Here is a 287,276-nt window from a genome sequence, read left to right on the forward strand (position 1 = left end):
TTAGTTGTTGTGCTTTTAGCTTGATTGTTGTGCTTTTCCAAAAGATCCCTGTGAAACAATCTGAAGTGTGTGCTTCAAGCACAATTCCAAACAAATGCAATTTTCAGTCTCCTCATAATGCTATGCCATTTAAAAAAAACCCTATAATTTCTTAACAGACCATCTGGTCAGTGCATCTTGTAAGGATTACAAGAGATGAGGGAAATATTTGTATGGCCACACCTATTTTTGAGACATTTCAGGACCCTGGTCCTGTGCTCTGTTTCTCTGGTCCCTTCCTCAATAAGGACTTGTCAACAAATAAGAAAAATCAATCACTGCATTGACATTTTGTGATTTAGCACTCTGTGCATCCTCACTAATCTTGCCCTGTTTATTTTTCCTAAGTTTTGAATTTAACAGTACTCATTCAATATTGGAAAGTTACTTCTAGCCATGGAGTCTTTGCTTTTACTTTATAATACAGAAAGGCAGAAGAACACTTGGCTGGCCGTTAAGTCTCTAAGGTTTGATTTAAAAAATATATATAAAATATTTTTCTTCCTTTCCTCCCACTCAAAATGTCATCAGGCTTGGAGAAAATGCAAAAAGCAAGGGGTGAAATATCAGAGGCCAGCGGGTATGGGGAATATGGGAGTGACCGGCAGAACTTTGTGCCTTAAAAGTGGAATAAAACGTTGGGCATTGGGATGAAACAGGTTGACTTTAGAAAGCAAAGTCAACCCATAAGAAGTGCCTGCACTAAATTCCCCGTGTCTGGGGCTCCCATGCTGTGAAAATTTAATTCTGCTGCTTTGATCTGATACATATCCTAGGTACGGGGGAAGTCCTGAGAGAATACATAATTTAGTTCCTTTTTGTTTCCAAGTGGACAAAAGTCCCATAAATCCAAGCATTTCAGCTTAATAAGGTTGTGGGTCAGGCTGCAAATTTATTTCCATTTGCTTTTCCATGATGAATGTATGAACACACCACTCATGCTTATTACACACTCAATTTATGAGGACCCTAAGATAGTGCAGCCTTTTTATATAGGAGAAATTCCTGGGTCTGCTGTGTTTACATGGGAAAAGCAAGCATTGATTTTCAGTTTCTACGCTGTGCTTGAGTGTCAGTATAGGCTTTTAGTAGACTTCCTTTATGTGAAATCTGATTCCCCTCCCCCTTCTCCTTTAATTCATCAAACCTGGTGGGACTTTAGCCAGTTCCAACTTAAAACACGTAGGGGTATGTTCCTTAAATAGATCAACTTTTCTCTTAAAATAACATGGAGGAAAGCCTGAATTTATTTAGTTTTTTTAATTATTTCCACAGTTTTGCCACAACTGTGCAATTTCAGCTGAGTTAAGGGAGGAAAATAAGAAGATACAGACGTAATTATCAGATACATTTCTAAACGGCCAATAGTTTTTCTGTGAGATTTCTCAGTCAGAATAAAGGAAAAATACAGAGAAAAACGTTTGTTTATGGGTTAGCTGTCCAGCCTGGCTTTGCCAATGGTCATAAAACAAAAAGTAAAAAAAAAAAAACCCTAGTGGGAACGTGCAATAGTTTTGTCTAATGGGATTATTATGATTCTGTTAGTTACACTGTACAGATTATACCCATGACTTTGAAATGCCAAAAGGTATCAAAACATCCTGCAGCAAAAATATGAGCTGGGTTCAGAGACATCATGCAGTAGGTAATCCTTGCTAACATTCAACTGGAATGAGCTTTTCTGTAATTTAAACCCTTTATCCCATGTCGTGCATGCTGGAACAGGAGGCAGAGGTCTCGACCTCCTTTTGGGAAATGCCCTTTCAGGGCTGTTACATTTCTGAGCTTCTCAAAACAAAGCTTTCTTGGCTCCTTCGGTCTTCATAGGACTTTCATTGCTCATCTCCTGATCATCCTCAGTTCCCCTGTTTCAACCTGTTGCAATTTCTTCTGCGTCCTTCCTAAAGGGGGCTGCCCAATTCTGGGCCAAGTATTTGAGGTGGGGTCCAGCCAAAGCAACAAGTACCTCCCACTTCTTGCAGAACGGAAACTATACTTCTGTTGATGCAAGCAAAAACTGCATTAGCCTTTTGTGCAGCTAGGTCACACTGCTGGCTCATATTCAGGTGGCAGTCCATCAACTCCTCTCCCAAGATACTTATTTTCCACCAGTACCATTATTAAGCCAGGGCCCTCTGCAGCAAGACGAGACTTCAATCAGGATGACATGTGCTGTGATGTCATAACGCAAGCCCCACCCCTTATGCGCTTGAACGCAGTTTTGTAGCGCAAGTACAAACACATGTCCTTTGCATTTGATTTTTATTTCCTAAGCTGGGGAGTCTGCAGGACATGGTCCAGAAAGTCAAGATGGCAGCACAAGAGTGCAATGGAAGCTCCACCTATTTTTTATGTGCATTGTTGGTGCTTGGCACCCTTGTGGCTGCCATCTTGACATCATTGGCCGTACCCTGTTTGTAAGTGGTAAACTTTGCACTTTTCCCTGTTGTATTTCACTAGGAGTTGTATTACAACCCCTTTCTCTAACCCAGGGTTCCTCAACCTGGCAACTTTCAGATGGGTGGACTTCAACTCCCAAAATTCCCCAGCCAGCATGGCTGGCTGGGGAATTCTGGGAGTTGAAGTCCGCCCATCTTAACGTTGCCACGGTTGAAGAACACTGCTGTAACCTATCGAGATTAATTTTGACTGACTTCTGTCTTTTAGGATGCTAGTTTACCCAATGTTGTATCTTCCAAGCCGCCAATAAAAGGATTCAAAAGGAGTAAACCCGGGAAAAACTGAATAGTGTGCAGGAAAGATGCAGCTGCTTCAACGGGCTGCGTTCTCCCCGTCCAAATACCCAAAAAAGCCCTTTAATTAATGGCGCATCGCTCTGGTTCCCGGGGAAGCGGCGGGGGTGGGGGGGAGCTCGCGGCAGAGCAACTTCTATCGGCTGGAGGGCCACGCCAGATTCCTGAGCATGCACCGAGGGGGCCCCCCGGACCTGATCGCAGGACTCGGGGCGGGGAAAGAGGGCCTTGAGCCTCGGCAAGACTGCCGGGGTCCGCTTGCCCCGCACCCCAGGGGCGCGGCACCCTCTCGGGGCTGCCCGAGATGCGGGGCGCTGATCCAGGCTGAGGGGCCAACGCGGTAAGCCTTTCCGCTGAGAAGAGGTGAGCGACCAGCCCTTTCTCAGGCAGGAGCCCTCCCAACGATGGGAACGGTGCGCTGTTGCCTGCGGATGATGGGTCCGGGAGTCCACCGGCACATCAGCAGCGCTCCAGGCTGGGGGCGGGAGATTTTCTTTCTTTCTTTCTTTCTTTCTTTCTTTCTTTTTCTTTCTTTCTCTCCCTCCCTCCCTCCCTCCCTCCCTCCCTCTTTCTTTCCCTCCCTCTCTTCCTTCCTTTCTTTCTTTTTTTCTTTCCTCCCCTCCCCTCCCCTCCCCTCCCCTCCCCTCCCCTCCCCTCCCCTCCCCTCCCCCTTCTTTCTTTCTTTCTTTCTTTCTCTCTCTCTTTCTTTCTCTCCCTCCCTCTTTCTTTTTCTTTTCCTCCCTCCCTCCCTCCCTCCCTCTCTCTTTCTTCCTTCCTTTTTTTCTTTCCCTCCCTCCCTCCCTTTCTTTCTTTCTTTCTTTCTTTCTTTCTTTCTTTCTTCCATGCCGCTGGGGGCGGGGGCTGTCTCGGGAGGGGCTTCCTGCCCCGCGGGCGCTTTTCCAGAGTCCGGAGGGAGGGAGAGAGGCGGCGGCGGCGGCGAGCCCCCCCGCGGGGAAGAGGCAGGCTCGGCGCGGGCGCGCGCTCCCTCCCTCCTTCCCGGGCGCGGCGAGGGAGGCGGGGCGCGGCGGGACTCCGGCCGGCCGGGCAGGCGGGCAGGCGCGCGCGCGCTCTCGCTCTCCGGCTCTCCGTCGGTGGCTGCCGGCCGGGCGTGCGGAGCGATGGCCGCGGGCGGCCCCTGCAGCGCGGAGGAGAGGACCTACCGCCGCTTCCTGGAGGCTTTCCTGGGCGAGTTCCGCGGACCCTTCGAGGCGGCCGAGAGCGAGGCGCCCGCGTCGCCCTCCTCCGCCTCCTCCGCCTCCTCCTCCGCGGGCGGCGGGGCGGCGGGCGAAGGCGCGGCGGCGGCGGCGGCGGGGCGCGGAGCAGCCGAAGGAGACGGGGACGGAGGGGCCGCCGGGGAAGAGCCGCCGCCTGGCGGGGACGGAGAAGCCGCCGCCGCCGCCGAGGAGGTAGCGGAGGAGGAGGATGCCGAGGATGCCGCCGCCGCCGCCGCCGCCGCCCGGGGGGACGAGGAGGAGGAGGAGGAGGGCGCCGGCCAGGACGGAGGCAGCCCGCCCGGGGAAGCCGAGCCCGAAGAGGCTCCTCCGGCGGAGCCCGCGCCGCCGCCGCCCGCTCCGCCGCCTGCCCGCCCGGCCAGCCCGTGCCCGCCCGCCCCGCCGCCGCTGCCCTCGCTGCCCCGGCCGCTCTCGGAGCACATCACGGAGGAGGAGGTGGAGGGCGAGTGCCTGGATCTCTGCCTCCAGCAGCTCTACAAGTAGTGAGTGCGGGGGGGGGGAGGTGGCGGGCGGCGACTCCAACTCCCATGCGCCTTGCAGGCTGGGGAAGGGCCCCCAGGCGCCGCGGCTGCTGCCAGGCTGGGGAGGAAGCGCGCCTGGTCGGGGGTTGGACCCCGGTTCCCATGCTCCCGCAGTAGCCCAATGCCTCGGGAGAGGTGGCCTGGGAGGGTGCTGGACTACAACATCCATGCTCCCCCACTTGGGAGCTCTACCCCACCGTACCTGGAGACGGTGCCTGGCAGGGTATACAGACTACAATATCCATAGCCCCCTGGCTCACCCAGGAGGTCCAGCCCTATCTGGAGAGGGTGCCTGCAGGTGTTGGACTCCGACTCCCATACTCCCCTAGCCAGGCTCTGGAGGGGTTCAGCACCGGCCCCGCACTGCAACAGCCGGATCGCCTTTGTGCAAAGGGAGAAAAGAAGCAACGTGGAGCAGCAATTGTTGCTGCCAGTCACCTTGAAAATAAAGCTGGAATTCTCGCACAGATGCTCAGCACGATGATTTTTCGGTCTCTGCCCCCTTCCCCGAGATCAGCCCGGGAGTGGGAGTGAAATGAACAAAGCGTGACATTTCCAGCCCAGACGATATTTTGAGGATGATGTGGGGAGAGTTCAGGACCAACTTCTTGGGAACGCACCCCACCCTAGTTTCGAATGCAGGGTGGGACATGCAGCGCGTGTGAAAACAATATAAGAGCTCCCAAGCGTGGGCTGAGAAGTTGGGCTTGTCTTTGTGTGCAGTGTGTTGGGGGGAGGAGAAATACCCTTTTTGCCTTGGCTCTGCGGTATGCAGAGAAGGGAAAAGAATGCTCCGACCACGTTCAAAGCGTACCATTAATTCTTCTGTCCTCCAGAACAGGGCTCCTCAACTCTGCACATGTCCAGAGCCCCGCTCTCTTTGAAACCTAGCTGCATTTTCTCGAAAAGGACAGAAAGAAGGCGGCTTACAAAAGCAAGATTCCAGAGCAGGAAAACACGCAGGGCCCAAGGTTTTATTTTCTACATCTGCATCTCCCTGGACTGAAAGCCTTAGGATCCGAAAAATAATCTTCTAGAGCAGGAGGGAGAAAATGCAGCTAGGTTTCAAAGAGAGGGGGGCTCTGAACATGTGCAGAGTGACGCTTCCCTCTCAGCTTTCTCCTCTCAGCTCCCCCCCCCCAACTTACCGTCATCCGTCTGTCTCTGGAACTAGCAAACAAAACTTCTTTGTCAAAGGGGGGGACAAGGGAGAAATCGCACAAAGCTCTTTATCATTTTCTCTGCAACAGATTAACAGCCGAGGCCCATCCTGCACTTGGAGGGCTCCTTTGGAAATCAGTTATTTTCTTGCCAAGGTTGATTTAGGCTAGCATCCAACCCTAGACCGTTTTTAGGGCAGCTGCCGGTCTGTCTGTCTGGTGAAAAATAAGATGCTTCTCTGCGTGGCTTGGTTCCACCTCCAAAATGTGGGGGGTGGGGAATCCCCCTTTTTATGCCCCCACCTCCCCCTCGCGTTGATCCCACTGAAATCTAGTGCTTGGGGGACAATGCTCTTCGTTGCTCAGCTCCAGAATACACGAATTGCTCATAAAGCTGAAACCGGACCTGCGAATATGCCATGTGCTAGACGTGCAGGGTTATCTTGCTATAGAAGACTAAACGGGCAGCTTTAGCCCAGAAATCGGAGAATACCCCAAGGAATTTGCAGGCTGTAATATAGCCCTCAAAGCCTCTGCTAAAAATCTCTCCCACTCTTCAGGCGGAAATCTTTTGAATATATGGAGGAAGTCCTGTCTTTCTTCTTTCGGCCCATCTTTAAATGTTCAGCTCATGCTTGTCACAGCTGTGCGATCGATGTGCCCATCTTCACGTGCATATATGAATCGGGCACCTTGGGGTTGATTTGCAAAGCGCTTTTATTGCTGTTTATTTCTGATCATCTTCGATCTATTTTTACTGTGACAAGACAGGGCATCACATCCCCCCCAAGAGAAGCAAATTAATTGATATTGCCTGTGGAAGGGCATCCCGGCTAGTTTAAAGAGGGTGCCTTTCCTGCCCTTTCATTTTTTTGGATTGAGCACTGATGTTAATTGGAAAGGATTGCTGGAAGTCACGGATTCTAATCTAGTTATCAGAACGCAATGCATCTTACCTTAAAAAAAGAATAGATTCCTGCCTCCCTGGGGTTTCCAAGTAGTGCTGAAAAAAAGATTCCTATTTACAGTCTTGTCTCTGTAGATAATCCTGAGATGAATGAGTCAGGGTTGGTATTTGATGCCTCTACTTTATAAGGTTTTTTTCCTACTTCCCTGGCTCGTGAGTTGTGGGGAAGGGTGACTGGAAGGTGGAAGGATGGTTGCAAAAAAATAAAAGACCATGTTTATGGGAGAGGGGAGATTATACTTCAGGAAAATCCTTGGGGGGGGGAGGATTTCTAATGAGCATGAAATGTTCAGGGCTGGTGGAAATGGGGACTTGGAGGGGAAATTTGTCCTGGGTCTTAAATAGGCAGTTGGGCCAATGGCTGCCAAAGAGGCATAAAAAACATTTAAGAAGGCATAAAAAACAAATGGAAACGGAAAGCTGAACTCGTGTGGCATTCACACGCTGCACAGACCCATACGGTGATTTGCACGAAGATTGTCATTTGTAAACTGTGGTGTACCTCTTTACGGCTTAGTGTGCAAAAGAGCTCGGCGGGCAGTTAGTCATCCCATAAAACGTGGCTAATAAAACCGTCACCTGGCGCAAGGTGTGCACTTTGGCCCAGCGTCTGTGATCACATCTCTACTTCCCAAACTGGCCAGCGATGTCCAGACGGGAGCATCTCCCAATCTGAATGCAGCCTCCCTCACACCTTGCTGAAAACCAGGAGACTGATGGAGATGGGGAGGATATGCTGAGATTTCCCGGCCGGGTGGAAAATCCTGCTGGAATGAATTAGGCTGGGGTGGGGGTGGGGGGCTCACAGAGTGGATTTGACAGTGATTGATTTGAGAGGGGTGCTTGGGGACCTACCAGGAGCCCTTGTTTCTTCCTGGCTGATGTATATTGATGGGTGGACGATGGGGTGGACAATGCTCCCATCGATGGGTGGGCGATGCTCTGTTAGCCTTTAGCTGGAACTGGAGTGAGAATCCCAATGATATGGATGGGCTACAAAACGGCCAGGCAGCAAAATAATCCATATAACCCTCGGGGGCCATTTGTGCTCCCCACTGCAGGAGCTGAGAGTACTGGGTGGAACTGGGTGCATAAAATTGGCTTCCCACTCCACGTTTTATGGATGATCTAGAGCGCCTGGCACTTGACAGATGGGGTGTATTCCCTGTTCGGAAAGCTTGCAGACCAAACCCCAAATCAGTCCCAGACGCTTTGTTCCCTGTTTCCACTCCGGCTGTGTGGCTTGGATGTGGTGGTGAGGCTTTCCTGCACAGAAACCTTTTAACGCTGATCAGAGGTTGGAAGGGATGAAGGACTGTTTGAAAATAGGCCCATTGTGCTGGGGAAGTCCCCGTGGCTAAGCTGGTAATTGCAGTAAAAGACGCCAGAGGCTATCCCAGGGGCAAAAGAGGGTTTTCAGCTCAGGCCTGTTGGATTTTCACTCTGACCCCTCCTTTGAGGAAGGCAGAGGAGCTGGGATTTAGAAATGACATTTTTGCATTCTCACATACGCACTAGATAGCATTTTTCTAGATAGCTTTTCTGTTGCTTCCTTCTGCCCAGTGCGGTGGCCGTTTAGTTATGTGAAACACCATAATCAGAAGGAGTTTTTAGTTTACCGTTATCAATTTTTATTACAGTGAGTGCCTTCCTTGTTTTAAGGGGAATTAGCTAAGGATATATTAAAATATATGGCAACCTTTTGGGAAGGTAGCTATATATTTGGGGGGGGGGAAAGAGAGAGATTTGGGAAAATGAGAGAGAATGTAAAGCAGTTTCTCAACCTTGGCAGCTTGAAGATGTGTGGACTTCAACTCCCAGAATTCCCCAGCCAGCATGGCCAGTTAGGGAATTCTGGGAGTTGAGAAACACTGATGTAAAGCATTGCACAGAGAGCCACACATCTGTCAACTGAATTTGTCTCTTTACCTGGAGATTAATGAGTATGAAAATAAGCAGATGGGTAGTTTTATACCTAAATTATATTACTGAGACACTGTAATTTGGGGACCTTCCAGTTCTTGCCAGCCCTGTTTCTGTGTTTTGAACTGGGTTAGCAAGGCAAAAGGAAATTTGGAGTATGTATGGATCTCTGTGTTAAACCTGGTTAAGCACCTAAACCACCACTTACCCACAACTTCGTGGTTTAAGTAAACTTCCTTTCTATCAAATGAGGGCAATGCCAGCCCATCATTCCTTGCATTCAGCATGAAAGGAAATGAGGTGCAGGGATTAAACATCCCGACTGGGTTTGTGTATCGCACTAAATCATGATTAGTTTAATCATGGCTTATTGAAATTATTGGCTGCGTTTACATAAGCCCAAGTCAAACATACTAGAGTGATACATCAACCCAGTTGTTATGGCACGTGTGCATGTGTATTTTGTTAATTACAGTTAGTCCTCACTTAACAACCATCCATTTAGTGACAGTTCAGACTTACAACGGTGCTGAAAAAAACAACTTATGACCGGTCCTCACACTTACAACTGTTGCAGTGTCCCCACAGTTACATGATCATAATTTGGGCGCTTGCCAACCAGTTCACATTTATGATCATCACAGTGTCCCGTGGTCATATGATTGCCATTTTCTACTGTCCCAGCCAGCTTCTGGCAAGCAAAATCAATGGGGAACCACGTGATTTTCTTCGGTTTGCTTAACGATTGCCACAAAAAGGTACCGTCCAAATGTGTCGACTTTTTCTCCAGCTAACATGGTCACCTGCTGGGAAGGACCCCTGTGTGGTGCCAGCTGCAGAATCACAGTGTAGCATCACAGAGTTGGGAGCAACCTCATCTGCTTAACAGAGGACCTGCTAAATCATTTCGGACGAGCCCGGCTCTCCAGCACCGGTTTGAAGCCTTCCAGTGAAAGGAGGGAGACCATGTCCCGTGGTTGTCCACTCTTATTGTCAGGATCTAATCTGAATCTCCTTCCTTGCCTTTTTAACTCATTTGTGCCCAAAGAGCAGGACGACACCTCCAAAGTTGTCTATCCGAGATCCATCTTAAGGCACAAATCTTACGCAGAAGCAAGTTCCTTTGGTTTCATTGAGATCCTGATGGGAACTTTCATATTGACCTCACCCTACGTCAGGTGAAAGGGTTGGGAATCCAAAGGCCATCCTGCTTGGGAGCCATTGCTTGGGAACAATTTTGCTCCCAAATTTCAGCATTTCTGAACCACGCAGCTTCTATTTCTTAAGGCTGTCGTGTTTCTATGGGGCCTCTGGGTAGTAATTGTGAAAGTGCAACCCACTGGATGGGTCTTATGATGTGCTCCATATTGACCTTTCTGTTGGCTTTATATTGAATCCTTATAGAGTCGCTGGGTGTCGGGCCGCATATAAATTTAATAATAATACCTTTTTGCTTTTGTGGATTTGTAAACCGCCTTGAGTCTTGCTAGTGGTGGGGACACAAATGTTAATTGAACTAAATAACGCAGGTCAGGGAAGGAATGCTAGGAAATTATAGAAAGACCACCACCACCAGTGCGAATGGTCTCTGTAGGTAACCTGAGCTTTCTTTGCAAAACAAGACATGAATGAATGACTGCTCCCCATTTCTGGAACGTTCCCCTGCAGCCACGTTGCAGGCCTTCCCAGCAAAACCAAGAGTGAACTAAGGACACATGAGAAATGGGTGTGCCATGGGGCTTCCTCCCGCAAACCAGCAAAGCACCCGAGACAACTAGCAAGCTTTTGCTGTGTTCAGTCAGATACTGAGGGCAGGACAGAGTAACCTAAAGCAGAGAGAAGGAGAAGAAGTGATAAACTTTGACAGGGTTGAGGACCACGTGTGACATTGATAACCAACTCTTCTTGCAAAGCCACTGAACTATTGGAAAAATATCTCACAGACCTCCACTTCTTTTTCTGACTCATCTGGGGTCTACAAGATGGATGTTCCTTGCACTCCTGCTGGTGAATGTGCACAGTTTCCAATTTTTTTTCTTTCCTCCCTGGGTTTGATTTTAAATGAACATATGCAAGAGAGGTTTCTAGAAATAAAATTCATAACACTTCATTTCGATTGCACATTCCTTGCCTCAACATTAGTTCCAGCTTTGTTCTCCGACGTTTTTAACAGAAAATCTGCTGCTCTTCTAAAAGAAGTCGTCCTTCCTACTTAATCATATAAATAAGAAATGCTTTTACTCACTGTGCAGAACAGACTTGGTCTATTCTAACCAAGAATGGTCTCTCTCTCTGTTATAAAAGAAGACTTGCGCTTATTAAAACAATTTTTAATAGGTCCATTTTGTAGACGAGCAAATTCAGGGACTAGATGTTGAATATAAAGAAAGGGAACTTAGATTTCTACTATATGAAGAATATAATGCCAGGCAACTAAAGACAGAATGTATTAATGTTTTCACAGTCCAATGTTCATCCATTCTTAGTGCTGTTTCTACTTTGGAGATGTTTATATCTTGACCATCTCTTCAAGATTTGATCTCTGGTGGCATTGTATGCGTGCTGGCTGGTGGAATTATATGTCTGTCGGCTTAGAATTAAATCTTATTGAAGGCTAGTTTATTTATTTGGCGCTGTGTGATGTCTGAAACCAGCTATTGTGGTTTGTTCAACCAGTCTTTAGACTTAGCACTATGTATAAGCCAGGACACTATAGGATAGTCTGGTATTATAATACTCGTCCTTATTGTAATTGACTCAACTGAATGCCATATAAAACATGCTGAGGTGGACTTTCTACTTTCTGTTAATTGCCCCCACTTCGACTTTTCCCTGTAAGCTTCCCCTTGAAAATTAGAGTCTTGCTGAGGAAATTTGCAGTGGAATGTCTGATTTGCGGTGATGAAATAAATCTTTATAGACAACTGCCTACTGGCACAAAGGATAATTGAAGACTAATGTGAAAAATTGCCTTTAAAGATGTAGAGTTGGACTATTGATGCATAGAATCTCCCCTCAGCAGCATTAAATGTAGTTATCCACCAGGCACTTATTATGTGTCTTAACACATTGGAAGTCCACAGCGATAAATGCAAGCTTCCCTTTTTCTATTAAAGAAATGAGAAATCTCTCTCCGCTCAGTGAAAAGTTCCTTTTGTGGGTCAGTAATTGATTAAATAGAGAGCTGGTTTGATCTAGTGGGAATGGTGCTGGATTAGAAACAGGGAGACCGCGGGTTTTAGTCCTACCTGAGGCACAAAGCCAACTGGTTGACCTTGGGCCAATCCCTCTCTCTCAGCCCTAGGAAGAAGCAGACAAGGGCAAACTACTTCCGAAAATATTGCCAAGAAAAACTGTCTATATAGTCCCCAGGAGCTGGGTGGACTTGATAGACCATAACACTAACAATCAATTAAATAGCAACTTGAGTCTGGTCCAAATAAAAGCAGGTTCCAAGATGGAAGGAGGTCATGATTGATAAAATAAATAAGTTGATTAAAAATTTGCCGTATTTTTTTTTAAAGCTTGCCTTTCCATTGCTAATACCACCGCTTGCTTTTATCACCAAAGTGAGGCAGAGAATGAACGTCCTCTTTCTTTCAGGCTATGGAGCTATCAATAATTTAAGATTCTGTTTTTTAGACTTTCTGCTATCTTGATTGTGGAGATCAGCATTCGGTTGCAAACTCATAAAAAGATAGACCTCTTCCTTTTAAAATTAATTTGAGGCAAACCTCCCCCAGGGTTAAGACGTAGGGTGCTTTGATTGGACTTCTTTCACCCTCAATGGAGGGAGATTCATTTGCACCTTTGCTGAACAAGAGAGATGGTGGATCTAGGAAAATGAATGCATCTTATGTTGGTTTTCCAGCCAGCTCTTACTTTGCCTGTTTATAATCGGTGTCTATTGAAGAAAGTTTTGTATGACTCCAGCACTCCCTTGGTAACCAACTGAAACCGGTTGAATGATTTCTGGGGGAGTCTCTTCAACAGATGGATAAATGAGAGGGGGAAAGAATCCAACCAGTTGCTGGAGCATATGATTTAGGACTGTTTATTCAAGATGAATAGAAGACATCCAGGCCTCTGTAAAAGAATACAGTCCTAAGACTTGGAGAAAAGCAACAGCTCTGGCAGATCATCTTCTGGCATGGAGAGCGAGCCGTGTCCCAAATGTTTTGCCAGCGTTAGAAGCAAACACAAAACCTTTCAGTGATGTAAACAGGAACCGAGCTAGTTCAGAAACAAGCCATTGTCTACGAGGTGATCAGTTGGGCTTTATTTTTCCTTCCTGAAAAAGGCTGCTGTTTTGAAAGAAGGAAGCAGGAAGGGAGGAAAGAGGGAGGAAATCAGGGATGGACTTGATGGGAAGAGAGAAGACGGGCTGTCACCAAAAGGAAGGTGGCCCTCAGGTCCTGCTCAAAAGCCAAGCAGAAATGCCCTCTCAACGGGGGGGCCCTCAAGAAGTGCTAGAAGGTCCCATCCATCCACTGGCACAGCCATATCCACGTGGGCTGGGGAGGATAGGAACCCTGATCCAGTTGAAGAAAAGCATTTGAGGAAGGCTGATTCAGAGGAAATTTGGAAAAGAGGTCAAGAAGCCTTGTATCAGGGAGTGAAGAGAGGTAATGGGACCAGGTTTTCTTGAAAGGGTGTAATAAAATGGGAGGTGGCTCCGTCAGGTACAAAAGGCAATATGGTACAGCCCTTGGAGAGAGAGAGCTGAAAAAGATCTGCAGTGTAGAAAAGGAAAGAGAGAGAGAGCAGTGTTTCCCAACCGTGGCAACTTTAAGATGGGTGGACTTCAACTCCCAGAATTCCATGCTTTAAGGTGAGTGGACTTCAACTCCCAGAATTCCATGCTATAAGGTGGGTGGACTTCAACTCCCAGAATTCCATGCTTTAAGGTGGGTGGACTTCAACTCCCAGAATCCCATGCTATAAGGTGGGTGAACTTCAACTCCCAGAATTCCATGCTATAAGGTGGGTGGACTTCAACTCCCAGAATTCCATGCTATAAGGTGGGTGGACTTCAACTCCCAGAATTCCATGCTTTAAGGTGGGTGGACTTCAACTCCCAGAATCCCATGCTATAAGGTGGGTGAACTTCAACTCCCAGAATTCCATGCTATAAGGTGGGTGGACTTCAACTCCCAGAATTCCATGCTATAAGGTGGATGGACTTCAACTCCCAGAATTCCATGCTATAAGGTGGGTGGACTTCAACTCCCAGAATTCCATGCTATAAGGTGGGTGGACTTCAACTCCCAGAATTCCATGCTATAAGGTGGGTGGACTTCAACTCCCAGAATTCCATGCTATAAGGTGGATGGACTTCAACTCCCAGAATTCCATGCTATAAGGTGGGTGGACTTCAACTCCCAGAATTCCATGCATTAAGGTGGGTGGACTTCAACTCCCAGAATCCATGCTGGCTGGGGACTTCTGGGAATTGAAGTCCACACATCTTAAAATGGCCAAGGTTGGGAATCAACGATAATAGAGTATATATAGGTAGAAAAGGACCACTAAGTAAACAGTCCATGCACAAGGTGGAACTGAAACAGTGTTTCATTGTCAAAAGCAAAGAAATCAGTATTCAGGAAAGAACAGAAAAAAAGCAGATTTTTAAAAAGCCAGATAAAGTGAGACATTTATTCAGAAAATAGATATGGACATCTGCTTCATGTAAAAAGTGTATCTTTGAGAGAATCAGAAGAAAGTTAAAAGAAGCCGAGGAAGAAATTAGAAACTTGTTTTAGGATTGGATTGCCTAGCCCGCTCTCTAGATGGATTAGCCTCTAACTTCCATCATCCCCGGCTGATGCGGTTGGCCATGGTGACACACGGGTGTTATCACCTAACACATCTGGAGGCACCTGGTTGACGTTGCTCTTACGGCTGCAGTGTGTGTGCGTGTGCTTTGCAAACAAAAATAATATAAAAGAAACGCAAACAGGAAGGAAGATCTGAACCTGTTTCAGTTAAGTTTAATGAGAATGAGAGTTAATGAGAATCTTTTTACCTTTGATTCAGAGCGCAGTAGCTGGAATGTCTCCATGGGTCCTGGAGCGAACAGGGCTGGCTTGGAAACCGGCTGATTTCCTTCTTCCACCTGAATGACATTTGCTGAACTGTGAAAGAGAGGAAAACCACCAAGGCGACTTTTACGCAGTTGTCATTGTTCATAAGGGCAAGGCAAGGAAGTAACAGCTCTGAGGAACGGAATATGTTCCTCAGGAGGTTGGAAAGTGGACAGCATTTTGAGGAATGTCCCAGAACGGTGGGCGATTCTCTTGAAATTCTCCCCGCAGCACATAGCGGTTCCTCTGCTTTGCAAGCTGGGAAAGCAAAATCTCTTGCAAGCTCTAATAGTAACAGCATTTTATCTGTAGCAAATTAGATTATCCTGATTAGGGCTGTTTCCTTTAACTTGATATGCACAATGCCAAAAGCACCAATTAGCACTTTGAAGAGGCCCTGTGAGTGCGAAAGTAAAGCTGACAAGGATCTTTATGGACAGAAATAGATGAGCCAGGGGAAAAAAAACGTGTTTTGCTGTGGCCAGGCTGTTGTTACAGTTGGAATGTTATTAACAAATCTGATTAGGTGATGTAGAAAGTCAGTACAAGTAAGCGTTATTATTTCTGCACACTGTTCATTTTTAGGAGTTGCACGCTCGGTTGGTTTCTGCAAGAGAGCTTGGAGGTGGCAGCGTCTCCTTGTGGGTTTCCAGGTTTTGTGAGACCACCTCTCTCTTTTCACCCCATGCAAACCTTGAACAGGGTCCAGTTGGTGAGGCTTCCAAAGGGTTGTGTGCAAGGTCTTCGCCGTTTCAGTTCAATACTTCCCAAAATTAAAAATCAACATTAGCACTTTTGAACACAGGGCTGTTGTGCTGATATCTTTCTTGGTTGGCCCATTCTACTCCAGGGTTTCTCAGCCCGGGTTCCGTGAAATCTTAGGGTTCTGCAAGAGGTCACTAAGGGTTCCCTGGGAGATCACAATTTATTTTAAAAATGATTTCAAATTCGGTTAACTTCACATTAAAGAGGCAAGCTTCATTCTTTTAAGAACAATGCATCTAACAGGCCTGGAAAATATTTCAAGGGTTCCTCCAGGGTCAAAAGGCTGAGAAAGGCTGCCGTGTACATAACTGACTGGTCCTGGTGACTTCTGCACGGTGGCCCTACATCTCATCTCATTTAGGTTGCACTTTATGAAATATGTGAGGCAGGGGTATCCTTCAAGTCAGTCTTGACCCTTGGTGGCTACATGGAGAAGTCCCTGCAGTTTCCCTGCACATTTTTTAGAAGTGGTTTGCCCTTGTCTTCTTCTTGGGACCGAGAAGAAGTGACTGGCCCAACGTCACCCGACTGGTTTTGTGCCCCAAGCGGGACTAGAACTCATGGTCTCCTGGCTTCTAATCCAGCACCTTCACCACTAGACCAATCCGGATCTCGTTGCCTTCAAGTCAGTCTTGACCCTTGGTGACTACATGGAGAAGTCCCTGCAGTTTTCTTGGACATACCTTTTAGAAGTGGTTTGCCCTTGTCTTCTTCTTGGGACCGAGAAGAAGTGACAGGCCGAACATCACCCAACTGGCTTTGTGCCCCAAGCGGGACTAGAACTTGTGGTCTCCTGGTTTCTAACCACTGCACCACACTGGGTCTCATGCATCTTCTAACTTTAATTTATAATGATTCTGTCAGGCAAAGGTCTTGCCCTGTTTTTCTCTTGAGACAGTCTTGACTGATAGAAGTCTGAGATTGCATCTGATTCTGTGGGTTCAGAAATCAGGGTCTCCCTCTGAAGGTGTGTCCTCTTCTTTCACTTGTTCTGTTGTTTTGAGATCAGATAAGTACGTACGGTGTGTAAGTTTGTTCTACCTTGCGGTAGCTTATGTCTTTGGGTTTCACAGTCTGAGAAGTATCTTGAGTGGCCATCGTATAAGGCTCTTTGGAGCTACAACGTCGGTTTCTGAATTTACTTATCTTTTGGTCTTTTGGTTTTTCAGTGGTAAACTTGGGGATAGGAACTGTTCCATTTTTAATATTTATGCTGAGCAGTTCTGGTGTTTTATAAATAATGCAACCTTTCCTACAGTAATGGCTCGGTTATAATGCTTAGAAACCGGCTTCAGGTTTATTTTTATTTTTTGGTAAAGTCTGAAGTGGTCCCCAGAAGAGTTAAAAATGAGCAGCTCTGAGGAAGGTGAAAGCATTTAAGCCATCTATATCATTCTCAAGCAATGTTGCATTTCCATTGTGAAGCTGAACCAAATTTGCAAGTGAAGCAGTGACTTTCTGAGATAATACCACCTTTTGGCCCTAGAAAAGAAATCCATTTGTGTGGATTTTTGGCATTCTTGTGTTCTTAGTTGAGTTTGAGGAAATCATTCTTTCCTCGCAAAAGGGTGTTTGCTTCAGTACTGATGCTGCTCAGGCAACAAAACCCACAATGACGAAGAAGCTGAAATAAAGATGTCCCTTCGTAGGCATCTTAACCCAGAATTTGCAAACCTTGTTGGTCTTGGCATTCACACATGGCTTCTGGCGATTAACAAGATTGGAGATTCACCTCACAGAAACCAAATAAACACTTCCCTTTTGAATTCACTCCTTGATGAAGGTGGCTTCCCCGGACCACAAGAATACAGAGTCCTACCCTGAGCCACCTTGACTAGGAACAAGAAGTAATGCTAGAATAGGCTTTATCATTCTTGTAAATAAATATTTGGTTTAAGATTGGGAAAGGAGTACAGCAGGGTTGTATACTCTCACCCTACCTATTCAACTTGTACGCAGAACACATCATGCGACATGCTGGGCTTGAGGAATCCAAGGCTGGAGTTAAAATCGCTGGAAGAAACATTAACAATCTCAGATATGCAGATGATACCACTTTGATGGGTGAAAGCAAAGAGGAACTGAGGAGCCTTATGATGAAGGTGAAAGAAGAAAGTGCAAGAGCTGGCTTGCAGCTAAACCTCAAAAAAACCAAGATTATAGCAACCAGCTTGATGGATAACTGGCAAATAGAGGGAGAAAATGTAGAAGCAGTGAAAGACTTTGTATTCCTAGGTGCAAAGATTACTGCAGATGCTGACTGCAGTCAGGAAATCAGAAGACGCTTAATCCTTGGGAGAAGAGCAATGACAAACCTCGATAAAATAGTTAAGGCCAGAGACGTCACGCTGACAACAAAGGTCCGCATAGTTAAAGCAATGGTGTTCCCCGTAGTAACATATGGCTGCGAGAGCTGGACCATAAGGAAGGCTGAGCGAAGGAAGATGGATGCTTTTGAACTGAGGCGCTGGAGGAAAATCCTGAGAGTGCCTTGGACTGCAAGAAGATCCAACCAGTCCATCCTCCAGGAAATAAAGCCAGACTGCTCACTTGAGGGAATGATATTAAAGGCAAAACTGAAGTACTTTGGCCACATCATGAGAAGACAGGACACCCTGGAGAAGACGCTGATGCTGGGGAGAGTGGAGGGCAAAAGGAAGAGGGGCCGACCAAGGGCAAGATGGATGGATGATATTCTAGAGGTGACGGACTCGTCCCTGGGGGAGCTGGGGGTGTTGACGACCGACAGGAAGCTCTGGCGTAGGCTGGTCCATGAAGTCACGAAGAGTCGGAAGCAACTGAACGAATAAACAACAACAACAAAATAAATATTTGAGGTCCCCACCACCGCAAGCATATTTGTTAGGAAGCTGGAGAGAATAAGGAAGAAGACCTTGACAGAAATAGGCAGGAACTGTTACCCAGGCAAAAGGGGCTGAAACGTTTTTTCAGTCCAGAACAGTGAGATAACATTCAGAAGTGAATCAGGCAGACACCTCCCTAATTCACATGGGCACACGAAGGAGGAGGACGTGTAGCACAATCAGATTCGCAAGGTTCTGTTGTTATAGCCAATCTCAGTAAAAGGATTCCTGCTGAGTTGATCTCCTGGTCTGGTCTACCTCGTAGGCTGACAGTAGCAGGCCGATCCATAATACGTTAGACCAACTTTCCTAGTTTGGTGACCTCCTGAATACAACTGAACTGTATTTCAGTTACCCCAACCCATGACTGGCAGGACCGTTGGCCATTTCAGTTAATGGATTATGAGAATTGCGGTTTGATGCATTCAAAATTAGAAGGTTGCAATATGCAACAGCAGTATAGTTGAACCTGCTGGGTGCACATGGCAAATCCCATGTAGAGAGTATTGGTATGGCAGCTTTACAAGAGGGTTATGCAAACTCGGAAGCATTTGGTGTTATTTTTTTAATCAAAGCAGGAACAGCACCCTGGAGATTAGCATGATCCTTGTGTAAGGGCATTCTAACTGTCATCTTGAAATTCAGTCTAAACAGCTTTGACCCAAAGTCTATTTCTAATCATGCTTGATTGCGATGAATTCTTCAGAAATGCTCGGCGCATGTTTCTAAGAGGAATACAGAGGTTTTTCCTTAACCAGCAAATGTTATTGTAGAGTAGATAAATCTCCTAGGGAGATCTGCTCTCTTGTGTAGCCGGGCTATTAAATTGGGGATCCTTCTTACATGCAGAATGGAACGACAAAAGAATTTCTCTGTTGTAGCAGCTCACAGATGCTATTCAGAGATATTTAGCTCCTAAATCAGATAATTGTAATGACTAAAAGCTTTGACAGCCCAATCCACCCAAAACGTTCTCTAATCTCTTTGAAAGACAGCCCCACTAGTAGGCATTACTACATATCAGGGCAGAGAGTATTCTCAATTATGCATCTTTTGTGAAGAAAAAAAATTTTTTTTTTCAACCAGTGTTTCATTGAATACTCCCAAGTATTACCTGAGAAGAAAGCTCCATTTTGTTGTAACTTTTTGTCACGCTTGATCTTTTTCTTTTCTCAAAATGCGTGATCCTTTCCCCATAAAGAAGTAATTTGGCCTCCTTTGGTTTAATTATTCTATGCCTTTTCCTCCGATCCAGGTTTCATAATTTGTGTCATTTGTGTGATCACAACATGGCACATGTGACATCGTTGTGGTTTCTACCAGATGTTGTCTCTGAGGCCTGGATGCAACTTGTAGATCGTCCATGCCTGGTATGAAGTGATCTCCGAATCTTGGCCCATGAGATGAGTTTAATGGCCTTTCTCATTGTAGGAATTTACAGAGCATAACAGTGACTTCAGAGGCGTTAATTGTCTATGACAGGGTTCCTCCACCTTGGCAACTCTAAGCTGTGCAGACTTCAGCTCCCAGAATTCTGGAAGTTGAAGTCCACACAGCTTAGAGTTGCCAAGGTGGAGGAACCCTGGTCTATGTGTAATGCCCTGTTCTTCATGCCACATGCAAAATGGTGTCTTGTGTGTATCATCCCTAGGTTATATTGAAACAAGTTGACTGTCTGTCTGTCTGTCTACCTATCATCTATTGAGTATCTACGTATTAAGAGACTAATGTATTTTTATTTGTTTATCAGATCCATCCATCCATCCATTCATTCTAGGGCTGCCCAGCTGCAAAACAACTCTGGACAGCTGACATATTAAAAAGGGAGGAACATCACACTGTAAAAAAAGGTACTGTAACCATTTCCCCAAGAGAAGAATAAAAAACGCACTTTCCATAAACACCCAACCTGTAATAGCATGTGGGAAAGGCCTTGGGAGATGAAGGGAAGGGATGCTGCCCAGGGATCTTGGTCAGATAAGAGGCGGCATAGCCCACAGCCACATAATGGACGGAGAAAGAGGCTCAGAAGGGACCCTCCCTAAATTCTCAAACTGTAAAAGAGACAGCAGGCAATTTGTACTTTCAGACTTGCCAGATTCTGTCGCTGTAGCCTTACAATAAAGTAGAATTAGCTCATCTGGTCGTGTTTCCTGTCTGGTCTACCTGGGAAGGCTGAAACAACCTAAAGGGACCCCACAACCACCTTAACCCAATATCTGTCTTAGATTTTATTTATTTATTTATTTATTTTTCAAATTTCTATTACTGCCCATCTCCCCCCAAAAAGGGGGACTCTGGGCGGTTTACAATAACATTATCCTTTAAAAAACCTCAACACATAAACTTGCAAAATCAACATCCACAATACTAAAATAATAAATATAAATATAAAATCCAAGTGGGAAAATTTCCATTCGGTAGGGAGAACGCTATGTCACCAGCCACCCCCAGGAAGGGCTATTAACCCAATATCATCTTAGGCACGAAGCCGGCTGGGTGCCCTTGGGCCAGTCCCCCTCTCTCAGCCCAACCCACCTCACAGGGTTATTGTTGCGGGGAAGATGGGAGGAGGAAGGAGTGTGAGGTATGTTCGTCGCCTTGAGTTATATGTAAAAATAATAAAGGGATAGAAAATAAAATAAATAAATGAATAAATCTGGGGAAGAGCCAGAAATTCAGGGCTCATTTATAGGCAAGCAAGCTAGGGGCAATTTGAATCTTGGGGGGGGCTCTTCCCTAGGGGGGGTGCTGCAATAGGGAAGTCACGCAAGAGTGCCAAGTTAGGCATCTCCTATCCCTTTCCCTGCCAACTGTTATTGACAGCTGCAAGCTATGGAAAAGTAGCTTATTCTTGGATTACGTTGCAGCTTGTAAGGAAGGGGCAGTTCTTATTGAGACATAATTAAAAGCCCTCCTTGTTCTCTGTTGTTAACAAGTTGATTTGATTCATAGCTCTAGTTAATCAGGGAAGGTTTTTAGTCGTAATTTATAGCTTTTGCTGTCACAGACAAAATGCAAAGTTTTGTTAGAGTATAGCTGGAGGAACGTTATTCCTAATTAAAGCTTTTAAATTGCATGCTGCTCTAGCACCGGCTTTTCTTTCACTGTATGCTGCAAGTTAGACATCCGTATACCTTCCCTTGCCACGTTAAAGCCTGAATTAAAAGGGGGAAATTAAATCAGAGCATGGCATAATAGTGATAGAAGACATACCCAGGTGATTTTGTCTCGCCTTCATTGGTCGAGATGCAAACGAACCTTTTGTTGGCGTGTTCAGCTCCTTCACGCCTCCCTTCAAGTGGATGGGAAAAAAATCAGGATATCTTGAATGACACATTCCAGGTCCAGTCAAATTTGGAAGCTGGAGTGAGCAGCTTCAGGACCCACCAAAGGCCGACATTCATAGATTGAAATTGGCCTCGATCACTTGACTTATCTCAGGGACGGTTGAGTTTTAGGAATGACAGTCAAGGCCCTGCAACATGGGGCACCTTCAACATGGGGAACGAGGAGATATTTGGGGATGAGGGTGGGTGGGTGGGTGGATGGATGGATGGATGGAGCCTGGCAGGAGCTTGGCAGGAAGCTCAAAGTCTGACCCCCTTCATCTGCCTCAGTGCTCGGTTTATGAATGTACCTTTCATGCCTTGGAAGGCCAGGGTGACAACGAAGAGATTTGTTGTCGTATCAACAACCCCATTTTAAGCAACTGAATAGAAGTTAACTTGGTCAAACATTAGCAAGTGACTGGTGTTCTGTACCTTCTCCATGCTCCACCAGATCACGTTACCGTCTCTTTTTCTCTCTCCCTCTGAATATAAACAGGGGAGAACAAGGATTTCCAAACCAGGAAGGAGTTTGGTAGGGTGAGCAAAGCCAATAGATATATCCCTGGGTTAGCGGGATTATGTTTTAATTTTGAAGGAAGAAAGGAGGAAGAGGAGGAGGAGAAGAAGAAGAAGGAGAAGAGAGAAGCAGAAGTCAGAGACAGTCCCAAAACAAGAAGAAATAGTGAATTCCGGTTCACTGGCATCTCCTGCTACATTATTCAGGGCAGACCAAGAAGCTACGCATGTGCGCAAGGACTTCTTTGTGTCTCCACTTGCTGAGATGCGATTGTCTGAAGTAGGACAGCTGGATCCAGGACCTGAGTTCAAATATTTCCTCAGCTGTGTTTTCTGTAAGGTTTTGTCCAACCTGAACTACCTCATGAGGTTAGTTGGAGGGTGAAATGACTGAGAGGGAGAGAGCCATGTACTGTATATTATTTTGAACTGTTTGATAAAAAATGCATTAAACCTGTGTGCAGAATTCCTTTGGTGCAAAGTATTATTTAGATTTTTCTTTGGTTGCCAAACAATATCTGGCTCTTACCTTTTTGTAATTGTCCATTCCCTATCTTTCATGTTTAACTTTTTTTGTTTAGACATGCAGGTAGTCCTCAACTTACAACCGTTCGTTTAACAATGGTCCAAGGTTACGACGGCCTCAGAATGGGTGCTTCCAAATGTTGTGAAATGTCACGCCACCCCTTGTGGTCACATGGTTGCATTTCGGGCACTTGACAACTGGCTCGCATTTATGATTGCAGCATCATGTGGTCACGTGATCACATATTGCAACTTTTTGGCCATTTTCCAGCAAAAGATGCCCATTGAGGAAGCTGGATTCACTTAACAACTGTGGTGATTCGTGTAACAACCCGTGATTCACTTAATGGCTCTAAAAATGGTTGTAAAATTGGTTCCGGTCACATGGTGACTCGACTTACAATTGCAACCATTTATGATGGAAATTCTGGTCCCAATTGTGGTCGTAAGTTGAGGACTACCTGTATTGGAACTTCTTCCAACTCAAGAATTGGTTGATGTAGACAATAAGGAAGACGACCATGATGGAAATATACAGGAAGCTAAACAAAAGGGGCTGGAACATTGATGTCAGCCCCACCAGGTAGACCAGACCAGGAAATCAACTCCAACGGGAGGCCGAAACCTTTATTGAGTTGGGCTCTAATAACAGGATCCTGCAAGTCTGGTTGTGCTGGGCCTCCTTCCCCTCCTTATACTCCTGTGAATGAGGGAGGTGTCTGAGCCACTTCCAAATGTTGTCTGGATGTTCTGGACTTAAAAAATGTTTCAGCCCCCTTTGCCTGGATAATGACTCTTGCATGTTTCTTACTCTCTACACCTGATGATTTCTCACTGACCTTTCCTGTACAACTCAAACACGATGGTTGTAACAAGAACAGTTGTGAGTGTGTTGTATAAGGTGGGTAGGAATGAATAATCATGGCATTCTCCCAAACTGTTGGAGATGCTGGGTGAGTTTTGTCCTAGAGAAGACACAATTGCTGCCTCCAAGAACGTGAAGGGCTCTTAGGGAAAAATGGGGCAAAATTCAGTTTTGTTCCAGAAGCATAGTAAAAAAACACAATGGCTTTTAGTTACGAAGAGGCAGATTTCAGGAAAAATTTCATAAGGGTAACAACCATTCAGCAGCGGAACAGAGTTCCTTGAGAGGTGGAGCACTCTGCTTTGCTTGGAGGTATCCAAGAAGATGCTAGGTGACCATCTGGCAGGGATGGTGCAATGGTGGATTCCTGCACTGGGCAGGGGGTTGGACTAGGTGACCTCCAGGATACCATTCAGCCCTTCCACCGTATGATTCTGTGTGGCACTGGCAATTCTCTGTGGCAGGTTCTCATAACTAAGAGCCAAATGCCACTTGGTCGTTTACAAATTGGTGCCTAAAATCATGGCTCTTTGTGTGTGTGCTGAAGTTATGCTAATCAAAGCCCAAGAGCCATTTGTTAATACAGTCTCTCTTCAGATCAAGTAATTACGAATGTCACTAGGCAGCACGGTACTCAAACTTAAAATACTCCAACTTAATTAAGCAAGCAATGCGTACAACTGCCTGTTACTCAAATTCTGGAAATCTTGATAATGCACCAATTCTTTGAGGTTCTGGGTTGTCAAGATGCAGGTTTATAATAGCAGCCTCCCAGGGGACAAAATTATCTTGTATGTTGGCTATATCTGGAAGATCAGGAACTCTGCTTAATAAATGGAGACGTTAAAGAAATCCAGATAACTGCGAACTGCCAGTTCTCTCTCCTGTCTGTCTGAGCAGGCAGCCAAGCTACTGTTAGTACAGATCACTGTTTTATCCAGGGCAGGAAATAATATTGTTTAGTTGTTGATTTGTTTCCAACTCTTTTGGACCTGGTAGATAGCCTTTCGTCTTAGTAGTGGCTCTTCCTACTGTCCTTCAAGGCCATTCCCTCTTCCCACTACAGTGTCTTAGTCTGGTCTACTCTACAGGTAGTCCTCACTTAACAGCCATTCATTTAGCAACGGTTCAGACTTACGATGGTACTGAAAAAACCGACGTATGACCGTTTCTCAGCCTTACAACTGTTGCAGCATCCCACCGTTCACATGATCACGATTTGGGCACTTGGCAACCAGTCTGCATTTACGATCATCGCCACATCCCGTGGTCACATGATCACCATTTTCAACCTTCCCGGCCAACTTCTGGCAAGCCAAATCAATGGGGAACTGGGTGATTCACTTAACGACCATGTGGTTCCTAAAGTCGGGTCAGATTCGCCTAATGACTGCTTTGCTTAGCAACCAAAACTCTGGTCTCAATTGTGGTTGTTAAGCGAGGACGACCCGTACCTTGCAGGGTTGACACAGAGCATGGGGGCCACCACTAAACGACTCTGCTGCTTGGCCCATACCCTGTATACTTCTCAAATTGGGGGAGACTATCAGCAGCCCCCAAGGGCTGGATGGCAGAGTCATATTTGGCAAGGCTCAGACGTAAACTCCACTTTGCAGTCGTGAATCAGCAGAGGAGTTAGGGCCAGGTACATTGCATGGATACATGATCTCAGTGATGTCTGCAGGAAGGGGTGAAAATCAGCCAAATGCAATGGAGCATCACAGTGCAAGCCCCCCCGCCTTTTGAATGTGCAAAGGAACACCATCTTACCGACTTTGATCCCCACCTGCAGACCCTGTGGTGTTCCCTTGAATTTTATTTACCCACAGTTATTCCCACGTACCCCTTATCTACCATAAAACCTGGACCGGGAGGCCTTCAGACAGTCACTCGTGCCTTGGTCATCTCTCAATTGGATTACTGTAATGCGCTGTACATGGGGCGGCCCTTGAAGACCACCCCAAAGCTAAGCTGGTCCAGAATGCAGCAGTGCGGGCGGGGATGGGGGTGTCGCAGTATGTGCATATTTCCCCACTGTTTCGCAAACTGCACCGGTGGCCAGTTGACTTCTGGTTATGACCTATAACGCTCTTTGTGGCCTCGGGTCTGGCTCCTTGGAGGACCACCTGTCCAGTGAGTGGGACACTCTGGATCCTGTCGATTAAGCAGAACTTTGACTTAGCCCCTAATAGCAGGCTAGCCCCCCTCTACCCTTTAGGAAATGGGGAAAACCCACCAACTTCTGCAAGGCATTTGAGGAGTGGGTTAAAGACATTTCAAATATTTAAATTACATACACACAAACACACAATATTTTAATATATACTGATTTTGTGTTGGTTTTTAATATAATTGTTAATTATTTTTAACAATTACAATTTTTACTGGTTACTGTAACCAACCCATCAATCAGTATTGATTCACGCAAAAGGCTTAAATAAATCTCTATTGTTTCTACCATCCACCCATACAGAGGTGTGTTTATAATTTGCCCCTTTTTAAAATCTTCCTCAAGATATAACTGAAGGTTTCATCATCATCATCCCTCAAGACCAGGGAATTTGGCAAGTGAGCTAAGTCACAAACAAGACTAAAAGAAATGTGACAGAATTTTTCACAAGCAAAACTGATTTTCTCAGCACAGCATGTTGGAGGAAATGGCTAACCAGTGAATACCATTTCCATTTAACAAGCTGTTCTCTTCACTTCTTATAAAGAATATTTATTTTTCAAAAAAAAGATTGAGTCAGGCTTTCAGCCGAAACAGGATGTCAGGGTTGTGTAGGTAAAACTAGCCACAGTGGGTAAAGTTAAAACTTCTGAGTCTGAATGGTTTCTTGGCAATAATATCGGAGTGTGATTCCACGCCTTCAGGGGTGTCCACAGGGTGTGGTCAAAAAAGCCAAGATGGCTGCTGCATTGGACATAAAAAAGAAATGGAGTGTTGCTCGTTGAGGCTGCCATCTTGACTTTTTTGACCACACCCTGTGGACGCTCCTATATGCCTTCCAGCTGGAAACTTTGTCTATTTCCCAGTTTAGATTATAGTGGATATTTCCTAGTGGTCTCCCATCCAGCTGCTAACACTTTTTACCATTCCAAAATCTGCCACTTGGCTTGGTGCTGCCAAAACAATATGAAAATTTAAAATTTGATGAAGAAATGTCATTTAAAATGCAAGAAAGATATGTGTTGTTGGAGAGTGACCCTTACTTTTAAAATGCTAATTTGGATTCACCAATGGGGCAGTGTCTGCTATATGCAAAGGGATGATTCATGAACATATGAAGAAGATGTGGTAAAGTGTGAGGACTAATGCATGCCTATGTCCATAGAGTCGCCAAGGGTTGAGCTTAATTCACAGAAGACTTTATCTGACTTTATAGATGATCGTCATAATAGATTGGACTTCTTATCAAGAAAGGTTGGGATAGGAAAAGCTTAAGAGCCTCCTTAAATCTTTTTGAATCCTGGCTTCCAGATAAGGTTAAAAACGATCAACAAGTGTTTTTTTTCCCACGTTGATAAAGGCGGGCTATCAGAAATTTACAAACTTATAGAATACTGACTGGTCAGTTTTTATGTTAACAGTAAAGTTGAAAAAAAATAAAAATAAGGTATACCTTGGCTGATCTTGAAATATCTGAGTAGAATTGGAGCTGGGTGGTCTAGATCAGTGTTTTTCAACCTTAGCAACTTTAAGCTATGTGGACTTCAACTCCCAGAATTCCCTAGCCAGCATGCTGAGTTAAAGTCCACAGTCTTAAAGAATGCTGGCTGGGGAATTCTGGGAGTTGAAGTCCATCCATCCTAAAGCATGCTGGCTGGGGAATTCTGGGAGTTGAAGTCCACCCATCTTAAAGCATGCTGGCTGGGGAATTCTGGGAGTTGAAGTCCACCCATCTTAAAACATGCTGGCTAGGGAATTCTGGGAGTTGAAGTCCATCCATCCTAAAGCATGCTGGCTGGGGAATTCTGGGAGTTGAAGTCCACCCATCTTAAAGCATGCTGGCTGGGGAATTCTGGGAGTTGAAGTCCACCCATCTTAAAGCATGCTGGCTGGGGAATTCTGGGAGTTGAAGTCCACCCATCTTAAAGCATGCTGGCTGGGGAATTCTGGGAGTTGAAGTCCACCCATCTTAAAGCATGCTGGCTGGGGAATTCTGGGAGTTGAAGTCCACCCATCTTAAAGCATGCTGGCTGAGGAATTCTGGGAGTTGAAGTCCACCCATCCTAAAGAATGCTGGCTGAGGAATTCTGGGAGTTGAAGTCCACCCATCCTAAAGCATGCTGGCTGGGGATTCTGGGATCTGAAATCCACATGTCTTAAAGTTGGCAAGGTTGAGAAAGACTGGTACAGATGAGAGCTGCTTTTGAGTAGTGGTGAAAGGCACCAGGCTAGAAACTGGGAGATCATGAGTTCTCGTCCTGACGTTGGATGACTTTGGGCCAGCCCCTCTCTCCCAGCCCCAGGAAGAAGCAGGCAAGGGCACAGCTCTTCTGAAAATCTTGCCAAGAAAATCACAGGGGTTTGCACAGGAGGTCACCAGGAGTCAGCATACACCCTCAAACATGCACACAAAAAGTACTTGGATGGGAGACCACCAGAAAATCCCAGGGTTGGAGGTCAGATTGGGCCGTTGAAAAAACATTTCAGAAGAAAACAAGGGCAAATTCCCTTTTTTCCCCCCACGCCAAATAAATAACAGGCATTGCCTGGGAGTTGAGCCTAAATCTAGGAAGCTTTGCTGCTGTCTCTTTGCTCTTTAAAAGGCTGCTGAGCTTGCTTGCCCAGCTGTAGCTGAAAACATGTATTGTGTCAGTGTTTCCGAGAACCTTTTCTTGTATATATTATTATTATTATTATTATGCTCTCTTGCTGCAGCTAATGAAAGAATAGTAATTTGTGTGGAATCACGATTGTTTATGCAGGCGGATCGGCTGTTGAGCATCAAAAATCACCCCAAAGGATAACATTTATTCAACACAATCAACCCAATCATGATACTGGGGTGAAACACACCTATATCTTATATGCAAAATGAAACACGCCGTGACTCTGAAAGTTAGGCGTTTCCACTGAGAATTCGGGGGGCAAAAATCCTTCTGCCTGTCCCTAAGCTATTCAGAGGAAACGGTTCTATTTTCCCCAAGGTAATGCAAAAAGTTTGCCTTTTTTCTTTCTTTTTCCTTTTTTTTTTTTTTTTGAGAAAACAGTTCCTGGTAGAGAGTAATTGAAAGATGAGTCAAGAGTGATTTCTGTTGTTTCCTGAAGATTTTCTTCCAAGAAATACAAAATATTGATTAAGTGGAGGGAATGCAGGTAGTCTTCACTTACAGACCACAACTGGGGCTGGCAACTCTGTTACTAAGCAGCACAGTTGTTAAGCACAATATCATGTGACTGCACCAACTTACAACATCAGTTCCCGCTGCGGTTGTTAAGCAAATCACAGGTCGTTAAGCGAGGCATCACATGACCGTGACTTGCGACTTTCTGCCGGCTTCCTCATTGACTTTGCTTGTTGGAAGCCGGCTGTGAAGGTTACAAATGGCAATCACATGACTGCAGGATGCTGTGACATCATAATCATGAGCCGGTTGCCAAGCACCCAAATCGCAGTCACTTGACGATGGGGATGCTGCAACAGCTGCAACTCCAAGGACTGGTAGTAATCTCCGTCATAACTTTGAACGGTCGCTAAATGAGTGGTCAGTAACAAGGACTACCTGTAGTCACATTGTTTGAGTTGGGCAGCCTTAAAAGCCTAGTTAAAAGTAAGTAAGTAAGTAAGTAAATAAATAAATGCTCCATCTTCAGCTTGGGGGTTTAGATCTTTCAGAATATAAGGGATTTCCAAAAACGGCAGGGGGGGGCGACATCTGATATTGTGCTTTCCCCCCCCTCCCACTGTTATTCCTGACAAGGGATTTTATTGCAATAAATATTTGATGACTCTGTGTGGCTGCCCGTGATGCTATTTCATTTCAGGGGTAAGCATCATTAGGAGAGGATAGAAGAGGACTCAGAAAGGCCAATGGAAGGGAGAAGAAGTGGCAAAATCAGATTTTCTGTCAAGAGAGGCAGTGGAAGGTACTACACACACAGTTTAAACAAGTCGCCCAGCGACTCCATCAGCAAACCAGATCTATAGTTTAACATTTCTCCAGTTACAGGTGGTCCTCGTTTAACAACCATTCATTTAGTGACAGTTCAAACTTACAACAGTGCTGAAAAAATCAACTATGACTGGTCCTCACACTTAGGATTGTTGCAGTGTCCCCACGGTCACGTGATCATGACTTGGGCGCTTGGCAACTGGTTCGCATTTATGACCGTCTCAGCATCCCATGGTCACGTGATCACCATTTTTGACCTTCCCAGCTGGCTTCTGGCAAACAAAATTGATGGGGAATCATGTAATTCCCTTAATAACCACATGGTTTGCTTAATGCCCGCGGTGATTCGACCACTGCAAGAAAGGTAATAAAATCAGGTCAGATTCACTTAATGACAGCTTCGCTTAGCAACCAACATTCCAGTTCCAGTTGTGGTTGTTAAGCGAGGACTGCCTGTACACCATCCACACCTGCAGTCTTACCATGTTTCATCCTTTGGACAGCATTTGTGATTTCCTTTCCATCATTTAGCGTAATCCCCCACACTTTTGTGGCACTTTCCTAACATAATTCTTTTTGTTCTGTTCCAAGCAGTTTCTACCTCTTTCCTCATCCCACGTTCCATTCATTCTCTTGGGAAATTAATCTGTTTTCTAATCCTTTTCCACATAGGACTCTACGTTCTCTTCCTGAAGCTGTTCTACTTTCACTCTAATTTCTTTCCCTTCTTTCTCTTTTCTAATGTCTATTTTCCCCCAAGTTCCAGTCCGGACACTTAACCAAGAAACTGTCCCACTCTCAGATCCTCCATTCATCCCTGTATGCCTCACTAATTCTCTCAGTCTTTCCTCAGAAACAGTCAGATCCCTCCTGCTCTTAGATTTATTCTCATTCCGTTACCATTGGGGCATATGAATAGCCTTCTGCTGATACCTTGGATTCAAAACACACCAACTTTTTTTCAGAGTAGGTGCTGCCAAAGTGCCGCCTTCCTCATTCACTCTTGCATGTCCAATTTTTTTTCGCTGGCTGAGTAATTTCCCCCTCCTTGGATCACATTCATTCAAATATTACACAATTTTCTGCAAAATTCCTTTCTCGTTCTTCCATTATCATCGTTCACTGGAGTGTAACATTTGACTATTACCAATCTGTAGATTCATATTTCCACACCCACCAACCATCTAGAGGATGCCACTTCATGTTTTCTGGCACATATTTTAGCCCTAACACATCTTCTCATCCCTGTATGGATTCATCAACTCCACAATATCAGCCCACCTTCATTCAGATCCCTTGCGCCCTCCTCTTTCTCTTCGCTTCACAGAGACACATCATATCTGTTTTTCCTTCTGTCAATTCCTTTATTAACTCATGCTGTTTATCATGTATTTCTCTTCCATTCCATCTAGCAGTCTTCCATATGCCAAGATCATCAACAGATGGGCTCAAGATCTTGATCTCCCCCATCCATCATGTCTTTGGTTGATCAAGGCTTTCAAATAACACTTTTTGCAAGATAGAAAAGATGCTTTTTCTGCTAATGGTAAAAAAAAGCACCAGCCAGATATGGCGTAGTTTGGCCAGTCTGCCATGAGTGCAGCCCAAGCCCAGGTTTACTTGAGCCTTCTCACACCATCCTGTGCAAGCTAGAAACTCTGCTTGAGAAGCTGCTTTGCAAAACAAGCTGTGGCTCTCCTCAAACCAACAAGGAGTCTTGGCAGCTCCTCAGGGGACCTCAAAGACTATTCTTGCATTTCATGGCATTCTGCTGCTGCTGCTGAGTTTAACTTCTGCAATTCTGATTTCACTGCTATTTTATTTTCTATAGCTTGCCATAAAGATCACTCTGGGATATTGAGATAACGCCAGAGATAACTCTTGGATATTATATTTTGTACAAATAGAGTATATAAAATAAAACAGAAATTTAGAACGTCAGTAAGGGGAGTTGAAGTTAGAAGGCACTAACACACCTGGATGGCCTTCAGAAGGTGGTTAAAGACCGAGCTTTTCCCATGATGCTGCTGCGTCACCACTTTTGAAATTTCCTATTGGGGTTATTTTTATTGTTCTGCTACATTTTGATCCGTAACATTATGATTTAGTTTATTTTTGTTCTTTTAGTTGTACTGGGTGCACAATTTTATTTTGTTGTTTTGCACATCAGGTAAACCACCAAGAGTTGTGGGGTATAAATTCAGTCCATCAGTCAGTCAGTCAGTATACCCCCAGATGGATAGGCCCAGGGGATTCCTGTATTTCTTCATTCCTTGGTACCTCCATAAATAATCTCCAGTCTTGTTTCTGCCCCCTCCCCCAGGCTTGTCACTGTTGGTTTTTACATGTACTAAAATATTCTATGTGTATTAAAATAAATGCAGACTATCTGTAAAAAAAAAAATCCTAATCAATTCCACACACATCCTGATTGGCATAATTGCTCTCTGGTAGCTCGGAATCAGTACCAAGTGTGCACTGCTTGAGAAAAATAATAATTACCATAGCAACAATATGTCCTACCTCCTCAACACAGCGCATCCTTTCAGAGGCTCTAAGGCCAGCATCCAGCAAATGTGCCCAGGGCTGAGAACAATTAGAGTTTCCTGCTGGAGGTATAAGATAAGCATCTGTCAGTCTTTGCATATTTCCTTTCTAGGTATGATAGGCTCTTGGGCCCCACCACCCCACCTCCCTGACAGAGAACAGCCTGGGTAGGATGATACCATCAGAGAAATGGCTTTCCTTTCACACCCTGATTTAAACTCCCACAAAACAAATCAACACAGTCAAGACAGAGATCCTTGCCGAGTTTTATCCCTATTAAGTTTGTCCCGTCAGCTGATCTCTCGCCTTCATGTTCGGTCCCTCCTTGTCTGTACGCGTGCGCATGTAGTAAAATATCAGGCTATAAGGATGATGATGATTGCAAGGTATCATATTGAATTAGAGTAATGAATGAGCCTTCAGCATGGTTAGGTAAAGGTAAAGGTTTCCCTTGACATTAAGTCCAGTCGTGTCCGACTCTAGGGGGCGGTGCTCATCTCCGTTTCGAAGCCAAAGAGCCGGCGTTTGTCCGAAGACACTTCCTCCGTGGTCATGTGGCTGGCATGACTAACCGGAATGCCGTTACCTGCCCGCCGAAGCGGTACCTATTAATCGACTCACATCGGCATGTTTTCGAACTGCTAGGTTGGCAGGAGCTGGGCCTAGCAACGGGAGCTCACCCCGCCACGCGGATTCGAACCGCCGACCTTCCGATCGGCAAGCTCAGCAGCTCAGCGGTTTCACCCAGATTGCAAATGTCAGGGTGCAAATGCAATACGGTCAAGAAAATTTAAACGAGAAGGTCTTCTGTTTTCTCCAAGACTGAGATTATGACACATCGCTGTTTGTTGCTCTTCTTGACTCTTTCTTGGTTGCATACAATTTTTTTTTTTTTTTGTCATTGGAAGTTGCAAAAATTTGGCAGCCATCAGCTCACAAGAATTCTTTCTATGGGTCTGTGGCATAGCCTCCTTTTTTTCATATATCCATATTGTCATTTTGTTCAAAAGTAAAGTGAAACCCAAGGGGGGCTGCAGGTTGGTTGATTGATTTGGTGCTATCAAGTCATTATGCAAAGACCCCTAAGGCTCTCTGGAGAAGTCCATAATGCTGGGAAAGGTGGAAGGAAAGAGAAGAAGAGGACGACCAGCAGCAAGGGGGATGGACAAAGTTACAGCAGAGATGGGGGCACCATCCAGAGTCCTGAAAGACCAGGTTAGGGACAGATCCTCCTGGAGAAGGTCTATCTAAGTGGGCAATAAGGGTTGACATTGACTTGTCATGTAATTAAGGCACAAATGACCAGGCTCAAGTTATCATACTTGGGAGAAGTTATGGGAAGACCCAGCTCTCTTGGGAAGTCCATAATTCTGGGAATGGTGGTGGAAAAGAGAAGAAGGTGGATGGATTCAGTTATAGCAGCAATGGGGGTACCATTGGAAGACCTGAAGGACCAGGTTGGGGACAGATCATCACGGGGAAGAGTCAACACCGACTTGACGGTACATAATGAGTCAGACCCATCAGTGTGGCAAGTGAAGCAGCTCAGGTTTCCTCCATCCCTCCTTCTCCCCTCACCCTCAAATCCCCCTCTCTCATCCCCCCAAATATAAACTGGGAGGAGGTGCCCTGTGTTGCTGCACGCCCTGTAGAGGTAGAACTGCAGCTGCCAAGCAAAGAAAGGTCTTTGCTGCCTTTTCACCAGAGATGGCACCTGGGATTTTCTACATTCATGGAGCTATTGTCAGTGATGTAGGACTTGAGATCTGTGGGTGAGTTTTCTAGCCTGTTAGGGTTAGGGTTTCCAGGAGAAAAGAGGCCACTATTCTAAAGTTCAACCCCTCTTCTGTGATTGAAATAGAATGGGTGAAGGGGCTTTCTTAAAGGAGCTACAGGTAATCCTCGTTTAATGACCACAATTGGGACCGGAATTTAGGTTGCTCAGCGATGTGGTTGTTAAGTGAATCTGGACCTGATTTTACGACCAGTTTTGTGGCAGTCTTTAAGCGAATCACACAGTTCCCTATTGATTTTACTTATCAGAAGCCAGCTGGGAAGGATGAAAATGGCGATCATGTGACCGTGGGACACTGCAACTGTTGTAAATACGCAACGGTTGCCAAGCACCTGAATTGCAATCATGTGACTGTGGGGATGCTGCAACGGTCATAAGTGCGAGGATCGGTTGTTAGTCGGTTTTTTAGTTAGTCAGCGCTGTTGTAACTCTGAACGGTCACTAAACACATGGTCGTTAAGCGAGGACTACCTGTACTGTTTCAGTGAGCTGCCTAAAATGATGGATGACTAAATCATACAAGCTTAAGATCTAAGAATGGGGAAGGATTTTGGAGATCATCTAGTCCAACCCCTGCCCAGTGCAGTAATCCAGTACCAATTTTCTGCTTGGTTTGCGTGAACATTTGAAGACACCAGAAGGAGTCTGGTAGCACCTTTTCTGAACTGAAAAAATTATTAATTTTATTAAAAGGCCTAATTTCTATTAAAAGTCATATGATTGTGACTTAGAGCTCACTTCATCAGGTGCATGTGATAAAGCGAGCTGCAGCTCACAAAAGCTGATGCCGTTTAATGAAATTTGCTAGCTGGAAAAAGGCTATCAGAGTCCTGATCTTTTGCTGCCATAGGCTAACATGGCCCTGCTTTTGAGAACATGAGATTCTGCTTTATGCAAGCACAAGCTAGAGAACTAACATGTGAGAACTCATTTCTAAGTCACCCTTCATTCTTCCTTTAACCTCCCAAGCTTTGGCACTCATGTATACATCCAGGCTGCTTATTTTTAGCTTTTGTGTCCTGGCCTTGCAATTAAACCCTTCAAGTGGGGAGAGACGAGGTTCTTCTCTGAAGATTTGGGAGAGATGAGGACATCCTTTTTTTCTTGCTGTTTCAACCATGCCTTTGTTCCTTTCCCACTTTTTCTCTGTTTCCATAACAACACTGTAAACTTGTTTTTACTAAATTGCCCCCCTCCCCCGAGTGAAATAGCAACTGAATAGGCTTCAGGCTGGAGCACTTAATGAGAAGCAGTTGCAATCTCAAGTAATTTGAAAAACTCAGGAGCAGCCTAGGAACACCTTTTTCAGCTAAGGCATTTTATTAAAAGGCAGAAACTTCCCGACACCTCCTGATTTGTTGCTATCGTAAGAACATCAGCCAAGGATCAATCCTTTGGTCCATCGCATCCAGGAGTCTGTTCTCCCAGTGGCCAACTAGTCAAGGAAGCCCACTGGGCTAATAGCCCTTGATCCCAGGAATTTCTGTGGACAAACACAGCTGTCTTTTTACAGTGTCCAAGCAACCTGCCGAACCCATTGAAATTGAAGCAAGAGGATACTGTAAAGGACCCTATCTACAGTTAGTCCTTGCTTAATGACCACAATTGGGACCAGAATTTTGGTTGCTAAGTGAAGTGGTCATTATATGAATATGACCCCATTTCACGTCCTTTTTTGCGGCAGTCGTTAAGCAAATCACAGTGGGCGTTAAAGTGAACCATGTGGTTGTTAAGTGAATCACATAGTTCCCCACTGATTTTGCTTGCCAGAAGCCGGCCAGAAAGGTTGAAAATGACGATCATGTGACCACGGGATGCTGCGACGGTCATAAATGGGAACCGGTTGCCGAGTGCCCAAATCATGATCACGTGACCGTGGGGATGCAGCAACAGTCATAAGTGTGAGAACTGGTTGTAAGAAGTTTTTTCAACACTGTTGTAAGTCTGAACTGTCGCTAAACAAATGGTTGTTAAATGAGGACTACCTGTAGTTTAGCAAAGGAATAGCTAGGCTGGTAGAAAAGAGCAGATGTTGGGTAAGTGAGAAGCAGACAAGCAGAAGCAAGTAAGCAATGCAGCTTCCTTTAATTCTAACAGTTCCACCTTGCTTTCATGAGATTTATTCTATTTGTTTGTTTGTTTGTTTGTTTATTTGATTTCTATTGCCGCCCATCTCAGCAAGTGACTCTGGGCGGCTGACAACAATAAAACCATAAAGCAATTAAAGCCGTTACAATTAAAACAGTTAAAATATAAAATAAATACAAAATAGATATACATGGCTGCCAAGCGAGCAATGCATGGATGTTAATACAGCCAAGAGGCGGGGCCATCCACACGCTCGAGGCCCCAGGCCCGGGCACAAAGCCAGGTCTTCACGGCCTTACGAAAGGCCAGCAGGGTCGGGGACATCCTAATTTCTGGAGGGAGGACGTTCCAGAGGGCAGGCGCTACGGGGGAGAAGGCACGCCTTCTGGTTCCCGCCAACCGACACTCCCTGGCTGACAGGACCCAACTTTCCTCAACTGACAAAGAGAACAGGAAGTATTTTTAGAAAGTCCTCCCTGATAGGTTGGTGAAGGGAAACATGGGCCTTCAGGGAAAGGAGAAAGATGATGGCTGCTGATGACGGAGATGGTGGAGAGGCTGAGAAAGGAATGGAAGAAGCAGCAGATGTAAACACTCAAGGGAGGTTGGGGGTCTGTTGGTTGCTTCTCTCAACTGCAGCTCAGCCCAGGTGAGAAGAAACTGGGAAGAAGCATTTTAGATCCTTCAAAGAGATTCCACCTTAATGAACCCACTAGAAACAAGGCTGGGAAATGCAGTAATCAAAGTTCCGTCTTTACTCCAGATTAGCATTAAAGGGTCTTGCCTGAAGTCTCTGTAGTTCCTGCTTCTTTCATCTTGCATCTGTATTGGCATTTGTCAGCAGCTGCTTCAAGCATCTGGGAGGGTAGAGACGCTGGGTTGATAATTGTATAAATACACAGAGTTTTGTGAATGTACCTGGCAATACTGTTGAGCATTGGGGTTGAAACAGTGGGGAAACAATACGGCTGGGGAGAGATGCAGATGATGCTCTTCAAAAGAAAATTGCAGATCTTTGAAAGATGCATGAAATAATAGTGATGGATGACTTCTATTATGCTGACAACTGTCGGGATAGAAATGCTGCCAATTTCCTGGCAGGAAATGATTTGCTGGTAACATTCTCCTTCAGAAGGAGAAGACAACGCAAGGGAATCAGATGTTCTTAGCTTGACTCCTTGACCAGCTGGGAAGTAAAAGGCATCAGAACTCTGGGGAAATCATGCAATGTTTGAGTTCTTGATGTTAAAAGGAAACTTGGCATGTTTCAGGTCCCATCTATTAAGATATGAGGGAGATGGGCAGTGATAAAAATATGATGGATGGATGGATGGATGGATGGATGGATGGATGGATGGATGGATGGATGGATGGATGGATGGATAGATAGATAGATAGATAGATAGATAGATAGATAGATAGATAGATAGAAAGAATTAAGGATTGTCATTGTATGGGACCCAGGAGGTATCTCCCTGTGGAATGTCATTCCCCTTGAGGTCCACAAAGGTTTCCCAACCCTTTTGCCTTCAAGAGAGCCTTGAAGACCTGGCTCTTTTCACAATACTGGGCCAGGACGTTACGCAAGCCCACCATTGAGTTGTTTGTTGTGAATTGTTGTGGTCTCTTCTGTTGGAGGTCTCAGCAAATCAGCATGCCTCATTAGCATGTGGATGAGTTCTCTCTAGGATGCAAATTCTCTATGTGCTTCTGGAGGAAGCAGTTTGTTGTCCCTCCCACATTCCTAACTCTCTTCCTCCTCCTTTCTCCATCTGGGAAGGAAGGAACATGCAGCTGGTCCTTCCATCATGGGCCATGCTTGGGCCTAGAGCCATGAGCTTGCCCCTTTCTGCATGCAGCTCTTAGCAGCAATGAGGGCTAAGAGTTAATTCATTTTAAGGAAAGAAAAGAAGAACAAGGATCTTTTTTTTTGAATGGATGTAACTGGACCAAATAAATCAGTAAGACTCTTTTTCTACTTACTTTTGAACCTACTTTGTCTAAGTGTGTAATTCTTTATGCTTGGGTGGGCTAAGTGTGTAAGATCAATAACCTATATTTCTCTAACGTGCTCATTACTGCTATTTTAAATAATATTCCTTTCTTTGCATGCTTTTTTGCTGTATTAAGCCCTGCTCCATTCAGTGGTCCTAGCTGTCCACTAATGGCTTCATCTCCCCCCCGCCCCCGCATGACTATTTTTATATATGGCATAGCAAGGCTGGCTGGGGAATTCTGGGAGTTGAAGTCCACATATCTTAAAGTTGCCCAGGTTGAGAAACACTAGAATAAACTAAGAGCATCAATATGCAGGATTCTGTAGTAAGAGAAGGCAGTGGGGAAAAGGACCTAAGATGGATCATTGTTCCTAAAAAGGAGATAAAGGTAAAGGTTTCCCTTGACATTAAGTCCAGTCGTGTCCGACTCTAGGGGGCGGTGCTCATCTCTGTTTCAAAGCCGAAGAACCGGCGTTTGTCCATCGACACTTCCATGGTCATGTGGCCGGCATGACTAAACAGAACGCCGTTACCTGCCCGCCGAAGCGGTACCTATTAATCTACTCACATTTGCATGTTTTCGAACTGCTAGGTTGGCAGGAGCTGGGCCTAGCAACAGGAGCTCACCCCACCATGCGGATTCGAACCGCCGACCTTCTGATTGGCAAGCTCAGCAGCTCAGCGGTTTAACCCGCAGCGCCACCATGTCCCAGAAAGGAGATACTTAAAACCATAATTGCAAACAGTTCCATTTTGGGGGGTGGGGGGGAGAAAGGAAGAATAGCAACAAAAGGCTCCATAAAAATCAAACATCTAAAAGCAAAAGACCCAGTAGATAGAAAACAGAACAGGATACCAAGGACAAGTATGTGTAGATAGACCATGATTGTGGAGATGGCTGTCCAGAAAACTGTAGTTCCAAATAAGCTGAGGCTGGTGAGATTCTTTAGAACACAAAAAAAGCTTCTTCAAATACATTCAAAAGAAAAGGAACAGAAAAAAAAATGGTGTATTACCTGCTCAGCCAAGATGGCAAAATGCTTAACAAAGTAAAGGCAGAGTTAGTGAACACATATTTGGGCTAAGTCTTCTCAGATAAACTTTATGTTTTGATTCGGCAGTTGCGAAGAACAGAATGAAGGGGCTGGATTTAAGCTGAACAGAAAGATTATCAGGAAATAACTATTTTCTTTGAATGAGCTTAAAACTATAAGGCCAAATGAATTACATTGTAAGGTGCTGAGAACTAACTGATGGTCTGGATGAACCTCTGTGTGTTATATTTGAGAAATCTGGAGAACAGGTGATGTGCCAGGTAATTGGAGAGCAAATATTGCTCATAAAGGAGAAGCAGGGGGATACAGGGAACTACTGACCAGACAATCTGACTTTGATACCTGGAAAAGCAGATGATAAAAAGACACTTCTTAAAGCACATAGAAAACAATGCAGTAATTACCAGAAATCAGCATAACTTTGTGAGAAACAAGGCTTTCTGGGTTTTTTTTTTTTGATTGGCTAATTTTCTTAATAGACGGTGGGAATGCTTTAGATGTAGTATATCCTGATTTCAGCAAAGCACTTTGGTCTCACCAACTTCAAGTATTATCTCCAATTCTTGGCATCACACACTAAGAAAGATTCAGACAAACTTTAACGTGTTCAAAGAAGGGCAGTAAGGATAGTCAGGTCACTAGAAAGTAATTTCTATGAAGAGAGGTTGAAGGAAACTGAAATGTTTAGCTTTGAGAAGTGGTAACAGAGGGGGAATATAATAATGCTCTTCAAATATCTTGGGGAGTATCATACAGATGAAGGCCAAATCCAGTTCTTTATCACCGTAGAATTCAAGGCATGAAATAATGGATTTAAATCACCAGAGGGCAGATTCTGATTGAAGGTTAGGTACAACTTCCTAATAGAGCAGTTTGACAGTGGTACTAGTTCCCAGTGAGGTATAACCATAGGTGTTCTATCTATGAATCTCTCATAGATGTGAGATACACATCCATCTGATAACTGGGAAGCCTTTACCCTCTAGTGATACTGGTAGATGCTTCTCTTTGGACCAGCGTGCTCACTGGTCACGTATTTAGGGCTTGAGATGATTCTCCTTGTTTCCTTGTTTGAGAGATCTATACTCCAATATATAAATTGTACGGACCACCTTGACTCAGATGGTGTTTTCCTATTTTATTTTTCTGTTTCAGTTTTAATTTGAGGGATTTTATCCCATTTCAATTGCTTTGACAGCTCCCAAGCAACAAAATACAAATGTTAGACCTGTAGTAATAATGCAATGATCACAGAACAGCAACAACCACATACAGTATATCAAAATAATTCAGTCATAACAATCAGAAGATTCTTATGGCTTGTCTTCAGAGTGTGGTTTGCTAGGTCAGGACAGAGAGAGAAAGAACACGCACCAGAACAGATATATAAGGGTTCCATATTAATTCTTTACTGAGAAATCTGGCTTGGCAGCACTGTGAGTGAGTAAGCTCTATGGATCCTAGTTTGGGACATTCTAAGTCTACAGCATTTTTCAGATAAACAATTAAAGGATATTGCTTTTGATCTTAAGATGAGACTAACTCAACAATTTTTTTTTGATGTTGGAAATTTCAGAGAATGCTTTTAAAAAGTTGACTGTCAACCAGATTAGGTCGGAAATGGGTGAAGGGACGTTTACTTATATGATGTGGGCTTATCCTGCTGTTGCTCTGCTTTGGTTTAATGGCCTTAAGTTTGTGTTACGAAGATCTGTGTGGTTTAAGATGTGAATACACTTTTGAATTACATACCAGACTTTTAGAACTTACCACATAAGAAGAATGATAGATTCGCCTAGCGCAGGTTTCAGCAAAAAAGGTTATAGTTGGTGTTGGAAAGACAGCACAATCTGAGATCCATTTCTGTTTATGAACTGGCTCTTTATGGCTCTTTATTTATTTGTTTGTTTGTTTGTTTGTTTATCTACCCAGTTTGTCCCCGCCCATCTCCTCCCATCGGGGGACTCTGGGTGGTTTACAACAATCAGTTACAACAACAATAATACAATGAATAAAATATACAATATAAAATTACAGCAATAAATAATATAAATAAGAGTAAAAATTAAAAAGTCCAAGTGGCAAAAGAATCTAAAGCAGTCCAAGTGTGGGAGGAGTGGTCTATAGCAGCCATCCCCATGCAGATCTATTCCCCTCTCCGCCCCAGGCGAGGTGGCAGAACCAGGTCTTCAGACTCTCAGGAGCGATGGGGCCAATCTCACCTCCGGGGGCAGCGTGTTCCACAGGGCGGGCGCCACTGCAGAGAAGGCCCGTTTCCTGGACCCCGCCAACTGAAGTTGTCTTAGAGACGGGGTCCTTCTCCTTCTCTTGGTCACAACAGAGAAAGGTCCACCCACTTGGATGGGAAGCATCTTAGATATTTGTAGACTGCCATCCTACTTCCACTCAACTTACCCTTTTGCAAGCGAATATTCCCAGCTCCTCCTTTGTTCCTCACAACGGTCTGGTTTCTAAATCCCTTATCATGTAATGGAAAGACTGATCAATAATCAATAATCTGTATGGTCAGAGCTTAATGATGTATTTATAAACTGATCTGAATGACTCTATATGTAATATGGTTCCGTTTTCTTTTTCTTTTGTTTTGTGTGGGTGTTTTATTAGTTCCCCTCTTCCTCCTTCATTCATTCATACACACACAAACACACACACACATTTTTAAAAGGTCTAAGGGTTGTTGTGGGCTAATAGCTGAACATGAACATGAGCAGCGTGATGCAGAAGCCAAAAAGGTTAATGCAATCACATTGTGTCCAGGTCACAAGAGGTAACAGTTTTGTTGTATTCTGGACTGTGTTGACCGATCATAGAACGGTGTGGCCAGTTTGGGCACCACCCTTTTAACAGAAACACAGAGAAGCTGGGGTGGGTTCGAAGGAGAACTGTGGGGATGGTAAGGGATTTAGAAACCAGACCGTTGTGAGGAACAAAGAAGGAGCTGGGAATATTCGCTTGCAAAAGGGTAAGTTGAGTGGAGGTAGGATGGCAGTCTACAGACATCTCAGATGCTTCCCATCCAAGTGGGTGGACCTTTCTCTGTGGTGACCAAGAGCAGGGGAAGAAGCATCGGGTTGAAATTAAAGGAGATTCATTGTGAGCACTTTGAGGAAATTTCTGCTCTTAACAGTGGAACCATCTGCCTAGCCTAATAGTAGATTCCCCTTCACTGGAGGTCTTCAAACAGCCACCATGGCCGCTCGTGGAGGACGATTTAATGGATTTGTGAATTAGCAGACAGTCGAACGAGATGACTTCTACGGTCCCTTCCAACTCACACGGCTTGTTTGGTTAAGACGAACGTAAGCAGATAATACGTTGCAAGGTACGTGCATCTGTAATTACAATAACCCTTTACAAATATAAAACGTATTTACCATATGCAACAAAATAATTAGTGTTATGCTAGTTGCCGATGCAATTAAAAATTACTTGTCACTAAAATGCCAGATTTCCTACCTCTCTAAGGTAAAATGCCAGCCAAAAATCTTGTTGCTTTGCGTGAAGAATCCTGTTCCCAATCTTGGTGCCCAATCTAATAATACATTCTGCGTCTTGCCTGAGTAACTTTCACTTTAGAATACTTACCTCCTTAGTACAAGTTAACTGCTTTACAGCCCAGAACCCCAAATCTCTTGCTCCTTAGCCAAATTCTATGTCTCTTTTACTAAAAGCTCCAGGGCTGACCATGGGTGTGTGTTTGTGTGTCAAAAAATCAGTTGCAACCATGCAGTTGAAATCCCATTCCTTTGTGATGTGCGTCGCAACACCCCTAGAAAAGCAGCGGGGCCATGCTCATGGCTGCCATCTTGACTTTTTTGACCCCCTGTGGACACCCCTGTCTCCAAGAACATTCCAGTGATGTCTTTGGGCCCATTCATCCAGCTGCTGCTGCTTCTCCATCCTGAAGCCAATAGAGTCCTTTATATGGAACGTGAATTTAGACCAGCACATCTGGCGCATGCAAAGAGGCCAAGAAGTGCAAACAAATAATCATCCGGGTGGAAAATATCACAGTTTGGGCTCTGATGTCACACCTTCCTCGCAGGGACTCAGATTGACTCCCCTATTAAAGTTGGTTCAAACAAGACAAGAGACCTGGAATTACGGGGCTGATGATTTCTGCTCAGCCGTTTCCGTTTCCTTGTACACCATTGCTCTTCCTGATCTGTGGGTCCAGAATCTCTCAAGGTGTAATCTGAAAGCAAGGAGTAGATCCTGTTATAATTAGCGGGATTTAAGGGGCTCTCCCAGTAGAGCTGTTCTTGCTGCTAAGGAAGAGGTGGGTTGGGTTGGGTTGGGTTGACCTCTTGCTAGCTGCCTTCTACCCTTCCCCAGAAGGGTTTCGGTAGCTCTATTCAGAGGGGCATTTATGTGTCCCTGTATGCACCTGGACTTCTGTATATGAAGCTGTTGATTTCTTTGTTGTTTATTCGTTCAGTCACTTCCGACTCTTTGTGACTTCATGGACCAGCCCAGGCCAGAGCTTCCTGTCGGTCGTCGACACCCCCAGCTCCCCCAGGGACGAGTCCGTCACCTCCAGAATGTCATCCGTCCACCTTGCCCTTGGTCGGCCCCTCTTCCTTTTGCCCTCCACTCTCCCTAGCATCAGCATCTTCTCCAGGGTGTCCTGACTTCTCATTATGTGGCCAAAGTATTTCAGTTTTGCCTTTAATATCGTTCCCTCAAGTGAGCAGTCTGGCTTAATTTCCTGGAGGATGGACCAGTTTGATCTTCTTGCAGTCCAAGGCACTCTCAGAATTTTCCTCCAGCACCACAGTTCCAAAGCATCGATCTCCCTTCTCTCGGTCTTCCTTATGGTCCAGCTCTCGCAGCCATATGTTACTACTGGGAGTTGATTTCTACAGAGGGGTAAGTTTCAACTTTTCTCTAATTAAAAACGCAATCCAAGTTTGCATTTTAAAATCTAAAACCACCGTGGACGTCCTTGCTTTGCAGAGAGATTTTTGTAAATCTCTTTAAAATAGTTCAGTCTCTTTGAAACAATTCTTCCAATCATCTTGGCAGGATGGCCTGCCTCCAGTTGTTTCTGGCCATCCTATAAGATCAGACGGGTTTGGCGTGATCCAGATCCCATCAACAAATCAATGTCGTCTTACAGGAACCCGAAGAGGTGCCTTCTTTCTTGCTGTGCCCGCCCTCTGGAGCAGAAATCCCACCTGTATGGTCCCAATCCTGCAGTTCTTTAGGATGGCTTAAGCATTTGGCTCATCCAGTAAGCCCTGGGCTGGGACAATATGCGAACCTGCTGGAATATTATAAGATTTTAAGATTTTGTTTTCCCTGATATGGTTATCTTCTTACACCTGTTCTTCTTTTTATTGCTATGACGTTTTTTTAAAAAATCCTGGTTTAGTAGGGCCTTTTTTCACTTCCAAGGAGTTCAAATGTGAGTAGAACCCCAAGCTTTAAGTCCCACCCCTTCTGTAACACCTTGAATCGCTTGGTGATTAGTTCGCCTTGGACAGTGAATAAATAAACCCTAACCCTTAGGCCTGAAAGCCGGCTGGGTGACCTTGGCCAGTCCCTCTCTCTCAGCCCAAGAGCCAATCAGGCGTGGTCTGAGAGTTCTAGTCCCGCCTTAGGCCTGAAAGCCGGCTGGGTGACCTTGGCCAGTCCCTCTCTCAGCCCAAGAGCCAATCAGGCGTGGTCTGAGAGTTCTAGTCCCGCCTTAGGCCTGAAAGCCGGCTGGGTGACCTTGGCCAGTCCCTCTCTCAGCCCAAGAGCCAATCAGGCGTGGTATGAGAGTTCTAGTCCCGCCTTAGGCCTGAAAGCCGGCTGGGTGACGTTGGGCCAGTCCCTCTCTCTCAGCCCAAGAGCCAATCAGGCGTGGTATGAGAGTTCTAGTCCCGCCTTAGGCCTGAAAGCCGGCTGGGTGACCTTGGCCAGTCCCTCTCTCAGCCCAAGAGCCAATCAGGCGTGGTATGAGAGTTCTAGTCCCGCCTTAGGCCTGAAAGCCGGCTGGGTGACCTTGGCCAGTCCCTCTCTCAGCCCAAGAGCCAATCAGGCGTGGTATGAGAGTTCTAGTCCCGCCTTAGGCCTGAAAGCCGGCTGGGTGACCTTGGGCCAGTCCCTCCCTCTCAGCCCAAGAGCCAATCAGGCGTGGTATGAGAGTTCTAGTCCCGCCTTAGGCACGAAAGCCGGCTGGGTGACCTTGGGCCAGTCCCTCCCTCTCAGCCCAAGAGCCAATCAGGTGTGGTAGGAGAGTTCTAGTCCCGCCTTAGGCACGAAAGCCGGCTGGGTGACCTTGGGCCGGTCCCTGTCTCTCAGCCCAACCCACCTCACAGGGTTGTTGTTGTGGGGAAAATAGGAGGAGGAAGGAGTATTAGGTACGTTTGCCACCTTGAGTTATTTATAAAAATAATAAAGGTGGGATAAAAATTAAGATAAATACATAAAATAAATACATAAATTCCTCTTCTTCACTCTCTCTCTCCTGCCTTTAGTCCACCTCCATCGCCACTTGGAAAAAGCCGGGAACTGCCGGCAATACAATTATCGCAGCCTCCAATGAAAATATCAAGCGTTACCTGGCTCCAATGACTAAGCAGTAGTCTTTGTGTTGAAGTTCATATAGGTAGTCCTCGTTTAGTGACTGCCTCACATAGCAACCATTCGCAATTACAACAGTGATGAAAAAGTAACGTTGCGACCCGTCCTTGCATTTACAACCTTTGTAGGTCTGTAAAGCAAAGGAAAGCTGAAGTAAGATCATAAGCACAGTCACGGTTTCATTTAGCGACCACTTTGCTTATGACCGAGTCCCAATTGTGGTCAATGAATGAGGACTGCCTGTCCTTGCTTTTCTGGTGGCTGCCAACTTTTTAACAAGCTACAGTCAGTAATTCAGGAAGCAGGCCTCCTCCATTAACCTTCCCCAATGAGAGTTCAAACTAGCACAGGCTGCCCTGGGTCTGCGAAAACCATTGTACATCACCTTATGATCTTTATAAGTCATCGCTGCTTAAAGAAAAATAAAATCTGACCCTGATGTTAATTTTATCCTGTTGTCAGCCCCCCTTGAAGCTCCTGCATCAAGCAGAAAGGCAACACACGGCATATCTTAAATACTTGCCCTGCACTCTGGGCTCCCTGCATGCCTTTCCAGAGGACTTTATCTTAGCCCGCTTGCGGCGTCTGCCATTTCTGCTGTTAATATTGCAAGAGGGAAAATAAATCACTCTTGTCATCTTAGGAGTGAAATTCAAACACACAGATCCAGCTGTTTTATGTAAAAATAGCCGGTTGTTATAGCAACGGGGAAAAAGCATCAGGACTCCAAGACAGAGATGCCTTCCGTTGAAAGCGGGATGCTCGCTTTATATAGCCCGCTGGGGGTGCAGGTGGCCTGCCAGATCTGGGTAGCTCATATCTCAGTGGCTTTCTTCCCTACCCTCTCCTTCAGATGCTCGTATGGTTGGGAAGTTTCCAACACTTGCAAACTTCTAGCTCGACTCAATGCGCTTGGGTAAGCGTGTGTGTGTTCCTGTCTGGAGAGCTGTCCAGAGATGGACTGTGATGATTTTGGAGGATTTCTCTGCCAGGCTGATGTGTTGCTGGCTGGAAGGAGCTGGAATCAAGAGTCCGTTCATCTTGCCCAGTTGTGTGATCCGAGGCTGGTTTAACCTTGGAAAAACAGCCAAGCAAATCCTTTCATCTGCTTTGCCATCTGATGCTTTTCCTCTCCAAGCCGGGAATCTCTGTATCTGGGTAAAAAAAAACACATCCAAGGAGAAATGCGACATGGGCCTAATAACAGCAGCTTTCTTCTCCATCGGTAGAGTGCCATCTTTGAAGAGTACAAAGAAAATAAACAATATGTTGACGGCATGTAGTAGGGCAGCCCTGACCACCCTCTTCAGGAACTTGTAGAAGATGATTCCGGTCAAATTTGAGTTCCTTCTTAGTATTATCATCCTCTTCGCTCTTCCATTTTTGCTTCTTGACTCCTGGCAACTGCCTGGATAGGTCCCTGCAATTTTCTAGGCACCATTTTCAGAAGTGGGTTATATTTGCCTTCTTCCTAAGGCTGAGAGGGAGCTACTGGCCACCACAAGTCTCCCAGCTGGCTTCATGCCCAAGGCAGGACTAGAACTCACCATCTCCGGGTTTGTAACCTGGTGCCTTTAACCTCTACTCTAAACTGGCTCTCCAAGTCATCCTGGGTCTTCGTAAGCAAAACAGCAAAGAAATTAAAATGTAGGTGCCATCAACTTTTGCTGATCTCCCTGGGAGTGATGCTCCTGAATTGAGTAGCTGAGGTAGAGATTAAAACTATAATTTACACCGAACAGAGATCTTAGGTCTGCTTTAGCTTCCATCTTGCAATCTAATGTTTTGCTATGTGTTATGAATACTACTTCTTCAACCCTAGATCAAATTGCAACCCAGTAGGCAGGACAGCCCACTAGTACTCCTAAGAGAAGATACAATCAGGAGTGTCTCTTGGGGGGGTCCAGCAGAGAACCAACAAATGCTTACAGGAGATTGTCTGCTGCCATCTTGTCATACGTGGGTTGGATGTTCAAGTGTTTCTGCAGTGGCTGAAGAAAGCTCAGATGACAATTGGCCTCTAGAGCAGGGTTCCTCCACCTTGGCAACTCTAAGCTGTGCGGACTTCAACTCCCAGAATTTCCCCAGCCAGACCGCACAACTGACCTTGTGTTATGATTCCGACACTGTCAAAGAAAATAGCAGAGATGCTGTCAATGTGATGCTGCTGGAACTTCTCATGGGCAGACAGGAAGAGAAGATGACATCTCTGAGCTCTGTTGAACGTTATTCCTGTTGAACAGAAGTAACAGGTGAATCACTTTGGGGGCGTGGCAGGGGAGCAATCTCTCTTACAAATGGATCTGTCAATATTTAGCGAAAAGTCTGAACAAATATGGGGGATTGTAGTATTAGACACCAAAATATCCATAATCTGGGGGCAGTAAATTGCAAAAGAAGCTTTTTGACGGCTGCTTGAAGGCAATGGGAATGGCTTAAAACGATTTTACCGAACAGAGAGTGAAATACACTCCCAAATCCATTCAGGGAATGAATTAGAACATGAATAGATTGCAATGACTCAAGTAATTCCAGATTTATACCACTGCTTTACAGCACGGCTGGGGAGAGCAGAGTTTGTACTTTAACAAATGTGTTCCTTAAGAACCGTGTGGTGTAGAGTCACTGATAAAAATGAATAATCGAAATCATCATTATTTCCTTTCTGAGAAAAGCCTCAAATTAGGAACTAAACAGATCTCCTCATTTTGCCCAGGAGAGACTTCTAGGACCAATTTCCATACAGCAGGCAGATCTTCAAAGGGCTGTGTCCGGTGGCCCCCGCACTGAAATGCCTTCTCTGTGGTCTCATCACAGCTAGTAGTAATTAGAAACGAAAGGGAAAGTTAATTATTGTACCTCTGAAGGAAGAGTCTTGCTGTACGTTGCCCGCTTTGCTACCGATGTGGGTGAATTGCAAGGTCTTTCTTTCCTATGCCAGTTTTAATTATAGAGCAAGTTGAGTTGCTGTTATTATAAGGGGTATCGAAACCACGAAGTAGAACAATCAGGCTATTTTAAGGTTTACATTTGATCTGGGAACATGGTAAATCTAGCCGCCAGCAAGCAAGTATGTGGGGATGGAAGACTTTTCCATGCTGTTTCAACATACATTGCTTTTTGTTGGAGATTTAATTCATTGAATGTGGATGTTTTTGTCTTTTTTTTTGGGGGGGGGGGTCTTTGGATATGTTTTCTCTCCTCCTGATGGGCCTCACAGCATGCTTTTGAGTGTATGGAATCCATGGGCCAGCAAGCTTTTCTGTTCTCAGATGCTAAGCTGCATGATGGATGAGGTGCCAGCATTAAAAAATGAAGAAGGCAACAAAAAAGCTTGCTAAAATCTCACCGGTTTGCTGAAACCTCATGTGGTTTCCATCTCCTTGCACATGATTGCCAAAACCTCATAAGAGGGCAGTGGGACTGGGGCATATTTATTTTGGGAGACAAGTACTAGTAGGATCTTCTAGAGGACTTGTAGGCCCAAAGTTGCTGGCCTCTGGCCTGGTTGGTACATCTGGAAAAGACAAAAGTCCTCAAGGCTTGTGGTATACAAGTACACAGTGTTTATATTCTTGAGTCTTATATATATAGATATGTAGATATGTAGATATATAGATATTTAAAACTGCATTTTTGGTAGAAATGGACTTATTTTTTAAATTTGTATAAACAGAAAACTACAAAAGAAAACAACAACTAAACATGAAGAGTAAAAAATAGACACAAAAGAAACCGAAAATGCCTATACATATCACATATCCACCCAATGTTAAACAATATATAAAAGTTTTTAAATCGGTTATTATAAAATGCCATGAAATCCACACCAGTAGAAAAGACATTGCACCATTGTTTTGATTAGTGGATAAAATTGCCTTTTCGAAAAACAGCTAAGTTGCACATTTCCTGAATCCAGTCCTTAATATCAGGAAAAAAATACATGCTTTTCCAATTTCTCAAAACTATCCTCTCAGCAACACCCCAGGCCCAATATAACCATAACTCATCAAAGATAGAAAGATTCCAAGGTTTCAGGACATAATTTAACATAACATTAACATATTTAACATTAAAGATATAAATCTACTTAGGTATGTTAAACAATATATATATATTTTTAAAAATTGCATTCTGCTACTTAGTGGGGAGGGTGGGGAAGCTGACTTGTATGTGCATGTGTGTGTGTATGTTTGTACAGGTAGTCCTCAGTTAACAACCATTCGTTTAGTGACGGTTTGGACTTATGATGGTGCTGAAAAAAACGACTTATGACCAGTGTTCACACTTATGACCATTGCAGCGTTCCCACGCTCATGTTATCACAATTAAGGTGCTTGGCAATCAGTTCGCTAAATTTATGATAGTTGCAGCATCCTGTGGTCACGTGATCACCATTTTTTACCTTCCTGGCTGGCTTCTGGCAAGCAAAGTCAATGTGATTTGCTTAATGACCATTTGGTTCGCTTAATGCCCGCAGTGATTCACTTAACGACTGCCACAGAAAAGGTCATAAAATCAAGTCAGATTCACTTAATGACTGCTTCGCTTAGCAACCAAAATTTCAGTCCCAATTGTTGTTAAGCGAGGACTACCTGTCTGTATATAATGGTGTATGTGTCATAATTCCCAGAATATTTAGGAAATGTCTTTGGGATTGAAACAGGTGACTCTGAATAGTTCGTTTAAAAAGCACAACTTTCCCAAGGCAAGACAGCTGGTTCAGTTTCAACAAGATCATTGATTGATACATATTCTTTGACACATACAGATTTGACTGTAGGAAAAACAGTAGCTGAAAAATGCTATTATGGAAGGAAGCGGGCAAGCAAAGACATTCAACCGTTTACCTGGCCCATTTGGTGAACACAAATGATAAAGATAATCTTTCCATGGACGCATCTTTCAGCGTAATCAGCATTGCTGCAATCTCATTTTGATCGTGATGGACTTCGTGCCTCCAAACCATATCAAACTGTCAGTTATGCATCCTTTGCATTATTCTGATGACTGCGATCCATTAAAAGCTCTTCCTGCCACAGATTAAGCTAATTCCAATTCAGTGAACAGCACTGAAGGTGGTACTACCACCAAACAAATGGTTGTGAGCGATAAAAAGTGACACAATTTTCCACCAAGCTTAAGAAGGCAAAAATGAGGTTTCCTTGCATTAGGGCCCAGTCCTATCTTCAAATGCTCCTATGTCAAGTCCATAGACGTAGTCACTCTAAGCCAGCCTTCCTCAACCCTTTGACCCTGGAGGAGCCCTTGAAATATTTTCCAGGCCTCGGGGAACCCCTGCACATCCAGGCTCAGATATAGGCCGGACGTTACCAAATTATTATGTTCATTTCACGGGTAGGCCTGTCTAGATGCACGAACAGGGTTCTTAAACTAAGAAGAAAGAATGAAACTTACCTCTTTAAGGTAAAGTGACCCGAATTTGAAATAATGTTTTAAATAGATCGTGATCTCCCAGGGAACCCCGAGTGTGCCAGGGAACTCTGGTTGAGAAACCCTGCTCTTAACCAAACTGCCAAGAAGGAGACTTAGGGCACCTAGTCCTTCAAACACAAAGGTTTAATATCCTTGCTATTTTGGGGGTAGGAAACAAATGAAAACCCTAATATAAGCCTTAAAATAGCTCTGGCATGTCCCACTCTCTGAGAAAGCAAGCCCTGATCCTCTGTGTGAGAATAGATTCAGTTCCCTTGTGCCCATCAGCTCCCCCAAAGCATTATACAGGTGGTCCTCACTTAATAACCATTCATTTAGTGGCGGTTCAGACTTAGGACAGTGTGGTGTCCTCACAGTTACGTGATCACAGTTTGGGCATTTGGCAACTGATTCTCATTTATGACTGTCCCAGCATCCCATGGTCATGTGATCACCATTTTTGACCTTCCTAGCTGGCTTCTTGCAAGCAAAATCAGTGAGGAACCGTGTGATTCACTTAACAACCATGTGGTTCGCTTAACACCCATGGTAATTCACTTAATGACTGCTGCAAAAAAGGTTGTAAAATTGGGTCAGATTCACTTAACAACTGCTTCACTTAGCAACCAAAATTCCAGTCCCAATTGTGGTGGTTAAGTGAGGACTACCTGTATATGCTCTTGGAGCAGAAAAAGGATTTCCCATTCTAATTACTCCTGAGCTTCACTGACTTGTGACAGCACAATCTATCTGGAAGTCTTTGAAAGCTAAATGGCATGCATTTGGGATTTGGGGTGTCTCTGATCATAATCCTTCCGATGCCATGTGCAAGTTTTTGCTGAGGCTCTGATTCTGCTGGAAATTGTTCTTGACAATTGCCAGAAGGTCATAAAAGTGGTGCCATCTTTGACTCTGATCGTGTTCCATTTGCCCTCCTTTCTTTTGGTAGCTGTTCTAGCATTTCGTGTCCAGTTAGATGATTTCCCTACTTTTTCATATCTTGTTAGCCGCCAATTCCTGAAAAGGCTGAAGAATCTTTTCCCACAAAAGCTGCTTCTTATAACCACCTGGAGCTTGTCTGTTGTAAGTCCTACGTTACACCTTTCAGACTGTTAAACCCTTGCCACCTATCCTTGTTGGCTGTGAAAGGTTTCCGCTTCGTTAGCAGTGACCTTTGTCCGTACAGTCAGCGAATTAGCGGCTCCAACTGACCTTCCATTTGCTCTTTTAAGTAAAGAAATGTAATTCTTTGTCCAGAGGTTAAGTGCATAGTTAAAGGAGCAGGTCGTCTTCTTCTGAACCAAGCTGCTTTTCTTTCTTTCCCATCAGCTCCAACAGAATTGTCACTGCTACATTTTTGGGATGTCCATAGACCAGTGTCTGTCAGCCTTGGAAGCTTTAGGACGTGTGGACTTCAACTCCCAGAATTCCCCAGGTTGGGAAACACTGCCGTAGCCCCTTAGTTTTTTATCTGTTTAAGAGAACTTCGTGTCTGGATGACTCAATGGTCAGGACTCCACCCTGAGCTTCCCAGGAAGCAACTTTCAGCTTCGCCACAGAAGATCACCTGTTGGATTGTTGACACTATTAGACTGACATATGAATTGTCAAAAGTTCCTCTTTTGAAAAACCTGTGTTTGATTCCACTGGGGCGACAGCTATTCCATGGGTCTCTACAGAGGCATATCTCTTGACCTCACAATGCTACAGTCTCATTGCAGACTTCAGCTCTATCAGTTGATTGTACATTGGGCTTTGTTGCCTTCTGGCCTGCAGTAATGGCCTTTCCCAATGACACTAGGCCACAGTGACCTTTAGCAAGTATAGTTTGTCTCTTGCCCGTACCTCTGATGTTTAGAGACTGTGAAAGGCTGTTCAGCAGGCCCTGGTTCTCCATGCCACTGATTCGAGTTCCTTTTGAAAGGATGAAGCTGGGTGTAGTCAAGCTCTTAGAAAGGTCCACGTCTTCATTCTGGTTGATTATATCATCCCATAGGCAAAAGCTCTCTCTTTAGTGCTTCTTCCCCCAACCACTGGTTGTGGATTTCTTTACAAATCATGGAGTCCCTGGTGCTCTCTGGGCCTTGTTGTTTTCTTGCAGACGTTTCATTGCCAGGCTGAAGACGTTGCCTAGCCTGGCAATGAAACGTCTGCAAGAAAACAACAAGGCTCAGAGAGCACCAGGGACTCCACAGTTCAACCCTGACCTACAAATCTTCGATTGGTATCTTTACAAATCATATTCCTTTAAAAAATGATTGAAGATCAGGACTAATTTTATGAACCCTTTGCTCCCCAAACCTCAGCTTTATTAGAAATTAAACTTGTCTGTATTCCCAGACTAACTGCATTGTTGGTTTCACCAAGCCTTGAAATTTGTTGAAGTTTTGTGATTGTTTTTCTGAGCCCATCCACTTGCAATCCCAGTTGTTCATTTGATCTTTGTACATTAGTACTCCCTTGTTGTTTTTTTTCCTATTTAAGTTGATGACCTGATATCCTCAGGACATTTTGGGTCTAGTAAAGAAAGCTTAGGAAGAGAAATCTGTTTTGGTAAGGCCCAGTCTTCTTCTTGAGGTGAGAGATCATGTTAGATAGATTGTTCCAGAAAATATGAAGGAAACCCAGTGTCCAGAAAGCATGTTAAGATTATATTACATTAACGTCAAGTACATAAAATAAACTTGGGGAATTCCAGTCGGGTCAGGGTGCCATTGTCGCTCCCACCCACTGATTCAGAGCTGTTTGCTTACAGCATGCCCCTAGAGATCCTATGAAAGTTGACTGTTTATATAATGAGATTTTGCTAACAAAAGACGGTCTAACCAGTCTTTCACGTAAACTTGCAAAAGAAGGAATTAAAACGGGATGCCTTTTCTGGACCACTCAAAGGAGAAAACCAGGAATTGTATCAGGAGATCAACTTCCACATGAAAGATAGCGTCTTGTTCCTGACATCTGCTTTTCTCCATTTCACCAAGCCGAGGTAAAGGAATCAACCAGAAAGGATTTTCAGGACTTTCCCCTTTTAAATCACACTGGATTTTCCTTCATAGAGAATCCAGCTGGAAGTAAGAGTCCCGTCACCACATCAGCCACAGACATTCTGCATAAAGATATAATTAATAAAGGTGATAAATAACATGGTTAAGCTAAGAGTAACTGAGGAATCTTAGCGTCCCTAACAGAGTTTGCCAGCCACGTTCCTGCACGGGGATACGTGCATTAGGTTTTGCATGGATTTTATAAATGCACTATATATTAATAAATTGCCCGTTCTCCAGAGTTCCCCTCATGTCATCCGTATGTGTTTTGGATTTCATGGGACAGCTAGTGATTGTCTTGACAGTTGATGGATAAAATGTTGTTTTCAGGATCTTTGGCATCTACCTAAACCCCAAATAATTATTTTCCAAACGTGATTTTCACATCTGAGTCTCTTCAGCAAGATTTGTTGAAAAGAAAAGGACAGGGTTGCAGGGGCTTGGCAACTGCACTGTTTCCCATCTAAGCATCCATCCATCCCTCACTCTGGATGGAGACATCTACCTTCTTCATAAATGAATCAGTGATGTGGCAGATTCTTTCACTGATCCCAGAATCTTGCAGCTGTTGGATATTTATATAACCATCCCTTTTTTTTCAATCTGGGAACCAGCCATTGCAGTTACACCGTATGATGTGTGTCCATTAGTGGCAGCATGATCTCTGGAGGTTTTTAAGAAGAGGCTGAACAGCTACCTCAAGGGTCATTCAGTTGGTTTTCTTGCACATGGCAGAGGGTTGGACCGGATGATCCTTCCCATTCCACAACTCTATGGTTTTTTCAAGGGAGCGAACCCCATGAGCAAGTAAACCATGGTGTGCTAACAGGAGCTTGCCAGGGGAGTTTGGTGGGAAGAGATCTCACAAGTTTCCTGAGGCCACGGCATTAACCAGCAGCACCAAGACAGGAACAAGAAGGAGTAAATGATGATGTCTTAGGAAGATGAATGGACAGAAAGGTGCAGTAGAAACTTTCTCAAGCAGTGCTCTTGATGAAACAGAATGTTGTGACACATACCCAAAGGATGTTGTGGTCAGTGGTCTAAACAGCCCCTTTCGATTCTGAGATTTTGTGGTAATGTTTTTGACTAGGACCTGGGGAAATCCGATTCAAGTCCCCCTGAGCCGTGGAAACTCACTGGCTGACTTAGGACCAGTGGCCATCTCCCAGCCCAACCTACTCCATAAAGAAGCTTTCCACACCATGAACTGCTATGATTCCAGCATTTGCTTGTTTGTCGGTTTATTTATTTTTGTGTTATTTAACTGATTCATATAGCCACCTATCTCATATACGTGACTATTATTGCCTAGACCAACTCATATTTTCTGAATTTGGCCCAACCCTTCTGGTCTTCCACAAAACACTGAACATCTGGATGTGTTCCAGGGCATAGGGTTGGGAGGTGTGGTAGCCCATGGGGTGTTACTGTTCTGTTGAGTGTTCGTTGGCTTTCTTCTTGGGGACCATCTGAATTTTTAATGCTTTATTGATATTGTTCTTTGTGTGGTTTTTAATGCGTGGTTTATCGAATCAATTTATATGGCTGCCCAGAGTCACATCTGTGAAATGGGCAGCCATATAAATTGATTCGATAAATAGATAAATACATAGATGTAATGTAACCCAGTATTTTTTTTTCTAGTGCACATTTCCTAATGTCAGATAAACCTTTCTTCATTGCTCTGATGACATCACAGTCTACAAGCTTAGAAGACTTGTCACACCAAACCATAATTCTGTTCTGAGTGTATTCAGATCTGAGAGCAATTACCATGGACATCTGGGGCAGAGAGGGGGATGAACACACATACACCAAGGTGCAAGTACATAATAGCATTTGTGTGATGATGACTTATTCGCAGGGGCACCCCTCCTATAAAGCTGTCTTTCCCCAGAGTCAAAGATGGCACCACTTTTATGATCTTCCGGAAATTGTTAAGAATTTGGCTATTCCAGACGTCTTCACCGTCAATACCAGAAGCATTTTTGTTGTGTTGCAATACAAGTAGTCCTCATTTAATGACCACACTTGGGACTGGAATTTCAGTCGCTAAGTGATGCGATCGTTAAGTGAATCTGACCTGATTTTACAACCATTTTTGCGGTGGTCATTAAGCAAGTTAGTGCTGTTGTTAAGCAAATCACATGTTCAATAAGTGAAACAGGGTCCTTAAGCGAATCATGTGGTTGCCCATTGATTTTGCTTACTGGAAGCCGGCTGGGAAGGTCAAAAATGGCAATCACATGACCACAGGACACTGTGACAGTTGTGAATGTGAATCAGTTGCGAAGCACCCAAACTGCAATCACGGGTCCATGGGGATATTGCAACGGTCGTAAGTGCGAGGACCTGCCACAAGTTGTTTTTTTCAGTGCCGTCGTAAGTCCAAACCATTGCTAAACGAATGGTCATTAAGTGAGGACTACCCATATGTTATTGCACTGTACTTTCAAATGTATTATTTCATACTATTCTTGTAGGATGTTTATTATCTATATGCCACTGCCTAAAGTCCAGCTGGATTCAGGTGCTGCATGCATTTCATAAATACATAAACAAACTTTGGTGTCATGTGAAGGGGCAGATTCTGCTGGTGGTTACCTCTTGCTGCGCTAACCCTTTTGCAGTCTCTTTAATTCCGTTTACTCGTTTCTGCTTGGTTGTTCTTGTGTGCAGATAACACTAAGTCCGTCTTTGTGAACTCATAGCCAGATACTAATTTTTTAAATGCATCTTCCATTGTTTCACCAACTGATCTGCAAGACAGACATTAGAAGCTGTTCCTGATTGAATGTAGATAAGGGTGGATTGGTATGGTAGAAAAAAATGGCTACCCCTTCTGTTTGAAGTGGCTTGCGTAGAGGACGTTGCATGGCGATTTTCCTGACCATCGTTAATTGTGGGACCACATCAGCACGTTATCGTTAAATACATAGTTGTCGCATGCCAAGATGCAGTAGATCAAATAAGCTCCAGCAGACCATTAAGCCAGTCGCTATTATAAATGCCTTCATTTCATGAAGGGTTATAAACCACATCACTGTTAGACGTCACAGTTATCCTGCGCCGGCTTGAATTTTTCGTAGCCGAGCAAAAGATGATCTACTTGTCATTTGTTGGGGGCAAATTTTAAAGTGTGAAAATGGGGTTGGTGAGAAAACATTGCAAATCTGCCTTTAGAAGCTACACAGTTTCAGTGGGGGGGGGGGGGAAACGGTTCCTGCGTTGATGATAAGCTAATGGGAAGGACTGTAATAGATTATTTTCTATCTCTGTAGGATTCTAATTGCTTATGCCTGAATAAATCTCTTGCTTTTTTTTAACTAAAGGATTATAATAATTTAACAGGAGCTATTTTTTCTTCTTCTGTTCCCACAGATGGAAGAGGATTTTTTTTGTTGTCGTTGGACAATTTCAATAACAGGAAACTCTATTTTTCTAAATGAAATAAAATGCTTGTTAAACTCAGTAGAAGTAATAACATTGAGCTAATGAAGTACTCCAAATATTGCTGGAATCTCAGGCTCACCTTTTTTTCTAATTAATTTTCATTCATATTCTGACCCCCTCCCCACCCCCATTCCCCCCTTTTTGTATTCAGTTCTCTCCTTTCTCATCCACCCAGGGTTTTCTAACCGGCAGATATATGCATATTATTCTTTCCTATGAAAAGGTTGAGGTCCCGCAGTTGCTTCCTCCTATTAAAATACAAGTCTCCGGAGCTATTCTGAAGCTTGCCAAGGGCTAGCCGACAAAATGGAAAAAAATTTTCCTCCAAATGAAGCAGCTTTCATTTTACGTCTGCAAAAAAGGCAGGGTCTCCTAACGGGGTCGATAAGAGAACAAAGAACCTTATTTCTCTAGATGGCCAAATATCAAGAAGTTCCTTTGCAAAACATGTTGGACCTTCATAATTGTATTGCCTGGGAAAAAATGGCTGTTTTTCTTTTAGAGATTATAATATTGCGATAGAAACCTCCTGGGAAATCTCCCCCCTGCACAACTATCCAAGTCTTTGATATATGAAGGAAGTAACAAAGCAGTCGGTTTTATTACATGATGTATTTATTCACGGCAGAAGGTAACGAGAAAAAGAAGTCAAGGTGGGTGAGAATTCCTAAAGAGAGAAACATGCTAAAGGCAGTTGTTGAAACTATTCCAATGAAAAGGACTGCCACAGAGCAGTTGTAGGTTGCCAAATATATATATATATATATAGAGAGAGAGAGAGAGAGGAGATGGAAAGAGGGTGAGAACATCAAGGAAAAATAAACCACAGAAACCAGGGCTGGAAAAAACAGATTGGACGCAAGTTGCAGTTGCCTAGATTTTGTTCACGTGTAAGGAAAATAGCAGGGTCTGCACAACTGTGGACTGGTTTCCTTGTGGAGGTTGTGAGTTTCCCACCTCCGGAGGTTTTCAGAAGAAGCTGGACGGCCACCGCACATGGATGACTCACTTACCTTCCCTGCACGTTGCAGAGGACCGGACGAGAGATCGTTTTGGTCCCTTCCAACTTCACGATTCTGTAATTCTGAGAGTTCCTGGAGGAACTTCTTGGAGTAGACAGACTCAAAATGCTGTAGGTGTGAAATTGCTGTGCGTCAGGAAAGCTAAAACTCGAAAGAGCGGAGAGGGACAGATGAGGGGTCTTCAAATAAGTTCAGAAAAGAAAACCACACGTATTAGCAGCTGCTCAGTCAAGAAAGGAAAGGCACAGCTATTTCACACCTACAATAGCTTGGAAGGGACCAAAACGATCTCTCGTCCGGTCCTCTGCAACATGCAGGGAAGGTAAGTGAACCATCCATGTGCGGTGGCCGTCCAGCTTCTTCTGAAAACCTCCGGAGGTGGGAAACTCACAACCTCCACAAGGAAACCATTCCACAGTTGTGCAGATCCTGCTATTTTCCTTACATGTGAACAAAACCTAGGCAACTGCAACTTGCGTCCAATCAGTTTTTTCCAGCCCTGGTTTCTGTGGTCATGGAAATAGTTCTTGACCGTCTTCCCTGTAGCTTGTTGTGAAAAGCAGGACGAAGGGGCAGGACTGAAGACTGAGATGGATAGAAACATGACTAGAGAATACTTTTTAAAAAAATCCTGCATTAGTTTAAATATCCAGGACCAGAGAGATTTCATCCAAAGGTATTGAAGGGACTCTCTGTAGGTTTATCAGAACACCAGGTGAAATCCTGGACCAATTATTGTGGGAGAACAGATGTCGCCCTTCCCTTGCGAAAAAGAAAACATGGGAATGCACAGAACTTAAAGGTCAGTCTGGCGTGGATACTTGGAAAGATTCTAGAAGAGATCAGAGGGACATAGAGAAGTTAGCACTTAAAAACCAGTTTGGTCATGGTCAGAATGCAGCAGGGATTTGTCAAGGACAACCCTTGCTAAACAATACTCTTTTTTTTTAATCAAGTAATTTTCGTAGCAGATTGTGTGAATGCTGTAGGTGTTACCCCAACATCTGTTGCAAGACAAACTCTGCTAAGCATGGGCCTTCCTAAACTCCCGATTTGTCCTGTTGACAAGGGAATCTGCCGTCCCTCACTTAATTATAACCAGTTGGGAAAAATTAGTAGATACAGTGAAAGTAGCATGAGCTTGGGATAAAATGTTTAAAGCCTTCATTTGATAAGAAACTAAAGCTGAGTATAGCTGAATGTACATCTTGGATTCTTTAAAAGGCATATTTTAATAAACTCATAATAATAACGATTTACTAAACTTTTATTTAATTTCTTTATTTTTGTCACAAAACAATCTTTAATCTTAAAGAAAAATAGAATATTAAAAAAATGAAAAGTGCAAACTAAAAATACTTACATTTGCATAGTTTATATTTTATACTTACCAGTAGTCACTGGTTTACCAATGAATTCACTACTGTCATATAAACAATACAAGATGTTTTTGTAAGATACCACAGAATTTCTGCCATAGTAACACATATTGCTGCATTCTCTGATTAGTAGAAAATATTGCCTTGTCCAAAACAGATAGATCACACATTTCCAAGAGCCATTCCTTGACATCTGGGATAATACCACTTTTCCAATGCCTTAATATAATTCTTTTGGCCACCCCCTCATGCTTGATTCAACCACAATTATTACACTTGTATGCCGTCCAATTCCCAATGAGTCTGGGTCACCACAATCAAAGAAATTACAAAATAATCAATAAAAGATGGCAAGCGTGACAGACAAATGGAGTGAAGCAAGGGGTCTCCCTCTCTCTCACCGAAGGCCTGGGTGAAGAGCCAGGTCTTCATGGTCTTCTGAACAACAGCAGAATGGGGGTCATCCGGATCTTGGGGGAACCTCGTTCCAGAGAGCATAAAGTAGGATTCCATGATAGGGGAAGACAAGGGGAAAAGGAACTTCTCAAGACAGGTGATACCTACTTTAAGTATTGTCCATAATACTTGATGCATTCCAAATTTGGGGTGGACAAGCTGGAACAGGTTCAGAGAAGGTCAGTGAGGATAATCAGGTAGTCCTAGCTTAAGAACCTTTCGTTTAGTGATGGTTCAAACTTACAAGGGTGCTGAAAGAAATGACTTACAATTAGTCTTCAAACTTATGACTGTCACAGCGTCCCTGCAGTCATGTGATCACGGTTTGAGTGCTTGGCAACCAGTTCACATTCATGACTGTCGCAGCATCCCATGGTCACATGATCACAATTTTCAACCTTCCCAACTCGCTTCTGGCAAGCAAAATCAATGGGGAACTGCATGGTTCACTTAATGACCACATGGTTCACTTAATGCCCACAGTGGTTTGCTTAACAACTGCTGCAAAAAAGGTCGTAAAATCAGGTTGGATTCACTTAGTGACAGCTTTGCTTAGCAACTGAAATTCCAGTCCCAATTGTGGTCGTTAAGTGAGGACTACCTATAGAAATTAAGTCCTGAGAAGGGAAGTTAAAGGCACTAGGACGGTGAGCCTTGAAAAGGGAAGATTGGCGGGGTAGGGGTGGCATATGATAGTGCTCTTCAATTCCATGAATGATGGTGTGCAAAAAAATATATGCTCTTTATTGTACAATTTAGGACATAGACTGATGTAAGTTACAAGGAAAATAGATTCCATTTGACTGTTAAGAAAAAAAAATTCTAGTGCTTAAGAACAGTGTGATAGGGGAACTAGTAATCCAGAGGGATGGTGGCCTTCTGCGTTCAAATGGAGACTGCCCGGGGTGCTTAAATGTAGGCCCCTGCATTGAGTGGCATGGGGGATGGACTGGATGGCCTCATGTATCTCTCAAAATCTAGGATTCTGTTCTGGGATTATGTCACATAGGGTGTATGTCTTCTTTATACAGCGATCCCTTTTCTCAAGTGTTTATCTGAAACATTTCTAGACAGTTTGGCCCTCTGCCCAAAGATCCCCCAGTTAGATAGTAATGGTGTGGTTCAAGGCATTTAGCAACTGAACTGGCTTTGGAGGTGCAAACTGAATTAAGTGATCAGAGATGCATTTTAGAAGTCCAGTTGCAAATTTCCTTTTGAGGGAAGGCTCAGCCCCGGCCTTTTCCACAAAATGGTGGCCATCACAGCGTAAGACAATAATAACGCAAAAGGGCATTTCATGCTTACATGGTTGAATGTACTTTGAAGTTCCTTTTCTTAATTCAGGGTATAATTATGATTTTAAAATAAAATTTGAAAAGGACCTCCGATGAGCAGCACTTGTTCTGCTAATTTTGCAGAGCGCATTCAGGTTTTTTGATTTATTCGCTAGGAAGTCTGTAAACAAAAAAAGTGGTTTTTGTAGCAGAGCTCCTGTTTTTACATATTATTCTCCTTTCAGTAGATAAAAGCCTCAGGCAATTAATTCCTTTGCTATCTTGACAGGTATCTTGACGAAGTAGATCTTAATGCCTGCCATGGCTCCTACAAACCATTTCATAACCATTTTGTAAGCCCAGAAACTGTTTTCTTCCTCCTCCTCCTGAGTCAGTATCTGCTCAGACTCCGACGCTGAAGGTTGATGGGATTTCTGCAGATTTCTTTCCTTCTCTTTTTAGAACAGTATAAAAACGAGCGACATAGCCTTTAGAGGCTCAGCCCTCCGGTAAATATATAACACATTCCTCAGGGTCCCCTGAATTAAGCTTACGTCTTTTTGATGCAATTGCCTCTGAGTCACTGCTGGCCTGGCCACAAACGTGGTTGAAAAATAGCAAAGTTTTGTGCAGCCATTTGACAGAGCTGGGCTCAATATCTGAAAAATGATCGGCCAGACATAGTTGGCAAGGAAATCATAGGCATATCACCCCTTGGAAACAAGGGCAGTTATGGCTGAAGAGGGGAGAGAGACTGCCATTAACCAACTGGGCATTATCCTGCTCCGTCTTCATTTTTCGAGCTTCCAAAATCCACCTGTGGTTTCAAAGATCTAAGCTTTCAGCTGAAACCCCCAAACTGTAATAAAAGAGAGGCATAATTTGAAATGTTCCCCTCCCCCTCCCCATATTGCATCCCCCAAATGGGACTGGGCAAATTATGATGATAGAAGGACCATCTTTGGCACTTAACAAAAGACGATTCTGAAATGAGTAATATTTTTGAGAAAAACCTAACATAGCCTGTTATGTAACCCAGTGCTTGGTAAGGAGCGAACAGATTGAGTCTCAGAAAGCACAAAACAGCTTTGTTTGAAAGGGTACCATTTCATCATTGGCTTATTTGCTTTATAACAGAATGAAAGCTACCTATTTTAATTTCCTCTGGCCTCCAAAGCTTTTGCTGCTTTCTTTGTATCCCCTCCAGTTTTTATTAATTTTCTTTTTAAAGCTTGTTTTCAACTAGAGAAGCAGCTATTAAATCTCTGAATTCAGAACAGATAATCCGGCTATCCAAGTGGAACTCCATTTGATTTTTGATTACCTGCCATCCAGTCGGTGTCGACACTGAGCAACTACATAGATGGTTTTTCTCCATGATGATCAGTTCCCAACCTGGCCCTTCAGCTCTCCCAACGGAGCATCCATCACCACTGTCACTGAGTCCCTCTTCCTTGCCGCTGGTCGTCCTCTTCTTCTTCCTTCCACCTTTCCCAGCGTCATAGCCTTCTCCAGAGAGTGGTGTCTTTGCATAATGTGTCAAAATTCGAGCCTGGTCATTGGTGCCTCGAGTGAGAATTCTGGGTTGATTTGTTTGACGATCCCCTGGTTTGTTTTCTTGGCTGCCCATGGTCTTCTCAAGGGTTTCTCCAACCCAAAGCTTCAAAAGTGTCAATACGCTTTCTATGCTGCTTCTATTCCATTTGATACACACGGGTGGCTCATAGAGTACCATGCAAACTAATAAGAATGGGGACAGAATCAGCCCTCGTGCCACATGTTTAATTCTACCTTCTTCCAGCCATCTTTATTCCACATCATGGTCCAGGATGTGGAACCACCATCATGGTTCATTCTGAGAGGAATTCCTTGCAGATTTATGGATATAGTTTTGTGATTCCTGGATTCCTGGATTAGACACTTTTGACTAACTTCTGCATTCTGCTGTCTCATGCAATCTGTTTCTTTATCTAACTGGCTTTCAGCATTCTTGAACGAGCTGACCGCATGGTCGGCACAGCCATCTTTCTATTCCACCTGGCACTCTAAGCTGTCCTTTCTTATAACACCACCAACCGTTTGCGAGTGGTATTAGACAAGAAGAAAACGTAGAATCCTAAGGTATTAGGCAATGCGTATTGGGAATTAGCAATCCTGCATAGTGTCTGTCTGCGCAGTCACTAAGATTTGTACAAATGTGATGCACAGGATGATGAGGCTGAGGAATGAGAGAAGAATGTGTGAAGGGCTTGCCAAACTCAAGTGAAATCTGAACGTTTGTTTTTCAGTGCACTTGTCCAAGAAACTCTTCCACAAGCTGTGAAGAAGAATGAATCTCAGTCTGGTTATGAAGCTCATCGATGGCTCTGTAGCTTCAATGGCCTTCACATGGTGGTGGTTGGGATAAAGGCGGGGAGCCAAGAGGTGTCAGCGCTTTAGAGGAAAAATATGTTACAGATATAGAAAATGAGGGTAGCCATGTTGGCCAAGATAAAACTCTATAGTCCATTTTGGAGCTATATTCTTACCCGGCCAACTGAGGGAGATTGATGCTGCTCAGATCCTTCAGTCTTCTCATGAAGAAGGATACTAGCAATAAATTGCCCTGGAAGCCTTAAAGGTGGAGGTAACGTTGAAGCCGTAACGTCTTCATGGTCTGATTCTTCAGAGGGAATGGGGAAACAGACTGCAGATGTAACAGATGTAACCAGATTCAGGAGTTGTGCTTGCAGTACTCCAAGACAGATGGTCCTTGGACCCCAAATTAAATAAAAAGTTAATAAAAACTATTAAAAATGGTCAAAATCTTGCAGGATCATGGTGTGGTCACACGGGAATCACATTTGGGAGTGGAGATGTTGGCACTTACTTAATTTTTTATTTGGGGGGTACCTACCCAATTACAGTATGCCAGATTAGTAGGCTGACCGAGTCAGGTCAGACAGAAGGTTAAAACTCCCTCCTACCTCATTTTAGGAATGGTTGCTTCCCCACTGCTTCTTCTCTGCCGTGATTAGCAATCTTCCTTAAGGCAGAGTTGCTGCTAAGAGGTTTTCAACTTTCTTCCCCCAGAACGATCCCAGAAGACCCAGTCACTCTTTTCCCTCCTGTTAATTGGGAAGCACGTTTCTTGATCAGCATCACTGAGCCTCAGCTTCCCTCTGAGTACGTACCTGATTAGGTTTGCGGCAAGGAATAGACCCTGTGTACACGCGTGGCCCGTTAGAAGGGCCATGAAACGGATCTACATGGAAGACTCTGGGCCTCTGTCGTGTTCGTGTTTGGCCTTTAGACAGATCTGCAGCACAGACCCTTACCCACTCCCCCGCCCCATACCTGATCCTCCCTCTGCCTTTTCGGATGGATGATCGGCAAGTCACAGAATCATCCTAACTTGGAAATGTTGTGAAATCCAGGCGCCGCATGCCTGGATTCTGCCTCTGAAGCACAGGGCTGTTCTCCATGCGCTGCCTGGATTATTTATGGCCCTGTTGCGTCCTCCCCCTTTGATGTGTCTGTTTGATCAGTCTCTGGCATACTGGCTCTGGCTGCATCATGAAAAGGGACCATTTTGAAGCAATTTCCTACTTACTCACACTTTGGGTATTTTGAAAAGTGGCTTTCTATTTGTTCCTTGTGTTAAATGGAACATCTTTTTTCATATGCTTTGCCTTTCAGTGGCACCTCTGATGTGACACTAGAAAATATTGTCTCTTTTCAATTAATTCTGCCACTTCTCTTCCTCTTGCTAACAGAGCCCAAAATTCATACTGTGTTTTTTTGTTAGCCGCCTGTGGCAGAGGGAGCTTCCTTTCTACCTTCCATTGAGCTTTTCACTGAGTTTGGGTGTCTGGTATTAAAAGCAAATAGGCACAGCTTTTTTTGATTCTTTAGCTTTAGCGTGAATTGGGCAGAAACGGAACTGAAAAGGATGGTACAGGGTTTGGTTATTTTAAAAGAGGCGCTTGGGCCCCGGCTCTCAGCAATACCTTGTAGAAATGTGTCCAGCTCTGAAGAAGACACTGTGAGAAGATGATCATAGCTAACGGCACAGTTTGGTTCACTGGGTGATGTTGTCTGCAAGGGCAGATGCCCATCAGAGTTGATGGCTGCATTTCTACTATTCCTCTGCACCGCTGGCCCCTTTTATTCCGTCTGTCCGGGATAAGTCAAATCAATCCTTGTTACAGCCATGCCGTCATGCCGCCCAGAGTCCCTCTTCTGAGGGAGATGGGCGGTAATACAATTTGAATAATGAATAAAAATAAAAATAAAATACAGTCACAGACTAACAGAGTTCTCTGCTGGATAATAATGACATGCAGCAAGAGATGACATCTCTTGTTCCTGTTGGAGGTAAATCCTGCGTTGCGTTTCTCAACCATTTTAGCGGTAAAGTATTAGGGGTTCTAGGCATCCTCGTTCTTCTTCCTTTAAAATTAGTATTTCACTGTTACCTTTCTTTTGTTTGCTGTGCATATTACCTATAAGATAAGAATATTTTGGAAAGCTTCATGACTTTTCAGTCATGGCATTTCAAGTAGCCTCAAAGCCTAATCTTAACGGAGGATGCAGTTTGGTTTGTGTAACATACTATTCTATGAAGTTGGATAGTTAGTGGTTCTGTTTGTAAACTCCATTTTTATTTTAGCATATTATTTGAAACATGCAGTCATGTTAAGCCACAAGATGCTTGGTTTGGGCATAGCATGTCATGTGAATACAGCAGTTGTGGCTTGTTATGCTTAGTTTAGCAAGTTGTCCAGCCCAAATGTGATGGGGTGAGCCACAAAGAATTCCTGGGGTGTTTCTAATTCATTAGCCTTTTAATCAATAAGGCCTGGTTACTTGAGGGACCGCCTGTCTTCCATACAGGTAGTCCTCATTTAACAACCATTTGTTTAGTGACAGTTCGGACTTACAATGGTGCTGAAAAAAAACGACTTAACAATCGGTCCTCACTTTTACGACTGTTGCAGCATCCCCACAGTCATGTGATCATGATTTGGGCACTTGGCAACCGGTTCGCATTTATGACCATTGCAGCCTCCCATGGTCACGTGATCACCATTTTCGACCTTCCTGGCTGGCTTCTGGCAAGCAAGATCAATGGGAAACTGCGTGATTTGCTTAATGACCACACGGTTCACTTAACGCCACGGTGATTCGCTTAATGGCCACTACAAAAAAGGTCGTAAAATCAGGTCAGATTCACTTAATGACCGCTTCGCTTAGCAACCAAAATTCCGATCCTTGCTGGATCTTGCATGCAGTCCTATTATACTCTACTGTGTCTGAAAAATGTGTATCCGAAATGTGAGTAGGGAGGCTTCTGGTAGTCTGCATCTATAACTTAATGAGCTGAGCACCGTTTGACCTCTTCTGAAGTGCCTAAATACCAAGGACTTGATTCAGTGGGCAGTACACCCTACTTAAAACACACCGCTGAGGTTTTATGATGCCGTTGGGAAGGGTTGCTTGATCCCCCGACAGTTTTACGTGGGAAAGAATTCCACTTTGTGTTGGACTCGTGCCCCGCACGGCTGGTTTGGGACTGTCGGTCATCAGAGTCTGTCCACACATAAGCTCTGCTGTGGCCGAGTGCGATGGCTCCGTAGCCCTGCGAGGCGAAGGCAGGATGCGTCACAAAACAGAGCCTCCTATTTCATCTTCCTCCTGTGCCTCATCCTTTGGAGGCTGATGTCTTTTTCAACAGCCCCGTTGCCTGGATCGCATCAGAATGCAAAGGATGACGAACTCACCCGATCGCAAAGGGTGCGTGATGGTGGGGGAACGTTTTCGCTTGTCTAGCAAGGATCAGGACACCATCACTGGACTCCATCCATCGCCTGCCCAGCCCCTCGAATTTTAGAACCTTTAGAACTCAGGATATTTGGATCTTGCTTCCAAAGGCAGCCCAGGGACGTCGGGAAAACGGAGAATTTCAGTGGAAGTGCAATGTGTGGGCTGGCATAATGACATCAAATCCTGCAGCCTGTTCTTCTCTTCCCAATCAGCACGCCACAAAAAATGTCCTTGAATGACTAAAATCAGTGACAGGCTGTGCTGTTTGACTGACAGAGCTTTGTCTTTAATTTTCAGTGTATTAATCTAAGGTCTGCTTGGCCTCCTGTGGAGCGATGCCCAAGGCAATGCTACCCAACGTGGGGGGAGTTGTAGGCGTGCAGGGAATTTTTAAGTGAAGCAAAGCTGCCTCGGGTGTGTAAAGGGAACAGGACAATCTCCTTGTGCCCAGTGTGAAGCCCACCAGGGCGCATTAGTCAGGCCCTCCTGCATTACAGTCCGTTGAAACAAACACAAATACCTGCAGACACAGGATCCCAAAAGTAAGGAAACTATCAAGGCCACCTTGTCTGAAATGCCCACTTATTCCCCAGTTCTTTCACTTTGAAAATAAGAGCGTCGTCTTAGATTCAGTGGCAATATGATGATGGAGACAGAACGGTGGTTTTTCTGCCCCATTATTTCTGTGCAGGTGGGCATTGTGATATCTGCCAGATTGCCTTCTTTTGAGCAGAAGTCAGCAAGAGGAACTAGTATAGCCAAGCCTGTATATTTTTACATCTGCAAGGAGGCCAATTGTGCCCAACTGGCCTTTCCCAGATGTGTTGGCCACAATCTCTGACTGCAGCCCCCATGGCCATCCTGGATGGACTGCCGTGCTGGGGTGGGGAGTGACACCCATCCAATCTGGAGAGGCACCAATGTAGAAAAACCATCTTACCTAGAAAATCTATCTATCTATTGGGTCGCTACAAGTCGAAAATGACTTGATGGCTGGTAATCAATCAATCAATCAATCAATCAATCAATCAATCCTAGCTAGATATAAAGCATTCACCTATAATCACAAATTATTCTTTTGTTAGGAAAAAAAAAGTTTGTATTAAATGTCCCTGAAGGCCTGCCTTTTCATGTGGCCCTGTTATCAGCCTCTTCCAGTACCCTCTTTTCATACCCTCTTTTTCCAGTGCCACCCTCTTCCAGTTGCATGCAAGGGATGTTTCAGTGGGCATCACAGCACCAGACAGGTGGAGACTGTTTAGCTCTGTGGCATTCCTAGTAGTGCACAGAAAAGGCTTGGAGATCATCTAGTCCAGCCCACTCCAGTGCAGGAACCCACTACTGCAGTGCCCAGCTGCTGACCACCCCACCTCCAGCGGCGTCCACACTCCCTTTGCATCGTCATCTCTCCTGACCCTGTTGGTAGACAGAATCTGTTTCTCTCCTCTTGGTAGGCATTTGTTAATTCGCAGGTTTCTTTTGAGAAAAAGGGCAAAGGTACTTGGGAAGATAGAGATGGAACCGCAGCAATGCAGTGAAGGCTGTTGCCCAGTCTTCTTGGAAAAATTGTTTATGTGCATTCTGGTCCCTTTACGACTCACCTAGACGATGACCCAGATCTTCTTCTGTCATCCTTTGGTCTGGTTCTCTTTACTTCAGAGGGAAATCAATATCCGTGCAAGATTCGAGCCTTAAATTTAAATTATATCCCAGAGGAGAATTCTCTGCACATTTTCATGTGCGCTGCCTCCTCCTTCCTGCTCCTCAGCACTATAAATAATTGAGCCACTTTAACTACAACTGCCAGATCTTCTTTATTACGAATGAAATAACTCTGTGGCTCAGTAGAACGCCATTCTTTGGGGACTCAGATGAGGAAGTGAGTACTTACAGCATTTTGTTCATCCTTAAGGGGGTTTAAAAGGGGGTTAAAAGTTTCTGCTAAACCTCCTGTCGGTACTGGATCTGTTATATGATGCTGGAAGAAAAGGAACAACGTAAATCAGTGTTTCCCGAGCTTGGCCATTTTAAGACATGTGGACTTCAAGTCCCAGAATTCCTGGGGGAATTCTGGGAGTTGAAGTCCACGTGTCTTAAAGTGGCCAAGCTCGAGGAACACTGATCTAAAAGTTGTTATGGCCATCAGTACAATTAAGAAGGGCATTTATTGTTTTAAAATTTTATTCTGCCCTTCCTTACATGAGTTTCCAGGATGGTGTGGAAAGTTTTTCTTTGTTCCTGCCAAAAAGGAGGTTGATAATGTGGGGCAGAAATAAGAAATTGCCTAAGGCGGTGCTATTGATAACTCTCTTCTCTAGAGGTCTCGAAGCACAGATTAGATCACGGCCTGTTGCAGATGGATTACATGGATTACACTAGATTTCCTACACGGTCTGCTCGTACGACTCTCACAAAAACAGCGTTGTCTTATTGGTCAGTGTATGCTTTCCAGTGGCATTATAGGTCAGTCCAACATTAAAGGCATTTAAACCTATTCTGTCATCTTTGTTGAACCTCAAGGAAGCTTGATGGCTTGGAGATCTTTTGGCTAAGCTTTGGTGGGCCCATCAGCTAAAACCATTCCTGGACAAGGATAATGTGGGTCCCAGGGGTGCTGTCAAGCTTTAGGAAGCCCTGAGACCCCCTGCCACAATCTGCCTGCACCTCCACCTCCTTTTTCTCCTCTCTTCCCTTCTCTTCTTCCTCAGCTAGTGCCTGATACATCTTCAGATACATCATCTGCTTTCTCCCACCACCACCAGTGCTGATTCTTCTGCCCATCTTTTTGTCTCCTCTGCCTCTTTCTGCCTGATGCCTTCATTTTATCTTCCTCTTCCTCTTCCCATCTCTCCACCTGTTGCCTTTTTAAAAACCAAATGAGGGGCAGTGTGGCAGCAACCTGGCAGATGAAAGGGCAGCTCCAGGCAGCTTCTTTGAGATGGTGGGCACAGACCCTTATACACTGCGCTGAGCTGGCTGAGTCAGAGGCTGCCTTCTCGCCCCAGAAGCCATGACATCGGTGTGGGGAAGTGAATCTAGCTGCAGCTGTTCATTGTGGGGGTGAGAAAAAAAAGAACACTAACTGGGGCATTACTTCTTTGGTGTGGCCCTGTGGCATTGGGGAGGTGTTTGGGGTCTCCCCAAATCCTTGGGTCCCAGATCTGTACCATGCCGTGTGATTCTAGCAATGCCTCTGCTGAGCATGACGATTCATGCTTCAGCCTAGGTCTCTTCCTGTGTTGTTTGTGGGTTCTGCTTAGTTGCTCATGTTGAATGTAGACCGGGCTGGGGAATCCTGGGAGTTGAAGTCCACCCGTCTCAAAGTTTCCAAGGTTGAGAAACCCTGATCTAGATGTTTTGAGTGCCACCTGTCTTAAATGGAGATGCAGGATAGGTATCAAATGAATAAACTACTTGGAGCATCTCCCTTGAGGGATCTCCTGTTTATTTATCTGGGCACTCAACTTGCCAGCTTGGAGCAGGGTCCTCCTGGCACCTTGCTGTTGGCAGATGTCCATTAGGAAGGGACACTGAGGGCCTTCCCCGTTTGTTCAACGTATTTAAAGGACTGTTGAGTGTTTTCTTGGCTATGCTACCATGAAAAGGGGTTAGAAATATTTTAATCCATCCATCCAACAAATATCCAGCCGCCTGCCCATATTTACGAATTGTTTTCTTGACTTAAACTGAAAAAGCACACGTGGCTTGTGAATAAGCCGTTGTTGTGAAGATAAAATGAGGGTAATCCTCCTGCGCTCCACCTCATGCTCCGAAGGGAATAGCAGGATATCAAGGCAATAAACGAATACATCCTTCCCCCTCACCTAATTTTCAAAAACAGCAGGCCTTCCATTTCTGGCTGATGTGGGACTTTCTCATCTCAGCACATAAGAAGTAAGGTTGTCTGCCAATGTGTTAAGTTTGTCAAGATACTGGTCTTTTTAAAAAAAAAAAAATTCCCCTTACCGCAGGGAATCCTTAACTTAAGCCAATTTTAGAGTTTTTATACTTCTCCCACCTCAAAATAGCAGGAAGGCGTGCCAGCAGTTTTCAGCCCTCGTGGCCACAAAGACCTCTGTGGGTTGAATTCAACACAGCGCACATGCCGCGAGAAGCCCCAGCCGCCGCTACTGGGGTTCTGTGGTCCGAAAATGACCCCGCAGGATCTTGCTGCTCTGGAAGAATGTGAGCAGCTGTCCAAAGTTGATTAAGTAGCAACTGTTTACCAAGGCTGCAGTGGGAAAATTAGATTGCTGGGTTCTAGTGTAACATTTTAAATATCTCACTACCCAGAGATCAGCTCTTCAGCACTCCCTCTGTCTCAGGACAGTGTTTCCATTTGTGGGCTAAGTCATGATTTGTTGTGTAAACAAGGTCATGAGGAGAGGGGGGCGTCAAAACTCAACCAGGTGCACAGCGCTGAATTATAGGTTGTCCTTGCTTAATGACCATTAGTCTAGTGACAGTTTGGACTTATGACGGTGCTGAAAAACTGACTTGTGACTGGTCCTCGTACTTACAACCGTCGCAGCATCCCTGCAGCCATGTGATCACGATTTGGGTGCTTGACAACCAGTTCACATTTACAACAGTTCCAGCATCCTGCAGTCATGTGATCTCCATTTTTGACCTTCCCAGGCAGCTTCCGGCAAGCAAAATCAGTGGGGACCCATGTGATTTGCTTAATGACCATGTTTGCTTAATGACTGTGGTGATTCACTTAACGACCACCACAAAAAAGGTCATAAACTTGGGTCGGATTTGCAATTTAGGGAGGGGGGAAGTCATTTGCTTTCTTTTAATGAGCTCTTCATAAATAATACAATGTGATTTCAGGGATACCAGGCATGTTAAAAATCCAGATCAAGAAGCTAGATTGCAGCATGCTACATCTGTTGGGCAAAACGGGATTCTGAGCACAGAGGTGGGCATCTGGGGGTCTCAAAGCAGTTCTTCTTTTCCTGAGATGCCACAGCTTCCTCACAGTCCCAGGAAAATGCGTGTTTGGTTTAAGCTATGCCCACCCATACGCTCTGAATCCCACTTTCCCTTGCGAAGCTGGATCGCCGCACAGCCCTAAAATTCACCCTGATTTTCAATAATCCTTGAAAATCTGTCCCTTTATCTTTGAAGGTAACAAAAAAGAGCTTCTTTGCCTCATCCTGTTGTAGCTTATTTATGTGACTGCCACAGACATGCACTGGAGTCATGCCAAGGGGAGCTCTGCTGAAGAATTACCTGCACGTAAGAACAATGAAGGAAGAATGGAAGGTGGCGGGGCAATGCCGCAACGAGACTGTCATCAAATACAGGCAGCCCTTGCTTAATGGCTACAATTAGTACCAGCAGCTCCGTCACTAAGTGAGTTGTCATGTGACTGCAATGGTCTTACAACTTACCACTCACTTCTGTGGTTGCTAAGTGAATCACCCACGGTTGCTAAGCGAAACATTGTGTGACCACAATGGGCTTATGATGTCACTTCCCATTCGGTCATTAAGGGAGACATCATGTAACCACAACTTGCGATTTTACTGCTGGCTTCTCCATTGACTCAGCTTGTTGGAAGCTGGCTGTGAAGAGCACAAATGGCAATCACATGACCGGGGGATGCTGCAATGGTCGTGTGTGCGAGGAACGGTCATAAACCTCCTTTTTCAGCCCCATCTTAAACTTCAAATGGTCACTAAACAGGGCAGTTGTTAAGTGAGGATTACCTAAGTAGTCCTCACTTAATGACAATTTGTTTAGTGACACTCCAGACTTACGACGATGATGAAAAACCAACTTACAATCAGTGCTTACACTTATGACCATCACAGCATCCCCACAGTCACGGGATCATGATTTGGGCGCTTGGCAACTGGTTTGCATTTCTGACCTTTGCAGCATCCTGCAGTCACATGATCGCCATTTCTGACCTTCCCAGCTGGCTTCTGGCAAGCAAAATCAATGGGGAACCGTGTGATTCGCTTAACACCCATGTGGTTCACTTAATGACCACGGTGATTCGCTTAAAGACTGCTGCAAAAAAGGTCATAAGATTGGATCAGATTCGCTTAATGTCTGCTTTGTTTAGCAACTGAAATTCCGGTCTCAACTGTGGTTGTTAAGTGAGAACCGCCTGTAGAAATCTATCTGGAGGGGATTAAATTGGGAAAGCAGTATTTCAGGGGTGTTGGCAGGGAGGGAGTCAAAAAAGTAAAGATGGTGGCCACAGTTGTGTGACCAAAGCCCTGCCTTGTTTTATATACATTGTGATGTATAGGCGGGGCTTTAATGGTATGCTTGTGGCTGCCATCTTGACTTTTTGGACCTTCTCCCTGTCAATACCCCTGCAGCATTTCGTAGCAGAAAGGTAGACTAAACATCCACTAGATCTTGAGGAGGTATCAGATGCCCTTTTTCTCCCCTAGCAGAAATCTTGCGTAGCCAGGGAGATCCTGCCAAAAAAAAAAAGGTATTATCCCCAGCAATAAAGGTGGTTCAGAGGCAAATGCTCCAAGTTGAAGGACAGCGGATGCCACAGTCCAGTGGCAGCAGCAGAATCACAATATTCACAAGGGAAGAAAACATCTTTCTGATTTCTTTTCGATACAATTCATCAATGGCAAAATCAATTTCTGAGCCGAGGGTGCAAGTTTGTAGTTCAGGCCATGAACAACCAGGGACAGGAAGTGAGAGAACAGGAGGCATTTCTCTATTTACTTGTTAGAAGGATTAACTGATTGATCAATCGACTGATTATGGGCCATCAAGTCATTTCTACCTCCTAGCAGCCATATAGATTTTCTCCGTGGTGATCTATCCCTAACCTGTTTCACCTTCATTTCATGCAATTCTAGGTGGCATACAGAACGCTCCCTCCTATTTTTGTCACAACAACAACCCTGCGAGGTAGGTTGGGGTGAGAGAGGGTGACTGATCGACGCTAACCCCACCGGCTACCATGCCTAAGGCGGGACTAGAACTCACAGCCTCCTGGTTTCTAGTGCCCTACCTTCACCACCACACCTTGTTCTCCTTATTTGCAATCTCTTCTTAATTCGACAAGCCCTTTCTCAGCATCCTTTGTCTAGGCCAAATGCGTCTGAATAAAGCCATCAAACAATGTAAATAAAACTCAGCCCTGACTTGCGTTCACACTTAATTACTTTCTCTTCCTTTCCCTCTCCCTCTTTTATCTCTCTGCCTGAGAGAAGAAACTGAGATGGCAGGGTGTTTCTTTCGGTTTACCGATGTAGCTATTAGAAAGATATTAAATCACATCAGCTTTTAGTCTGACTGAGAATCAAGGAGGGGCGGGCGGGGAAAGATTAATAAGACTCTTGTTAAATTCGGGGAATGCTTTTAACCATCACACCCCATCACGTAGATTTTAGAAGACGGAGGATTTCAAATGAAATTGTTTTCTTAAATGGGAATATTATCAGAGATAATTGGAGGAAGAATGGGGTTTCCTGCGCTGTTTCATTTGTCCTAATGGCACACCATCCCTTCCTGGGTGGCTGGAAATTTTCGGCAGCATCAGCAGCCTTGTCCGATAGCCCCGTTGGGCGTACTGGCCCATCATGCACAAGAGTGGTCTGATTGTGGAATCGCAGAAACAAACATGGCCCAGTAGGGTACGGGGTGCAGATTCTGATGAAGAGGAAGGGCTTCAAACTGCGTGTGCAAAGACAGCACCTCTTCCCTGTTCATTAAAGCAGCTTCTAACCTGAAAAATATTTCATCTTCCCTAAGCGTCCCTTGTTCCACAACTTGCAAAGTGGACAAGACCTTTCTTTCCAGAAACTGAAGAAAAGACGGGTTGCTATCGCGAATAGCAGAAAGCGGGGTTTGTGCACGGGCAAAAGCATTTTGTTGTTTATTCGTTTAGTCGCTTCCAACTCTTCGTGACTTCACGGACCAGCCCACGCCAGAGCTTCCTGCCGGTCAACACCCCCAGCTCCCCCAGGGACGAGTCCGTCACCTCTAGAATATCATCCATCCACCTTGCCCTTGGTCGGCCCCTCTTCCTTTTGCCCTCCACTCTCCCCAGCATCAGCGTCTTCTCCAGGGTGTCCTCTCTTCTCATTATGTGGCCAAAGTATTTCAATTTGGCCTTTAATATCATTCCCTCAAGTGAGCAGTCTGGCTTTATTTCCTGGAGGATGGACTGGTTTGATCTTCTGGTAGTCCAAGGCACTCTCAGGATTTTCCTCCAGCACCACAGTTCCAAAGCATCGATCTTCCTTCGCTCAGCCTTCCTTATGGTCCAGCTCTCACAGCCATGTGTTACTACAGGGAACACCGTTGCTTTAACTATGCGGACCTTTGTTGTCAGTGTGATGTCTCTGCTCTTAACTATTTTATCGAGATTTGTCATTGCTCTTCTCCCAAGGATTAAGCGTCTTCTGATTTCCTGACTGCAGTCAGCATCTGCAGTAATCTTTGCACCTAGAAATACAAAGTCTTTCACTGCTTCTACATTTTCTCCCTCTATTTGCCAGTTATCCATCAAGCTGGTTGCCATCATCTTGGTTTTTTTGAGGTTTAGCTGCAAGCCAGCTTTTGCACTTTCTTCTTTCACCTTCATCATAAGGCTCCTCAGTTCCTCTTCGCTTTCAGCCATCCAAGTGGTATCATCTGCATTGGCTCCTCCTAATTTAAGTTTGCACAACCATAACATTTATTTATTTATTTTATTAATCAAATTTATCACCACCCATCTCCCAAAAGGCACTCTGGGCAGTTTACAATAAAACAAATAAAAATATAAAACGATAAAAATTTACCATGCAGGGGGAGGAATTTTGCATTAATTTCAGTTTTAGGGTAGGTTGGTCTCCTCTGGGTTTTAGGACCTCTAGTTGCTGATGTTAGGGAGCCATTTTGGTGTACAGGTAGTCCTCGCTTAATGACCACAATTGGGAACGGAATTTAAGTTGTTAAATGATGTAGTCTTTAAGTGAATCTGGACCTGATTTTACGTGAATCACTGCAGCTGTTAACTAAACCACCTGATTGTTAAACAAATCATGCAGATCCTGACTGATTTTGCTTATTGGAAGCTGTCTGGGAAGGTTGAAAATGGTGATCAAGTGACCGCGGGACACTGCAACCATCATAAATGCATGACGGTTGCCAAGTGACTGAATCATGATCATGTGACCCCAGGGACCCTGTGACGGTCATAAGTGTGAGAAGCGGTTGTAAGTTGGTTTTTTCAGTGTTGTTGTAACTCTGGATGGTCACTAAATGAATGGCTGTTAAGCGAGGACTACTTGTAGTGTTTAAGGCACCAGATTAGAAACTGGAAGACCGTGAGTTCTAGTCCTGCCTTAGGCGTGAAAATCAGCTGGGTGACTTGGGGCCAGCCCCCCCCTCAGCCCCAGAAGAAGGCAAGGATACACTGCTTCCGAAAATGGTGCCAAGAAACCTGCAGGGACTTATCCAGGCAGTCGTCAGGAGTCAACACTGACTTGAAGGGACCCAAAAGAGTGGGGTGCAATTCAAGGTGCTGGATATCATGGCTCAGGATTTGGGTATTTGTGGGGCTGTGTTCCCCAGTTCCAATAGGGAAAGCATCCTTCGTGTCCCACCCTTGAGGGACGGTCGTTTTCTGTAGCTGCCCCTTTCTGGAACAGTGCTCCACCAAAGGTCAGGAAGGCCACCAAGACCTGGCTGTTCTTCAGAGTCTTGGGGCTTTAGATGATACGGTGGCTCCCCCTCCCACTGGAGTAGGCAATTGCTGTTGATAGGACTAGTTTCCCCATAGTGTCAGTGGCTGGGAAATTGATTTTCATCGATTGGGGTCTTCCCCCCTTTTAATTGTATTTTACCTTTGTATCCTTTTGGGGATTGAGTGGTGCATAAATTGAGGGAGGGAGGGAGGGAGGGAGGAAGTTCAATACTCAGCTTTGGATCCTAAGGACATTACTTCTGCTCACCATTCTCTGTATTAAATATGATGATTTAAATCTTTTTTTAAAAAAATCCTGTTTCTAACTCCTGAAGATGTAGAAACTCTTCAATCCCTTGGAGACAAGGAAAAGAACAGTCCTTAACCACAGGGTGTGTTTCAGAACAAAGCTGTGTTCCATATCACATGAATCATTCATTCATTCGTTGTAGATTAAGAGGAACCGCACCTGGCATATTCACTCTTTTCTTAGTTTAAATCTGTAAACATCTGCACATCAATAGAGTCCCCCCCCCCATGGGAGGAGATGGGTGGGATAAATTTAATAAGTAAGTAAGTAAGTTAAGTAGGCCTTCCTAGAAAGGTGCAGGGGTTTAACTTTGCACCAGGAAAAGGTTGGGTCTCTGAGGGATTCATAGAATTGGACCAGGGTGCTTCAACTTTCACACGCAGCCGTCCAATATACACCAGGACACAGCTGTTGTGACCTGATGTCATGAGTAATGATGGCGAGCAGGAGGGGGCCTCTATCCAGGGTGGAAAACGCATGCGTAGTACTGAGGAATTAAGTAGCCATTCGAAGAGACACAGATCAGAGCTGCCTTAGCTTTTGGGGTTTATATGTCTGGTTTTTCCCACGCTTATTCAGTTTGTTAGGATTCTGTTATGTAGCAGTAATAAACACTAGAGAACTACTCCTCATCTCAGTTTGTGTCTCTCTGTTAGGACACCTGCAGCTGCATTAAAGTAGATACGTCTGAGTTTATTTGTTTAGTAGCTTCCGACTCTTCGTGACTTCATGGACCAGCCCACGCCAGAGCTTCCTGTTGGTCGTCAACACCCCCAGCTCCCCCAGGGACGAGTCCATCACCTCTAGAATATCATCCATCCACCTTGCCCTTGGTCGGCCCCTCTTCCTTTTGCCCTCCACTCTCCCCAGCATCAGCATCTTCTCCAGGGTGTCCTGTCTTCTCATTATGTGGCCAAAGTATTTCAGTTTTGCCTTTAATACCGTTCCCTCAAGTGAGCAGTCTGGCTTTATTTCCTGGAGGATGGACTGGTTTGATCTTCTTGCAGTCCAAGGCACTCTCAGAATTTTCCTCCAGCACCACAGTTCCAGAGCATCCATCTTCCTTCTCTCGGTCTTCCTTATGGTCCAGCTCTCGCAGCCATATGTTACTATGGGGAACACCATTGCTTTAACTATGCGGACCTTTGTTGTCAGTGTGATGTCTCTGCTCTTAACTATTTTATCGAGATTTGTCATTGCTCTTCTCCCAAGGATTAAGCGTCTTCTGATTTCCTGACTGCAGTAATCTTCGCACCTAGAAATACAAAGTCTTTCACTGCTTCTACATTTTCTCCCTCTATTTGCCAGTTATCCATCAAGCTGGTTGCCATAATCTTGGTTTTTTTGAGGTTTAGCTGCAAGCCAGCTTTTGCACTTTCTTCTTTCACCTTCATCATAAGGCTCCTCAGTTCCTCTTCGCTTTCAGCCATCAAAGTGGTATCATCTGCATATCTGAGATTGTTCATGTTTCTTCCAGCGATTTTAACTCCAGCCTTGGATTCCTCAAGCCCAGCATGTCGCATGATCTGTTCTGCGTACAAGTTGAATAGGTAGGGTGAGAGTATACAGCCCTGCCGTACTCCTTTCCCAATCTTAAACCAGTCCGTTGTTCCGTGGTCTGTTCTTACGGTTGCTACTTGGCCGTTATACAGATTCTTCAGGAGGCATAAAAGATGACTTGGTGTCCCCATACCGCTAAGAACTTGCCACAATTTGTTCTGGTCCACACAGTCAAAGGCTTTAGAATAGTCAATAAAACAGAAATAGATGTTTTTCTGAAACTCCCTGGCTTTTTCCATTATCCAGCGGATATTGGCAATTTGGTCCCTAGTTCCTCTGCCTTTTCTAGACCCAGCTTGCACATCTGGCAATTCTCGTTCCATGAATTGCTGAAGTCTCCCTTGCAGGATCTTGAGCATTACCTTACTGGCATGTGAAATGAGTGCCACTGTTCGATAGTTTGAACATTCTTTAGTGTTTCCCTTTTTTGGTATGGGGATATAAGTTGATTTTTTCCAGTCTGATGGCCATTCCTGTGTTTTCCAAATTTGCTGGCATATAGCATGCATTACCTTGACAGCATCATCTTGCAAGATTTTGAACAGTTCAGCTGGGATGCTGTTGTCTCCTGCTGCCTTATTAGCAATGCTTCTTAAGGCCCATTCAACCTCACTCTTCAGGATGTCTGGCTCTAGCTCACTGACCACACCGTCAAAGCTATCCCCGATATTGTTATCCTTCCTATACAGGTCTTCGGTATATTCTTGCCACCTTTTCTTGATCTCTTCGTCTTCTGTTAGGTCCTTGCCATCTTTGTTTTTGATCATACCCATTTTTGCCTGGAATTTACCTCTGATGTTTCTAATTTTCTGGAAGAGGTCTCCCTATTCTGTTGTCTTTTTCCACTTCCGCACATTGCTTGTTTAAAAATAATTCCTTATCTCTTCTGGCTAACCTCTGGAATTTTGCATTTAATTGGGCATATCTCCCCCTATCGCTGTTGCCTTTTGCTTTCCTTCTTTCTTGGGCTACTTCTAGTGTCTCAGCAGACAGCCATTTTGCCTTCTTGGTTTTCTCTTTCTTTGGGATGTATTTTGTTGCGGCCTCCTGGACAATGTTGTGAACTTCTGTCCATAGTTCTGGGACCTTGTCTACTAATTCCAGTCCCTTAAATCTATTCTTCACCTCCACTGCATATTCCTTAGGAATATTAGTGAGCTCATATCTAGCTGATCTGTGGGTCTTCCCTAATCTCTTTAGTCTGATCCTAAATTGTGCAAGAAGAAGTTCATGATCTGAACTACAGTCAGCTCCAGGTCTTGTTTGTACCGACTGTATAGATGTCCGCCACCTTTGGCTGCAAAGGATGTAGTCAATCTGATTTCGGTGTTGTCCATCTGAGGAAGTCCATGTATATAGCCGTCTCTTAGGTAAAGGTAAAGGTTTCCCTTGACGTAAAGTCCAGTCGTGTCCGACTCTAGGGGGCGGTGCTCATCTCCGTTTCAAAGCCTTGGAGCCGGCGTTGTCCATAGGACACTTCCGGGTCATGTGGCCAGCATGACTCACGGAACGCCGTTACCTTCCCGCCGAAGCGGTACCAATTAATCTACTCACATTTGCATGTTTTCGAACTGCTTGGTGTGCAGAAGCTGGGACGAGCAACGGGAGCTCACCCCGCCGCGCGGTTTCGAACCGCCGACCTTCCGATCGACAGCTCAGCGGTTTAACCCGCAGCGCCACCGCCGTCTCTTAGGTTGCTGGAAAAGAGTGTTTGCTATGCACATTGAGTTGTCTTGGCAAAATTCTATCAGCCTATGTCCTGCTTCGTTTTGTTCTCCCAGGCCATGCTTACCTGTAATTCCAGGTGTCCTTTGACTGCCCACCTTAGCATTCCAGTCTCCCGTGATGAAAATAACATCTCTTTTAGGTGTGCTATCCAGTAGGTGCTGCAGATCCTCATAGAACTGCTCTACTTCAGCTTCTTCAGCATCTGTGGTTGGGGCGTATATTTGGATCACGGTGATGTTCGATGGCTTGCCCTGAATTCGAATTGAGATCATTCTGTCATTTTTTGGATTGTATCCAAGCACTGCTTTAGCCACTTTACTATTAATTATGAAGGCTACTCCATTTCTTCTGTGGTCCTCTTGTCCACAGTAGTAGATCTGTTGGTCATTTGATGTGAAGTGGCCCATTCCAGTCCATTTCAGTTCACTGACGCCCAAAACGTCTATCTTTAATCTTGACATCTCACCAATAACCACCTCCAATTTGCCCTGGCTCATAGATCTTACATTCCAGGTTCCAATGGCGTGTTGATCCTTAGAACATCGGATTTGCCGTTCACCACCAGCACCGTCGGCCACTAGCCGTCCTTTCGGCTTTGAGCTAGCTGCGTCATCACGTCTGGGGCTAGTTGAACTCATCCTCTGTTCCTCCCCAGTAGCATTTTGACCATCTTCCGACCTGGGGGTCTCATCTTCCGATGGTATACTGACATATCTCTGGTTGTACTGATCCATTTAATTTTCATGGCAAGAATACTGGGGTGGGTTGCCATTACCTTCCCCAGGGATCGCATTTTTGTCTGACCTCTCTGTCATGAACTTCCCATCTTGGGTGGCCCTTCACGGTTTAGCTCATGGCATCATTGAGGTGCTCAAGCTCCAGCACCACGACAAGGTAACGATCCTTTGCTGAAGACGTCTTTGAGTACCTGATTAATGAATGCATCCATACAGCTTTCTTAGCAACAGGAATGAAGCCGTTTGCTACTGCCCCTTTTCTGGAATGTTTTTCGCCCTCCCCACCTAACTTGCAAATCTGAGATTCCTGATGGTCTTCCTTCTGAGGACTAACAATGGACAACCTTGCTTAGCATCCAAGCCTAGACAAGCTTAGTTGGATGATGACACCTGCTGAGATGGCATGACAGCGCCAATAATGCCCAGCCCCCGGGGGAGCTGAATTGAAGTTGCTCTTTTTCAGCTGACCCACAGTGTCATAAATAATCAGTCCCCTATTCATATGTTGCAAATTAAGAAAAGGAAGCTACATAAAGAGGCAGAAATGATTCATGTAAGCTGGTGAGGGGTCGAAGTGAGAAAAAAAATGCATTTTTCTTTCTTAGCCTTCTGTAAGTTTCCATCAGAGCTAAGTAGCCCTAAAGAGTGGAGCTTGGAGGCCAACTGCCACCCCTTTCCAGAAATAGTTTCTGAGTCACAGATCAAAGAGGCTCGCCTGAAGCAGTTCAGAGATAATGTTGATCAGTATTTCTCAGCCTCGGCAACTTCAAGATGCGTGGACATGACTGACCAAAGGAAAGGATGCGAATTAGTTGATGCATCCCAGTACTGACCACGCCACCATGCCATCTGCTCCCATCTGAAATTGGAATGAAGACCATGCTAGGACAATATGGCTGCAGAATTGCAAGAAGCTGCATGCTGATGAGCTTACTGAACACTGTAATCATATTGCGCTGTTTTGGAGGTCGCACATATAGCATCAGGATAACATCTGAAGCACCTATGATATGGCTTTGGATTTTGGAGCCTGCTGGTTCCAGGGACTTACCACCTTTGGTTCTCAATGGGGTGGCACTACCCCAGACGGACCCGGTGTGCAATCTGGGTGTTCTCCTGGACTCACAGTTCCTGCTAGAAGAGCAGGTGGCAGCTGTGGCTAGGTGGGCCTTTGCGCAACTTCATGTTGTCCGCCAGTTATGCCCCTTCCTGGAGTGGGAGGCTCTACTCACCGTCACCCATGCCCTGGCCACCTCTCGAATGGACTATTGCAATGCGCTTTACATAGGGTTGCCCTTGAAGAGCATTCGGAAGCCTCAGCTGGCACAGAATACAGCGGTGCAGGCAGTTATGTGCGCTCCTTGATCAGTGCATGTTGCACCTCTGCTTCTGGGTTCAATTTAAGGTGTGGTTTATGATCTATAAAGCTCTACATGGCATGGGACTGGGTTATTTGAGGGAGCATCTCTCCCCAGTTACATCTACCCATCCCAGCAGGAGAGGCATGTTATGGGCCCCGTCTATGAAAGAGTGTCATCTGGCGGGACCCAGGAAGAGAGCCTTTTCTGCCGTGGCGCCCGCCCTGTGGAATATTGCCCCCCCAGACCTTAGATTGGCCCCAACCCCCCCCCCCCCCAGCCTTTAGGAAGGCCCTGAAGACATGGGGGTCTGACAACGGAGGGGAGCTCTTACAATGGCTGTGTTTTGCTGATGCTGAAAGAATTCTGCTGCTGATCGTGACTTTCTTTTTGATTATGGATAGTTGAAGAAGAGAACAAGTGGGCCACAAAGAACAATCTGATATGCAGCCAATTGTGCCCTAGGGTTCTGAGCTCTTTTTAGTACTAAAACTAGATTGAACAGAGAAACAGCACTCTTGTTCCTTTAGTTAAAAGCTGGATTCCCACTTTACATTAGGCCAATAAAATGATTCGGATTTCTCAAGAGGCATCATGTTCCTTAAGTTAAAAGCTAGATTCCCATTTTGCACTAAGCAAATAAGGCAGTTTATTTGGATTTGACATAGTGCAGTGTGGGAATCTATCTGTTATGGTTTATCCATAGCATAGCATTTTGTGTGAAACAGGCCAGTGTGGCTCATTTATCAAACCACCCTTAAAAAGCACCATTGAGAAAAATACATAAATCCACTCTAAAAATATATTACCTCCTTTTACAGTCTCTGTCTGCATCCATTGACGTCCTGAGAGTCTAATTAAAAAGCCCAAATTAGATCCCATAATTCTGAAGTTCACCTCTCTCCACTATTGAAATAGGAGCATTTGCCCTTTTCTTTTCTTTCTTTCTTTTCTTTTCTGACTCCCTGTTGTTTGTTTCAAGTAGGTGCACTCCGATTGCCAGCAATTTTAGAACTCCCATTTATGTCATTTCACAAAGGGGAAAATAAAAATGAAATGAGAATCTGATAGCAGCTTTGAAGGATGCGTCCTGTACCAGCATCAGCATCCTCTGATTCGCTAAAACAAAGTCATTACTCGCCACAGTCTGACGCACACAAGCCGCTGTTTTCCTGCAGTTACCAAAAACATATTACCTAAAAGACGTGTAGAGGTTTCACATCATCGCCTGAGCAGCAGCAGTTTCTCTTACAGCACAAGATATTTGAAAGAGCTTGCCACCTTTTGAGTGTGTGTCAAGAGACGCGTTCTGGGGGACAGAGCTGCGACGAAAATGCACTGGGTTGCATACGGATACTCGCAGTCAGGAGGTGACGGAGCAGGGAACAATCGGCATCTGTCACGTTGCGATCCTTGCAATCCGGTGTCACCGTCTCTGCAATGGGTTCTCGGCTGTCGTCACAAATGATCGAAAGTCACGAAAAAAATGGCACAATAAAGTAGCTGTGAAATTTGAAAGAAACCATTGCAATACAACAATGGGAGGAACTGGGGGAGGGGTGGAATCAATAACATTTACCCCAAGCTATAATTTAAGAGAAAATGGGTACAAAATGTTTTATAGATGGTTCACGACTCCGTCAATAATCACAAAAACAGATAAATCATACGAAAGGCTGGAAGTGTTTGTGATAGAGAAGATCAGGTAAATAACAACTCAGAAAGTACTAGAAAGAAATACACAGTATTATTAAATACACAGTATTATTAAAAAAGAAAAATTAAAGAAGTTTGAATTGAAACCTCAGCTGCTGCTGCTGTTTTTAAGTAGGAGCTGTTCCAGAACACACACATTTTTAAAAATCACAGTCTAGTACAATATATACTGATGACTGCAACAACAAATCTGGCTTAACATTGGAAAGACACACTGCTGAAAATATCAGGCTGAAAAATCAAACTTGGGGAATACGCGGCAATGGCAAAATTAACAGTATATACTCAGGACCAAATTTAAACAAGAATGTCTCCGCTATATATTATATACATCACCCCACAAGGCAAACTTAAACATTTAGTTTTTTAAGGGGAAAACAATTGATGTAAGGGCTATAATCAGAAATCATTTCAGTGCTTATAAACATGTTGATTGTAATTATCAATCAAGGTACAATGGAAGGGTATTTCATATTAAGTGGTTTTCTAATGATGTTTTTATTGATTTTCCTTTTCTCTCTCTTTTTTTTTAACACAATTACATGCATTTATCCTCAGAATAATGATAAATAGTAGTGATATTAAAAAATAAAAAGAAAACCAAAAGAGATGGAAACCAAATTTACTCCTCAAAAAGATGATCCTGAATTTAAGGAGAGTCTCCAAAGAAAAAAAATATTAGCTATCTCCATCTATCTAATTTATTTAGAGCAGCTACATGCTATATACTCCCTTAAATGGCTCAAGGCAACTTGCAAGTGTAAAATCTAAAATCATATGAAAACAATAAAAATGCATTATAAAACTAATGTTAAAACGGGGAAAAATTAAAATCAAAACCATTACAAAAAATCAAAAGGCATGTATAAATGAGTTATTGTAAGCTCCCTCCTGAACTGAAATAAGGCTTGCTTCAACTCCAGTAGCAGTTCCACAAAGTATCATAGAAAAAGCAAAATTAACTCTCCATGCCTAACATATTCTGGCCTCGTTGATGGTCTGAGATAACAACTTGGTCCTAAGCCATACATTATTAATAATCATGTTAATACTAATTGAAGTAGTATTTTTTTAATCTGCTCACTCGTGTCCAATTCAAGTAATAACTAACACACAGCTATTTCCTCCTAGTTGATCACTTAGATAATATTGGGTGTGGGACCCCTTTCAATCCATCAGTCCATAGGCGTCCTCCAGTTCTGAAACTTGAATGGGATGGTGCTGGCGCTATATATATGTATATATGGTTGCTCTCCTCTTGGTGGGTTTTCCAGGCAGGTGAAGTAGACTCCTGGTGGTAGAAACTGAGAACTGGTTTTGGCAAACGCATCATGACTGTCATGAGTACTGATGGTGAGCAGGAGGGGGCCTCTATCCAGGGGGGAAAACACATGCGTAGTAGTGAGGAGTTGAGCAGCCATTCAAAGAGACACAGAACAGACCCGCCTTGACCTTTGGGGTTTATCTGTCCGGGTTTTTCCCACGCTTCTTCAGTTTGTTAGGATTTTCTGTCTAATGCAGCAGTAATAAACACTAGAGACCTACTCCTCGTCTCAGCGTGATTTCTGTTAGGACAATGACTGACTGACTGACTATCTGCCATCAAGTTGGTGTCAACTCTTAGCAACCATATAGACCTTCTCCAGGATGACCTATCCCCAGCCTGCCCTTCAGGTCTTCCAGTGATGCATTGATCACCTGAGTCAGTCCACCCTGCTGCTGGTCCTCATCTTCTCTCTCCTTCCACCTGTCCCAGCATTATGGGCTTCTCAAGGGAGCAGGGTCTTCACGTAATGCGTCCAAAGCAGGATAATTCGAGCTGGGTCATTGGTGCCTCGAGGGAGAATTCTGGGTTGATTTGTTCGACGATCCACTGGTTTGTTTTCTTGGCTGCCCATGGTCTTCTCAGGAGTCTTCTCCAACATCAGACTTCAAAAGCGTCAATACTCTTCCTATCCTGCTTCCTCAAAGTCCAACTTTCGCTTCCATTCCATTTAGGCACAGGGCAATCCATGGAAGAAAAACTGTAGGGAATGCTACTTAAAGATCCATCGATTAGCCATCCTATGCGTTTATTTTTTTATTTCTCAGCAAAACTATGCCCTCACAAGGAGGCTCACTCTATCTAAAACGGAACACCAAACTGATTCATTACGTATCACTACGATTTATGTGCTGCTCCGTTTCTGGAGTCACTGAAAGGCACCTCTCTGGGAACAGCATTTGTTGGCCTGAGGAGAAGGTCTTGTCCTGTGTAGATGATGGTTGCACTTCTGGTAGAGTGAGCATCTTTAAATGCGCCCCTCCTGATGATCCAGGAACCAGGAAGGTTTGTGACAGAAGAGGCATTCCACCAGACAGTCAGACCTGAGGCTGTTTAAGACTTTATCATTAATCTCAATTCCTTCATTATACCCGGTAAGCCTGAATAAATCTTTCAGTGCAGGTATCATAGGTCCATGTATCTTCCGCCATTTTGTAGGGAGGGGGGTGTCCGTTGAGTTGGATGCTTCTCCAGTTCATTCACGTATCTATTTAAAAGGCTTATATAGCCACCTCTATTATGAAGCGTAACCCTGGGTGGCTCACGAAGCAATAATGCCACGGGAGCATTATGACTACAGATCGAATGGTTCATTTCAAGCACTGCATTGACAACAGGTGAAAAAAGGGTTTCATGTTGAGATTTGATCCAAATTTTTTTTTAGATAAATCTCATTTTTGTTAGGACTAGGATACCTTAAATGCTTACTTCTCTAAGTTGTGCTCTCTTATTCTGCAGAGGACAACAGTGGACCTGCCCAGTATAATTAAGGTCAGTCTTACCAATGGCCATGCTGCCTGGGGATAATGGGATTAGTAGTCCAAAGGATCTGGAGAGTACGTGATCGGAGACAACTGAGTTCGGCTTTCTCACCTTATGTGGTGTTCGTTGTTGCTTTGTCGTTGCTAATATATGCATTCCCTGTATGCAAGCCAACTTGAGTGTCCATTTTTAGACTACCAAACAGAATATAAATATTAATTTATAATAAGCTGCATCTGAACAATGACTCAAGGCCTCTTAGGAGTCATGATGTGATCAGGAGCATTATACGAGATTGGTTTCCTGCAGGAAGTGACAGATTAATGTTGCCTAATTGGGCAACGGTTTCTCTAATCCACTGATGTTTTACAGATACTTTAATGATGCCGGTCGGGCTGTAATAATATCCTTCAGTCTCGCTGTTCGGTTGCAGATATTTTTTTGTTAAAAAAAAAGAAAGAAAGTGCATTTCCTTTTTGCTGTTTCAAGATCGGGCAGATCCATCAGGACAGACTAAAAACCCAACATCTTTTGCTTTCTGTTCTTTGTCTGCCATAGATTAGAGCTTGCCATGCAGGAAGCAAAAGTGGGCGCCCCTGTTTTGCCAGCGTTGTGGGGCTTAAAAGCAGCACCAGAGCTTTGACATGCTGTGAAACCAAACAAGCCGGGGGGAAACCGCTGTTTTCAGACTCAGGATTTAAAGAGAGACTCATGCTGCTCAACATAATTTTGATATACCAGTAATCTTTTTGGAGTTCCACAGGATACTTAAGAAGGATGGCCCGCCCTCTCGGAGCCAGTGTTTCTCAACCTCAGCAACTTTAAGCTGCGTGGACTTCAACTGCCAGAATTCCCCAGCCAGCCATGGCTGGCTGGGGAATTCTGGGCGTTGAAGTCCACGCAGCTTAAAGTTGCTGAGGTTGAGAAACACTGCTCTGAGCTATGGGACAATTTCAGAGAAAGCCATCTTTCAAATTGGCAGGAGGAGATCCATGTTAGTCTACAGCAGAATACAACCAGGAGTCTGGTACCACCTTTTCCGACTCATGAATTTTATGAAAAGGCAGAAGCTTCCTAGTTCTAAAGTCCTTGCTGGGGAGATCAAGGCTTTTGGGGAGAATGCAATTTAACCCAAATCATGTGGGCACTGCCCTTTTTGAGAAGGAAGAGACAGAAAAAAGCTAGTGCTTCTTAAAAAGAAGACCCACCTGTAATGTTCTCTTGCATTTTGGAGATGCAGGAGGAGAGAGAGTGTTGTTAAAGTGGGATGCTATCAGGTCTTCCAACTCAGAGTAGGTCACGATTATAAGGTACAGTTGAAATGTTCATAGTAAAATATGAATCAAGTAATCATATAGTTAAAACTACATTGCTACACAAGCTGTTAACATCCTGTTAATAAAGTGCTCTGGAATCACTTGGCTTTTAAGAACAGGCAGTCCTCACTTAACAACCATTTGTTTCGTGACAGTTCAGACTTACAACGGTGTTGAAAAAAAAGACTTACGACCAGTTCTCACACTTATGACTGTTGCAGCGTCCCTGCAGTCACGATTTGGGTGCATGGCAACCTGTTTGCACTTATGACTGTCGCAGCATCCTGTGGTCACATGATAGCCACTTTCAACCTTCCCAGCTGGGTTCTGGCAAGTAAAATCAATGGGGAACCGCATGATTTGCTTAATGACATGGTTTGGTTAATGCTCACAGTGATTCGCTTAACCACCACCACCACAAAAAAGGTGGTAAAATTAGGTCAGATTAGCTTAATGACCCGACCAAAATTCCGGTCCCAATTGTGGTTATTAAGCAAGGACTGCCTGTAACTTGTGGAAATCTGTTACCAGTGGAGCCAATCTTGCTTTGAGGGGGAAGCCATTCCCAAGAACCGGGGCCATCACTGAGAGATGCCTTTAGCCACTTCTCCCTCACTTCCTGGAAATGGGACACGGTCAGCCATTTCTCCTGAGGGAGATGCTCTGGATTGGTCAAATCTGGTTGGAGCAAGTGGTCCTGAAAGAATCGAGGTGCCAACTTGAGTTTCAGAGTGGTCTTCAAAGACAGTTCCATGGACAGCACACTGCAATAATCCAGGTACATGGTGACATGGTGTGACTGTAGCAAGGTCTTCTCACTCCAAACAAGTCTGCCACTGATGCATCAGCTGAAGCTGATCAAAACACCTCCTGGCCATGTCCTACACCTACATTTCCAGGAGTAACCGTACGTTCAAGAGGCCCCCCAAATCATCAACTTGCTTACAAAGGACCATGATGGACAAATGGCTTGGAACCAGGTTATTTGTGGGCCCACCTCTCTCCAATTGCTTCTGCCCATTTCACTAGATCCAACAGGATGGGCATGCTCTGGGTCCCATCTACTAAACCGACCTACAATCTGGAGGAACTCAGAATGTGCGCTTTCTCTGTTGCAGCACCTGCCTTCTGGAACCCTATCCCCTCCTAAGATTTGTGGGGCCCTAATCCTGGTAGCATTTTGTGAGTGGTCCTTGAATCATGGGGCCTGAGGTTAGGTGAGCCTGTCACTGTGATTATGTGCTTTTTATGACTAGAGTTGGGTTTGTCCTCAGCCAGCATTATTTCATTATGGTATTTTGGTTTTCTTTGGTGTTAATCCTATGTGCCATGCCCAGAGTTGCAGTTATGAGATGGACTATATAAATTGAAAAATAAGTAAACAGCAACTCCATCATTTTAAGTCTGTTCTCTCCCATCCATGCTCTAATGTGGGGGTTTCCAGACTTTTTCAAGCCACAGAATGTTATTTTAAAAAAATTCCTGGAACATCTGATCAAAAGGCAAAGCTCTAGTGATTGTGTTTGACTGAACTTCCTCATTTTTTTTTAAGCTTATGGAACCCATCAAGTGGGTTCCATGGAATAGAGTTTGAAAAACCTTGTTCTAAGATATTTATTATTATTAAATTTATATTACAACTGATGTAAGACACAGTTCAACATTTTGGAGAAAAATATTTCATTTTCTTTGTTAGATATTAATTCTATATTAAGTTGAGCTCTAAGCCTCAGGTCATGTATGAGAAAGCATGATTCTTTAACAATGGTTTAACAGAGATTTGTGACAAAACAGCAATGGATTGGCTCTTTATGCTAAGGAATCTCTTGGCGAAGATAAGAACATGCTGGTTTGCCAGCGAAGGAAATGAAATTTTTATCATATGTCATCATCCTTTGTACCTTTTGAAAATTAACCATTGAATTGATATAGACAGTATTAGATGCACAATTTCTATTAGGACTATTCAGTTATGTAAAATACACACATGGGTATTGCTGTCCATGAAGCCAGCCACGAGAAAACTCATCACCTCCATGAAAGATGGACAGGAAATGTACTTAATTTTGTAAAATTCTACATTTTATGGCAAATTATTGGTTAACTGCATTTATAATGGATCAATTTAGGATAACAGAAAAAACATTTTTGTTGTTATTGATTATATACCATCAAGTCATTGCTGATGACTGGCGACCACATAGATAGGTTTTCTCCATGGTGATCTGTTCCCAACCTGGTCCTTCTGGACAGATCCCAATGGTGCCCCCATTGCCACTGTAACTGAGTCCCCCCACCTTGCTGCTGGTCGTCCTCTTCTCTTTCCTTCCACCTTTCCCAGCAGCAGAGCCTTCTCCAGAGAGCTGGGTCTTCGCATAATGCGTCCAAAGTAAGATAATTTGTGCCTTGAGAGAGAACTCTGGGTTGACTTGTTTGATGATCCATTGGTTTGTTTTCTTGGCTGCCCATGGTCTTCTCAGGAATCTTCTCCAACATTAAAGTTCAAAAGTGTCGATGCTTTTCCTATCCTGCTTCTTCAAATTGTTATTATTATTATACATACAACAATATGAAAGCACAGCTGCTAGTTCTTTAGCTGGTGTTGGCCTTCATTTGCATCAAGTTCTTTCCAGGTACCTAGGAGGTCGTAATGTATCCCTGTAATATACTGTATGTGCGGATCCCAGCAGTGTGGCCTTTCGTAATTGACAGATGGAAATTTTGTCAATGCGCAGAATTTCTAAGTTTCATTCAAGGGTTTCTGGTATGGTACCCAATGTGCCGATAACCACTAGGACCACCATGGCTGGTTTATGCCATAATATTTCGACTTTGGATCTCAGATACTTTGTGATCTCCCATTCTTTGTCTTCTGTTCTGCTATCCCCTGGTATTGCCACATCAATTATCCACACTTTCTTCTTTTCAACCACAGTTAAATCTGGTGTGTTATGTGCCAAGACTTGATCAGTTTGTATTCGGAAATCCCACAATATTTTAACCTGCTCATTTTTTACTACTTTTTCAACTGTACGTTCCCACCAACTTTTCATATCTGGCACATAATTTTTACTGATCTTCCAATGAATCATTTTGGCAACTGTGTTATATTCTTGTTTATAGTCCGTTTGTGCGATCTTCTTGCACGAGCTGCGTATATGATCTACTGTTTCTTTGGCTTCATTGCACCATCTGCACTTTGAATCATTGGATGGTTTTTCAGTTCTGGCCTCGACTGCATTACTTCGAATAGCTTCCTCTTGAGCAGCCAAAGTCAAGCCTTCTGCTTTTTTTTTTAATGTTCCAGTTGTAAGCCATTGCCAGGCGTTATCTTTATCCACTTTCCCTTCGATCATCTGTAGAAACTGACCATGTAATGCTTTTCCTTGCCAGCGTTCTGTTCGTGTTTTTAGCACATTATTTCGATATTCACATTTTGTTTCCTGTACTTCCAGTAAGTTCCAATTTTTAGTTGTATCCATGCTTGTTCTTGGCTGTCTTTTCCATAATCAGCCAATGTATTCTTTTCTTCTTTGACAGTTCGAAGTAAACCTCTGCCTCCATTTCAGCAGGGCAGGATGATGATGATGATGGTTTTATTTCTACTACTTTTCTGTAACAATGGTTGTAATCGTGGATTTAAATACCTTGCAGAAAATCAAGAAGGCAGGTAGTTAAATTGATTTCTGGAAACAGTTTTGTGGCAAGAACTTTAAAGGAAATAGATTAAATCTCAATGAATTAAAAAAAATTGGTCACTTCTCTCTCAGAAATTAAAGACAATTGCATTGTCTTCTCACACACGCTCCCCTCAGAAATTACCTTTCCTTCTTATGGTTAGCATTTTGGAATTCTCCATTTTCTCAGCTTTTTATAGCAATGTCAGTGCCATTTTAGGGCTGCACATCAAGACAAGCGCCTTAACAGATGACATTTTGCCTGCAGGATACAGGCGGAAAATACACGTATTGCCTGCGTGGAGATGATGCGTGTAATTCCTTCCAGGTATATAGACTAGTGACATGCAGCCTGCCAGGACGAGAGGTGTTCTTCGACGCTGGCTTAATCTGAAGTGGTGTGAGGAATTCAGCGTTGCATCAGAGGTGTCAGGTTTCCTGACATCCCATCAGTGAATTCCAGAGCCGACTTTCCATTTCATGAGAAGCAAATCTCTTGACAGAGGAAGGGGTGTTCTCCCCTCCCCTCATTTTGGATTGGTTTGGTAAAGGGTTAAAGGATTAGTAGATTTCAAATCAGGTTGAGAACAAAAATAGAATAGCTTGGGCGCAAGGATGGGAATTGCTTGGGGGAGGCCAGGCGAGAACTTTCCCACAGCTCCGTGACTGGTCCTCGGGTGCAGGGAACTGCTGGTGCCCACAAAAGAAATCCAAGGCCCCGCTTCAAACGTTTCCCTCCCAAGTTAATTGATGGAAATTGCCGCCTTCCAGGTTGGTGATGTTATTCACAGGACTGCAGAAATACAGCTGCGGGTGTTGTGCCAAACGCCCACCCGATCAACCCTTTAGAACGATGTACTTTCAAAACCGTCTAATTTAACTAATGACATCCTGAGAAGCTGGTGTGGAGGCCCACATTGTATGCTGGATTAAGTACACAGCTTCAGAACTGTAAGCTTCGGGCGTGTGCAGGGAGGAGACCCAAAGAGAGATCCATTGGCAAAACGGTTAATATTTTGAGTGTGATGCTAATGGGAAGGTTGCATTCTTAAGAGTGTGTGTGTGTGTGTGTGTGTGTCTTTAAGAGTAAGCTTGGGGAAGGGCCATAGTGGAATGATAGAACATATAATAATAGGTGCTGCAAAGTCCCTGGAGATCTTGCTGCTAGTCAGAGGAGACATCGTGATGAGGTATGAGACAGCTGCATGCCTAAAAGCATTCTTCTGTATTCCTGTGCAATACTACATTTTTTAAGGCATGCTTCTGTTCAATAGTAATAATCAACAATTAGTATCAGGGCCTACTCAGGCCCCTTGGGGTGGGTGCCAGACACCACCCCCTTTTGGTAAACCTTCCCCTAAAGCAGTGTTTCTCAACCTTGGCAGCTTGAAGATGTGTGGACTTCAACTCCCAGAATTCCCCAGCCAGAGGGAATTGAAGTCCAGAGATCCTCAAGCTGCCAAGGTTGAGAAACACTGCCCTAAAGTGTGTAGTTGCAGATCAAAGGCAAAAACACAGAAAATGACTTCGTTATCAGTGAGGCAGTTAATAGTCTTTAAAGGGAAAACCTTTCAGATCATTGCCCAGAATAACTGTTTTTTGCACTTTTGTTCCTTTGTTCTTGGAGATATGAATGAGGGCCAGTCAGAGTCTCCCAAGCAAAATGGAAAAGGTGGACATGCGTGGCCATTTCAGTCTTAGGGTATGGGAAACTGCCAGGAGCAGATCATAGGAATGAGCAGTGGGAAAAGATGATCTCTGTGAGATCCTGTGATGGAAGATCTGGACTAATGCAGACGACATTCAGATGATCCCAGCTGGCATCCTCAGTTTTGTGTCAAAGGCATCAGTGCTTCACATTCTGGACTGGAGAGAAATCTCCCCCAGATGTTAGCCTTTATGGTTCTCCTTTGGCAGGCTGATTTATGCACAATAAGATCATATTTCTCAGGGATGCACTGGTGACAAAAGAGCCCAGATTAGGGTATTTTCATCGAGTAACACATTCTCCATCTTTCTTCAATTGGTAAAAAAGGCCCCAAGAATTAGACTTAAACAATTGCTTCTGGTTCTGCATGACTGGCTGGGGAATTCTGGGAGTTGAAGTCTACACATCTTATAGTTGCCAAGTTTGAAAAACGCTGTTCTATATTAACAATCCCCTGGAATTTTCACCTATAGTTCTAAGAGATACAGGTATCAATTCCTTAGTCAATAGCTCAGACCCAACCATTTTCTTTCAGTCTAAAATGTGAATTGGCAGTTTTTCTGGATCTACTAGTGCTACACCTGATATTGCAAATGCTGGCTTATGAAACAGGAGCAGGATTGCAAATAAAACCCAGGGTTCCTTTTATAGATATCTACATAAGACAAAACTTTATGTAAATGGTCATCAGTCTGGGAGGGCTGGGACCCAGGGTCAGTGTTTTACAGTGGTTCTGCTCCGTCTTGCATGGGGTGGTTTTGGTTTTGTGGGGAGGTTGAGGCCTTCGATGTAGAAGTCCCCAGGGCTAGGTCCTTCTCCCTGTTTTTTTTTTAACAGCTGTGTGAAACTGCTTGGGGCGGTCATCCATCAGCTTGGGGAGAGAGTATATATTGATACCCAGCTGTATCTCTCCAGCTGAGCTGAGCAGTATATGGTAGAAGTCTTAACCAGGTGTCTGGACTGTCTGGAAGGGACAGAACAGGTCTGTGGATCCCAGGAGACAGAGCTGCTCTTCGTTGAGAAAGCTTTTGGGCCCAAGACCACTCCATCTTTAACTCTCGGTAAGAAGATAGGAACGTAAGGAGTGTCCTGCTGGATCGGACCCCTGGCCCATCTATGTGAGAATGGCTTTGGGAGGAGACCAGATGAAGAGATGCTGCCTAGGGAACGGTCCAGTAAGAGGGAGCATAGCCCGCAGCTGCATAGTTGTGAGCAGGTCTTCTTATTCTGAGGACCACCACCACCAACATAAGAACAGAAGCCATGCCCTACTGAATCAGACCCCTAGCCCATCTAGTCCACAGTCTGTTCTCATAGTGGGCAACCAACTGCCCAAGGGAGCCCACAGGTCTCCCAGCAGAGGGCCTTCAGAAGCAGTCCCACTGCCAGCCAGGCTAAGAGCCATGGATCTCCAGGACTTCCATGAACTGGTTCATCCCCCCTTTTTTTTGAAGCCAGCCAAGCTGGTAGCCAGCACCACATCTTGTGGTAGCAAATTCCAAAATTTAATTATGTGTTGTATATAAGAAAAAATATGGGTGGTTCTGCCCCAAAAGACTGGGTATGCAATGTGGGGGTCTGCTTGAACTCACAGCTCCTGATTAAGACAGGCAGAGGCTGCTTTGGTGATCCTGACGAGCTTTCGTTTTTAATGCACTACACATGAGATGGAATCGCTGCAATTTTGGGTGTTTTTCGGGGAAAGGATATAGGGCTTCATGACAAGTACACATGCTGCATCTGAGTTAATAAGGAAATGAAGCTATTCCTTGCACGAATTTGCAGGAAAGATTGTTTTCTGAGCAAACTGGCAATGAGATAGGAAGCGCATTTCTGCTGACTGACATCAAGTTCCGGTATCTTGCTGTGCCTTAAATGGTACCCAAGGACTCGCACAGTGTCAGAGTGAGCCAGCCCAGAGTCTCCAGCAAGACTCCCGGCTGCTCTCGCTTTGCTAGACTGCGCATTTTTGAGCTTCCAAGCAACTGTGTGGGTAGACAACACAACTGCTGATGCTGAAAAGGAGTTCTTCTTGATGGCATTTAAGTTAAAGGGTTAGCATTTTATTCTTTGACAGCATATTATTTGGTGGGTATTGTTATTTTAGTTTTAATCCTGTCTTAAAGGAATTTACAGAAACATGACATGCAAAAAATTGAAATAGCCACATTTAGTGTGTGCAGTGTAAGTTACAAGTGTTTTATGTAAGGGTGCTCTGAATTTACAGTTTCAAAACAGCTTGTTGGCATAAGGATGATCTGGGTAAAATGGGGGGAAGTGGCTTTCTAAAGAGACAGAAGATGTCTTGATGCTACAGCACTGTACAGAAACTGAAATTAAGGATGGAAGTTTGGGGAATAGGTAGTTCTCAGCCTGGGAATTGGGTCAGTATCCTGTTCTTAGACAGGGGTGTGGTTTGGGGTGGGGGCTCCCTTGGATTTTGAAGCAAAGCTGACTCTGGTGGGGCAAAAGAAGATTTTCTTGTATTGAGCTAGTCTAGCTAGTCAGGGATCCAAGCCCCAGTAGTAACCCCAAGACCAGAGTACCTTCTTAAATAAACTTTAAACCTTTTTATCAGCAAAACACTTGAGAAAGCCTCTCGTGATAGCCTTATTAATAAAAAGGTAAAATGTGGGCTGGATGATTAAATTTTTAGATGGATTCATTGTTGGCTGAATAGGATCTAGAAAACACCCCTAAATGGTTCCACAACAGCTCAGTATTGAGTGGAGTGTCACAGGGTTCTGTCCTGAATCCTGTGCTATTATATTTTTATTCATCTTTTAGGTGAAGGGGTTAAGCAGATGATTTTGAAATTTGCAGATGACAGACGAGGTGTAACAATTTAGAAGAGAAATATTTAAAAAGATCTAGATGAGCCTGAACAGTGTGATGAAACAAACAGGATGAAATTTACCAAGGAGCAGTGTAAAATTCTGCATCTGGGGAGCAAAAACAAGAATCACCTATAGGATGGGGGAGATCTGGCACGGCAGTCGTAATGCATGTGAAAGGATCTGGATGTTCTAGAAGAGGCTGAATATGAGCCAACCATGAGGTGTAGCTGCTAGAAAGGCAAATGCTATTTTGGGATGTATTAATAAGAGCACAGAGGTTCATACATCCGTGGAAAGTAATTGTCTCACCCTGCCTCAGCGAGACCCCACCTGAAATACTGTGTCTAGTCTTGGGCACCTCAGTCTAAAAATGACATTGCCAAATTGGAGTGAGTTCAGATGAAGGCTACCAAGATGATGATGGGACTGGAAACCAAGTCCTATGATGAACAGTTAAAGGAACTGGATATGTTTAGGCTACAGAAAAGAGGGGTGAGGAGAGAGATGCTAGCACTCCTCAAATATCTGAAGGGCTGTTGAGTGGGAGTAGACTTACTCTCTATTGTCTCAGAGACAGGACCAGGACCAGAACCAGTGGATTAAACCTGAAAGGAAGGGGGTGGAGTCTGTATATAAGGTGGAACTTCCTGATGGTATGAGCTGTCTAACATGATGTGTGTTAGAGGACTTCAGATGAAGGTCAGATAGTCAAAAGAAGCTCAAATGATCTGTCAGAGATACTCTAGAAGATTCTGCACCAAGCTAGATGACTTCTCTGAGTCTGTCCTCAGAAAGCATGTTTTCAAGTCCCTATGTCATCTTTGGTTCCCTTCCCTAACTTATCCTTACCTGTCTGTATCCTTCTGGAAAGGTGGTGCCCAGAATATACACAGATGTGATCTCACCAGATCGAAGTGGAGAAGAATAAGTACTAACCATGTCTTTCATATCCTTCTTCTTCTAATTCAGTCTAGAATTTCAATAGCCTTTCTAGCAGCTGTTTCACACTGTCTGTGCCCACACACATCCTTATGTGATGCTGCACATCCAAGCTTTCAGTCCCCATCTTACACGTGTGCCCTATAGTTTTCCTCCCTAAACATAATGCCTTACACCTCTCTCGGTTGAAGGACACCTTGCTTCCAAATTTGCATATTATATGAAGCTAGAGTTAAATTTATTAAACCAATTAACAAACCATGGTTTCATTGTGGTTTTATTGATCAAAATTCACTGCCTTTTATCCACACATCACACGAAACCAAAACGAAACCAATCACATTCAATTATGAATTCAGATAGTATAAGGCAACAAGTTGTAATGGAAGCAACGGATATGGACAACAGCCTGAAATGTTGCGTGTGCTGTGGGGAAACTGCACTTTTGGACAGAAAACTACTGATCTCAGTTTTCCTGTTGTCATTTCAAGGAAAAAGAAAGAATTACTTTACAGTGCAAGGGTCTGTTATGCACCAGGCTACATTAAGTTGTTTTAAGCGTCCTGTTGTAACTAGGGTAGAAATCTCCTTAGTCACAACCCTACCCTTATGCATACTAAAATATATCATAGTTAGCTGGAGGAGGACGGAAAATAAATTGACCCAACACCAAGGATTGCAGTAAATGTGTGCAAATCCAAGATGGTCCTTGGTTCTTGAAGCAAATCCAAGATGAAATAGGAAGACTGAGGACAGTGTGATTGCCCCTTTCGTTACCTGAAAGAGAGAGACAGGTCAAGATTGGCTTGTTCCCATCCCAGAGCTCAGGATATGGAATTAAAGTCTTAGTCTATATGAAGGCAGATTTCAGTTTGAGTATTTGGAAGAACTTCCTAATGGTAATGGAGATTGGACTGTATGAAAGTGGCCTACAGAGGTGGTAGGTCCTGGAAGGGCTCAACTGGCTAGGTGACCCTATGTCTGAACACTTAGTCTCGATTCCGGGTATCAGAAGGGGGTTGGACTCAGTGGCTTCAGTAGCTGGAAACCATAAACAGAAATAAAGCTGAACAAAATATCCTTTCAAAATAAATAAAAATTAAAAACAGAAGAGTCTTTATGGCTAAACCATTGGTTTTTTTTTTTTTTTTTAAGAAAAAAGAGTAATCCCATCACTAACCTTCAAAGTTCTTGAGTAGCGTCCACCTCCTGTGACCCTGCTGCTGTTCTGCATCTAGCTGTTCGCTTCTTACCAAAAAAGTTTTATATGTTGCCCATTTCTTCCTTCTCTTCTAGTAATTGCCCCTCCCTTCTGGCAGCAGCTTTAGCCCGTGCAACGGCAGATGAAGTTCTGCAGAGTGACCTCTCCAGCCATTACCTGCCCAAGCATGCAGACAGCCCGGACGGGATCATACGTAAGTGAGAAGACGCACCCCGTAGTGCGTCACCCATCGCTCAAACCCAGGACCTCCAATATTCTGCAGCAGTTGCCCTTGTATTTCTTAGTGAGGGATAGGCAAGGACTTCCAAAGGAGGGGCCCAGCTGTTTAAATTTCTCCCTACACCCCATCTCAGGACATCTCTGGATGAAACCAATCATGCACTTTGACCTATTGGCTGCTGTTGAGTGAAGGTCAACCTAGCATTTTGTTGCAGTGAAAGAAGGAAATTCTACACAGGCAATTAAGGAAAAGAATCAAAAGTAAATCATTCAAATATTGTACAGATGTACAGTGCAGCCAGACTTGCAATCATGTATAAAATTCGTTTTATACCTGATTGCAAATGTCCACCACAAACAATATCCACTGTTCCTAAGGTTATGAAAGCTTGAAAAAAGTGGAGAAAGTCAAATTAAGATGTTTGTGGGGAGGGAGCAGCTCTAAAGAAAAGGCTGCTTGCATTTTAGCTTGTTTTCTGGGCTCTGGGACCATTTCTGTTCATTTTTTGAGTCTTCTTTCATCTGGCATGCAGCCAATCAGGAGGTTCTACAAAGGTCTTGCTATTTTGGTTTTTTTGCTGGCTGTGGTGTCATGATATAAAAGGTTAAAAAGCAAAAGAAACTTTCTCTGTCCCTTTTTTATATTTCTGATGGAGCAAAACTTTATACCCGCCAGCTCAAGGCCAGGTATATTGTTCAGTCAGAGTTCTGCTGAGTAAGATCCCCAAACACTTGTTAGGATGAAAGATAACATCTTCTAGGACATGCTGACAGGCTGTTTATTGTTCAGCCTGGAAAATAGATTGTCATCCTTCCCTCCCTTTGCTTTTGTTTAAAATATAAAAATGAAGTGCTGAGCAAACGACATAGGCTTATAATTTTTGCTTCGTTTGTTGGTGTTGCTGTTTCACATCCTGTGCAGGTGAACGAAACAGATCCATCATTGTTCTGCTGAGCAACCCTCATTAATTTCAAATTGAGATCTGTTAAACTTGCATAAATATTTGACAGTCTCCAAGGAAATGTTGACATTTTCCAGACTCATCATTGACATGGCATATTTGAGAATGCTGGAAGTTCTTTGCAGCTGCTCTTCTCCAAGTGCCTTTCTTCTTGCAGTTACAAAACCCAGTAATACACGTGTAATGAACAGCAGGCTGGGGTGGGGGTCAGCATCCGTGACTCCGTGATGTATCTCCAGCATGAGCAGCAGCATGGGGCAGGGGGCTGAGAATCAGTTCCTTTGCTGATTTCAAGTCCCTCTTTTACCCTCCATTTCCTATTTGTATGCTAGGAATCAGTCCTGAATCTCCCTGCATTTAGTTTAGTGGAAGACCCCAAATTCTAGCATTAGAGGTGAGGGGAAAAATGGCCCTGCATCCTCATTTTCCATGCCATGAATTATTTTGCATTCTTCTATTATATCTCCCCCTACTCTCCTTTCCTCTAAATTTAAAAACCCTAGGCAGAGTAGCCTTTCCTTATAGGGGAATTGCTTTGCCTCTGATCATTTTGTTCACCCTTTTCATACATTTCCCAATCCGGCGGCCTATTCCAAGCATGGGCTCAACATCAAATTATATTAAAGGCATTACTTATATTGATTTTCATTTTCAATTCCTTTCTAAATGATTCCAAGTATGGAAGTTGCCTTTTTAAAAAAAACAAAAACCCCACCACACACTAGCTTGGCATTTTCAGAATTTCATGGCTCCAAGACCCCTTTCCAGATCATCAGCTTCCAACTCAGATACCATTAATGTGTATGAGAAATCTGGATTTCTTTATTGCACATGTGGCTCCACTGAACGGCACTTGGCATTTTGGGACCCTGCTGCTCAGTTGGGAGCCTCCTTCGGACCTCTCTTCAGTTCCTCTTTGCAAACTGCTCAGGAGTGTAAAATCAATTTTCTGCAAATTTGGCCAGCTATATAAAAAATGGTGGGATAAAAGTCTAGTAACAACAACGATGACAACTCACTTTGCAATCCAAAGGCTAGTTTGTTTAAAAGTTCAAAAGTACCAATCTTTGGATTCTACATGGATGGTTTCTGGTCAACAAGGACACCTGTCCTCTTTCAGCTGCTCATTTTCAAATGGCCAAGCATATAATCTAATGGACTTTGTCTTCTGAAGGACCCATGCAAATGTACCCATTCCCGGTTAGTTGTCAAGGCATTTAAAACTTAGCAATAGCAAACTTAACAGTTCTTGGTCTTTGCCCATTGGTTACCTTTTCTGCCGTTCGTTACAAGCGCTTCTGAAACTTTTGGATTTTAACATTAACGAAGATGGTGTGCAGTGGGGCTGCGGGCTAGCGGTCATTTTTTATGCAGCAATTCCTGACCAACCAGCCACCGTTGTGAGGTACCGTGGCTGGGCTGGGGCTGCGGCTAGAATTGATACAGTTAGGCCTTCCTGGCAGGAGGGGAAAGATGTATTGGTGGTAGCCCAGACGGGATGACGGCTGACTCAGCCTGAGCACGGCACTCCAGCATTAACGATTGATGAGTAATTTACAGCTGCATGGGGGTGGATAAGCGGTTGAGGGCTCTTTAAAAAAATGTGAACCTGTAATTACTGATGATGCTCACACAGTGTGTGCCATCCCCAGGGGGCTGCACTCCCAAGCATCAGCCGAGCATGTGGACCTTTTCTCTCTGGCTGTAGGGCATGCCTTCCTGTCCAGCAAAAATGCACATTTCTGCTTCTGCTTTCCCTAATTCCAGAATCTCTGCAAACTTCTGAACACATGTAGGGATAGCATTTCAGTTTTGGGAGATGGTCCATCTTACCATGGAAGGGTAGGTAATGCACCGTGTAATTGCACTGGGGTTTCTGATGGAAGAGAACCAGTTACTTCTTTCCAAGTAGAGCCACTGTGCTGTTGCTAGTAGAGAGCAGCACCAGTTCCTTCGTAAAGGCCATATTAAACTATGTCCCCAATGAACATAATTTGTTCAAGATTGACGAGTGGGCAGGGAGGAGGTTCCTGTTCTGAGACTGGGATGTGGCCAAGAAACTTAGTGCTAAAGCTGGGCTGTTCAAATGTCTAGAGAAGTGCCAGTCTGTGTAATTTCACGCTAAAACGTAGTGACTCAGAGCCTAATCATTCACACCAAGCTGTTCACTGGTTTCTGTAGGTGAGAAAGAATTTTACACAGGTGAATGAGTGATTTTTGAAAAGGCGGCACGAGCAGTGGATCCAGCCAGCTGGAGAAGATGTTACTCTACTCGAGGTTTTATCAGAAAGACGTGTATGCATTCTCTCCCTATTTATGCCGGGAGTTTAATTCACAATCCACAGCTTCCTTGTGCCAGTTTCTAGGTGCTTTTTAGAAAATTTAAAACGAATCATTTAAAATATGGGAAGGTCACAATAGGATGGCTAAGACTCACTGCTCATATCTAGTATTCTGGTAAAACTTCAGTGGAAAAGAATTCAGCCCAGGGAGACAGTTTTCCTTTGTATTTCAACAAGGAGCTTTTCATGCTTACTGTGGCGTTCGAACTCTTGCAGAGGTGGAGACAGAGAAATTGGCTCGCACCGTGTTCAGCAAGCTCCACCACATTTGCAGCACCTGGGTGAAGGACTTCCCACTTCAGCAGAAGCCACACCGTTACTATGAAACGTCAATCCATGCCATTAAGAACATGCGCCGCAAGATGGAGGACAAACACGTCTGCATCCCAGACTTTAACACGCTCTTCAACCTTGAGGTAAAGGGTCTTTGGAAGAAAGGAGACCTGACAGCAGGTAGCTAAGACATATTAGTTGAAGCTCTAGATAGCCAAGAACCCTAGGATCCAGGTGGGTGCCAAGGGAAATGTTTTTACAGGTAGTCCTCACTTAATGACCATTCGTTTAGTGATGGTTCAGACTTATGACGCTACTGAAGACACTGACTTACAACCGGTGCTCACACTTAAAACAGTCGCAGTGTCCCCATGGTCACGATTTAGGCACTTGGCAACTGGTTCGCATTTATGACCCTCGCAGCATCCTGTGGTCACCTGATCGCCATTTTCAACCTTCCCGGCCAGCTTCTGGCAAGCAAAATGAATGGGGAAACACGTGATTCACTTAACCATGTGATTCACTTAATGACCACCGCAAAAAGGTTATAAAATCAGGTCAGATTCACTTAATGACTGCTTTGCTTAGCAACTGAAATCCAGGTCTCACTTGTGGTCATTAAGTGAGGACTACCTGAATTGCAGGTAGCTTTAATAAGATGGGTGTTGGTGAGGTCAACAAAAATACGAAGGGACTCCGCACCAATGTCTCCATTGCTATTCCTGTTATACCCACATCCCTTCTACAGAACTAACCCCTGTGCAGGGTTTTTAGTCAGCTCGAGCATGACTTAAATTTCCTGTCTTTAAAAGCTCTACGTATAACCTGATTGCTGGAGCTGCTCCTCCTCAGGTGGTTCTCCTTTCGATTTGCTTCTCTTCTGCCTGCCAGGATCAAGAGGAGCAGGCCTATTTTGCAGTGTTCGATGGCCATGGAGGAGTGGATGCTGCCATCTATGCCTCCATTCACCTGCATGTAAACCTGGTGCACCAAGAGATGTTTCAGCACGATCCTGCTGAAGCGCTCTGCAAAGCCTTCCGGGTGACCGACGAGCGCTTTGTGCAGAAAGCAGCCAGAGAGGCGAGTGGACGTCAGCGGTTGGGGGGTGGACAGGGTTTGGTTTTGAGACGTGTCTCGTCAACGGCCGGACAGAATCTACATCTGTTCCCAAAGGGGAGTAAACTTGGATAAAACTTCCTTCCAGGATAGTTGCTTGGAGGAAATATCTGCAAAAAGTTTTGTTTTCCTGCAAGCCAGACCACCTAACCTGGAATTCTAGCACTGAAACTCAGACAGAACGGAAGAGTATTTTTGCATTTCTGTAATTTAACTTGTCTGAAAATAATTTAAAGACTGGCTGTTTTTTTTTTCAAAGAAATTTATCATTTTCCCAGCTTGGAACCTTCTGAGTAACAAATTCTGGTGGCTTTATCGAAGGAGGAAAATATTAATCTTAATTTTGAAGGGGTGGTTGTTCTGGAATCATACGTTTTATTGAGGGAAATCTGTATTTTCTGCTGTAATATGATTATGCACTGACTTGACCTTAATGGGGCTCTAGAATTCATTGACTCAGTATTTCCTATTCTGAGCCTGGTTTTTGCCTGTGGCAGAAGCTATTTTAGATTACTTTGATCACTGGAAAGCCAGTAGACTTTTCCTGTTTCTGTCTGTTCCTTTAATAGAAAGGTAGAACAAAAAAAAATAACTGTTCATGTTGTGCTACTGATTTAGCACCTACCCGTTGAAGCTCTCAAATTTTTTTCCTGTGTTAGGACAAGTTTAAAAATTATCTTGTCCAGGGCACTGAGGAGTTCCAAATCAGGAGTGCACATCAGCGTTTCAAACAGCTTGGTAAAATTTCTTTATTACTCACGCTGGCTTCAAAAATATACTGGACTGTAACCCAGAGAAGCTGGTTTTTATTCTGTCTCTCGAACTGTTGGCTTGGTTGGGGTCTGTTGGAAGGGCCTGAACTGCTGTTCACCTTCCTCGGATTTACGGTTCTGCTTTCTCTGCAGAGCTTGCGATGCGGGACCACGGGTGTCGTGACGTTCATCCGAGGGAGCGTGTTACATGTGGCATGGCTGGGGGACTCTCAAGTAATGCTTGTGAAGAGGGGCCAAGCGGTAGAACTGATGAAGCCTCATAAACCAGACCGGGAGGTAAGTCCTCTCTAGGACCACAGAACCCCTTGTAGAAAACGGGGCTGGGAGCTCGACTTGGCTGATTGCAGCCCAGCCTCTACAGCGACTTTGCATCTGCTAACCAATTTTTATGGTTTCAGATGAAAACAGGAAATATGTGCACAAGTGCTAAGTAGTTAGGTCAATTCCACTGTGGCAGGAACTTCGACCAATTGGTGAATTGTATTCTGCTTTAGGATGAGAAGAAACGCATCGAGGCCCTTGGAGGCTGTGTGGTCTGGTTTGGGGCATGGCGCGTCAACGGAAGTCTGTCTGTCTCCAGAGCCATTGGTAGGAAAAATGCTACATTTTATACTCCTTTGCGATATACAGATGTTAACGTGGATGTTGATAGCAAGAAATGCTGCAGCCAGAGTGGGCCACTGAATGAAAATGTATACTCAGTGCATTTTGAGCAAAGCCAAGAAGAGCACCAGGAAGCGCTAGAGAAGGGATTAAAAGCAAAATGGCATGCGCTATGTCACTGGAATGATTTGTGATGCTGTCAGTTCTAGCAAAATCTTGGCAGTCCTTTCCTCCTCAAACAGAATTATCGTAGAGCTGCAGGAAGTACAGAAGAGTACTGAAACAGAGAGATCAGATCACAGATCACAGGGAGGGAGGGAGGGAGGGAGGGGGAAGACAAGATACAGGTTAAGGCCACAGGAAAATACTGGCCATATTAGTTCAACTAGACGCTTTCGGTGAGCGTGACATTGCCTGCCACATGTGAGCTTAAACAACAGGGGACTGTGTAATCAAGACCAGTGAAATGTCCATCTTGAAGGTTAAGGAATACTCATAGTCACTGTGTTAGTTAAATTAAAAGATGCGAGGTTTTTCCACCTCGTCCAACTAGTTCCATCACAGATGTACTTTGCTGACATTCCTGCTGAACCGATTTGGGCCCGAGCAGAGGGACTTTTGCTGGTACAAATGCCGAGTGTCTCTCCTCAGTAGCTTCTACAGTCCCAATTTACATGCTGACACCCCAGTCCAAATTATGGAAAGTTATTGCCTAGAAGATCTCAAGCAGGGTCATTCCCACTGAAGCAGTGTACCTTTGTCAGCAGAGGTTGTGATGAAGGTAGCTTGCTACATTCAAGGCAGAATGGACTTTCCCACAGACAAGGTTGAGCAAATTGAAGCCCATGGATGCCAGGTTATCTGGCCCACTTGCTGCCCCCAGAGAAACAGAAAATTGATCAGAATCTTGCAAAATCACTGACATCTCACTAAAACAATTAGGGTGGGATGAATGCCTGGAATCTTAAAAAGTCCCCGACCTTGCTGTGCACAGATGCTTTTTAGATCCAACGATCACCCCTTTCATACAATATCTGATGTGCAACATGCAGTCCATCCAAAACGCAGCTTCTCAGTTTGGACCCTAGAGCAGCGCAGATCCAAAACCAAAACCCTGGGATGAATCTCCAGTGGGTCAGTAGCCTAGAAGCTCTGCAACTTCAAATACACTATTACTAAAACTAGTCTAATGGTTAGAGCCTTTTTAATTTGCCTTCTCCCCTCTGCTGTGTTTTCATGCTTTTATGCTAACGACAGCCGGGGACTTGATGAATTCAGTTAAAATTAGGGAGTCTCATTCTCATACAACAGCTTTCGTGGCAGTCAAGTCTCCCATCACGGTTACTATTTTGTGCTGTGTTTTTTTTACTGCCTTAAACAAAGATGCGGGAAGAATTCATGGTTCAATGGTTATCTGTCAGAGGCCTAAATCTCCCCCGGCTTTGTTTGTCCATCTGCTCCAGGTGACGCGGAGCACAAGCCATACATCTGTGGGGATGCGGATTCTGGCTCCACAGTGCTCGATGGATCAGAAGACTACCTCATTCTAGCCTGTGATGGCTTCTACGACACAGTGAATCCTGACGAGGCTGTCAAGGTGGTGGCCGACCACCTGAAGGAGAACAATGGGGACAGCAGCATGGTGGCACACAAGTTAGTGGCTTCTGCTCGAGACGCTGGCTCTAGTGACAACATCACTGTCATTGTGGTCTTTCTCAGGGACATGAGTACAGCTGTCAGTGTCAGCGAGGAGTCCGAGTGGACAGAGAACTCTTTCCAAGGCGGGCAAGAGGACAGCGGAGACGATCAAGAAAACCACGGAGACTGCAAGCGGCAGTGGCCTCAGCACCAGGTCTCGGCACCTGCTGATCTAGGATACGATGGGAGAGTGGATTCTTTCACAGACAGAACTACCTTGAGCGCAGGTTCCGGCATCAACGTATTAGAAGATCCAGGCCGTTTAGACCCGAGGAAAACGGAAGCTGGCAAACTTCACAGTGCCAAACGCCTTTCCCCAGATCAAGTGTTCAGTGCTGGCGTACCAAAGAGGGCAATTTTGAGTAAAAGCGTATTGGAAGGGAGCAAGACGGGGGCTGACGCTTCTGCAGATTCCGTTGGTTTGGGCTCTACGGGCCCAGGTGAGTGCGGCGCAGTGGTGGAGTCCCCTATCCCCGCTGGGCCTGAAGGCAAGTGGTTCAAGTCATGGGGAAGAAGAGCTTCCATTTTCTCTCACGTCCATTTCTGCGGTGTGGAGCAGTGGCGGCGACTAGCTAGACTGAAGCCGAAGCTTCGTGGGCTTCTCTTTGAGCAGAGGCCACCTTCCTGCACAGAAGGTTTAGCTCTCTGCTCACCTGACCACCTAAATGGCCGCAGGGACAAGTTCCTAAGAAGCCATCCTGGGCAAGCTTCCACTGGCTGCCACCAAGGCCACGGTGAGGGTATTTTCTTGATGCTGAGGCCAAGTCCCGGTATACCAGACCCGTGGCTGCTGTGGAGTTGTAAAAAATAACACGTTCCTTTGTAGTTTCCTTTTTCCTTCAATAGGCTAGACACTCACAGAATTAGAAGTAATTAAGAGTGAGCATTTCAGAATTAGGAGATTGCAGAAGGCTCTGCTCACGTACATAAATCCTAGGAATAAAAGTGTCTGTCTCCAAAATGGAAGGAAAAAAAAAGAAGGACTGGCACACCAGTCTCCCTAGGAACTTCCTGGACACACTTAATCTCTCTCCCTCTCGTGTACAAACACACACGGATCTATATGTACTCTGTGTAGCTTCATTTCTTCGTGGGAACTGGATATTCTTATTGACTCACTGGACAAGACAGGAAAGTGCCATTAAAAGAATTTGCAAAAAAAGAAAGAAAGAAAGAAAGAAACCCATTAAGAGATGAGTCTGTGGAGCAATATTTTCAGAAAGACCTTTTTAGAACTGACTGGTTTTTGTAAGTGGATGAGAGGAGGAGGCAGGAAGACGTAAGAGGTCCATGGGGATGGGGGTTCTTTAATACAAAGAGCAAAAATTATGTATCAGGTTGTCTTGCAGGTCTGCTGTTAAAAGCCATATGGGAGTTTGATCTAGCACCTAGGCCCTCCCAGCCCTTCTTGTATATCCAAGATGCAGTTCAAGGGATGGTATTCGATCTTTATTTGGGGGAAGGAATGCCATGCCAAGTTTTTTGTAGTTTTTAAAGATAATTTCCTGCAGCTAAAACAAACTATATTGAAATCACAGTAAGTTGTTTGGGCTTTTGGGGTGGGTGGGTTACTTAATGATGGTTTAGCCTTTTAAACTGAAAAAGTAATAACCCTTAAACTGCTTAAAATGAATATTGTGGTTGATTCAAGCCACTATGGTCTCCCCCAATCCCTTTTATCTCAGGTGTCAAACTGATGTAAAGTCAGTTCAGATACAATTTACACTGTCCTATGAAAACTCATTAAACCACCAAATTGTCATCAGTTCTGCTTTCCCAGGTAAGAAAATGTACTCTTTTTTTTAGGAATAACGCGTTGGAGACTTTTAGCTCAACCGCTTGGAGCACCTGCACGTTCATCTGAAGAGACTGTAAGAATAGGAAATGAAGCTACTAGGGATGTCCAGAGCACTTGGGAATGCAATCAGATGAAAAAAAATATGAATGTGGCAATTTACTCTAGCCACAATAGCAAAATGATCTAAAAGTCTGGAGGTCTAAATTGCCAGTTACAGGTTAAGGGTGAGTCTGAGGATTGCCTTCCATTTTTGACCTTAGTCCTGATGAGTGAAATACTCTCCAAACAAAACACTAATTTTCACATAAACTAGGTAGCTGGGATGTAGAAGAATCACCTAAAGCATGTTAGAAGAAGTCTGTTAGGTGCTTAAATGAATTTAAATATTAGGCACTCAACCTACACTATCTAAAAACCTCACAGAATTCCACATTATTCTGATCAATACCACTAACCAATGCACTCTGCCATTTGGGCAAATTTAAATATTTACAGAAAACTTAAGAATGCTGATGATTAGAAAATGCTTCTGAACTTTGATTTGCAGGCTGACCCTTTTTTAAAAAAATAATGATTGACATAGTTCTTACCTAGGCTCCCTTTAGTGATTTTGGAACTGCGACTCTCAAAATCTGGACACCCTAACTGGGAATTCTGAAGGATGCCATATCGGGAAAGGATTCACTAGAGGAAACAGTAGTCTAATGCCATGAAAGGAGATTGAAAGCCCTAGGCTTACTCACACTTGTGGGGGAGAGAACCATTTGTTTGCATTTGGCAACTGCAAGCTTAGGTGTATTATGTTACAAAGAGTGTTACAAGGAAATGAGAAGTAGAATAGAGCAATTTGTGCTGTCTTGTCTGAAAACGTTTCAGAGCAGTCGAGAATAGATGGATCCAACTGCTTCTTTCGGATGGCTGTCTTCAACGGAACGTGCAAAAGCCATGCTCTGAAGGCACGTCCTAGTTCTTAGATGCTGCAGAAATTTGACGCTCTTCCCAAAATGCAGGTATAATTGGAAGATCCTGGCCGTGGAGCACGCTCTTAGGTTTACAAAGTTAACTTCATGCCTGTGGATTCATAGATGGATTATCTGCTGCTCACCCTGTTTGACCCTGCAGGAAGGAACCTGTCAGTGCATTCCTACTGTGGTCCAGTACAAAATAACTGTTACAAATAGAAAGTGTACATTTCTTTCATCACATAGTGGTAGAGTGTATAGAATCCATTTGTGAGGCAAATTTTCAAATGTGGTATAATACGTATTTTAAAAGTAGTTGTTCCTGATCCGGTATGTGCTGCTTGATTCTATACACTAGGCAAAGGAGGAAAAAGAAAAAAAGAAAAGAAAAAAAGCAGTGCTTTGTGACATGCCGTGTTTTTTCTTCATGCCACTGGTAAATAGGAAGTAGTTCTCTTCAGTTAAAACTCCTGTGCCCTCATTTGCTGCTTGCTGACGTAAGCAATAAGCTCCTTTTAAATTAATGATAATGTTCTGTATCTTGTATTTTGATCCTTTAGCTGGTGAAAATGTACAAAAATATAGGTATTTAACAGTGTTAATGTTGGTTGTCTGTAAAGTGTTTTGTAAATCTGTGTATTTGAACAGTGGTGGTATTTGCATAATGAAATCTTTCCAATAAAGATCTGAAGTATCCCTCAAGTTCACACAATCTGCATCAGTCGTGTAAGAACACAGAAGCAGGAGCAGTTGGCGAGAAGACAGACTCTGGGCTGTCCTTCTAGGGGCTGCTCTAGAGCTGCTTGTGAATTTATCCACTGTGACTTTCAAAGGGATTCCTTTAATCCCCTCCAATAGGAACCGCAGAATTACGAGGAATGCAGCAGGAAATGGAATAGTAGAGCAAGAAGCCATTAATCCGTTTCAGCTGCACTGCAGCTGCACAGAAGAAAGGTAAAATATTTATGCTCTGAAGTGCCATCAATCATTCTCAGCACTTCAGAATCTACTCCCACTTCCACACAGCTAATCTGTCTCTCCACTTCCCGAAAGAGCACAATCCTGTAGGGCCCCTACTAAGCAAACTAGGGACACCACGCAAGCAAGCAGGGAAGGATATTCTCCCTTTGGCCCCTCACCTGGCTCAAAGAGAACAGCGATGGAAGAGAATGCTCAGACAGCACCTAACCCTCCCCTGCTACCATCTTAATAACTTCCGAATTAGAACCTTCCATCTCGATTCATAAAGTAGCCCTCTCCGTCCTGTGTCTACAGTGCTCCATTGTTGTATATACAGAGGCAACTTTGCTTTCTGTCCTGTTTTGTTTTTGGAGGAACAGTCAAGCCAGAAAAACAACTATGCAGTGTAAGTTCAATGTGACTACTGAGAATTATTGTTCAGGTGGCCCTTTCCCTTGCCTGGACTCTTGTTATTACCTCTGAAGAATCTGAACACCTGTTTTTCCAAGGATCAGCTTGTTCAGCTCCAGAAAGAAAAGAACCACAACATGCCACAGCCGGGGTGGTCATGCCTGCTAACAAGGCTGGATTTCTCTTTATAGTACAACCTCTACAATAGGACTAAATATTAGCCACCAGTATTAACACACTGAAGTATTCTACAAATGTCAAATTTGGTTTGACAGAATAAAGCATTTGTCTAACCATCCCTACTTTTAGAAAGAAAAACGCCAGTTAAGATTAGTTGGAACAAGGCTTGCTTGGGACAGAGCCAGCTGACATTCATCATTATTACTAAAATGTTAGAACTGTGCATTCTTAAGAATGCCAAGTATATTACAGAGCTAATGAAAGGTAATTGTGTTGTCATGAAACTAATTAAGTAGGTCAGTTCAGCAGAAATGATTTAGTAGTATGTTGGGAATCTGTTGAAAACTTTGTTCCAGTAACTTACGAATTTGGTAGGGATCATGTATTAGCCATATTTTATTTATTAAAGCTGTTCACAAAAGACAAGGACTATGTTCAACCTCTACCAGTACCTTAATAAAACAACAAATCTCAAATCTCCTGTCTACTTATTTAATGACAAATAACATAAAATCTTGAGCTTCTCTCATTTCATAGGCAGTTAAACTATCACCTGATTTTCTGCTTCTAACTGCAGAGAAGACCGCATAATTTCATGTTACAGAAAAATCAGCAAAACCACAGAAGAGAGGTACTTAGAAACAGCAAAACTTACAAATGCTGGGGAAAAAATCCCTCAGTAGGAGAACACATTTATTTGATTTATATCTTGTTTTTTCCTCTAGGATGAAGGCAAAGTATGTAGCACTTTCTTCCTGTTTCTGCTTCTCAAGAACTTGACTGCCTGGTGGGCTGAGTGTCTCCCTTAAAACCACTCAATGAGCTTCAGAGCTGAGAAAAAACTTGATTCCCATTCTCCCAATCATAGTCCACTATTTAACCAACATTCCATACAAACCCTCCGCGAAATGAAAATGGCATGGGTTAGGGTGGGAGAGAAAACAGAAATAATGTAAATGGAAAATGGGGGAGAGATCTGAAGTTAAAAAGCCTACAGACACCTATCTTCCTATCTGAATAAATCACTTTCTGGTTGTCTTAAGAGAACCTACTTTAAAATATCACCAGGAATGGAAGTGAGAGCATGTCTATTTCAAAACCGTGATACAACAGCAAAAAATCTTGCTTTTTCTTAAGCAGTCCTTCTTAAGTCTTAATTATTTTTAAAACACTTTTATAATTCAAATTATTTTGAAGGTAAATAACAAGAGAAGGGAATTCCTTAGAATGCTGGATCTTAAGACTAGATCTTAATTTGGTTAATGACAGTCTACAATGCTGCTCCCAAAGGAAATAAAAATGCTTTTAACTGGATTAGCTTCCTCTGCTCTCTGATTCAAACTCACTTTTCAAAAGAAAATGGCCTGGAATATTTGTTTTACTTAAAACACTGAAGAAGGCAGCTTATCCATCCTGCTTAATGTGCAGTATCTCTATTTCTCAGCAAGCCGAGGACTGGGGGTGCTCATCTGACAGTGATTTGGGACTGAAACGTTTCAGAGTTACCACTCTGGACCATGCCATTCCAGGGACAGTTTCTGGAGATACGTTCTCAGTCATCAATCACCAATTTTACTCATCCCAACACCAGGCCCGTTGTCACACCATGATCATTTGCTACTGCAATTATATAATTGTCGCTATGCATAAAATGCAAGTATTACAACTAGAATTTGTGGGCAGGCAAGAGCACTGGACCTAAAAGTTACTAGAAATGCGTCTTACGGAGATGAGAATTACATTTTCCAAGAGAAACTTTGGCCCTGTTATTCTGAATAAAGCAGGTAAGTAACAAGAATGATAGTAACTCTAGTTCTGGAACCACAAGCAAACCACAGGGTATCATCTGAAGAGTGGTGAAATCTACAGAGAACGGAACCAGCTGGTTGCCAAACCAATTTTACACATTCATCACCACTGTTGTTCTTATATAAAAACCCAACAGAAAACACTCTGCTCAAGGTGCTTTGCAAAGATGTTGATGTTGAAACTAGTGACTATTTCTTACACACCCTCATCTCTCAGGAGCTTGAACTGCACAAGCATAGTCAATTCCACATTCATTTTATTAATTAAAGGAGTGCAAACGGTTTTCACCTGAATTTTTACATTTGTCAAACATTACATTTACAAATGGATATTTCTGTTAAGTGTGACATTCAGGAGAAGATAAATACACCAGGATACATTAAGTAATATTGATATAGTGATAACATGCTTTTAAGGGAACAGCCAATTAAGCATAAACTCATCGAATGCCTTCAGTAGCTCAGATGCAATGCAGAACATCAGAAAAAGGCTGTCTATTTTCAACTGGCCAGGACTGGGCTAATTTGGAGAGGGGGAGAGAGAGAGAGAGAGAGAGAAAACTCCTTCTGGAAAATATTTAAGGAGCTTAAGACACCAATGTTACACCATTTAAAATAATGGCAGCAGGGAAGTGTCCCCTCTTTGTCCCCTTAAACCTTGTCATCGCTGAGGAATATGGCTAAGCTTAAAATACCTTTTGGAGGTAAATCAGGTGCAAGTTTCTGTTAAGTGGAACTGGAAAACCAGCGCAGCTAGATTTTCAGAGGAGAGGGTCGGGAAAAGTCTGTGTAAGGCATTTGCAGAAAATGCTGGGCGATGCCATCCTCAAGAAACAAGCTACTGAGTACTAATCAAGCTTCAGACCGCTCCAGTCACTAAAAGCTCTATCTGGGACGAAACAGAACAAACTGGAGTAATTCCTTATCAGAAGCAGTCTATGTCAAATAAACTAACAAAGGATAAAGACAGATTAGAGAAGAAATCAGTAGTCTTTACAGTGGGTTAGCACAATATGGTTTTGTCTAGTGTTCTGAGGGTGCACTCCAAAAGCAGATGGAGTCACAGCCCGTATGGGGAGTGGGGCTTCTCTAAGGGACATGGAAGTTTCAAGCATCTACTAGACTTCAGGAGTCCACTTTTGTTCCTTAAAGCTTCCCAAATGCAAAAACAGGCCTTTATGCATTTGGGGCAGTTCTGAAGAACAAGGATTCAGCATGATCTCACCCTTCTTCAAGGAGGGAGGGTAGCAGTGCCCTAACACAGGAGGTCTCAAAGGTACACTGAACTTTACTTATTTGATCCAGACTTCATCCTCATACACGATCAGCTTTCAGCTATGAGGAAGAGCAGGACAAACACACAAACCTCCAGATGCTATGAAGTCACTCAGGTAGCAAATTGCTGGTATCACACAGGCAGTTCCTTTGCAAACTGTTTAGCCCCAAAAATCCAATCCTTGTAAACTTTCAGCTGATGCAGCAGGAAGAACCCAGTATTACCTTGCACTGTCCTTCCCTGTGGCAAAGGGGAGATCTTCAGGGCCTATCTGGTCACCCTCCGGAAAAACTGAGCATAATTCTGAGGCTGAAAACAGAAAAAGTTTATAGTGAAGACTCCTGATTTGGTGTGATGGAAGAGTTCAACAATGGGCTACCACACACTCAGAAAAGAAGAATCATGTGACCCTGATTTTTGTCTTGCAGGTGGGTACTGCTGAATCAATGCTACCTCATGGCTAGCTTGGCTAAGAATCCCTTTCTCCACTGGGCTGAAGACAAGACGGAGTGGAGGGAGGACAGTCCTGGTACCTGTAGGTTTTCTGACTAATTAGAATCAGATTTTAATGCCTCTTTTAATGCCTCTTTACTTAACTAGAAAAAAACTTTAACTAATGTTTTTGTCCTGATTCTACAATGGGGTATGTTCAAACTATATCTCCAAGTAAGATGACAATAGCTGAGACTACTGGGGTGGGGGGGAAGACTTGCCGCAACATTATTTTTTAATGAATTGGATCCCCAAGAAAAGGTGTGTCCAATCTAGGAAACTTTCAAATGTCAGTCTTGAAAACTGAAAGAAAGTAGCTTTAGAGTCATTTATTAGCAGAAAGTTTTGATAAAAGGTAAGCAAAACGCACCCAAAATAAAGAGTCAAATCTAAGAAGAGAGAAGTAGAGTGTCCAGTTGTAGCAAGCTTAGAAATAAAAATCCACATCACATGATTTTTGCCTTCCTGAACAAAAGGGAGAACTATTTCACTGTTGGATGAAATCAACTGAAAATAAAGTAATAAAAAGAATAGAGTCAGAATCAAGCATAAGCCACTGGGTTGTCTTCTCTTCCTTGCTACCTAAACAGGTAAAGCAGTGTTCCTCAACCTTGGCCACTTTAAGAGGTGTGGACTTCAACTCCCATAATTCCCCAGCCAGCTTTGCTTTGCTGGCTGGGGAATTCTGGGAACTGAAGTCCACACCTCTTAAAGTGGCCAAGGTTGAGAAACAGTGAGGTAGAGCATCATATGGGCATGGTGCAAGAAAGCAATGCTGAGAAGCCAGCTACCGGCAATACACCAGAATGTCCAGGAGCTCAGTTTCCCTACCTGTACAGATATTCAGAGCTGGAAAAAAGGTCAAGCGAGAGACAGCCCACGGAGGTCACATATGTGACACTGTAATTCTTTCAGAGAAAAAATGGGATGCTAACCCATCGGTTTACCTGGCTGCTATTGCATGATGCTAAGGTCAGCTTGAAGTGCCCTGGCCAACAGAAATGTCAATGCCTTATGACTTTTTAGAGGCACAAAGATACCCATTTTCCCTGTTCAGAACAAAGTAAGGCTGCAGCTTAGAAAAGAAAATACACCACAGAAGTTGGGAAGAGCAGCTATAACGTTCACAAAGAGAATGCAACATAGGCGAGAGTGCTTCAAACAGAGGGAGAAAGAACCCTAACAAAGCCAGAAGCAAATAAAGGCTAACAAAAAGGGGGGGAAAAAAGGCCACTTTCAAAGTCCAGGCACTGGTCGTTGCAAGGGAACCTTCTTACCGTCACTTGAAGGCTGAGTCTGGAAAGCCTGGGTGTAGACCTCTGGGGCGCCACAGGCAGTCTCTGCATCTTCCTGTTCATCATTCTCTGTGTCACATTCAATGTCGCTGTCACTGCTCATGCCTGGCAAGAGGTGAAGGACATGCTTCTGGCAAAGTCCAGCTGCACCCGGAAAGGAGGAGAAGAGCTGACTGCTCGGCACTCATGCGTTGCCCTCAAAAGGAGAGTCCAAAAGCTCCCCGTACTTCTATCGGATCTACAGAAAGGCTTCCTAGTGGGTAGACAAGGTAACTACGGCTCTGGAAAATTCAACTGCACTGCCCCCCTTCCTGCTCCCGCCAGAGGTCATCTAAGGGCACGATCGATACCGTCTCAGTCTCACAACCAGGCCTGAACCCTGACTGAAAGGGGTCCAGGTAATTGGCTTCATCCAGAGCCCTTTGAAGCTGTCGCGCGACCACTTTCTCAACAACCTTCCCTAGAAATGGGAGGTTGGAGACTGGACGGAAACTATCCCGATTAGTTGGGTCGAGGGGTGGCCCCTTCAGGAGGGGGGGCACTGCCGCCTCCTAAAGAGCCAGCGGGACCACCCCCTCCCTCATAGAGGAATTAACAACTGCCCAGACCCAATCACGTGTCCTCTCCCGGGCAGCCTTGACCAGCCAGGAGGGGCATGGATCTAGCACAGAAGTGGCCGAGCTAACAGCTACAAGAACCCTGTCCACTTCTTCAGGTTCAACGGGCTCGAACTCCTCCCAGATAACCATGCAAGACTCAGCCTCCGTAGCCCCCACTGGCCCTGCATCAAGGCTGGAGTTCAACGCAGAGCGGATGCGAGCGACTTTACCCGCCAGATGCTCGGCATATTCCTCACAACGGCCCTGAAGGTAGACCCCTGAACTACTCCCTCCAAGGAGAGTCTGGGCCACCCAAAACAGGGCCACTGGGCGGTTATCTGCAGATGCAATAAGAGCGGAGAAATAGCCACGTTTCGCCGCCTCTACCGCCACGAGGTAGGCTCTAATAGTGGCTCTAGCTCGTGTTCGATTGTCTTCGCTCCCCGTCTTTGCTCCAGGCATCTCTTAGTCCTCTTAAGTCTCCTCAGCTCCTCTATAAACCACGGGGAGCCGCGGGCATGGAGAGGCCGCTCAGGCGCCATCCAATCCAAGGCCACGGCCACTCTCTTGTTCCATGTGGCCACCAAGGCTTCATTTGGACCATGCAGCAGACTTCCCGGAACAACCCTACGCTCCCCCTGAAACCCAACTGGGTCCATAAGTCACCTGGGGCAGGCCGATCTAATAGGCCCAGCCCCACTGCAGAGGTCTGATATCTCCTGATCGAGGTTTCACATTATGACAACTGTGTTATCTTCCTTCTACTAGCTACATTTTGAACGTCACACTGGTTTTTAATTTGGATATGTTTCTCTAGATATGGTACATCAAATTATGAACTTTGTTACGTGAAAAATTTCCTGGGAGAATTTTTTAAGTCTTAAAGGAGGAAGGTGACAGGGAGAGACTCAAGCATGCTTCCTGAACCCTAAGGGCTCATGCCATCAGCTGGTTTGTGGAACAATCTTTGAAGAAAGAGGGCTCCAGTTCTTATTTTTGCTTCTAAGAATATTTTATTAATGATTTATGCAGTTATCCATAATCTATCTTAGGAGGACAGAAATAATATTAATAAATATTTAAAAGCCCCCTCTCCACTGACGGATTTAAAAAAATTATCAGTAGATACGGTACTCTACTCCATTTAAGCAAAAGGAACTTGAAAGGGAAATCCAACCTTTTGCTTTAATTCCATCCCCATTTTCAAATAGTTTTTATACTAGCTGCAAAGCTATGAGAATTAGAAGATCTTAGATGAAAGTTATAAGCATAACAAGAGTGCCTCACTGTCCAAGTATGGCTGATGATCTATGGGCATTCCGCCCTATGTTAAACCTTCTTAACATGTTACTTACAACCCAATTCTCTATGCTCTTAAAACGTTGAAATCCACTGGCATCAACAAAACTTAGAAGCTCCCATATTTAGAAAACTGGCTGTCAGCCACATGCTGGGTTCACACTGAAAATCAACTTAATCTGTTTTTTTCCTCTTATTTCTGTTAATCCACCTAACGATACTCCTTGCTTCTGCTATTTAAGGTGCTTTTCACAGCTGGTAGCTGGGCATCCAGCACTTTGTCTCATTATCAGCAGCGTATCAGTGAACTGCTGTTTGATAAAAGCTCCAAATAAATTGCTCCCTATTTAGCAGCTGAGGAAGCACTGCAGCTCTTGGAACCAGATTTTCACTGAACAGCTTCTTCAGACAGGACAAATATGCCAAGTCCTACCAAAGAAACATTCTGCAGTTGTAGTTATTATCATCTGTTATTGCTATACCAAGATGCTAGAGGGTTTTTATGAAATATCCATTAAAATGGGCCTTGTTTTGTACACAAAGCAAACTTTAATAGTGCAGTGAGATTTCCCCAGCTCAGAACACAGGCTCCCAATTCCTTTGTCCTTGTGTAGTAAGAAAACCACCAACATTCTCCGTCTCCATGGCTACAAAATGGCAAATCAAAAAGGGTCTGTTACTTCAGGTTCCCCTATCTGAAAGGGAACAAGCAGCAAAGGGCTTCCTGGGGTTTTCCACAATGCAACTGTAAAAAGAAACTCCCTTTCTTCCTCTTCCAACCACCAAGCTGCAACTACTAACAGTGCTTAAAGCATGGTGACTAAGAAGGAACATTCAGCCTGAGGTCAGACGCGCCTCCTGCAACACTTTCACAAAATGGTCCCCAACAGGTAATAACGGATGCCAGCATCTTAGTTCAGCTTTAAACAGCAATTCATCACCTACTGAAATTCCAGTGAGTAAGGAGGTAGAAGGCGGTTTTACAGATACGAATGGGAGAGGAAGAGCATTCCAAATCAACAACTAATTCTGCGACCCAGAAAGAAGAGCGCCTATGGTCTTCCCGTAGGGTACAGCAAGCCTCACGCTCCAGGAATGTTTTAAAGATGCAGCTAAAAATTCCACCAAGCCCATCATCCCAAAGAAATACTCAGCAATTACAAACCACTACTCAAGTTATTGATATACAGTTAGCTCCAGCAGCCTCTCAGCTTTATAGGGCTTGAATCTGGGTTAACAGGAAGGCAGTAGCTGATCAGGACATCTCTAGTTTTCTCCAAATCCTGAGTGGAGCCTTACCTTCCTCAAGATTTGCAGAGGCCCCTTCAGAGGGGACTACTTGGAGCTCTCCGGATTCAGTGCTGTTCTCCAAATCATCTGACTCTGTTGCTTCCAGGCAACATCGATTTGAATTAGGCCTAAAAAGAAGAGGAAAGGCAGGTTGGTAACAAAACAGCCCCAAAGCCTAACGTATTTCCACGTTTGTCATTTAACAGATTTCAGGGTTAATTTGAAAACACATGATGGAACTTTCATGGGCTCCAGTTTTTTCTGAAAGGCCACAATGATGTCCTCCTTTCAGTTAAAACAATAAACTATATCATACTACACTTTGCAGAACCAACTATGGTACATGCAAATGAAAACAGGAAGAGGGTTTTTCTGAGGGCGAGGGGCAATTGCAAAGCATTTAAGACTGATGTTTGGACCTGCAATATTACCAGGTCTCTACCAGAAATTATAGGCTGCCTTAAATTTGCAACAGCAAAAGTTGCTGTGAAGAATTCCAGAGGTGCTAAATTTCTTACCCAGAATTTGCAAGAGTGGAAAACAACTGAAACAAGATGTACTCCCAATTAAGATATATGCCATGAAAACAACAAGGCAGGATGAAAGAAGAGAAGAGGCTTTATATTTACTCTCCGTAGCACCACAGGAGAAGAACCAACAAGTGGACGCTTTACGTAAGTAAAGGAATAAATAAGGAGCAATTTCCTGATCGTGAGAGCTCTTAAACGGTGGGACAGCCTGCTTCCTGGAATTGTAGGTGCTCCACCACTGGTGGCTTTCAAGCCAAGGCTGGACAGCCATTTTTCTGGGACGGTCTGAAGATTCCTGCCCTTGGCAGGGGGTTGGACTAGAAGACCTCCAAGGTCCCTTCCAACCCTAGGATTCTAAACATGTTCTTCTTCAAGTCACATGCAGTGCAAACTTACCCCACAGCTATTCCTTTCCTGGCCTTTTCCACAGCAATTATGCCATTTAAACCAGAAACGCCCGTGTTGGAATCAGAAACCTCACATATTCTGTCTTCAGTATTAGACAGGGGATCTGAAGCACAAGACAAGGATCTTGGGGAGCCACGACGACTGTTGGGTTTTGAGTTTCCTAGGCAACCTAAAGGAAAGCAAGATGAGTTCTCATGATGTTTTTCCAATCCTGAAAGATACATATAATACTGTATGTAATACATATCTGCCACAAGCAACTAGTCTTTGAGAAAAGAGGATTTTCCCCAGTCCTTGTTGGTTTGCAACACAAATTACATTCTATTCTACCAGCGCGATCAGCAACAATATGGAAAGCCATGCATAGCATACTAGTGGGTATCACGGGGTGGGGGGGTGGGGGGGCAACAGCTGAATACTCTTTTTCTGTGCATGTCCATACTGTAAGCTAATCTTTTCCAATCTCCATACCAGACAGTCTTCTTGTCTGGTATTTGACACAGAGCTGTTAGCTCTTCTCCAACTTCAAACAATTCAACGGGTGTTTCCTCCTTGGATCGCTGGTGGTTTGCAGCTCAAATTGCGTTCTATTGTATCTGCTCTATCAGCAACCACAGGGAAAGCCCATGTCCAGAAGGAGCAAGAATTTCAAACAAACAAACGGCTAAATAGCATGCAAATATACCCATATGCCACAAGTATGTTTGTACCTTCAGAGGAAAGCTGACAGTCTGGCTTCAAAAGTATATTTCCATCGCCACAATCCATTGCTCTTCGCAGAGACAGGCTGCCTGCTGCCCCTGCGCGACCAGCTTTAGTTGAATTGTTTTTCTTATTTGTGGCTGCAGGATCAAAAAAAATCTTTAGCTTTAAATACAATTAATATTTTAAAAAGAGAAGACATGGGTAGATCTGGCTCAGACTTAAAAGGCAGACCACCACTTACCACTACCATTATTTTAGAACCACCTTTAAAACAAGGTATTTTATATCATCCTCAAGGATGGGCATTTTCTTCCTTAACTGAGGCTCCCGTGTGGTTTGTTTCCTCTACGTCAGTGATTTTCAACCCAGGCACCCTCCTAATGCATGGACTTCAACTCCCAAAACTCCCAAGCCATCATGGCCATTGGTGAGAATTCCAGGAGCTGAAGTACACACATCTGGAATTTGCCAAGTTTGGGAACACTACCTGTGTTACTGCTTCACGTTGCTATTTACCATCCATACCATGTATACAAATGCACAGAGCACAGGGAACAAACAAGAAATCTTAATGCAGGAAGGTGAATACAATTTAATGTAACCTGGTGGCCAACACTCATGAGTGGAATGCAAGGACTGAAGGGTATAACTCATTCAAAAGAACAGGCCAGAATTAGGGTTAGGCTTAGGGTTAGCATTATACATAAAGAACTGCATGCTTGTACTGAACTCCAGGAATTTGAGCACATTAGAAAAGCTAAAGTGTGAAAGCAAGATAGACTTGCAAAGAAAACTTAAAGCAACAAAGAAGGAAGAAAACCTAAGGGATGAACAGAAGATGGTAGAACAGCAACAGTAACAGGGAGAATGCTGAGCTCCTGAACTCCTACTTTGGTTCAGTCTTCTCCCCAGAGGGGAACTGTGTTCAAATGAATCTAAACACAAGAACAGTCAAAAGGAAGGAATTGTATCCCAGGGTAATTGAAGTGATGGTTAGGGAGCACCTGGTAACATGACAGGTTTTAAGTCTTCAGGACCTAAGAATCTTGAAGGTGTTTCCAAACACCTTCATGTAGGAGCTTTCAGTGATCTTTGACAAATCGTTTAGGATGGACATAGCGCCAGAGGACTGGGAAAGGGCAATACTGTTTCTATCTTCAGAAAAGGAAAAAAGAGGACCTGGATAGCTAAAGAGAGTCAACTTGATGTTGATCCTGGGCAAATCTCTAGATCAGGCTGTTAAACAGTTGGTTTGTGCACCTTCAAAAAAAGAATGCACTGCTTGATTGGAGCTAGCATAAGTTTATCGAGACGGTAACGGGCCTGGATGGTGACACTTATCAGGAACTGTTGGAAGTATAAGGTATTAGTAGCTGGAAGAAGACTGCAGGGAGACGTGAGAGCTGTCTTCAAGAAGGGCTGGTACTATACAGAAGGCAAGCAGAATTGTTCAGAGTCATTACAGGAGACATCGTAAGGAACAGGGAGTTTAAATTACAAGGAAGTAGATTTCAGTGAGACACAGGGAAAACATCCTAATGGTAAGAGCTGTTCAACAGTAGAACAGATGTGGAGGACTCCCCTTTGCAGAATGCGATCAAACAGAGGCTGGCCATCTGTCAGAGATGCTGCAGTAATGGATTCCTGTACTGGGAAGGAGGTTGGACTAGATCAGTATTTCTCAAACTTGGCAACTTAAGACATGCTGGCTGGGAATTCTGGGAGTTGAAGTCAAGTTGCCAAATTTGAGAAATGCTGGATTAGATGAACTTCCAAACACTGCATTCTTTGATTTTAAAATTCATTAAAAAACCATAATTATTCCTATTCTTGGACGAAGCACAGTTCAGTGAAAGAACAGTAACAGCATTTCTAATAAAACAACATTTTCAGGAAGTGCTGATAGGAGACACTCTGTGCCAGATCTGCTGCCAACAGACAACACTAGGTTAGAGGGACAATTTTTTAAAAATGTAATATGAAAACAATTTCCAATGTACATTAAGAGTCCACTATTCAGATGGAGGAACTGCTTTATTTACAGTTTAATCAACTGGCTTTCCCCCAAGCCATCTATCAAGCTGAACTCAGCCTGGCTCCATAAGTCTTCTAATCCTCCAGTTGGCATGAGATGGTATGAATTAAAAAGGCACCTAAACAAGTACACCAGACCGCTGGCAACCATTAGCTTGTGCATCCCATGAACTGTGCATGTGAATCTCACTGGGAAATGTGCAGCACTAAGACAACTGCCATCAGCAATCAATGCTCTCGCAAAAGCAGATTAATCTTCATTGCTTTCACTCCCAGTCTTTTCTCAAAATATGTAGGACTTAGAGCTTATCTGTGTTCATCTAAAATCAGTGCTTTATCGATGTAGGTGCATTCAGGTCTAGGATTTTAAAAGGCGGCACACAGCAGGTACGTAAAAGGCTCCCTTCTTACAGAAATGACAGCTAAACCCATTTCCACTTACAATTCCGAATACAGCAGCTAGAGAGGGATGATTTTGTCAGCAGCTCCCTCCCAAGTTCTTGAAGCTTGTTGTAGCCTTCTGTCCCACAAGCAGCCAAGGCTCCCTGGTCCCCGGGGAACGAATACGTTGCCTGCCCATCAGAAGAGGTGGTGCTGCTACTCCGAACCTCTGATAGCTGGTTCTTCACATCTGACATTTTACTACGTACTTCAGCCATCTGGCTCTTCAACCTCTTCAGCATCTTCAGATCTGGTGGAACACGCCACATTGCCTGGTGCCTCCGCTGGTCTTTCTCTTTTAAAGAGTATGATGCTTAACAGGGAAAAAATAGAAAAAAGTGTTAAATTCTGCAAAAACATCCCAAGGGCACCCCATGGTAGCATCTATATGGATCTTGGATTAAGACCTTATTTATAAGGTTTAATTTCCACATAAGTCCGCCACTGCCAGTCCTAAACCAGGATGAGACAGGAGGACGGCTGAGCACTGGGCTAGCAACTCGATGCCGTAAAAGATTTTTTACCACCAGCGAAACAATAGATGCAATTCAGTGAGATCTGATCGAAATTGTTGGAGAGCAACTGTTGCCCAATCTGATGTATGGCAGAGGCAGACCTACATCGACGTACATGATTCCCTTTACCAATTCATTGCTAACCAAAGCTGTACATCAGATCTGAATAGCAGCTGAGACTTCTTTCTTCAACTGCACATCCATTTAAGGATACAGCATATGTAAGGTTTAATGGTTTAAATTTAATGAAGTATATTTAGTACCCTTCAGCAAAGGATCATTACCTTGTCGTGGTGCTGGAGCTTGAGCACCTCAATGATGCCATGAGCTAAACCGTGAAGGGCCACCCAAGACGGGAAGGTCATGACAGAGAGGTCAGACTAAACGCGATCCCTGGGGAAGGTAATGGCAACCCACCCCAGTGTTCTTGCCCTGAAAACTAAATGGATCAGTACAACCAGAGATATGCCGGTATACCATCGGAAGATGAGACCCCCAGGTCGGAAGATGGTCAAAATGCTACTGGGGAGGAACCGAGGATGAGCTCAACTAGCCCCAGACGTGATGACGCAGCTAGCTCAAAGCCGAAAGGACGGCTAGCGGCCGACGGTGCTGGTGGTGAACGGCGAATCCGACGTTCTAAGGATCAACACACCATTGGAACCTGGAATGTAAGATCTATGAGCCAGGGCAAATTGGATGTGGTTATTGGAGAGATGTCAAGATTAAAGATAGACATTTTGGGCGTCAGTGAACTGAAATGGACTGGAATGGGCCACTTCACATCAGATGACCACCAGATCTACTACTGTGGACAAGAGGACCACAGAAGAAATGGAGTGGTAATTCATAATTAATAGTCAAGTGGCTAAAGCAGTGCTTGGATACAATCCAAAAAACGATAGAATGATCTCAATTCGAATTCAGGGCAAGCCATCGAACATCACAGTGATCCAAATATACGCCCCAACCACAGATGCTGAAGAAGCTGAAGTAGAGCAGTTCTATGAGGATCTGCAGCACCTACTGGACGAACCGCCTAAAAGAGACGTTATTTTCATCACAGGAGACTGGAATGCTAAGGTGGGCAGTCAAATGACACCTGGAATTACAGGTAAGCATGGCCTGGGAGAACAAAACGAAGCAGGACATAGGCTGATAGAATTTTGCCAAGACAACTCACTCTGCATAACAAACACTCTCTTCCAACAACCTAAGAGACGGCTTTATACATGGACTTCACCAGATGGACAACACCGAAATCAGACTGACTACATCCTTTGCAGCCAAAGGTGGTGGACATCTATACAGTCAGTAAAAACAAGACCTGGAGCCGACTATAGTTCAGATCACGAACTTCTTCTTGCACAATTTAGGATCAGACTAAAGAGATTAGGGAAGACCCACAGATCAGCTAGATATGAGCTCACTAATATTCCTAAGGAATATGCAGTGGAGGTGAAGAATAGATTTAAGGGACTGGAATTAGTAGATAGGGTCCCGGAAGAACTATGGACAGAAGTTCGCAACATTGTTCAAGAGGCGGCAACAAAATACATCCCAAAGAAAGAGAAAACCAAGAAGGCAAAATGGCTGTCTGCTGAGACACTAGAAGTAGCCCAAGAAAGAAGGAAAGCAAAAGGCAACAGCGATAGGGGGAGATATGCCCAATTAAATGCAAAATTCCAGAGGTTAGTCAGAAGAGATAAGGAATTATTTTTAAACAAGCAATGTGCAGAAGTGTAAGAAGACAATAGAATAGGAAGGACAAGAGACCTCTTCCAGAAAATTAGAAACATCGGAGGTAAATTCCAGGCCAAAATGGGTATGATCAAAAACAAAGATGGCAAGGACCTAACAGAAGAAGAAGAGATCAAGAAAAGGTGGCAAGAATATACAGAAGACCTGTATAGGAAGGATAACAGTATCGGGAATAGCTTTGACGGTGTGGTCAGTGAGCTAGAGCCAGACATCCTGAAGAGTGAGGTTGAGTGGGCCTTAAGAAGCATTGCTAATAACAAGGCAGCAGGAGACGACGGCATCCCAGCTGAACTGTTCAAAATCTTGCAAGATGATGCTGTCAAGGTAATGCATGCTATATGCCAGCAAATTTGGAAAACACAAGAATGGCCATCAGACTGGAAAAAATCAACTTATATCCCCATACCAAAAAAGGGAAACACTAAAGAATGTTCAAACTATCGAACAGTGGCACTCATTTCACATGCCAGTAAGGTAATGCTCAAGATCCTGCAAGGTAGACTTCAGCAATTCATAGAGCGAGAATTGCCAGATGTACAAGCTGGGTTTAGAAAAGGCAGAGGAACTAGGGACCAAATTGCCAATATCCTCTGGATAATGGGAAAAGCCAGGGAGTTTCAGAAAAACATCTATTTCTGTTTTATTGACTCTTCTAAAGCCTTTGACTGTGTGGACCATAACAAATTGTGGCAAGTTCTTAGTGGTATGGGGATACCAAGTCATCTTGTCTGCCTCCTGAAGAATCTGTATAACGACCAAGTAGCAACAGTAAGAACAGACCACAGAACAACGGACTGGTTTAAGATTGGGAAAGGAGTACGGCAGGGCTGTCTACTCTCACCCTACCTATTCAACTTGTACGCAGAACACATCATGCGACATGCTGGGCTTGAGGAATCCAAGGCTGGAGTTAAAATCGCTGGAAGAAGCATTAACAATCTCAGATATGCAGATGATACCACTTTGATGGCTGAAAGCGAAGAGGAACTGAGGAGCCTTATGATGAAGGTGAAAGAAGAAAGTGCAAAAGTTGGCTTGCAGCTAAACCTCAAAAAGACCAAGATTATGGCAACCAGCTTGATTGATAACTGGCAAATAGAGGGAGAAAATGTAGAAGCAGTGAAAGACTTTGTATTTCTAGGTGCGAAGATTACTGCAGATGCTGACTGCAGTCAGGAAATCAGAAGACGTTTAATCCTTGGGAGAAGAGCGATGACAAATCTCGATAAAATATTTAAGAGCAGAAACATCACACTGACAACAAAGGTCCGCATAGTTAAAGCAATGGTGTTCCCTGTAGTAACACATGGCTGCGAGAGCTGGACCATAAGGAAGGCTGAGAGAAGGAAGATCGATGCTTTGGAACTGTGGTATTGGAGGAAAATCCTGAGAGTGCCTTGGACTGCAAGAAGATCAAACCAGTCCATCCTCCAGGAAATAAAGCCAGACTGCTCACTTGAGGGAATGATATTAAAGGCAAAACTGAAATACTTTGGCCACATAATGAGAAGTCAGGACACTCTGGAGAAGGTGCTGATGCTGGGGAGAGTGGAAGGCAAAAGGAAGAGGGGCCGACCAAGGGCCAGGTGGATGGATGACATTCTAGAGGTGAAGGATTCATCCCTGGGGGAGGTGGGGGTGTTGACGACCAACAGGGAGCTCTGGCCTGGGCTGGTCCACGAAGTCACAAAGAGTCGGAAGCGACTGAACGAATAAACAAAATATTTAGTACCAAAGAAAGCAACGTCAAAATACTTCGCAAATGATCAGTTAGGCAAAGGATGATGGAGGACTGCAGGAACGTAAGGAGCATGTGGACCGCAGTTCTGCTAACTGCTATGTCTTTGGAAGGCTCCTAAGTGAGAAAAACTAACTTATAGCAACAAATACTCCCCTAAAAGAAAATTGAATTTGAATGGCTCACTAGAGATTATAATGCCAGACTACAATATGCAACTACCTTGCAATATCCAAATGGTGTATAGGCCCATTACCTAAGGTATCATTTTACTGGAATAGCATTTCAGAACTGGACCAAAGATAGATGAATTTTCCACAAAACATAAAGGCCCTCTCTGGAGCATAATCTGCAAACAACTGATTAAAAGTAGGATAACAAGAGTGTTTGCTTTTCATGCTTCCTGATAGGCACAGAACTGTATTAAAGAAATAAAAAGGTTAACAGAGAAGGTCAGGCAGCTGAGTCTTCTGTATGCAAAATGACACGCAGTTTGCTATGGAAAGATATACTGAAGTTTCTGAAAATATAAAAGGGAAGGAAAAAACCTATTCAGTTTGCACTGTATAAATAATAGTTATATTTCTGGGCTCTTTAGAATCTTCCTGAAGAGATTCATTATCCCAGAGAGCAACCCCAAATTTCACAGCTTTAACTAATACTTTACTACACAAGGATAAACCCAAACAATCAACAGGATGATTTAGCTGCTCATCTCACATACGTGACTCTAGGTGGCTTACAATAAAAATAGACAAAGTGTTTGTTTGTTTGTTTAAATTTATTGGCCATCCAGCTCCAGTGGACTCTGTATGTATCAAAAAATAAAACACAGAGCAGCTGAGCATCATAAAACAAACATCAACATAGGGCTCTGTCACAAACACAGGGCTCCAGGCTTGGGCACAAAACCAAGTTTTCAGAGCCTTCTGAAAGGCTACCAGTGTCAAGGCTGGTCTGATTTTAGAGGCAGTGATATCCCAAAGGGCAGGCGCCATGGCAGAAAAGGCTCCCCTTCTGGGCCTTGCCAGCCAACACTTAGACAACAGTACCTGGAGCATGCCCCCACCACCGGACAGATTGGGTAGGAGAGGCAGAAACAATTGAAGAGAGACGAACCCTTAAGTAACCCGGCCCCAAGCCACGAAGGCCTCTAAAGGTAACTATCAGCACTTGGATCTGTACCCAGATGCACACCAGAAGCCAATGCAGCTCGCAAAGCAGTGGTGCCACATGTGCCAAATAACCGGCACTATTAACTGCCCATGCTGCATTTTGCACCAGCAGCCTTGACCAGCCAAGAAGGACATGGATCTAACATAGAGGTGGCCGAGCTCTCAGCCCTGAGGACCCTGTCCACCTCCTCAGACCAACAGGATCAAACCCTCTCCAGATAACCGAGCCAGACCTGGTCCCAGCGACCTCCATTGGACCTGCTGCCGGATGGCTATTTGCAGACACAGTAAGGGCAGTGAAATGTTGGTATTTCTCTGCCCTTACCGCCACAAGATAGGGCCCTGACAGCGGCTCGAGCTATTAAAGTGTCCTGGTTCACTCCTTGTCATCCTCCAGCAGTGCTCTAGATGTCTTCTCCCGCTTTACCTCCCTTAGCTCCTCCATAAACTAGGGGGAGTTCTGAGATCCCTGGGAGAAGAGAGGCTGCTGAAGTACCGTATGATCCAAAGCCCCAGCCACCCTCTCATTCCAGGCAGCCACCAGGGCTCCAGTCAAACTGTGCAGCAGGTCCTCGGAAATAACCCAAGTTCCTTCTGGAACCCAAGTGGGTCCACTAGTTGCTCAGGGTGGACCAATCTAATAGGTTAGGTTAAAAACCATTCATCGCAGAGCAAAAGGTATTGAAGAGGAGTAATTCATCCAATTCTACTGCAAGATCATTAACACTTTTATCATAGCAGCAACTGGCATCTTAGTCCTAAATTACACTGGAAAGAAGTAAATAATATTAATTTCAATGGGAACTTTATTTCCACTGAGTTAAAATGCTGTTAGGAATCATATCTTAAGAATAATCACGAAGAGAAACCGGCTTCTTTGAGGAGAATTACTAAAGTGAGAAATAATGGGTCTAATTTTTAGTATCTCCCCAGAAAAGATGGAAGCCCCAAAGAGCTTTCTGTGCCCTGGATTTCACCTACTCACTTCTATTCTGCAAAAGAGAGGCAGGTGGGCGTGGCTGTAGACCCCACAGGTTTTCCATCCCATTTCTATCTTTCAGGTCCAGCAAATGTATTAATATCAAGGGATCTATATCAAGTAAGCTGCTACTGGCAGAAGAACTTAGTGCACCTCCTCCTCGCCTGGACATGTGGCTGGTTGTTGTGCGATATGCATGGCTCCCACCTGGAGGAGGAGGAGGAGGAGAAAGAAAGAAGGAAAAGAGGAATGATTAGTAGTTTACAAGGATTTTAGGCACCCATAATTCTTAGAGGTCAGCTAGAGTTGGGCAATCTTATTGGCATTGCCTCTAATGGTGAAATCAACTGTGAATGCAAGCAAACCTGTACCCAAAATAGACCCACAGAGAAACAAGAAAGAGACACCTGCAAGGTCACAAAAATCTCATGCTTTGCAGAAGTTTTTTTTTTTTTTAAAAGCAGTTTTCAAGATTTTTTTTAAAAAACCCTTTCTCCACAAAATAGCCTAATATGGTCTCAAAATGTTTGTACTTTGGAAGACAGAAATGCAGGACAGAGAATATCTGCTTCTTTATACATTTAGAAAATTAAGAAAAGGAAGCAGAAACTATATATACAACAATTAAAAAACATAAAATGATTGGTATATTTGATTTCCTAGCAATCCAAAACAGGAGTCCCAGATGGAGCTAAATATGAGATATATACCATCACGAGAATGAAAAAAACATGAACACTTTCCCTGTTGACATATGGCAGATTACATTAGCTGTAAAAACAAAGATTTAAAGAAAGCTACACTGAACAGTGAGTAGCTGAAACCAAAGCATCAGTGTTGAGAAATGAAACTGCTGATATGAAGGAACGAGGAGGACCCAGGAACAAATATCCAATATAAGAGAGATGTTGGCTAGAATGTGTTTAGGTGGGGCATACATTAAAAAAAGACAGCAAACTAGACGCCTTTGTAATTACCCCTTTTGTTTTACCCTCCTCCCTCAGTAACCACTGAATGAAGATACTCTTAGCAAATGCCAGCAAGGGATGCTAATAGAAAGAAATGAATTATCTCTTGATCGACAAGGACAAGGCCGCATTGATCTGGGCTGTGTAACTTAAAAACCGCTCTGACGGAGGGCACTGGTGGAAGTAGGGGGAAGGGTATTACTTGTTGTCATACGTGGTTGCTTGGTTATACTGGACAGCCCCCAAGCTCATCCTGAAGAAGCGGGGGGGGGGGGCGGGGGGGCGGGGAGAACAGTCCTGGGGCATAAGATGTCATCCTTCTTAACAGGGTCACTATTCAGGAAGACATTCTCTACGTCTTGTTTTCTATACTAGGTATGCGGGATTACATTCATTCTTAGCAAGCAATCTACCTTCTGGCAAGAACATCTGAACGCCTACTTGTGTAGCCACGTTTTAGAGCAATTAGTCTGCCAGGCTTCTTGGTAACAGATCCCGAGTTGTGGATCCCTGCCCCAAGTGATGCCTACTTTGATCCCTCAAACAAATGGGCCTTAAATCCTGTATGTTGACCTACAGTTGAATTAGGACTTTGTTCGGGCTGTTGCGCAACTGGCGCTTCCAGTTTTAATCACTGATTTTGATCTTATTATCCTATATTCATTGAGTTTTATCAGCTTCAGTTTTGATGTATATCAAAAGAAGCATATTTCTTTCTTTCTTTGCTTTATATAGCTGCCCATCTCACTGTGACTCTGGGTGGCTTACCAAGTTAAAAATCCAGAAAACAATACAAAATCAACCAAAAAGTAACCACAAAAATCATTAAAAACAATAAAACTATTATTATTTATTTAGACTATTAAACGATTCAAATTGTTAGTTAGGTCTCCTGTCTTCCTGTTTGAGCTCTCTTAAGAAGAAGAAAAACGAAAGTTGGCCAGTATTAACCCTGTTGATAAATAGTTCAGAATTAATTTAATGATGGATTAATTTAACCGGGGAGTCAAATTCTCATTTTAAAGCTCACTAAAAACAAGTGATTAAGAACAAGAAAAGAACAGAATGGGAAATTCCTTTAAATGAGTGGGTTACAGATTCTACTAACTGAGGATTTCACCAACATTGAACATTTAAAAAGGAAAAAAACCCTAAAGAATATATTCAATCACTTAGCTTTGAGACATCATGTCTCCATTTCTGCTGTTGTAAAGGAGGTGGTATTAATCAGCTAAATATGAATTAATTTCCTGGCTCAGAAGAAATTCTGTCAGAGGTACAATTTGCCTGCCATATGCCAGTGATAGTTATCTAATTCACAGTAGGATTTTGACAGTTACAAACAGAACTGTAATTCGGAAGTACAGATGCTGTCCTCTACTGCCCATAGGATAAGTGACAAACATCTCCACATTTTCAGTAGAATTTTACTAGCCCTGCAGTGTTTGTTAATAAACAAACCTTTTGCAACTGTTAAAAAAAACCTAATCAAATATTAAGAATCTATTTCTGAATTACATTCAAACCAACAATGCAAAAGATACATTTATTTAAATTCTTCCCTGCCTATTTCCTAAACAGTCTCCTCCCGCAGTAAGGGGATGTACATCAGAAGAACATCAGAAGTTTTAAAAGAAGATAAAGAAGATATTAAAGTGTCCTAGGTTAAAAAGACATGAATGCCCAGGAATAGTCTCTTCCCTACAGTACGCTAAGCCTCTCAAAACCTAACTTTCTCTGTTAGCTTACCCCAAATGTAATCTCACAGCTAATATTACACTGATATGCTTTTTATTATTCTTTTTCTTTAATCCCAGCTGCAAGCCTCCACTGAATCTGAGCTAATGGGAAGACTGTCCTACATTAAATAATCTCTACATATGGTATGTGATGCACCAGTTCCAAAAATAGAAAATCCTACAGAATCCCCAACTCCATGTTGCTTCTCATGTGGAGAGAGGAGGAAGGGATGCTTTACACAGAAATGCCATTATGAAAATGCAATTTTTTCTACTTATACCTGAGGCACCTGCTGGGGCAGGTGTAGCTTCTTCCACAAGGTCCCCTTCCTCCAACTCCAAGTTGTGAGTGTATTCCACATCATTCTCTCCAGACCTTAAGGGCAAAGTAAAACCACAAAGCTCCTGCTAAGCTTCAGGTTTGAGAAAATGTTCATTCTGTAAACAGCGTTTAGGGAATTCTGAATTGCACAGGCTGACAATTTCATTGTAATGGGACAAGGTTCATCCACACCTCGGGGCAGCCAGTCTACAACTGCCCTACAAGATAGCAACAGTGACCTGTGGCAATGGAATGGACTGCACCATTTCAGAGGGGAGATGGCAAAATACAGAACCCAGAGAGCTATCTATTTAAGGTGCTCCTAAAGTGGTGGTTTTTTATATCAGGTTGGTTAGACTAGATAATCTAAGACCCCCTTTTAGAAAATACACTTTATAAAGAAAATGCACTTTATAAAGTAAACAAAGAAACAAAAAGAAACTCTAAGAAAAAAAATAATTTAGCTATTGAACTTTGACCCTTTGACCCTCTAGAACCTAGACACTCTTGGCCTCCCATCCCATCACAGCAGCCACCACTGGCCACAGAAGTATGATGGGAGCTGACTTCAACATTTGGGGGACGATATTTATCTATATCTTATTTAGAAGGTGCCTTTCATCCTTTAAATTCTATGATTCTATGAATTTGGCTATAAAACATCTCTAGCCATCCAATCTGATTGTCAGGTTTACAATTAAAGTACCTCCTGACACAGCTTAAATATATGGATTAGCTGTCGCCCAATCCTTCAACACAGAAGTATCACCAAGTTGAGTGGATGTGAAAATCTATGCTTTGGGCTTACACAAAAATAAAGCCTTCCCTGTGACATTTTTGGAACACCGCTGAAGGGTTGGGGATTTTTTTTTTCCTACTCAGAGACGTGAAAGGGGATTACATGTTAACAGACACGGGGAGAGGAGATCCCGGCCAAGACTCACATGGTCTCTTCGTCGATATCGTTTTCCTCCGTGTTGCTGGTGGCTGTTGAGCTAACAGAGGAACTGCTACCATCCAAATGATTTGCTTCCTCTGGCCCAACAAGATCAACATCCAGATCCCCATCTGAGAGTTCATGCTGCAATTACAGTGGGTAAAAGATTCTGAAACAGAATACTTATTTGCGCACGGGGTGCAAGGAAAGCGGCAATTCTCACAGTGAACTAGAAACAAAAACACAACTCTGAAAATCAGGAACGCAGGACCTTCTAGACATACACTTAAAATCCTCTGATTACAAAGCCAAAGATGTGAATTCTTTCCCTCACTGACACAACAGGTCAGGGGGAAGGAGGAAAAAGCAATGGCATGGAGCATTACCGACCCTCTCACACAGCAAGTAATTCTTAACAAGCAACTAGAACCATCGCCAATGTAGCCCTGTTCCTGCCAAGGACAGAACTCGCAGCTTTTGAAAAAGGCTTCTCGGTCTCTCAGCTTTTTGCCCTTTTATGTTCAGTGATTGGCTGGAATGCTGCTCGGCTGATTAGCTACTTTCTTAGGTACCTAATTTGAGAAGAAGTTGAAGGATCAAGGTAGATCAAGACACAGAGCCACGTCATGGGCTCTGTGCATGGGAAAAAGGCAGGGCCGGAATCAAGGAGAACCACTCCAACATGAACTGGACAAGATTAACGTTAATATCCTTGCCTTCTGGAATAAATAAGAGTTACGGCATTGCCAGGAAGAATTACAGCAGTAGATACAGAATTTAACTTGCTGAGAACCTCTGCTTTCATTGAAACACAACGTTTCTGACTATCAGCCAATATGACAGTCTGGAAATGACTGAAATCTCAAGTTTCAATGAGGGGACTGAATAAAGCTTCAAATTTAGCGATTCACACAGCTCTTTGGTCCTTTCCTCCTTTACTAACTTAACCAGATTACTTTCCATTCACTGAGGCAGAAACACAAGCACTGTTCATTACTTGCTTTATTCATCAGAAGAGGCCACAAGAATACTCACGCTGAAGTCTTCATATTGTACTTTTTCCTCCTCTTCTTCTTTTGTGTCTCTGGGTGGTTCTGCGTTGGCCACAGCCTCAAGAAGCACTTCTGAGTTTGGTCCTGGTTTTTTGGGTCTTGTTTCCAGACCATCATCGCTTTGTGGGCTGAGGTGAGTATCTGGAGGGGAGACGCCATGGGATTTCTGTGTCCGGGAAAGCTCAATCGCGAGCCTCTTCATTTTTTAAACAAGCAAACAAAACAGACTATATTGAAAAGTTGTGTTGATGCCCTTTCTGAAAGCAGCGAAATTAATGTGGTCTAGTTTGCGAACAACACTGGCCCAACAGTCCTCTGTAAAGACGGTATCTAACAAGGTACTTTTCTATGAATGTTTAATATAATTAACTACAGCAGGTCCCATTTAAGAACGAGTCCCGTTCCTAAGTCTGTCCTTAAGTCAAATTTGTAAGTCGGAACAGTTATTTAGCATCAGTTAGTCAAATGTTTGCCTCAGTATATATATTTTACCTTTCTATGCATATGAAACACTTAAGAAACACTTCCAAATAGACTACAACATCTTAAACATAATAACACACGAAGTAGTATTGTGTATTTAGCTCGAAACATTGTACATAATTCAAATTTTTAACATAATAGTCTTTATGGCAGTTTGTTCTTAAGTAGGAGTCGTCCACAAACCATGATGTTCTTAAACCGGGGATCTGCTGCATTTAAAAATAGTGAAGAGGATTGATTTAATAATGGGAAACCACAAAGAGGTAAAAGCAACTTTGCCAAGAATATTGGGAAATCAAGGGAGAACCAGAAGAAATTCTAAGCATATAAAGATTCAGACATTTAGAATGTGTCTCAATAGTACACACCTGAAAAGTGACAGAGTTATATACAGAATATAGGTGCAAAGTTGATTCAGATAAATTATGACATTTTTGGGAATGTGGGATCATACGTTAATCTACATCTACACTTATTTATATTGTATTTTATATTTGTAAGTTGTTTTATTTTTATAGGATTTTAATTGTTTATTACTATAGTTTTAATTTTATTGTAAACCGCCCAGAGTCCCTCTTTTGGGGGAGATGGGCGGTAGCAAACTTTGAATAATAAATAAATTATGTAAGTAAAATTATCTTAAAATGTGTATGTGAAAATACATATCTGCATTTGAAAGATTAGATAATTTTATCTCACGTCATCTGTTCATAACCAGCTATCCAAACATAAAAAAAAATAATAGGGTAGACTGGTAAACGGAAAAATCCCTCAGGGGCATGAAACTGTGATCTGAGCAATCCCTGGGTGATTACCGAGTGCCCCCAAAAGAGGCCAAAGAGGACCTAATGCCAGCTCATTAAGGAAACGAGGGCGTGAATAATGGACTAACAAGCTCGCCAGACTATCCGAGTCACCAAACTGCAGCATCACGCAGCAAAGTGGGTAGCCTGCAAGGGGAAACACCGGCTGAGGGGGTATGAACTGGTGCCACTGCACCTTCCCGTCCTCCAGCTCTGTCCTCTCAACTGTAGAAGAGACTAGGCAGCAGAAGCAGGTGGCGCAAACCCCTTCCTCAACCAGGTCTCCACAATATGTAACAGACTGGTACTGTCACCCACACTCAGGTTCTGGATGAGTGATGTTTTTCCAACAGCTGACCCCATTTAAAAAGCAGAATCTTTAAAATAGAAGACCTACTGGCTAACACCAGAATTTCCATGATTGTACTGCAACTAGGTATGTGCAGTGCTTCGGATCTGAAGCTGCAAAGGTGCTTCAGAGCAGATGAGGTGCATACACCAACTGCTGGCTCCGCCTCAAAGAAGCTGCAGTTTCCTGGGCTCACCTGGTAGCTTGCAATTCCAAATAAAGGCACATCTGAATTAAGGAGGTACCAAAAGCACGTCACACCCTGTTGCCCAGTGTACGCCAGCCTTTGCCAACCTGGCACCTTCTAAATATAATGAAATACAAGTCCAAACAGTGTCCATATTGGCTGGGGAATTATAATCCGACACATCCAGGAAGCACCAGATTGGGAAGGCTGTGTTGATAATACTAGGCAGGATGAATCCCCTTTTGATGTACTTCAGCTTGAACCTTATTACATATACTTCTAGTCTGAATTGGAAAACAAGAACGCCTATCAGTTATGAAGATCTTTGGAAACCAATACAACATAGTGTCATGCTCCTCGATCAAATGTTCCTAGAACATCTGATCGAACTCGCATCCGTGTCTTTTGCAACAAGTGTCACCTTGTGGGTCAACCAGAAGGGAGGGGGAGCAGGGCTGGAGTGTGAAATCATCTTGTCTGGACTATCTCTGAAAACCAAGGCCCTTCTCGAAGAACCGTTACAGACATCTGCTGGCACGAGAGGGAGGGAGGCATACCTGAGAGGGGCAGCGGAGGGGAATTTGACTTCGCTGAAACTGTTTTAATGTAGAAACGTGTAGGAATTTTCATTTGCAACTTTCTTCTCTGTACTGAATGCTTCGCACCATTAAATAGATTTCTAAGCAGAAGCTTATGAGTCGTAATTAACGGGAAGTCAAGTGTTCCAACCATCACACACAGAAAAGGAAACCAAGCATGGTTATAGCTATCTCTGTGGCCAATGGCAGTGTTATTACATGCAGTAATACTGCTTACCTCTTTCAGATTATTTATTTGTTGGACATAGCTTGTTTGAGCAGCTTCCAGCTGAGAAATGTACCAGTGTTGATCCCGACATTTCTGGAAAAAAGTAGGTGAACGCACCTGGAACCTTTAGAAGGAGGAGGATGTCAAAGCTTCATTAAGTTTCCCCAAGGAAATGCAAGTCATTTTAGCATTTGGATCCTCCCCAAGGCCCTCCAGTATGTGTATGTTACCATAATCCAAACAGGACTGTGTTATTAGGAGAGCAGGACTGCGTTATCCCACACTATCTCATTTACTCCAAGGGATCAGGTCTTTAAATTGCATTCAGTTAATTAAACCAGCGAACGCTAAAATGCCACCCGTTGTTTCTTGAGGCCTGTTTATTTGACTTCTGAAGTGGGACTGGGGAAATTGTGTTTCCTTTTAACAATAAGTGCCAGCTTTTATTCGTTAAGCTGCAGTAGTCCCAATAAGGAATCTGTTAGAGATTTGGGCAATAACTATTTTTGTTCAGAGTCCACCAATTAAAAGACACACAATTAGTCATTTGTATTTATTTTAACATTTATATGTCACTCTTCAAAACCAGGTTTTCCCAGGATGGCTTGTAACAAACTAAAAGTGCCCAAAGTTCTAAAACAATCAAAGTATACATTAAAACACTATAATTAAAAGGTGAAACACTGGAACAGTAAAAGGAACAATAAAAGAAAAATATTAAAATGCCTAGGAGAAAAAAATGTATTTACCTGGCACAGAAAAGATAGTAAAGTCTGCCTCAAACATCCACACTAGGGAAAATATTCCAGAGAAGAGGAACTACCAATGAAAAAATCCTCTCTTGTAATTTTTGAACCCCACACAATGTATTTTCAGAAGAAAAACATTTAAGACCAACAGCACTTCAATATAGCATAAAGAAGTTTCCTGTCCTATTGCCATGAAGCCCACCTATGATGACCTTTCATAATCTTTCTTACCGTAATATAACAGTGTCATTCTGCCTGTTCAAGTAGCCTTCATTTGCAAGCAAATCCAGTCGGAAAAACCTGTTGTAACCCCAGCATTCTCCAACTTCAAAATCAGATGCAAATTCTCTAATGATGTTTTTTGCAGGATCGTTAGTAGATTGGTGAACCATCTCAACACGGTATTCATATCTGGAGGGAAGGAAGGAAGATCCAGTAAGTATCTGTTTCTTCCCACATCATACCTGTGCATCCCCATATCTTCTCCAAGGAATTTCCAGATCAAATTTCAGTATAGACACAGTGATGAAAAGAAGAATGCAGCCTAAAAATTGAATTATGCAGGGGGAAATTTAATCCAAAGGTAGAATGTGCTGCTTCTCAGTGGCAATGCGGGTGCTATGGAACAGCCTCCCCAAAGAGATCAGGTTAGTCCCTAGTCTTTATGGCTGTCAGAAGGTTGTTAAAAACTAAACTTTTCTAGAGAGCATTCCAGTGATATTCACCATCTTTTACTTTTTTACTTTCTATTTTTGTTATTTTTACCATTATGCTAGATATTGTTAATTTTATTATTTAGTTTATTTGATGTTTCAATTAAACTGAAAATGTTTTAAATTTTTGCACATTTTGTAAATCGCCAAGAGTTGCAAGATTGTAGTGGGATAAAAATTCAATCAATCAAGTCCATTTTTATTCATCTGATCTGACAATTTCCCTTTTATTCCCATTAAAAGATTTGCAGAAAGGCCTAAGATGGTGTTTAATAAAGGTGGGGTATTCGTCCCTGCAGTTTTCTTGGCAACATTTTTGGAAGTGGTATGCCATTGCCTTCTTCCTAGGGCTGAGAAAGTATGTCTGGCCTAAAGTCACTCAGTTGGCTTTGCACTAAAGCTGGACTAGAACTCATGGTCTCCTGATTTCTAGCCTGGTGCCTTAACTGACTAGAAACTTATTGGTTCTCTTACTAAAACTAGTTAAGTATAATTTCAAATATTTTAAAAAGATACCAAAGTAGGCCATATTTTTGCACTTTAAGAGACAGAAGGGCTTATAGCCTTTAAATTTCCCATATATATCCTTTATTTTTAATTAATCTTAAAATAAGCTCTCCAGTCTCTTAAAGTGCAAAATAACGAGTTACATGTAGGCAAGACATCTTAACTACAAGGCATGTATATTTTCAATCTGTAGTAACCAATTTTAAATAAAACTTATTTTGCCTACAAGAATCAACATTTCCAGTTTATTCTTGCTTTTACGTTATGGTATTTAGGTGCTAATGTACTTTTACTCAGATTGATGTAATAATGTATCTTGTCGCAGAAATTTAGAATTTTAAGTTTCTTTATGCTACATATAATTTCATTTAGGTTCCTGATGTTTTTATATATACTGTACCCCATTTACATTTACAGCCAGGACCAGAAATATTGGAACAAGGATAACTGTTTTGGCATTTGGCCTCTGTACACCACCACATTGAAGTTGAAAGGAAACACATCCAGATGGGAGCAAAGTCAGGACTTTCAGCTGTCATTCAAGGGGTTTGACAAAAGTGGGGCACTAACCATTCAGGAAGTACAGCCAGTGGCATACACACACACCCATCGTTGGTGGCTCATAAGTAATGGAACAAACCAACATCATTACAAACATAAGGATGGCCTTTAATACCTGGGTGAAAATCCTTTGCATTCAATGACTGCCTGAATTCTGGAACCCATGGACATGACCAAATTCTGAGTTTCCTCCCTCGAGATGCTTTGCCAGGCCTTTACTGCAGCTGCCTTCAGCTGCTGCTTGCTTGTGGGTCTTTCTGCCTTCAGTCTTGTCTTCAGTCAGTGAAAAGCATGCTTTACTGGGTTGAGATCAGGTGACTGACTTGGCCATTGAAGAACATCCCACTTCTTTGCTTTGAGAAACTCTTGGGTAGCTTTTGCTGTATGTTTTGGGTCGTTATCCATCTGCAAAATGAAGCGGCATCCTATCAGTTTGGCAGCATTTGGCTGAATCTGAGCAGAAAGTATAGTCCTATACACTGCAGAATTCGTCCTGCTGCTTTTATCAGCAGTCAGGTCATCCATAAATACCAGTGACGTGGTTCCATTGGCAGCCATACATGCCCATGCCATAACACTGCCTCCACCATGTTTGACAGATGATGTGGTATGCTTTGGATCATGAGCTGTTCCTTTCCTTCTCCATACTTTTCTCTTCCCATCATTCTGGTGCAAGTTAATCCTGGTTTCATCAGTCCAAAGAATCTTATTCCAGAACTGAGCAGGCTTTTTTAGGTGTTTGCTGGCAAAGTCTAATCTGGCCTTTCTGTTCTTGAGCGTTACCAGTGGTTTGCACCTTGTTGTGAAGCCTCTGTATTTACATTCATAAAGCCGTCTCTTGACTGTAGATGTTGACAATGACATGCCTACCTCAAGAGCGTTCTTGACCTGGCTAGATGTTGTGAAAGGGTTCCTCTTCACCATGAACAGAATTCTGCGGTCATCTACTTTAGTTGTCTTCTGTGGTCTTCCAGGCCTTTTGCTGTTGCTGAGCTTGCCAGTTAATTCCTTCTTTTTCAGGATGTTCCAAACTGTTGTATTGGCCACTCCCAATGTTTCTGCTATCTGATGGTTTTATTTTGTTTTCTCAGCCTAATGATGGCCTCCTTCACTCACATGGACACCTCTTTGGACCTCATGTTGAGAATTCCAGTGAACAGCTACCAAATGCAAATGTAACACTCAGAATCACTTCCAGGCCTTTTATCTGCTTGATTGGTCATGGAGTACCCAGGAAACAGGCCACACCTGGCCTTGCAGCTGCTTGTCAGACATTCTTTCTATTACTTATGAGCCACCAACAATGGGGGGGTGTATGCCACTGGCTGTACTTCCTGAATGGTTAGTGCCCCCTTTTGTTAAACCCCTTGAATGACAGCTGAAAGTCCTGACTTTGCTCCCATCTGGGTGTGTTTCCTTTCAACTTCAATGTGGTGGTGTACAGGAGCCAAATGCCAAAACAGTTATCCTTGTTCCAATATTTCTGGTCCTGACTGTATATGCAGCTGTGGTAAACACAGAGCAATCATAACTACAACCAGCCCCAGGGAGCTACAACCAGTTTTCCTAGCTCTGAATACATTCCTACATCTTTAAGTCATTTGTGTGTCACTGAAAACTGCATAGCTAAAATAACAAAAGGCCAACATGTGGGAGCAAAATACAGAAAATAAAATGTGTCCACATACAGAACTAGTTTAAAGCTTGTCATGCAAAACACGTATTTTCCCCAATTGTAGGTACACACTAACAGTTGATGGAAACCCTCTCAATCAAAAGAATATAGTGAATAAAAATCAACAGATTTGTTTTCACTGTGCTCATCCTAGACATGCAGTCTTATATAAGCCAATGTCCTACTTTATTTGGAAGCTTTACAAGACATTAGTATACATTGTGTTTTCAAGAATGCATATCCCAAATTCGTATTTTTGTTGGCCATATGAATACATACAAAAGCTCTCATTGCAAAAATACATTAAAGGTATTACTGTAGTGCAAAGCAGAGAAAGAAAGAAAACGAAATATTCAAGTTCTGGCCATCCCACGCAAGACTGTGCATGAAATGCCAAGGGCACTGCAGATGGTGTGGTGCCTTGTCATTAAAATGCCACCAAATGGTTTAAAATGAAAGGAGACAAACAAGTACATAACCAACCTCAGAAACTTCTTTTGAAGACTTAAAGAATTCACTGACAATTGTAGCCTAACCTGAAAAACTGACGCAATCAAGACTAAACCTCAAAAAACTAGAACTGAGGACCAGGATTTTGGTTTACATTAATGGAAGACACATTCAGGTCCAATACATGCTTTGATTTCAGATGTTATGACATTTAGGAGGAATCCTCCTTCATCCACGGAAGCCAAGCAAATTCCTCAGCTGCACTTCTGTTCCCTGCCAAAGTTAAGGTATCTCTCCACAGCAAGTTCAGCAAAACACTTGATCCAGGATTCTTAGCTTGCTAAAGATGACTGGTAAACTACACTATTTACACAACACACAACACTTTCCCCTTAAACTGAGAGCAATTAACAGTCACACACTTTCAGGCTGTCTGGTGCAATACTCAGCAGGCAATGCTAATGGATAAAGCCAGCAGTTTCAAACTTCTAACAGTTTCACATTTCACAGAACCAATTCTAATCCAGAAGATGACTTTGAAAGAGAAATGGAGAGTAGTAATTTTTGCCAATTTCCCTATTTTGCAACCTTTCACAATTGAAAATCCATTCTTAAGCGTTTATTGATTGTTCATATGTCTCACCGCAATCCAGAGACTTTTGTGGCTTACATAAAGTATGAAACCAATAAAACATCCTCAGCAATATCATGATAGAACAGTAAAACACCATGCTAACAGAAAACTACAGACAATAAAAATGGAATAGAAAGATGGCTTGATAAAATTTGAAGGCTGTCTGGAACAGCTCTATCCTGAGGCTTCTGAAATGTCAACAAGGCGGGGCCTCGCCTAATCTCAACTGGGAGGCTGTTCCTTGGCATCACAGTGCCACAGAAAAGCAGCACCTCCTTGCCTTAGGTCCCAGACCTCCCCAAAATGGGGGATCAATAGCAGATGCTCTTAGTTTGATTGAATTGATGGGCTGATACTGGTTCGAACAGGTGGTCCTGCAAATGAATGTTGTGAATCGTGTGGGAAGTGCAGTGTGAAAAGATCAGTTTTTCACTCTATGGAAGAACCGTTGAAATGAGACCACCGAGGTCACCTTTCCATCTTCCCTCGTAATTCCTAGCCAGATGCTGGAGTTCACCAGGTTAGATTCATACAAGGCACTCTCGGAGAGTAAAGACACGTAACGGCTACCTCCACTCAGCATTACCACAAATTTGAACAACTTTCATTGTGTGCAAGGAATGCAATGGAGAATATCAGACGCATGCATTGGTCCTTACTTGGATGTTTCTGGCAATCCAGCTGAGAGCTCAAGAAATACCGATAAATAGTAGCCGCGTACCACTCCATTTCCATCCTTCACAAAAATTTAAAATAGAAGTTAGGAATGAATCCAGAGCAACCAAAAGACCTTTTAAAGTTCCTACTTATAGCTTCCTACTGTAATAGAAGTCAACTTTTTATCAGATGCATAGCTCAACAGAGTTAAAGTTACGGAGGATAAACTCTTGAATACCACCTTGGATCTTTTTTCCTTTTTTTGCCTCAAAGAAACCGTTTACGTCCCTTGTGCCACCTGAAACACATCACGATGTGCTGACAGCCTGAACACCTAGCCAAAAGCCCCTCACAGTGAATCAAAGCTCACTGTTCCTTAGTCAGCAGAACAGCTTGCTATTCATTCAGTAAGCAGAAAGCAACAGAAAGTTACAGACATTCTGCTGACCGTAAGTGTTCAGATAGGATAAACAGTGAATCTAGGGTATCTTGTAAAAAAGTTATACAAGCTGTCAATGCAATTATATCTATTTTTGCTATATTTTCAAACAATTTGTTTGAATAGGAAAGTGCATAAACATAGCATATTATGTAGCAACTCTGACACGACTCATCTGAAAAATGAAGAGCTTTATTATCTTTAATACGTGATGAAAATTACTTGAGGTTAATCAGATTTTTTTCAGGGGAAATAATATTATATGGCATATTATGAATGGGTTTCTTTTGGCCTATCTATACTAAAATAAGTCTGCTAATATTTATGTTGGGGCTCCATGTTCGGTCTGCTTTCATCAAAGTATTAGATTCAAATAAGTCCTCAATTTCAGCAAGTTGAACAACATAACCAGGATTAGTCATAGGGCTAGAACACTGAAATATATCAGAAGTCACAACAAACATCCATTCAAATATCTCTTAATGCTATCAGCTAAAACTTACTGGATACACTTTTAGTCTCCAGCAAAGCCCAGAAATCTGAAGTGGTGGACTGTAAACTGGATCTGCTCGCTGGCGTAAAGTGCTGTTAAGACAGTTGAAAGAAGTATTTGGCACAAAGCATAGTAGCAGCCTTCTAATACAGACAGCGACTCAATTCCAAAAAGCAACCATTCCTTGATGTGACATGCTTCAGATTCTATTCTGAACAGGTGCTTCAGGGTATGTGGGAAAACAGGTGTAGCACTTGTCTGTCACTCTTTTCAGCATATGCATCTTTTCCTGGAATCCTGTGGCAGGCATTGCAGGCCCACATTTAAATAATTAATGCTCTTACCTAAAATTCTCCAAGACAAAGGTAGTTGAGTCATAAGCAGGAACTAACTCACTGCAGAGAAAAAAATAGCATGTGAGCCATAAAATATATAAACTATATATTTTTTAAAAAAACTCTTTACACAGTCCCCTATTAAACTGCAGGAAGTTGCAGAGTTCCCTCACAGGATTTTAAAAAGGGATGGTAACAGTTAGTTTATTAAAATATATGGCCATAGACAAGACACACAGAAGTTGAAAAAAATCCATTGTACAACCTCCAGTACATACCTATTCATGCCTGCACTAGATACACCTGGGGAAACGATCAGGTCCAAAAGCTTCTAATTGTCATAGCGATGATACAAAATTTGGTGACAAGTCTGGAGACTTTCTAACCTCGATCATTTAGGAGGTAGCACACAAATGCTATGTGACAGTGGTCCAAATAGTAATTAAAGCGGAGTTTAACTCTGCCCTCCACATTTGGTAAATAGGACGTTTCAGAAGCAGGTGCACTATTGCCTCAATTTCAAAGTCTGCGCAAATACACAAATCCTCTTGGAAAGGAATATCCTTGTATCTGCCTAACAGTACCACTGACAGGAGAGCATCCAAATGTGCCAAGTGAAGGCTCTCCTGTGAGATGGGACTAATAGATGGTACAAGTATGGGGGAACTGTAAAAGGGGAGAGTGTGAACTCATTGTAGTAGAAGAGAGAAGCACTGGTTCCATCTCTCTGTAAATCAAGGTCTAAACTTGTCTGCTTGGGCTTTCTTCAAGCTTCATCCAACCCTAGCATGGATACTGACTGGGAGATGAGCCCACAACGAGCCAGGTCAGACTGTTACCTGTCTGTCAGAACTGGCTGGGCTAGGAATTCGTCTCCCCAAATTTATTTAAGTCAATACTTTAAGTGGCAGAGTTGTAATCAAGCGCCGACTGACATACAGCCAAGTTCTACCCAGAGAAGCATGTTAGCAACAGAACAGACAACTTGGAATAAGGATCTCAGAAATTTAGAATGTACAGCTCCAAGGCATGGGTGGTGTTGTGAGTGCAACATTGTGTGCCAGACATTTAGCATTTTGGCTTTAAAAAATTTAATGCTGCTGCCACACAATTGGGGTAACAGGTTATATAGCCACCAGTCTATTCATAATGACAGCCTTATTTCTAGGGCTATGCTATCAAAAATCTGGACCATATTCTGTCTGGCAGTATTACAGAACCCCAAAGCAAGCAAGCAAGCTAGCATAGTTTGTATTACTTAAATTATTCCCTTCCATCAGCACTGGGGTCCTGCATCCTACCCCTGACCTTTCCATGGGTTTGTAAGTTGAGAGGAAGCTCTATATTGTGCTAGGTTTAGCATTCAATTCAGCATCCAAGTTTTACAAACTAGTTAAAATTTTTAGTGTGACAACTATGCTTATACGGAATATAGTGCTTGAGGATACCTCATTCACACAAACTTACCACTGGCCAACCTCAAAAACTTATTCAAATATACCTCTAAGATGAGATTAATTTACAGTGTAAAGAAAAAAATATAACTCAAAAGGTAAATCATTTAAATTCTGTCTGATTGCTCCCTCTTTTGAGGGAGACAGGCGGTGACAAAATTTGACAAATAAAATAAATAAATATGCAAATCTGTTCTCCAAAACACACCGAAACTCATTGAACTACAGTGACTAATGATCACAGAGATGTTTCCATTAAAAAAAACAAAAACATTTCTCACATCCTTCGTGTGAGTGCCGGGCCTTATGCAAGTTGGGAAGGTTACATGATTTGGGCTCAGATGCCTTCTGTTGTAACATCTAGGTTAAACAACAGACCTGATGATTAATAAAGAGCTGAAGCTGTACCTTGTGAAGTCTGGAGGGACAGGAGTGGTGACAAAAGAGGCCATGGGCTTCCGATGGACCTGCTGGAACATCATTAAAATCTCGGAGCTTTTTGCTATCAGTTCACTTTTACTGCACGACCGCAGCTGTAAGGAAGGGAACGGAGCACAACACAGGCCTAAGTCAAAACATTCACCAATCGAACCCCCACCTTAAAACACAAAGCACATAAAATCACAGTTAATTAAATGCTGGACTAGAGGGCCCTTTGCTCTGATCCAGACAAGCTCTTCTCACTTTATACTGCCAGAAAATCATACAGGTACAGCTTGTTATTTTAAACACACAGTAGTAATACATGGGTATCGGATCTTAAAATCATCCTCTAAACACTGAGAATCCACAACGCTGGCTTCCATCACCTGATGTTCTACTTCTTGCAGTAAAGACTCCAGAAGCTCCGTTTCTTGCGTGAGTGATGTCTTCTGACCTATTCAGTAGACAAAGAACCAAAATCTAAACGAAGTGACACTATCCTGGCACTCAGATCAAACAGGCTGTAACACAGGGCCAGATCACACATAGCAATGCTTAGCTATGACTGGTCTAACATCCAGCATCTGCACAGGAAAAACCAAAAGCAAAGGGCCAGGACTGGAGAGGCACGGCTTGGCGGCAACGCATATCAGAAGGGTCTGGAAATACGTACTTAATCAAACCTACAGGCTGCCTCAATTACAACTGCAATTCTAGGCAACTCACAAAATGTAAAAAATCACTGGTAACAGAAAGGGACCACCGGTTGTACATGAGCGTGATGCAGTGCTAAAAAGCCAGTGCGCTATTGGGCTGCGCTAACAGAGGCGCTACATTCGGGGGACAGCAGGTGATAGTTTCATCATAGTCTGCTCTGGTTAGGCCACACTTGAAGGGCGACATCCAGTGCTGGGCATCACACATTAGAAAGGACACAGAGGAACAACAGTGGGTCGTAAGGAGAACTCTCAGGATGGTGGGGGTTCAGGAATGCAACTCCAATAAGGAACATTTAAAGGGGAAGGGAAGGTCTGGCTTGCAAAAGAAAGCCTAAGAGGAGATACGAGAACAACCCAGGAATAGCTGAAAGACTGTCACAGGCAAGGCAGGGCAGACCTATTCTCTGCTGAAAAACAGAGCATGCACTACGCATCAACCTATTCTGCTTTCTGCGTCTAGTTATTTCCAGACTTACTGGGTTATAGCTTAATCCTGTCCCAAGAGAACCACTGCTGAACTCAAAGGTGGCCCATCTTTGACAAGTAAGCAACTCAGCCTTCTTACAAAACAATCTGTCCCTCCTATTGTTAGAAGACGGAGGAGACAAACACCTTATTCACGCATTGCTCCAAGCCTTGGTTTGACTTACTACGACACATTGAATAACTGGCCAGATTCACACAACAATTCAGCCATAAACCATGGCTTAAAACAGTGGCTGTGTTCAAGTATCACACTAAATCAAAACCAAACCATATTGCTGCTTTGTGTGCTGTGGGAACCAGGCCAATGACAGAGGCGTCAGAAAGACCAAAAAAAAAAGAGAGAGAGAGAGACAGAGAGAGAAGATAATGCTGGAGACAGAATGGGAAGTCCCTCTCCTTTTGTCTCAAACACACCAACAGGTAGTCCTCGGTTAATGACAGCAAGAGAGATCAGAATTTCCATTGCTTATTGACACAGTTATAAAGTGTGATGTCACATGACCGCACTGGAAATTTCAGCATGTCCAGTTGCTGTTGTTAAGCAAATCACCACGGGTTGTTAAGCGAGGATGTCACATGGTCGCCATTTGTGACCTCCTGCCGGCTTCCTCATTGACTTTGCTTGAAGGAAGCCAGCAAAGGTCGCAAAGGGAAATCATGTGACTGTGGGGACGTTGCAATGGCCAGAATTTTGAGGACCTGTCATAAGTACCATTCATTCAGTGCTGTCTTAAATTTGAATGGTCACTGAAGAAGTGGTCGCTAAGTGAGGACCACCTATATTCTTTAATCAAACCTCACAAACTACCGACACACAGCCCTCAATAGATGAATAGCCTTCAACAAAGAGAAATCTGTCAAGTGCTAAGTTCGATTCCTGCCCTAAAATGTAATCCAAAAAAGGCAAACCTACCCATTAGTGTTATAAGTTTATTCTTCAGCTGGGTATCTAACCTAGCAATCATCATCTCCACTGCATTTCTGATTTCCCGAACACGTTCATCTTTTGCACTGCGTACTGCTTCAACATTCCTTTCCTGAAAGACACACATGGCATCAATTAACAACGGGCTGGCCAGCCTGTTTGTCTGCATAGGGATTACATTCTAGGGTTGTGCAAATCCTTTAACAGAGGTGCTCTGAACATGTGGGAGAGCATACAAAGTGCCTCTTTTTGAATCATGAGAACAGCCACATCTTTCTCTAAGTTCAACAGCCGCTCTGTATGCTGCTCCTGGCTATCTCCATGTACCTGCAAAGCCGCCTTGCTTGAATGGGAGGAATACGAAGCAGAGTACGGGCAGGAACAATTTTTGAGCAGTTAAATGCTATACTGCCTCAGCAATAACGCCTTTATTTGGAAAGAGAGCTAGGCCCACGCAGGAGGGAAGAGAAGCTAAAACTTACAGCCTGTAATATAAAACACAAACCCTCTGCTGTCACTAGGATCCTTCACTCCCCCTGCATGACATATCAGAATAAATCACACTGGATTTACACACCACTCCAATTCCCCTCCTAAACCCAGAGAAACAGGCGTAACAGTTTTACTATCCACAACCTCTCAACCGCTGTGATGGAGTTAAAGGTAACGGTGTCCGACACGAGGGGGCGGTGCTCATCTCCGTTTCTGTGGCGGAAGAGCCAGCGCTGTCTAGGGACACTCCTGCGTCATGTGGCCAGCATGGCAATCACGGAAACGCTGTTACCTTCCCACCGAAGCGGTACCTGCTTATCTACTCGCATTCGCATGCCTTCGAAGTGCTAGGCTGGCAAGAGCAGGGGCGAGTGCGGGAGCTCACCCCGTCATGCTGGGCTCGGGTCTCGAAACGCTGAACTTGCAACCTCCCGGTCGACAAGCCTGGTGTCTTAACCGCTGAATGGATGACACTTTGCTCACTTTATTTATTTATTTATTTTAATGGGGCGGCATTAAAAATATTCCCATCTTGAAAGCATTAACCAGGAAGTCATTTCTCCAATATATAATGCCTTTTTGCAAGGACTGAAAATGCTGAGCAGGGGACAGAGAGACTCCTATTGTTTCTTAACAAAAGCTGAGAATCTGTTCAACTTGGAAGACAACGGTTTCTTTCGCTTTGTCCTCCTCTCCCAACTGCCCAAGGTTAGAAATTACCTTTCAGCTTCAAGCATTACCATAATCCCAGTAGTGGGGCTTTGAGAATATGAGAATTATACATTAACCAAAACTGAGAGAGTTGTTCTCACCACTTCTTGCACCAAACTTATCAACTCCATGAGTCTTCGGCGAAGCTTTGCCACCTCTTCATTCACTTTTGTGACGTGTTGCTCATAAATTTCTGCCAAGGGCTTGAAAGTATGCCCACCATGCTATTAGAAAGATACAAATGAATATGGTAGCTTCACCGCACCAGCTCAGAACATATTACTCTTATTCAAGGGAATCCCAGAGATTATTACTGGAAGAAAGATCTTTTTAACGTACTGAAGCCAGCTTTTCTTCCAGTCACACTTCCCACAAAAATCTATTCAAGTTCTAAGTGAATACATAAGTGAAGTTACTTATTCTGTGTAGCTCTCTGCCTAATTAAAGAGCTATTATAGATGTCCAAAGTTGGCACTTCAGGAAAAAGGCTAAATTAACTACCCTGAAACACTTCTTATAGAATGCTTAATTTAAGGTTTAGATAGTATAAAGTACATAACAAGCTTTCCTTGTCAAAGCTGGTCTTCATTAATTTATTTTAAATAGCTATATCTTACACTACAAGAACGTTGTATCAACACAGCAGATCGAAGTAAGAGTTATTAAGAAACCACTGCCAAATAGGAAGGAAGAGGTGTTACTTAGGAAGAGAGACTTTTTGATTGTGGTACCCTATCCTGAGAGCCTTGCTTTGCACCTGCAGTCCAATTTTAAAGCAAGGAAGGAAAAGGGTAGTGATCAAAAGCAGCATCCTCCAAAACAAAAAACTGGAACATGTGAACTTATCATCTTGCGCAACAGGAAGAGATACTCCATGCTTCCTTGCACCAAATTGGAGACATGTGATTATCTTGGGCACATTACCTTAAACCTCCTGTGAAGAAGTCATGATATTCTGGAAGTTAATGACCTGTGAGAATGCTGGCAAATACAGCAATGGAGGGTCACAATGCAATCCTTCCCTTCTGCTGAGTAAAATGAAGCTGGTGCCAGAGAAGGAAAGTTCTCTCTTCCATCCTCAAATAAAAATGTAACTTTCTATCCTTTCTTGCAGGCTAGTACATTTTATTAAATGCATATTATATCTGAAGAATTACTAACTTTGTTCTTCAACAATTATGCTAATTTCATAGTAAGCTACAAAAGACCCCACCTCCTGCAATGCTATCCCAGAAATTTTATCTGTAACCACAAGATTTCAACAAAACAATGGCAGTGCTTCTGTGTCTACAAAATAAATATTTACCAGATAACTCTTTATTCTTCATGTGTACATACAAAGCTTTACTCACCATTCCACCCCAAAGTGCACACTGGTGGCAGATACACTTCTTACACGTCCAGCAAAATACACTAAGCTTTTCGTGATGATTTTCGCACCTTTAAAAAAAGTAAAGGAAAAAAAATTGCAATTACAGACACATAAAACAGCAGCTGTTGTAAGTCTGTTTTCCTTAATTTCAAAGACGGGAAGCGCCATTAATGGGAAGCTTATTTTTACTTGACATCAGCCTTAGGGAGCCACGGCTGAAATTCTGACGGAAAACAGTGCAAAATCTCTTGTGTTAGAGAAGTTACAAGCCAGCAATTCAGGGTGGGAGATAATAGGACTTTTTTGCTTCTTTGCTAGTGTCAGTCCTCTGAGGCATGCCAGATGGACAACGCAAAGAATACCAGTATTCTACTTTATTAATAAAGGCTATAAAAACAGAATCTGGAGAGCCTGGCAGGGCTTCCACCTCCTTCCCTCTAATACCAAAAGGAGTCAAGGTAGGGCAACTTTGAATTTCTTTGTCACACTTTCCTGCTTTCCCGAACTGGGTTCACGTCTTGTTAATAGTCTGAGCTCATGTCTTACTACTTCTCTGTGTATCTTCTTCAAGTCATCTCTGTATTCCTCCACTTTCTGGTGAACTTAACCACTCCTGCTCGCGTGAGGAGTCGAACAAGGGTGATCAGACAGTGGACACCAGCGTGCTGCTCCCTGTGCTCCCTGGCCACTTACAGGCTCCGTAAGCGACTTCAGCCCCATTTCTATCTCCTAGGCTAGAAGTGTCACTGTTCCTTTTTTTCTCTTGTAATGAACTTTCAGTCAAATCTGGACAATTCATTATAAGGAATCTCAAATCTTCTATACTCACCTTTTGATATTTTATCTCAAAGGTATTTTTTAATCATAAAAGGAGAGTTACTCTTGTGCCTCTTACATGGTGACCATGCCTAGGAAAATAAGTTATTTGCATCATCCTTATGCAGGAAATTTGGGAGAGCAGCACAATGAATTTTAACCTGCTCATCCAGGATCACTGTATCTTGCTCCTCCTCAACACCGAAACAGCCGTTGCACAAATTACCCTGCTGATGGACCTCCTTCCTTCTGCTGTCAACCACAGGATCAGGAAGTCCATGCTTCATTTTCCAAGCGACAATGGAAGTGAATGATGCCCTGATTTTGGAGTGCCCTCTGGATTTTCTTCACGCTTTTCCACCCTCTCCTCTTTTGCCGAAGTTTTACATAAAATGTGTTGGGAAATGTCTGAAGGTGTGTAAGCAGTTCCATATGGGCCCGGAAGACCCTGCTTTTCAGACTTAACTCTTCGAGAAGTGCCCATGGCCTCTGCCCGCTTTTCACAAGCTTCTAGTTCGGTCTTTCCATTATCAAGATCCATGTTAAAGTTACACACGCAGAAACTGAACAGTTCCAGCCAAAAAGTTTAGGTTACATCGAAAATGCATTGCAAACTATCTTACCAGCTCAGTGGGGACTGAGTGACTATCTAGCAAGACACCTCAAGGGCTTTTTGCCCTTGGTGCAAAAGGAAAGGCCTTTTATTTTCTATCCTTCCATCAAATGCTTCTTTCTTCTATTGTAGGCAAAATTCCAGGCCAGGTTGGCAAGGGACTGGCACAAATTGGATGCTTGGAGAACCATCGAAGTCCAGCTTGCTTGAATGGAGGAGCTTCAGCTTATGTTCCTGTTTCCTTTCTTCACTGTAGGCTGAGTGACCCTCTCTAAACAAATAGGGGTTTGGCATACAAGTTGTACTCAGATGCTACCTGAAGAGCACGAGTTTACATTACCAGGAACACAGAGATTCAGCTACTTTTTAATTTTTAAAAATTTTATTTATTTTCTATCCCGCCTTTATTATTTTTACAAATAACTCAAGGCGGTGAACATTCCTAATACTCCTTCCTCCTCCTATTTCCCCACAACAACAACCCTGTGAGGTGGGTTGGGCTGAGAGAGAGGGACTGGCCAAGGTCACCCAGCCAGCTTTCGTGCCTGAGGCGGGACTAGAACTCTCCTACCACGCCTGATTGGCTCTTGGGCTGAGAGAGAGCGGCTGGCCAAGGTCACCCAGCCAGCTTTCGTGCCTGAGGCGGGACTAGAACTCTCCTACCACGCCTGATTGGCTCTTGGGCTGAGAGGGAGGGACTGGCCCAAGGTCTCCCAGCCGGCTTTCATGCCTGAGGCGGGACTAGAACTCTCCTACCACGCCTGATTGGCTCTTGGGCTGAGAGAAGGGACTGGCCCAAGGTCACCCAGCCGGCTTTCATGCCTAAGGCGGGACTAGAACTCTCCTACCATGCCTGATTGGCTCTTGGGCTGAGAGAGAGCGGCTGGCCAAGGTCACCCAGCCGGCTTTTGTGCCTGAGGCGGGACTAGAACTCTCCTACCATGCCTGATTGGCTCTTGGGCTGAGAGGGAGGGACTGGCCCGAGGTCACCCAGCCGGCTTTTGTGCCTGAGGCGGGACTAGAACTCTCCTACCACGCCTGATTGGCTCTTGGGCTGAGAGGGAGGGACTGGCCAAGGTCACCCAGCCGGCTTTCGTGCCTGAGGCGGGACTAGAACTCTCCTACCACGCCTGATTGGCTCTTGGGCTGAGAGAGAGCGGCTGGCCAAGGTCACCCAGCCAGCTTTCGTGCCTGAGGCGGGACTAGAACTCTCCCACCACGCCTGATTGGCTCTTGGGCTGAGAGAGAGGGACTGGCCCAAGGTCACCCAGCCGGCTTTTGTGCCTGAGGCGGGACTAGAACTCTCCTACCACGCCTGATTGGCTCTTGGGCTGAGAGAGAGCGGCTGGCCAAGGTCACCCAGCCAGCTTTCGTGCCTGAGGCGGGACTAGAACTCTCCTACCACGCCTGATTGGCTCTTGGGCTGAGAGGGAGGGACTGGCCCAAGGTCTCCCAGCCGGCTTTCATGCCTGAGGCGGGACTAGAACTCTCCTACCACGCCTGATTGGCTCTTGGGCTGAGAGAAGGGACTGGCCCAAGGTCACCCAGCCGGCTTTCATGCCTAAGGCGGGACTAGAACTCTCCTACCATGCCTGATTGGCTCTTGGGCTGAGAGAGAGCGGCTGGCCAAGGTCACCCAGCCGGCTTTTGTGCCTGAGGCGGGACTAGAACTCTCCTACCATGCCTGATTGGCTCTTGGGCTGAGAGGGAGGGACTGGCCCGAGGTCACCCAGCCGGCTTTTGTGCCTGAGGCGGGACTAGAACTCTCCTACCACGCCTGATTGGCTCTTGGGCTGAGAGGGAGGGACTGGCCAAGGTCACCCAGCCGGCTTTCGTGCCTGAGGCGGGACTAGAACTCTCCTACCACGCCTGATTGGCTCTTGGGCTGAGAGAGAGCGGCTGGCCAAGGTCACCCAGCCAGCTTTCGTGCCTGAGGCGGGACTAGAACTCTCCCACCACGCCTGATTGGCTCTTGGGCTGAGAGAGAGGGACTGGCCCAAGGTCACCCAGCCGGCTTTTGTGCCTGAGGCGGGACTAGAACTCTCCTACCACGCCTGATTGGCTCTTGGGCTGAGAGAGAGCGGCTGGCCAAGGTCACCCAGCCAGCTTTCGTGCCTGAGGCGGGACTAGAACTCTCCCACCACGCCTGATTGGCTCTTGGGCTGAGAGAGAGGGACTGGCCCAAGGTCAGCCAGCCGGCTTTCATGCCTAAGGCGGGACTAGAACTCTCCTACCATGCCTGATTGGCTCTTGGGCTGAGAGGGAGGGACTGGCCCGAGGTCACCCAGCCGGCTTTCGTGCCTAAGGCAGGACTAGAACTCTCCTACCGCGCCTGATTGGCTCTTGGGCTGAGAGAGAGGGACTGGCCCAAGGTCACCCAGCCGGCTTCCATGCCTACGGCAGGACTAGAACTCTCAGTCTCCTGGTTTCTAGCCCGTTGCCTTATCACTAGACCAGACTGGCTCCAGCAAATGCTCCTTGGATATCAGACAGCTACCAGGTTATTTGAATCGTCCTTCATTAAGGACTATAAATTATATGCTTAACCTCAACTCAAGCCTCCTTTGGCAGAAGGGTGCTCGGTGGGTGGTCACTTCCTCCTAAAGCACATTAATTAAGCGAGCCTTTTCCACGCTAAACTGTGGGCCTGTTTGGTACGCACCAGTGAAGGATGCCTACTACCACTGCAGGAAGATGAAACACTGGTACTTACTGGGAAAGTTCTGTTGCTGTAGTGGATGGAGTATTGTTCACTGAAAGGGGAGGGGGTGTCAGTGTTTTTACTTAGCTTAAGTTTTTGCTGTGCAGTAGCACAGCTTTCTGTGTTGGCAAATTAAGACAAGATGACTTAGCAGAGCAAGTGGAAGGAGCTGACCCAGTGACAGATATCCTCCATCCATTATTGAAAACAAGCTTCACAGTAAATGCCAACGTTCCGTTTTAGCATCTCACGTAATGTGCTGTAAACCCACTCCTCATATAGATATTTATATGCGAAAAATTATCAGTGCTTAACATTTCTGATTATGAATGAATTCAGGTTAATACATTAGAAACCCTTCAGACAAGGGGCCATCTAAATCCACATACTTGTCTTTTTCGTTTTCTTCATGCTTGTTCAGATTACATAACTGGAGTGTGTCAAGCTGCTGGGTCACCTCCTCTGCCCAACGACAGTTAACAAGTTCTCGCAACTGAAGTGGAGCTCTGCAAGTAAACATTTTGAGTAAAAACCCTTATCTTTAGGAAAGAAACCAGTAAATGCCAATATAACACATAGTTAGAACAGTGTTCTTTATTACTAGATATAGAAATGAATACTGGAGTTCATGCAGTGCATAAGACCTTTATTCAATCTCTCCAGCCTTTGAAACATTTAATGAAAATATTGAATACACTTAGAAATTGGGGGAATTCATCAGTAAGCTACAATTCGGAAGCCCTAAATTCAAATGTTCCTTCTGATTTCATTCACATTCAGAGGAAACTAATTAATGAATAGTAAATAATTTCATATTCATTTAAAAAGAGAGCAATCTTGCCTTATAGCAATTTTGAAGCTAAGAATAAAAAATTACTTTGTGCGAATAAGTGCTTGGATATGGCCAGAACATTAAAGACTTAGAGAACAAATAGCATTCAAAAGTTTGAGATTACAGCACACACAGAGCCCAATTCTTTGCACTGGCCATGATGGCTGATGGTTGGGAAGAACAGAACCTGAAGTTCAAAGCTATTACAGGAGGGTTTCCCAAACTATGAGGTATAACTCCCTTGGGGAGGTTCAGACAGAGCCATGGGGAGGTGTGGAGAACCTTTTAGTACATTGTTACAATAAATTCACGTTTGGTTTCATTGTACTGTTTTTATTGTTTGTGTTCATTTTGGTGTTTGGATTTTTAGAGAGTATCTGTACACTAAAGGGAGGTAGGTAAAGGTAAAGGTTTCCCTTGACGTAAAGTCCAGTCGTGTCTGACTCTAGGGGGCGGTGCGACTCTAGGGGGCGGTGCTCATCTCCGTTTCTAAGCCTTGGAGCCGGCGTTGTTCGTAAGACCCGTCCGTGGTCATGTGGCCGGCATGACTGCACAGAACGCCGTTACCTTCCCGCCGAAGCGGTACCAATTAATCTACTCACATTTGCATGTTTTCGAACTGCTTGGTGTGCAGGAGCTGGGACTAGCAACGGGAGCTCACCCCGCTGTGCGGATTCGAACCGCCGACCTTTCGATCGGCAGCTCAGCAGCTCAGCGGTTTAACCCGCAGCGCCACCGCGAGGTATGATGGCAAAAAGTTTAGGAACCTTTGTACTAGGGGAAACCAGGTTCTCTATACTTTTACATAGAGAGAATTGTGATAAGTGACATCAAAGCAGCAGACTCTTTCCCAGAACCTTTGAAAATTGCTTTTTTTTCCTCAGTGAGTGACAATTCTGGGCACTTTTTAAAATTATACCTTGGTTAAGCTTTTATATAATTACTGAAGGCCAAGATAACATTCCTTCATGTGCCAAATTTAAACTATAAGTTATCACCTGTCTGTTCTTTCCAAACATGAATTGTGAGTATCAGCAACAAAAACCACCTAAAATAAAGCATTTGCTCTGATTACCACAACAGTCCAAACAAAGAGCTTCAGTGAAAGCTTACCGACAATGTGGGCACTGAGCTCTTTGTTCTGTCAGCCAACGCTGTCAAACAAAACAGGCATATTATAAAACACCGGAGAATTCCAAAAATACTAGAAAAACATAAATCCTACAAATATGTTTGGACATATTTCTTCAGCATCAGTAAATTATTCTTGAATGGGATTCACACAACACACAAATGCTGCAGTCTCATATTGTAAAATACCCCTATTTATTGTACCTGTATACTGCCGCACTCAGAAAATGGCTCCTAATATAATACCAAACTATACCTTGGTGGTATGGCTTGGTTCATACAACATGCTAAGACAATGGCTGAGTTCCCAGAACATGCTAATCTATAAACTAGCCAAGCCCACTTTAACCTGAAATGCTATGCAAACCCAGTCTATACGCTGCGTCCAAAATCAGTCATGCATGGAACCGACAACTAATCAAGAAAGTTATTCATGACTCTTTTTTCTGTATATCACTGTGTAAATCCTAAATGTTGGTCCAACCCTATTTAATTGTTTTATTCACAAAATGAAATGTGTACATCAGAAAGGTCTAGGACGATCACTTATCCCAAAACCACTGTGACTCTTAGAAATAAATTTCTGGGTTCTTCAGAAGATTAACAGCAACATACAGCCCAAGGATAATCCCTAAAGTAAGCTCCACTGTGGTTTTTTCCCCCTTCATTTAAAATGTTGGTATTATTATATTGGCCTGAAAAGGCGGCTACAATTTCTCAAAATAATTTATCTTCAGGATTTACCTCTTGGATTCACAGAGGAGATGGAAACAAGTCAGACTTAAACTTTCCTTTTGGAAGGATATCAGTTTAAACTCAGAACTGCTTCCCATTTAGGGAAATACTGTAATATACTGTACATTATTCCAATATTTTTTTCTAGTCATGGCTACTAGTAAATGGGAAGCAGGCAGGCACTAGGACAAAAGGTTCAAACTGTTTTCCCTAGAGTTCCTCTCAGATTAGAATCCCTATATACTCACATCTGCTTTGAAGTGTTTTCAAAAACACCGATACATCCAAAATCCAGTCATTGTCTCCAACATAATGAGTAACTTGGCCCCAAAACTGTGAATACTACTTACCCGAATGCAACTGAAACAACATAGTTTAGAGCAGTGTGGACACAGGCGCGCATCACGCAACTTTTCCATACAAATGAAACATCGAAATACTTCAGCAATACTCTGCAAGAAAAAAAAAACACAGCTAAGACAAACATGTGTCAGTTTTATTTGTAAACTGCACAAACATTATCCTAGTCGTAACAGCTCACATTTTACTTAAACTGAGGCTCAACTGTATTGCTCTGAGATACTGTATAACAGAGTATTTAGAGAGGGACCAATTAGCAATAAATTCTACTTATTTTTAAATGGCATTGTTCAAATCAAAGAAGAAATTAAAAAAAAACACTTGCTATATCTACATATGCACTTCAGTATCTTGCTAACACTGCAAGAAACAGAACAACAAATAAGCATGCTTATACTTGTTTAGAAGACACACCCTAGAATCCTGCAGAATCAAGGTACGCCACTAGGGACTTCCGATGGAAGCAGGAGAGGACATGTAAACCAACTGCACGCCCTGGTATGTTTCTAAGAACTGTCCATGGACTGAGATGCATATGATTCAGAAAATACACATTCCAACATTGGGAGAATGTATTTCTTCTCCATACTCCCTTTTTGCTTCAAGTAAGATCCAAAGAGTTGCAGAAACAAATCACATTTGTTTTCTCTCTCTCTGTTCTGTGTAATCCAAAGTGTGTGTAATCCAAAGTTTGCACTTTTATGTATTCAGATATTAAATTAGTATCTTGCCTTTCCTTCAGCAGCTCAAGGTAGTACAGGTAGTCCTCACTTAACAACCATTCATTCAGCAACTGTTCAAAGTTACAATGGTGCTGAATGAATGGTAGTTATGGCCAATCCTCGAAGTTACAGTTGTTGCAGCACCCCCACAGTCATGTGATCAAAATTTGGGCACTTCGCAGTTTACAACCACAGCATGCACTTCAACTCTCCCCACCCATCTCTGCCCGTTTGGCCGCCCTGCACTCCACTGCCTACCCCTGCCGCTCCCAGCTGACCAAGGGCCAGCAGCTGCCTCAGTGGGGTGCGCCTCATCAGCAGTGGGAGGAAGAAGACAGCGAAGGTCAGCTGGGGGCAGCAGGGGTAGGCAGTGGAGTGCAGAGTGGCCAAAAGGGAAGAGATGTGGCGGGGGGGGGAATACGCAGGCGGGGGAGTTGAAGCATAGGCAAGCACAGCAGGGCAGAGGAAGAGTGAGGTCCTAGCCTAACAAGAGCGCAGTCCTGGCCTAACGACTGCAGCTGGAACTACCAGAACTGCCATTGCTAAGCGGTGCGGTCAGGTGATGTTTTACCTAATGACCACATTGTTTAATGATAGAAATTCCACTCCCAATTAGGGTTGTTAAGTGACGACTACCTGAATATTTAACATACCCTCTAATTTTATCCTCACAACAGCCTTGTTAGGCTGAGTTTGCTGATTGGCCAAAGTCACCCAGAGAGCTTATGTTGTTCAGGGTGGGCTTGACCCTTGGTCTTCCACTTCTAGCCCCTTCCCATCCTATAAGTGAAAAGGGAGATATATGGCAATTTTGAGGTTGGACCTAGGAATCTTGATACCAAAACAAAAGCATGCTCTAGATTCTATAACCTCACTAAGCTAAGGAGGGTTTGGGAGCTCTGTGTCAAAAGGTCTCATGGGGAACAGAGCACTCCAAAGAGAGAAATAGAGAAACACTAACATCATAGATTCCTGCCTGTTTAAAGAAGCAGCATATAGGGAAAGGTGAGCAAATTATCAGATCCAGAATCTGTGACCTCACTGCAAAATTTCCAGAGGTGTTAATGCTTCGCTGCAGCAAAAACAATAAAAATTTTGCAGCACCTGAAAAGGTACATTTATCAATTCATAAGCTTTCATGAATCACAGTGAATCCATGCTAAAACACGAATATCACCTTTATTAAAAGACTAATAATGAAGCCTAAATTCCAGGTAACAGTAGTACCCCTTTCTTCTTTTGACCTCACTGCAACAACTCATATATTAGGGAGAGAGGAGTCCAATGGGGACCCAGGTGTCCTGAATTCATACCAACCCACAGACAAAGAACAATAATTCCTTCTACTCATCTTTAGAAAGTAGAAATGGAAAGTATTATTATAACAGAAAAGTGAGCTGAAAGTTATGAGTATCAAAGTGGCAAGAGCACTTATTAACATTGTCAAGATAAGTTTGGACTACTTTTCCAAGAACTTCAAGGTGGCTTATTTAAAATAAAAACAAGTCAGCACTATAAACAAAACAGCATAGAAAAGTACAGTATACAAAACAACCTACTAGTACCAGCAGAGGCCCCTGACTCTAAGAAACTGGGGAAGAGAAACAATGTTGTCCGTACCATTTGTTGTGTAATTTACAGTTTTGCTTTAGCTTAAATATTAACTTTGGTTGAACACAACTGCCCATGCATCTTATCAATAACATTCATGTTGGTTAATTTCAGTCTCCCCATACCCATTCTTTTCCTTATTCCCACCTGTGCCTATGTAATTTTTTTCTCCAACACTGAACTCATGGACTAGTAAGCGGGAGCGCACAGAGAACCCAAAACAGAGAAATAATTCATGGGCTTACACTTTGCCTGATTTGACCACCTTGAACGAAAAGTATCAACCGAAGGTTTTATTTATTTCTCCAATTTTTGCTACCGCCCATCTCCCCCCCAAAAAGGGACTCCGAGTGGTTTACAATAAGTTAATTAATTAAGCATTAAGAACAGTGATCATAAATAAAGCATAAAATATAATACGATATCATATAAAAATAAAAAATAGAAGGGTGAACCACAGTGAGGAGGGGATTACTTTGCATTTAGTTTCCCCCCACCCAAAAAAAAGAGAGACCCTTTTCCACCCGCTCCCTAACACACATAAGCCCTCCCCATGCCAGGGCCAGGGAAGGGGCCGCAGGCTGTTTCTTGCCTTTGGGTCCCCCTTGCCCAGCCTACCTGGGGCTTGTTTTCAAGGGCAGATTTCCAGACCTTCATTTTTCCTGAGTTTTTTTAATCCTGTCCTTATCGGGGGGGGGCACCCCCCCACCCCACCCCCACCCCCACCCCCACCCCCAGGCCTTCCACAACAGGAAAGGCAAATCATTTTCATGTCTGTGAAATAAATAAATAACCAAACAAGAAAGACCCCCCGTATTTCAGAGGAACCCCCCAAAACCTCGTTTGGAGCCCTGTCCGTCTGGGGGGGGGGCAAAGTTGCCCGAGCCCTCCCCGGGGGAGGGGGCAAGGAAGTTTCCCCGGGGGGTGTCCAGTGGGGGGAAAGGGGGGCCAGCCTCCCCCGTCCCACCCAGGATGGGACCCCCCCATAGATGCATCTCCCACCTCTGGGGGAGGGGCGGTCTCGAGCGGAGGAGCCCCTCCCCCACTCCAACAGGTGCGCCCTTCCCCCGTCCTGCCATTATTATTATTATTATTATTGCTGTTATTAACGCTATTTACCTCAACACTTTGCTCGTCCATGACTGCAAACCGCCGCCCTCGAGGTGGGGGCCCCTTCGGCGTCGCCTCCGTCGCCTCAATTCCCGCTCCTGAGGAGAAACGAACAGCGTCTAAAGCAACCGGGGAGAAAACGGAGGGGAGGTCGCGTTTTTATCCCCCTGCCCCGTCTTCAAAGCCTCCCCCCGCAGCCTCCCCCGCCCAAGTCCCGGCCATTCCTCCCCGGAGGGGAAACGGGACGGGCGAATCCGGGAGAACCGACTCGTCAACGGCCCCTCCTGCTCCCGCCTTGCGGCTGCGGTGGGGGGGGAGAGAGGGAGAAGCCCCTCTGCTGCCTTACTGCGCCTGCGCGGCCATGCTCGCCAGCCGGGAACCGAAGCTGCCGCAGTAACCGGCGCGCGTTAGAGCGCCTCAGTGCGCCTGCGCTGGGCTGAGCGCTCGCTCAGATTTGCCGGAACGCATCGCTTCCCTCCGGATTTGTGGAGGGAGGTGGCGGGCAGCAGCGGTGCGCATGCGCTAAGTGCGCGCCCGGGCAGCCTCGGGAACAGGTGAGCGCGAGCAGGTTGCAACAGAGGCGCAGAGGGTTAGCGTGCGGGAAAGGCTGTGGGAGCAGCGCCGTGTAGGTCTATGGCAGTGTTTTTCAAACTTGGCCACTTTAAGAGGTGTGGACTTCAACTCCCAAAATGCCGGCTGGGGAATTCTGGGAGTTGAAGTCCACACCTCTTAAAGTGGCCAAGTTTCAGAAACACGGGTCTAGAAGACGTCTGACGTTTCTTCCAACTTTGTGCAAACTGCGGTGGCTAGATTCATAATATTTTAAGTCAAAAACTAATAACTTACCTTATTTGATTGATATTTCACCTTTCACAGGGGAACTCGAGTGGCATACGTATTGCTCCATTCTGTTTCCCGCAACAACAATCCTGCAAAATGTTTTTTTGTCTTTTAACAGTGTTTCTGAACCTGGGCAACTGTAAGATGGGTGCATTTCAACTCCCAGAATTCCCAGCTAGCATTCGGGGAGTTGAAGTCCACATGTCTTAAAGTTGCCCAGTTTGAAAAACACTGCTCAGTAATACAAAAAATCAGGAGGCTGGTAGCAAGTAATCCCAGGTTTAAATCCCCACTCAGGTATGAAGTTGACTGGATTGGGTATGCATCCTGCCCCAAGGAATGGCCTGTTTTGATTGTGGTTTGTTCAATAAGCCATCGGGGTGGTTCTTTTCAGAAACACTCTAGCTGAAACCAAACCAACTACATCATGGCTTGTATTTTTGCAACGCGCTTCCCAACAGTGGGCAATTCAAATAGTCTAGGGTCTGATGACATGCAGTTGAATAAAACGTGATTCAGTTTGACACTGCACACAGAAGCATAGGTCCCCGGAGCTGAATTTGCACTATGGACCAGAAAAAAATATGGTGGGCTATTTGGCACCCACCGGTGAACACAAGCAATGAATGAATGCTTGCCATTATCTACCATACTGTATTTGGAAGATGTAGAGCTAAAGCAATCCTCAGATTGGCTACTACGTTCCTGGCTGGGGAATTCTGGGAGTTGAAGTCCACACTTCTTAAAGTTGCTGAGGTTGAGAAACACTGTTTAGAGGCAAAACTAGGACCTTTAGCACCTTGACCCTGCTTTTCTGCCCCTATCAGCTTCATTCTGGCATCACCTGGTCTGAGCTCAGAAGTTAAGCATTTTTTGTTGTTTATTCGTTGTCGCTTCCGACTCTTCGTGACTTCGTGGACCAGCCCACGCCAGAGCTTCCTGTCGGTCGTCAACACCCCCAGCTCCCCCAGGGACGAGCCTGTCACCTCTAGAATATCATCTATCCGTCTTGCCCTAAAGCCAGACTGCTCACTTGAGAGAATGATATTAAAGGCAAAACTGGAATACTTTGGCCACATAATGAGAAGACAGGACACCCTGGAGAAGGTGCTGATGCTGGGGAGAGTGGAGGGCAAAAGGAGGGGAAAAAAAGGAAGTTAAGCATAGCTGGACCTATTTCCACCAGTCCTCCTCCAGCAGCCCCTGCCGACCTGCCCACGCTCTGTAGCGCCAGCTCGCAGGACCCCCGCCCCCCCCCATTCCTTGCCTGGAACTCCTGCCTCTTCCCACTTAACGACCCGTGCAGTCCTGAGGTTATGACAGCAACCTGGACTGCCAGGCTTGCCATCGCTAAGCAATGGAGTCATGTGACATCGTGCTTTACCACCTTATTGCTCAGCAACGGCAACCCCGGTGCCAATTGCCGTCATAACCCGAGGACTATAATAATTCTGAAGAAATATTTTTGTGCGTCTGTGATGTACAATATAAAGTGATTGATGATTTGGACACATGATGCCAAGACCTATCTCTTTGGAGAAGTCTTTAATGCGGGGAAAAGTAAAAGGAAAGAAGAGGAGGAATATCAAGCAAGTGGATGGACTCAGTTACAACAACGAGTTCACCATAGGAAGATCTGAAGGATCAGGTTGGGGGCGGATCGTCCTGGAGAAAGTCTACCTACGTACCAATGTGATGGCATATAATCAGTCAATCAATCCATCAATCAATCAATCACATGTGCATATCAATCATCTCAGAAAACCTGTTGCTCCAATGCACAAAGGGAAATTTTTGCTTTTATCTTAAGATACCCCATCTATTAGTACTATTTACTTACCCAGTTTAAGAAATATTTTAAATTTTCAATTATGTATTGAACCACCCTAATAATTATACAATTAAGACTTCATATCTTAAACTCTCAGCAATAAGTAAATCTTATCGGGCAGTGGAATCTCTTTTTTTAGATTTTTTTATCTGCCTTTATTATTTTTATAAATAACTCAAGGCGGCAAACATACCTAATGCTCCTTCCTCCTCCCGTTCTCCCAACAACAACCCTGTGAGGTGGGTTGGGCTGAGAGAGAGGGACTGGCCAAGGTCACCCAGCTGGCTTTCACGGCTAAGGCGGGACTAGAACTCACAGTCTCCTGTTTCTAGCCTGGTGCCTTTAGTAATCATATGTAGAATAAGGCTATATTCATTTTTGCTTTGGCTAAACATTTAGACTTTAACATTTAGACTATGCATTTTTGTTTTAGCTCAACATTTGATTTTAACCCAAATGAGCTCCAGAATTGAAATTTGTAACCTGGCGACACCCATTAATCAAACACCAGTTTCTTCTTAAATGCCTCAAATTCCTCTATGAATACAAAGAGCTTTTTAACATGTTAGAGCAATACCTCCCAAGACGCTTAAATCCAATTGCAAATTTGGTTCAAAGGCACCAAGGTGACTTTAGCTTGAGGCTTCCTTGAGCAGGCAGATTCGATGGGCAATGCTCGTCTTCACTGTGTTTGCAGCTTGGTTGCTGAGAGTTACAAGAAGCTCCCAGCAACAAAACTTTGGGCAGGTGTCTACAGCAAGTGGACGTTGTTCCACCTCTTTAAAGTGAAAGGATTTTGCAAAAGCTCACTTCCTTTCTGGTTTGGACTCAAGTGGATTTGTGAGTGATCTGAGGTTACGTTTAGATCCGTTACTCCATTTTAACCTGTCCCAGTGTTTTTCAAAGTTGTGTGTATATTTCCTGAAGCATAACTACATGTGGCTTGAATGATTAAAGGTAACGGTTTCCCTTGACATTAAGTCCAGCCGTATCCGACTCTAGGGGGCGGTGCTCATCTCCGTTTCAAAGCCGAAGAGCCGGCGTTTGTCCGTAGACACTTCCTCTGTGGTCATGTGGCCGGCATGACTTAACGGAACGCCGTTACCTGCCCGCCGAAGCGGTCCCTATTATCTACTCACATTTGCATGTTTTCGAACTGCCAGGTTGGCAGGAGCTGGAACTAGCAACGGGAGCTCACCCCGTCATGCGGATTCGAACCGCCGACGTAATGAATAATTCTTGTTCTCTTAAGGGGATCTCCCAGACCTCTAACTTTTAGAGGAGTGTTTCTCAACCTTGGCCACTAGGATGTGTGGACTTCAACTCCCAGAATTCCCCAGCCAGCTTGGTTGAAGTCCATACATCTTAAAGTGGCCAAGGTTGAGAAACACTGCTTGAGAGAACTAATTCTATATGGCTCTCCCTTTGACTGCCTTGTTTTGAGAATCTGTAATTTCTCAGCGCAAACAATATTTTCGAATCCAGGAAATTTTTGAGAGCTTGTTGCTTATGTTTTTTCATTATGTTCCTGATGCTTTAAACAACGTATTTAAAATTGCTGTTCTTTTTTTCTGCCTTATTTTCCCACTCTATTCCTCCCTCCCCCATTTGAAGATCACCCACCTCCCTTATACCTCCCCCCAGTATCAAACCCACCTCCATGTCTAACCTCCCAGCCCCTTTTGTCCTGCTTAGATCAATGGCAAAGAAAACACAGAGGATCCTTTAATGAATCCTCTCTGTGCTCTAAAAATTGGGGGTGACCTACTAAGATTCCTTCCCCACCACCCCCTCCCCAGCCAATAAGCTCCCAAAATTATTTACCCTAGACGTTTCATAAAACAGGGAGAAAGAAAAGGAGCTTTTGCAGTTCCAATTACAAGGGGGAAAAAATCTGGAGGTTCTCACTGGGATATCATACATTTATCTTTATTTTTTTCTCATTACATTTAACATGAAGTTAACAAAGTTTACCACTATGGCTTGGGGAAAACTGTACACCAAAAAAAGCACTGCAAATTTATATCTGTTTGAACACATCAAGAAAGGAGATGTATGGTGCACCAACCAAAACTTCCATTAATGATGGTGCTTTTGTGGGAAAATTAGTACAGAGTGCGGTCAGGCATTTTTAAGGTCAGCCAAGGATCTTTGAAGCATTGGTCCCGTACAACAGCATTAACCTCTGTGGAATCCTTGGTGCTCTCTGAGCTTGGTTCTTCGCTTGCAGACGTTTCATGACCCGACTAGGTAACATCATCAGTGCTGGTGAGGGTGGGCTTTGCTCCCTGTTTATCTACAGTAGCTTGCCCTGTGCCAATGGTGGTGGTGGTGGGTGGTTTTCTCCTTGCTAGTACCTTGACTGGGGTATTGTTCTCTGCTTGAGTGTTTGCCTGGTGTTAATCCCTGCTTATCTAGGTGTTGGCTGCTGGAAAGGATGTGTTCTGGTCTGTCTGTCTGTCTGTCTATTCAGTTTATATAGCTGCCCATCTCAAACCAGTGACTGTGCTAACAATCATAAAAAGCAGTCAAACAATTAAAATACAAAAAAAATGAATATAAATACAATAAAGAGATATTAAAATATATCTTTTTGTTTCCTTCTTAGCTCTTTTATTGCTTCTTTTGAACAGTGTGTAAATATGGTTTATTTCTATGTGTCTATTGATGGCTGATTTGTCTGAATGCCAAGCTTCCGGGAATTCCCTCGCATTTTTGGATTTAGCTTGTTTAGGATGCTCACAATTTCCACAGAAAGGATCCTCAAAATGAGATCCAGTAGTCTGTTCTCAGTTCCTTTGAATCAACCTTTCTCAACTTTTTGACCCTGGAAATAATTTCTGAATCCTTGAAATATTTTTCAGGCCCCGGGGAACCCCTGCACCTTCAGGCTCAAATATAGGCCAGAAGTTACAAAATTCTTATATTCATTTCATGCCTATATAGATGCACTAACTGTGTTCATAAACTAAAGAATGAAACTTACCTCTTTAATATAAGGTGGCCTGAATTTGAAATATTTTTTAAAATAAATCGTGATCTCCCAGAGAACCCCTAATGACCTCTTGTGGAACCTGGTTGAGACCCCTGATTTAAATAGGGTCTCCAACCCTGCTGGCCTTTCAGAAGGTTTTGAAGACCTGGCTGTGTGCCCGGGCCTGGGGTCCTGAATGTGTGAAGGGCCCCGTTTCCTGGTTGTGCTGACACTGATGGATTGTAATATCTCTTGGCTGCTATGTATATTTAATATTTTTTTGTATTGCGTTTTATCTGTTTTCACTGTTTTTATGATTGTTCGCCACCCGGAGTAACTGGTTTGAGATAGTCTAAATGAAAGAATAAATAAATAAGTTAAACAAAACTCTTGTTATTCAATGTACGTAAGTTCTGTTTGTGCTGAAGTCCTCTGTAGGACTGGAGAAAGGAAAGGAATGATTTGATGGGAAATGAAAGCAACTAAAGAGTCTGTTGAGATAATTACTGGAGATACAACAAACTAAAGTTTGAAGGTATTTCCAATGGGCTTTTTTTCCAACTTAAACAAGACTATCAAGCATCGTTGCCCAGGAAAAAGCTTGAAGAAGACAGGAATAGGTGGAAAGGATTAAGGATGGCAGTGAATAAAAAGCATCAGGATTTTCTGGCAACTTCTATCCTGAGAAATACTATCATAGAAGAAATGGAAATAATTACTGTACACTGTTGGGAGAAACAACCTCAGATATGCAGATCGTATCATTCTGGTGCCTAGAAATGAGGAAGACTGAAGACAATCTCTTGCTGAAGATGAAAAAAAAGGACAAAATCTGGTCTTTGCTCAAGATTAAAAAAACAAACCAACCAAGATCCTGTCAACCAACAAAGCCAACCCAAAGCAAGTACTGTACGTGGAGAAGAAGTTGAAGCAGTAGCAGATCAAGCTTAAAAATTCATAGGGATGGTGGCTGTAGCCATGAAATAAAGAGACATCTCCTCCTTTGGAGAAGGACTATGGCTGATGTAGATAAAACCTTAAAGTGCAGAGACGTCATGCTGACAACAAAAACAAGGCCATCATTTTCTGCATTGTAACCTATGGTAACCATCAGAAAGGCTGAATGACGAAAAATCTACGGTACTGGAGAAAATGTTTGAGAATACGTTGCTCCACAAGAAGAACAAATCATTCAATCTTAGATGGAGTAAAATGAGATGATTCACTGGAAGCATTAATAGTGAGGCTCAAGCCGAAATACTTTGGACACAAAAGGAAAGGACTGGAAAAAACTTTGATCCTTGAATCTTCTCCAACTGAAATAGAGACTAATAGAAGAAAAGGTGGGTAGATACCGTCATTGATGACCCAAGCAGAAGCTTACAAGAGCACAAAAGAAGCATCTACTGATAGACAATCCTGGTGAAATGATGTCCATCAGGTAACAAAAAGTTGAGTTTAGCAACCGCAATTGGGACCAGTCATTAAGCGAAGTGGTCATTAAGTGAAAACACTGTGACTACAACTGTGCTTATGATTTTACACAGGATGACGCGTACTGACTGACTGTAATGGTGAACACATGACTGAGAGGTGCTGTGAAGGTCGTAAATGTGGGCACTGGTCACAAAATTACTTTTTCATCACCATCATAACTTGAACGGCCACTAAACGAGGCAGTTGTTAAGCAAGGACTACCTGTAATGGTACATGAATGTGTTTGTGGTGTAATTATTCTAGCAAATTCTTAATCCTTTTCCTTGTGAATGTGAGATTACAAAATCTACAGGAATGGACTCACCTACAACTGATTCAAGATCTAATAATTCAACCTAGGTCTAGGGAAGCATAAGAACATATACTGGCTGAGGTTATTAAAGACCAATTAGTGGGCTTTTGCATTAGCAAAATTATTTACAGTTATTAACCAATGTGGATGTATTTCCAAGGTCTGGGGAAAGGTGGTTGTTCCATTTTAAAAGTGAAGTTAAATCTGACCCAGTCAACTATAGATCTATTAGCCTAATTATTTTATTTATTTATTCCATTTGTATACCATTAAATCTGCCATGGACTCCTGCAGTTTACATAAACAATTAAAGCACCCGCTTCAAGTAATAATCAGCAATAAACCAATAAACCAGCAATAAAACAGTTAAAACACCCACAATAATATCTTAACAGTGTAATAATTAATGTCACAATAACAATCATACTTATAACTTTTGTTGACAAAGTAATCATTAGCCAAACTAATAAATTATAAAGGATGATGACAACATGCTAACCATCACTCTCCCTCTGGAACGGCTCTCTGAACTAACATCTAGCATAGCCTCACTTTTAAGGGAAGACTATTCCATAAGGGTGAGGCTGCAACAGAAAAGCAATGCTTTCTAGCCTTGGCCAAGAGCTTTCCTGAGGATGAACGTACTAGGTGGGCTGATTCTGGCTGGAGAAGGCAATCTGCACGTACCTAAGTGCCAAGCCATGTAGGGTTTTCTAGGTCAAAACCAATACTTTGAACTGGATCCAGAAACCTTCAGCTAAAGCAGAACCTGTAGCACAAGTATAATTTTCCCCCTTGTGAGTTACCCCTGTTGGTGAACAGGCTGCTACGCTTTGTGCCAACTGCAGTTTCTGTGTGGTCGTCAAAGGCAGCCCCATGCAAAGCGCACTGCAGTCGTTGAACCATACAGTGAGGAGGACAGGAGTCACTGCTACAAGATCTTGTGCTCCAGGTAGCGACACAACTGGTGCATTAGCCAAATCTGAGTGAAGGCCTGCTGGCCATGGTCATCCAGGAGGAGTCATCGGTCCAGAAGGAGCCCCAAGTCACACCTCTGCTCTGACAAGGGCAGTTCCTCCCCTTCAAGAAACGACAGTGGGACTGACCAAGAATCTTGACGAACAATCAGTGACTGTGACTTGCTTGGACTTAGTTCCAACCGTTTTGTTCCAACTAGACCCTGAAAGACACCAGGACAACTTGCAGTGTGATGTACAGATGGGTACCATTTGCATACTGATGATACCAAACCAAAAGATGACTTCTCTAAGTGGCTTCATTTAGATGTTAAATATGCAGGTGATTCCATCATTCTTGCAGTGTCATTGATTGGTTGAAGAAGGGAAGAGCTCTAGAGGTGTGTTCTACAAGTTAACACTGCACAACTAATTGTACCAAAACCAGAGTATATTTTTTCCTTAAAAGTAAGGAGAGCTTAAGTAGAGCACGGGCAATAATTATATAGAGTGGATATACAGCTTGATGTATCTAGGTATGCTATTAGGAAGTCTAGCCAACTGCTCATTTTTTCCCATATTAAAGGGGATATTTTTATCAACAGTTCAAACCCTTGAAGCAAAAGCTGGAGCTCCATTACTAAATGTCCCAATTTGGGTTTCAGGAGCTTTTGTTACCAAGGAAAGAGCTGAATCCAGATTTCTGTGGGCATTTTTCGCGGTACTTTCAGAAGCAACAGTGATATCACCTTATTCCACCATATGGCTTATAGTCGTTTTTGGTTAATCCTATTTTATTTGAAGCTGGAAGGTTTGACTTCTCTTACAGTTTTTAGTCATTTCAAAACTCATGGTTTATGTTCCTTTGCTTCAACTCCAGAGACTGAGTTTTAACGCTACTGAATTACAAGACTATCAGAATGTTAAGATGGTCAGTAGCATAATTTTGCAACAGCTAAAAGGCCACATTCACATTACCAAAATTTGAATAGGGAATCCCATGTGTACCTTTATGAATCTGGGGAAGTAGAGAAAACAATGCATGTTTTCCTGTTCTGTAAGTCTGTAGGATAAGAGAAGAAGTTTACTGCTATTATTCCTGAAGCATCCTGGTAGTGATTTGAAATTCTTAATAAAGAGTTATTTTTTAATAAGAATATGGAACATTTTCTTTAAGGGATCAAGATATTTTTGACACTAGGCATTATCTGCTGTGCATCTTAGGAGAAAGAGGATCCAGAGTTTATTAATTTTCTGGGAAAAAGTTAGACTCTGAGTCATTGGTTCATACACATCGTTGGTCCCTAGGCAGTCTTTTTATCAACTGTGGAATTATGGATTGCTGTCTCTTTTATTGGTTTTGTACAGCCTCTAGCTAAGCAAAATAAAATAACCACACAGTTTAATTTTTACAGAATGTTCTGTTCGGTCAGAAATTTAATTATTGAAAGCTGCCTTGAGTAATGTGGAAATACTAGAAGGGCAGAATTCCTCACACAAATAGTTCAAACAAAAAACTGCCCTTTGGGCAGAAGTATTCAGATTATGTAACTGGCTGATAATTTTGTAAACCATTCTAAATCTTAATAGAGATACAATATCAACACCAGCACGTAATTCAAAACAGCACCGCTTACACATTGGTCATCTGACAATGTTTTGGGACGTTGTGTACCAAACACAGGAACAATATCCAAAGGTAAAAAAATATACATGAAAAGGTATGGCCTTGTTCATCACCTTCAACGGGAATGTTTCTTTCTGAAATGTTTAGCAAGGCATCAGTGGATTTCATGTTGAATTGGACAGTTCTGTAGAAAAAGAAGTTAACACAGGATGTTTTAAACAAACAAATTCCATATTTTCTCTCAAAAAGAAAGGTGCCTATTTTGAAGAAGCTGCTTTCCATGTCAAAAGTCAAGGACTTCAGGTATTTGCATTGGATCTGTGATGGACCACCTTCACTTTTTTAGAAGTGTCAGCTCTTACTAGCATTTCAAGGATGGATTCAGACCTTCGACATTCCAAGATCACACTCATTACTGAAATTCAGGAGCAAATGGCCAGAAAGGGAGCACACATTCCATTTCTGCTACTAAATGCCGCAAAACAGCAGGAACAGCCAAATATTGCATTGCTAAAATTCAGCCATTTTGCCTTTGAATTTCAGTGTCATGATTTCAGGTCAGCTGGGGAGGCAGGTGGAGGATAGAACTGAACATTGCACCCCCCATCCAGGCAAAATCAAAAACTAACAACAGTTGGCCTGGATCTTGATGTCATGCCCTCTTTCCCTTAAAGGCTGCGCACCATGTTCGGCAAACCTAGCCAATGTTTGCTTATTCAATAAGCCATAGTTTAGTGAACGTGGCTTAGCAATGATATCTGAATTCAGCTAATGTTTCAACACCTCAGATCCAAGAGTAGCAAAGGGTAGGGACAGGGGAGTTTCACTTCCTTGGTTTTCCCTACAAGTAATGGACTATGAAGGGCCATGCTGGACAAGGTGAGATTCCCCTGTTCCAATATTTGGTTCTCTAAAATGAAGAGATGCTTTGGAGAACTGATTCATGAAATACTCAGTAAATAGTCTTTGTCCATGTTTTGACCCCCAGAAATTTCTATTAAGTGGCATGCTTCATCTAGCTGTCATGAGCCATATCTGATTGACACATCCTCCATGTTTTTTTCAAGTTAAACCAATTATGCAATTAAAGATGGAGAATCAGAAACTTTAGGAAAAGCATGCAGATAAATTCCAGCAGACTGAAAACTGATGCTCTTTTTTAAGATACAAGTGCCAAGGGAAGTAGTAATTAAGAAATCAAACGACGTATCGTGCTGGGAAAATCTGCCATCAAAGACCTATCTAAAGTTTTCAGAAGTAAAGTCGTCAGTTTAAAAACAAAGGTGTGCCTGACTCATGCCATGGTCTTCTCAATTGCCACATGTGCCTGTGAAAGTTGGACATTAAAAAAGGAAGACAGAAAAGGAATTGATGCATTTGAATTGTGGGGTTGGCGAAGATTATTGAAAATACCATGGACTGCCAGAAGAACAAACAAATCAGTTTTAGAAGAAATACAACCAGAATGTTCCCTAGAGGCGAAGGGAACTAGGCTTAGACTCTCACACTTTGGGCACATCGTCCAGAAAGACCGATTGCTTGAAAAGGACATCATGTTTGGTAAAGTCGAGGGCCAGCGGAAAAGAGGAGGACCTTCAATGCGATGGATTGATAACAATCACCGCAACAATGGATGCAAACATTGGAACAGTCAGGCATATGGTGCAAGACCGAACAGCATTTCGTTCTGTTATAGGTAGGGTAGCCATGAGTCATAAACAACTCGACGGCAACTAACAACAACAGCTGTATCATGTGTAGCTGTATTCATAAGAGTTAACCAAAAATAACAGATTTGAGTATAAACTCAGGGGTACTCAGAAGCCAGCAATTTAAATATACACCCAAGCTTTTACACAGAGTTTAATTTGTAAGCACTATGGACAAGAAATAAAGTGATTTGTAGGTAAACACAAAAAAACCCCTCCAACTGAAAGAAAGTTAAGACACACACACACAAAACCTAGCATCCACTATCGGGTGCTTTTAAGAAAGAAATTTAAAATAAAGTTGTAAAACCTTGGCTCTGTCTCAGCAGAAATAAGGGGAAACGCTTTACTTACATAGTTTCTTAAACTTACAGACAGACAAGCTTATCGTGGCCAGGATTTTACTTTTAGCTACTCAGAAGCAGGTGTGGAAAGCCAGGTTCTTATGGTTTAGAATTACCTGTTCTGTCAAACCTTCTCTCGCTTCAGGAGTCTGGCACATTAAGTGCTGCATTGCAAGCTGTTCTTCTTCGGACAGAGAAGAGATCTGCAGAAAAGAGAATGGAGTTTCTGAAGCAGACTTCTCCTTCTGCAAGCCCATATACACAAAAATCTTAGTGGCTGGGGATCACCCATAGAGCTAATCCCGCTGGAAGGAGGTTCCCCACCCTGCAAGATCCAGATGGCCCCCACCATGTTGTTGCTTTGTTGCTTACAAGAGCCATGAGGATCTGGCTCTTCTCCCTGGCCTTTGGTGAGGGAGAGGGAGACCCCTTGCTTCATTCCATCCAGACTCTTGCACTTGCCATCTTTTATTGTAATTTCTTTGATTGCTGTGATCCGCCCAGAATCATTGGGTGTCGGGCAGCATGCTAGTTTAACAAACTATTATTTATTATTATTAAACTATAACGGGATTAGTTTCAGTTTGGCTTAGTGGGTTGCAAATAGCTTGGCAAAATGTGAATGGCCCCAAAATTCACAATGTATGTATGTATTTATATTGATTTATATGGCCACCCAACTCACCAATGCAACTCTGTGCGGCTAACAGAAATTAAAATACAATGTGTGCTAAAATAAAAAAATAAAAAAATAAAAAACTCTACAGTATTCCCAAACTAACCAATACAAACTCTAAACTGAGTTGTTTAACTTCCCGACTTTAAGGAAATGTTCTGCTTATTTTTCTGCCTAGTAATACTGGTGTGTCTTTAGATGCACAGAAAATGGATCAAAATCTATTGGCTGATTTCTGTGAAGCTTTGCAATGAATTGATAGAGGCTTCTAATTCCCAATGCGAATCGCTTCCTACTATTTTTATGTTAATGTTCTTAGCTGCTTTGAGTGCCTTTTGGTAGACAAGCAGGATATACATTTAAGAAGTAAATGAGCAAAACATGCAAGGGAAAAAAAATCTGCCAGTGTTGGCCTTGGGTAAATTGCTTCTGACTTTCCTCAACTGATCTTGAACCATAAATTATAGTTCATAAAGCACGTTGGCTGTGTTCATACAATGAGGTAATTAAATAATATGGCAATGAAATGTCTTGCTAAACCATAAATTATTAATAAACTACAACAGCTAAGCCAAACAAACCAATTATGTCTTAGAGTAATGGGTGACCAAGCTGTTTCATTGTCACATTTATTGGGCTTAGCCTGTATGAACACAGCAATTAACTATAATGTATGGTTTAGTATGTTGCATCCACACTAATTGGCTAAACCGATTACTCAAAGACCTGCTCAAAGGCAGTTTTAGAGTTGGTAGAATTGCCCCTGTGTCACTGAGCCATTACTTGAGATGTGGTTCCACCCCACCACACTTCTGGCTGAAGTTATAAACAAAAAAGGCCTTGCAAGCTTGAAGGGTGCTGATCCCTAGAACGTTTTTCTGGTGCTCACCCAATAGATTCAAAATGGATCCTGGAATACACTTGCAAATGTCCTAGACAAGCTAAAATCTTGAGGGAAGCACACATCACCAGCAATCAAGAACAGAGCATTACCTCTGTACCAGTGTGGTGCTGTATTTCCTGGACCAGCTTCACTGTTTTAGCAAGAGTGGCACGGATAGCACGCATGGACTCTCGCCGCTCCGCCGAAATCTTCTCTAGCTGTTCACACAAAGTTTTGTAACGAGATTTCACTACTGATAGCCGCTGTACAAGGACCAGAGGATTTTCCTGTTTTCAAAGCAAGGAGTCCACAGCAGAGAGAAAAGGGGAAGACCGATAGCATCAAGCACTTTAAGAACCTAAGGTCTGCAAAAACAGATTCAGCACACATCATTAAAAAGGAAGTTAGAGTAGAACTGAGTTGAAATTTTCAAGGTGAGAACCATCAGTTCCCAGGCTAGAGAGGACCATTAACAAACCTGTCTCAGCCAAACCAAGGTACAGTGAGGTACCTATTATCTTGAAGAGATGAGAGGCAAAAGATGAGAGTTTATGGCATCAGTCATGTCTGCAATAAAGATTCCAAACCAGCCACAGCGAATCTGGAAATCTTTCAACCAATCTAGGTGAGAGTTCAATTAACTATTCAATTATCAGAATTGGGCAGAGTAGCCCAGATGCAGTGTGATCAGTGCAACAGAGAATGGAACTATGGCTTTACACACTTTCTCTGTTGGTGCAGCCCAAGATTGCATTAACCCTTTTCGCAGCTGCAGCAGCTGCCGGCTCAGGCTTAATCTATGATCTACCAGGATGCCAAGAACATGGATGAGCACAGGCCTAACATTCACCAACAGCATCCTGAGGCCAAGGCACCCCACAATTTGGCTCCTGCACCGAGGGCCAAAACCTCTACACCTGAAGTGGAGACCAGCACCAAATGGGCAGTTCCCCTTCTGCAATGACCACCCTATTATTTGTCCAAGGGAGCTACAATGTCTCCTCCTCTTCAGTTCCCAACTGCTGAATGAGCACATTATGGCTGCTGCAGTCAGCCACTCCACAGTATCATCATGAATATGAAGGAACAGATGCAAAACAGAACAGGTGGCTTCTTCAAAACTATTTAAGCCAATTCCCCAAGTTGACACCAGACAGTGTGCAAGGAGGAACTCCCTTTTGTCTGTCCTACGCTGTCGTCAGTCAATTTCACTGGATGGCTAAGATCTAATATTACAGGCATGGGGTGGGGAGTCGGGAATCTGTATCTGTTCTGAATGTAACTGCAGAGCACAGGAAGCTTATCTGGATCCAAATATTTTTCCAAACCCCAAGTGGATTGGTTGGATCAAGAAAAAAAAGTTGGCTCCTCCCAACTCCAGGATGTTAATAAGTACTTCTGTGTTAATAAGTACTTCTGTAAGTGAGTTAGCCTCTTGAAAATCATTAGGTCTTTGAGAATAGACTGAACAGCCATTCCCAGGGAGAAGACAGGCAAGCTATACAAGCGTTAAGTTTGTATGCGCATAAAGGATATAATCATGAGCTCCCAAAATTGGCTGTTTAAGACACAAGCAAACGTATAATGGCTACAACAGCTAAGACAGTGCATCATTCAAGTCATGGGTTTGCTGTGGCTGTTTGTAAACCAAGGGTTATGGGCTATGCCGCCTCAAACAACTGTGGCTCATTCAGTAAAATACGGTCGCACTAAGCCATAGGAACCTTAAGGCTTTCAAATATTTCTTAGAGGAAGTCAGCAATACTTGCAAGCATAAGCCCAAGAACGGTACCTCTTGAGAGAGTCCATTAGGGAGCCGTTTCATCATCTCAAACTCCAACATTGCCTGGATGTAATCCAGATCAGATTCGGCCTTCTGGAACTAAAACACGAAGAATTATCACCATCCCATTAATATGAGGTATAGAATGAGAGCACCACCATTGAATGCCTTTGCTTAGTGCAAATTGGGGGAGGGAATATGGCATAAGAACAGGAGGACTTGGTACGGTGACCATACTCTCTTCTCTAACGCTTGTGTGATCGTTTTCATCTTGTGTAGGAGAGATGAAAATGCCCGTCTAAAAATCAAAACAGCTTCTGAAAGACATTTAGGGTATGGATTGCAAATTCCACCAGCCTCCAGGCCAGTTACCCACATATAAAGTCTGTCGTATATTGAAGGCAGTCTGTCACCAGATACACTCAAGATGGCCCCACTTTATGTTTCTCAAAATGCATACAATAAATTCAGTCGCCACACAAGAAGTAGCCTTTAATTATTATTTTAACAACATCTCCTGGAGCACAACACAAAGTCGATGGCTTAGGGCCTTTTAAAATTGTAAGTCTCTCTGACGAATTCTGTTTTGCTACAAGGGACGTGGGCTGTCTTTTAAAACTAGAGTTAATATTCACCAGTCCCACAGGTTGGATTGTAAGAGTGCCTATAAGATGTAAGAATATGTAGGTACTATGTAATATGCAATTTAAGTCCTTGGATTCACATGCTGCACTAATGGTAGTTTATTTGGCCCCCTTATATGGGGCTTATGTGCCAATGGATGCTGATGCCTGTCAGACTGCAATCCAAGCCTCAGCATTTACCATCGTCTTTATTTTCACGAATACCCCCTGAGCCCCAAACAAGGCTCATAAGTTTTCTTAGAAAATAAAAATTATAGTTGGCTGCAGCCATCACTATTTGGAAGTGTGCCTACCTATGCAGAAAACTGACAAAAGCAAACACAGGTAGTAGGAAGCACCTGGAAGGGGTGGGCTTAGGGCAGCAGGCATCCTGATGAACTGGGGCTTTGTTTCCCCATGGCAGCCATCTCATAATGGGGCAAGTCCACCTCAAATAGCTATTTTGCTTCCATAACATGATCTTAAAATTCCAAATACACCCCTCACACACACAACTTAAAGGGACTGGAGATCCCGGCTTAGAGTATCCTATAAACCCAACCATTGTGGCTTCAAGCCACGGTTAAAACAAACCCTGGCTTAGCATATAAGCCAAGCCATTGTGCAATAACTGCTGTGACAATAAAAACATAATCTCATCAGTCATATATCCCAAGGCACTCTTTGGTTTACCAAAGACCAGGAGATGAAGTGAGTCACATTGTCTAGAATGATGCTGGCAAAAGAGAAAAAGGGAACATGGCCAATCGCAGGTACTAACCACTGTGGCAATAAAAGCAGCAAAGTGTGCATGCTCCTCACATTTATTACGTGTGCAGATTCTTGTCCAAGGGACATAGCCAGGATAATCTGCTCCCTGTTGGGAAGGAGTAATAAGGTCAATGCTCCAGCAGACCATTGCCTTGGAAATGGAATCACACACATTCATCCAAATTTGGACGCTGCTTGATCAGAATCTAACCAGATACTGTCCTGCAGTGTTATCTGGGATTCATTTGATCTTGTGGAAACCAAGAAAGTGGATAGGATTCTCTGGAGCATGAGCACCATCTCTGAGCTAGAACCATGCTTCTCCTGGCTCCTTCAGGCAACTGGGGGACCACCAACTCAAGAAGTGGTAAATATCTCTTTAAGAGAGTGTGAGATGCCACCAATATGGAGAGAGGCAGTAGTATATCCTATTTTAAAAAAGGCCTTCCAGTCCAGACAAATACTGTCCCATATCCAACCTTAGCTGCCCAAAGTTGGGGGCCTACAATGAGTGATGGAGTTGGGGGCCTACCAATTTCAAGAATAATAATAGTAAACAACCTTCCCGTTTTGGGAACGGCAGCGGAGAGGTTTGTGGTGCCTCACTTTTGAAGGAGCCCAGATTTCAGTGACAATTCAGCATAGGCACCGGACAGAAACAGCACTGGGTTTTTGTTTTGTTTTTTTAATCGTATGGCATAGCAGTTTTGGTGTTCATGCTGCTTTTCTTGCTGGAAAATCCTTGTGAGGTCCAGCAGCCAGATGTGTGGACTATTTAGCCGTGACAAGTGACGTTGCCCAGGGTGCACCACGAGGAGGCTGGTCTACATTGCACCAAGCTGGGCTGAGAGAATGTGACTGGCCCAAAGTCACCCAGCCAGCTTTCATGCCTAAGGCGGGACTAGAACTCTCCTACCACGCCTGATTGGCTCTTGGGCTGAGAGAGAGGGACTGGCCCAAGGTCACCCAGCTGGCTTCCGTGCCTGAGGCGGGACTAGAACTCTCCTACCGCGCCTGATTGGCTCTTGGGCTGAGAGAGAGCGACTGGCCCAAGGTCACCCAGCTGGCTTCCGTGCCTGAGGCGGGACTAGAACTCTCCTACCGCGCCTGATTGGCTCTTGGGCTGAGAGAGAGCGACTGGCCCAAGGTCACCCAGCCGGCTTCCATGCCTACGGCGGGACTAGAACTCACAGCCTCCTGGTTTCTAGCCCGTTGCCTTAACCACTAGACCAAACTGGCTCTCACAGCACTGGTCACTCTAGTGGATAACTTCTGCTGGGACCTGGAGGGTGTGAGTGGTCCTTTAAATCTCTCAGTGGCTTTAGATATCACTGATCACAGCATCCAGTTGTACCACCTTTGGGGAGTGGGAACTGGAGTCACTGTTCTACAATGGTTCTGTTTCTAACTCAGTAGTTCCAAACAGTAGTTGTAGGGGAGAAATGGTTGGCCCTGGGACTAATCCAGTATGGGATGCCCCAAAGCTTAGTCCTGTTCCCATTGAACACCTAAGCCAGAGGGGTTTTCAGGTAGCCATGGTGGTGCCAAATGACAAAATGTGCATTGCAGCCTCAATGTGTGTCTTTGCAATGCACATGGAAAAGGAAGAGAGCTGTTAGTCTATGGTGGCCAGAAATCAAGAGTCTGGAAGCATCTTCTCATACTAACATACTTTATTGAAGAGCACAAGCTTTCATGAGCTTATGAGAAAGTGAGCTGCAGCTCACAAAACCGACACCTTTCAATAAAATCTGTTAGTCTGGAAAGGTGCTCCCGGACTCCTCCTGACAAAAGGGGTGGAGTGTGCATAACACTGCTATGCAAATGCCTCCTCCACCACCACCTCCACATCCTGCTCCTACGAACACCAATGTCATCTTGTCAGTCTGGACTAAGGTATCATCGGTAGGCTAATGACACTCAACTACACCTTGCTGCTCCAGGCTAAGCCAGAGATACTGTGGAAGTCCTTACCTTGCCTAGAGGATGGGAGGGCCTGGATAGGTAGCAACAAGCTCAGACTAAAATCCAGCAAAACAGGAGTTGCTGTTTGTTCAGAGAAATCTCAGCTTGGAAGAGGTTTCAGGGTAAGCTTTGGATAGGATTACACTCCTCCTGAAGAAGCGACTTGAACGTCCTCGTAAGTTCATAGGTCCTGCTGGAAAAGGCTAATGCACCAGCCACAGCCTTATCTGGATTGGAAAATTATGGCAATAGGAAGCTATGCCCTTAATACAGGTTACAGCTATTCTCTGTTCACTGCAGTGGTTACTGGTATGCTTCTGGGACCAATTCAAAATGGTTTTGAATGGCTTGGCTCCAGGGTATCTTAGGGCCGTGTTTCGCAACCTTGGCAGCTTTATGGTGTGTGGACTTCAACTCCCAGGATTCCCCAGCCAGCCACGCTGGCTAGGGAATCCTGGGAGTTGAAGTCCACACACCTTAAAGGTGCCAAGGTTGCGAAACATGGCCTTGGGGACTGCCTCTTTCAGGTTTCATTTGCCTGACTCACCTGCACACAGAGCTAGAGGACACTTGGGACCTTCTCCCTATGAGAAATCAAATGGATGTCATCCCAGGGGCAATCCTTCTCTGCAAGGGCTCCCATGCAACAGAACACCTTGCCCAAGGAGGTATCCTTGGCATCCTGCTTACTGGTTTTTCATAAGGTAGTTAAGATGATCCTTTCTGAATGGGCCTTTGGGGGCTGACTCATGGGGAGGTCTTTGAGCTGGTGGCACAGCAGTACCCCTGATTAATAAATGAGGAAAGGATCCTTGGAATACTAAGTGGTACAAGTAGCTGGATGTATGACTTTATTTGCAAAATATTCTAATTGCCATCCCACCCAGCCTTTAATTTAAGGCTTCTATACCTATTTGCACACTAGGGCTTTTGAATCCCAATAAACCATTTTTCCTGTCCTTCATGTCTTAGTTTCTTTTCCCCTTGTCTCAGTCGACTACAAGCTTGCATGTTTAACTTCTGTGCAGATCCTTCATCGGGATTACTTCTATCAGTAATTATTATAAAAGCAAATGTTTTTACATAATGCTTTTATGGCTACTGCTTTTACTTCAATGCCCATACCTCACTTTAATGACACCTCGAGGACCTGTATTGATCAAAAGATCCAGTTATGACACAAATAAATATTGAAGTTCATGGTGCTCTAATTGCATTCAACGAACACAAACTAAGGATATAGGTTTCCCTGAAGATATACAATCAGACAGGAAGGATTTGAAGAAAATGAATTCTGCTTATCCTGCCTGCCCTCAGAATAAGTGGCACCTGTAGGAAACTAAATCAGACAGGGGAATGGCAGCAGGATTAATCTTAATCACTCCTTTAAATCAATTTGCAATTCCCAGAAGTCCTTAATTAACAACATCCCATCCCAGGAATAGAAAACCCAACATGGGGAGGGGTTTTAAGGGCTAGATAGCAATCTAGAAGCACAGCTAGGCCCCATAAATAAGCGGAGGCCATCTAGGAGTAGTACAGATGGTGCCCCCGCCAAAGATCCTCCAGAGAGACCTGAGATCTTCTTGACACACCATGAGAAAAAGAAGAAAATATGCTGCTCTACCACTCCTATCCCCTCCTTCACTGATCTTCTCATGTACCCTGTTCCATGTAAGCAGTGTCTCTCCCCAGGTAGAAATGCTGAGCCACTTAAGGGACAGGCAAATACTGCAGGCAAGATCTAGGCACGCTTAAGGCTTGGGCGTTTCCCTCCCCTAAATTATATATATAGGCCTCTAAGAATTTTAAGTATCTCCTGCTACTTACCCCAAGTATCTGAAAGTTGAAAGGAATTGCATGGTCATGGTAGGGGCTGCTATTTCAGGCCCTAATTGCTCGTTCCAAACTTCCAATTAATTCTTTGTAAAAGATAAAACAGTATACAAAACCACTGTGACTTCACCGGAGCTCGCAGGCTGGCTTCGGTGCAACAGACAGACATATTTCGCATAACAGTGGATTAAAAACCAGGCCAGGGGACGGAAGGTGGGAAGTGAACATTGTAAAAAGAGACAAATCCTGTCCTTTGCTCATTCTTCGATTGACAAACCGCACAGTCATTACAGGAATCATCAACTGGACCACATCAACTGTGAGCCTACAGAAGAGGGGAACTTTGGACCTCCACAGGAGGCTATTTCAGAAACAAGTTGGAGCAACGTCCTTCTCAAAGCTGCCCTTCAGCAAAATTGACATATTGACCAGAACCTTTAGTTTATTCTTTGACCAGTTAAAGTTTACAGCAGTGTCTCTGAACCTTGGCCACTTGAAGATGTGTGGACTTCAACTCCCAGAATTCCCCAGCCAGCTTTGCTGGCTGAGGAATTCTGGGAGTTGAAGTCCACACAACTTCAAGTGGCCAAGGTTCAGAAACATTGCTTTGCAGTCTACTCAACAGTCACATGAGAGCCCAGATTCCTTACGCCCAAACTGCTCGATCCATCCACATAGAGTTGGAGATACCACAAGGCCATTGTTGCAGGTTCTGCGTGCAAGTGCTTTGACAATACTATTGCACTGCTAGCTGGGAAGTACAGTAGTGCAATGAAGTCAGAGCACTTGTCAGCAGCAAAATGCTTGAAGGAAGGCATTTGTCGCAAGCCTGTGCAACTACCACACGCACGGAAGATGAAGTCCACAATCAGCTGGATCGCTGGATCTTCCCTTGAGAAGAAAACCAGCTCCCCTTACTTCCAAAAGGGAAGACTGAAGAACCTGCTCCATTCAAACCCCGCACCTCGCCACACACCCTTTTCCAACTGAGAATGCTTCCACACCCCTATCGGTTTGGTCTCGCCTCGCCTTATTCTGAGAACGACGATCTCCAGGGGTAACATCAGCCAGACTCAAGTGGTCTGTCTCAAGAGCGTTCTTTGTAAAAGTGGGAGATAAGCACAATCCTCCACGGTGCTAGCGCGAGGGGGCAGGGCTGCAACTGGGCGGGGTGGGGGGCAAGCAGGGCATGTGCCCCGGGCGCTGTGCTGGGGAGGCGCCAGAATGAGCGCTGGGGGGGCGCCAGAATGGGCGCAGAGCCAATGTTTGCCCCGGGTGACACAGACCCCAGTTGCGGGCCTGCGAGGGAGAGACAGTGAATGTGTGCAGACACACGCAAAATGAAAGGCTGCACATGCCGCAAGGGGGAGTCACATTCCTGCAGATCAGGCTTCCCAAGAGCCATTTGCCTCTCAAAAGAAACAACTGCTTGCCGATAATCAGGAATTATATTTTTTTTAGCAAAAGGGATTTTGCAAAACGGAAGCTTTTGGGCTCTTTTCTTATAGGCTCAGGATGCATGGGTTAGCACACATACCCTAGAAACTTTTGTGGACTTGTAACATACTCAAAAGTGCACTAAGGGTCCAGCTCTAAAAAAATTCCAGAGAGGAAGAATTTCCCATTCCCGTTTTAGGCAGCCACACAGCACTAAAACGTTCAAGATACAGTACTCCCCTTCATGTTGCATTTTAGCTGACTGAGCATTGCTGGCCAATGCCCTTTTAACATTGCACTGCTTTTTGTGCATGTTCACTAGTAGCACAACATAAAAAGGGCAGTGGACAGACACCTCTCACCATCCAGAAAGCAGCAGAACAAGCCAGTCTCAAGAGAACGTCCTTGGGCCCAAAGGAAAAAAGGAGCATGAAGGCCCTGGAACACCCAAACTTAGAAGGATGGAAAAGCCTGGAAAGCATTACTACCATGAGAAGATGCTCAATAGTGTGCTGCGTTGTATGGAAATTAAAAGCAAAATCTATCTGAGGCTCCTTTGAAAAGCCCAAGAATTCCACACTTACTTACTTAGTTGCTTTATTCACTTATTATTAGATTTCTATCCCACTTTATTCTGTACAACTCGAGGCGACATGCATAATACTCCTCTTCCTGTTTTCCCCACAACAACAACCCTGAGAGGTGGGATGGGCTGAGAGACAGGGACTGACCCAAAGTCGCCCAGCCGGCTTTCGTGCCTATGGGGGGACTGGAATTCATGGTCTCCCAGTCTCAAGTCCAGCACTTCAACCACTACACCCAACTGGCTTTTTGTAAACTTTACAAATCCAGGGGAGGAGGGAATTTGTCCCGTTAACGCCCACCTCCTTGCACATCCATCGGCCAAAGGCAGTAATAAGAGTACCGTAAGCTATCGGGCCCACCTCTCCAGCAGTGATCTGAACTGAGGATCGTGTAGCTTTGATATCCCCCTGCCCCCAGAACAGTTACCGAGAGGGAGGGAAAAGTTAACGGGCTTCTCTCTGGGGTTAGTCAGCACCGAGCGCCAGCTCAAAATATTTGCAAGATAAAAGTGAAATCAATGTCCAATACTAGCTTTTGGCTCTTTGGAAAACTCTAACAGCAAGAGGCATTATTCAAAGCCTCTGAGCATTAAAGGTGCTCCAAGCTGCCCCAAAGTTCCCAGTTCTCTCGCAGGAGTGGTTTTCTGACAAAGCTCCTTTTATTTATATGTAAAATTCAAAGACCTGATTCTTTATTTACCTTTCTGACCTTTCAGTACACCTACTGAGAAACAGCAGAATTAGCCATCTAGGAAAAGAAGAAACAGAAAGGTGTAGCGGTGGCAGACTTTTCACAGACGTTTAATGGAAATGTGGAACTTGGATATAATTTTACGCCACAACTGCAATTTTGGTCTGTTTCAGTGAATTCGGATTGGAGGGTTTTATTATAAGCATTTCAGAAAGCAAAAAGGGAAAGCTTTGCCAACTGTCATAAAAAGAGCAGGTGAGAAGCCAACGCCTTGTTCCCCAAACCCCCCCTTTTTTCTGAATTAATCATGGAAGCCCCAAGCAGTGTTTGATTATTTTGCACCTTAGCAAGATCCAAAGGAATGGTCTCCATCTTTTGCTTCATTCAGTAGGGTGAAAGAGAATAGACCATAAATCCCTTATACGGGAGTGTGGATTAGCTCACAACTCCTGGGCAAAGAATTAGACCAATTCACATAGATCCTAAAACTTTTTTATATGTAATTCTCTAACATATTAAATATTAACTGCTCTATTGCTGAACAGCGTTCATGACTTAAATGAGCACAAAAAAAATGACCATTCCAACACCACCACACATAAAACCGTCCAGAGTCCCTCTTTTGGGGGAGATGGGCGGTGGCTAAATTTGATTGATTAATAAATAAATAAATAAAAGCAAAATATTTGCACATTGAGGCCCATTTACTGTTCCCTCTCCTTTCTCAGCTGTCTTCCATCAGTCTATTTTTCAAATTTATTTATCTATTTGATTAACTGGGGCTTCTTTCCACTCCAATCCAGCAGGGCTCTGAGCAGCCTTTTTTAGACCTACCCTTTCATTCCCTAAACATTTATTCCTTCATAACTTTTATCACACTTGTCACACTGCCCTTTCCCAAAGCTGCTCAAGCAGCATGCAGCAACCCTTCCTCATTTAGCCTCACAAGGATGGGGAAAAAAAGGGGGCATGGCTGAAAATGGCACTGAGTGGGGGTTTCAGTACAACCTCTTGCAGCTGCTTTTAGTTCGGTCGTGGATAGAATTGCGCTAAATCTGCCTTTCTCAACCTGGTGCTATCCAGATGTGCTACACAACGAGTGGAATCAACCCCAGGTAGCGTTTTGTCCGGGCTGAGGATGAGAATTAGCGCCCACCCAGCCCCTCCAGAGGGCAACAGGGTAAGGGAGTCCCTAAATACGATTTCAGGTGGCAGAAATAAAAACTAGTGGCATATGTACATCAATAGGCAGTGGAATTTTCTTTTCAGTGCTATTTACCATCCAGTTAAATGGTCTTTCTCTTCCCAAGAGATGAAGGAAATGGGCTCAAGGAGCTTCCCTCCTTCCATGCACGCAGCTCTTATCAGGATACAGGCAGCCCAAAGGCCCATCGCTCGGGGGGCAGAAGATGAGGGGCGCACCGACCAGGGAAACAGCCCAGGATACAAGCCACGCCTTCACGCAATATTGGCCACGCCCCCCAGGATCGGGCTTTGGGAGAATGGACCAGCCCAAGAAGCCACGCCCACGGGTGGACCACGCCCCCCCGAGCAAGACTGCAAGAAGAAACGGGCCGAGCCCGCGACCCCCTTTTGGGGGTGAAGAATGGGCGCGCCAAAATATACTCTGCCCCCCCCGGGCGTGAGGAATGGTTAGACCCAGCGGGAGGAGGGGGGACGTTCCCTCACATTCCTTCCCTTCTCCGCTGCTTTTCCACCCTTTTGTTCCTCCCGTTCGTTAGGCCGCTCTTCACGAGGCCACTCCTGTCCTCAAGGGAGCCGCGGCTACGTTCGGCGCAGTGGCGGCCCGCCACGGTCCCGCGACTTACCATGGTCTCGAGCGTAGTAACCGCCGTCTCCATGTTGAATAGTTGACATTCCTCAGGCGGTGGCGTTCTCCCCTCCCCTCGCGGGCCCGCCCCTTTTTTTTTGCTGCGTGGAAGAGACGACGCTTCCTATTGGGCAGCTGTCATTCGATCCTCGTCGTCATTGGCTTCGCTCGAGGAGAGCCTTACATCTATTCGAGGATGCCTGGGATAACCCCACACGATGAAACGGGAGCTCTCATTGAGTGGCATCGAAGCTACGCCCTTTCCGATTGGTTAGTTAATAGTGAGGTGGGCTGGGAGAAAACTGGGCAGAAAGGTCGGATTGGCTGGGGGCAGCAGCATGAGGCCCTTCATTGGCCCTTTTCGTAGCTTTAATTTTCAAAGGCGGGCCTGATCGTCGATACCCGCCCTCCTCCCTTTCGCGCTGCCTTCCCTTTCGTTGGCCCCTTCCTCCCCGACTTTTAGTCTGATTGGCTCGTGTTTGCAACTGGGAAAAGGCGATTCGTCGAAATGGCAGTCAATCAGAGGGACTGTAATGCTATTGGAGTTTGTTGAGATAGAACGTTGGCTCTCACCTGCTGCGCTCTGATTGGCTGCGGCGGATGTTTGAATGTTTGGCGTGGCGAGGAGTCTGCGGATGGCGCGATGCTGCTGGCGGGCTGAGACGTGGCCCTTTGCGGCGCGGGAGGCGCGCTCAGCTCGGGTGGTCTGAACAGGACTGTGCCCGGGAAAGCGTGACCCGGACGGCATCCTGAAGCTGAGCTTCTGCCTTCCTAGTACGTGCTTCTGCTGTAAGAGGCTCTGCTCGCTGGCTGGTTCGCACGACACGTGAGAATAGGCTGAAACGGGTTCACGACGTCGTGGGAACCCAGCCGTGGTTTCCACAGGATGTGTCAGCCGGGCCCTCGCGTGAACCTGTGGTGGGGTTTATTTGTTGGGGAGCCGCCTGTGCTAGGAACGGAGCCGTTGCTGTTTTGTGAACAGGGGTTTAGTGTGTCGTGTGAATGCATCTCTTCCGTGGCTGCTCCGGCCTGATCGCCCTTGCCCCCGCCTGATCCGGAGACAGGGCAAGGCTTATGGTTCTGTTCTTTCTTCTCAATCCCCTTGTTTCCTGCACATCGCGTCAACAAGGAAGAAAGAAACACGTAACTTGCATGCTTGATGCCTCTTATCAAAGCGAGGGCCAGCACCCTCAAGGCTAGCCTTCAGTAAAACAAACTAAACTACAGTCTGTAGCCCAGCAGTTCATATGGAACAGCCTGTCTGTGTGGTTGGTATCTTGGTGTGGTATATGATTGGGACCCAAGACATTGAATTAATCTCAGAAACCACACACATCCCAAGGGATAGGTGTGTTCTGTGCACCTGGCTTAAATGTTGGTGCGGCTCAGCGACTGGATGCACAAGCCTTCGAGGGATTGATTTATTACATTTATATCCTGTCATATGTGTGGGAGCACAAAGCAGCATATATATATATATCACTGTCCTATTTTTCTCCAGAATGCCAACCCTGGGAGATCTGTTAGGCTGAGACAGAGTGACCGGCCCAAAGTGGTTTGGGCTTATTGTGTCATGCAAACTGGACCCCCGAGATTCATAATGAGGTTTATTTTCTAGAGTAGTATTTCATAACCTTGGCAACTCCCAGAATTCCCCAGGCAGCTTGCTGGCTGGGGAATTCTGGGAATTGAAGTCCACACATCTTAAAGTTGCCGAGGTGAGAAACACTGCTCTAGAATATTACACAGACCCAAGCAGACCATGATAAAACAGGGCCTGGCTTAGTTTTTGGGGTGAATTAAGCTACAATTTTGGGGTATGTGTGTATTAGATGCTATCTGGAATTTGGTAGAGCTTGCTATAGAAGAATTCTATAGGCAATGTTTTCATTTTTTATTTAATTTTCTAGTCTTGTTTTGTTAGTAGAGGCCTTAAAATTCTCAGTGTAGTGCACTGGACTAGGAGTCTGAAGAACTAAAATTTAGTGTTTAAATTAGACTATAAAATACATGAGTAAGTATTAAGCTATAACAAATTGTGAGAGTCTGTTCATAAACCTCTATTGGGTTTATATATGAAATCTTTCTTTATGAACATTGTAGGGAGTTTCCTGATACGTGTTGCCCTCCTCAAGCAAGAATTCAGGCTAATGATATGAATGCGGATATGGTTTAGCCTGAAATTGTAAAAAATGGCCAGAGTTAAGCGGCGGTGCCAAAAACTGAGGTCCAGAACAAAACCCTTGTCAAAGAGGAAAGAACCTATTGAGTTTCCACGTTCATCTGTTCTTCCTTCAAAAGCCTTCCCTTCAGAGTAAGTGTTTCTGATTTTGCTTTACCATTTCTGAATAACGTTTTGCAATTTCCCACGTACTTTTTGTTAGCCCTTAAAAAACTTGCGTATTGCTTAATTGTAGCTTGTGGTTAATGTTGGCTTAGAGCCAGTTTGGTGTCGTGGTTAAGGCACCGGGCTAAAAACTGGGAGCTGTGAGTTCTGGTCCTGCCTTGGGCACAAAGCCAGCTGGGGGACCTGGGGCCAGTCAGTTGCTCTCAGCCCTAGGAAGGAGCCAATGGCAAACCACTTCTGAAAAGCCTTGCCAAGAAAACTGCAGGGGCTTGTCCAGGCAGTCTCTGAGAATCGGACACGATTGAACTGATTAAAAAAAAAGGTTGGCTTGCTTTAAGGGTATTCTAAAATGAACCTTACGTTTTAGCTCGATGTGGTATTTATTTCTGCTAATAGTTCTTGACTCTAGGATACATACCCTGTTCAGGTTTTGAAGCCTAAGGAGGTAAGAAACAGAGGAATAATTAGCATCTTCTTCCCTCAGCCGCTTTCAAATAAGAACAGAAGGCATCCTGCTCGGAATCTGATGGTAAAAGCCTGAAAGCTTTTTTTTTCCCCCAAAGAAAACATTAATTTTTAGTTTGCTCTTGTCTTCAGCAGGTCTCCAGTTTCCTGCAGCCAAAGGCAGCCTTTTTGTTCCTGGCTGTTATCTTTTGGGGACATCATAGAAGCTCTCAAGCGTTTGCTGGCGGCAGCGGTTACTTGGTGTTGGTGGTGCCAGAGAAATGTTGCACAAGTAAGTTTATTTTATACTGAGGCTGCCCTACAAGGTGGGGAATGGAGAGCGCAGTCTTGATGTCAGTCAATGAGTGTCAGTCTTTCGGACTCACTCCCGACAGAAGGCATTATGGGGATTTCAGAGCAACCTGGTCTCCTTTGAACAAGCTTGGGTATTGCCCAACAACCTTTCTTTTGCAGGATTTAAAATGCAACCTGTAAATATGGTTCATCAAATGGGTTTACTTTGTGGGGAAGATTCTGAAGGTTGTTTGGAAAGAAAACAGTGCTTAAACTTGAGCCATTTATATATTTGTTTTATTTATCCAATTTGTCCCCGCCCATCTCCTCCCTTCGGGGGACTCTGGGCGGTTTACAGTAATCAATTAAAACAGCAATCATACGATGAATAAAAAATACAATATAAACTTACAGTAATAAATAATATGAATGAGTAAAAAATAAAAAAATAAATGAGTTTCCTTTACTTCATGGTGGAAAACTCATTCCTTTCTCTTTCCAGGTTTTTCACGTCCTTGTAAGTGCAGTGTTTCCTTCACTCACGTACCTGCAGGAGCTGAAGGAGCTCAGGGGTGAAGTCAGAAACCTGGAAAGGGACTTGGCTAAGCTGCGGTCAATTCTCCAGGTTAGTTACACCTTACTACAGTTGTAGCCACTCCAACCCCATCAGATTGCATCCCTCACCTTTATGGTTACATTGACTAGGAAGCACTGCATTTCGTCTTACTTGGAACTCACCTGCTATAGGGAGCCAGATGTTAATTTATGGGATTCATACAATCCCATAAAAATTCATGGACCAATGCACTTTGGAGATGCACTTTAGAGTTCAATTCCTGGTAGAGGGGTTGAACACCATAAAATAACTTCTGGCTACCTACTGTACATCTGATGAGTCCCAAGTAAGACAAAACCATTCATGTAACTTAGGCACAAAAGGCGGCTGGGTGACCTTGGGCCAGTCCCTCCCTCTCAGCCCAACTCACCTCACAGGGTTGTTGTTGTGGGGAAAATAGGAGGAGGAAGGAGTACTAGGTATGTTCCCCGCCTTGAGTTATTTGTAAAAATAATAAAGGCGGGATAGAAAATAAATAAATAGTGCCTTCTGGTGGTCGGTGTAACTGAAACCATCACATAGGAAATAGAAAAAAAGAGGGGATAGAAGTCATGTAAAACCCTATACATGGGGGCATGACATAATGTAACATCTGGATCCCTCTGTTCTGAGGGCCTAAGGGAAGGTCTGTAAATATTTTTGTCCTTTTTCTGTTTTTATCACTGTTTTATAATTTTTATTTGTAAGCCACCCAGAGTCACTTTTATAGTGAGATGGGCGGTGTAAAAATTTAATTTATAAAAAAAATGCCATTCGTATAGAAAAGCAGCATTTGCTTCCCAACTAATGTAGGCTTACGGTTAAAGCTATGCCGCTGATACCAGAGCTGGTTTTCCTTTTTGGGGGGAAAAAGTCTTTACGGTGCAACAAGACAGGGCAAATGAGGGAGACCGTTGCTGTCTTCTTCATCTCTGGAAGGAGTTCGGATTTGTCTGAGAATTCCCCACCGTTGCGTTCTCAGCATCTTTCCTGGCTGGGGAAAGAGGCTGTACTACAGAAAAACAGCAAAGTGCAAAAACTCAGGGGCCTCCTGTGGTGGCTTTATCAACTGTGCCCCCACCCCCACAACTTGTTATTTGCCCTGAATGATCTTTTTCCATAATGCAAAGCACCGTGTTAGCATCAAATGCAGGAAGTAATATCCGAGCCCCTGTTTTCATAGGCCTTATGAAAAACATTTCCCATGGAAGCCAATCGAGAGATACTCCTCAGTGCAGAGTTCAGATGTTGGGGGGGATAGGAGGGCAAGAACACCCATTGCCCTACGTGGTAGTCTGGATGGTTTGCATCTGGCTCAGTCTGGGAGGTGAGCCCGACTGTTGTGACCTGTATAACATGGTGGATGGTTGGGTTGGGTAAGCTTTTTGACAGCAAAGAGCTGAACCTTAAGAGACCCGTAACAGGTGGAACGTAAAGCAGAATGAGTAGACCTGCTATCTGTTTGAGCTGGCCAGAATTTCCCTGAGCTGTTTGTGGAGGATATACAGGTAGTCCTCGACTTATGACCATTCATTTAGGAACTGTTCAAAGTTACAACGGCGTTGGAAAAAGCGACTTGTGACTGGACCTTGCGCTTACGGCCATCGCTGCATCCCTGTGGTCATGTGACCAAAATTCAGGCGCTTGGCAACAGGCATGTATTTACGATGGTTGCATCCCAGGGTCATGAGATTACCACTTGTAACCTTCCCAGACAGCTTCCAACAAGCAGAGTCAATGGGGGAAGCTGGATTTGCTTAATGGCCGTGTGGTTCACTTAACAATCACAGCGGTTCACTTGATGACCATGGCAAAAAGGTCGCAAGCTCGGGTATCACTCGCTTAACAACTGCCTCGCTTAGCAATGGAAATTCCAGTCCCAATTGTGGTTGTAAGTCGAGGACTACCGATAGATAGATAGATAGATAGATAGATAGATAGATAGATAGATAGATAGATAGATAGATAGATAGATAGATAGATAGATAGATAGATATTCTGTGTGTGCGCGTGTGCGTGTTAAGCTTATTTTAAGCCTTCCCTACAGTGTTTGTGTTTTCTATCAAAAACCTATGCAACATTATCCAAGATGATAGAGGTAAGCAGGGCCGCCTTGCGAGAGTATCTGGGATTGTGTTGAGCCTTGTGACACCTGACAAAGCTGACAGCCTCCTTTGTAGGGTGAATTCAGCCCCCTTTCAATCAGACCATTATCCATCCGTCACCGCCAGAGGGGATGTGACGAGATGGCTTCAGGAGGTGTTGAACGCATCGCTGCCCGGCTGCCTGCCTCGAAAAAGGCAATGGTGTGAGATCTTCTCCTCAGAATGCCATCCCTTGGCCTGATCGTCTCAGAAAACTATCAGCCCGTTTCTTCATAAGCTGAAGAAGGTGGGGGAGCTTCAGCTGCAAAGGGTCCTGGATGAGGTGGATGACTTGAGTCTCTTTCAGGTGGGCTTCAGCACAGATATGAGACGGAGTCCACATTGGCCGCTCTTGTGGATGATTGCAAGGATGCTTGAAGTAGGCTGGCGCATTTCTCCTAGGCTGGTTAACATTTGCAGATCATAGTATCTTTTTGGACTGCCTGTGTAGCTTTGGGGTTAGAGACATTGTTCTGTGGTGGTTCCACTCCTTCTCCAGAGGACGCTTATGTAATTTCAGTGCGCTGCTGGCCCCATAGATTGGCAAGGAGTAGGGCGCATAGAAATCTGAGTAAATAAATAAAATCAGCCCTTTGATTTCTGGCAGTTTGGTGGCACCTTTGGGAGTTGCTCAAGAAGAGGTGTGGGATCAGCTTACGATAAAGCGCTGTGTGAAGATGACTATCGTGGCTTTTCCAACAAGCCGTGGTTCAAAGAAACTGGGTTAGTGCAACGTGTGAACCCAGGCAGTGAATGGTTAATGGATGACTTAGTCCTTCTGGATCAGATCTAAACGTTAAGGAGTAGCTCAGCTGCTACCCTGGTTAAATTGAGATGGTGGGCCGCCTTGGGATATGGTTTTTCCTCCGTGCCTTCCGCTAAATCATTTTCTCTCTCTCTCTCTCTCTCTAACAGAATGGAGGCACTGGGGCTTCTGCAGGAAACCCGTCTTGCCAGACCTCTCCAGACTTATTGGCAGCTTCCCCCACACGCACACAGCTCAGCCTCGCAGCACCTGTGCCTTTGCCTTCGCGAAAGCCAGGGACCCCCGTTCCCCCACCCCCACCTCCTCCCCCCCCACCGCCACCGCCACCAGCACCACTTTGTTTCAAAAGAGGAGGGGACGCAAAGGTACGGTGGAAGTGAAAAACCTCCCAGGGAGAAATGTTGGATTACAGCTATCTCCTTTTTGAAACGAAAGGCCTTGCAAGACTAATCTGGAAAAGGGCTTGTGGGCTATCATCCAGTTCATGAGATGCCCAAAGCACAGGTAGGGTAAGTGTGGGGTGGCACTCCTCAGTGGCAATGGTGCTGGGGCTGAAATAGAGGCCTGGCGCCTTCAGCCACTGCCCCTGGCCTCTACTTCAGCCCCAGGGCCGCCACCGAGGAGAAGGAGTGCCACAGCCGGCCCCTGGGTGCCACGGCTCAAAGCCCCCGCCACCCTGTGCTCCGCCGGCCCTGCTGAGTCCGGCTGACCTTCGCCATCTTCTTCCCGCTGCTGGCGAGGTGTGCCTGGCCCAGCCCTATAACAAGGCAGCTGCTGGCTGTACTGGGCCTTCCCAAACCCACTCGCACCGTTCTCCAAATCGCACCGTTCTCTTTTCACGATGCTTTGGAAGGCCTCAGGAGCTTTCCAAAGGCTTTCCGAAGCATCGCGAGAACAGCGCACACAATTTGGGTGCGGCAGCCAGCAGTGGCCGCTGACGTGCCTGCATGTGTGGGACTTGCAACTTCCTGCTGGCTTCCCCACAGGTGGTGGGAAGCCGGCCGGAAGTTGCCTTGCCTAGCGACCACGGGATCAGGGTAACAGCGAATTGGGACTGAAGGGATTGTGTCGCTAAGCAATGTGGTTGCATTTCATGACCACATCACTTAGTGGTAGAAATTCCAGTCTCAATTGCTGTCATAAGTCGAGGACTACCTGTATTCTCTTTCCTGCTCTGGGGAAACCATAAATACCTTGGGGAGAGCCACTGATGTGTCTTTCTTTCAGGGTTGTAAGTAATATGGCAGAGCCTGCCTGCTCCCCTTTTTATTTGTCACCCCATCACCATATACAAGGCACTCCTGATGCTTTCCCAGCTCCAGTAAAGTCCTTAATGGCTTCCAATACTGAGCATGGACTGGCCAGGACATGTTGGCAATGAAATAAACCAAGGAGATCCCATGGGATCCAGCTGGCGATCTATGCAATAAGCTACTGGGATCTTACAAACTTCCAACCCCAGTAGCAGTGTAACCAGATGGTGGATTTTGGCTGATAGAAGGCAGCTGTGGAGGGCATCTGCCGGAATGCGAGATGGGCCTTCAGTAACCCTGAATAAAGGGACATCTGGGCTTCTTGCCCACCACTCCCTAAGGCTCTCTTTTTTCATGGTCAAGCAGCTCATACTGTTAGGAAGCTAACAGTGTGAAGTTTAGCCAGAGTCTGCTTCCCTGCAATTTCCATCCCTTGCATCCATTCTTGTTAACATCTCTCTTAAGTAAGAGAGAATGGGTCTGGCCCGTCTCTCAGTGATCACAGGCAACCTGGGAGCTATAGAAATCCACCCTCAGAATTCAGAAATTGTGACGGAAATGGACAAGCATTGGAAGACATGTTGAAAACCGTCAAATCCAACCCTTTGCTCAATCAAAACAGCCCCAATCAAATCCCTAATAAACGTTTATTTTCAGTGTTCAGAGAGTCATGGATTCTGACCTTTCTTTTCCATTCATTTTCCTCCTCAAATTTAGGCTGTCCCGTTAAAAAAAGATGTGCCCCTGCAAATAACCCCCCAGGATCTTCTAAACGTAAAACTGAAGAAGACCCAGAGTGAGCCAACGATGGACAAGGTATTCCTGAAGCCAGATGTGTGGGCATGCTTGCTGCTCAGATAAAATACTTCCTAAATAGCTTACGAACAACGGGCTTGGCAGAGCATCCTTCCAGTCCCTGTGTGAACAAAAGTGTGCTGCATTGGGCGTAACGACTGTTAAAGCTAGACAGTGTGGGTCGTTTGCAACAGGCATCTTCCACCCCACATCTTTCATGGAAAAGATTTCTTTTTAGAAAAGTCTGGCTTAGTAAAATTGGAGATTTGTGGGGAACAGCCACATTAGGCTATGCCACGAAGTAGACAGTATTGGGTAACCTTTTCAAGGCTGACCACCTTTGCTAGCAACAGCTCGCGAAATCTTATGCCCTAATAAAGGTAGTCAGTCTTGAAGGCGCTGCCCAACTCCACATCTACTTTAGTAAAATTGGATACTCACCTCACAAGCATGAGTCACATTGTTCAATTGGTAGACACTCTGTTTCCTAAGCCAAAAATTATTGATTTGTTTGTTTGAATTTATTAGCTGCCAACTACAATAGATTCTAATCCAAAAATCAAGTCTTTTCAACTCTAACTCTAGGAAGGAATCTATGTTTTGTGTCCCCATCTTTTTGGGTAGACTAAGATAAATAGATTTCACCCTTTTCAGGATTTTTCCTTCATTTCTTGAAGTTATAAAATACTGCATTTATATCAAGGAATAGTGAGATTTCTCCAAAATAATTTGCCTTTTAAAGTGGGAAGGTTGTTTTATTTATCTATCTATCTATCAAATTTGTCACCACCCATCTCCTCCGAACGGAGGGACGGTTTGCAACATAAAACAATAACTATATAATAAAATTCCAATATAAAATATAGACAAACAATTTTTAAAAACTACCAAATACAATAAACTCCCGATGGCTATGGTCTCATTCAGTCCTTGTGTAGGAGGGGCGCTTCAAGGCACTAGCCTTTTCGATTTATCAAGAAATCTAGAGATGGCAGCATATTTTTTTTCTTCCTCTCAAATTGTTTTTGGCAGCAGAGAGGGAGGGTTATTTTCAGTGTCATTTATCTTTGACGAAATGCACTAATCAAGCGCCTAGATGATGTGTGAGTGAAAGTTGACGTCCCTAGACAAAACGGGGGGGAATCCAGCAGAATCAGAATAGAGGATTACTGTCTATTCATTTTAAATCTGCCCACACATCTTAAAGTTGCCAAGTTTGAGAAACATTGGTACAGTATATTGTTTAAAGCACCGCGTATGCCTTTTTTGCTAGTGTGTCGATATCAAAACCTTTATTACGGCCTTTAGGCCAGAGAACGCTACAATAAAACACCATAAACCTATACTTATTAATAAAACATATTATTATACTTATTAGTAAAAAATAATAAAATTAATAAAAACCCCATTACATCAACCCGTCCCACCCGATCGTGCAGAGCGGGCATGCTACGGACCCCGTCTACAAGAGAATTTCATCTGGCGGGGTCCAGGAAGCGGGCCTTCTCCGCAGTAGCTCCCGCCCTGTGGAACATGCTGCCCCCGGAGGTGAGATTAGCCCCATCACTCCTGGCCTTTCGGCGGAGTCTGAAGACCTGGCTCTGCCGTCTCGCTTGGGGTGGAGAGGGGAATAGATCTGCATGGGGATGGCTGCTATGGACCACTCCTCCCACACTTGGACTGTTTTAGATTCTTCACCACCTGGATTCTTTATTTTTTACCTCTATTGATATTATTTATTGCTGTATTTTATTCTGTGTATTTTATGGTTATGGTTTTTAATCTATTGTTGTAAACCGCCCAGAGTCCCCCGACGGGAGGAGATGGGCAGGGACAAGTTGGATAAATAAAAAAAAAACCTAAAAGGTAGACATAAGATTAAAATTTATTTATTTATTTATCTATCGAATTTTATCACCGCCCCTCTCCCCCCAAAAGGGCGGACTCTACATAAAATAAATTAACATAGGAACAGTAATAAAGGTAACCGTGGCAATCACCAAAATTTGTACTAATCTTCCATCATAGGTAGGACAGAGAGAACAGATCATGACACAGAAAAGATGCATCACAGTCCTGCTCAGATAGAAGAAATGCCGGATAAGCATTGTGCTCGATCTCAGGGTAGTTCTTTAAAATGGGATAGATATATGAAAGGTTTCTCAACCAGGGTTCCATGGCACCCTCGGGTTCCGCGAGAGGTCACTAGGGGTTCCCTGGGAGATCATGATATATTTTAAAAGTTACTACCAATTCGGGCAACTTCACATTAAAGAGATAAGTTGCATTATTTACTCTTAGTTTAAAAACACTGTTAATGCATCTATAGAGGCCTACCCATGAAACCAATATAGTAATTTGGTAACTTCTGGCCTATGTTTGAGCCTTGATGTGCAGGGGTTCCCTGAGGCCTGGAAAATATTTCAAGGGTTCCTCCAGGGTCAAAACGTTGAGAAGGCCTGGATCTATGTCTTCCGAGATTCCCTGTAAAGTGAGCTGCAAAGGAGCATGTGGCTTAGCAATTCCACAGGGCCCTCTCCATGTAGGCATAGATGCTGCTGAAGAGTAATGTTTTTATACTGACTTCAGGGATTATGGAGGGCAGTGCATTCAACCTGCCCAAGGTGAAGGCCCGGAGACATTTCAGAATTAGAATTGTGTTTCTGTGGGCAAACAGTACGGTCTCGACATGCTGGAGCATCCTTGAACGAGATGCTAGGGTACCAATTTTTATTCTTCCCTTTTCAGGAAATGTCACCATCCAAGGGGCGCAAGGCGTTAATTACTCTCAAGGATCTGCAGAGCATCCGTCTCCAGTCCAAAGCCCCCCAACCACTTCCTCGCATTACAAGTCTTTTCAAGTAAGAAGCTTGCCCTTATGTGAATTTTTGGGGGGATACAGCTTTATGTTTTGTGCCAAAGTTGGGCCATTTAGTGATTTTTATGTTAATATCTGCCCTTTTTTTCCCTGCTTTAGTCCTCCCAGCAGAGATGGTTTAGATTTCCGAAAACATTTGAAAAAAGTTGCTATTAAGAGGTAAAAAAACTGCGTTTCCGCATCTTTCAATATAATTTGTGGGTGGGATGGCGAGATGAGTGGCAAGTTGGAAATGATCCAAAGACCTGGAGTGTTGTTGTTTTTTAATTTAATGTCTTTAATTTTTTTGTAACAAAACAACCTTTAACCTTAAAGAAAGTTTTTTTTTACTTAAAAGTGTAAACTAAAAATGCAGACTAAGAAGGAAAAGAAATAGACTATCTTATATTTTATACTTATCAATAGAAACTGCTTCACCAATGAATTCACTGCTATAGTATGAACAATGCAAGATATTAATGTAAAATATCACAGAATCTCTGCCATAATAACATACATTGCTGCATCTTTTGATTAGTAGAACATTCATTCATTCATTCATTCATTGCTTGCTCGCATTTATATGGTTGCCCATCTCACACAAGGTGACTCTGGGCGGCATACAACAATGAGATAAAAACAGTGAATAAATAAAAACAATCATTATAAAAAGATAAAATTATTATTAAAAGAATATTATCACAAAATTAGGATAAATGTCATCGTCATCATCATCATCATATAAAATCACAAAATTATAAAATATATCAACTATTACCCTTTCCAAAACAAAATAGATCACACACACCCAACTATTCCTTGACATCTGAAATAATATCACTTTTTCAATTTCTTAATATAATTCTTTTTGCTAACTCCCCCCCCCCCAAAAAAAAAGACTATAGGTAGTAGCAAGTTGGGGAAGGCAGTTTTAAGACTACTAATGTAGCACTTTTCTTTTCTTTTTTAACCAGGAGTCCAGGGGGAACCCCAATGATTAATAAAGAAAACACTGAGACTGGTACAGGACTGACACCAATTATGACTCAAGCTCTCCGGCGCAAATTTCAGGCAAGGCCATCTAGAAATGTATATTGCTCTCACTGCTCATGTCGATTTCCTGGTAAAATGGATAAGTCTGTGCACAAAAATGAAGAAGAACTGTTTTTTTAAAAAATTATTTAAATTTATTTATATTTCATATTTCGTCAATCTAAAAACTGTTTTAGGGTCTGAATAGCCCTGGTTAGAAATTTCCACTGGAATGTTCTGAACGGGTTGGGCAGTAACAGAACAAGCTTGAAATATGTCAAATGTCCATTATAGGAAACAATGGAGATCTGAAAAACGCCTTTACTCCTTTGTTTTTTTTAAAAAAAAATTTAGATCAAAAAAACGAAGTGGGGTGGTAGTTTAAGCAGAGTTAGCCTACTATCAAACCTAAAGAAATATTGGGTAAAGAAAAAATATTTTTAATTATGTTTGTGTAGGTATGCTGTGAAAACATCTTAACTTTGCTTCCATTTTTTGCTCTGGTAATTGTTAAGTTATTTTTAAATGGAATTGATTTTTTTTTGCCAATTTTTCTGTAAATTGGGTGGTGGATAGCATTCAGCGTCAACTATTTTCCACCTGCTTTTGTGGCCCTAGGACAGAAATGAAGGAGCGAGGGCAAAGGTGTGCATGGGAGCTGATGCTTTCGTCAAAACTTTCACCAACTTTGCTACAGGGCAGTCCTTGCTTACTGATTGCCTCATGCAGGGACTGTTCAAAGTTATGACGGTTAAAAAAAGACAACTTTGCAACCAATCCTTGCATTTACCACTGTCACAGTGTCTCGCCGTCACATGATCATCATTCAGGTGCTTTGCAACCGGCTTGCGACAAGCAAAGTTAATGGAAAAAGCAGAAGTAGCTTGATTTGATTTGATTTGATTTGATTACCGCCCCTCTCCTCCAATGGGGGACTCTGGGCAGTTTACAATAAAAAGGATAGTAAAAACATCTAAGCCTCATTATAAGTTGCCGTCATGTGATTTTCTGCTTAGCGACCAAGTTGCTGGTCCCAATTGTAGTCACTAAGTGAGGACTGTCTGTATCTTCTTGCTACGTTGGCCTTAAGAAAATAAGCAAGTTATCTGAAAGTCAGGAGCTTGCACCATTAGACGTCCACAATTTCTGTTCAGAAGGGGGACTTAATCAGAAGAGTGACTTAGAAAGCCTTTTCACCTCAGAGTTACAAAAGGAATATTTTATATCAATGAAGTTGTTTTTGAGAGGAGACAAAGAGAAATTGTAAGCCGCCCGGAGTCGCTGTTTGTGAGCTGGGCAGCCTTATAAATCTGTTTTTTAAAAAAATCTGTTTAAAAAAAAATTACTGGAGTTCTTCCTGAAAGCAGACCAAGAGAAAATGATAAGAAATCAACTTGTGGGACATTACTTGACAGGATTAAAGAGCAAGCTTTTAAAAAGTAAACAGAAGGTTTATAAAGTGAACTTATTTGATCAGGGTAAAAACACATTTGTTTTTGACATTTTTGACCAGGACTGAATGATGAAGTTTTAAGGATGTGTTTATTGGAGAGATTTCTTTTATTTTTTTAGAGGAAGTGATGAGTTGGATTATAAAGTGGATCTTTTTGATTAAGGTTAAGATACATATATTACTATTTCTGGTAGTTTTTAATAGACTTTTGCTGATTCGGGCTGAGAGGTGAGTTTTTGTAATTTGATTATTGATAAAGGATGAGATATGGGAAGAAGAGAGATTTCTTTTTCCTTTTTTTTTTTTGTAATGAAATACTAGAGAAGGTTTTAAGTTACTGAAATTGTTTATACTTACCTGGAGGGAGAGGAGAGTCATCTTTTATATATCTGCCTTTTTTTCTCTCTCCATCTTACTTTCTTTTCTCTCTTTCATTTCTTTCTTTTTTTCTTCCTTTAATATATTTCTTTTAGTTTGCATTAGTCTTTTATCTTTGTATTTTTTTAAATTTAAATTTTTAAAGAGCTATTATAACAAAAAGAAGGGGGACAGTTGTACATAGCCCAATTGGAAGCTTTTCCATTTTTCAACAGCTTGCTCACCCGAGGAGTCCGTCTCCTTCATGGCTACCTACAAGAAGCAGCTTTGAAGACCAAAGCTAGAACAGCATCTCCTGGTGATGTCCACAGATGTCTACAATGGATACCACTGCTGCTTGTGGGAAAGTATGGGTGGAAAAGTGAGGATTGGCTTGGCAAAGCTTTTCACATGGTGGAATATCTCTCTTTCCCTCCCTCCAGCTTTTTTAAATATTCTGTTACAACATATTGCTGAAAAACACTTAAACACATCCAGACGTCACCTCCTCATCCAGCTGGGCATTCTGAACCTTCTTTAATGAAGCTTCTTTGACCCTGAAGCTTTGCATTTTACCTAACTTTGAACTGCTCTTCAAAAAGGTTCACGCACACCCTCCCTCTCAATATATATTTAAAAGAAGATGTTTTTTGAGATGACATGCATTACTCTGAAGAAACAGTACTGTTTTTTTCCAGGGCTTGGAAGAATTATATTTATTCTTGCGTTGTTGTGTTTTTAACTAATCTGCATACACACAGAGACTTGTGTAAATTCTCTGAAGCAGAGGGCAGCGTTTTTGTACCATCTCTAAGAAGATGGAGGGAAGAAAATATGTGGCATTTGAGCATGAAGAACCCACTTAGGGTTGCCTTGCATTCAGGGTTATCCTTCTGTTCCTGAGGTCTCGATGGAATGCTTCTGCATCCAATCTTGGGGAAAGTTTGGGGAGGTGAGGAGAGAGAGAATCTGGTCTTGAATTTCCCTGTAATAGGTCAAATGGCACCTAGCATGGTTACACGGTGGATTATTACATAGGAAACAGCTTTGTAGGACTCTGGTTGAAGGTGTCATGATAGACCCACCGGGCTTACAAGATATAATTCACTTCTCTGTTCGGCTGGGGGTCTGAAGCACCAAATAACTAGGCAAAGTTGATAGCAGAAAAGAATAAAATCTAAGCCATAAAGAACAAGCAACAGCTGCTTATCGTTGGGTCTCCTGACCAAGCCTGTGGTCACCTCGTTGTCCCCAGGAGAACAGTAGAAGACAGGGACCGTTTCACCGCAATTCTAGAAAAGTTCCAAGGAGAACCTTTAGTCTGCTCGAGCGCCGTTTAGAACACGCCGTGGAAACAACTTTTAGCTGATAACAGGAGACCATTCTGATGCACAATGTTGACTGGGGTAAAGTTCCAATTCTGAAATTCCTCAGGGGTGTTGAATTACGGTTCCTACCATGGCTGGCTGGAGGATGGAAGAGATTTTGATCCACCCTATCTGGAAACCAGGTTGTCCACTGAGCATCCGGAGAGAGTATTGCATATTTACTCTCTGTATTTTCCTTTAGCTCATTTTCTTGCTGTTTAGGCAAAAAGCCTTTGCTTCTGCAACTTGCCTGCTTGCATATTTTGAAACAAATAGCTTCTGTGCCTACCTGTAGCACATTTTGGAGTAAGTGGCGTGGTGAAAACTTGGAACCAGTGTTGTACAACCGTATGAATTTGGTGAACTAAAAGAAATGTGGAATTCTGCCGGTGGACTCTCTCTATTTTGAGCAAAAAGGCATCTGGAGGGTATCTGTGCTGAAAACATCTGAACGACCATAGATGTCAGCAAAGAGATGTAGTAAATTCCAACCTTGAGGTCACCCAGATTTTTTTTTAGCCCAGATCTGGTAGCCCTAGATCTGTTCTGGGATAAAGTGATAAAGATATCACTGAGTAATATCAGTGAGTCCAATTCTCAGATAAATACTTATACTGTATCGCAGGAGTGGGGAAATTTTGAATTTCATTAGTCTTGGGCAGGATGGTGAGGTATGCTGGGAGTTGTAGTCGGCAGCAGAGAAAGGTGGGTTCTTCACCCCAACTCTATGGCATAAAGTCCCATGTTCCCCAACCTTGGCCACTTCCAGATGCATGAATGTCAACTTCGAGAATCTTCAGCAATAGAGCAAATGAGACAGTTTGGTCTACTGGTTAAGGCGCTGGGCTGGAAACCAGGAGACTGAGAGTTCTAGTCCCACCTTAGGCATGAGAGCCAGCTGGGTGACCGGGCCAGTCCCTCTCTCTCAGTCCAAGAGCCAATCAGGCGTGGTATGAGAGTTCTAGTCCCGCCTTAGGCATGAAAGCCAGCTGGGTGACCGGGCCAGTCCCTCTCTCTCAGCCCAAGAGCCAATCAGGCATGGTAGGAGAGTTCTAGTCCCGCCTTAGGCATGAGAGCCGGCTGGGGGACCTTGGGCCGGTCCCTCTCTCTCAGCGCAAGAGCCAATCAGGCGTGGTATGAGAGTTCTAGTCCCGCCTTAGGCATGAAAGCCAGCTGGGTGACCTTGGGACAGTCCCTCTCTCTCAGCGCAAGAGCCAATCAGGCGTGGTATGAGAGTTCTAGTCCCGCCTTAGGCGTGAAAGCCAGCTGGGTGACCGGGCCAGTCCCTCTCTCTCAGCCCAAGAGCCAATCAGGCCTGGTAGGAGAGTTCTAGTCCCGCCTTAGGCATGAGAGCCGGCTGGGGGACCTTGGGCCGGTCCCTCTCTCTCAGCGCAAGAGCCAATCAGGCGTGGTAGGAGAGTTCTAGTCCCACCTCAGGCATGAAAGCCAGCTGGGTGACCTTGGGACAGTCCCTCTCTCTCAGCGCAAGAGCCAATCAGGCGTGGTATGAGAGTTCTAGTCCCGCCTTAGGCGTGAAAGCCAGCTGGGTGACCGGGCCAGTCCCTCTCTCTCAGTCCAAGAGCCCATCAGGCGTGTTAGGAGAGTTCTAGTCCCGCCTTAGGTGTGAAAGCCAGCTGGGTGACCTTGGGCCAGTCCCTCTCTCTCAGCCCAAGAGCCAATCAGGCCTGGTAGGAGAGTTCTAGTCCCACCTTAGGCACGAAAGCCAGCTGGGTGACCTTGGGCCAGTCCCTCTCTCTCAGTCCAAGAGCCCATCAGGCGTGTTAGGAGAGTTCTAGTCCCACCTTAGGCACAAAGCCAGCTGGGTGACCTTGGGCCAGTCCCTCTCTCTCAGCCCAAGAGCCAATCAGGTGTGGTATGAGAGTTCTAGTTCCACCTTAGGCATGAAAGCCAGCTGGGTGACCGGGCCAGTCCCTCTCTCTCAGTCCAAGAGCCAATCAGGCGTGGTATGAGAGTTCTAGTCCCGCCTTAGGCATGAAAGCCAGCTGGGTGACCGGGCCAGTCCCTCTCTCTCAGCCCAAGAGCCAATCAGGCATGGTAGGAGAGTTCTAGTCCCGCCTTAGGCATGAGAGCCGGCTGGGGGACCTTGGGCCGGTCCCTCTCTCTCAGCGCAAGAGCCAATCAGGCGTGGTATGAGAGTTCTAGTCCCGCCTTAGGCATGAAAGCCAGCTGGGTGACCTTGGGACAGTCCCTCTCTCTCAGCGCAAGAGCCAATCAGGCGTGGTATGAGAGTTCTAGTCCCGCCTTAGGCGTGAAAGCCAGCTGGGTGACCGGGCCAGTCCCTCTCTCTCAGCCCAAGAGCCAATCAGGCCTGGTAGGAGAGTTCTAGTCCCGCCTTAGGCATGAGAGCCGGCTGGGGGACCTTGGGCCGGTCCCTCTCTCTCAGCGCAAGAGCCAATCAGGCGTGGTAGGAGAGTTCTAGTCCCACCTCAGGCATGAAAGCCAGCTGGGTGACCTTGGGACAGTCCCTCTCTCTCAGCGCAAGAGCCAATCAGGCGTGGTATGAGAGTTCTAGTCCCGCCTTAGGCGTGAAAGCCAGCTGGGTGACCGGGCCAGTCCCTCTCTCTCAGCCCAAGAGCCAATCAGGCCTGGTAGGAGAGTTCTAGTCCCACCTTAGGCACGAAAGCCAGCTGGGTGACCTTGGGCCAGTCCCTCTCTCTCAGTCCAAGAGCCCATCAGGCGTGTTAGGAGAGTTCTAGTCCCGCCTTAGGTGTGAAAGCCAGCTGGGTGACCTTGGGCCAGTCCCTCTCTCTCAGCCCAAGAGCCAATCAGGCCTGGTAGGAGAGTTCTAGTCCCACCTTAGGCACGAAAGCCAGCTGGGTGACCTTGGGCCAGTCCCTCTCTCTCAGTCCAAGAGCCCATCAGGCGTGTTAGGAGAGTTCTAGTCCCGCCTTAGGTGTGAAAGCCAGCTGGGTGACCTTGGGCCAGTCCCTCTCTCTCAGCCCAAGAGCCAATCAGGCCTGGTAGGAGATTTCTAGTCCCGCCTTAGGTGTGAAAGCCAGCTGGGTGACCTTGGGCCAGTCCCTCTCTCTCAGCCCAAGAGCCAATCAGGCCTGGTAGGAGAGTTCTAGTCCCACCTCAGGCATGAAAGCCAGCTGGGTGACCTTGGGACAGTCCCCCAGCTGGGGGATTCTGGGAATTGGACTCCACATCTGGAAGTGGCCACGGTTGGGGAACCGCGGTTCTGCCTGACATAAGGATTTCCAGAGCAGTCACTATATTTTTCTACAGCAAAAGTAATTATTTCCAGGCCTCCTAAAAACTGTCAAGCTTGTTATGGAACAGTCAGTTTCATCCGTTGTGCAGAAACCTAAGAAAGAGCAAATGCTAACACATTGCTCTTGAGAGACAGAAAATGATAAAATGTGAGAAGCAGTGAGTATTATAATGCTCTTTATAGAAATGTGATACAGAGGCATTTTTGCCCTGGGGTTCCCACTTCACGTCTCCTGCGTGTCAACAGCTTTCTTAATCTGCGAGAAAATGTGTTAGATTGAATTCGAGCTCCCGCTGTTCTGCAGCAGAACTGCTTTCTGCAATTCCTTCTTCAGGGATCACCGTCTCTGTGTCAGAGAAGCCTGCTTGGAAACATTTTCTCATTGGTTTTTGAAAAGTGCCCTTTCTCATGTCAGCTTGGTGTTGATTTATTCTTATTTTATTTATTTAAAATATTTATATGGGTGCCCATCTTACACCGTATACAGGTAGTCCTCGCTTAACAACCATTTGTTTAGTGATGGTTTGGACTTACGACGGTGCTGGGAAAACCTTATGACTGGTCCTCACGCTTAACGACCATCACAGCATCACGTGATCACGATTTGGGCATTTGGCAATTGGTTCACATTTATGATTGTCACAGCATCCTGTGGTCACATGATTGCCATTTTCAACCTTTCTGGCCAGCTTCTGGCAAGCAAAATCAATGGGGAACCACATGATTCGCTCATTGCCCATGGTGATTCACTTAATGACTGCTGCAAAGAAGGTTGTAAAATTGGGTTGGATTCACTTAATGACCACTTCACTTAGCAACCAACATTCCAGTCCCAATTGTGGTGGTTAAGCAAAGAATACCTGTCACCTGGTTGACTAATAACAATCAAGCTCATATAATATAGTAAGAATTACAAACACACACATACACACACAAAGTTAAAAACCACACTGTAACTACCACAATGAACTCATACCAACTGCACATGCACTGGGCTCTACTCCTATTTATTTTGCTTGCTTGCTTAATTTATTTATTTATCAAATTTGTCACCGCACATCTCCGACCGGAGGGACTCTGGGCAGTTTACAATACAGAACAATAAATATACAATAAAATTCTAATAAAATCCCTCTAAAACAATTTCTTGACTACCCCAGCTCATAAAATCCAGATGGTTGTGATCTCCTTCAGTCATTATGTAGGACTGAATCACATTTATATAGCCGCCCATCTCACAAGTGATTCCTATCGTGGCTCAGCAGCTGGGGAAGAGCCAAGTCTTCCCAGCCTTCCGTTAGGAGGTTCAGGGCCCTCCAGATCTCAGAGGGGAAGCTAATCCATGGGGTGAGGGGTGTCATTATAGAGAAGGCTTGTCTCCTAGATCCTGCCAGATAAATTGCTTGATGGAGGGAACCTGGAGCATTCACTGAGATCTGGTGGGGCAGGCAGGTTCCTGTAAACAGGGTGGTTCTGAAACTGGGTGGCGACCCCCAGAGGGTCACAAGGAACATAGGTGTGGGGGTGCAGGCAGGTGCCGGCAAATGGGAACACCATCAAAACTCACTCTTGCTTTGCCTAGTACAAGCCCACAGTGCAAAACCCAAAGCTTGGTCTGAGAAACGGGTTTAGACCCATGGGTCTCTCCCTCTGTCAAAACCATCTGTCAACCCATAGCAAATTTGTGTATTTATTTAGCTTTAGTTGTGCGGGAAGGACAAAGAGGACGACGCAGACCATGTTGCACATATGAGCCGAACTGTCCTATAGGTATAGTATGCATAACTGCCAGCGTGCAACTATTACTTCTGAGTAAACCACGTATAAATCTATAAATTTGTACAGTACTTTTCTTTATTGTCCTTGTTACTATCTATTCAGTCAAGGATAACATTACAATTTAAAAGCCTTTTCAATGCTTTTAACCTAAGTCGTTAAACAGCAGCCTAGCGGACGCGGTCGCCCAAGGCGCTGCATTCATCGGCCGGCAGCGGGAAGAAGGGCAAGTGGAGAGTTCAGTGGGCTTCGTGGGGCTGAGCGCGCATGCGCAGTAGTGAGGGCTCCCCTTCGGCCTCTGGTTGGTTTCAAAGATAAATGTTCTGTAGACTCGTTCATAGCAACTAACTTCCGGGTTCCGTTTAACATTAATGGAAGGCAGAGGAAGGCAGGATTTTAACTCAACTGTTATAGAGCAGCGGCACGTACCTTTCACGCACTGGAGCAAAACGTCGCAGGTGCTATTTCTGCGAGGAAGGGTAACTACCCGGCATGGACAACGGAGCATTGTTAAGCCAAGTTTCCAACCTCTCTGCATCACGCCCCAACACGCCCACTCATTGGCAGACTTCCACGCCGCCCAAGGAACGCTTGCCCTTGCTTGGGACTGGAGATTTCCTTCTCGTGAAACAGGCCTGCTTTGGCCCGTCATGCGACTGACTCCTCCCCGTGTTTACTCGGAAGTAAACCCGGCAAGGGCCAGCCTTCCCCTCCCTGATAACAGTACGGAGGACGGGTCCCTGGCTAAATGCAAATACCCCCCCACACAAACAGACACACGGAAGCCGGAAGTCTGGTCTGCAATCCCTGGCCGTTTCCTCTACACTTTTCTTACCTCTACCGTCCCCGAAGGCCGAAGTAGCCCCTTCTCCCCGGCCGCGGGCGCGGATTGGCTGCCGCTGCTGCGCCGGATGCTGCCCCCGCGCCTGCGCCCTGACGCCTCTCCCGGGTCCGGGGCCGCGGCTGCAGCGGCGGCCGATCGCGGGGGCCGCGCCGGGCGGGGCCGGAGGATGGTGGGCGGCGCGGCGGTGCAGGGCCCGGTGGGCTTGCATGAGCTGCTGCTGGCCGGGGGGGCGGGCGCGGCCGCCCCGGCTGCTCCGGGCGGCGCCTGCCCCGGGGCTGCCGCCGCCCCGGGCGGGGAGGAGGAGGAGGTGTGCGTGGTGGGCATCTTCGGCAAGACGGCGCTGCAGCTCGGCTCGGAGAAGGCCGCCCTGGTCAACACGGTCTGCGACCGGCAGGTCTTCCCTCTCTTCCAGCGGGAGGGCGGCGGCGGGGGCAGGCCGGCGGCCGGCGGGGGCGCCGGAGCAGGCGCGGACCCCGGGGCTGACTCCCCGCCTGGGCCTTCCTCCTCCTCCTCCTCCTCCTCTTCTTCTTCTTCGTCGTCGTCGTCCTCCTCCTCCTCCTCCTCCCCCGCGCCCGGGGCCGCCGCGCAGGGCGACTACCACCACCTGCAGGCTTTCTACAGCCAGGAGAGCAAGGTGCTCTACCTGGTCCTCACCGCCATCGGCGACAGCCACCAGCTGCTGCAGGCCTGCAAGGACCTGGAGGCCATGGGGGGCGCCCGGGGCTCCACCGGCTTAGGGGCCCAGGCCGGCTCCCCGCTGCCCCACGCGGAAGCTCACGAGTTCTGGAAGCACCAGGAGAAAATGCACTGCCTGAACCTGCTCTACCTCTTCTCCGTCTGCCACATCCTGCTGATGGTGCACCCCACCTCCTCCTTCGACATCACCTACGACCGGGTCTTCCGGGCCCTGGACGGCCTGCGGCAGAAGGTCCTGCCCACCCTCAAGGCCGCCATCAAGGACTGCCCCGTCGGCAAGGACTGGAAGCTCTTCTGCCGGCCCTGCCCGCCTCGCCTGCTCTTCCTTTTCCAGCTCAACCGGGCCCTGAAGGTGGAGCCTCCCCCCGGCCGAGGGCAGGAGCTGGGGGGCCAGCTGGAGAAGCCTCCCCCCAAAAAGCACTCACCCAAGCGCCGGCTGCAGCACGCCCTGGAGGACCAGATCTACCGCATCTTCCGCAAGAGCCGGGTCCTGACCAACCAGAGCATCAACTGCCTCTTCACCGTTCCGGCCAACCAAGCCTTCGTCTATATCGTGGCGGGCGGGGCCCAGGAGGGCGAGGACCCCATCGCCATCCTGCTGGAGCAGCTGCGAGGCAACTGCACAGCTCGGGAGGCCGACGCCTCACTGGGCCCGGCCATGGCAGGGCCCCGGCGGTACCAGATGATGAGGCATGGGAGGCAGCAGCTGTCCTTCCACGCTGAAAGCAGTGGGGGGGGCAGCGGGAGCAGCAGTTCGAGCTCCTCCGGCCAGCTGGTGGACTGCACCTTGAAGGAATTCTTGTTCCAGCACGTGGAGCTGGTCCTTTGCAAAAAGGGCTTTGACGACAGCGTGGGGAGGAACCCCCAGCCCTCCCACTTTGAGCTCCCGACCTACCAGAAGTGGGTCGCCACGGCCCTGAAGCTTTACGAGGTGGCGATTGAAGGCAAGGACAGCGACTCCTCCCCGGGTGGGGAGCTCACCTCCAAGATCATGGGAAGCATCAAAGTTCTGGAGGGCTACTTGGACATCGACACCAAGTTCTCCGAGAACCGCTGCCAGAAGGCCCTGCCCATGGCCCACAGTGCCTACCAGTCCAACCTGCCTCACAACTACACGATGACCATCCACAAAAGCCAGCTGGCCCAGGCGTTGAGGGTCTACAGCCAACACGCCCGAGGTCCAGCCTTCCACAAGTACGCCCTGCAGTTGCATGAAGACTGCTACAAGTTCTGGAGCAACGGGCACCAGTTGTGCGAAGAGAGGAGTCTGACCGACCAGCATTGCATGCACAAATTCCATTTGCTCCCCAAATCAGGTGGGTTCAGAAGAGTTTAGAAGCTTCAAAGGAGCAGATTGTCTTCCTCTCTCTCAGCTCAGTATCTGCCCATGGATACCTTCCTTCTGGGTGGGGGGGTTGTTTTGTCAGTGGGTTTTCCAAAAGGACCCAAAGCTGGAAACAGAGAGTTTTGAATTTCCCTTAAGGTTTCTAGTCCTCTTTGTTTTTCAGAATACAGGTAGTCCTTGACTTACGAGAACAATTGAGACCAGAATTTCCATCGTATGTTGCCGTCGTAAGTCAAGTCACCATATGACCAGACCCCATCTTTACGACGATTTTTACAGTGGTTGTTAAGCAAATCACTGCGGTTCTTAAGTGAATCCAGCTTCCACAATGGGTGTTTTTTGCCAGAAAATGGCAAAAAATGCCATGGAACACAATCACATGACCACAGGACACTGCAACAGGTCATAAATGCTAGGCGCTTGCCAAGTGCCCAAAATGTGATCATGTGACATTGGGGGGGGGTGCAATGTTTTGTGATGCTTGGAAGAGCTTTACGCTCTGTAAAGCGCCCATTCCGAAGCTGTCGTAACTTTGGACCATGGTTAAACTGTTGTAAGTCGAGGACTAACTGTACAATTAAACTTTGATTTAACAGACTGTTTATGGGGAAGGAGAGTCTCTTATTCCCAAATGCCGATTAATCCTGAAAGTACAGTGTTCAAGGTGACTTATGACATTTGAGTAATTAGCTCATTATGTAAAAGGCATAAATACAGTGCTGTGTAATGCAAATTTAAGTATCTTGTCTAATCTGCCTTTAGAGATGACAGATTTGTTGGTTTGGGGGAGGGGCTGCCCAGATGGCAGTTCCCTCCATTTGCATCCAAAGTCTGCTAAAAGGGGATCCACTGAATTCAGCTTCGCTGCAACATAATGCCATTACTTCCTAAATATTCAGCATGCAGAATTTGGGACTCTGGCAGGCCTAATGAGAAGGTGACATTTCCGGCATATTGCATCTTTCCAGCTTCCAGTGATCGTTGATATATAGGAATATTTTCAACTTGTGCCTTCTGTTTGCTGTTTTCTGAAGGCTCAATAGCACCGTTTACACAGCACATTTAACTGGAAGAGTTGGTTAGCGCACAGTGTCAACAGCTAAAAAATTAGAGCACGGTGTAAACAGGAAGGGACAGAGTTAGTTTTGAGCTTTTGACTTTGCTTGGGGCTAACTTAGCTGAACTCTGTCTTCTGATCATGCAGGAGAGAGAGAGAGCAAGGTCCCAGAGCTGCTCTGTGGAATGGGACTTTCCCGGGCATTGGGCCTATGTCCCCCCTTTGCCCCCTTATAGCCAGATTGGATGAGGGGCTGAAAGGCTTGGGAATGAGTATGCCAGCCCCACTCCAGTCCATGTGTTAGCCCTTCAAGGTAGGCCAGGTCAGGTTACAGACACCATAAGAATTACTGGAACTCTGCTTTTGATAATAACAGAGCCTTAAGGGATCATCTCTCCCTCCTCTTATACTAAAGAGAATCAATGCAAGGCAATCTCGCATTTCGTTTCCACTCCTTCCTCTCTTCCTGACCAAGCTGATGTTTACACACAGGTAGTCCTCAGTTAACAACAGTAATTGGGACCGGAATTTCCATTGCTAAGTGATGCAGTTGTAAAGTGTGACATCATGTGACCACGCTGCTTAGTGCCAGCAGTTCTGGCCATCCCTGGTTACCGTCATTAAGCGAGGACTGTGGGTTGTTAAGCGAGGACCTTACGTGATCATGACTTCCAACTTCCTGCCAGCTTCCCCATTGACTTTGCTTGTGGGAGGCTGGCAAGGAAGGTCTCAAATTGCGATCGCGTGATCGCCAGACGTTGTAACGGTTGGAAATCCGGGCCGGTTGCCTAGTGCCCAGATCGCAATCACATGACCATGGGGATGCTGCGCCAGCCAGAACTTTGAGGACCGGTCATAACTACCACTTGTTCAGCACTGTCGCAAGTTTGAATGGTTGCCGAGGGAGTGGCTGTTAAACGAGGACCACCTGTAATGGCTGTTGCATGCTTTCTTTAAGGCCATCTCCATCCTCCTCTACACCGTGGCGGTGCCGACTGTGGCTGGGTCACCAGAAGTTGCTTTTTCAGATGTTTGTTTCATTCCAGGAGCAGAGGCAGCAAAAAAGTGCCTGTCTTCCATCCAAAGCAGGTGTTCCTCCTCTGAGTAAGATATCAGTGAACGTGATTTAGTATAGTGGCTAAAGTTTCTGCTGGACTAGAAAGTGAGAGACAGTGAGTTGTAGCTCTCCAAGGTGGGATATAAATCTAATAATCAGGGATCATGCTGTGATCATCCATCTGCATGATTAGTCATCTAGTGATAGCATTTCTGTAATCCAGGGATCCTCAGCCAGGGTCCTGTGGCACCCTCGGGTTCCGCGAGGGATCACTAGGGGTTCCCTGGGAGATCACGGTTTTAAAAATTATTCCAAATTCAGGCAACTTCACATTAAAGAGGTAAGTTTCATTCTTTATTTTCAATTTAAGAAGACTGTTAATGCATCTATACAGTGAAACACATGAAAGGAATGTCATAATTTTGTAGCTTACGGCCTCTGTTGGAGCCTGGATGTGCAGGGGTTCCCCGAGGCCTGGAAAATATTTCAGGGGTTCCTCCAGGGTCAAAAGGCTGAGAAAGGCTGCTGTGAAGTATAAAATGTTTCAGATCATCCCATGTGGGTGCTTACATTTTGAAAAGGGGCTGCTGATGTCACAACCAGAAGATTCTGTTTTTTTATGGGGAGGGGTGACGATGAACCACTGGCTTCACTGGAAGCTAGAATATAGAATATTCAGTAGAAGCAAGAATATTGCCCTGCTGTATTTTTGCAGCTGCTGAAAAACAGAAAGTTGACATTTTTGTGTTGGAAAGGTGCAGCATCTGACCACACCACAGTGCCAACTTTCCCTTTGTCAATTCGGGAAGCAAAAACCATCCAGGGAGCCCAGCTGTTGCAAAGCAGTGAAACTGATGCCTTGTTGCTCTGCCACTTTCTGCCTAGGGGAAAAACCGGAACCGGATCGGAATCCACCGGTGCTGTACCACAACAGCCGGGCACGTTCTACCGGTGCCTGCAACTGCGGGAGGAAACAGGCACCCCGCGACGATCCCTTTGACATCAAAGCTGCAAATTACGATTTCTATCAGGTAATCCCTTTCTCTGCGAGAAACACAGATTCATAGCTGGCCAGCGGACTCCTCCTTTTTTGGAATCTGAAGTGCAAAAGAAGGCTTGTGTATTGCAATCCAGGGCACGCTAGGCTCCAGATCACATTCGCGCAGCAAGATTAAGCCATGTTTATTGTTATCAGGGTTGGGATTAACCTGTCAAGCATCCCACCTACCGACACCCTTCTCCTCCTTTGAGGCCAAGGGCGGATCATCCCAGCAGTCCTATTTGTTTTATTAAATTTATATGCCGCCCAGCTCCCAGCAGCTCTGGGTGGGTGGAGCCAGGCCCTCCAGGGACAGAGTGGTGGGAAAGCCCTGCTCTGTTTTTAAATCAAAGTGTGGCTGTGTGAGAGGAGAGGCAGTGAGAAACCGGGAGCAGCAGAGACGCTCATGCAGCCCAACTTCTTTTCCTGAAGGGCTAACAGCTGCTAACACTGATATAAATGAATAAGTATTATAGCAATATCATATTATGTTATATAATATATATATATATATGTGTGTGTGTGTGTGTATAGATATAGATATATATAGAAAGAGATACACAAACATGCATGCCTGTACACACATACCACACACTATCATATGCAACTCCTCCCTCTACCCTATCTTATGCCAAACAAAATCAAGAAGTTTTTTCTTAGTTTTTCCACTTTCCCACGAGGTTCCTCCGCTCCTTCCCCAAGCTCATTTCACCATGCCTTTGCAATTAGTGCATTTTGCTCCTGAGCAAAAAATCCCTCTCCCCCTTGCTAACTTTTCCAGCAATAAACCAGGCTTCTTCAGCCTGTGTTGGCCCTGCGAGGTAGTCCAGCCAAGAAGCACACCCAGGAGTACTAGCTCTGTCTTTACTGTAAGGTGACATTAACAGAATCTTGCAAGACTGAAAGTATTTCTCCCCTCCTCCCCTTTTACTCTCCAGAAAACTAGGGACGGTCCCTTCTGAAACGTTTCCCATGCCCTCCCTCCTTCTGTGGGCTGAGTTATCTTTTACCCACCTGTTGTCCAGTCTGTGGCTCTTCCTCCTGTCTCCCAAGGTCATTCCCACAGACCATTACAGCCTGCCTTAATGCATTGCTGGAAAAGTTGTTTTTCCAGGAATAAATTGCAGTTTGCATGGCTCCTTCCAGATGGGTTGCCAGCATAGCCCTAACACGTTTTAAGGGTGCCAGGTGTGGAAAGAGTCCGCTGAACCTCATTGCTCATGCTGTCTGTTTTCCCTCCCCGTTACAGCTGCTGGAAGAGAAATGCTGCGGAAAGCTGGACCATATCAACTTCCCTGTGTTTCAACCCAGCACGCCAGACCCAGCCCCAGCCAAGAACGAGACCTCCCCCAGCCCTCCGGAAGGGGAAGCTGAAAAGCTCAAGGAGAAGGAACCCCAAACCCAGGGGGAGAGCACCAGTCTCAGCCTGGCCCTCAGTTTGGATCAATCCACAGATAGTTTAGGGACCTATCCTGCGGATCCGCAGGGCGGAGGCAACAACACCGAAGCTCACGGGCCGGTGGCTGAATCGAAAGGCGAGAAGAGAGCAAGCTTGGTCGACCGCCAGCCCTCCACGGTGGAATATCTGCCCGGAATGCTTCACTCCAATTGCCCCAAAGGTCTTCTCCCCACCTTCTCCAGCTGGTCTCTGGTGAAGCTCGGCCCCGCCAAGGCGTACAACTTCCACGCAGGCCTGGATCAGCAGGGCTTCATTCTGGGGACCAACTACTTAATGCCCTGGGACATTGTCATCCGGACACGGACGGACGAGGAGGGTGACCTGGACAGCAATTCTTGGCCGGCCCCGAACAAGGCCATTCCAGGGAAAAGGAGCGCCCTGGTCATGGGGAGAGGAAGGCGGAGGGATGATGTGGCTCGGGCTTTCGTGGGCTATGAATACGAGGATGCCCGGGGCCGGAGGTTCATGTGCTCAGGACCGGAGAAGATCATGAAAGTGATGGGAGGGGGCCCCAAGGAATCAGCCGTCAAAGCCCTCAATTCCGACATGCCCCTTTACATCCTCTCATCCAACCCAGGGAGGGGACTGAAGCCACACTACGCTCAGCTGATGAGGCTGTTTGTGGTGGTTCCTGATGCTCCGCTCCAAATAACCCTAACCCCCCAGGTAAGAAGAGGGGCACACCTCACACTTACAACCATCTGAGCATCCCCATGGTCACATGATCATGATTTGGGCACTTGGCAACTGGTTCTCATTTATGACCTTCGCAGCATCCCGTGGTCACGTGATTGCCATTTTCGACCTTCCCAGCCAGCTTCTGGCAAGCAATATCAATGGGGAACCATGTGATTCACTTAACGACCACATGGTTCACTTAACTGCCACGGGGTTCGCTTAACACCCACAGTGATTCGCTTAATGGCCGCCACAAAAAAGGTCGTAAAATTGTGTTCACTTAATGACTGCTTCACTTAGCAACTGAAATTCCAGTCCCAATTGTGGTAGTTAAGCAAGCACTACCTGTAAATGCATTCTCTACACTTGTGTCTCGCTTTTCTCAAAGGGGGTGTTCAGGAAATTTGCAGGCAGGGTGAAAGGCGACAATCCTTTACTTTAAATTCTAGGATTGGGGGAAATGTAGCACAAGGGTCTCTGTTTTACCTTGCTGTACCCTTGCTGCAGGTGGATACAGGCTTTTATTCATTTCTTCCATGTAGGCAAACTTGAAAACAGTAGGATAATACAAACCAACAGGAGAAAAAATGGTAGGAACAGTGACTGAGTTTAGCAGCCAGTTGAACAGTGGTTAGGAAGAGTGCTTGGTGAGATTCACAGCACTGCTTGAGAGCTAGGCACTTAACAAAAGTCCTCAAGAATGAGAAGAGGAAGAATTTTAAACCATGCGTACTTGTGATTAGGTAAAAGGCAATCTTGGTTGAGGTCCATCAGAGAGACCTAATAACAGTGGGAAGGCAGGAAGGAAGACTCAAGGGTAGAGGAAGAGGAAGGAAGAAAATATGGCTGTAGAGTTGATCTTTTCCAAAACCCAAGATGGCCGTGAGCGAAACGAGGGAATTGCGGCTTTTTCTTAATACTCTAGCACGGTGTTTTTCAAACTTGGCAACTTTAAGATGTGTGGACTTCAATTCCCAGAATTCCCCAGCCAGCATCTGAAAACAGGCTGGCTGTTCAGGGCATGCAAACCATATAAACAAAAATATATGAACACAAATCAGAATATAAAAGTGCAAGCTTGCCTTCACAGGCCTTTAAAAACAAAGGGAAAATATCACATTTTATGTTAGGATAGGAAAAGATTACAGGTAGTCCACATTTAGCCATCACAATTGGGACAGGCAGCTCTGTCATTAAGCAAAGCGGTTGCTAAGCGGGAAATCCCGTGACCGCGACTGCTTTCCTTTTCCCCCCACCCTTTGGAATGCTCACCCCGGTGCTGGAATAATTAGCAAGAAGGGAATCAAGGTTTGTATTTACATTCCTTGGAGAAGAAGAGGTTACAAGAGAGTAAGCAGGCAGACAGTGTGCAATGCACATCAGAAGCAATGTGTTGGCGCCAGCAGCTCCAAGCACACTATGCAAACAGCCCGGCGTATTCCCATTGTCTGCCTGTGTACTCTCTCGTAATCCCTTCCTCTCCAATCTCTCCTCTCTGCAAATTGAGGAGGAGAAAAAAACGGGTTAGGCACAGGAGAGATTGCCCCTTAGGCTGAACAATAAACCATAGATTACAAACCATGTAACATCCTAAAACGAAACCAAACAAACCATGTTATAGCATTTGTGAACGCAAATGAGGATTCTTCATTCTTCTTACAATCTCCAGATTGTAAAAAAAGGTCTTTGCAAGCAAGGCAGTATAGCAAATTCAAATCTCCAAAATTAAGATGCAACAAATGTACTTTGGGGGGGAAGGTGTGTAGGGAGTGCAGGTAGGAATTTGCCTGTTTGAAAACTCCCCTACTGAGCTTGCAAAACAGTGCCCCCCCCCCCTATAAATGTAACTAATTTACAGTTAATTTGCTTTATGCAAAAGGAACCAAAAATTAAACTTGCTTCTTTCTCCTCTCACCCAGGTCCAGCCAGGGCCGCCTCCTTGCCCGGTATTTTACCCGGAGAAACAAGAGATCACTCTTCCGCCCGATGGGCTGTGGGTCCTTCGCTTTCCTTACGCCTATGTGACCGAACGCGGCGCATGCTTCCCTCCAAAGGAGAACCAGCAGTTGATGAATTACAAGGTGCTTAAAGGAATCCTAAAGGCAGTGATACAATAGGATTCTTTAGACCAGTGTTTCTTCACCTTGGCAACTTGAAGAGGTGTGGACTTCAACTCCCAGAATTCCCCAGCCAGCAAGGCTGGCTGGGGAATTCTGGGAGTTGGAGTCCACACCTCTTCAAGTTGCCACGATGGAGAAACGCTGCTTTAGACCTGGCTCGCTGAATTGGCTCTGCAATTCTTGGGTTTATTTTTTATTTTTTTTACTGTCCTTGCCCCTTCCCCCAGCTGGAGCTGAAATGATGGATTTTGATCACACGCAGCTGGTGTGCTTACAGCAATCACTGGTTTAATTTGGCAGAGCCACCATGCATCGTACAAAATCTCAGTATTGATATGATGTGTAAGTGCCAAGTCCTGTTCAGAATGTTGTAATCGTGGGTGTGTCAGCAGTACAGCGCATCTAAGTTCTAGTGTGCCAAGCTCTGTTGATTGAAATGAAGGAAGGAAAAAAAAATAAAGCTTTGTTTCTCTATTATTAATGGTAACTCTTCCATTTTATTTGTAAACAAGGAAGACTTGCAGCAGAGTAATCTAGCAGCCACTTAACCCCTAAGAGGAGTGCTTCTTTTCCTTATGTCTGCGAGCTCTCCTTGTGAAATTTGCAAAGTGTAAGGTATCCAGGAAAGTCCCTCTGATTCTTTTTCCTGTTTCTGATTTTCCATCTTCTATGTTCATTTGCTGTCCAATATTCATAATTGATGAACAGCACTGAGTATATTTGGAATATCATCTGAATCTCCTGCTTTTGTATTGCACCTGGTTATACAGGTAGGCCTCACTTAACGACCGTTCATTTAGTGGCCATCCAGAGTTATGATGGCACTAAAACCTGACTTATGACTGTTGCAGCATCCCCACAGTCACATGATTGTGATTTGGGCACTTGGCAGCCATTGCTCATTTACAACAGTTGCAGTGTCCCTCCATCATGTGATTGGCATTTTCGACCTTCCCAGCCGGCTTCCATTAAGCAAAAATCAAGAGGGAACCGTGTGATTTGCTTAATGACCAGGTGGTTCACTTAACGACCACCACAAAAATGGTCATAAAATCCGGTCTGGATTTGCTTAATGACCTCCTTCCTTAGAAACCTAAATTCTGGTCCCAATTGTGGTCATTAAGCAAGGACTACCTGTTGGTGAATAATCAATGATGAATAAATTTACTACTGTCACTACTAGGACTTGAGGGGTCCTATAAGCGCTGGGGTTCCCATGCTAATGCCCTCTCCTTGTTTTTTAATCACTGTTTGGCCCTAGTTTCAATTAACTCTTAACCCAATCTGGCTTTGGGGGAGGATATCAAGAGAGAATGGGACAACGTGGAAGATTTTATTTGTACCAGGGACATTGTCCTTCTGCTGTACTGGATGTCTGAGAAATCTGTTACACTGGGGGAGTGAGGGAGGGAAAATTAGTGTGCCGGCTGTAATCATTTGGTTGGTAAACAGATATTATTCAACGGAGCTCAGTCTTACGGTATCTTGCTTTTTCTTATTTAAGTTCATTGTTGTTGTTTATTCGTTTAGTCGCTTCCGACTCTTCGTGACTTCATGGACCAGCCCACGCCAGAGCTTCCTGTCGGTCGTCAACACCCCCAGCTCCCCCAGGGACGAGTCCGTCACCTCTAGAATATCATCCATCCATCTTGCCCTTGGTCGGCCCCTCTTCCTTTTGCCTTCCACTCTCCCTAGCATCAGCATCTTCTCCAGGGTGTCCTGTCTTCTCATTATGTGGCCAAAGTATTTCAGTTTTGCCTTTAATATCATTCCCTCAAGTGAGCAGTCTGGCTTTATTTCCTGGAGGATGGACTGGTTGGATCTTCTTGCAGTCCAAGGCACTCTCAGAATTTTCCTCCAACACCACAGTTCAAAAGCATCAATCTTCCTTCGCTCAGCCTTCCTTATGGTCCAGCTCTCGCAGCCATATGTTACTACAGGGAACACCATTGCTTTAACTATGCGGGCCTTTGTTGTCAGTGTGATGTCTCTGCTCTTAACTATTTTATCGAGATTTGTCATTGCTCTTCTTCCAAGGATTAAGCGTCTTCTGATTTCCTGACTGCAGTCAGCATCTGCAGTAATCTTTGCACCTAGGAATACAAAGTCTTTCACTGCTTCTACATTTTCTCCCTCTATTTGCCAGTTATCAATCAAGCTGGTTGCCATAATCTTGGTTTTTTTGAGGTTTAGCTGCAAACCAGCTTTTGCACTTTCTTCTTTCACCTTCATCATAAGGCTCCTCAGTTCCTCTTCACTTTCAGCCATCAAGGTGGTATCATCTGCATATCTGAGATTGTTAATGTTTCTTCCAGAGATTTTAACTCCAGCCTTGGATTCCTCAAGGCCAGCTTGTCGCATGATGTGTTCTGCATACAAGTTGAATAGGTAGGGTGAGAGTATACAGCCCTGCCGTACTCCTTTCCCAATCTTAAACCAGTCTGTTGTTCCGTGGTCTGTTCTTACTGTTGCTACTTGGTCATTATACAGATTCTTCAGGAGGCATACAAGATGACTTGGTATCCCCATACCACTAAGAACTTGCCACAATTTGTTATGGTCCACACAGTCAAAGGCTTTAGAATAGTCAATAAAACAGAAATAGATGTTTTTCTGAAACTCCCTGGCTTTTTCCATTATCCAGCGGATATTGGCAATTTGGTCTCTAGTTCCTCTGCCTTTTCTAAACCCAGCTTGTACATCTGGCAATTCTCGCTCCATGAACTGCTGAAGTCTACCTTGCAGGATCTTGAGCATTACCTTACTGGCATGTGAAATGAGTGCCACTGTTCGATAGTTTGAACACTCTTTAGTGTTTCCCTTTTTTGGTATGGGGATATAAGTTGATTTTTTCCAGTCTGATGGCCATTCTTGTGTTTTCCAAATTTGCTGGCATATAGCATGCATTACCTTGACAGCATCATCTTGTAAGATTTTGAACAGTTCAGCTGGGATGCCATCGTCTCCTGTTGCCTTGTTATTAGCAATGCTTCTTAAGGCCCACTCAACCTCACTCTTCAGGATGTCTGGCTCTAGCTCACCGACCACACCGTCAAAGCTATCCCCGATATTGTTATCCTTCCTATACAGGTCTTCCGTATATTCTTGCCACCTTTTCTTGATCTCTTCTTCTTCTGTTAGGTCCTTGCCATCTTTGTTTTTGATCATACCCATTTTTGCCTGGAATTTACCTCCAATGTTTCCAATTTTCTGGAAGAGGTCTCTTGTCCTTCCTATTCTATTGTCTTCTTCCACTTCCGCGCATTGCTTGTTTAAAAATAATTCCTTATCTCTTCTGGCTAACCTCTGGAATTTTGCATTTAATTGGGCATATCTCCCCCTATCACTGTTGCCTTTTGCTTTCCTTCTTTCTTGGGCTACTTCTAGTGTCTCAGCAGACAGCCATTTTGCCTTCTTGGTTTTCTCTTTCTTTGGGATGTATTTTGTTGCCGCCTCCTGAACAATGCTGCCAACTTCTGTCCAGAGTTCTTCCGGGACCCTATCTACTAAGTCCAGTCCCTTAAATCTATTCTTCACCTCCACTGCATATTCCTTAGGAATATTAGTGAGCTCATATCTAGCTGATCTGTGGGTCTTCCCTAATCTCTTTAGTCTGATCCTAAATTGTGCAAGAAGAAGTTCGTGATCTGAACTACAGTCAGCTCCAGGCCTTGTTTTTACCGACTGTACAGATGTCCGCCACCTTTGGCTGCAAAGGATGTAATCAATCTGATTTCGGTGTTGTCCATCTGGTGAAGTCCATGTATAAAGCCGTCTCTTAGGTTGTTGGAAGAGAGTGTTTGTTATGCAGAGTGAGTTGTCTTGGCAAAATTCTATCAGCCTGTGTCCTGCTTCGTTTTGTTCTCCCAGGCCATACTTACCTGTAATTCGAGTTGTCATTTGACTGCCCACCTTAGCATTCCAGTCTCCTGTGATGAAAATAACATCTCTTTTAGGCGTGTTGTCCAGTAGGTGCTGCAGATCCTCATAGAACTGCTCTACTTCAGCTTCTTCAGCATTTGTGGTTGGGGCGTATATTTGGATCACTGTGATGTTAGATGGCTTGCCCTGAATTCGAATTGAGATCATTCTGTCGTTTTTTGGGTTGTATCCAAGCACTGCTTTAGCCACTTTACTATTAATTATGAAGGCTACTCCATTTCTTCTGTGGTCCTCTTGTCCGCAGTAGTAGATCTGGTGGTCATTTGATGTGAAGTGGCCCATTCCAGTCCATTTCAGTTCACTGATGCCCAGAATGTCTATCTTTAATCTTGACATCTCACCAATAACCACATCCAATTTGCCCTGGCTCATAGATCTTACATTCCAGGTTCCGATGGTGTGTTGATCCTTAGAACATCGGATTCGCCGTTCACCACCAGCACCGTCGGCCGCTAGCCGTCCTTCCGGCTTTGAGCTAGCTGCGTCATCACGTCTGGGGCTAGTTGAGCTCATCCTCTGTTCCTCCCCAGTAGCATTTTGACCATCTTCCGACCTGGGGGTCTCATCTTCCGATGGTATACCGACATATCTCTGGTTGTACTGATCCATTTAGTTTTCACGGCAAGAATACTGAGGTGGGTTGCCATTACCTTCCCCAGGGATCGCATTTAGTCTGACCTCTCTGTCATGACCTTCCCGTCTTGGGTGGCCCTTCACGGTTTAGCTCATGGCATCATTGAGGTGCTCAAGCTCCAGCACCACGACAAGGTAACGATCCTTTGCTGAAGATTTAAGTTCATAAGGAAGAAAAAAGTGACCAGACATTAAAGAATCAATATTGAACCTGAAAAGATTAAATTCCAATGAAAAAGAGTCATTGCAAAGCCTGCTTGAATAAAAGTGCCGTTTGGAGTTAACATGATTCTCCATAAGGGTTAGATAAAACATTTGGAAGCAGATCTTAGCACTGGGGCAGACTGATGTAGTGCCAAGCAGTCCTTGAACTGGACACGTAATCCAAGTGTTGCAAAGAAATTTCCAAGTAAGTGAGTAATTCAGGTCTCCAGGCTTAAAATCAGATCAAAAACAAAGGTGGGTGGATTCCCTTTGTACCTAGATGTTAATCACTATGCTACTTTTAGGTACAGCATTGCCCTTTTTGAGCTATACCATAATAATTATTCAGTGGCCATTTCAGATATCCCAGACTCAGAACAAAAGTGGACTACAGGTAGTCCTCACTTAATGACCATTTGTTTAGTGATGGCTCAGACTTACAACGGTGCTGAAGAAACCAACTTACAACTGGTGCTCACACGACCGTTGCAGCATCCCTGTGGTCACATGATCACGATTTGGGTGCTTGGCAACTGGCTTGCAGTTATGACCATCGCAGCATCTCATGGTCACATGATTGCCATTTTCAACCTTCCTGGCCAGCTTCTGGCAAGCAAAATCAGTGGGGAGCTGCATGATTCGTTTGACCACAGCAAAAAAGCCCGTAAAATTGGGTTGGATTCACTTAATGACTGCTTCGCTTAGCAATTGAAAAATTGGTCTCATTGTGGTCATTAAGTGAGGACTGCCTGTGCTTTGCTTCAAGTACAAATTAAAATGCATTCATTTTGAACAGAGCTATTTCCCCATGAGTTTTGAATATTGTGATTATTTTTTTTCCTACCAGGCTCTATACTGTAACAAGGACCCAATTGTTCCGTATTCCCCAATTGTTCTTTATTCTCCAGTTTAAACTGCTTTCTCAGTACCAAGTTCAGGCAATGTGGTGTGCCTGGACACCTGTCAGCCCTCCTTGGTAGGCCCAGTCAAGAACCAGAAGTGGCAGGGATTACAGGAATGATTTTTATAGCAGTACGGTAGAACAGCAGAATCTTGAAAACCTGTCCAAGTTCTCTGTCATGCCTTATGCTAAACAAAATCAAGGGAGGGATTTTTTGAATGGCTTCTTTCTATCTCTGAACTGTTTAATGGCTCACTCCTTCCTTCCTCTTTTAATAGCTCTCTCATACCTTCCCAAGGTCATCTCGGCATTCCTTTAGAACTTACAAAGATTCCAGATTTTCTGGCTTACCTACTTCTAATGTTTATTGTTGTGTTATTTAAATTTTTAAAGGGGGGGAATTTGGTCTAGGGCAAAACAGAGTACCCAATCTCTTTATTTACTGACTCTTTTTTGGCTGTATAGCCATTCTTAGCAAATAAAAATGAAGGAGGGCATTTGGAAGAATGCCTGCCTGCCCAGAAAAAAACAGACAAAAAAATACATCGGAGTCCTAAGAAACATCCTGGGCACTAAAGGGTCTCATGGTGCAATCTCATCCAGATTCCTTCTATAGATTGGTGTTTTCTGACTGGCAAGGCCCAGTGTAGCAGTCATTTTGTGAGGGTGCCCTCAACATGCCCTCAATATGCTGAATGTGCCCAGCGTTTTCCATACCTTAGCAAGCTTCTTAAAGAAAAAAGAATTCTGCATTATGTATTACAAGAGAAAGGACACCGCATTCTGTGCTGCTGAATTCCTGCTCAGGAAAGTCTGTGAGTTAGTAAATATGAAGGTTTTAGTGCAGTAAATAAGTCCCATGTTTTATTACCCTTCAGACCTGGCAGTTGGTAAGAGTGATAGGAGTTGCAGTTGAAAACAACTGGGTAGGAAAAGCTGGAGTAGAGAAAACAGACACACTCCTAAATGAATGAGTGCTTTATTACAATCAAAACTCAGAAAATCTCAATAAAACAGTAAAAGCTAACCATTTCTGCATGCATTAAAATTAGGTTTTGCAACATGTAAGGAACCTAAATCATTCTGGATCGACTGCAAGAAACAAAGACAAAATGAATCCAAGTGATATGGAAAAAATAATGAGCATGATTAAATGTGCATAAATATACCTGTAGAAAGTGTAATATGAGCCATTGCTTCAGGGACAGTAGTGATCGTTTTGATGAATAGGATTATGGGCTGTGAATTTTGTGTGTTTTATGATTCTTTTATATGCTTTTATATTGTTTTCTTTTTAAATTGCTGTATTCTTTTTTGTAGTTTTTATGTTCATTTTTATATTTGTTTTAATGGTTTATAGGCTGCCTAGAGTGATAGATACAGGTAGTCCTCACTTAACAACCATTCGTTTAGTGATGGTTTGAACTTACAACGATGCTAAAAGAAATGACTTATGACCGGTCCTAACACTTAACAACTGTTGCGGTGTTCCCATGGTCACATGATCACAATTTGGGCGGTTGGCAACTGGTTTGCATTTATGACCATGGCAGCGTCCTGTGGTCTTGCGATCACCATTTTCGACCTTCCCGGCCAGCTTCTGACACGCAAAATCAGTGGGGGACCATGTGATTCATGTAATGACCACATGGTTTACTGAACACCCATGGTGATTTGCTTAATGGCCACCACAAAAAAGGTTGTAAAATCGGGTCGGATTCGCTTAATGACTGCTTTGCTTAGCAACTGAAATTCCGGTCCAAATTGTGATAGTTAAGCAAGCACTACCTGTATGAGATGGGTGGCTATATAAATTTGAGAAATACATAAACAAACAGCCTTGCCACATAGAACTGGGGCTGCATATGGACGTTTCTTGAATTTGCCTTCCAGTACAGCTGCAAGAAAAGCAATCCTGCTTCAGTGGAACGCAGACAGAGACGGCAAAAATAACGACATCCTTTTGGTCAAGGAATGGCAGTATTTGTGGATAATTAAAACTTTTCAATATTGCTGTCCCTCTCACACCTTCTCCAGCTTGCTTGGAAGTTGTCAGTTTGTGGACCACAGATTTTATTCAGAGAAATGTTCAACAGCTTTTCCTGAGCCATTTGGGATTTCAGCACACTGAGCTAGGCAACCCAGTTTAATCAGGCAGGTTGTGACAATCCAGCCTGTGAACCTGGGATAATGGTGCAAATGGTGGCTAATTGTGCAACCTGCCAAATCCCTTATTCTGAAGCAAACGATTGTGAGGAGAACTAAACCCTAATCTTAACCAAGGTATAGCGTGTTACGCTGCTTGTGCAGCGATGGTGCCCATTTCCTGCCAGACCAGCCCAGTCGACCCTGGAGGGGTGAATTTGGTTGAAAATCTGTAGGCACCTTTGGCTGCAGCTTGGGAATTAAGTGTGCCATTCTTTCTTAGTTTATCATATTTATATGCCGCCCATCTCACAAAACACGACTCTGGGTGGCATACAATAAAAACCATAAAGTAAACAATATTTTTAAAAATCTACCATTAAAAACATTCTTCTTAAAAGACTAGGAGGGAGCATTAGATGTTACAAACAATGTAGCCACCTCATTAAGTCACCGTTTCCTAGTTAGAAGTGCAGTTCTCCCACTGGAAATAACATAATTATAATTATTTCTGAGTTCATGCACTGGCCCCCTGGGCCAGATTCCCACCATTCCCCGCTGGAAATAATAATAGCAACAACAACAAGAATAATGGCAACGACCACAAAAGAGCGATTCAGGCATTTTTAACCGCGAGAGCCCCCGGCCGTCCCCAATCGCGTCCGCCGCTCCAGCGACCGTTACTTCCGCTCTCGGCCGGGCCAAGCGCTCTGACGTCATCGCTCCGGGACACGCCCCTCTCGTTTTCTCACTCCAGGCCGCGCCCCCCCAGCGGCCCTTGTCGGCCAATCGGTTTAGCGAGGGCGCTCGCGCTCCCTCCTCCCTGCCGCGATTGGTGCCGGCGGGGGACGGAGTGGGCGGGGCGCCGCGTGGCCGTGTGTCTCCTCAGGCTGCCGGCTCACAAGGGCCGGGGGAGGCGCGCCGGTCGGTCGGTCGGTCGCTGGCTTCTCTCGCTCTTTCGCGGATGACGGCGCGGCCATGTCGCTCGTTTTCTACCTCCTCTCTGCGCTGGGCGGCTACCTCCTCACCTCGGCGCTGCTGCTGAAATTCCCGGGCTTGCTCCACCGGCCCAAGCGCCACCGGTTCCGGTGCCGGCACATCTCCCACCGCGGAGGTGAGGGCAGCGCCTGCGCGGGGCGTCCTTGTCGGGGTCATCGCGGTCCTCGGGGCCAACATTGCTGGCATCCTTCTCTCGGGGCATCGTTTCCCCCCGCCCTCTTCTCTGCCTTAGTTTTCCGCGTGATTTCAAACGCTTAACTCTGTTTTTAGAAGCTGATTTTATTTATTTATTTATTTATCTGTTTGTTTATTTTTATTTATTCAGTTTATTTAGCCACCCATCTCAAACCAGTGACTCTGGGCGACTAACCATATTATTAAATGCTCGGCTATTATGTGTGTGTGTGTGTGTGTGTGTGTGTGTGTGTGTAAAAAACGCTTGGTCCGATAGATAGATAGATAGATAGATAGATAGATAGATAGATAGATAAATATTTATTTAAATGTCTTTGGATAGTTTTTAAATAGCGATGGGATAGGATTTGTTTTAAAGTGCTCGCTTTTGCAGGTCTTAATAAATAAAGATTTGATGTTGAATGCCAGATGGGGGCGTGAGTCGGGCAGGGAGGATGGGGGCTTTGTCCCTGTGAAAAGACACTGTTCGAGGAGCAGAGCTAGAAGAATATCAATCAGGATATATATATATATATATATATATATATATATAATATTTTATATATATATATATACACACACACACACACATATATAGTTTTGTGGGGATGGCCATTAAGAGAGCAAAACAGAGTTGGAGGATCCTGTAATCTGGGGAGTAACAGCTATATATATATTTTTGAGGAAGGGTAGAATTTGGAGCAGGGACAAGGAAGAGATTGTTTCTGGTGGGGGTCCTGCAAAATATTATGAGATTCCATGCCCCCCCATCTGATTTCTATTTATCTGTTTCATAGTAGCATGGATACACTGCATATACCTCTGAGTGGGTGCGATGCAGGCAACGGTATGTTGCCTTGCAAGGTAATCTTCAGAGAGAAAGCTTAGCTTGCACAGGATAGTATGAGCGTGCTTGGGATAAAAGAGGGGTTTGGTGGTATTTGTGGCCAAAATGTACCAGAACTATCCAGGATTGTTATTCGCATGGGACACTGCATGTGGTAGGGGTACAAGTAAGGTTGATAATTCAGCCTACACCTTCTCTATCTCACTAGAAGTGCTATGTGAAAGCCTTGGTGGACCAAAGCTAGGATGGCGGGTGGAGGTCAAGGTCTACAGGCCCATCTTGTGATGACCTTGGTCTATGGAAGATTGTGAGTTGCAGTGGGAGGGGACTACGTGGGAAAGAGAATCAATTAAATTCAATGAAGGAAGGGAAAATAAATATGCTGTATGTTTGGGAAAGTAACTGAAGAGGAAGGATGCGCTAGATCTGAATGAAGGTGGTCTGATCTTGTAGAGTTGATGAATCCATGCAAGGAATGGAAAGTACAGGTTTAAATACAAATTAAATGCCTGAAAGTATGACTCAATACCATCTAGCTTGTTGTAGGTGCATAAGGAAGGAGTGTTAGGTATGTTTGCCACCTTGAGTTATTTATAAAAAATAATAAAGGCGGGTTAGAAACAATAAAATATGGAAGAGGATAGTGCTACGCTCCAGGGGATGTTGATGATGACGGAAGAACCAGAGATGAGTTTTGGGAGAAAATCTGCAAAATTCTGAATGAATGTAGTCGGGGGGGGGGATAGTATTTTTCCCCCCCAGATTGCATTCATTCAGAATTTTGCGTCCCAAATGGGTGGGTGGATATGAGACAAGGGGGTGCAGAAAAAATGATTGGGCAGTTTGGAGACCTAAGAATAAATGGGGACAGTGACTGGGAAGTATCTGTAAAATAAAATAAAGGTTGCTTATTTGGCTTGGTATGTTTTATCCCCTTTCTGTAGTTTGCATAACGTTGCTTGCCTGAAAGAGAATAGCATGGCGGGTAGGTCTGCAGGATTAAGAAAATATTATGCCGAAGATGGACTGAATAGGGAGAAATTAGAGGGTTTTTTTACAGGGAGTAGAATTTGTTGGGGAACAAAGCAGAAGGCATTTCTGCAGGAGCGGGTGACGAGAGACGTGTTTCTCAACCTGCCAACCAAGAATAAGGCTTGGTGCCTCTGTTGAAGATGAAGTGGACTCTATTTATCAATCTGTTCTCCTTTAAAGACCCACAGGTCTTTTGTGTTCGCTGTAGGGAAAAACATCGCTCACCTCCAAAGCTCTTAAGGTGAAGCTTATCCAGTATATTGGCAAATGCTCTCTTTCTCTGAAAGGAGAACTAAAATTGCTCCCCACATATTTGCTTTGCCAGATTTCTTTAGGTTAGCTAGCTGGAAAGTGGGATAAAGGAGGATTTTCTGTCTCATTTTCCAGATGGCTTAGAAATTACTTAAAGGTAGAGTCTTCGTTTTGGATAAACAGGGTGCTAACAAAAGGCGTAAATTGTGGCAGGGGCATTTTTCTCTCTCTCTCTCTCCTTGAAATCCAGATTTGACCTTGAAATCTGTCCCATGCTGCCCCTCCCACCCCCCAGGAAAAGAAGTGGAGATTGCTGCTGCCTTCTTCATGTCTGGAGTCCCCCTCCCTAAGCAAAATGCAACCTGAGATTTTAAGGGGTTGTGGAAACGATTTGCATGCATGTAAATATGCAAATGTAAGTGATAGATGGCCGTCATCTTACAGCAGGTAATTATGATTGTCATCAGTCTTAGGGCACATACTCAGCTTTGTCTTTGCCGTAATCCCTAAAAATAGCTTTATTTCCTGAAGTTCTCCTTTTCTCCCCCTTTTTCCCTTGCCTTGGTAGCTCTTGCCATTCTCTCCCCTTTATCGCTAAGCCCTTCTGCTTTTCCACCACCTAGTCTGATTCAGAGACCTGTTTTGTGATGTTTTTACTCCAGTGTTCTTTTTTTTTTTTAATTGTCTTCCCTTTCTGCATCCTCCTGTTATCTCCTTTTGTTCCACTTTCCATATTCCCAGGCTTGTCAACCAAACTATTTGGCTTTTGGGGAGAGCAGTTGGCAGTATTTTTTTTTTACAGAGGTGGCCACCTCTGCTGAGTCTGGCTTTGACAGTCAGGACGATTTTGTTCATAATTTCCTCCTCAGCTTTTTTGCTTGCTTAAGGACTCTGCGGCTTACGGTAATAAAGTCAAGGAGGCTGTGTGCAGGTTTGTGAGTGTTGTTCGGAATTGTACTTTGTTCTGTTGTTATTTTAGCACAGTGTTTCTCAACCTTGGCGAGTTTAAGATGGGTGGACTTCAACTCCCAGAATTCCCTAGCCAGCATGGCTGGCTGGGGGATACTGGGAGTTGAAGTCCACCCATCTTAAACTTGCCAAGGTTGAGAAACACTGTTTTAGTAGGATTGTGCCTCTGTGGTTGTGCATCTGAGAGGTGGTTATCTGAATCCATGGTTTCTTATTATAAAGCTACAGGGTGCAATTCTCCCTCCCCCTATTTCATCCCCACTGTGCCCCTGCTAGCAGACCGCCTTAATCCTAAAAGTAAAATGTTAAAGTAAGAGGTCTTACTTAGGGGTGTCTGTATTTCCTGTAATCAGTAAAGATGGCTGGATCTCCAAAATGATAAAAGGTACGTGGGACAAGAATCCTCCTTCCTGTATTGTCCGTTTCTCTTTTCTTTCTTCAAGGCCTTCTCCCTAATGGTATATTACCCACTTCTTATTAATCGCTCAGCTGGGGAATTGCACCAGTCAATACAGTACTGTGTAAAAATCAGGCCTCTCCCCAGAGATTTCTAATCCATTAAGCCCGTAAACAATCCAGGAGCTTTTAAAGCAGTGTTTCTCAACCTTGGCAGCTTTCAGATGGGTGGACTTCAACCCCCAAAATTTCCCAGCCAGCATGTGTGCAAGTTTGAGAGTGTTGTCTGGAAAAGTACTTTGTTCTGTTGTTATTTTAGCACAGTGTTTCTCAAACTTGGTGAGTTTAAGATGGGTGGACTTCAACTCCCAGAATTCCCCAGCCAGCATGGCTGGCTGGGGAATTCTGGGAGTTGAAGTCCACCCATCTTAAACTCGCCACGGTTGAGAAACACCGCTTTAAACCAAAGGATGGGGGCATATCAACAATCACAGAGTCTGTAGCCTTTGCTCAAACCATTGGCCTGGAGTGGGGGCAACCTCTTCAGGAATAGCCGTTTGTACAGCGGACTTCCTCAGGGGCACATCGTGACCTTCCCAAGGCCTCTGAGGTTTGCCTGGACGCAAGGATTGAGGTCAGCAACAGAAGTGGTGACCTTGGATTGAAGTAAAATGTTTGCCTTGTTCGAATTCCTCCTTGTGCAATTCCTAAACGGGGGTGGGAGACGCCTTTTTAACCTCCTCACCAGACATGAGAAAAGGTTGCAGGGTCTCTGAGTGCCGGCTTTTTGCAAGAATGATCCAGATGTGTCGGCTCCGTCACCCCATCGGCGGTCATCGCGCTGACCAAACTAGCCACCTTCTTGATCTCCTGCTTGGCAACTCTGTATATATTTTTTTAGATTATTTTTTATCCCACCTTTACTATTTTTTGCTCCTTATCTATACAAGTGGTAGCCTCCTCCTGACTTGGCGTAATTTGGGAAAGGCTAAGCAGAGTCAGAGCTGAGTTGTATTTGGATGGGAGACCACCAGGAGATCCTGGGGCTGCAGGCTAACCCAGAAGTTGAAAAAATACCTCACAAGGAGGCAGTGGCCCAGAAATGCAAAAGACAAGCTACTTTGGAGGAAGCCTTGCCTTTTTGCTATCCCTCAAATACACGAAGGGGAAAAAATGGGAAAAAAACCCAGGTTAAAGCTTCTAGATCACAGCTAGATATTCCAAGGGAAGAAGTGTGGCCTTCCTTCTTTGTTTCTACTGCTACATCGAGTTGGGATGAGAGACAAAAGTTACGTTTTCTTCTCTTGCCTCTCATCATTAGGTTGGCAATTTTCTAAGGACTTGGCAGGAGAGCCTTTGATCTGAGTGAATGTCCCCTTGATTAATGAACATAACGTGATTTTTACCCTGATAACTTAGTCTTTCTCCTTGACATCTGTAGGTTGGGTCTTCTATAAAAGCTGCCTTCAGTGCTGCTGTGGCTGCTGACTGAATGCAAAAATCAAATATTCTCTTCTTCTTAGCATCCAGTTTAGGTTTCCATAGCATGCATCACCTTGCATCTCAGTTTCCAAGCCTTGGATAACAGTTGCTCATCTATTATTTGTAGGCATCTCTGCACTGGTAAGCTGCTCGAAGACCTAGGTGGGGGCAGAGATTATAGTTGCAGATTGGTCTTCCGTCGGTGAATGACAGTGCGTGGTTGGCTCCCCCCATCCCACGCAGGGTTGTTACTCCAGATGAGAAATTAATGAGTTTACCTCTCGATAGGCAGCCTGGTCTGCAGACAAGAAACCGTTGCTTTGGGCTATCTGAAGAAGGATGCGGAGCGAAATGGTTGCGCGTATCCCCGTTTTAAAATGTGTAGATCAAACCGAACTGTTAAGGGTGGTGAAAGCCAGAAGTGGTTGAGGGAGCTCCAGAAAGATCTCTTCCAGCTGGGTGGATGGTCAACCAGGCAGCAGTTCAATTTCAGAAAGGATTCTAGGACTTGGAGTCCACACATCTTAAAAGTTGTGAGATTGAGAAACATTGGTGTAAATTGATGTATATTTGGGGAAAAAAACAATAGCCTCAGATATACACCAATTGAGTCTGAGCTGTCTGGTGGAGAACTCAGTGATGAGGTTGACTCAAGATGCAAATTCCATCCTAGGGATCCATAGGAAGGGGGGTAAAAATGTCAGCCCTTCGAGGTAGTTCAGACAGGAGTCCCCATTCCTTCTGTGGACTGAGGTACCTCTTGTCTGACCATTGTCTAGGCCAGGGTTTCTCAAGCAGGGTTCCGTGGCACCCTCGGGTTCCACAAAAGGTCACTAGGGGTTCCCTGGGAGATCACGGTTTATTTAAAAAATTATTTCAACTTCACATTAAAGTTTCATTCTTTCTTCTTAGTTTAAGAACACTGTTAATGCATCTAGACAGGCCTACCCATGAAACGAATATAATAATTTTGTGACCTCTGGCCTATATTTGAGCCTGAATGTGCAGGGGTTCCCTGAGGCCTGAAAAATATTTCAAGGGTTCCTCCAGGGTCAAAAGGTTGAGAAAGGCTGGTCTAGACTGTGGCTCTTCCTCCTGTCTCCCAAGGTTATTCCCACAGAAAGAATGAAAGGATCAGTTAGAGCTAAGGGTCTTGAGCACATCCTCTCCAAGAAAAGGTGATAATACTGGGAACCCTTTAACTTAGAACAAGAGGAAATTGAGGAAGACCAGGACTGAGGTGTATAGAATCACGTGCAACATGAAGAAATGGACCTGGAGAAGTTCTTCTCCATCTCCAAAAACAGTAAGACCACAAGTCACCCAGTGAAGTTGATCGGGAGGGCATTTAGAACAGACCAAGAAAGGGGGGAGCCCACTAAACAGGATGGCTTTGAAAGTGGTGCAGTAGGGTTGAACCAGTCCCTTCTCTGAGGTCTGTGCTCCTGGAGATGCACAGCGACTGAAAATTAGGCCCCTTTGCTGCCACCCCCATTTCATTATAAACTAATTTCTCCTCTCCCCACCAGCTCTCTGGGGAACCAGGAGAGGATTGAAGGGGAAATCCTCCCCCACCCCAGGTCTGCCTAATGACACAAAGGGAAACCTAACAAAAACTTTGGGGAGTCAGTAGCTCGGTCAAGCTGAGACAGGTGCTAGAAGGCCACTGGTTAACTCCAGGGCTTTTTTTTTTTTAATCCTTTCTTAAAGGTACCAGAAGAAGGTAAGGTTCTATGCACAATACACAGTTTAAAAAAGGATAAAATTCCAAAACCAAACAAACCCTAGTGTAATTCTAACCATAGCTAAACACCTCAATTTCCCACCCTGCCTGAGATAACCCCTTATGGGCACATAAGGTTGGCTTGGTCTTTAAAGGGCCACCTGCTGCCCACTACAAGGGGGTTCAATAAATTTAGGGCGACCAGCTCTGCTGAGAGGCATCACTCACAAAGACTCACTGACACCTTCAGATTAGGAACAGCTTGCCTTTGCTGCAGAGGAACAACAGCAGGAGAGGGGTAGGTCTCCATCTTGTGGCTGTGGATCCCCTCAGAGGGATCTGCTTGGCGGTTGGGAGAAACAAAGCCCTTGGCTCTGTTAAGTTTTTTAAGCCCTCTGCCCCCAAAATCTCCTAGACATGTGACACAGCTTTGCACCTTTTGCATCATCTGCAGCCCTCCCTACAGTTTCCCAGTCCTGATCTCATTCCTTATGGTGTTGTTTACGTGTAGGAAATCAGGATCGCTTCACTCAGGTTTAAAATAAGGGGGGACATACTGTAAGCAGGGGTGGTTTCAAGGATGAAAAGGTGCAGAGAGCTGTGGTGAATGGTGTTGGCTAAAACTAGATACAGCTATGTTTTTTATTCTTGTGCCATGTTAGCCCAAAATCAAGAGTCTCTCTGATTGCTGATGGGCTAAGTCCGATGGATGGATGGGAAAAGAGAAGAAGGAAGGGAGGGAGGGGGGGCATGTCTGTGTCTCCAGGTGCAGCTCTGGATTTAGATTGCACTAAATCATAAAATGGTGGGGCTGACCTGCGCCACTGATGGGAGTATAATTTTTTTTAATTTATATTGCCTCTTACCTGGAACACTTTGCTTTACTCTTCCACTCCCTGGCTTCCCTGAGCCACAGTGGCTTCTCAGAATAGAAACTTGCATTATCTTGGTCACGTTACATCAGAGATAAATTACAGCAGCAGAGACCGGGAAGGTAGTGCACCCCTGAATCTTCAGCAGACTGGGGTGATCCTCTTCATTAAACCCACTTTGTGCAGTGGCCCCAGTTCCAGTCCTGATGTGACAAGTTTTCTGAAGTAAGTTGCTGCTAAGATGTCAGCCCTTTGAGGTAGGCCAGGTCAAGAAATACACTGCATAGGACCAAAATTGCTACTTTATACTGGTTAGGCATAGTAGCCGAACCGTGACTGCCCATTTTGAATGACCCCAAGGTCAAGATGGGCCTGTTCTCTTTCTCACAATTTCTACTTTCCCAGGACTGAGTAACTGTTTTTTCCTCTGTCTCTTCCTTCTTAGAGCCAGAGCTCCATTCTTCTGTTGTTGTTGTTTATTCATTCAGTCGCTTCCGACTCTTCGTGACTTCGTGGACCAGCCCATGCCAGAGCTTCCTGTCGGTCGTCAACACCCCCAGCTCCCCCAGGGATGAGTCCGTCACCTCCAGAATATCATCCATCCATCTTGCCCTTGGTCGGCCCCTCTTCCTTTTGCCTTCCACTCTCCCTAGCATCAGCATCTTCTCCAGGCTGTCCTGTCTTCTCATTATGTGGCCAAAGTATTTCAGTTTTGCCTTTAATATCATTCCCTCAAGTGAGCAGTCTGGCTTTATTTCCTGGAGGATGGACTGGTTGGATCTTCTGGCAGTCCAAGGCACTCTCAGGATTTTCCTCCAACACCACAGTTCCAAAGCATCCATCTTCCTTCGCTCAGCCTTCCTTATGGTCCAGCTCTCGCAGCCATATGTTACTACGGGGAACACCATTGCTTTAACTATGCGGGCCTTTGTTGTCAGTGTGATGTCTCTGCTCTTAACTATTTTATCGAGATTTGTCATTGCTCTTCTCCCAAGGATTAAGCGTCTTCTGATTTCCTGACTGCAGTCAGCATCTGCAGTAATCTTCGCACCTAGAAATACAAAGTCTTTCACTGCTTCTACATTTTCTTCCTCTATTTGCCAGTTATCAATCAAGCTGGTTGCCATAATCTTGGTTTTTTTGAGGTTTAGCTGCAAGCCAGCTTTTGCACTTTCTTCTTTCACCTTCATCATAAGGCTCCTCAGTTCCTCTTCGCTTTCAGCCATCAAAGTGGTATCATCTGCATATCTGAGATTGTTAATGTTTCTTCCAGCGATTTTAACTCCAGCCTTGGATTCCTCAAGCCCAGCATGTCGCATGATATGTTCTGTGTACAAGTTGAATAGGTAGGGTGAGAGTAGACAGCCCTGCTGTACTCCTTTCCCAATCTTAAACCAGTCCATTGTTCCGTGGTCTGTTCTTACTGTTGCTACTTGGTCGTTATACAGATTCTTCAGGAGGCAGACAAGATGACTTGGTATCCCCATACCACTAAGAACTTGCCACAATTTGTTCTGGTCCACACAGTCAAAGGCTTTAGAAGAGTCAATAAAACAGAAATAGATGTTTTTCTGAAACTCCCTGGCTTTTTCCAGTATCCAGCGGATATTGGCAATTTGGTCTCTAGTTCCTCTGCCTTTTCTAAACCCAGCTTGTACGTCTGGCAATTCTCGCTCCATGAACTGCTGAAGTCTACCTTGCAGGATCTTGAGCATTACCTTACTGGCATGTGAAATGAGTGCCACTGTTCGATAGTTTGAACATTCTTTAGTGTTTCCCTTTTTTGGTATGGGGATATAAGTTGATTTTTTCCAGTCTGATGGCCATTCTTGTGTTTTCCAAATTTGCTGGCATATAGCATGCATTACCTTGACAGCATCATCTTGCAAGATTTTGAACAGTTCAGCTGGGATGCCGTCGTCTCCTGTTGCCTTGTTATTAGCAATGCTTCTTAAGGCCCACTCAACCTCACTCTTCAGGATGTCTGGCTCTAGCTCACTGACCGCACCATCAAAGCTATCCCCGATATTGTTATCCTTCCTATACAGGTCTTCCGTATATTCTTGCCACCTTTTCTTGATCTCTTCTTCTTCTGTTAGGTCCTTGCCATCTTTGTTTTTGATCATACCCATTTTTGCCTGGAAAAATGTTTGTGTTCTTAGGGAGATATTTATTGGCATGCCCAGAGGGAAGCTCTGACATTGAGTCTAATCTCAGCAGGAATCCAAATTAAAGCATCCCTTATAGATGGCTGTCTGGTCTCAGCTTGAACAATGTACAGTGTCCTGATCAGACTTAGAGGCGGCCAGGCAGATCAAATATCAAAAATACTCTTTATTAAATAACTATTTACAATAAGTAAGTCCTTAGGATCAAGAAAGAACTGGTTTCAGTCAAGACCAACTGGGCAGCAACAAGGAAACCGCAAGATTGCAGGAGGAGACGGCAGCAAGGCGGCGGAGCAGGATTCTCTGACGGAGGCTGGAAGGCTGAGGGAAGCTGGAGCGTGTGACGCTACTGGAACTGGGATCAAATGACCTCGAACCGGAACACCACTCGAACTAGGCTGGCACCGGAATGCTGGGCGAGGCTGGGCGGAGCCCTCTGGATACGTCTTGGTTCTGTTGACCGGACCGGACTGGACTCGATGACTTGGGGTGGGCTGGAGACTCGGAACTGGAGGCTCGGAACAAGGCTGAGAACTTGAAGCAAGGCTAGAGTCGGCTGGAGGCACTGCACTAGGCTGAATACTCTGGACTAGGAACTCGGAGCAAGGCTGGACTCGGCTGAAGATTCCTGACGAGACTGGAAGCTTGCTACAAGACAAGACTGGACTGGAAGTTCTGGACTAGGCAAGGAGCTCGAGGCACGGCAGGGCTGAACCACAGGTTCTAGACAAGGTCGCACACCTGGTTCGCAACGAGATAGGTGCGAAACTCCTGAGCAGTGTCATGCGACCGAGGTGCGGCTAGACTGGGCTGGAGATCCAAGGCACAGTGAAGCTGCACTGGAGACCTTGGACTGAGCTGAGGACTAGAAACGTTGCGAGGCCGAACCGAAGACTCAGGGCGAGGCTACGGACTTGAGGCATGACGAGACTGGACGGGAGACTCTGGGCGTGGCTGGAAACTCGAAGTGGGACCGGAAGCGTGCCTGGATTGTGCACAAGGTGATCGCGGAGGTCTGAGGCTGGACGCAAGGCTGAGATTGCTGGGTCTGGTGAGGAGAAGGTCCTCGGTGGCAGCAGAAGCACGATTCAAGCCCTCTTCAGTGGGGAACGCTAGCACTGGTTCCTCTTTGGTAACAGACACTGTTTCCGACACGGGTAAGGACTCTTCTGCGGAAGCTGCGGGCTTGAAGGGTCAGTTGTCTCCGGCAGCTTGCTCTTTGCGCGTCTGCCTTTTACGCCGATCCTTCGCGCGCCTATTCCCTTTTGCAGCCAACCGGGCTGCCTTCTCCTTCACACGCTTTTCTGCCTGTTGTTGGTGCGCGCTGATTGGAGGATTCAAATCCTCCTCCTAAGATTGGCCAATCAGCGCCTGTGACTCTTCCCGTGCTGCTGACTCGTCTCTGGGTTTCGCTTTCCCGGTTTCAGCCCGGTAGGTTTCTATTTCCTCCTCTGACTCAGAAAGAGTTTTTTTTTCTGGGTCAGAGGCTGGCTGGAATCTCACATACAGGTAGTCCTCACTTAACGACCACAATTGGAACTGGAATTTTGGTTTCTAAGCAGAGTGGTCATTAAGCGAATTGACCTGATTTCACAACCTTTTTGTGGTGGTCGTTGAGTGAATCACCATGGGTGTTAAGCAAACCAAGTGGCTGTTAAGCGAATCACACATTCCCCATTGATTTTGCTTGCCAGAAGCCGGCCCGGAAGGTCAAAAATGGCGACCATGTGACACTGCAACATTCATAAATGCAAACCAGTTGCCAGGCACCCAAATTGTGATCACGTGACTGCAGGAATGCTGCAACTGTTGTAAGTGTGAGGACTGGTCATAAGTCGGTTTTCTCAGTACTGCTGTAAGTCCAAACCGTCACTAAGCAAATGGTTCTTAAGTGAGGACTACCTGTAGGTGAGGTCTCCACCTTCCTTGATAATCAGCTCCAGTGCCCTTTCCTACTGCTCTGTTATAATTTTTTTTACCCAGCCAGCCCCTGGAACCTGCCTTCCTGTCCCTTAACTCCATTACTCTGAGGTTTGCACCCAGAAATGAGAGAGAACAAGAGAACAGGGCTTGGTCTTCTCGGTGTGGCATCCTTTCAGGATAGAAATGAGCTTTCATGTCTCAAGTGTTTCTTCTCAGGGCTACGCAGCCTGAGCATCTTCAGTCCATCTTCGCAGGACTTTCTAGTCCCCTGACCCTGTGAGATACTGTCCTGAGAATCAGTTCCAGTTCTGCCAAGCCCTTTTAAGTAAACTGCTCAGGGTCAGACTTACTACTGTGTTGATTGCACTTCCTTCTGAGTCACCACTGGCCAGGTCCTGCCATCCCCTGAGACCGCACTCAGTTAGTAATCACCTTCTATTCCTACACACAGGTACACAACTACTGTTGCTAAGCTGGGCATCCCCCATTCTGTACCTATGCATTTGATTTCGGGTTTGTTTTTTTTTAATTTAAGTATCCTACCCGATTTTGTGCCTGTCTCTAAATTGGATAAGCTGTCCTTTCACGTTTTGGTTTCCAAGCCATTAACTAAAAATATTGAAAAGTACAGGACTCAGGGAAGGGGAGGGGAATGTCTATTTTCCACACACACACAAAACATCCTACAATATTTTAAGGCAGGGTTTTTACAAACCGGGTTCTGTGAGAACTGGATGAGGTTCTGTGGGAGACTAACAGCCAAACAAAAAAATAATGTTCACTCAGATGCCATTTTCTACCACTAAAGCTCTGCCTCTTGTTCAGGGATTCTGGATATTTTTTGTCCTTTTGTTTTTTCCAAACAGCTTCCATAACCTGAAGAAGCTGAAAAGCCCAGTTCTGAAGTATTCCTTGTGGTTGCTACACGGGTGCCCAAATCACATTCAGCTCACTGGACAGCCCTGTTATCTGGGGGGGGGGGAAAAGTCCTTTATTCTTAGTTTGTGGGGAGGCTGGGAGAGCAACCAGGGAAAATGCTAGACAGAGATGCCCAGCAGATAGGAAGTAGCCTATTTCATAAAGGGCAGCTCACTCCAGGTTGCAGGAAAGCGTGGGAGGAAAAGCTTCAAACTTTTCAAAGAGATTCTGCTTTAAAGAACTCCCTGAAAGAAGGGCCAGACGTTCCTACCTACGTTCCAAGATCCTACACTTTATCTGTGCATTAAAATGCCTTCCTGAAGTCGGTAATTCTTGCTTCCTTTATCGTGCACTGCGGAGAGGGGCCCGTCCCCACCACAGAGCACCCCCGTGAGGATTGACTGTGCTGAGTGGCCACAGGATATGTGTCGTTCAACCAGAACAAGGGCCAGAAGGACTGCTGGAGATCATCTAGTCCAACCCTCAGGCCAGTTGAGGAAACTACTTCGGCATCCCAGCTAGTTGACCATATAGCCCAGTGTTTCTCAACCTTGGCCACTTTAAGATATCTGGACTTCAACTCCCAGAATTCCCCAGCCAGAATGCTGGCTGGGGAATTCTGGGAGTTGAAGTCGAAACATCTTAAAGTGGCCAAGGTTGAGAAACACTGATCTAGCTTTTTCCCCACTCTTGTGCAGATTTTACCATCAGGAAGCTTTTCCTTATATTTAAATGAATCTAGGTAGCTACAACATACCCATCATTTGTGGTCCAAGTTCTTGATCCATTTCTTTCCAGGTTTTGAGATCAACCTAGGATGGCCGGGGCATCAAGAACTGCAGAGCGCCATCTTGCTATCTGTGGTTATCACCATCTTGGCACTTGTCTTCTGCACGCTCTCTCCCAAAATAATAATATTTGCCAAGTGAAGCAGTCATTAAGTGAATCTGACCAGATTTTGTGACCTTTTTTGCGGCAGTTGTTAAGCAAATCATGAGGTTCCCCATTGATTTTGCTTGCCAGAAGCCAGCTGGGAAGGTCGAAAATGGCGATTGCATGACCACGGGATGCTGTGAAGGTCATAAATGTGAACCAGTTGCCAAGCGCCCAAATCGTGATCACATGACCACGTGGATGCTGCCACGGTCATAAGTGTGAGGACCGGTCATAAGTCATTTTTTTCAGCACTGTTGTAAGTCTGAACCATCACTAAACGAATGCTTGTTAAGTGAGGACTATCTGTAGTACCCTGCTTTGGCAACATGGCGCACCAGGATAGATAAAGAATCAGAAAGAGCCTGCTGGCGCCTTTTCTGACCAACACATTTTATTAAAAGGCAGAAGCTTTTGTGAGTTGAAGCCTTTTAATAAAATGTGTTGGTTGGAAAAGTTGCCAGCGGGTTCCTCCTGATTTTAGGCTACCACAGACTGAAACGGCGGTCCACCTAGAGAGATGGATCAGTAAAGAGACCTTGTCAAGGGAGGAGTCAGCAGGCTGTTGAGACCTGTGCCATAACTCTAGCTTGCTTCACAGTCTGAAACGTGCCCTGAGCCACGTTCATCCTAAATTTGAACCTTATCATCTGCTTTCACCAATTTTTTTTTGTCCTGCAGGTGCTGGAGAGAATCTGGAAAACACCATGACAGCGTTTCGTCAGTAAGTATGAAGCCTGACTTTTACCCAAAGTCGATACACTTAGTGTGGTGTTTTTCAAACTTGTCAACTCTAAGATGGGTGGACTTCAATTCCCAGAATTCCCCAGCCAGCCAAAACTAGGGAAGGTCCCTCCTGAAATGCTTCCCACGCCCCTTTTCCATCTGTGGGCTGCGATATCCCTTGTCTGGCTGCTGTCTAGGCTGGGACTCTTCCTGTCTCCCAAGGCCATTCCCACAGACGATTCCATCAGGTCTTCCTGCAGAGGGAGATTTTCTTACCCACAGCCATAACCACCTTAAGCTGGATTCCCTCCTTTGTTCCCCCCCACTTCTCCACCCCAGCTGGTGAATGCCACTTCTGTCCTGTTTTGGAAAGGTGTTTTTTTTTAATATATTTTTTAATCCCGCCTTTATTATTTTTATAAATAACTCAAGGTGGGGAACATACCTAGTACTCATTCCTCCTCCTATTTTCCCCACAACAACAATCCTGCGAGGTGGGTTGGGCTGAGAGAGAGGGGCTGGCCCAAGGTCACCCAGCCGGCTTTCGTGCCTAAGGCGGGACTAGAACTCTCCTACCACGCTTGATTGGCTCTTGGGCTGAGAGAGAGGGACTGGCCCATAGCCGGCTTTCGTGCCTAAGGCGGGACTAGAACTCTCCTACCACGCCTGATTGGCTCTTGGGCTGAGAGAGAGGGACTGGCCCATAGCCGGCTTTCGTGCCTAAGGCGGGACTAGAACTCTCCTACCACGCCTGATTGGCTCTTGGGCTGAGAGAGAGGTACTGGCCCCAGGTCACCCAGCTGGCTTTCTTGCCCAAGGCAGGACTAGAACTCACCATCTCCTGGTTTCTGGCTGAGCAACTTAACCACTAGACCAAGCTGGCTCTCTCAAACTGTATTCCTGTTTGTGATGCAGAGAAAAGTGGTGTGCAAGTTGCAGCTTGCCCAAGGTCATTGACTTAAGATCAACATTTTGAGAGAGTAGCTCCAGAGAGGAGATGAACTTCGTGTCAGAGCCAAACACAGAACTGACATCTTGGCTGTGTTGTTGTGGCTCAGGAGGCCTAATCATAAATTGTCCTTGGCTTTATAGAGTTCTAATATTTTGCAAGGATAAGAGCACTCCAGAGATAATCCTTAGGCTTAAACTGGGAATGCAGTACGGAAATGTACTGTGTCCTTTAAATAATGACATCTCAAAGCTTTCTTGTTTGGGTTTCTGTGTTATATGGCTATTTCTTGTGTTGTAAAAAAAATAAAAAATAAAAATACAGGCAGTCCTCTCTTAGTGACCACAGTTGGGACTGGCAACTCCTTCCCTAAGCAAAATATCACGTGACCATGACTTGCGATTTTACTTCCAGCTTCTCCATTGACTCTGCTTGTTGGAAGCCAGCTGTGAAGCACACAAATGGCAATCACATGACCGGGGGATGCTGCGATGGTCGTGTGTGTGAGGAACGGTCATAAACCTCCTTTTTCAGCCCCATCTTAAACTTCGAATGGTGACTGAACAGGGCAGTTGTTAAGTGAGGTCTACCTGTACAGTGGTAAGGATGCCATTGCTGTACTTAGCAAAATAGAGGAAGTGTAAGAGTGAAAAGAACATCAGAGTGAATGGAGATACACACACATACACAAAGCTGAATTTCAAGGTTTCAAAGCTCATAGCGCGCTGTGTCCTTGGGTAAATGAACAACTCACCATATTGATTGTCTCTTCTGCGGCATAGGACCCAGCACAGTTGTGCGTGGCACATTTAGGTGGAACAAAGAACGTCTGGGGTCCAAGTCTGCGTGGCTAGACCGGTTCAGTGAACTGTGTGTTCACTTCTGTTTACACAAGTTTGGCTCACGGAGCCACACTAGAGTGGGACCAAGTCGTGCTTCCCACTAGAATGATTCCAGATGAGATTTAAAATGTTGGCAGTGCCTCTTTATGTTTTCCGCTCACCCTGTCTTTAGACCAGTATTTCTCAGCCTTAGCAACTTGAAGAGGTTGAGAAACACTGCTGTATTTATTTATTTTTATTTGTTTATTTATTAAATTGATATCACTGCCTGTCTCCCCCAGCGGGGGACTCTGGGCCGTTTACAATAAAAGCAATAATAGAAGCGTATAAACCTAAGTTACAAACTAAAGACATAATAAGATAATAAGAAATAAGCTTTAGACAATAGTTTTCTTGTTCATTCTGGAGGTGAACTTTATTAATGGCATTACTAGCAGATTTTGCTATAGAGCCTGAGGATTTATTTGCTGTTCTGTCATACACTGACCTTGATCTTCGTACCTTCATCCATCCGAGTTTCTTTTAGTGTAAAAACTTCCTGTTGTGCCGGCAGGAGGTTAGACTCAGATCAGAGGTTTTTAATGGCAGCTATTACCTCACCGCAGTAGGGATATAAGAACTCAGGAAAAAAAAAACCCACAATAAGCTGACTTCAGAAGCCAAGATTCCATGTAATCAAATCCAGGATCCAAGAATCCGAGCTGAGGATAGTCTTGCACCAGTCTAAAGCTCAGTCAAGGAATCAAAAGCAGCACAGCTTCAGGAAATCCAAGTCTAAGGATGGAAAGTTGTATGCCACCAGAAGTCAGCCTCCCAAGCTGCTTTTACAGGTAGTCCTCACTTAACAACCATTTGTTTAGCAATGGTTTGGACTTACGATGGTGCTGAAAAACCGACTTACTATCGGTCCTCACACTTACGACGGTCCCTATTATGGTTGTTAAGCAAGGACTGCCTGTCACAGGATTCGTCTTATACAATTATTTGCTTAGAATTTCCAAGGTGCTTAATTGCTTTGCACGACAGCATACATTTCTGTTTGCAACCTACATGCTCAGCAGTATCTCCATTTCAGCTTCTGTGAGTCCGCTAAGAGCATCGTAAAAGTGAATTGGCTGTAGACTGCAACATTACCCAGATTTCAGGATCAGTATAACTGTTGAAGTGCCTCTTTTCTAAGGCTAATCAAATTGTCTTTCTTCAAGAAACAAGAGTTTTTTTCAGTGGTAAATCGGGTGAGAAATATACAGTCAAGGTTCTTTGTGTGGGAGCCGAGATTATATCAAGGGATTGATTTTTTTCTTTCTCTTTAATTCTTTCCTTTGTACTTGGTATTACCGCAGAAAGTGCATTTTTTTTCAAGCGCTTGGCATTGCCAGTCCTTTTCGGCTATTGAAAATGCCATGAGGCTTCTGATCTCCATGGCAGCGGAACGTGGTAGGCTCAAATGTGTGCCTTCTAAAAATGCCGCAAAAGTGGATTCCCAGGAAGAGAGCGGGGCTTGCGGTTCAGATGTCTTTAAAAGACTGCAGTGAAAATGAAGGTGGCGTAAATGAGAGGCTAACCTTGGTAGATAGCTGGGTTACTCGTGATAAGTCGCAGTGTTTGATCTCAAGAATTTCTCCCCTGCAGCGTAATCCAGATAAAAACCAGCAGCTTAAGCCCTGCGTGCGTACTCTCTTCAGGAACTGGGGATCTTATTTCAACCTTTGCTTGCAGCTCCCTCTTGTTCCCCAGAAACTCTTGCGATGTTTTTCTATCTTGAATGCACCTGATTACCGTAAACCCTTATGCTGAAGGTTGTGCCGCTGCCTTATTTCTTGATCCTGCTCTGCATGTGCCCTCAGAGAGCATTCCAGATCCCCTAGGACAGCTGGTCTTGAATATGCATCTATTTCCACATGATCCCAGCGGGCAGTGCCAGTCCTGCGTCTGCTTCGGAGTTGTTTGCTGGGCTGCACAGGATCAGATGTAGAACTGCTGATTCAAGTTTGGCCATGAGACCCTGCTGTTAGATTTCACACCAGACAAAGCAGTCAGTCTCTGCTCTCCAGGAATTCAAGTCCACGTTCAGTAACTACAGGTAGTCCTCAGGTTACAACGGCAGTTGGGACTGGGAACTCCACCGCTAAATGACACGGTTGTAAAGTGCAGCATCACATGTTGCTTAGCACTGGCAATTCCAGCAGTCCTGGTTGTCGTCGTTAAATGAGGACTGTGTGGGTCGTTAAGTGAGGACATCATGTGATCATGACTTCCGACTTCCTGCCGGCTTCCCCATCGACTTTGCTTATGGGAAGCTGGCAGGGAACGTTGGAAATCACAGTCATGTGATTGTGGCTGTCTGTGATGTCATAACCACAAGGCAGGTGCCCAGATCGTGACCGCAGGGACGCTGTGACAGCTAGAACTCTGAGGAGCCATCATACAGTACGTCCTCCTTGTTCAGAACTGTCCTAACTTTGAACAGTCACTGAATGAATGGTTATAAGCCGAGGACTACCTGTAGTTAATAGGAGAAACTTCACAGACTCAACACTGTTCAGTGACTTGCATTCTTGCAGACAAGAAGGAAATCATATATGCACAGGAGATCTGCTGACTGTAAAACCCAGGAATCAGGCTCCATATCAGTCATTCTTAAACTGTTTAATCCAATTACCCCTTTTCCTGGTCTCAAACAATGTCATTATTCCGCAAAAAACCCAGACTCTGTTGTTTTACACATGCTTCTTGGCTACAGCAGTCCTGACCTGAATCTTCGACTCAAATTACAAATTGCTCCATGCCCCCCCAGGATATGTCCCCAAGTTAAGGATCACTGCCCTATATATATATTGTGTATATGTCAGCTCTAGGGCTTTCTCCTTGGCCTTCTCAGCTTGTTGGCGTCTGCCCAAAATGGAAAGCGATTCTGTTCCGAGCGTGATTCACTCAGAATTCTCTCCCAAGATTTATTTTATTTTATTTTATTTATTTATCAAACTTTATCACCGCCCATCTCCCCCACAAAGCACTTATATAACTCTTTCAAGGGAATCTTTTTACACTCTGCAGTTGCTCTGAGCCCTGACCAGCTGATGACCTACCCACGATCCCTACTGGATCGTGACCTTACAACATGGTTGTCCTGTTCCAAGCCAGACATGCACCCACGCCAGGAGTTTAGTTACAAGAGTTTACTTTGGGCAAGCAAGGTGTGTGCGCAAGTGCACACACAGAACGACAAAATTCCGGTCCCTAGAGAGCTTGCCTGCAAAGAGTTCCAAATGACCAGAGGCCAAGGGGAAAAGCAGAGGCCTACAGGTAGTCCTCACTTAATGACCATTTGTTTAGACTTAAACCAACTTACAATCCGTCCTCACACTTACAACCACTGCAGTGTCCCCGTGGTCACATGATCACGATTTGAGCACTTGACAACCAGTTCGCATTTATGACCGTCACAGCATCCTGGCCACGTGAACGCTGTTTTCGACCTTCCCGGCCGGCTTCTGGCAAGCAAAATCAATGGGGGACCGTGTGATTCACTTAATGACCACATGGTTCACTTAATTCCTGCGGTGATTCTCTTAGTGACTGCCGCAAAAAAAGATTGTAAAATCGGGTCTTATTTGTTTAATGACAGCTTCGCTTAGCAACCGAAATTCTGGTCCCAATTGTGGTCTTTAAGTGAGGACTACCTGTAGTCATGGCACAGTCCAGACATGGGTCATAATCAGAGCAGAGTTTCTACAGGCAGTGGGTTCCAAAGCCAAACATGCAGAGTTCCAGTAAGTGGAGTTCTTACTGAACTTACAAGAATGTGTGCCAAATGCCTTTGTACTGCGCAGTGTCCTCTAAGGCTGGAGGAGGTCCTGGATCCAGCCCCTCATCACCTGCCAGCTGCCCAGCATGATCCCTGGCTCCATCAGGCCCAGGTGCCTGATTGCTCCTCTCCTCCTGAAACTGTTCTTTGTCCAGGGCCTCCAGATTGGCACCCTTCCGTTCTTCCTGGCATTTGTCTGGTGCATCCCAAGCAGCATCTTCCATCTCAGCATCATCTGAATTTGGGCTGGCCGTGACAGCAGTTGCTTTGGACTCTCGCTGCACAACCTGGGTTGCAGGAAGCCCTTGTGCCGTTGGGCCTTTGCTGACACGGACACGTGGTTGCCCACGTGCTCTGCTTGTGCTTGCCTTAACTAAACGCCAAGCCTTGGCCACCTAACTTCTAGTCCATGCGCGTGCGATTGGCCTGGAACAGAAACGGAAAAACTCAAGCTTGTCCTCTGCTTTCAGCGCAGTCGATGTGGGGACAGATATGCTGGAACTTGACTGCCATTTGACTAAGGATGAGCAAGTTGTGGTTTCGCACGACGAGAACCTGAAGCGGTCGACCGGGGTGGATGTCAACATATCAGACCTCAAATATTCAGTAAGTTGAAGTAAGCACCCTTCTCTTCCTTTTTCTGCCACGTACGTTAAGGCTTAGAAAGCCGCTACCAGCCAATTTAGTGGTCATGCACACAGCCTTGCAAAACTCCCATAATCTCAGCTCCTGCCTTTAAATGTCAGATGGTAAGCTTAATACATGCTGAAGTGATTGATGCATTTTGACAGAACTTTGCAACATTACACTGGGATTTCTTTTCTCTTTCTTTGCACCCCCATTCTGGGCAGACGCTGTGTAAGCCACCTCCTTTTTTTTCCAGTTGTGCATTTGGCCATTTCAACCTCCCTGAAGCGTAAGAAATACTGATTTTTCAAAGGACGCTGCAGAACATAGCATTCTTAAGTACTTCGCCTGTAGAAAGCCATCCTGGGAATTGCATGCTGCCATTATTAAAGCAGTCTACCAGGTTGGCACATCAAGAGAAGATGATGGCCTGTCCCTGTATTACCCACGGATTGTGCCATTGAGCAGGGTTTCAGCTTTCTGGCTTTCAAACTCCATCCCTGTATGATCGCAGGAAGGGTGTTCCAGCTTGCACGGAAGCAGGAAGCATGGTCTTCTCCAAGACAGTGGCCAGATTTACAGATGAAGCAACCCTTGTTTCTCACCATTTGGGGGTGGTGGAAGCCTAGGAAGCAGTGTTTCTCAGCATGGCTGGCTGGGGAATTCTGGGAGTTGAAGTCCACACATCTTAAAGTGGCCAAGGTTGAGAAACACTGCTGTGAAGGGTTTGTATTCATTGCCTGGGGCATGGGTTAAGAATCGGCTGTGTGCCTTGGTTGTGGTCTTAATTCAGTTTTGAGGAATCCCTTACCAAATTATTTAAAATCCATTTTAATATATTTATCAGTTCCTTTGGCTAAATAACTAGAGTTAACTTACAGGTAGTCCTTGCATAACAACCATAATTGGGACTGGAATTTTGGTTGCTAAGCAAGATGGTCATTAAGCGAACCTGACCCGATTTTACGACCTTTTTGAGGCAGTCGTTAAGTGAACCATGTGGTCATTAAGCAAAACACACGGTTCCCCATTGATTTTGCTTGCCAGAAGCCGTCCAAGAAGGTCAAAAATGGTGATCACACAACCACAGGATGCTGTGATGGTCATAAATGTGAATCAGTTGCCAAGCACCCAAAGCGTGATCACATGACTGCGGGGACACTGCAATGGTCATAAGTGTGAGGACTGGTCACAAGTCGGTTTTTCCAGCACCATCGTAAGTCCGAACTGTCACTAAACGAATGGTTGTTAAGTGAGGACTACCTGTATATTCTAATATTCTTCGACATACTGATTGCAGATATTCAACTATCAATTTTCTTGTTTGCCTCCTAGTCATAAATTCTGCCATCTGCAGGGATTGCCCCGATTCCACTGACTTTAAATATCAGCACTAGACGTTCCTTGTGAGCGCTGGGGAATTAAAGTAAAGTGGCCTTGGATAACGGTTGTTCTGATGTTATGTCTCTGAACTCGTCTGAATTTAAGCTAATATTTCTTCTTTTAAAAGGAACTCCCTCTGTACCTGTGCAAGCTGGATGTAACTTTTCAGAAAGGTAATAATACGGAAGACCTAAATGTTTGCAGGTTTGCAAAATGTTTTGTTCGTTGTACTGCAACGTTGCCGCCTTGTCTATCAGCATTCCTAATGGAAATTGTGTTGTCTGGTGCCTTTCTTGAACTTCATATTTTCAAAACAGCTGAGAGAAGAATAGTTCTACAATGCTGCAGTTCAAAAATCACAAAGAAATAGAAAGCAGGGAAGTGTGTTACGTGGGCAGAAACTGTGTTAAGTGGACAAATATTTGTCCAGTGATGATTTTCAACAGAAACACAAGTAAAGGCATTCTTGTCGCAAAACTAAAAAGGATCTCATTGTGATGGCATGTAGGATAAACTGCAGCAGTGTTTAGCAGAAGTTGGTTCCATTGAATTCATTAATCTGACTCCACATTAATCTTTCCTGACATTAATCTTAACACTTGTCTGTGGTGTAATTATAAACTTCCTCTGAAGTGGTGTTTCCCAACCTTGGCAACGATAAGATGGGTGGACTTCCACTTCCAGAATTCCCCAGCCAGCATGCTGGCTGGGGAATTCTGGGAGTGGAAATCCGCCCTCCTTAAAGCATGCTGGCTGGGGAATTCTGGGAGTGGAAATCCGCCCTCCTTAAAGCATGCTGGCTGGGGAATTCTGGGAGTGGAAATCCGCCCTCCTTAAAGCATGCTGGCTGGGGAATTCTGGGAGTGGAAATCCGCCCTCCTTAAAGCATGCTGGCTGGGGAATTCTGGGAGTGGAAATCCGCCCTCCTTAAAGCATGCTGGCTGGGGAATTCTGGGAGTGGAAATCCGCCCTCCTTAAAGCATGCTGGCTGGGGAATTCTGGGAGTGGAAATCCGCCCGCCTTAAAGCATGCTGGCTGGGGAATTCTGGGAGTGGAAATCCGCCCTCCTTAAAGCATGCTGGCTGGGGAATTCTGGGAGTGGAAATCCGCCCGCCTTAAAGCATGCTGGCTGGGGAATTCTGGGAGTGGAAATCCGCCCTCCTTAAAGCATGCTGGCTGGGGAATTCTGGGAGTGGAAATCCGCCCGCCTTAAAGCATGCTGGCTGGGGAATTCTGGGAGTGGAAATCCGCCCTCCTTAAAGCATGCTGGCTGGGGAATTCTGGGAGTGGAAATCCGCCCTCCTTAAAGCATGCTGGCTGGGGAATTCTGGGAGTGGAAATCCGCCCTCCTTAAAGCATGCTGGCTGGGGAATTCTGGGAGTGGAAATCCGCCCTCCTTAAAGCATGCTGGCTGGGGAATTCTGGGAGTGGAAATCCGCCCTCCTTAAAGCATGCTGGCTGGGGAATTCTGGGAGTGGAAATCCGCCCTCCTTAAAGCATGCTGGCTGGGGAATTCTGGGAGTGGAAATCCGCCCTCCTTAAAGCATGCTGGCTGGGGAATTCTGGGAGTGGAAATCCGCCCGCCTTAAAGCATGCTGGCTGGGGAATTCTGGGAGTGGAAATCCGCCCTCCTTAAAGCATGCTGGCTGGGGAATTCTGGGAGTGGAAATCCGCCCGCCTTAAAGCATGCTGGCTGGGGAATTCTGGGAGTGGAAATCCGCCCTCCTTAAAGCATGCTGGCTGGGGAATTCTGGGAGTGGAAATCCGCCCTCCTTAAAGCATGCTGGCTGGGGAATTCTGGGAGTGGAAATCCGCCCGCCTTAAAGCATGCTGGCTGGGGAATTCTGGGAGTGGAAATCCGCCCTCCTTAAAGCATGCTGGCTGGGGAATTCTGGGAGTGGAAATCCGCCCGCCTTAAAGCATGCTGGCTGGGGAATTCTGGGAGTGGAAATCCGCCCTCCTTAAAGCATGCTGGCTGGGGAATTCTGGGAGTGGAAATCCGCCCGCCTTAAAGCATGCTGGCTGGGGAATTCTGGGAGTGGAAATCCGCCCGCCTTAAAGCATGCTGGCTGGGGAATTCTGGGAGTGGAAATCCGCCCGCCTTAAAGCATGCTGGCTGGGGAATTCTGGGAGTGGAAATCCGCCCGCCTTAAAGCATGCTGGCTGGGGAATTCTGGGAGTGGAAATCCGCCCGCCTTAAAGCATGCTGGCTGGGGAATTCTGGGAGTGGAAATCCGCCCGCCTTAAAGCATGCTGGCTGGGGAATTCTGGGAGTGGAAATCCGCCCGCCTTAAAGCATGCTGGCTGGGGAATTCTGGGAGTGGAAATCCGCCCGCCTTAAAGCATGCTGGCTGGGGAATTCAGGGAGTGGAAATCCACTGATCTTAAAGTTGCCAAGGTTGGGAAAGCCTGCTCTAAAGAATTCAGGATCACTTGTATGCTGGGATTCTTCCATTTGTATCTTGTCGTGGTTCCTTCTGTGAGATGAGTGAGAACTGGGTCTTCCAGAAGGTATTTTATTATTTAACCTGCTGCTGCCAGAAATTCTCCCCAAACAGTTTAGTGAAGGCAGAGGCAGAAAAACAAAACCTGGAGCGCCTCTTCCTAGCATTCCTTATGGCCAGTCTGACTATAATGGAGGTGGTCTTTCAACCAAGCTGATAGAGCTCTGAAGTCCCACCTCCCTCCTCCTCCTCCCCTCCTTTTTTAGTGATGTCTCTGAACAAAGATGGACAATTTGTTCTTCTGACGTTCCTATCCGAAACAAAGACATCGTATTTTGGTCAATTCATTTTTTTTCTGCCAGGTGATGTATCTTACTCCAGTGCTGCATTTCCCTTGAACCTTTCTCCATTCATCCAACTGAGAAGGTTGGGTGTTTTAGTCACGTCCTTGTGTTTTTTCCCCCTTACGAGCGTGCCTGTTTCTCTGAGAGTATCTTTGGATCCTGTCCCCAGCCTCATCCCTTCTAGAAGTAGGGGACCATGGGTTATGTGGTCCTAGGCCAGCATGACCCTTGCTCAGGCCGGCTGGAGTTTGTGGGAGGGTTTTGAGAGCATGGGAACATGGCTACCTCGGCAGGCTTGCCTGTCCACCGAATAGTCGCCATGATGGACGTTTTAGAGAAGTAGCAAATTAGCTCTCTTGAACGTACTCCACCACTCCGGTGGGGCCTTGTGAGACCCCAGGGCTTTGCCGGTGGCACAGGGAGCCTGCGGGCACGTTCTGCGTATTCTCCACGTGCCATTTCTCAGCAATACAGCACCTGCTCTGCGTGCGGGAAGGTCCCAGGGTCCCTCTCCTGGAAGACCTGGGAAGAGAAACTCTCTTGTCCGAGCCACTGAGATGGGACTAGCCCTTGGAGACAGACTTGAATGAGAAGGACCAGGGGTTTCACCCTCATCTGACTTCTGAGAGCAACAAATCCAGGCTTGTTTCTGTGTGGGGTGTGTCCGGCCCATTGCAGCTGCCAGTAACTTCCCCGTGTCCCCAGCAGCAACCAAATTCTGCTTGTGTGCATTGGAATGCCAGTGTGAAGGTGAAGACAAACACATCCCCCTCCTCCAGGAGGTGTTTGAGGCCTTTCCCCACACGCCTGTCAACATAGACATCAAGGTGAACAATGATCTGCTGATTAAAAAGGTGAGTCCTGTCCTCTGATTCCACCTCCTTCCGCTTTAGGTCCTTGTTGGTTCTCATTGGGCAAGGGCTGGCTTTCTAGCCAGGTTCCTCAGTGGTGGTCAGGCAGGAGAAGCATGGATTCCATATCTGCACGACCACAGTCCAGAGGCATCCTTAGTAAAAAGAGATGTGCTGAACGTTGGGAATACAGCACTCAGATCCTCATGCTTTAGAAAGGTGTGACAGGTGGCTAAAGTGGGGGGAGAGGAGGCAGTGAGATGTTTTTGAGACAATACTGTCTATGGAATGCAGTGGTTCAGAGTTTGTTCCAACCCTGCAAGGGGATGCTGAAGGTGGAGCCTAAGATCTTCTGCATGCAGAGACCAAGCTCTGGTCTGTCCTTCAAGTTCTGTAACTTGGGTAGGACTTAGTTTGGCTAAAAAGCACCCAGTAGAACGTCACAATGGTGTCCCTTGCTCATTCAGAGATAGGCAAATAGTCCGATGGTGGCAACGGTGCACCAAGCATTTTAGTCTGCTGGAGCAGGAAGGTAGGACAAAGATGGTGGGTTTTGCTCAAGCACTTTTATGCATGTCGGCTTAAAAATACTTGACTAACACAGTTCTCAGAACCACAGTTCCCAGGGACTAGCTTGAGTTACTAGTTTGAGACATCTTCTGGGGAGATGTTACAGCTTTGCTTTATAGCACCTGCTTGACTGTGAAAGGTCCCAGCTCTCACCTTGTCTCTTCGTTTTTTCCCCCAAAAGTTTTTATTAAAGGTTATATGGTGTGAGTAAAACTTACACAACCACAAAATAGAGAACTACATAAAAAAAGTAAATTAAAGAAGGGTGCAGAAAAAAAAGAGGAAAAAAGGAAAGGAAAAGAAACCTTCATCCCCAGCTAGAATAATCAACATTAACAACTTATCACTATCTCTTAAAATATAACCAAACATCTCTTCATTCCATATCTGTTCCCAGTTTCTATAAACCCACCTCTAGAACCTCATCTCCCTATTAAACTGTGAAAATCCAGTAAGGGTTCTCAGAAATAACATAAATATTACAAATTATGTCTGTTACACTCAATCTGAATCCTTCCTTTCCCTTTAAACAAATCCCCCCCCCCATTTCATCTCTTCAGATAATCAAAGTTCAGTCCTACTCAAAGAGCAATTAAACTTTACCAGAGATAACCATCATTATCCAGTCCTAATCAAGAAACTGTTAAACATCCCCCCAAAATAACAACCCATTATTTTAACCAATTCTGTACTCTTTTTGCAAAGTCTTCAAAATCCTCAGAGGAAGTCCTAGCATTGCCTTCTCGTACTCCCTTCCTCCCTTCTCTCAAAATTCTTGTCTTCATCTTTGTCAAGCCCCCTTTGTACTTCCAACGTAGCAACCCTAGCAAATCCCGCTGGTAAATCCAGTATAAGGAAATAATCCAGGTTGCTCATCTGATCTGTTATTTGTATTTCTTTTTCAATTTTTAAGTCAGAATCTTTTGTTTGTAAATCCATTATTTCCCTCTCCATGTACATGGATGTTGTGTTATGTTATGTCCTCAAGCTTGAGGTTTTGCAAGACTTCCACCCCCTCTCTTGGATGGGGAAATTTCTGTTTTTACTATATCCTTTGGGGGGGGTTCACTTACATAGGCCACCAGGGGGCAGTACATGTCTGGTTTCATCCTACATTGGGACTCGTCAGACGTACGTCTGACGAGTCCCAGTATAGGACAAAACCGGTCACACAGAGGCCCCTGTTGAGACAACTCAAGTAATCTGAGAATTTTGGCTTTGATCTCAGCGCGTACTCAAAATGGTAATATTTTAATCTTCCATTTCCCTGTGGATTTATTGCTCATCAGTGGATCAGGTGTCTCCACTGTGGATTCAGGCACTGTATAATGTAGTCTCTGATGAAGTCTTTGTTGTTTATTCGTTCAGTCGCTTCCGACTCTTCGTGACTTCATGGACCAGCCCACACCAGAGCTTCCTGTCGGTCGTCAACACCCCCAGCTCCCCCAGGGACGAGTCTGTCACCTCCAGAATATCATCCATCCACCTTGCCCTTATGGAGCGAGAATTGCCAGATGTACAAGCTGGGTTTAGAAGAGGCAGAGGAACTAGAGACCAAATTGCCAATATACGCTGGATAATGGAAAAAGCCAGGGAGTTTCAGAAAAACATCTATTTCTGTTTTATTGACTATTCTAAAGCCTTTGACTGTGTGGACCAGAACAAATTGTGGCAAGTTCTTAGTGGTATGGGGATACCAAGTCATCTTGTCTGCCTCCTGAAGAATCTGTATAACAACCAAGTAGCAACAGTAAGAACAGACCACGGAACAACGGACTGGTTTAAGATTGGGAAAGGAGTATGGCAGGGCTGTATACTCTCACCCTACCTATTCAACTTGTATGCAGAACACATCATGCGACAAGCTGGCCTTGAGGAATCCAAGGCTGGAGTTAAATTCTCTGGAAGAAACATTAACAATCTCAGATATGCAGATGATACCACTTTGATGGCTGAAAGCGAAGAGGAACTGAGGAGCCTTATGATGAAGGTGAAAGAAGAAAGTGCAAAAGCTGGCTTGCAGCTAAACCTCAAAAAAACCAAGATTATGGCAACCAGCTTGATGGATAACTGGCAAATAGAGGGAGAAAATGTAGAAGCAGTGAAAGACTTTGTATTCCTAGGTGCAAAGATTACTGCAGATGCTGACTGCAGTCAGGAAATCAGAAGACGCTTAATCCTTGGGAGAAGAGCAATGACCAATCTCGATAAAATAGTTAAGAGCAGAGACATCACACTGACCACAAAGGTCCGCATAGTTAAAGCAATGGTGTTCCCCGTAGTAACATATGGCTGCGAGAGCTGGACCATAAGGAAGGCTGAGCGAAGGAAGATCGATGCTTTTGAACTGTGGTGTTGGAGGAAAATTCTGAGAGTGCCTTGGACTGCAAGAAGATCAAACCAGTCCATCCTCCAGGAAATAAAGCCAGGCTGCTCACTTGAGGGAACGATATTAAAGGCAAAACTGAAATACTTTGGCCACATAATGAGAAGACAGGACACCCTGGAGAAGATGCTGATGCTGGGGAGAGTGGAAGGCAAAAGGAAGAGGGGCCGACCAAGGGCAAGATGGATGGATGATATTCTAGAGGTGACGGACTCATCCCTGGGGGAGCTGGGGGTGTTGAAGACCGACAGGAAGCTCTGGCGTGGGCTGGTCCATGAAGTCACGAAGAGTCGGAAGCGACTAAACGAATAAACAACAACACCTTGCCCTTGGTCGGCCCCTCTTCCTTTTGCCCTCCACTCTCCCTAGCATCAGCATCTTCTCCAGGGTGTCCTGTCTTCTCATTATGTGGCCAAAGTATTTCAGTTTTGCCTTTAATATCGTTCCCTCAAGTGAGCAGCCTGGCTTTATTTCCTGGAGGATGGACTGGTTTGATCTTCTTGCAGTCCAAGGCACTCTCAGAATTTTCCTCCAACACCACAGTTCAAAAGCATCGATCTTCCTTCGCTCAGCCTTCCTTATGGTCCAGCTCTCGCAGCCATATGTCACTATGGGGAACACCATTGCTTTAACTATGCGGACCTTTGTTGTCAGTGTGATGTCTCTGCTCTTGACTATTTTATCGAGATTTGTCATTGCTCTTCTCCCAAGGATTAAGCGTCTTCTGATTTCCTGACTGCAGTCAGCATCTGCAGTAATCTTCGCACCTAGAAATACAAAGTCTTTCACTGCTTCTACATTTTCTTCCTCTATTTGCCAGTTATCCATCAAGCTGGTTGCCATAATCTTGGTTTTTTTGAGGTTTAGCTGCAAGCCAGCTTTTGCACTTTCTTCTTTCACCTTGATCATAAGGCTCCTCAGTTCCTCTTCGCTTTCAGCCATCAAAGTGGTATCATCTGCATATCTGAGATTGTTAATGTTTCTTCCAGCGATTTTAACTCCAGCCTTGGATTCCTCAAGCCCAGCATGTCGCATGATGTGTTCTGCGTACAAGTTGAATAGGTAGGGTGAGAGTAGACAGCCCTGCCATACTCCTTTCCCAATCTGAAACCAGTCCGTTGTTCCGTGGTCTGTCCTTACTGTTGCTGCTTGGTCGTTATACAGATTCTTCAGGAGGCAGACAAGATGACTTGGTATCCCCATACCACTAAGAACTTGCCACAATTTGTTCTGGTCCACACAGTCAAAGGCTTTAGAATAGTCAATAAAACAGAAATAGATGTTTTTCTGAAACTCCCTGGCTTTTTCCATTATCCAGCGTATATTGGCAATTTGGTCTCTAGTTCCTCTGCCTTTTCTAAACCCAGCTTGCACATCTGGCAATTCTCGCTCCATGAATTGCTGAAGTCTACCTTGCAGGATCTTGAGCATTACCTTACTGGCATGTGAAATGAGTGCCACTGTTCGATAGTTTGAACATTCTTTACTGTTTCCCTTTTTTGGTATGGGGATATAAGTTGATTTTTTCCAGTCTGATGGCCATTCTTGTGTTTTCCAAATTTGCTGGCATATAGCATGCATTACCTTGACAGCATCATCTTGCAAGATTTTGAACAGTTCAGCTGGGATGCCGTCGTCTCCTGCTGCCTTGTTATTAGCAATGCTTCTTAAGGCCCACTCAACCTCACTCTTCAGGATGTCTGGCTCTAGCTCACTGACCACACCGTCAAAGCTATCCCCGATATTGTTATCCTTCCTATACAGGTCTTCTGTATATTCTTGCCACCTTTTCTTGATCTCTTCTTCTTCTGTTAGGTCCTTGCCATCTTTGTTTTTGATCATACCCATTTTTGCCTGGAATTTACCTCCGATGTTTCTAATTTTCTGGAAGAGGTCTCTTGTCCTTCCTATTCTATTGTCTTCTTACACTTCCGCGCATTGCTTGTTTAAAAATAATTCCTTATCTCTTCTGGCTAACCTCTGGAATTTTGCATTTAATTGGGCATATCTCCCCCTATCACTGTTGCCTTTTGCTTTCCTTCTTTCTTGGGCTACTTCTAGCGTCTCAGCAGACAGCCATTTTGCCTTCTTGGTTTTCTCTTTCTTTGGGATGTATTTTGTTGCCGCCTCCTGAACAATGCTGCCAACTTCTGTCCAGAGTTCTTCCGGGACCCTATCTACTAAGTCCAGTCCCTTAAATCTATTCTTCACCTCCACTGCATATTCCTTAGGAATATTAGTGAGCTCATATCTAGCTGATCTGTGGGTCTTCCCTAATCTCTTTAGTCTGATCCTAAATTGTGCAAGAACAAGTTCGTGATCTGAACTACAGTCAGCTCCAGGTCTTGTTTGTACTGACTGTATAGATGTCCACCACCTTTGGCTGCAAAGGATGTAATCAATCTGATTTCAGTGTTGTCTATCTGGGGAAGTCCATGTATAAAGCCGTCTCTTAGGTTGTTGGAAGAGAGTGTTTGTTATGCAGAGTGAGTTGTCTTGGCAAAACTCTATCAGCCTATGTCCTGCTTCGTTTTGTTCTCCCAGGCCATGCTTACCTGTCATTCCAGGTGTCATTTGACTGCCCACCTTAGCATTCCAGTCTCCTGTGATGAAAATAACATCTCTTTTAGGCGTGTTGTCCAGTAGGTGCTGCAGATCCTCATAGAACTGCTCTACTTCAGCTTCTTCAGCATTTGTGGTTGGGGCGTATATTTGGATCACGGTGATGTTAGATGGCTTGCCCTGAATTCGAATTGAGATCATTCTATCGTTTTTTGGATTGTATCCAAGCACTGCTTTAGCCACTTGACTATTAATTATGAAGGCTACTCCATTTCTTCTGTGGTCCTCTTGTCCACAGTAGTAGATCTGGTGGTCATTTGATGTGAAGTGGCCCATTCCAGTCCATTTCAGTTCACTGACGCCCAGAATGTCTATCTTTAATCTTGACATCTCACCAATAACCACATCCAATTTGCCCTGGCTCATAGATCTTACATTCCAGGTTCCAATGGTGTGTTGATCCTTAGAACATCGGATTCGCCGTTCACCACCAGCACCGTCGGCCGCTAGCCGTCCTTTCGGCTTTGAGCTAGCTGCATCATCACGTCTGGGGCTAGTTGAACTCATCCTCTGTTCCTCCCCAGTAGCATTTTGACCGTCTTCCAACCGGGGGGTCTCATCTTCCGATGGTATACCGACATATCTCTGGTTGTACTGATCCATTGAGTTTTCACGGCAAGAATACTGGGGTGGGTTGCCATTACCTTCCCCAGGGATCACGTTTAGTCTTACCTCTCTGTCATGACCTTCCCGTCTTGGGTGGCCCTTCACGGTTTAGCTCATGGCATCATTGAGGTGCTCAAGCTCCAGCACCACGACAAGGTAACGATCCTTTGCTGAAGCTGGTGAAGTTACTTGGTTTATTTCTAGCTTCAGCCATGAATCCAGTGTCCTCCTTATTGCCTACCTCCTGGAAAGACATGACTAATTACCATTTTTCATGCATGAAGGCCTTGACCTCTAGATTAATACAGGTAGTCCTCAACTTACAACCACAGTTGGGACTGGAACTTCTGTTGCTAAGTGAGGCAGTTGTTAAGTGAGTCACACCCAATTTGATGATCTTTTTTGCAAATCACCACGGTCATTAAGCAAATCGGGCTTCCCCTATTGACTTTGCTTGTTGGAAGCTGGCTGGGAAGGTCACAAGTGGCAATCACGTGACCCCGGAACACTGCAACTGTCGTAAGTGTGAGCCAGTTGCCAAGTGCCTGAATTTTGATCACGTGACTGCAGGGGTGCTGTGATGGTCGTAAGTGCGAGGACCGGTCGTAAGTCACTCTTTTCAGTGCCGTTGTAACTTTGAATGGTCACTAAACGAATGGTCATAAGTGAGGGACTACTTGTAGTACACCAAGTAATGTAGCAACTCCAACTGCAACTGTTACAGCGGGTTTTTTTTTTTAAATCCATTTCATTTTTCTACTGATCTTAGGTTTCTGAATTGGTGAGCTGTTACAAACGAGAACGCTTGACAGTTTGGGGCAGTGTCAGCCACGAGGTTGTGGAGAAGTGTCACAAAGAGGTAAATAATCAAAATTAGACCCTGCTGGTTTTCTCCTTGATTATGTTTTACCCTTCCTTTTTCCCTGGGATCTCTTGACCATCTACAGAATTCTCTGTCCCGTTCATATGGAAAGAGGATGCTATGTTCATATGTGGTCATGTGTATATGGTTGTATGGATGGACCGTATGGAGGCCTCAGATGAAATCTTTGTACGTGTGTAAATTACATATGGATTTTGGGCGGATGGTTTCCACGGAGCAGGGTTTCTCAAGCAGGGTTCTGTGGCACCCTCGGGTTCCACGAGAGTCACTGGAGATCTCGGTTTATTTAAAAAATGATTTCAACTTCACATTAAAGTTTCCTTCTTTAGTTTAGGAACGCTGTTAAGGCATCTAGACAGGTCTACCCGTGAAATGAATATAATGATTTTGTAACTCCTGGCCTACATTTGAGCCTGAATGGTCAGGGGTTCCCCGAGGCCTGGGAAATATTTCAAGGGTTCCTCCAGGGTCAAAAGGTTGAGAAAGGCTGGTGTGGAGGCTTCAGATGAAATTTTAATATTTCTGTTTGCATGTAAATTCATACAGATAGCTGGCGTGGACACCTCAGATGAAATGCTCATATACATGTAGCTAAGTAAATTTGTGTGGATGGTTCCTGTGGAGGCCTCAGATCACATTTTCAAATGCATGTATGAAAGTTTGTATGGATGGTTCTCATGGGGGCCTCAGATGGTGTTTTTGAGCAACATTCCCTAAATCGAGAAGTCTGTCTGTGCAATAATGGGTTGAAGCCCATCATGAATTAACTTTGCTGTGATGTCCTTGGATTTTTCTCCTCAGAACGCCCACATCCCTATCCTCTTCTGCTTGCGCCGGGTCCTTCTCCTCCTTGGTCTCTTCTACACGGGCCTCCTTCCCTTCTTTCCAATCGTGGAGGACTTCTTGGAGATCCCAATGCCTTCCATCATTCTCAAGTAAGTTGCTTTTTGGCAGAACTTCCAGCATGGCAACAAGTGAGCCTTGTACCTTGGAGCTATTTGATTGATTATTTCATTAATCAAAAATCACCCGATACTGAAGCTCTCTGGGCCCTTTACGATAAAGCCTGCTTAAAAAGAATACAGTTCAGATAAAACCATATGCAGCAAAATCAAATGAAATGCAAAATGAAAACCCCAGCATCAGCTGGACAGCAGCAAGGCGGCCATTCAAAACATAGAACAATACGAATTCAAATGCAATTTGAAAAGAAAAAGCTTAAGAAAATAGAAAGGTCTTCCTTAGTGCTGAAATGATGCTAATGTAGGTGCCAGTTGAGCCTCACAGGGGAGGAATTTCTATAACTGGGGGGCCACTATAGAAAAATCTGTCTCCCTTAACCAGTGTTTCTCAACCTTGGCCACTTTAAGACACGTGGACTTCAACTCCCAGAATTCCCCAGCCAGCATGGCTGGCTGGGGAATTCTGGGAGTTGAAGTCCACGCGTCTTAAAGTAGCCAAGGCTGAGAAACACTGCCCTAAAGATTTTTAAGCATCAGCATAAAGCCAAGCATTCTTACCACATCTTTTTTTTTTGTAGTAAATTTTATTAAGTTTGAAGAAAAGAATAAAAACTACAAAAAACCCCCAAAAAACTACAAAGAAAGAAAAAAACTAAAAAAAGTGCGAAAACACAAAAGAATTTTTTTTCAAATTTACAAAAAGATGTGGCTTCTGACTATTAACAGCAAGGACAAACAAAAATTTCCATAATCAATCTCTTACTCTACATGAAACCAAAACACCACGTGATTTCTCTAAATCATTCCACTTTTAACACCTAATAAAAATCATCAAGTACAGTTACTCCTCCCCCTTATATTAAAATAAAGAAAAAGAGTGTAATGGTTGCAGAGGGGGGCTGCGGCAATTCAGGGATGGGAACAAAGTCCTGGCCGAAAACAACCCGGAAAGGGGTTTGTCCGGTACTCTGGTGAACAGCGTTGTTATAAGCCACTTCAGCAAAGGGGAGCAAATCGACCCAGTTGTCCTGATGGTAGTTGGTGTAGGCACAAAGAAATTGCTCTAGGGTTGAGTTAAGAATCTCAGTAGATCCGTCCGTCTCCGGATGCGACGCCATTGACAACACCTGTTTGGTGCCAATCAATTTCAAAAAGGACCGCCAAAATTGGGAGGTAAATTGTGTGCTGCGGTCAGTCACCAAACAGGAGGGGCAGCCCGAATTGCTTCATGTAGTTCTTTGCATTGGTTAGGAAAAAGGATAGTTTGGTGGGGTCCCCATCGAATTTGACAGCGAAGTCCTTTACCACCTTCCCTGTTGGAGGGGAACCCGCCGCGGGCGGAGCGGCAGGGCCCCAGGACACCCCAGAGGACCCTCTTTGGAGCGAAGCTCCGTCGCGGTGTCGCCTCCTGCTCCGGACCATCGGCGGTCCGTTAGGGAGGGGGGAGGGTTGCGCGGAGCGAGGACTCTCGTCGCGGCTTCCCTGGTCACCCATCGCGATCGACAGGGTTTTCAACAGGTCTTCCACCAAATCCATCCTCGCCTCCAACCTTCTCATCCTCTCAGGGGTCCCCGATTCCTTCCTCCGTCGGGCGTCAGGCTGTCTCTCTGGTGCCACTTTGGTCGATTCCCCCTCTGGGGTCAGTGGGAACCGGTACTTCCAGGAAGCACCAGCCGTCTCTGCCTTGGGATCTCCCTCATCACTAGATCCCCCCAGCTCAGGGCTTGAGCTGGAGCCCCTCAGGTAGAACGAAATGTCGGGGGGAAGGGGGCCCTTCGGTGCTGGATCAGCTTGCGGTTCCAGCACCCCGGACGTTGGTCTCAGTTCTGTCATCGCTAACTATTTTCCTCACAAGAATTGCACTTCGAAGGAGTTAACGGGTATCACAAAAGGAATTCTCAGCTTTATGTAATGGTTGCCTATCTTAAAGTATTCTCAGACTCACAAGCCAGAGCTTGAATAAAATCTGGTTTATTTAAGAATAGTATGCAAGTACAAAGAAAGCTGAGAATGAGCAAAAGCGCACCAAATACAAACTAAAAACCCTCAGTGCGAACGTAAGCCCTCCCCTCGTACAACTGTTTCAAATTCCCCATCCCAGGTGCTCCTAACGAGTTCTGCTAATCAATGGGTAAAAAGGACCTTGAACACAAACGATAACCCAAACACATTCCATCCCAGTGAAGAAAGATAGACAGCCTGGTACAAGGTCTCCCAGCACCATGGCATGCAAAACGTTACAATGTACATCAAACATCACAACGGCGAACATGACAAAGAGTTCATATAAACCTCCTAAACCTCTTTCTTCCCTCCAAAAGATAAAACATATTTAATTATTCCCTTCCTACCACTATTCTGAGGGATGCGGTGGCGCTGCAGGTTAAACCACTGCGCTGCTGAGCTTGCCGATCGGAAGGTCGGCGGTTCGAAACCGTGCGGCGGGGTGAGCTCCCGTTCCTCGTCCCAGCTCCTGCTCACCTAGCAGTTCGAAAACATGCAAATGTGAGTAGATCAATAGGTACCGCTTCGGTGGGAAGGTAACGGCATTCCGTGTCGTCATGCCGGCCACATGACCACGGACGGGTCTACGGACAACGCCGGCTCTAACGGCTTAGAAACGGAGATGAGCACCGCCCCCTAGAGTCGGACACGACTGGACTTTACGTCAAGGGAAACCTTTACCTTTACCTTACCACTATTCTATGCATTTCTGTCTACTGTAATAAGAAACAAATTAAAAAGCACGTAAGCTGTCTGCTACGATACTTAATAATACAACAGTTTTAATAATCCCAATCTTCATAAACCCCAAAACCAGAAACAATTCAAAGCAGTAGTTCCATATCTTTGAAAGGAAATAAAGCAAACCAGATGAACCTTCTTCAACCCTTACACTATTTCAAAATAAACCAAAGCAGTTCCCACAATATGCACAGAGCTTTCCTCCTGAAAAAATCAGCCCATCTGCCCCCCTCAAAGATTCCAGTTCTTTTCACGGCATCCCACCAGGAGATCGATTCCACTTAGGGCGTGCAGATCACTTCGATTTCTCCAACTCCATTATCCAGTCTTCATCCAGCATCTCAATAACAGTCCCAATCTCAGTCTTGAAAAAAAACATTTTTCTATCACCCTTAAGTTCCTCAATTTCATCCACCACATCCACAACCTGATGGCACGTTTTTGATCTCATATTTTCCACTATATCCTGGATATCTTGCATAGAAGCCCGACAGAAGTCAGAAGCAATCTGTATGAGGAGGAGGAAAGGGAAAATGCAGACTTGCAAGATTCTGTTTTTATGGCCCATCTCAGAAAGCAGAATTCTAGCCTTCCTTCGAGTTCGTTGCCTGATCTGGTCAGCCTCGTACTGCTGATCACAGGTCTACAGAAGCACGTGGCCTTAAGCGCAGGCCAGATGCGCTTTAGGTGCAGAAACTAGAGAGACCCAATTTCTGCATCCTACGCCCAGCAGGGCCGAATTTGACAATACAGGTACTCCTTGTTTAACGACGCTAATTGGGACTGGAAACTCCACCATTAAGTAACACGGTCATAAGTCAAAAGAACCATGTGACTTCGCCACTTAGCGATGGCAGTTCTGGCAATCCTAGTTGCCGTTGTTAAGTGAGGATTGTGCGGGTCACTAAGCAAGGCCCTCACATGACCACGACTTCTGACTTCCTGCCGGCTTCCCCGTTGACTCTGATTGTGGGAAGCTGGGAGGGAAGGTTGCAAATCGCAAGCACGTGACCACGGGGCGCTGCACCAGCTGTAAGTACGTGGTCTGGTTGTAACTGCCACTCGCTCGTTCAGCACTGTCATAAGTTTGAACAGTCGCTGAACAAGTCATTAAATGAGGACCACCCATAGAGACCCACTGTTGTGGCTTTGGGGCTGCCTTGACAACTGTGAGTGGTCCCCTTTCTCACTGCTCTCTCAGGGCAGAGATGGCCTTTAGTTAACACTTCCGTTTAGGCTTCTGTTCTTTTAATTTCAGGTTGAAAGAATTAGAGAAGATCTCAAAAAGCCAGCGATTTACCATATGGCTCATTGACGTGTAAGATTCCCTTGCTGCTTGAGCTCTTTATTTCATTCTTACTATCTTTCTTCTCACCCCTCTCCCTGACCTCCCCCCGCAAGAAAGCTCCCCCCACTCCATTGACCTTCTGGGTAATCCCTGTCTCTTTTCCAAGCAGCGGGCTGTTTTAGGGGCATCCGCTCTGCTTCCCAGATTCGTTGTTTACTCTTGGTGGTTGGCAAACTGCCTTTGGGCCCGTCCAAGTCTTCCCGGAGCCCAGAGCAGACGTGTGCAGAGGAGGCTGCCTGCTGCATCTCTGCATGACTCAGTGCCTCCTTCCAAGTTAGCCCTCCCTGGGCGGAGAGTACAGTTAGTCCTTGCTTAACGACCACAATTGGGATTGGAATTTGAGTTGCTAAGCAAAGCGGTCATTAAGCAAATACGACCCAACTTTATGACCTTTTAGTGGTGGCCGTTAAGCAAATAACCACAGGTGTTAAGCGAGCCACGTGGTCGTTACGTGAATCACGCAGTTCCCCATTGGTTTTGCTTGCCGGAAGCTGGCCGAGAAGGTCGAATATGGTGATCGTGTGACCGCGGGATGCTGTGGCAGTCATAAATGCAAATCGGTTTCCAAGCTCCCAAATTGTGATCACGTGACCGTGGGAATGCTGCGACAGTCGTAAGTGTGAGGACTGGTCGTAAGTTGGTTTCTTCAGCACTGTTGTAAGTCTGAACCATCACTAAATGAATGGTTGTTAAGTGAGGAGTACCTGTAAATCCTTCTGCCCAACCTTACTTGCTGTTGTACTCTTCAGACTTGGCTGCAGTCATATCAGAGATTAGTTTGACCTGCGACATGCCCAGAGACTCTTCCTGCCCCCAAAGCATTTTTATGATGAAAGATGGCCAAGGCAAACCGAGTTTCTTCAGGACCTGTTAGCAACTGGCGGGAAATACTTTCTCTGCCTGAGACCTCCTGCCCTCTGACTCGATAAAATTCATCTTAAATTTTTTAAAAAGTCTTTTCTCCATCGTGTCACATTGATCTGCTGTCACCATGCTCCTGGTGCAGTTATCTCAATTGGCAGAAGCATCCATGGGGCTCAAAAAAGTCAAGTTGGCATCTGGAGCTATAATGTAAGTAAAAAGCAGTGGGGCTTTGCTCACAGCCGCCATCTTCACTTTTTTTGATGATGGCCCTGCATACTGTGTTGACTTTTATAAGCCATCCAGAACGCTACTTTAAAGGGGAAGCCGACTTGCATTTTTTGCAGTCAATCTGTATTTTGGAGGGAGGGGACAGTTGGACGTGGGGCATCGATTGACACTGTTCCCCTTCCAATGTTCGCAGATTATTAATGAGGAAAGCATTATTTGACCACCTCACTGCCCGAGGAATCCAGGTACAGTGTTTCTACAAGATACTTGTCAGCGTTCCTCCATCTCAAGTTGACCTGGGGCAAGTAGTGACTTTTGGCTGCCGAGCGTAAGAGGATGCCCTTCTCCTGTGCCCCTGTGGGGCAGGAGAGGTGGTCTTCCTGGCAGCCATCAGCCTTCAGCTTCCTGGCCAGCACTAAAGCTAAGCTCTGAGGGAATACAGGTCCATGTGTTTGCTCTCCCACTGAGACCATAAGAAGGCAGAGCCAGCCTCTGTTTGAAGACTTCCAGTGATGGAGACCTCACCATTTCATGTGGCGGTCTGTTCCACTGGCTGACAGCTTGTACGATCAGGAAGTTCCTCCTGAAGTCCAGCCTGAATCTCCTTCCCTGCAGCTTAAACCCACTGGTGCTGATCACCTGAGACCAGAGGCCATTTTGTTCTTTGTCCATTCAAACAAAACACCCAAGGCTGAGGTGTGTGAGGTGGTTCTATTTTGTTCACCCCCTTGAGGGCATAGCAAACCGAAACTCTTCGATGTGTATTAAGGGCGGACAGGCTGTCGCCCCTCAGACTGGTTCTCCGCCCACTGAATTACCAAACGTCACTGGAACCATCTTCGCTTGAGCGATTGCCACTTTGTGGGGGAGAAACACATCGATGCCTGTGTGTGAGGCCTGAATCAGGCTTAGGCCACTTAAAGCACTGACCCATAGCCACATCTCCCAGCAGGGAAATATTTATCCCTGCCCACTTGTTCCACAAGATTCTCTCCCCAAGGGCCAGCTGCCACCCAGAGTTTGCCCTCCAATTCTGTACCAGGGAATTAGAGCGTTCTAGGTGGGAAAAGAGAAAAAGAATAAGCTTGCAATCTGCATTCAAGGAGATTAATGTCAGTCTTCTCTAAGGCAGGGTTCCTCAAGCTTGGCAACTCTAAGCTGCGCGGACTTCAACTCCCAGAACTCTGGGAGTTGAAGTCCACGCAGCTTAGAGTTGCCAAGCTTGAGGAACCCTGCTCTGAGGCCTTAAAGACCTTGGTTCTGTTACCGGGCCTGGGGGTCAGGAGGTGGGGTTGAGCCCGTGTCTTGGTTATGTTAATGATTACCGACAGATCTGTTTTTACCCTGGCTGCTGTTTTATATGTCTGTGTGTGTATGTTGTTTTATGTTTTTATATTTTTAACTTCATTAGCCACCCAGAGTCATAAATTTGAGATGGGCAGCCCTATAAACTGAATGAATGAATAAATTGAATGAATGAACTGAATGAATAAGCAAACCAACATTGGGCATTACTGAGCTTCAGAGCTGCGTGACCGTGGTCTAGTCAACAGATTTCATGGTGTTTCACCAGCAGCTGTGGCTGGCATCTCCAGAGGCAAGGTGGTCTGCTATGCAACTGAGGAGAGACTGACTGGGCTCCTGTCTTTATCGCCAGGTGACCTGAGTTCTGATTGGTCTTTAGCTGAGCTGGTTTCCGATTGGTGCAGGTTGGTGCGGGCTGGTTTCTGATTGGAACCAATTGGAACTCACCAACCTGCACCAATCGGAAACCAGCTCAGCTAAAGACCAATCAGAACTCAGGTCACCTGGCGATAAAGACAGGAGCCCAGTCAGTCTCTCCTCAGTTGCGTAGCAGACCACCTTGCCTCTGGAGATGCCAGCCACAGCTGCTGGTGAAACATCATGAAATCTGTTGACTAGACCACAGTTACTAAACCCTGAAGCCCAACAGATACCAGCCGTGGAAGCCTACACCAGTGCAATAAATAAATAAATAGGCAGTGAAGGATGAATGTGAAGCGGTTGCTTCCAGTCAGTCAACTAGATCAATCAACTAGAGTTGATTTCAGCTGGGGACTAAGGAATGCAGCGAGATTGAAGCTCACTTTCAGGAATTTCAGTGGGGCGCCTAGATGATTCCCAACTGTTCCCTTCAGGTGTACATCTGGGTGCTAAATGAAGACCAGGAATACAAGCGAGCATTTGACCTGGGGGCCACCGGTGTGATGACCGACTACCCCACCAAGTTGAAGGAGTTTCTCCGCACCTACCCGGCGTGAGGCGACGCAAGGCTGGTTCTTCGGAGGAGAGAAAGGAAGAGACCGAACTGAACCCAGGAGGTCCGCCCTTTGATCTGAGTTTTTTCAGCAAATGTCCACCAACCACAACACGACACTACAGCCTGGTTTCAATTACCTCATTCTTAAGTCATTGCACCGTAGAGATTGTCCGTAGCCGTACTGATTTACGGTCCTTGGTGGCATGGTTTGCTGTCTCTCCTCCTTTGTAAATAGCTTGGTTAGTGGTCGTATCCTAACTTTATTGACCCGTCTCGAAGGAGGATCCCTTCGCGAGGCCCCGTGAGAAGCTGGGGGAGGTGATCTCTTGTGCCCTTGGCTTGGGTGTCAAGCTTGGGTGTCCACCAAGCTTGCACCCAGAAAAACATTCCAACGAGGCCCTTTGCGTTGAAGGCGTCAGTGTCTTCACAACCTGAACTTCTCTGTAAGTTGAAAAGCCATGGGAGGGTCAGTGACAGCGCCTGGGACAACTGTCCCTTTTAAACCTTGTGCTCTGTGGTCAGTAAGTCCTTGCTGGATTTTGAAGGTGGCTTTGGGAATCCTCTTGAGGACAACTTCTTCCTTGTTGTTTTGTCGTCGTTGAATCAGTGGCTGTTCCTAGCAAGTTAGGGCAGAATCTCCCAAGCGCTAGTATGTTAGACACCTTCTATGTCTGTGCTTGTCCCAGCCTGAATCTAGATCAGTGTTTCTCAACCTCGGCCGCTTTAAGATGGGTGGACTTTAACTTCAATTCTGGGAGTTGAAGTCCACCCATCTCAAAGCGGCCGAGGTTGAGAAACCCTGATCTAGAACGTAGCAATCGTTCTGCAATTAGTCGCATCTATTTTGGGGAGAGTAGCGGCATTCTTTGGTCAGTTCATTGTGCAAGGCAGTTGCTGCATCGCACCCATATATTTAAGTCAAGTGTTTTGAAACGAATTCCGTTGTAGTTAGCCGTGATGGAAGAGTTGGTTCCTAATGGGAAATCTGAACACCGGGGCAGGAGCTAACGGTATTAAGAACTGCGCCTTTTTTTCCCTTCCTTGTGGACAAATCAAAATACAGACCAATATATTTAGGTCGCAGGTCGGCGCGCCTCCTAATGTGAATACGCCTTGCCCAGGTTGACTTGCCCAAAGCAAACCTTTTCGGCCTTTTATCTTGTAAACAGTTAGCGTTCTTGGTGGCGAATCCAGGAATCCTTCTGCCCTTCGTAGAAAACTTTGGCATGAGTGTTGAAAGTATCTGCCTTGGCCAACGTCCTTCATTTACTTGATCCGTCTCGTTTAGAAGGGCATGTGGTCACTTGCTGCCGGCTGGCGGTAACAGAATTTAGGGTAAAAAAGCTGCTTGAGAAAGGTAGGCAGTTTTTGGGGAAGCGGAGCCCCAAATTCGAGGGGCTGAATATGAGCATTGCCCTTAAACCTGGAAAGAATGTCCTTTTTAGAAACAGAAAGGTACCTTTAGTACTCTGCTTCTCTGTAGCAATTCCTAAGCTTGGCTTAAAGCTGTACTGCAACCTGCGTAGCAATTTTGGGGTCGGAACATTTAAAAAAAAAACCAACTCTTTCACCATATTGGTGCCCAAATCTAATGGCCTTCCTGCAAATGCACCTGCTTAAGAACATTCAAAGGAGATTCCCTTTGCCACACTTGGCTTCTGCTCCGAAGTAACCCAACTGTACATCCTTGTGTCCAGCTTCTGGAGCATAAATGCCACCTCGGCGCAGCAGGGCAATTACATCTTCTTTTCCTTCTTCTGATTGCATGAGGCTACCCTGGAATTCCTTGTCTGAGGAGGAAATTTCAGGGTAGATAGACAGACCGTTTTCGTTTTTATGTTGCTCTTTAAAACTCAACACCCACTGATGGTGAACTTTAAACACTCCCCAAATTCTCTGATTGATGTGCCTCTTAACTAAGGATCCTTGGGGGGGGGGTACCTGTTTCCCAAGAGAGTTCTAGGTTCGGTACAGGTAGTCCTCACTTACCGATGGCAGTTGGGACCCAAAACGCCGTCACTAAACAACGAGGTTGTAAGGCGTGACGTCACATGACTGCGCTGACTTACCGTCCAGTTGCCCTTGTTAGGCGAATCCCGCACAGTCACAGCATCCCACAGTCACGTGACCACGACTTGCAACCGCCTGCCGGCTTCCCCATTGACTTCGCTTGTCAGAAGCCGGCAGAGGAGGTCGCAAGTGACCATCACGCGAATGCGGGACGCTGCGACCTTGTAACTGAGCTGGTTTGCAAGTGCCCGAATTGCAGCCACGTGACCATGGGGGCGTTGTGATGGCCACAACTAAGAGGACCCGTTGCAAGTCGCCCTTGCTCAGAGCTGTCATAACTTTGAATGGTTGCCGAACGAGTGGTCGTTAAGCGAAGGCCACTTGTAAGAAGCACAGTTTAGTTCCAAGCTAGCCGAGTCCCAGGATGCGGTTAGAAGATGATTAAATGGTGGCATGAATCAGAGAAGGGCCTGTTTTTCCAGTGGTTTGGGGGATGTAAGTTCGTCTTGGTCACATTAAGAGAGTGCCGCAACAGGGTTAGTGCCATGGGAATTGGGTTCCTGGTCACATGGAAAAGGTAAGGTGACAAGCCACTCCAAGTTCGATTTAGAGGGGAAAAACAAAAACACAAAACAATTGGATTCTGGGGTGTTTCTCCACCTCAGTACAGCTTGGCAAAGCACAACTTGTCATCAGTGTACGTTGCAGGACATTCTCTTTTCTGGACTTACACAAATCCACCGGTTTCCTGAACTTGAGTTGCCCTGTCCCCCATCATTTTTCAGCGGAGTTATCCCCCTTCGTGCAAACAATGAAAATACCGAATCGTAACACACTGCAGCATCACACACAATTGAGACAGATGGACCGTCCTCTGGTGAAGAACCTTGGACATGTCCAGTTAGAAGTCATTCTATAAAAGGTTGGTGTTTCAGTGCTCTGTGTAACTCCTTAGTGGAAGTGAAATGTCCCTTGGAGAACACGTTAATATATTTTATTGCAGTGGCTGGCTGGGGAACTCTGGGAGTTGAAGTCCACGCATCTTAAAGTTGCTGAGATTGAGAAACGCCGGTCTTGGTGATGGCAGGGATCCTGTGGATACCTGAAAGAGAGCAGCTAAGATGATAAAGGTCAAAGTGACTGGTTGGAGGCCTGGAGAAGAGAAGACAGTGTTAGCTGCCTTCAAGTATCTGAAGAGCTGGCGTGCAGAAGACAGGGAAGGATTGCTGGTTTTCCAGAAAGCAGGACAAAAAACAAAGACTATAAATGCCAGGTAGATTTCAGCTGGGTATCAGGAAGAATTTCCTCATGGGAAGAGCTGGAGGTAGGCTGAGCGGGCATCTCTCAGGGTTTGCAGTAGTGAATTCCTGCGCTGGACATGGGGTTAGACGAGTCCAGTGTTTTTCCACCTTGGTGATTTTATGATGTGTGGACTTCAACTCCCAGAATTCCCCAGCCAGCTGGGGTTACGGATGTCCAGATCAGGTGAATGAATATTTCAGTTTAGGAGGTCTACTGCAAGGGTGGGCAACTTATAGTCCATGGACCACATACAGCCCCCACCCTCAAAACCATTTATGGTTCCCCAGCTTTGTAAACTTGTGGCATTAAAATTCTGTGGCAAAATGACCAGTTTTCAGCATTGTAACTGTTATTTTTTTTTTCTTTTCATTAATAAGTGTGGGAATGAGAATTGTGGCCTCACTGAATCAGGCCACTCCTATTCCACCTTTAAATTCCCAAGTTCCAAAATGGTACAACCAAAATTTAACATCACAATGGACAGATTTCAATAGCCCAATATTGGGCTGTGTTTTAAGAGGTTTAGCAGTGGAAATAGGAGTTGGCTTCTCTCCCAAAGGCCTTTATTCCCATGTCCATATTTAACCCACCCACAGGATGTGACTGTCATCCATACACACAACAAATGGTGAGCCTCCAGCTCAAAGTTGCTGTAGAGCAGCGTTTCTCAACCTTGACGATTTTACAACGTGTGGACTTCGACTCCCAGAATTCCCCGGCCAGCATTCTGGGAGTTGAAGTCCACATGTCGTAAAATCGTCAAGGTTGAGAGACGCTGGCCTTAGATGATCCCCCGGGTTGCTTCCGGGCCTTCCATTCTATGTTAATCAGTCCACCAATGCTGTCTCTCCAGCCCCAGTTTGCTAATGGCACTGTTCCTGAGGCCCAGTTCACACAGCACCCTGACCCGAAAGGGGGTTGGCTGGTTTCAACCATAACTGCCGAAAGTTGGGTTGGCGTCCAGGCTTGGTTTGTTTTATTCATTTATTCTTCAAATTTCTATCACCGCCCATCTCTCCCAAAAAGGGGACTCTGGGTTCCTTCCGCCCAACCTGTTTCCAGTCCCTAGCCCAGCCGGGCAAAGGAGTTCTGCAATTCCCAGGTGGCCGGGCTTCTGTTTCCCTGCCGGAGAAGGTCGGTCTTAGCTCGCTGGGTTGCCTGGCGTCGCATCCCCGAAGGAAGCAATTGCTCCTATCCCACGCAGGTGAGTATGCCACACAAGCAGGGTTCAAAGTGTGGGTGTGAGAAGCACGTGTTACTCGAAACCTGGCATCCGGATTCAGCAGGGTTGATTTGGTGGGGCAAAATGGGTAGCTATAAAGGCCAAACAGCGATTTTGGGTCTGGTTAGGGTTCTGAACTAACATCAGGAGATGAATCAGGAGAAACTTTCAGCTAGAGAAGATCACTGGGAGACTGGTTTGGGCCCGCTTTCTCAGCCCGGCCTACCTCCAAGGGCTGTTGTTACAGAGAAAAGAGGAGAGAGAGAGAATACTATGTATGCCCCCATGAACCCCTGAAAAAAAGTCAGGATGTCAATCTAGCCAATAAAATAAATTGGCATCTTCCAGAGTTTTACTGAAGGTGTGCTACTTCCTTTTGCCACCAGAGGGCAGAACAGCCTAAAGATTTCCCCATTCAATTCTCTTTCTAGCTCTGCATTAGAATTAACTTGGCAAAATATCTTGAAAATAATAAATTAAAAAAAAAATTAACTTGGCAAGGAATATCTCATTTCTTAGCCTCTTTGTGAATGATTTAGGACTGACTGAAATTAAAAAATACAATGCTCCTTCAGATTCCAAGAAAACTGCATCTCCCAAAAATTGCGAAGAGTCTCAAGTGTGTGGCTTTGAATGGGGGTAACAATCCTGCAGCTTTGTCCTGGCTGGGGAATTCTGGGAGTTGGAGTCCCACAGGTCTTCAAGTGGCCAAGTTTGACACACACTGCTGTAGAGCCAGCTCTGGAGCCAGCCATTGCCCGTCTTGTGCCTGTTTTTCCTACCTAAGTGCCAAACTCTCCATTTCTCATGGTTGAACAACAACTTTATGACTCTTCTCTGCACTCTTTCCAGTTCCTCGACATCCTCCTCCTCCTCTCTTCTTCCTTTCTCCTTGAGATGTTTGCGGCCTACTGTCCATAGGCATCTGCAAGGCCTGCAAGTGAGGACCCACGCACAATGCCATCATTGTGCCAAGGCTGCGACATCATCACCACATTGCTGCAGGTGGATTGAGATGCTGTGACCTCAGGCTTTTCTTTGTTTATGCAAAAACAAAACTTATACTGAATTGCAAACTCTGGGTGGCTTGCAATAATGGTAACAGCCGCAAAGATTTAAAAATCCTCTAGGGGAAAAAGAGATCTACAGAAAAATATCCAGATTACAAATGCAGCTCATGACCAACATAAGAACCAAGAGCAAGGTGAAATGTAATGCCTTGCAAAAACTGGCAAGGGAGGGAGCATCCCCTCCCCCTCCCCTTGCATAGAGGGGGGTCTGCATCATCCTTTCTCAAGAAGAATGGGCAGGATTTTATGTATTTTACTAGATTTATCTGCTGCTACAGTTGTCAAATTATTATTATTAGGGTTGACCACACAGCCAGATGTTTCTACTGGATTTGGCATTTCTGTCCACCTCTTGAGTCCTTCCCAAGGACCTGGGATAGGCAGATGTTGTTTGATAATATTAAAGGTATCGTCGCAGGACGTCAGCTGTTCCAAGTAAAGCTGCCTTTTGCAACTGGCTGGTAGTGATTTTGTCAATGCCGATGGTGTTCAAGTGGTGGTGTTATTATCATCATCATTGCCACTGTTATCATTATTAACAATCCTACCATACACAAATAGGACTAAAGAAACAAGGACATCAGCCTGACAAAATAAAGAACGTGTACTAAAACATTCTATGCCAAGCAGCCCCAACATCTCATATCACCGTACTTCCTAACACGGGGAGAATCTCCATTTATCTCCCTCTCAAAGCTCTGCTGGAATTAGAGTTCGGCTGTCTTCCTAAATTCCAACAATGTTGGAACACACAATCTCTGGGGTCTGCTTTTCCAGAGGAAGGGGCAGCAGTCGAGAAGGCCCATCTCAGAGAAGCTGGAGATGGCCTTTTGAAGAGAAGGGACTTGGAGAGAGCCTGCTTTTCCTGATCTATTTTGGCCAGGAATCCTGGATGGGTTAAGCTTGGAAGAGAGACATGGTCCTGAAGGTTCATGGGCACCAAGCCATATAAGGTTTTATTCAAGAGCACTTTGCATTGGACCCAGAAACCTATTGGTAATCAATGCAACAATCTAAGTAGCAGGGTTACAGTGCTAAGCCTACTTACTCCTGTTAAAAGCAGGGCCAATACATGTTGGATCAACTACAGTTTCTAATTCATCTCCAAAAATAGCCCCATTGCAGTAGGCCAAGCATGTGGTAAATGGATGAAAGTCACTGTTGTAAGCACTTCCTGGTCCAGGAAGGTCCTCAACTACCACTCTAACTAACTGGCTGGTTCATATCCCTCCTTAGTATTCCTTTTTGCAATCAAAACGTATCCAGATCCTCTATATGTTCCTCACAAAGCTTGGTTTCCAAACCTCTGACCATTCTGGTGACTCTCCTTGGACTTGTTCCAGATTCCTTTTAATCTTCTCCCTGTCCCTTTTAAAATGTGTCTAGAACTGGACACCATGCAGGAGTCCTCACTTAATGATGGTAATTGGAACGGGCAACTCCATCACTAAGTGATGCAGTTGTAAAGTGCAACGTGACCGTACCGACTTATGACAGCAGTTGTGGCAGTTCCAGTTGCCGTTGTTAAATGAATCCCATGTGATCATTAAGCGTGATGTCACCTGATCATTTGCGACCTCCTGCCAGCTTCCCTGTTGATTTTGCTTGTAGGAAGCTTGGCAGTAAAGATGGACTTCTGGTAGAGGGATGGTGAACAAAACACATCTCTGAAAGGGCAGAGACAATGACTGCAGCAAAGACTAAAGAACTGGTGAATAGGCCAGTTCTTTGGAACGTCTCCAGGTAAGGAGAGAACAGGAGATCACCCACATGTGAGCTTTTTAAAGGATGCTGAGTTTGCTAACCTCATTTTCTAATCATTTTGGAAATTGCTTATTTACTATTTTGAGGCTATCAGAGATCTTCAGAACGACAAGTTTGAAAAGCCACCTGGTGAGTTTACCTTCCTTCTCGAACAAAAGGAAAATTAACTATACGTTTAAGCATTTAAAGAATGGGGAATAAACAGCCAAACGCTAAATAAGATTTTGATCTAAGAAAGTTATAAATGAGTTCAAGTTCCAGACAACTTTGGAGCATTGAGACTTTTACTATGAGATTTTGGAAATAATTAAATAAAATAAACATAATCTCACGGGAAGCAGAATGTTTTGTCTATCTTAGGTCCAAACAGGAACTTGAGACTTTATGATTTCAGAAATTGGACACTAGAGGGGATTAAAGATGCCAGGCAGAAAAGGGAAAGTGGAAAAATATAAACATTTTGGGGGTTTGGTTAGTGTGGCGATTTACAAAATGACACAAAATGCTATAACATTAGAAATACTTAGGAGGTTTTGAAAGAATGGTGCCAGACATTAGCAGCTACGATATCAGAAATGTCAGAAATGATGGATAGACTATGTCCAAAACATGTTAAATCCAATGCAGAAATACTAGAACCATAAATGCTGGATTGAAAAAAAAAGTGTGGATTATAAAATAGAGAAGGTAGTTCAAGTGGAATTACAAATGACAAGCCAGGAGAATGTCCCTAATAAGGACTTTTTACTGGGTATACAAAAGAAGCTGGTTAAAACTTTAAAAATCAAAGTGGAAATACTAGTGAGAAACCAAGACAATGACCTGGATAGTAACTTTTTACTGGATTTACAAGAGAGGTTTGCTAAAGCCTTGAAGAAGCCTCTGCCATGGGAAAAAGAAAAATTTAAGAGACCAAGTCCTACAACAACATCTCAATGAATTAAATATCAAGATTGTTAGAAGTAAAAGGAAGGAATATAAAGTTGGCTTGTTTGATCAAGGTTAAAGTAACATGTTTTTCTAAAGCTCTGGTAACCCTTTACGGGCTTTTTGCTGACACTGTGTATCCCTTCGCAGGCAAATGGTTATTTACGGACAATGCCACACCCCCTCCCATTTTGTTGGGTCCCTTTGCTTTGAAGACGTAGCATCCTTCAAGTTCAGTTTTCCAATCCTGACTCTTGTTCCCTCAGGTTTCTCTGATGCATCTTCGGTCATAGGTTTCCCTAGGTTGGGATTTTGATCTTCTGTAGAAGAATTTAGCTCTGGCATTGAGAAGGAGGTGGAAGAGAGGAGATGGTTGCTTAGCCCTGGGAAGGTCAGGAGTGTGAGAAAGAGACTCGGATCAGCCCCACTGACCTCAGAAGGGACAGTGGAGGTTTGGAAGTGGCTTCCAAGATTCTGTTAATGGAATGCCATACATCTTTTCTGCCTTGGTTGAGAACCTTGATTTGGATCCTATATACAGGTAGTCCTTGACTTACGACCATTCGTTTAGTGACCAACAAGAAGACAGGATTCCTGGAATCTCTGCAGTGTCAGTTTCTTAACCTGGCTTACCTTGAAGATGCAGCGTCGTCTCATGTTCATTACTTATGCCCTGCACATGAAAGTACATGGACCGGAGAAGTCTCTTTTTGCTGGTCTCCCTGCTGCCATGATTTGAGGATGTCCAGGTATCCTTGTGAGGGGACACGGTGGCACTGCGGGTTAAACCGCTGAGCTGCCGAGCTTGCCGATTGGAAGGTCGGCGGTTCGAATCCACGTGACGGGGTGAGCTCCCGTTGCTAGTCCCAGCTCCTGCCAACCTGGCAGTTCGAAAACATGCCAATGTGAGTCGATTAATAGGTACCGCTTCGGCGGGCAGGTAACTGTGTTCCATGTAGTCATGCCGGCCACATGACCGCGGAAGTGTCTTCGGACAAACGCCGGCTCTTCGGCTTTGAAACGGAGATGAGCATCGCCCCCTAGAGTCGGACACGGCTGGACTTAATGTCAAGGGAAACCTGTACCTTTACCTTTTGGGATCCTTGTCTCCTCCAAGTCCATTATCAGATAGCCATGTTCATGTTCTACCTACATCAGTGCTGCTGCCTTCATCCCACTTCTGGTTTGCTTTACTCAGCCCCGAGGCTAGCAAAGCTGTTCTTAAGAGGAGCATCCTATCTGCATCTAAGTATCCCTTAAGCGAACGCTATAAGGATTCAAAACTTGCTTGACGAGACCAACTTCTTGGCTGGTTATTCAGTTCCAGGATCCTGCTTTTCCTTTTCATCCCTTGACCTTCAACAGGGAGGGTGCATGACAGCATTATTCCCACACTACCTCCTTCACTTTCCTACCTGGAGTTTGACAGTTGCCCACAATTTTCTGAAGTGTTTGTCCCCCTCCAACAGTGTGGTTGACCTCAGATGGGTAAGTATGAAGAAATCTGTCCATTTCCCACCAGGTCCTGGATATATGTAACAAGAAGATTGCTCATTTCTCTCACCCGTCCGTGGCTTCTTCTGGCCCTCTAGAATCGGGCATGACTTACTTAAGGACTGCCTCACTTAGCAATGGAAGTTCTGGTCCCAGTTGAGGTCGTAGGTCAAGGACTACCTGTAGTTGAGACTCCTTCCATTGTTCTTAGCCCTTCTAGGTAGGCCAGGCCAGGAACCAGAAAGCGCAAGGGTTCTAGGAATGTGACTTTATTGTAATAGGGCTCCCCTGGCTGGCTGGGGAATTCTGGGAGTTGAAGTCCACACGCCTTAAAGTTGCTGAGGTTGAGAAACACTGTAATAGGGTATAATAACAGAATCTCGAAAGCCTGCCAAAATTTCCTTCTGCCCCCTCTTATACCAATCTTGAGTTTCTTTCTTACGTTCCTTTCCCAGAACGGAGCAATCTTCTTCTGCTTCTTAATGGTTCTGCTAATGCTTCTGGCTTTCCTTCTCTGCAACCCAATACAAGGCCTTAGAAAAATTGCTATGGCTGTCCTTGTCTGCCTTCCAAGGAATGTTTTTTTTTAATTGCCCTTAAACTTCATGGAACCCCGTGAAGCTTTCACAGCCTGAAAAGCCCTGTGCTAGGATGCAACACCGCATTCATATTCTCATCTCCTTTCCCTGACACCGTGTTGGATCTTCAGCCCCAAATATATTCTTTCCCCTCCTGTTCTTGTATTTCTCCATGATTCTATTCCGGGGCTTAAAAAAAGCCTTTATTCTAGGTTCTATATAATTTGGATATTTTTATGGTCTTAACCTTAGCTTACAACCTTGGCTATTGTGTGGTACACCCAAGGTATAAATAAAATTGAAATAAACAGAGCAATTCTTTTTAAAGCGACACATATTGCTGTATCTCGCTGCAGTGAGCGTGCAAGTTAGCAAACACCTTTTGACCAATCAAATTCAGTGGTTGCGTCAGATGTACAGGAGGTGAGGAAAAGCTGGCCACAAGCTACATTTTTAAAAGCTTGTGCTTCCTCGCTAGTATATTTTTGTACCGAACTCAAGGTTATCTGCCGGTGAAGCTCGCCTACCAACGCAACTATTTTTGGCTTGGGAACGAACTGCTCAAACTTTAATGAGGTTCAGAAGTACAGGTAGTCCTCGCTTAACAACCACAATTGGGACCAGAATTTTGGTTGCTAAGTGAGGTGGTCATTAAGCGAATCCAACTGGATTTCACAACCTTTTTTGCAGGAGTCATTAAGCAAATCACAGTTGGTAAGTGAACCATGGTGCAAAGATTACTGCAGATGCTGACTGCAGTCAGGAAATCAGAAGACGCTTAATCCTTGGGAGAAGAGCAATGACAAATCTCGATCAAATAGTCAAGAGCAGAGACATCACTCTGACAACAAAGGCCCACATGGTTAAAGCAATGGTGTTCCCCGTAGTAACATATGGCTGCGAGAGCTGGACCATAAGGAAGGCTGAGCGAAGGAAGATCGATGCTTTTGAACTGTGGTGTTGGAGGAAAATTCTGAGAGTGCCTTGGACTGCCAGAAGATCCAACCAGTCCATCCTCCAGGAAATAAAGCCAGACTGCTCACTTGAGGGAATGATATTAAAGGCAAAACTGAAATACTTTGGCCACATAATGAGAAGGCAGGACACCCTGGAGAAGACGCTGATGCTAGGGAGAGTGGAAGGCAAAAGGAAGAGGGGCCGAGCAAGGGCAAGATGGATGGATGATATTCTAGAGGTGACAGATTCGTCCCTGGGGGAGTTGGGGGTGTTGACGACCGAGAGGAAGCTCTGGCGTGGGCTGGTCCAGGAAGTCACGAAGAGTGGGAGGCGACTGAACGAATAAACAACAACAAAGCAAACACATGGTCGCTAAGCGAATCCCACAGTTCCCCATTGATTTTGCTTGCCAGAAGCTGGCCAGGAAGGTAAAAAATGGTGATCATGTGACCACAGGATGCTGTGATGGTCATAAATACGAAACAGTCGCCAAGCGCCCAAATTGTGTTCACATGACTGCGGGGACGCTATGACAGTTGTAAGTGTGAGCATTGGTTCCAAGTTGTTTTTTCAGCATTGACATAAGTCTGAACCATCACTAAATGAATGGTAATTAAGTGAGGACTACCTGTAAACGGGCACAACGCTATATGAATTTTCAGTACAGACATTGCTGATTTTGTGCTACTAAAAATTCTGAGAATGGTCTGGATTGCAAGAGCATAGAAACTGTTGATGTTCCTGTTTTAAACGTTTACCTGCTCAGACAAAAGGCCAGCTCTCTGTGAAGCATTTCTGCCTTCCTTGCTGTCTTCAGTTATGAACTTTCTGTTTGTTTCCACTGCAATTATGTGCTTCAGAAGCTCTTAGCTTCAAAGTCAGCATTTTACCTCTGCATTCCTCTGAGTAGATGGTTGGTGGTTTCCAAAACCAGATTGTATCTTAATATAAACCGCAGAGCTATTTCACCCCTGGCAAATGTTAGACAGTTTGTGGTGGCACAGGATAGTTCTGCTTTTTTTCTGCGTTTCTGTGCTTGCGAGACTTGTTGTTCTGGCTGAGTCATTGGATTTCCTCAACCTGGCGCCCTCCAGATCTGCTCCGTTTCAATTCCGATACTGCATATCCAATACATCTGGAGAGAATCCATGTTGGTTTACATCAGCATTTTTCACACTGGGCCACTTTAAGATGTGTGGACTTCAACTCCGAGAATTTCCCAGCCAGCCCTGGGAACGGATGTCCACCCACCTTAAAGCACGCTGGCTGGGGAATTCTGGGAGTTGGAGTCCACTCATCTTAAAGTCACCAAGTTTGAAAAACACTGCTCTAGCAGATCCTGCACTGAGCAGGGGGCTGGTCTAGATGACTTCTGAGGTTCCTTCCAACTCTGTGATAAACAGAGGCTAAATTCATAACATTATAAGTCAAAAGCTGATAAGTTACCTTACCTGATTGATATTTCACCTTTCGCGTGGGAACTCAAGGTGGCGAACGTATGGCACCCCACAACAACGGTCCTGCAAAATATGACTGGTGAACTCAGCCCTGCTTTAGGGGAGACATTGCTCTTTACCTGCAAGATAACCTTGGCTGTTGAGTGGTTTAGGAAGTTAAATTTTAACTGGCCAAACTATGGGTCTATTGTCTGCCCTGGCTGTGTTCAAAGGCATTAAGCATCAGTTGTGTAACTATGCTTTGCTAAATAAACCACCACTAAGCCACAATTTGCCAGCCATGCCAAAATAAGCTTTGCCCAACACCAAGCTATGTACCATAATAAATACTAATTTAACTTGGTGAATGGTGCAAGTCCACCATTGATGGGCAAGGAATGATGGTCTGCATGCAAAGAAAAACTGTGCTTGACCAAGGACCCATCCTGCAGAAGAAGGATAAGGTTCCTGCAAAAGCCGGAGACCGCTGGAAAAAGGGATTAACTCTTGGGTAGATCATGGATGGATCACTCACCCTTTTACCTCTGATAAGCAGTACTGGGTTATGTTATCCTTGTTGTTTGTTGTTTATTCGTTTAGTCGCTTCCGCCTCTTCGTGACTTCATGGACCAGCCCACGCCAGAGCTTCCTGTCGGTCGTCAACACCCCCAGCTCCCCCAGGGACGAGTCCGTCACCTCTAGAATATCATCCATCCACCTTGCCCCTGGTCGGCCCCTCTTCCTTTTGCCCTCCACTCTCCCCAGCATCAGCATCTTCTCCAGGGTGTCCTGTCTTCTCATTATGTGGCCAAAGTATTTCAGTTCTGCCTTTAATATCATTCCCTCAAGTGAGCAGTCTGGCTTAATTTCCTGGAGGATGGACTGGTTGGATCTTCTTGCAGTCCAAGGCACTCTCAGAATTTTCCTCCAACACCACAGTTCCAAAGCATCGATCTTCCTTCGCTCAGCCTTCCTTATGGTCCAGCTCTCGCAGCCACATGTTACTACGGGGAACACCATTGCTTTGACTATGCGAACCTTTGTTGTCAGTGTGATATGTTACCCTTACTGTTTCCAAAACTAGTTAGACTAAAGGTGAACAGAACACACAGTGGCCAGGAGATTGAAGGCTGCACGGAATTCCTTCTCCGCTTATGCTCCCATCAAACGTCTTGTACCCACCCCAGCTCAGCTTCTGGGGGTTCAAAGTTCAGAGCTCAGCTTATGCTACCTGCCTGCACTTCTGTGACCTGATTCAGCAGTCTTTTCAAAAGACAGGCATTCCTGTAGACAGGTCTTTCCAGATGACATTCCTTGCTCTGAGGCCATGCTCTTCTTAACCAGCTCTCTTCTTGAGATCTGTGATGGAAGCAGGCTGAGCGAGTGAGTGAATGGTTGGTTTTCTTCTTGAGAAGAACGCAAGGGCTGGTTCGTGTGATGTACAAAAGGCAAAATTTGTTAGGCTTAGTTTGATTTGGAAATTCTAGTTTTATGACTCAGTCTTTGGTGTCCACTCAGCCAACTGGGTTTCCTGGGTTGGACTAGATCAGGAGTCCCCAAACTCTTCAGCACATCGACCCCTTTATGAAGTTTCAGATTGTTCATCGACCCCAAACATTCATTATATAAAAATAATTTAATAAATACGACTTTAATAGTACTACAAACAACATCAACCTCTTGGATAATCCCATCAATCCTTGGGGGTCATTACTGACTATTTTGGAGAACCCTGGACTAGATGATCCTTGTGGCCCTTCCAATTCCTTAATTATATGAGCCTATGAACTGTGGGACGCGGTGGCGCTGCGGGTTAAACCGCTGAGCTGTCGATCGGAAGGTCGGCAGTTCGAAACCGCGCGGCGGGGTGAGCTCCCGTTGCTCGTCCCAGCTTCTGCACACCAAGCAGTTCGAAAACATGCAAATGTGAGTAGATTAATTGGTACCGCTTCGGCGGGAAGGTAACGGCGTTCCGTGAGTCATGCTGGCCACATGACCCGGAAGTGTCCTATGGACAACGCCGGCTCCAAGGCTTTGAAACGGAGATGAGCACCGCCCCCTAGAGTCGGACACGACTGGACTTTACGTCAAGGGAAACCTTTACCTTTACCTTTACTATGAACTGCAATTTGTTCAATAAATTACAATGAAGCAAATGTCCTAAATGGCATAGACTTGTGGCACTGGTGGCACCCTGATGTTCTCCAGATGTGCTGGATTTCAGCCCCCATCTTCCCTTGCACTCATTGTCAATGGATTATGGGAACTAGAGTCCAACATAACCTGCAGGTGCCATGTTGAGGAAGGCTCGACGAATGCATTCATTCCTTTGTGCAAAAACATTTCCAGCCTGGAGTTTAGCTTCTGAGATGCATGAAGTAGTAGATCATCTAGCTGGCAGATGATCTACTGAACTTACTGGGGATCAATGGAGTGTTCAGGGACATCAACATGCCATGATTTTCTCCCTCTTTAGGACATTATCTTATTTTACTTTAAGGGAGGCTGGCCTACTGCCAAAGAAGGTGCCACCCTCCAGCCTCATTTTCCTGCCTAACAATGCCACTGGGGCTTAGGTGTTCCCCAAAGGGTTTCTTACAAAATAAAGGTGGCTGCAGTAGGAGTTTTTCTTGAGCATGTGCCTAAAATCAGGATGAAGACACGGGAGGGCGACCCGTTCCTGGTTGGTTTGTGAACTTGTGCGACCAAATGATGCTACAAGCTGTGTATGCTCTTAGAAGGGTTACCTACAACCAGCAGGTCATAGATGAAGGTTCAGACTAAATATGGTCTAAAGGAGAAGGAAATGGCCACCCACTCCAGGATTCTTCCAGAAGACCAAGTGGATATTCACAACCAGGACAATGTTAATATGAAACTGCCCCTCCACCCCCCACTCCAGACTGGAAGATATCCAATGAAACAGCTGAGGACAAGCATATAGAGCTCTGGAGCTGCTGATGTGGCTGGGCTAAAACTGAAAGGAGATCTCACTGCTGATGTGGCCAGAGGCAAAAGGAAATTTTAGTGCTGCAGAGATGAGTGTTAACATTGGTATGTAGAATGTCAAAACCATGAACCAAAGAAAACTTGATGGTGTCAGAATAGAAATGTCATGACTCAACACTGACCTTCTGGAAAACAGCCATCGGAAATGGACTGGAAAGGGTCACTTCACATCAGAAGAGCATCAGATCTTTGGTCCCAGGCAAGACAATCATAGAAGGGAGGGAGCCATCATGATGAATAAAAGGGTGTCAGAGTTGTTGCTTGGATATAACCCCCCCCCCATGACAGGATGATCTCAATTTGGGGTTGCCCTACCCCAAACAGAACTGGTGTGTGATTTGGGGGGTCCTCCTGGACTGGTGGCTCCTGTTTGAGGAACAGAGGACAGCTGGGCCTAGGAGGGCTTTTGCACAACTTTCTCTTGTGTGCCAGTTGAGTCTTCCTGGACCAGAGGTACTGCACATGGTCACTGGTGCCGTAGTCACCTCCCGAATGAATTTCTGAAATGTGCTGTACGTGAGCCTGACCTTGAGGATGATCTGGACTCTGCAACTGGTCCAGCGTGGGCAGTTATGGGTGCAGCTCAATACGCCCATGTTGTACCTGTGCTTCAAGAGCTGCCCTGGATTCCAGGATGCTTCTAAGTGCAATTCAAGGTGCTGGTTGTCACCTCCAAGGGCCCTCCTGGCATTGGGCTGGATTATTTGTGGGACTGTCTCCCTGTCTGAGAAAGTCCAACAGGAAAGGCATGCCCCGGGCCCTGTCAATTCAAGATTGACATCTGGCAGGACCCAGAAACCAGACCTTCTCTTTTGCAGCACCTGCTCTGTGGAACAGTCTTTTTGCAGTAGAGCAGCCTTAACAAATCTAATATGGGTAGTCCTTGCTTAACAACCACAATTGAGACTGGAATTTCGGTTGCTAAGCAAAGTGATAATTAAGCAAATCCAACCTGATTTTACAATCTTTTTTGTGGTGGTTAAGTGCAGTTCCCTATTGATTTTGCTTGCCAGAGGCCAGTTGGGAAGGTTGAAAGTGGTGATCACGTGACCACGGGACGCTGCAATGGTCATAAATGCGAACCGGTTGCCAAGCACCCAAGTCGTGATCACATGACCATGGGGGTGCTGCGACAACCATAAGTATGAGAACTGGTCGTAAGTAGTTTTTTTCAACACTGTTGTCTGAACCATCACTAAACAAATGGTTAAGTGAGGAGTACTTATAAATTAATAAAACTATACCGCCCCCCACCCTCACCCCTTCCCCCAACCTTGCTAGCTTTTCAAAAAGCCTTGAAGATTTGGTTGTTTTCCTGGGCACTGAGGGCCAAGAGGTTAATTTGAGTCCAAGTGATGCTGTGGTTTGGACTGCCATTGCCTATGGCAGCCATTGAGGTGTGTACATATTATGGATTTGGGCCTGAGCATATGATTGTTTAGTGTTGCAGAGTGTTTTTTATTGTTTTTATATGCTGTTAGTGGCACAGAGTTGCTATGGGGAGATGGACGTCCATACGAATCAAATTTTTTTATTAGCGTTCAGGCCTTTCAATATAAACAGTGATCCACGTCTATGCTCCAATCACAGATGTAGAGATGACTTGCAATAATTTGCTAATACTGTGTAACATCCAAAAAGGAAAAAAAAAGTCATACTTAGAGGTGGCTGTGAAAGTGAAAAGTTGGAAGTTAAAATAGTATTGCAAATAATGGGAGAATTTGGCTTCAGCGTATAGAACCAAGCAAGAGATGGGCTAGCAGATTTCTACCGGGGACATTCTTTGTTCATAGCAAATGACTTCTTCCAGCAATCTAGAAGACAACCCCACAGGTGAATATCACATGGACCATGCTGAAATCAAATGGACTTTTTACTCAGTGAAGTCTGTATATAAAGACCCAGCTCTCTGGAGAAGTCTCTAACGCTGGGAAAAGTAGAAGGAAATTGAAGAGGACGACCAACAGCAAGGGGGAGGGACTCAGTTGCAGTGTTGATGGAGACACCACTGGAAGAGCTGAAGGACCAGGCTGGGGACAGACCATAATCGAGAAATATCTATGTGGTCACTAAGAGTCAACACTGACTTGATGGCACATAATCAATCTATCTATGCTAAGGTACTGCTCCCTTGAGAAGCCTAGGATGCTGGGAAAGGTGGAAGGAAGGAGAAGAAGAGGACGACCAGCAGCAGGATGTGGTGGGCATGGGGACACTGTTGGAAGAGCTGAAGGACCAGTTGGAGACAGATCATCCTGGAGGTCTATTTACGTGAGAACTAAGAGCTGACATAGACTTGTCATGTAGGGCTCAAATGACCAGGCTCAAATGATCATTTTATCTATCTATCTATCTATCTATCTATCTATCTATCTATCTATCTATCTATCTATCTATCTATCTATCTATCTAATTTATCCCCGCCCATCTCCTCCCGTCGGAGGCCTCTGGGTGGTTTACAACGATTGATAAAACCATCACAATGATACAAAAAGTAAAATACAGTAAAAAATACTATAAATAGAAATAAAGAATAAAGAATATCATACTTTGGAGAAGTTATGGGAAGACCCAGCTCTCTTGGGAAGGCCATAATTCTGGGAAAGGTGGAAGGAAAGAGAAGACGACGACCAGCAGAAGGTGGAGGGACTCAATTACAGTCATGATGGGGCACTATTGGAAGACCTGAAGGACCAGGTGGGGACAGATAGCCTTGGAGAAAAACTAGGAGGTTGCTTAGAGTCGACATCACTGACTTGATGGCCCTTATACCCAACAAGCAAAGATGGGGAAGATCTATTCAGTCAGCAAAAACAAGACCTGGTGCTAGCTGTGATTTGGATCATGAACTCTTTCTTGCCCAGTTACAACATAAACTAAAGCAAATAAAATCATCAGCAAGATACAACCCCAGCAATATTTCATATGATGATGCTGTGAAGGTGAGGAATAGATGTAATGGATTAGACTTGGTCAACTGAGTGCCCACAGAAGGCTGAATGCAAAAGTTCGTTGAACAAGCCATGAAAAAAGGGGTGTTTACTTCTTGGGGGAAAGACCATGAGAGCTATAAACAAATTATTAAAGGGCAGACGCATCACACTGACCAAAAAGGTACCATGTGTGAAAAACCATGGTTTTCCCAGCTGTAACATATAGCCAACTATCAGGAAAGCTGAATGAAGAAAAATGGAGGTCCAGTAAATGATTGGAGATGATAACTGGAGATGATATTTTGCACCACTAGAACAAACCATTCAGACCTAAATGAACTAAAATGAGATTGCTCACTGGAAGGACTTATAATTAAGATGAAGCTTAAATATTTCAGACTCATAATACAAAGGCAAGAGTGGAGATGACCCTTTGACCCCGAGACAGTCAGGGGCATTGTTGGAAGAAGAGGCAGACAGAAGACAAGGTGGCCAGATACCACCACGGACAACGCGAGCAGGAGCTTCC

General features: G+C 44.7%; 7 protein-coding genes across 13 annotated transcripts; 5 read left to right on the top strand and 2 right to left on the bottom strand.

The window, feature by feature from the left end:
* Window positions 1-3,839: 3,839 nt before the first annotated feature.
* Window positions 3,840-108,356, top strand: PPM1E (protein phosphatase, Mg2+/Mn2+ dependent 1E). The gene is made up of 7 exons (XM_063296295.1): window positions 3,840-4,506; window positions 99,263-99,381; window positions 102,928-103,127; window positions 103,876-104,064; window positions 105,006-105,149; window positions 105,368-105,461; window positions 106,940-108,356. The coding sequence occupies exons 1-7, from the start codon at window positions 3,911-3,913 to the stop codon at window positions 107,983-107,985; spliced, it is 2,388 nt and encodes a 795-aa protein (XP_063152365.1). The 5' UTR covers window positions 3,840-3,910; the 3' UTR covers window positions 107,986-108,356.
* Window positions 108,357-113,537: 5,181 nt separating this feature from the next.
* On the bottom strand, window positions 113,538-162,310 carry TRIM37 (tripartite motif containing 37). 3 transcript variants are annotated; one of them, XM_063296227.1, is made up of 25 exons: window positions 162,250-162,310; window positions 161,913-162,001; window positions 158,451-158,552; window positions 157,348-157,388; window positions 155,792-155,908; window positions 151,253-151,340; window positions 150,002-150,124; window positions 148,686-148,809; window positions 146,954-147,021; window positions 146,553-146,677; window positions 144,700-144,750; window positions 144,366-144,447; window positions 143,426-143,502; window positions 138,458-138,637; window positions 137,487-137,601; window positions 134,832-135,044; window positions 133,804-133,940; window positions 132,819-132,913; window positions 129,837-130,037; window positions 123,664-123,975; window positions 121,193-121,324; window positions 120,471-120,651; window positions 119,554-119,672; window positions 116,339-116,500; window positions 113,538-114,878 (listed from the first exon to the last, which is right to left on the bottom strand). In XM_063296227.1, the coding sequence occupies exons 2-25, from the start codon at window positions 161,931-161,933 to the stop codon at window positions 114,790-114,792; spliced, it is 2,955 nt and encodes a 984-aa protein (XP_063152297.1). In that variant the 5' UTR covers window positions 161,934-162,001; window positions 162,250-162,310; the 3' UTR covers window positions 113,538-114,789. The 3 variants fall into 3 exon arrangements, with proteins under 3 accessions (XP_063152297.1, XP_063152306.1, XP_063152316.1); XM_063296236.1 differs by lacking the exon at window positions 162,250-162,310 and having other exon boundaries at window positions 134,853-135,044; window positions 161,913-162,199; XM_063296246.1 differs by lacking the exon at window positions 162,250-162,310 and having other exon boundaries at window positions 116,339-116,461; window positions 161,913-162,199.
* A 7,251-nt stretch (window positions 162,311-169,561) lies between these two features.
* Window positions 169,562-187,116, bottom strand: SKA2 (spindle and kinetochore associated complex subunit 2). 4 transcript variants are annotated; one of them, XM_063296266.1, is made up of 6 exons: window positions 187,052-187,116; window positions 177,325-177,414; window positions 175,643-175,819; window positions 174,090-174,176; window positions 172,034-172,104; window positions 169,562-170,754 (listed from the first exon to the last, which is right to left on the bottom strand). In XM_063296266.1, the coding sequence occupies exons 1-5, from the start codon at window positions 187,082-187,084 to the stop codon at window positions 172,075-172,077; spliced, it is 417 nt and encodes a 138-aa protein (XP_063152336.1). In that variant the 5' UTR covers window positions 187,085-187,116; the 3' UTR covers window positions 169,562-170,754; window positions 172,034-172,074. The 4 variants fall into 4 exon arrangements, with proteins under 4 accessions (XP_063152336.1, XP_063152344.1, XP_063152328.1 ...); XM_063296274.1 differs by adding an exon at window positions 185,232-185,279 and having other exon boundaries at window positions 169,562-172,104; window positions 187,052-187,074; XM_063296258.1 differs by having other exon boundaries at window positions 169,562-172,104.
* Window positions 187,117-187,654: 538 nt separating this feature from the next.
* LOC134488632 (proline-rich protein 11-like) lies at window positions 187,655-194,581 on the top strand. Its single transcript, XM_063291096.1, has 7 exons — window positions 187,655-187,717; window positions 187,768-187,827; window positions 189,157-189,367; window positions 190,001-190,136; window positions 190,641-190,763; window positions 193,793-194,008; window positions 194,246-194,581. The coding sequence occupies exons 3-7, from the start codon at window positions 189,246-189,248 to the stop codon at window positions 194,579-194,581; spliced, it is 933 nt and encodes a 310-aa protein (XP_063147166.1). The 5' UTR covers window positions 187,655-187,717; window positions 187,768-187,827; window positions 189,157-189,245.
* Window positions 194,582-194,590: 9 nt separating this feature from the next.
* LOC134488633 (proline-rich protein 11-like) lies at window positions 194,591-199,721 on the top strand. Its single transcript, XM_063291097.1, has 5 exons — window positions 194,591-194,680; window positions 195,614-195,712; window positions 198,440-198,552; window positions 198,669-198,728; window positions 199,523-199,721. The coding sequence occupies exons 1-5, from the start codon at window positions 194,591-194,593 to the stop codon at window positions 199,719-199,721; spliced, it is 561 nt and encodes a 186-aa protein (XP_063147167.1).
* Window positions 199,722-208,745: 9,024 nt separating this feature from the next.
* Window positions 208,746-218,544, top strand: SMG8 (SMG8 nonsense mediated mRNA decay factor). Its single transcript, XM_063296307.1, has 4 exons — window positions 208,746-210,624; window positions 213,653-213,798; window positions 215,056-215,931; window positions 217,863-218,544. Exons 1-4 carry the CDS (start codon window positions 208,779-208,781, stop codon window positions 218,058-218,060), a joined length of 3,066 nt encoding a protein of 1,021 aa, XP_063152377.1. The 5' UTR covers window positions 208,746-208,778; the 3' UTR covers window positions 218,061-218,544.
* Window positions 218,545-226,800: 8,256 nt separating this feature from the next.
* On the top strand, window positions 226,801-268,241 carry GDPD1 (glycerophosphodiester phosphodiesterase domain containing 1). 2 transcript variants are annotated; one of them, XM_063296468.1, is made up of 10 exons: window positions 226,801-227,002; window positions 241,258-241,300; window positions 247,372-247,507; window positions 249,039-249,084; window positions 252,405-252,553; window positions 259,504-259,593; window positions 260,419-260,552; window positions 264,583-264,642; window positions 265,958-266,009; window positions 267,924-268,241. In XM_063296468.1, exons 1-10 carry the CDS (start codon window positions 226,867-226,869, stop codon window positions 268,044-268,046), a joined length of 969 nt encoding a protein of 322 aa, XP_063152538.1. In that variant the 5' UTR covers window positions 226,801-226,866; the 3' UTR covers window positions 268,047-268,241. The 2 variants fall into 2 exon arrangements, with proteins under 2 accessions (XP_063152538.1, XP_063152545.1); XM_063296475.1 differs by having other exon boundaries at window positions 252,408-252,553.
* The last annotated feature ends 19,035 nt before the right edge of the window (window positions 268,242-287,276 follow it).

The sequence above is a fragment of the Candoia aspera genome, chromosome 1 (assembly GCF_035149785.1).
Source record: "Candoia aspera isolate rCanAsp1 chromosome 1, rCanAsp1.hap2, whole genome shotgun sequence".
NCBI classification, from domain to species: Eukaryota; Metazoa; Chordata; class Lepidosauria; order Squamata; family Boidae; genus Candoia; species Candoia aspera.

Excerpts from the sequence above, each read along its gene's own strand:
- TRIM37 (XM_063296227.1), bottom strand. The coding sequence starts at position 161,933 with ATGGACGAGCAAAGTGTTGAG. Across the intron at positions 147,022-148,685 it reads TAAACTTATAACACTAATGG|GTCAGAAGACATCACTCACG; the intron begins GTAGGTTTGCCT and ends TCTACTGAATAG. Across the intron at positions 138,638-143,425 it reads GGATTGCCAGAAACATCCAA|ATATGAATACCGTGTTGAGA; the intron begins GTAAGGACCAAT and ends CCTTCCCTCCAG.
- LOC134488632 (XM_063291096.1), top strand. The coding sequence starts at position 189,246 with ATGGCCAGAGTTAAGCGGCGGTGCCAAAAACTGAGGTCCAGAACAAAA. Across the intron at positions 189,368-190,000 it reads TCAAAAGCCTTCCCTTCAGA|GTCTCCAGTTTCCTGCAGCC; the intron begins GTAAGTGTTTCT and ends TGTCTTCAGCAG. Across the intron at positions 190,137-190,640 it reads GCCAGAGAAATGTTGCACAA|GTTTTTCACGTCCTTGTAAG; the intron begins GTAAGTTTATTT and ends TTCTCTTTCCAG.
- GDPD1 (XM_063296468.1), top strand. The coding sequence starts at position 226,867 with ATGTCGCTCGTTTTCTACCTCCTCTCTGCGCTGGGCGGCTACCTCCTC. Across the intron at positions 252,554-259,503 it reads ATGATCTGCTGATTAAAAAG|GTTTCTGAATTGGTGAGCTG; the intron begins GTGAGTCCTGTC and ends TACTGATCTTAG. Across the intron at positions 264,643-265,957 it reads ACCATATGGCTCATTGACGT|ATTATTAATGAGGAAAGCAT; the intron begins GTAAGATTCCCT and ends CAATGTTCGCAG.
- SMG8 (XM_063296307.1), top strand. The coding sequence starts at position 208,779 with ATGGTGGGCGGCGCGGCGGTGCAGGGCCCGGTGGGCTTGCATGAGCTG. Across the intron at positions 210,625-213,652 it reads CCATTTGCTCCCCAAATCAG|GGGAAAAACCGGAACCGGAT; the intron begins GTGGGTTCAGAA and ends CTTTCTGCCTAG. Across the intron at positions 215,932-217,862 it reads AAATAACCCTAACCCCCCAG|GTCCAGCCAGGGCCGCCTCC; the intron begins GTAAGAAGAGGG and ends CCTCTCACCCAG.
- SKA2 (XM_063296266.1), bottom strand. The coding sequence starts at position 187,084 with ATGGAGACGGCGGTTACTACGCTCGAGACCATG. Across the intron at positions 177,415-187,051 it reads TTACTACGCTCGAGACCATG|TTCCAGAAGGCCGAATCTGA; the intron begins GTAAGTCGCGGG and ends TTCGTGTTTTAG. Across the intron at positions 172,105-174,089 it reads GAGAAGGTTTGACAGAACAG|AACTGTCCAATTCAACATGA; the intron begins GTAATTCTAAAC and ends CTTTTTCTACAG.
- PPM1E (XM_063296295.1), top strand. The coding sequence starts at position 3,911 with ATGGCCGCGGGCGGCCCCTGCAGCGCGGAGGAGAGGACCTACCGCCGC. Across the intron at positions 99,382-102,927 it reads CAGCCCGGACGGGATCATAC|AGGTGGAGACAGAGAAATTG; the intron begins GTAAGTGAGAAG and ends GAACTCTTGCAG. Across the intron at positions 103,128-103,875 it reads ACACGCTCTTCAACCTTGAG|GATCAAGAGGAGCAGGCCTA; the intron begins GTAAAGGGTCTT and ends TCTGCCTGCCAG.
- LOC134488633 (XM_063291097.1), top strand. The coding sequence starts at position 194,591 with ATGTGTGGGACTTGCAACTTCCTGCTGGCTTCCCCACAGGTGGTGGGA. Across the intron at positions 195,713-198,439 it reads GTGAGCCAACGATGGACAAG|GAAATGTCACCATCCAAGGG; the intron begins GTATTCCTGAAG and ends TTCCCTTTTCAG. Across the intron at positions 198,553-198,668 it reads CGCATTACAAGTCTTTTCAA|TCCTCCCAGCAGAGATGGTT; the intron begins GTAAGAAGCTTG and ends TCCCTGCTTTAG.